The 288358-nt window shown below is 41.8% G+C and overlaps 4 protein-coding genes and 1 long non-coding RNA gene across 18 annotated transcripts; 2 read left to right on the forward strand and 3 right to left on the reverse strand.

Moving 5' to 3' along the window:
- Positions 1 to 20637: 20637 nt before the first annotated feature.
- On the reverse strand, positions 20638 to 24891 carry LOC146435081 (uncharacterized). Its single transcript, XM_085064686.1, has 3 exons — positions 24375 to 24891; positions 23450 to 23566; positions 20638 to 22893 (listed from the first exon to the last, which is right to left on the reverse strand). The coding sequence occupies exons 1-3, from the start codon at positions 24427 to 24429 to the stop codon at positions 22691 to 22693; spliced, it is 375 nt and encodes a 124-aa protein (XP_084920812.1). The 5' UTR covers positions 24430 to 24891; the 3' UTR covers positions 20638 to 22690.
- A 141-nt stretch (positions 24892 to 25032) lies between these two features.
- On the reverse strand, positions 25033 to 150979 carry TACC2 (transforming acidic coiled-coil containing protein 2). Of its 10 annotated transcripts, none has more exons than XM_085064671.1 (25): positions 150831 to 150979; positions 141674 to 141805; positions 136980 to 137057; positions 136034 to 136094; positions 127165 to 127337; positions 113920 to 119610; positions 98694 to 98819; positions 93071 to 93202; positions 64223 to 64383; positions 56378 to 57686; positions 53257 to 53292; positions 51724 to 51784; positions 50477 to 50684; positions 46703 to 46764; positions 45764 to 45876; positions 44802 to 44973; positions 44533 to 44673; positions 43560 to 43640; positions 37418 to 37561; positions 36954 to 37030; positions 32792 to 32835; positions 27386 to 27546; positions 26925 to 27031; positions 26312 to 26432; positions 25033 to 25603 (listed from the first exon to the last, which is right to left on the reverse strand). In XM_085064671.1, exons 3-25 carry the CDS (start codon positions 137003 to 137005, stop codon positions 25538 to 25540), a joined length of 9273 nt encoding a protein of 3090 aa, XP_084920797.1. In that variant the 5' UTR covers positions 137006 to 137057; positions 141674 to 141805; positions 150831 to 150979; the 3' UTR covers positions 25033 to 25537. The 10 variants fall into 10 exon arrangements, with proteins under 10 accessions (XP_084920797.1, XP_084920795.1, XP_084920800.1 ...); XM_085064669.1 differs by having other exon boundaries at positions 45764 to 45879; XM_085064674.1 differs by lacking the exon at positions 136034 to 136094 and having other exon boundaries at positions 45764 to 45879.
- On the reverse strand, positions 102370 to 105225 carry LOC146435083 (uncharacterized). The gene is made up of 2 exons (XR_014853129.1): positions 104221 to 105225; positions 102370 to 103185 (listed from the first exon to the last, which is right to left on the reverse strand). It is a non-coding gene; the product is annotated as an uncharacterized LOC146435083 (long non-coding RNA).
- A 4585-nt stretch (positions 150980 to 155564) lies between the features above and the next one.
- Positions 155565 to 165320, forward strand: NSMCE4A (NSE4A component of SMC5/6 complex). Of its 2 annotated transcripts, XM_085064684.1 has the most exons (11): positions 155567 to 156146; positions 157158 to 157238; positions 157787 to 157917; positions 158935 to 159083; positions 160491 to 160590; positions 161854 to 161944; positions 162418 to 162512; positions 163269 to 163317; positions 163985 to 164076; positions 164634 to 164725; positions 165233 to 165320. In XM_085064684.1, the coding sequence occupies exons 1-10, from the start codon at positions 155951 to 155953 to the stop codon at positions 164715 to 164717; spliced, it is 1068 nt and encodes a 355-aa protein (XP_084920810.1). In that variant the 5' UTR covers positions 155567 to 155950; the 3' UTR covers positions 164718 to 164725; positions 165233 to 165320. The 2 variants fall into 2 exon arrangements, with proteins under 2 accessions (XP_084920811.1, XP_084920810.1); XM_085064685.1 differs by lacking the exons at positions 163269 to 163317; positions 165233 to 165320 and having other exon boundaries at positions 155565 to 156146; positions 164634 to 164730.
- An 838-nt stretch (positions 165321 to 166158) lies between these two features.
- On the forward strand, positions 166159 to 231850 carry ATE1 (arginyltransferase 1). 4 transcript variants are annotated; one of them, XM_085064683.1, is made up of 13 exons: positions 166400 to 166635; positions 167531 to 167594; positions 167932 to 167994; positions 168485 to 168588; positions 169377 to 169649; positions 172235 to 172464; positions 174110 to 174238; positions 175156 to 175284; positions 182406 to 182438; positions 187193 to 187374; positions 190225 to 190324; positions 213751 to 213871; positions 228717 to 231850. In XM_085064683.1, the coding sequence occupies exons 1-13, from the start codon at positions 166533 to 166535 to the stop codon at positions 228893 to 228895; spliced, it is 1710 nt and encodes a 569-aa protein (XP_084920809.1). In that variant the 5' UTR covers positions 166400 to 166532; the 3' UTR covers positions 228896 to 231850. The 4 variants fall into 4 exon arrangements, with proteins under 4 accessions (XP_084920807.1, XP_084920809.1, XP_084920806.1 ...); XM_085064681.1 differs by lacking the exons at positions 166400 to 166635; positions 175156 to 175284 and adding an exon at positions 166159 to 166291; XM_085064680.1 differs by lacking the exon at positions 174110 to 174238 and having other exon boundaries at positions 166405 to 166635.
- Positions 231851 to 288358: the final 56508 nt, after the last annotated feature.

Raw genomic sequence — 288358 nt, forward strand, 5'->3', positions numbered from 1 at the left:
AAGGTGCCCCCCTACTCAAGGCTGCACAGAGACCTGGCACTGGCACTTCAAATCCTTCCATCTGAAAATAGGAGTTGGTAAGGTTTAAATCACAAACACACAATAAAACCTACTTGAAATGAGTCCACGTAAACGAAGGGATTGAAAAACAGCTATGTATCTCTGTCCTATTTCCCTTTCCAGGAAGGAACATCTCTTGGGTAATCTAAAAACAAAACAAAGTAGCAGAAAACTTTATTTAACCTCCAGCTAATTTCCTATCCGGACTAAATTTAGCCGGTTGGATTTTGTTTTGTGGATGTGCCTCCCAACACAGTAAATTCAGAGGGATGTTGCCACTTGCCTAAAGCAACTGTTGTAAGGCTCTGGTTGAAACTGGCTGATTTAATTCCACATCACAGCATTAATTTTTAACACGAAATGTCACTTTCTGTTTGGAGGCAGCAGCAGCGCAGGAGTCTGGTGAGGCTGATGGCTGAATTTTGGTCCCTGGAAAAGCCCAGCCACCCACAGAGCAAACAGCTGCTGGGATTTGGCTTCCAGGGACTTCTGCCTCTCCGAGAGCACAGGAGGATAAAAACATTATCATGAAAGCTTCTCCACGCGTGTTTTGAAACAGACAGTCCTCAGTTGAAGGAAGATCAAGTCAGAGACCAGCCCAAAACACTTAGATTATTTTTCCATGAGTCAAAAGTTATACTCAAAACAAAAATTAACCTACAAATACCAAGGCCAGGCTGGTGCACTGAGCATTTCCCAGCACAGGTCACTGCTGCCAGCCTCCTGCTACAGAGAAAAAACCATCTGACAAACTGCTTGGAAAGTTTTTAAAACTTTGTTCGCTCTGTCTGTCTTTGCCTTTCCAAAACCTTTAATTTTAGGGCCTGAGATTATTTGCACTGATGTCAGCTCAGGGTGTAGAAATTATGGAAGGATCATAAAAGGATAACAAGTACATTTAGAAACTCTCTAAAATTGAGAGCAAGTGTTCCTGCTGTTTGCAAGGGTTTGGGGAAGCTGGAGATCAGAACAAAGTGCTTCTCTTACCTAACAGAATTGCACTGACTTCGTGGTGAGAGTCTTTCCAGGGTAAGGAGGTACCAAGTTACCAAACTGTCACAGAAACTGTGACTAAGAAGTGTCTGCTGCTCACCTCAATCCAGAGATACTGGAGGAAGAAGAGGAAGGGAAGAAATAATTTTTAAGCAAGTGAATTAAAAAAAAAATCCCAAGAAGTCATGCAAATAAAAAGTAGCACCTATATTAAAGTACTGCCTGAAGTTAATGTTTGAGCAGGCACTGTCTTTGATCCCATCAAAGTGAAATGATTGAAAAGGAGTAGCAAAAGCACTGCCAGACTGGCTAGAAAAGGTGATTTGAGGATACTGTCCTGCATCACATCCCCCCCAAGACCAACCAGACCCCCAGTTCCCCCTGCCCAGCCTCAGCCCTGTGTAGGCAGAGCTTCTGTGGCTGATTGGTTTTCCAGCCTGGCATCCAAAGTCCTTATTTTGTTACAAGCCAGAATCTGAATGCTTGAAATGACACTAAAACCACTTTGTGTGCTCATAAATGCAGTGGCAGAGGCTGCAGCCGTGTTTTCCTGTTGTGCTGGGAGGAGCAGCACCTGGCACAGCACTTGGGATGGGGCATCTTGCTCTTGACAGGTCTGTCTCTTTTTCTTTTTTGCCTTTTTTCTTGTTTGTGGGCAGAAAATAAAATTAAATTGCATAAACCACCCTTGTGAAATTGGACCCTTATTTTCTTCACAAACTAAAAGGTACATTGGAGATTTTACTACCCACACTAATGAACTGTAGCAGCCTGGGATGTAAATGAAAAGAAAGCTGTCTTACACGTATTTTAGCCTTCTGTAATCATTAACCCTCTTTCCTAAGTCCATAGTTGATTCACTTTGACATTTTTTGTGGGATTTACAAACCCATTTAGCCTCTGTTGGATAAATGAGACTGTGCCAGATGCAAGCCAGGACTGAGGGTGATTTAAGATTGTTTCCACTCTCACAGAAGCAGCTTCTCTTTCTATCTCTAGCATTAACAAATAAACACAATTCCAGGCAGGGAAAGAACAAAAAGTTGGTTGCTAGTAGGAAACAAAGCAGTACACTTTTAGGGAGAAAAAAGGAAAAAAATGTTTGCGGGAATAGTTGTATTTTTCATCTGATAACACTCAGCTCTGTCAGAGATCTGTGAAAGCTGATTCAGGGCTGGTTTGCAGAGTTCAGTGCAGGTGGTGTCCACGGATTTAGAAAAAAGCTATGAATAATGAATAATAGATAACCAAGCCTTTGTTGAGTAATTATTAATAGGAAACACACCATTTAAGATAAAGTAGACTCTCAGCTGGCAGAAGGTGGTAGGGATCACCTCAACACTGAAGTTGGCCATCCGTGGGGTTTGGTTGGCACTCAGCACAAAAGGAAATGTGTTTTCCCTGCTATTTCCCCGAATAGTTGAGAGTGGAGCAAATCACCATCCGCAGAAGGCAGGGGAAAAAAAATCTGTTTCTGTTGCAACTTCCCATGTTTTCAATCAGCTTTTTCCATAAGCTGCCTTTGGGTGATGCATTTAGAAGTGATGTAAATGCTCTGATTGCAAAGAGTATATGTATGTATAAAATACACAAATAAATATAAAAATAGATATTAAAATATGTGGATGTATTTATGGGTTAGCTGAACAGTGCCACTGCCACAGCTTTTGGATGAAATGAAAGATTAATTATTTGCTTCTTCAAGTAGCTGTGCATTTGTGGGCCCTGCAAACACTGGTAGTGCTTTCAAAGGGGTCATTATGAATGAGAAATGAGCTCCAACTCCATCACATCTCCTCCCCCACCTTGTGAAAGGTCACAGTTGGCTGAGCTCCATTGTAGCTCCCCTCAGAAAGTGGTGAAGGAATTCAGAAGTTGTTCTTCCCACCAAAAATTAAAAAAAATTTAAAAAAAAAAAAAGAGAAAGAAAGAAAAGGAACAATTGTACACCATTTCCATTTTCTGAAGAGGAAATGGTGATTTGTCTCAGCCATGCTAACTGTCTGGGAATTCAGCAGCCTTTGGTATTAAAGGAGTTAAACAGCAGGTTTGCCTTAACTCTTGAAGAAAACATGTTGTTTGAATTGCTTTTTTCCATGGTAAATAGGCATGAATTCTTCATAGCACCTTTTCTGTTTGAGGAATAATGTGCCACACCTGAAAGATGCAACCACACTGGAAAATCTCAGCTCAATGAAAGCAAATAAGAAATGCACTGAAGTGCTCTGAAGTTCCATCTCCTGAGCAGACATTAATTCCGAGGCACAAATTAATTATGTTCTCTGGGCTCCCTCATCCAGTGGGTCATGGTGGAAACCCAGATGAGAATCCAGCAAATGGATTTTTCACTGTGACCTTTTAAATCATTGCAGCAGCAGGGGTGTCCCTGGAAAAGCCCCAGATCCTGTTTTGTTGTGAGCCAGCCCCTCCAAACCATACTGCAAAATTCCCCTCCAGGTCTCGTGTCCAAACACAAATCCGTTCTGTCTCTTCAGCATGAAATTCTGTATCACAGCCGTGCTTTGGGTGATTCTTTCCCATATTTTTTATTTTTCCTACGTGTCCATTTCGCTCTGTCCTTCTTCCCCAAAGGTCAGTGGGAATTCTGAGGAGCTGAATCTTCACACCTCGAATTCATCTAAAAGTGCATTATTAATAAATTGTGTTCACTGGGAAGTGTGAGATGAGAACCATCAAAAACCTGATGGTGACATTTAGTATCACTATTTCAAAACACTGTTTTCAACAGCTCCTTGCAAGATGCAGTCGCCAACAAGAAGACAGAACATGCAGACACCTCATTTTTGCCTGCTTTTCCACTCTGCATCAGGGATGTGATGACAGAAATGGTTCTTATAACTATTTATTTAAGGCTTTATTATAATGCTCATGCCAGAGGGCCCTGGATTAAGATGAATTGGAAGTTTTAATCATGCCATTTCATTGTTTTTGTGGACCTGACTTGGCGTTTGCTGGTAGGCAACTGCTGGCTTTACAAAGAAAACTGTGTGAAAAGTCTGTATTTTTCACTGCATTAACAATGGACAAAACCCCAGCTCACAGGAGCAATATATATCCACTGTTCTACACATTGTTCTTGTTCTGAAAAGGAAGAGGAACGGGGCTGGGCTCCTCCAGAAATGAGACAGAAATGCCATTGAGGTCTCATTTCCTGCGCAGGGGCTGCGAGAGCTGCAGTGGGGTAGAGTTGTGTCATGGTTTGTAAGAGCTGCTGCATCCTCCTGAAATCACTCAGCCAAGGTGCAAAAGGCTAAGAATGGGTCTGCTTTTAATCAGGGTAAGCAGACTGAGCTGGGGACAGTGCCTTTGAGCTGGGAGCAGAGATCTCATCTCCACCTGGTGAAGAGTGGGAGCAAAGCCTCAGCGCATCTCAGCAGAGATCCCGAACATTCTCAAGATGTCTGGTCACTAAGAGGCCACCCCTGACATGTCCAGTGATGGTCATCAGGCCCCTGGTCTCCTGGCCATGAGCAGCAGAACATATGCCCAGCTGGACATCAAACCCTTCTGCAGTAATTGTTTAAAGTACTTGCAGCCAAGCAGAAAGGGGAAAATGTTAGAGCTGTTTTAGGTGCTGGTTGTGCACAGTGCGATTCACACTCATAAATCAGACTCCAGAAACGGTGAAATGGCTTCAGATGTTGCTTGTAAATGATAGTTTAGGAGCTCTGGTTGTTTCACATTAGCTCTCTAGCACTGGAGGTATTTTGGGGTGGTACAAACTGATCTTGCTGCTTCCAGGGCATGGGGCTTTTAACCCCATTCTTCCTCTCAAGTAAAAATCATATATTTGTGAAAAAAATTGCAGTTTGACAACACTTTGCATATATTGGGCAGCTTTTATGGGGCAAGAGGTCATTGGTAGCTTCTCCTTTCCTCTGTGTTCTTGAAAGGACCACAGGGAGTCAGCTTCATTGCTGTGTGGTTGCAAGAATATCAGGGAAATAGGAAGCACCAGCTGCTCTGGAAAAACCCTCTTCGTTTCCAGAAGCTGTCCTGGGAGAACAGCATGGATAATGTTCATTTCAAGCAAGAGAAAACATTCTAAACAATATTTTAGTTTATATCTTCTTTAAAACATGTTATAGCCTTTTCTGGGAAATTAATTTCCTCATCTCATCTTCCTCCTCCTTCCCTTTCACCTGAAGTGATGGACACCATAAAAGAGACTTCTTGATCCCAGATGTGTTCCATTTCCTGCATTTGAAATGGAAATCATTGCCTTCTTCATAAATATCTGCCAGGGATGGAGATGCACTGCTGAGGAACTTTCTGCAGCCGCTTTGGTTTAAAACAAATAAATCAGAAGGATTTGAGGAGGTAGCCAGCCTTTTCTAATTTGTTTCTACTGGCAAAAGTGCTGCAGTGAGGTTACATCCAGACAAATTTGGTGGCAGCATCTGCCTTATAATGACCTAAATGTCTAAATCTAACTTTAGAAAGTGACTTGCAGCAGGTTCAAGCGAGGCTTTCAGAGCTTTGTTTTCACCCTTTTGAGTGAAGAGCTGATCCATGGGTTTGTGTTGCTCCAGATTTTGGGATCCTTGGAGGGATCTTAGCCCAGCAGAGCTGCTGAGTGTGGACCAAGACCCCCAGATGCTCAGAGGAGCACATCAGTGATGTTTGTGGAGAACCACAAAGGGTTTGACACACTAAGGCATGGCCCTGAAGGGAGAGAGGATCTGTTTCAATGCCTCACCTGACAGCACTGCATTAAAATGGGCAAATGTGAGTGTTTTGCAAATCTTCAGCAGCTCTGTGGTTCAGATCCTGTCTCTGGGCAGTCTGTGGTTGGGCTGTACTGCATATGACTGCTCTGTTTTTATATATATATATATACATGTATATATATATATATATATATATGATTTTTGCATCCAGACTATACAGATGTTGAAAAAAATGCTATATTATGTTGTATCATACACACATAAAAGAATATAAATGCATAATCAATGCCACATTTCTGAGCTGTATGAGAAAATATACTCTTTAGGGGTATTTTAAACAGTTAAGATGCCATTCTGGAATAAAATTAGTCACATTAATAGTCCTAATAAAATGTAAAATCAATATCCAGAGATATAAGGGGTTATTACTGTATATGATGTAAAAAAAAGACATTACAGAGCATGCAAATACCTTCTGTCCTTGGAGCTTTGGCCTTTTAGGTATTTTTATTGTATGATTTTCTTTTCTCTTAAAGTTAGTGGTAAAAACACATCTCAGGTCAAAACAGTAAATAGTGAATCACCCACAAATGCAGCTCATTTCCTATCTCTCACTGAAAAAATGTTGATTCCAGGCATGGGAGCAGAACTTTGAGCCAAACAGTAATTTCTTTATGGTGTGGATGACTCATAGGAAAGAATGCCTCATGGGGATAGCAGGAGAAAAAACTAAAGAAAAAAAAAAAAGTAAACTTTCTTTAAAGAAACAGGCAATCAAGTAAAGGGCAAAAGGTCAGAAAGAGCCCTCAGCTGTTTTTGTGAAGCTCCTGTGATCCTCTCAGTGCCCTCCAGCTCCTCTGCCCTGCAACGCCATGGTTCTCCCCCAGGAGCTCCAAGGCAGGGGCAGCCCTGGAGAGGAAAGGTGTGAGACCCACAGGGCAGCACCAGGGCCAGACTGAGCCCAAACACTGATTAAAGTGCCCAAAACCAGGATTAGGAACTCATTTCACACCATCTTGCAAGGCACTGGGAAGCAGTGTTTCCTTCCCAACGCTGGCTCGTGGTGTGCAGTCCTGGGAGCTGATCCTGCAGGTTTTGTGGCTGTGATCCCTGGTGGGAGAATGGTGCAGACCCAGCAGGGACCTCTGTTTTTGGGGGGATTTAAAATTTTTAATGTTCAATGCGTTTTTAGGAGCTCTGCTGAAGTGTCTCTTTGCTTTACCTTTTCCTTATTCACAAATGTGAATAAAAGCAGTTTAACCTCCTCCACGAGTTGTTTTGTGATCTCTTGATGGGTCTTTGATTATTACAAATACTCCTTGCCCTCCCTGGGAAGTGTCTCCTCCCTCAGGCGGATTTCTCCAGCGGGGTGAATCGATATTCATCAAGCACATTTCATGAAGGCTGATTGAGAAATGAAACAGAATTTCAGCTCAGCTTTCAGCAGCAATATCTCATCTGATTGACATTTCTTTTTTTTTCCCCACAGCGTTAACGAATGTTGAATTTCAACAAGCATTGCTCTCCACATTTCCATAATTATTTATGTGCAATTAAAACATCTTGCCTCCTGTTGCAGAGTCAATGTCACGTGGCCTGGAATACAAAACATGATCATGATGCAACATAGAAATGTAGAGTAGCTCATTTTTGTGGGGGAACCATGTGCTTCTTTAATGTCACATATTTAAAGCCATGCTCAGGACCAATTAATTTCAGCCTGTGAAGACTGAGAAAATTATTTGTGTTATCTCAGTGCAGATCATTAATCTCTCCCACGCATTTTAGGAGCTTTCAAAAAAATGTGATTCAGGTTCCAGCAAGATATAATTTGAAGCCTGAGGCTAATTTCCTCTTCAGCACCTCTCCTTCATAGGGGTGCTACAGCAAATGGACTGACATTTATGTACTGTGATTGCTATAAGGAATAAACCAGATTTCTCTGGTTTTCTGTGAACACTTAAAATGTGAAATAGAAACGTGCCCTTTGGAAGAATTACTTAAGAGTTAATTCTTGATGGTGTAGGAAAATGCATTACAAAATTAATGTTTATTTAAAAAAAAAAAAAAGCTTGAATTGGATTTGAATTAACTTCTTTCCACTCAAATTTCCTTCCTTACCTGCTAAAATGTAGTAGAACTGTTCCATGAGTTGGATTTATCCCTAGGAGTTGTTTCCAGAAGGTGAAATTCACAGAGTGTAAATAATCTGCAGGAAGAAGAGAGTTGTTAACAACAGATTGACATCAATTATTTATTCCATGTTACCAGGCCAGGGAGAGCTCGGCCCTGTGACACTGTTTCCAACCACAGCATGTTGGGAAGCTCCAGGTAGGGAGTCAGAGCTTCCACAAACATTTGGGAAATAATAAAACTGTACATCCGGAGTGCCTTTAGCCGCTCAGATGTGGTGCAGATCAAAGGGCTGATTTCCCTCTGCCTGGCTCCAGGGTCAGGGCTAAACCATCTCAACCACACTTGGTGCTGGACACGAAGCTCTCCAGCCCTCAGCAGCTGCTCACAGACCACAGCTGAGAGCCAAGGGCTTTCACTGGCTCTGGGTTGTCCTGGTTTTGCTTCGCTTTGGGGTGGTGATGCTGCTGGAAAACACTGAAGGAGCAGAGGAACAAACTTTCATTTCAGAAAGCACAGCACCAATGTCACTTTTACCATGCCTTGGTGCCCCCAGCAGCTCTGGCAGCTCACTGACCCCTGTCCAGCATCAGAGCTTGCAGAGGGCTAAAACTCTTGAGTCAGCTCCACAAATGTCCTTATCAAAATGATAAATGCAATAGATCCATGCTGGACCTTCCTAGCTGCTAGAAACACACTGGGCCTCCCTCGCTTATTGCGTTTTCTTTCAACATAAGAAATAATTTCTATGTTGTATAGATCTGCCTGATTAACAGTGAGGGGAGAAGTGGTAGATTATTTATTTATTTATTTATTAGAAGATAACCAGCTGGAGCAGGGAGACCTACATACACCATGAGTTCCCATAGGGTGAGAGGATTTCAGATCAGCAGCTGGAGGATGAGTGCAGGACATGGGTGGCCCATTTTGGCACAGGAGGGATGCAGGGAATTGCAGGACAGAGGTTCTCAGCCAAGATCATGCTGCAGGAGATGAAATGCCAGGAGTCCTGTGCTCCACATCCAGCATTCCCTGGAGAGGCAGAGCTGGGATCCCACCTGAACCCAAGCAGGCTTTCCGAGCGAGCAGCTCCACGCCAGAGGAGGGAAAATGTCCCTGGCTATCTGTGGGGAAAAGCCCTGCCAGGGACAAGGTAGGTGTGGAGGAGACCTCTCTGAAGGTGATCACACGAGGAGGGATCCATGCCACGGCTGTTTGTGATGACAGCTGGTGTGAAGGAAAACGTCCTGGTTTTCCAGTGGAAAAGGCAGCGTCAGGCCAGGTTGCATCACAAGTCAGGAAAGCAACACTTGGTAGTGCAGAAGCCCAACAGGAACAGCTGAGTGTTTCTGGTTTTGCTCAAGGCTTGACATGGAAATTGGAAAACTTGGTTTGGGAAGGACAGGACAATCTGTGTAACTGGTAGCTCAAGAGCCTGAAAGAAGTGGCAGCCCCTGCAAAGGAAGGGTGTAGGGCAATGGTGCAGATGTGCACTGCTGAATCAAACATCTGTGCTGTGCTCTGGGGTTACAGCAACCTACACTCAGTGCCTGCATGGAGCAGGGGACAGTGAGAATCCCCCACAGCCCAGAAAACAGCAAAGCAACTCAGCAAACAAGGGATGGGAAAGGTGAAGAACCAGCCCTGCCTCAGCATCAGCCTTCACTGAGGCACCACCAAAGATCCATGAGCATCTCTGTCACAGTCGTGGTAAAGTTCTGCAGCCTCCTCTGTAATTTCAAGTGAATTAACAGTAATGAGGATATAACATTAGGAGGTGGCTCTTGCTTAGCAGAGCATCAACTTTGTTTGTCTATCAGGGCTATTCTCATTTTACTGATTTTCAGATTCTTGTTAGATATTAAAACAAGGAACCTGCAGGGTAAAAGCCCTTCATCACTTTTCTACTAAATCAGTGTTTGTGCTGAGTAGGTTATGGCACTCTCTAATCATTGCTAACTTTCATTACATTTGAGGTTTCTTTCCTATGGAAACATAATTAACTGGATGGGATTGGAGAGAAACTGCACTTAATATCAAAAAAACTGTGCTGCAGCTGAAGGTGGAAGAGCTTCGGAACAAAAGCGGGGAGGTGAGACTGTCAATATTTTGAACCTTCTGACAGATGCCCAGACTGGTTCATTTTAATAGGGCAGCAACAACAAACCTTCCAGAAAATTTGCTTTCATGTTTTCATGCCCATCGTCATTTCTTTGCTGTTTGTTTGTTTTAAAATGCTCTGCTCCACTGGTGGCCATGGTATGCTGGGTTACAACACAGTGTTTCCAGACATGGAAGAATGTTTATATATCTGTGGGGAAACATTTAGCTATCTTTTAAAAATAAGCTATTTATGTATCTGGGTGTCAAAGACTGATGTCCAGTTCAGAGCCTCATCCCATCAGCCTTCCCTCTGCTCTGGGTCACTGTGGTCATATTTACAGGGTAGATCTGGAGTTATTTTTTTATGGTTGTCCCTGTAGCTGGAAGACATGATCATGAACTTCAGAGCCTTCATAACAAGTAAACTCTTAACGATGCCAATATCACATTGAATATTTGTAGGAGTTTGAAATAGATCTGGACAAAAAGAGCGTTTAATATTATTATTATTATTTTTTGTTCTAGGTAAGATAATATGGTCAGTGATCACTGTAAAAGTTCTTACATAGAGCACAGTGCACTACATCGGTCTTACATATTGATTTTTTTTTTTTTTTTTGGTCTTTTAACAGTGTTTTTGGCTGATTCTGCTTCATGCACTGGCATGAAGAGGAAGCCATTCTGTGCAAGTGAAAAACCAGAGTATGACTAGTCCAAACAGCAGCCTGGTGTCTCTGCAGAAGGCAGCAATTCCAAAAAGGAGTAGGACAAGCTCACAAGTCTGAACTCATCCCACAGCGCTGCTCCCGACTGCATCCCAGAGAAATGCTGTCCCGTGTGTCCTGAGGGCAGGAGCTGCACTGGGAATGGTGTCTGGCACATCCAGGGTTTGCACACAGGGAGATCTGGCAAGGGAGCAGCTTTTCTTACGTGCACAGAGTGACAGGACAAGGGGGAATTGTTTTAAACTAAAAGAGAAGAGGTTTAGATAGGATATTGGGCAGGAATTGTTCCCTGTGAGGGTGGGCAGGCCCTGGCACAGGGTGCCCAGAGAAGCTGTGGTGCCCCTGGATCCCTGGCAGTGTCCAAGGCCAGGCTGGACAGAGCTTGGAGCAACGTGGGACAGTGGAAGGTGTCCCTGCCCAGGGGTGGAACAAGATGATCTTTAAGGTCTCTTCCAGACCAAACCACTCTGTGATTCTATGAATAAAAACAAACCTGCAAGCACATGGTTTGGTAAACAGATCTTTTAATTTAACTTTCACAAGAGTGCTTGGTGACCCAAGGACATGAAATCAGTCAGTTTGTGACATTAATATAATTGTTAATATTATTACCATCCTAAAAAGCATGAACAAATATATTTTAGGATTTTTTCTGTGTGTGTAGAAGTGCAACATACATGGCAAACTGTATCCCGAATTCAGTCCAGGTTTGAACTGGAGGTTTTCCATGTTCCCAGCTCCTCTCGGGCTGGCAGTGGCTGTGATGTGTCCTGAGCCTGTGGTCACTTTTGGACTCACAGAATCAGCCAGTGCCGATGGATGCAGCAGGAAGCACTTATTGTAGGACGGTAAAATAACATCACACCTGAAGAACTGACCTACAGACCTGCCATGCGGTCCCACCTGGGGATGGAGCACGCAGGGGTTGGGGGATCGGGACATTCCTGGAGGGAGGGAGAGGGGGAGCACGGATGGGATGGAGCAGCCTTTGATATGGGCTGTTGGATGGTTTAACACAGAGCGGAGCTGTTCGTAAATGCCGAGTACCATCTGCTGGCGGGAGAGAGCAGTGCGGGATGGAGCAGCGACAGGGATGGAGCAGAGATGCAACAGCGATGGAACAGGGACAGGGATGGAGCAGGGACATGGATGGCTGAAGGGCATGAAATGACAGGACAAGGGGAAATGGCTTTAAACTGCCAGAGGGCAGGGTTAGATGTGATATCAGGAAAAAATTGTTCCCTGGGATGGTGGGCAGACCCTGGCACAGGTTGCCCAGAGAAGCTGTGGATCCCTGGCAGTGTTCAAAGCCAGGTTGGACAGAGCTTGGAGCAACCTGGGATATTGGAAGGTGTCCCTGGGGTTGGAACAAGATTAATGTTAGCTCTTTTCCAACCCAAACCATTCTGTGATTCTGTGATCTCCTAAATTGACATAAATCAATGGGCAAATTAATCAGCATCTCAAATTCGTGCAGGTGCCAGAGTTCACTGATTTCAAGCCCAATTTTTTCAACCAACACAATACAAAGCCATGTACAGTGATGCTTTATCCAAGTCAATGCATGCAGATGTTTTTCCCAAGAGCTCTGTGGTGTCTGTCAGCAGTTTGGAAGTTCCTGATCCCAATTTAGTCCCCAATTTAGTCACTTTGAGACCTCCTACCACAAGGAATGTCCCCAGGCCTCAGCTCTCTCTTTCCCTCTGACCATCAGCTACAGATGTAGCTTGGCAAACTCTAGATTTTGTGACACTTGTGATAAAAAATAATACTTTTAAAGCATACAGGAAGAAAATCTCAATTTTGTAATCAAAAGTCCAAAGATGTGAGTCTAAAAGTCCATTTTAACAGTTAAACAGTTAAGCGTGGGGTGAGGACTGTGGTTGCTAACAGTTGTTTGCCAGTAGAACATTCTCTGGCATTTTTCTTTGAGGAAAGCTCAAAAGATCTTTTCACATTAACGGTCCCCAGAATGGGTGTTAAGTTTCCTATTATTGTAAGAACAGCCTGGGAATCTCAGTGCCCTGCGTGGGAGCCAAGCACAGGCAGCAGCTGGGGAGCAGTTGAGAAGTGCCCAAGAGCTGCTGCCAATTGGAAGAAAGAAAAAATTCCCAAGGAAAACGGAGTTTTCAGAAGGAATTTGAAGTTGAGTTGGGGTGACAGGAGCATGAATAAGTGATTATTTTAGTATATGGAGGGGTAAAAAAAAAAGGGGAAAGAGATGTTTTAGTGATTCTGAAGAGACCAGAGTGACCAGGGGTACCAAGAGGGGAGCTGGGGACAGGGCAGAGCAGCAGGACAGCTGCTGATTCCCTCCACAACCCCTAGGAAAACCGGGGGTCTGAGCTGGGAGTGAGGTCTGGATGGATTCCAAATGCCCAGATGAAAAGGTCTTTAATTTTCATATAACCTCTCTTCTAAAAACAATTTGTTTCTGATATCATCAGCGCTGATTTCCTCAATTTCATTTCCACCAGTGAGGAAAGGCAGCACACCCCAGGTCTGCAGCCTGCTGGGTGGCATCAGTTTGGAGAAGATTAGGCAGCTGGGAAGTAACTTAATGAGCCAAAAAGAAGTGACTCTGATCATCCCCATCAGTCAGTTCTCCATTGCTGTTTGATATCTTTCTCCAGCAAAGGAACAAATCACGAATGCACTAATTAAGTGTAATTTAAGGACACTTCAGTATTAACAGAAGGGGACTGCAGATGAAGCTGTAGAGGCTTTGAATCTTAATTTTCAACGTTGCTGTCAATCACTGTCATTGCTGTCATTATTTTGGATGTGCAAAACCAAGTTTTTCAAACAGGAAGGATGAATAAATTGTATACAAATACAATTTTGTATTCCCCTTTGTAAGAGAAATTAATCTAGCTGCTGTTTGCCAAGAGGTTTCTGTACTCTGATAATTCAAGAAAAATACTAAAATGATAATTATTTCTTCATTGCTTCTAGCTTAAATACTCAACTAAGAGGACTTTTTTTCATGCCTGTGGCCAATATTTGTGCTCATTTACTGCAGCAAGATAATAAAGACAATAATATTTTGCTGTTCTCTCACTCTGGAGATGCTGTGGGTGAGGCTGTCCTGCTGAGAGGCACAGAAAATAAACCCCTGGAAAGGGAAGGAAAGGAAAATCAAGGGGAGCACAGAGAGTACTCAGCACTGAGGAGCACCTTGGGGATAGCAATGCCTGCAGAGGGTCATGTGTGTGATGGGGAACAAATTCTGCAGAATCTCTCATGATCAGCTATGCAAAAATAGGCTTATTCTCAAATTAATTCAGGAAGCAAGATAAGCTGAAAGTCTGAAGCTTTATCAGAATCTGCTCTGTGGATTCAGAGTGCACAGGAGCAGCTTCCACTGATACCTGAGCACATCAGCTCATCCCCTGCCTTGTGCTTGACAGAATTACTTTAAATCAAATGACACTGACAACATGCAGATTCTCCTCCTACTGTTGCCCCTTATTGTCAATTTTAAGTTGCAATTACTTTTTTTTTTTTTAATTGAAGCATTTTTTAATTCAAAAGCTCCCCAGCTTTCAGAAACAAGATATTTCATGCCTACAACTGTGGGAATGAGATGCTGAGAGGAGCAGACACTATGACAGGAGATTCTTTCCCTGCCTGTGATACAGTTCTGTACACTATTCTTGTTCCTGGGGTAGCTTAAACAACAGCAGAGTTGGGCTTTATCATAGTATATATAAAATTATCTGCTTCAGCTGCCTTGAGAGAACAGCTTGGATGCAGAATCACAGGCATTGCAAAGGAACTGGTCCAGCCAAAGGCATTTCAGGGATGCTGAGCAGCAAATGAATGGCCTGCACAGCTCCTGCTGCCTGCCAGCCCCAGCACAGTGGGGGGAAAGTGAAAATCTGGTTATTGCTGCAATAAATGTCCCTCTGTGGCATCTCTGAGTGTGTTTGTGCTGTTCCCTGGCCACCAGTGGGATCATTTGACTTCTCAAGGGTTGCCACCTGGCTTTGTGCATGCTGCTGGTCTGAAAAGCAATTAAAAAGCTGAAAGATAGTGCACAGCACATTCCCAGGAGCCTCTGCTAATCAAGGTGGTTACTCCCAGCTCACTGTGGCTTCTTGGATTCCACCAAGAGATGCAATTCTAGCTCAAGTGGGTGTGTTTGAACTATATTTTGCAGTAAAAAATGTTACAAAACAAACAATTCTCCCTGACAATTCCATGGATTCACCAGAGCCAGCATGGCTGAAAGTTGTTTTCATTCTCTCCTGTCTGGAAGTCCTGACTGTGCTCTGCAAGAACTGCAGGTTCTGAATCTCCCCCTCCTTCCCAGGGATGCTCAGCTGGAGAAGAGAAGGATCCAGGGAGAGCTCAGAGACTCTGCCAGAGTGTAAAGGGGCTCCAGGAGAGCTGGAGAGGGGCTTGGGACAAGGAATGGAGGGACAGGACACAAGGAATGGCTTCCCACTGCCAGAGGGCAGGGATGGATGGGATATTGGGAAGGAATTGTTCCCTCTGAGGGTGGGCAGGCCCTGGCACAGGGTGCCCAGAGAAGCTGTGGCTGCCCCTGGATCCCTGGAAGTGTCCAAGGCCAGGCTGGATGGAGCTTGGAGCAACCTGGGATAGTGGAAAGTGAAATTATGCAGCAAAGAAATTAAGGTGATTTTCCTACATAAAGAATAAAGAACAAAAGCATTGATGCTCAATGAAAACTTAAATGAGCCCCTGATTTGGCACTGCAGCCCCTTCGGGCTTTTCACGCAGAACTAGAAGAGTCTAATCTGATTTAAAATGCATCCAAATTCCCAGCAGCAACCAGCAGGGGAGAGGCACAAAACTGTCATCCAGACGGGCAGCTCTGGGAGGGACCTGGAGCTGGGACAGCCTGAGACACCTGAGGGTCAGTGTCTGTCTGCAGGCACCTCCCTCCAGCCAGGGCAAACGTCCAGTGCCACCAACATCACCAAACATTGTCACACTGCCAGCCATTGGCTGCAATCCCATCTCTGCCTGGCTGGGCTCGTGGCCACCTTGAACTCGATTTCCCAGGTATGGAAATAACATGAATGAAAATGCTTCTTTAGGTGCTGGGCAGATCCAGAGAAAAAGTGTTTAAGACAAGGAAAAAAAAAAAAGTGTTCTAAGCCTGTGACTGAGTGCATTTTTTGGGACCTGAGCAGCCCAGAGGCCATCTGTCTGCTGGAGAACTGGTCTGAGGCTGGGCACAGACAGATCCTCGAGCACACTACAGCTTAGAAATCAGCTCCAAGACAGGCAGGAGTGTTTTATTTGCTGGCTCAAGACACCCATCCATGGGCAGTAATCCCCTCTTCATCCTCCTGAGGAGAGCAAGCTGCAGGAGAGGTCTCAGGATTTGCCCCGAATAGCCTGGGTTCACAGTGCAGGCTGCAGCCAAGGCTTGGATCAGCATAAAAAGCTTTGGATAAGCCATATTAAAGCAAAGGTCAGATGAGATCACTCGGCTGCTGATCGTTCATGAGCAAAGTATTGTTTTCAGTTTCCACAGGGGATGCTGACTTTTGAGGAGATGGGTTTTCCAGGGTCTGCTTCTCTCTGATGTTAACAGGAGGTGTCAAATCAAAGTGGTTTTTTTTCCCCTGCCTGTCATCATCCTCAGATGAGTCCCATCGAGGTCAGCTCTGAAAAACTTCCTGGCTTGCACAGTCCCTCATATATCACAGCTGAAATTGCCAGCAACTGATGGAACTCTGCAAACCCCTCCTCATTGAAAGAGCACTACACATATGCTGGGAGTAAAGAGGAAAATCTACTAAATCCAAAATAAAAAAGCATTGGAAGATGTAGGGAAGATGCTTTAGGGGAAGTTCCTTCCTGTCCTAAACCTCGGGGTGAGTGAACCAAACCAACCCAGGGACAAACCTCTGCTTTTCCTCTGCTGCATAGACATCACCAACGCAAAGCAGGCTGGCAGATTCCCTCCTCCTCATTCCCCTGATTACAGGAATGCTGAAAAACCTCTGCCAATGCCCCCCAGGCACAGCTCTGCCCGGATGATTTCCCCATCAGCATTTTTTCCTGGCTCAGTTCACTGCCCCACTCGGATTTGCTTCATCTCAATCACTGATTTGCTCTTTCCAGAGCCCTAATCACTGAAACAGAATATTTAACAGAACCAGACGTGTTTATCCAATATGAGGAGTCATAGTTGGCTGGGAGAATGTGGAAACAAGGGATGGAGGCTGCCAAGTACTCACAGGCACTGTTAATGGTGCAGTGCAAAAGAGCTGTCCAAAAAGACAGCTCCAGAAAGCAAAGTTTAACCCTTGGAAGGACTAAATGAGATGAAGGCAGGATTTGTCCCTTGCTGCTCTCTCCCACCCATGCCCAGCTCTCATGGGTGCAGTGCATCAAAAGGGAGACTAAAAAAGCCACCAAGGCCACTGGATGCTGCAGAGGTGCTCATTTCCCTTCTGTGACAGCAGATTTCTTCAAAAGTGTGTCCTGACCCCCAGCTCAGCTGTGATTTCAATGGATCCTGTGTTGTCCTCAGCTCCTGGGTCCCTGGCAGGCACCAGGGGAGCAGGAACTTTCCTCTGGAGGTGGCTCATGTGAGCTTTAACCATTGACTCTTCATATGCTCTGCATAAAGTAAAATAGAGCAAAACTCACCCTGCTGATAAAGGCTGCTAATCATCAGAGTGTGAAGAGGCAATTCAGAGATTATCCTCCCATTAGAAATGTCATTCCAGTGACACATATGGATAAGAATTTGAATTTAATAAATACACACTTGTGGAGATTTCATTTTCATTGGAAAGCCCTCCAAATATTGTAAAAGGGGTTAAAAACAAGTGGCTGAAAGGAGATGTTCATCCTCAGGATCTCAAAAATGTGTTGCAAAAGCTCTCTGAAGAGCACAGGAGCAGTTCCATGAATCAAAAATCTGTCTTCAAGGAAAATCAGGCTCTGACCTGGCTGAAGATAATCCAGCCTGTCCCTTTGGGCTCTAGAACACATCTGCAGGCACTGATTTTTTTGCACAGAAAGTCAGAAACTGAGGGTGACTGAGATTGCTGAAAACAAGACATCAGATGTTTCCAATGAAGGCAGTAGGGATCAGTGATTTGGACACCAGCCTTGTTTTTTTTTTTGGCTGAGCCTCTGCCACTGTTCAAATACCTTCCCCCCTTGAGCATCTAAAGGGAAAAATTAAAACCATTTTGGTGAGGATGAAAGGCAAGAAGTCCTCAAAAAAGGGAAATAACTTCAAGTGACAAATTTCCCTTCACCTGTCAAACATCTCACACTTGCAAGTCTTTTGAGATTGCAGCTAAAAGGGTTGTTTTTGAAAGAAATATTGCCTGTGGGGCAAAGCCAGGTTGCTGTAAAAGGGGTAAGGAATTTTAGGAATAGTGTGCTCCTTAATGGATTATGAGTGCTAAGTGTGGGAGAAAGGAGAGTTGGGTGGCTAAAAGAGAGGAGGGTTAGATGGGATATTGAGAAGGAATCCCTCCCTGTGAGGATGGAAAGGCCCTGGCACAGGGTGCCCAGAGAAGCTGTGGCTGCCCCTGGATCCCTGGCAGTGTCCAAGGCCAGGCTGGACAGGGCTTGGAGCAGCCTGGGACAGTGGAAGGTGTCCCTGCCATAGCAGGGGGTGGCACTGGATGAGCTTTAAGGTCTCTTCCAACCCAAACCATTCTGTTGTTCCATGATAAAATGCTCAGCCCCATCCTCCCACTCTCACTGCTCTGCTGTAGTTTTGTTCCAGAAAAGTGCATCACCTGTCTCCTTGGAAACTCATTCCCATGGCAACATGCAGGAATATCTCTGGCAGGCATGGCAGAGCTCTGACAGCCCTGCTTTTAGTGACACTTCTCATGGCATCGTCCCGAGGTTGTCAGATGATGTGAGCTCGCCTGTGTCAAGACACCACTTGGAAGATTTTCCACTGAGAACTTGTTTTTTGCAGTCTTTCACTCTCCTGCCTCTTGAACTCTCAGTCTGTGTATCACGACTTCCATTTTATCTGAAACGTGTTGCAAAATCCATGATTTTGCCTTTATCAGCAAAAACCCACAACCTCACATGAGATGTTTTTGACAAGACCTACTTTCCATAAAGCCAAGTACCACGAGCTGCTTCTGTGGCTCTTTCCAAACTCAATCCCACACTGCCTTTTCACTCGTGGGGTTTTTTTTTCTCAGATGCTAAGAAAGTTTACTTGTACCTATACCATCAACATAGCGAATTTCTCACTACACTCTTTCTGGGATTAACATTGTTATCATTTTTTCCCACTCTGTTGAGAGTAAATATGCCACATGTCAGAAATTCACGGATTAAAAATACCCTGTGCACTGCTGGCTGGGGGTGATAAGAGGGAGTGGATGTGTATGCAGGGTGATAACCTTGGGCTCTAGGAATGGCAGTCAGCAATTCTGATTTCAGAAGCATAAACTCCTCCCCAAGGGTGTGTTACCAGCCACAGCCAACAGCTCTGGCTATGTCCTAAATATCTGTAGGTCCAGAAAGGTCGAGACCCTTTGGAGTGATGAAATCTCACGGTGAAATCTGACACAGTTGGGCTTCCTTTGCACACAAAATCATGAAAACACAAGCTACATGCATGTTTTTTGTTTAATCCATACTGGACAGAGATGCATGACTAAAATTTCAGAAAAAAGGTTAAAAGTTAAGCTGTGGTTTGTGACACCAAGATGTAGTCTAAACTTCCATCACATTGGACAGCCAGTATTGAGGTGATCTTCTCTGATCTAGATTTGAAAGCCCACAAGAATTGCTTCTTCCTCACCAAGAGCAAGGGACAACCTGGTACCTTCACTCACTGTGGAAAAGTCAGGTGTGGATCAACACTGACCCACATTAAATGGCACATTCTCTGTCTGAGGGAGAGCTCAAGGCACTTTGCTCAGCTGTGCTCTCCTGGGAGGTTCCAAAGGCTCTTGCTGCCCTTGAGAACACGAGGAAAATAAGGGAATGCTGTTTGTACTGCCAAAACCAAGAGGATTGAGAGGAATAATGGAAATTATGATTTGGGGCTATAGTTACAACTGAGAGTTTCTCTCACTATATAAATCAGGAATCATGAATCACTTTGGAGATCCTTCCTTGAAGGTCAGAGGGCAGAGCTACACTCAAACCCAACTGAGCTCCTCCACAAATCCAGCTGATACAAGACTTGGAAAAGAAGTCCTGTCATTTGTAGTTGCAGCAGAAAGCATTTCAGTGTCAGTCTTTGCTCCTGCTGACATTAAGGAACAGAGAGTGAGCCTCTGGCTGCATCAGGAATTACACCTCACAACAACCAAACTAAAGGCAAATACTTTCTGTTTTACCTGTGACTGGGAATAGCTCTGCACATTCATGGCAAAGAAAACTTTAAAATATTTTCTCCATTTTTAATGGGGTTTAAAAAATATTCCTTCCATTTCATTTCCTTTTTTTTTTTCCCCATGGTTGTCTTCCTGTCAACATTTATGCCAAGAACCATTGCAAAAACACTCTGAAAACACCAATCCACAAAAGTGGTTTATCCTTTCTAGATACCCACATGCAGGCACACTTCAGGGTCATAATTAAGAAGGAAAAATGTCCTTTTTTTCTGTAAAAAGCCAAGCAGGGCCCGTGAGGGAGGCAGGATCAGAGGGAGGAGGTGGGAGCTGCTGAAGATCCCAGTCCTGGCTGCCGTCAGGAACGACAGATGGTGTTTGTCAAGAGGATAGAGATTTACCTTCTTATTTTACCATGGAAATATAGCAGCAAGAATGCTACCAGCATTCACTATTTTATCCAAGAGATTTAAGAAATACATCCCACATTAAAAAAAAAAAAAAACAACAAAAGAACCAAACAATAAAACCCAACAGGATTCCTGCAGGAAAACAGAGCACCAGATGCAACTGGAAATCCCAATTAAAAGAAGCAGTTGTATTTATCAAGAGACAATGTCAGCCATTGCATGGAATTTATTTTCTCATTAAGGAAATGCACTGAGCATATACAGAGATTACATTCAATACAGATTTATCATTACAGAACCACCAGAAGATAAAGATACAATCAATACCTGCTTCCCGTAGCAGAAGAGACTGAAGGAACTGCTTCAAGCTGAGAATGAAATTAAAAATAGTTACACCAATTTAAGTGAACTTTTTACAGATGAGACACTGGAGTCCAAATTATCATTCTCAGCCCAGATCTGCTGCATTGTTGCAATCTTTATATTCAACAGCTTTATCAGACTCGTGCCTAGAGACTAAAAATAGAGCAGAACTGCCTTGTCTGAGCTCATCTGAACAAAACCCCAGGAGAATCCAGCCAGTCTGAAGCCACAACCTACACGAGATGATGGAAGGATCCACACTGGGAAAAGAGCACAGTAGAACAAGGAAACAGTTCAGCCCCTGTGACAGGCAGCAGCTACAAGGCAGGCAAGGGTTACTCTACAGGGAGGATTCATTGATTTAACTTGAAGCTGCTCTCTAGAGTTTGCAATCTGAATAAAATTTTGGTCAATCTGCAGAATTCTACTACACACCGCCTGGAATTATTTTTTCCAAATAATTATACTGAAAAAAGTCACAACACAAAGCTAGTGGAAAAACTACTTTGCCACGTATTTTGTGAGTTCCATAGATTTGATGACCTAACATTTTTCCTACTAGGTAACTAAAACTAGAACTGGAAAGACCACCTCTACTTCAGCTACACCAGCTGGACTTTAAGCAGTCCTGTGCATGTTGTGTGCCAGGGGCTGGACCAGATCATCACAGCTGGACACTAAAATCTACAAATATCACTCATCTGCTTGCTTGGTGCTCTGAGTTTTGGATCAAAGGAGGTAGTGATGCACAATGCCTTCTCCTATGTGATCCTTTCTGGATCATTTACTTAGTAAAACTGCAATGAATGGGATTATTAAAAATATTGATTTAGTTCCTGATGCCTCTAAGTAATTTCATTCAATTTTGCAAAATGAAAAGGATATATAAACCAGCTCAAACTCAATCACATTGAGGGGAGATATATATACACTCTTATTCTCAAAAATGGAAGTCTAGGACAGTGGAGAATTATCTACATAACTGAAACCTCAAGAATTATAAACTTGAGTTATAATTTGCCTACAAGATGGGGATTAACCATTTGTTTTTAGAACCAGCAGAGGAAATAGATGGAGCCAATCTTTGGATGGAGTTTACCAGCTCAAAAACAACTTCCAAGCTCTTCTTTTTTCTTCTTCGTTCAATGCTGCGCTAAGATTCTCAAAGGATCAGAAAAGAGAAGACTGGAAGATGCTTTTTTCCCCAGAAAATACACACAAGCATAGAAACATGGAATGGTTTGGGTTGGAAAGGACCTTAAAGCCCAACCAGTTCCAACCCCCCTGCCTGGGCAAGGACACCTTCCACCATCCCAGGGTGCTCCAAACCCCATCCAACCTGGCCTTGGACACTGACAGGGACATAATATAATACATAATATACCTCCATGCATTATTCTCTTGTTGAACTTATCTTACCAGTTTGTATTAATACTAAATCATCTGTATTTCCAGTTTTCCGGCTTTGCCCATTATGCCAATGCTCTCTGAAAGATTAACTTGCTTGCTAGAATTTTCAGCCACTTTGTGCTTGAAAATTCTAGCTTGCTTTTGAATGTCTGCCAACAGTAAACAGCACTTAGCAGACATTTGTGCTTTACCTTACTACCAGGCTACCTGCAGCAAAGATTTCTCCTTATCTAAATTGCAGAAAAATGTTATGTATTCTCACAATCAACCCCTCAGGATAAACAAGAGGGCAGCGTTTCTTACACAGAGATCAAGACCTATTTAGCAGATGAAACAATTTTTATCTAAACATCTGTCAGGTCTTCCTACAGCTTTTTGCCTAGTGAGATATATGGTACATGGAGTGATGTGATTAGGAAATATTATCATCCCTTGCTACGAAGGCAGAGTTGTTGCTTCAGGATACTCTTTTTTTTTCCTTCTCCCCCTCATGTCAGCTTCAACAAGGGGTGCCAGAGCAGTGTGAAGACGAGGAGGGAGAAGCAGCTGGAGCTGGTGAGTCTGGGAGCCAAGCTCTTGGCGTTGCAGTTGTTGGAGTAGCAGCAGTGCACGCTCACCCCGGGCGCCCTCGATCCGTCCCTCCTCGCCCGCTCACAGAAGGACCTGAACGAGCAGGACTTCATGATGCCACCTGCAACAGAGCCACCGTGAGCCCACAGGGGCTGCAAGGGTCACCTGCATCCCCTCAGCATCTGCCTGAGCACCCAGCACTAAGCAACCCCCTTGGCTGTGGCTGCTCCTCACCAATAAATGAACACAACCACAACTCACAGCAGCATACCAAGCTGCCACTTAAATAACTCTAATTCATCTCAGATGCGACTGGTGCAGCTCGAATGTCTCTGGATGTGCCCAAGTGCAGGGGCTCATTAGCTTTTCCATCCTAATTTCCAGGCAAGTCACTGAAGTAAGAAGTGGGCAATACTTACAATCCTACTTTACAGCTTTCACAGACTGGGCACAGCTCATCCCAAATCCAACAAATCATTCCCAGTGGGATTTTGTGTCAGACTGCTGATACAACAAAATCAGCATTGAGATTTATTAATGGGGTTTATTTTTGAGAGGAAACCTTCACTTTTGGTTTTCTCCTTGACTTACGGTATATACACTCTTCCCTTTCCATCACTGATTATTTCTTTCTTTTCTGACAAACAGAACAAGTCTGACCTGTTGGTGACACTTACTTGCTTGTCCTCTAATGACTGCACAGGCATCTGCATGGCCTGGACACTGCTGGCTTCCTTGTCTGTTACAGTCCTCATCACTAGAGCCTACGCAGGTGTAACACTGCAGTGCTTCACCTGGGGGGAGGGAAAAGAGACCACTTAGAGTTTACAAGAAGTATTTGAAAATATCAATCTTTCTAATGTTGTCTGGAGCACGTGTTAAAAAATGAAAACAGTTTTGGAAAATCCAAAGATTCTGCAAATCTTATGAAGGTTTCTTACTTAGAAATGGTCCAGATACTGATTTTAAAACCCATAGTAATTTTAAAAAAATCAAACACAGATGATTTAGTTGTTACAATATGCACTTAAAATAATCCCAATACATGTGATGTTCTGTAACTGCATCCACATCCTCTTGTAAGAACATTTTCAGAGCAGAGCCCATAAGATGGTTTTTTTCCCCCCTCCATGATGATCTTTGATACACATGAAAAAGCACATTGTATAAACATAAAATCTTACAATGACCCACATTTCCTTTTCTCCTAAAGTATCAATTCAGATGGAAAGCACAACAGTATCTCTTGAGCTTTGCTCTCATTTAAACATTACAACCATAACTCAATCCTCTTTCTTTTCATTGGTTCAAACTATTTGGTATTTTCAAAGCCAAGCATGAATTTGAAAGGTATTTAAAATACCACACTTGAAGCTTGCAGAGCAGAAATGCCACCCTTGCTGTCAGTGGGGACATCTGAATTTGTTATCAGTCGTATTTATCTTTACAGAGGTGCAATTCTGTGCTGCTACCACACACACAAAATGACCTGAAACCAACCCAAGCCAGGAGAGGAGCCCAGAACAGCAAAGAGGCTCAGCCATGCCTGAGCTAGGAAATGCAAATGCAATAAAAAAAGGAAAGAAAAAGGAGTTGACTTACTTTTGAGGACAAAAAGGGAGCTGACAAGAACCAGGCTGAAGACTGTCCACATCATGGAGATCCAAGAGCTGCACCATTAGGCAAAGAAAGCAGTTTGTTTGCTAGTAAAGCCTTAATGCTTCTCTTACATGCCTAATCCTGTGCAGAGGATAACTTACAGGATAAAGAGGTGTTCAAGAGTGCTACTTATCGAGCTTATTCCGGCTGCACCTCTAATCACACCAACCTCATCTCCACACACCCTGCAGGCAAATTCTTCCAGGAGCAGGAAGGAGGAAATGTATTCACCTTTCAGTGCCAGACATGCTTAAAAACCATCCCATCACCACATGCCACAGCCTCCGACTCCTCCAACAGCCTCATTACATTTGCCCATGGGATTTGCTGGATCAGGGTCAGAGCATTAAATATTTTGGAGGATTAAGCCTATGCTTGAGACTTGAGTGGTCCAAATCCAACACATATATATATATATATATATATATATTTAGAGAGACAGTAAGATATAGACCTAGATATGGGCACATAAGCAGCATGCTCTTGTGACCCACAAAGTGCTCCAAGCAGCGACCCATGAAGAGCTTTCTGTGAAGGAATTAATTCCCAAGAGCATCTGGTGCTGAAATAAGCAAGTGAAGGACACAAAACAGAGCCATACTTATCTTCAACTTTCAACGAAAAAATTTATTTACAATAGAGAATTTCATTTGTGACATGCATTTTCCTCTTTTTTTTTTTTTTTTTTAGATTTTATTTTACAAATCAGCAAATGCAGATAAAGTTTACATTCCTTAAGGCAAGAGTCCCCATGCAAGTAATACATGTTTATATTAAATCCAAAAGACATCCAACATGGGAACTCATGTACAAAGGGAAGGCTAGGATCAGCAATTTGTAATTTCTTAGAGAACTTGACAATCTCCCTGATACAGGAACTTTGAGATCAACTTGCTATGAATTATACTATGAAAATGCAAACAATAGCAAGAAATTCTGATAGTCATCTTAGTACTGCATACAATTAAATCAACTTTATTTAGAAAGAAAATACAGTAGTGCATACGAAAAAGTGAAAATATAACCTGTCCACATAAACCTATGGACATCAGTGTGCCAATGGTCATATTGCACTCAATATCGAAGTCCAGAAATTTGGTTAAAAGTTAGCTTTTCCCCATTTTGGCAATCAGTTCATCACAAATCTTTGTTAATTCTTCTATCTCTTTATTCTGCAAAATAAACATATGAAGTATTAGGAGAATAAAATATGAATTAATATGGGTGCAGCATTAAGATGAAGGATTTTTATTTTTTAAAAAATATTACTATTGGGAGAAGTGTGAGAAAATTTTCTTCAATGCTGAGATATATATGCATATATAGTAAAACTAAGTGTTCATATTCATAGTACAGCTACATACATTCAAACAAATGCTTCCTTTTTTCCAAATACAGCTCCTCCAATTTCAATAAATCAAATTTAGCACCAAAGCAGACATTTATAGCAGTCATTCCCAGCACACCACAATAACGCATAGTGGAATTTTGTTTCTAGGCTGCACTTTTCTATTTTTTCATTATTTTCACCCTATCTTGCAGAGCTGCAAGCAAGGACGAGCTGTACTATGTCAAAGCAAGCTCCCTCGGCTGAGCTAGAGAACACAGAGATATAAATAGGCATTTCCTACAGACACTTTGGAATTAGCATTGGAATTACAGCTAACACTAAAAAGGGAAACAGAACCTGAGAGAAGAACTAAAGCAAGGTCTGGAATCTGAGAACTGAAGCAAACCTGGGTCCAGCTGCCCTAAGAGCCTGATGCACACAAGGGGTTTTGTCCTAAAATCTGGGCAGTGCTGCTGTCCCCAGGGCCAGGGAGCTGCAGGACAATCCTCAGGCAGACCTTGGCTCCAGGGAGAGCACACTGCTGATTTACCTTTTGTTCCAGTGTTCTCTCCAAGGCATCCACTTTCAGCTGCTCCTTCCGAAGGCTGGCCTGGTATGCTGCTTGCTCCTGCTGCGCCTTGCCCCTCACTTGTGCAATTTCAGCATTGGCTCTGCAAAAAACACAGGTTTTGGTCACATCAGGTTCTCTACAGGAAAAGGCAGAGGGTGCCCAAGGATGGACAGCACCTTAGGAGAATGGGGGAAAGGGTGGGATTGCCTTCTGCACATCTTGGATACATTCTGACACTTGTCTCTAAAGATTTTTCACAACCCCCTCTTGCTCAGCAGAGTCCTTTTTTAATGTTTGTGTTGCTCCCTTCATGCTTCTCTCAGATATCTGTGCTGGGGCCACAAATACGATTTGGGTAACAAGTGTTCTGTGGCAGTTTCCAAACCTGATCTCCAGTTCAGGGACTGTACCATGAGTCCTGAATGTGTACAATCTAAGCCCCATCCCTTGAAGTGTCCAAGGCCAGGCTGGACAGGGCTGGGAGCAACCTGGGATAGTGGAAGGTGTTCCTGCTCATTTCACGGGGTGGAACTAGATGATCTTTAAGGTCAGTTCCAAGCCAAACCATTCTATGAATGCATGGATCAATTACCTGTCCAGTTTTTCCTCAGCGTGAATTTTGAGCGCCTGGTATCTCTGCTCTTCCTTCTTTACTCGTGATAAATATTCCTGTGCGCATTTCTTCAACACTTCTTCATTCTTAAAAGAGAAGATGACATCAAATTTCATCCAAGAGGTTAAAATGCAGGACAGGCACCTATTTGTGGGAGTCACACACAGCTGTCTGAAGGGCTGCAGTCCAACACTCACATCCCCCCAGAGGCCACCTGAAGGAGAGTATTACACAATGCAAAAAAGCTTTGCAGTTCTTCTGTCTGCATTTGATAGCTTGCTGCAATCCTTCACCTGAGAATTATGGTCTGTCATGCTCTTTAGATCTGATGCAGGATGTCAGAAATAGCTGGAAACACCAGTCCTGCCTTCTGTTCAGCAGCAGTGGCACACAGAGCCTGCTCAGCTTTGCTCTTTGAAGGAGATGTTGACAGGACTCACCTTCCGAAACCCCTCCAGCACTTCTTTCATTTTCTCGTATCTCCTGAAAAGATCTGCCAGGGATTTCTCCACTGAGTTCAGATCGGCCAAAGCTTGTTCCTTCTCCACGATCAGCTGCTGAACAGTGTGGTGGGAGACTGATTTCTCTCTCTGTTCATCCTCTGAAAGAAGACAGGGGTAGGGAAAAGAGGGATTTTCAGAAGGGTAACAGTAGTAAGCACACTGATTTCAGTATCATCTACAGTTTTTACTATACTGTGCTCTATTTGGGTAAGTTTACAGGATCTAAAAAAGTCATTTTTATATAAGACACAAGCCTGTTTTGGAACACAGTCACTAAATAGAGTGATATTCAAATATTTTGATGTTGGGGGAGAATGTGAATGTATCTCAATACTGATGATTTCTTCACTCTGAACTCAGCTGTTCCCATAAAAAGGCAGGTGTTGGATTTCCTGTTTGCCTGAGGATGCACTAGCTAAGGAAAGGACATTTATGCACATTCCTAGCACTGGTCACAAATTATTTGCCATTGCTGATATCTGCTTGTCATCTCCTGGCATCTTCTAATCCTGCACAAACAAGGCACTTTGGTGGAATTCAACTCCAATTCCTCCCTTGGAAAAGCAGTGTTTTGCCAGCTCTCAGGATTACTGCAGCAAGTGACAGAAAGAAAATCTAACAGTAGACAGACTTCATAAGTGTAAAAAATCTGCAAAAAACATCTGCCAAGCTCCTCCTGTGTATAGTTAAATTCAAGCCAGGGATGGTGGGAAGAACATAACAGGAATCCAAATCCATATGGGGGAGAAATTTTCAAGGGAACTGACCTCATAATAAGCTGGAATATCCATATAGCACTGGAAGAAAATGTCTGGCATTGTCTTCCAAAATGCTGCATTGTTTTCTTGATATCCTAAACTATGATTCCATGTTTTAAGGGTTGCTTTGAATGACCCTGAAAGGAAAACCCACCCACAGAACACAGCAGCTCTATATTACCATTTTCCTTGGTCTATGATAGAAACTAAAAAAAGGTAAGAAGGTCTCCTGTGGAAAAAGCACAGGGCATTTCACAATGTACAACTTTTCATTTGGGCCTTTATATTTGGAAATATACAGAACTAAACAAGTTTGGTTTTTTATTTGAATAGAGGTTTTCATCTGAATTATGTATAGTGCTGGTCAGCTGTGAAATGTCAAAGCTGCTACTGTGAATTCCCAAACTGAGAGTCATCTTTTCCTTTTAAATATTCCATCCCAAAAATTCCGCATTTTTGCTGGCCTGACCAAGGGCAGAGAAGGGATGATACCATGCTGTACTCCTGACTATACTCTGTGCTCCTCTGCTCACCCCTGGCAGCACCTTGCTGGGGCAGAGCCTGACCTGAGCTTATTTTGCTCTCTGTGGTGCAGAAGATCAAAAGAACCAGAGAAGCTCTCAAGACCTGCTTGTAACACCTTTATTTTACTTGTGAACAAACATCTCTGACATGGCAGAGAAGCCCATGGCCCTGTAATACAACATCACTTGGATACATTTAACATTTTATTAAAAATAAACATTGTTTTCTATTTTGCTTTCTCAGAGCACAATATTTCCTGTATTGCTGTTGAAATTAATGCATTCTCAATCAAAACAAAATACCTTTTGTTGCCTTTTGTTTGTTTTTCTAAACCTGAGAAGCTGTCTCCTTGTGTTGCAGCACTGGATTTGTTTAATCGTGCTGGAGATTACACTCTGACTTGATAATTCCAAACCCCTTCCTGCTCTCTGGCAACACTTCTGTCACTGCAACTCCAGGCAGAGTTGAGAGATGACTTCACATGATCATCCAAAATACTTTAATGTATTTAAGGTCACATTTTTACTTTTTGTGACACTGCTGTCTGAGGTATTTTAGCAACTTTCTTATTTGTTTCTAGGGCAATCAGGAAGTTAATAATTCATGTCACTCCCTCACAGCCACTGAGCTCCTCTTCCTCTCAGTGCATCACAGGCTCTCCTCTCTCCTCTCAGCTGGATCAGCTCCTCCAGCACTCAATCTCCAGCATCATTTAAACTCATACATGGGAAACTGGGGCAAATGCTACAGAATCACAGGATGGTTTGGGTTGGAAGGCACCTTAAAGCTCATTTAGTTCCACTCCCTGCCACTAGAGCAGGTTGCAGCCCAGCCCAAGTGATGCTCCCAAACCAAAGTGGTTGAATACTACAAAAACAGACTAGAGTTTTATGTGGTATTTTCATAAAACCATTGAATGGTTTGGATTGGAAGGGATTTTCTATTTTCTAAGACTATGATATCATTTCAAAGAAATGTGCTGATCACAGTCTGCCAGTCCAATCTCAGATAAGCGGTTACACATACTTAATCCTAAATACATTTACAAGGCTATGTGATTAAAATATTTTAATTAAATGACTTCCATGTCTGCAACACACCCTGCCCAGGGCTCACCAACAATAACAGCAGTATGCTCAGGACTAGCACGATCCAAATTGACAGAATCAGAGCACCACCACGGCAGATCCGCTTTTGGGCTCAGCTCACTACTACTCACACGACTTAATGGGAATGCAGCAAACAGAGAACAAAAGCAAAAGAAATGAAATATGCAAAATGCTGGTGTGAAAGTTGGTGAAAAGCTTTACTTACCAGGCTTGCCTGTTTTGTTTTTGCAAGCAAATAGCAAGAAGCAACGAAAACGGAAGCAAAATAGAAAAATCGGGAATTGTTAGGAAAGCAGCAAATAAGTAATGCAACAACCTGTAATGCACAAAGCATAACATCTGTTTGTTCTGCACAAGGAGAATTTCATAATGTGTTCAAAGTATAAGGATACATTTTTTAATATGGGAAAAAACCTCAAACCAACATTAGATATGAGTCAATGAAAGGGAATTGGGATGTGACCCAGATGTGTTCAGGGTGGGCTGCAGGAACACTGGGGTCACACAGCCTCTGCTCCGTGGCTGACAGAGCAAACATGGGCATCAGGCACAAAGCAGCAGCACAAGCAGCAGGCTGGCCTGGAAAACCTAGTCTTTCTTCTCCCCCATCCCTTAGTGTAGACTAAAAAGTGTTGGGGGTTGAGGCAAATGTAAGAAAAAAAGGAAAAAAGAGTTAAAGCACCATTAAAAAATATGCCAAGTGCCACTAAGAGGGATCTCTACAGTGACAGCTTGCAAGCTCTGGCTGCAGAGTGTGGCACAAAGTAATCACATCAGCTAAGTTGGGTAATATTGGGCTCCATAGATGGATGACAGCAAATACTAAACCTTGCACAGCCCTTGAAATCAAAGGCAGTTGCTGTTTTCCATGCATCTTTTCAGTGCCTTTAGAGGCAAACATAGACAGCCATATATTCTAAATATGGGATATTTTCAGTATTCACTATACATACACACACCAATCTGCAAAAAGCTGAGCAGGACGTATCAACCTCATTGAATATTCATCAAAGGGACTGGTGAAATTGGTTTATATGCAGTGCCCTTCTACCAGGGCTGTATAGATAGCTCAGAAGGGTTAAACGATCTACAGAGACAGCACAGGAATTTCTTTTGTTAAGATGCACATTCTGCTTCAGCACTGAGGCATTATTGTGATTATAGGGCACTGAAGTACATGCAAATAGCAAACACACACGTGTTTCCCTCCACATGTGGCATTTGGATGAGTGAGTTCCTTTATCAGAAGGGACAGGAATTTACAAGAAATGGCATGAGAAAGTGGGACAATTAGATCAAAAATTTACATTAAATGCAGGGAGAAGCCTCACATTTAACGTATTACCATGCTGTAGGATTTGCATACTGCTCTAATTAACACAGAAAGGATGTTTTCTGTGTCGCTGTTGTTGGTTCAGTTCCTTTGCAAACAGACAGTAAATTAAATTACTTACAGCCATAGCCATTAAAAACTCACCATAGAGCGTCTGAGAGGCTCTGATACTCTGAATTTCAATTTTGAACGTCTATTTACTCAGTGGCCAATGGCCCAATGCTTAAATTATCCTTCATTCTTTGCAACAAGAGGAACTGGCAATGGTGGAATACTATGTACACCAAGGCTGTACTTTTGCCTCAGGACTCCTATTCTGTATCTAATTGTTGCACTGCAGTCTCAAAATTTGATTTTGTTTTAATCCATTTCTCAAAAATAGAATTTGAATTTATTATCAAAAAGAAACTTCTGTTGCTAACTGTAAGCATAACTTGGGAAAGAAGGACAGGTCCTTTGTGTGTCATTTCACTGGCCAGGTTGAGGGTGGAAGCCATATCAGTGCATGTTTAGTGTACACAAAACCAAAATAAGTTCTTTGCATACTCTGGTCACTCCTGCTTTAACATTTGCATGATGACAATGACAGACACCATGTCAGAAGGCAGCACGTTGGCTCAGTTGTATGTACAAAAGGCAATGGAGGCATAGCACCAGAGAGAATGAAGCCAGGCATAGTATTAGTGTTTATTATTCATTATTGTATATTTCATTATTTACTTTATTTATTATTGCTGTTGTTCTCATAAAATCTTATTTATTTATAGGTCCAGTTTGCCCTTCACTTGAAAGGAAATGGCTGAAAAATCCAGGAAAGCAGCAAAAGCACCAGACATTGGTGCTCTTCCCAGCAATTTTGGCTGGAGATCCCAAAATCCCACTCAGCCATTTGCCTTTCTGGGAAATAGCTCCAGCTGAAGCAGTACAAGGCAGCACAAGCTCCTGGTGCTTTCTATAGCCAGACTAATAAAAAGAGCTTTAGAAATCTTACAGGAGGCTTTAAAATCACATCCCAGGGGCCAAACCTCCCATGCTGAGGAGCCACAGGTGCCTTGCAACCTTTGGGACTGAAGTGCTACTGAGCATCGTTTTTTATTGGTGGGACATGCTGCTAGCAAATGTGGTTTTTTAATGACTGAGAGGCAAAATTTGTCACAATTTAGACCTAAAAAGAGACCCCTATGTCAGTAAGGAACTGGGGGGTGGATTGGCCACTCGTAACCTCCCAGCTGGGATTGGAGTTAATCTCGGTTTTGGTCTGATCGATGCACTTAGCACAGATAATCCCTGTTGTTGTGAAGAGCTAAGTTTGGTATCTGCCATTAAACAGCTGGGAGCTGATGCCTAAGGGGTTTTTAGGTCACTGAAAGTCTCTCCTGGAGAAACCCATGAATTTGAACCTGTTTCCTCTGAACCAGTTTGCTTTGCTACAGAAGGGAAAGCCCTGAGCTTTCCGTGTTACCTGAACTGCCCCGGGGGCTGCTGGCCCTGACTTTTCCTTACACTGGTGTCCTCAGATGCATTCACAATTCCCTGCAGCATCAGCAGATGCAGCCAGCATCAAAATGAAGCCCACAGACTTCCACCAGGGAGCATCTTTCACAGCAGGAACACCTACCTATCATCTGAGCAATCGTCTTCTCGTATTCCGAAACTATTTTTCTGTAAGAGGGGGAAAAAAAAAGAACTTTTGGCAAACAACATCATTGCTCACGCTTACTTAGCAAATAACACTATCAGTGACTGAGCTGTGGTGTTTTTAAGAGATACAGAACCCCATCACACATTATATGTTCTTTATTGCCCAAGTAACAATACAATTGCCCAATAAAACTATCAGTTTTAACACTGCACCTGATTTTTAATTCTCCATGGAAATCAATAAAGGTGAAGGAAGAAAGAAGAGATTGTTTTGAAACAGATTCTATTTTTTGAAGCATCATCCATCATGATTATAAACATAATCACACTGGTGTAACTCAAGAATTACAAAGAGCCTGATTTTTTCCATTACTTTCTCCCCCCTTCTCCATATTTGTGTTGGTTTGTTTTTAACAAAATCTTTAAGTAAACTTATAACTGGTAGCAAGTAAACCTAACAGGAGTAGAGTTGGCCATCATCCAAAATGTATCTCATCTTCTAAATGAATCTTCTCATGACTAAATGATTCACTACCACTTAAAAGAAAAAGATCAAAATATTCAACTGTGTAGCACAAAATCCATCATGTCCCGTTTCCCAAATCTGTTCTTGAAGCAGAGGTGGCAAAATGTTACTTTTTAAGACTGTTTTAGTTCATATACTCACGGTAGGCTTTGAATTCCCTTCTTGAAAAGAGGTTAGCCAAAATAAGCAGATTAAATGTGATTTAGAAAGATGATCCATCCCTTCCCAGAGCCAAATAAAGCTAATGAAATGAGACTAGCTTGATCTGTGCTTTGATTCACGAGCCACGCAGGACCGTCTACAAAAAACAAAATTACCCCACACTTCATCTGAAGTGGATATTCAAAACAGCTCACTGGAGTTTGAATATACCTCTCCTGAAACTCCCTTTCACTTGCTCCATTTTTAGAGCTCTGCTGCAGTTGGGGAGGTTACAGAAAGGATGTGGGAAAATCCTGTGAGGAAAGTCAGTAAGGAGAGGAGATACTTAGAGAGCTCCCAAAAACCTACTGCAGGAGCTCCAGGACTGCCTCAAACCTGAATCACAAACAGAGCCCAGAGCCCTGAGAAGGCCACCTGGCCCTAAGGTCAGCAGCACCTCCCTTGCCCTGCTCCTGCAGAGCACCCAGCAGAGCTCTAACCCTGAGCACTGCGATTTTTCCTTTCAACCACAAATGAGACTTTGGAGAGCAAAGATAACAACAAGGATTTTCCCCTGAAAGGAAGGGTTTGGTTTCATGTCCAAAGAAGATTACCTCAAAAGCCTGCTGTAAGCAATGAGGATTTTAAAGCTTTGTCATATCCTTGTGACACAAGGCACCTTTAGGAAGTTTTATCATCCAAGAAAATGAAGCCAAGGACTCAGGGTACTCAGGGTAAGGAACAAAATATTACAACACTGCAGCACTTCCCAGGGAAGAATTTGCTCCAGATTCATGTCAAAGGCCTCTTTCAGTCAAGCAGCCTAAATAATGGTCATTCCAGCTGGGGAACCAAAGGATGCTGCCACATCATTCCTCTTTGGGAGGGCAAATCTTAACCCCAGCCTGACATATTACACAGGCTTTAAATGTTGCTATTTTGGACATTCAGTCTATTCACTGGCTGCACATTTGTAAGTCATAAAAACACCAGAATCCAGGGCTACAAAGGGTCTCAGAGGTCAACTGCTTGACTTCCCTTACAGAGCCATAATCAATCAGACCTCCAAATAACCACAGTTAAATATTTCTTGCCTGCCTCTGGTTGTACTCTTGGATTATGGTACAGCCCAGTGTGGTTTAGCTCTTCCAGAGCTACTGCATTATTAAACCTTCTCATTTTGGCTTCTGCTCTCTGGAGTGGAATTTCCTCCAGACTGATGATTTCCTGGAAATTCAGATTAATTCAGGATACTGCAGCTACAGTATGCAGGACATGGGTACAGGAGCACTGCTTCTTCTCTGGGAAGAGATGCTTTTGTGCCTGCAACTCTAAATAATTATTTCATTCCCTGCTTATCATTATGTCATATCTCATTACTGCATCTCTAATTTACCACACATGGACTGCTTGAACATTTAAACTTCCAAGAGAAATCTTTCTTTGTGCACATATTGTGTATTTATGATTTTGTGACAACATTAGCCAGACTTTTCCTTTCCATCCACGCGTTCCAGGCATGTGCCTGTGGGAAACTTGGCTTAGTTAATGTGTTTTTGGTTTTCTTCTTTTTCAAATCAGACTTTACAGAGGGTGGAGACACACACAGGAAGATGTGAGGAAGATGAAGGTGCAGCTCCACAGTGTGCCAGCTGCTCTGTGTCACCCCTGGCTCTCCTTCCAGGAGGGAAAAGCCTGGCAGTTCCCACTGGCAGCCAGCAGCCACGTGCACCCCGACACAGAGCAGGCCAAGCACCACACTTGAGTGTGAGCTGCACACTGAGACATTCCTCACAATCCCTGCTTTTGTTCCCTCCTTGTTTTGCTCCCTCAGTTTGACTGCTCACAGCCACTCCGTTCTGTTTCTCCTCATTAAGCATTTCGGGGCTACGCCAGGGCTTTGTTCCCTTTCCCAACAGAGCACAAGGGAGGTGAGAGAGCTCAGCTGGGCACTGTGAGGTGGCAAAAAAGGAATAAAGAGGCTGCCCTTGCCTTTTGCAGATGCTTCTCTTAAGATGCTTTGGCTCAGAGCCCTGCGCTGCCACTATTCCAATCTGCCATGTGCAATTCCTGGCATCCATGCAAACGTTTGTGGAGCTCTGCACTGCAGCTCCCTTCTACTCTCCTTCCCTAAGTACAGTTTTCCTGGATAGAAGCAGCAATTGCTTATGTAGGTCATCCCTAGATACAGAGTTTAGCTTTAAATCACTGACACTCTTCATTTTGGGAAGAAGCTGGTGCTAGAACAGAAGGGATTTTAAAGAAAATTCAGTCTCAGAAGTGATTGTATAAATTTAAAGGAGGGATGCTCAAATAATCTGACAATTTCTTTTTATTTATGAGTTAAGAGGGGAGACCATTTTTCCTGGTTTTTGAAGGTAGAAAATAACAAGCTTTAGAGACTCTATGAAATATTTTATTCATTCTCTTTTGCAATTGATGGCTTTCTCAGATTCAGACTGATGAGCAAGTCAAGCTCACTGCTTTGTCCTTCTTATGGTCCTACCAACTATAAAAAAAAGTTGAACCTTTCAACTGAGTGAATGGGAGGCATCAGTGCTTCTTTGAGCAGCACTGCTCACATCATCCACTACAGGGATTTTGTTGTCATTCTTGCCAGTGGTAGGACCTGGGCTGGAAAGGAAGGTCAAACCATGTTCCAGTATACAGGTAATTAATGTAACAGAGGCAGGTTTGCAAGAGAAATAGAATGGAACAGATACAACCAGGACAAGCTGAAAAGCTCAGGGTCCTTCTTCCAGCTCTCAAATGGAACAGTGAAAGCCAAGAGAGCTATTGCTTAACTAAAAACAACCTTAGTGTGTGCAGTAATTAAAAGATCATCTTCGTTCAAAGAAAGCGGTGTGAAATCTCCTTAAAAGGCAACATTCAGAATGATTACTTTACAATAAACACTTTTCTACTGATATTGGGCTTTGATTTCTATTGTTAAACAACCTTTACAGTGATGTCCTGGAGGGAGCCCGTACTACTCACAACTAGCTGCAAACCTGCACATTCTTCCCTACATTCTTTCCTTTTTTCAAGCAAAACTATTTGTGGAGAGTGAATTTAACACTGGCATGTGCATCCCCCTGCCAGCTCTGCAGGCAACTCTTCCAGTCTGCAACAGGAACTTCAGGAACTATGCAATCCATGAGAGAATTCTCACACAAACCAGACTAAATCCTTCTGTAACATTAACCTGGAGTAAAATCTCCCTTATCTCAGTATTCTGAGGATGGGAATGAGATCAGCAATGCAGTTTCCAATGATTACCCTGAACAGGGCTGCCCACCATACAGAGAGAAGACAAAGTATCAGTTCAGGATCAATCCAAAGCCTGAAATTAAAAATAATGGAGCAAATTCAGGTAAGCAAAACAGTTGTATGAGCATGGTACTCTGTGTGCTACCCACAGGCTGAGATGAGACTCTCTGACAGTGTGACCAGTGACAAGTTAATAGCCCACCTCATTTCCATCACTTCCCTTCTGCTTTCTTCATATTTCTCTTTCCACTCAGAGACTTCCCTTTCCTTGGCCACAATCTGAAACAAAGAAAACAAAGGAGAAAAAACTCCACTGGATCATACCCATTTTTTAATTGCTATTATTAGCCAGACTAATATGTAAAATGCGTAATTTTATTCCTGTTTACTAAAATCTTACCATTTTTATAATTATATAGCAATGTCAAGATGCACAAAGTACACCTGAGGCTTAAAACCATTAAGGTTTATTTTGAGATCATATCTACTTTTCACTTACGTAAAACAAGTAAAACTTACAGTGCAGCACCTTTTGCTTTAGTGTGGCTGAGGATGGTTCCAAGAACAGAGCAAGTGTTCAATAACATAAAGTATTTGGGAGAAAACAGGCAAAAAGAGAACAACAAGGGGCAGGTATTTCCTTCCCCAAATTCTGGAGACAATTACCTCTGCCCTGGCGAGCCGCAGTGCAGAGTCCAAGTCCTGCTGGGGGTAGAGCAGAGCCGTGCTGCTTTCGGCATCCGAGGCGCCGATGCGGGAGTACAGTGCGCTTTTGGAGATGGAAACATCTGCTGGGATAGCAGGTTCTCTCTGTGTGTTTGTTTTTTTAAATACAAAGAAATGAGCCATTAAATAGGTGTATAGGTCATGTGTTCTCTGGGTGTGGTGCTAGGCACCAGGGTCCTGAGCTAGGACTAGCTAGTTCTGTGCGCCTCTAAATTACAGCAGCAGAAACGCTGACAAGGAGCTCTGAATTCAGCAATCATAAAATATACATTTAACATCCAGAAGAAGCACCAAAAGAGCCATATTACCTTTACAGGGAGAAAATAAGGACAGCACTTTGGCATCAATATTTTAATGTCTGATCTCAGAAAATGTACTGCTTTTCACCACAACGTCCACAAGAAACACACATCAGCAGAAGGAATCAGAATTGAAGGCAGAGAGCTTGTTAAGGGGAATTCTGCTTCCATAGAAATAAATCAAGAAACTAGAAGCAAGAGGACAGCTCACGTTCTTAGGTCTGACCAGTCAATACATGCTATCTATCACAAAGAATGTCACACAAGAAATGTGGATATGCAGGTGACACTGCTGCCCCACTGGCGTCCAGCATGCGATTAGTCAGTTAAATGAGGCTTTTCTTGCAGCTGTCAATTTTGCTCATGGCAGCAGCCCAGATTAAACAGGGGAGAGCAGCACGTGAAATGAGGAGAGCAAAGATCAGGTATGTGACACTGAGATGCAGGAGATGTCTCACAAACAACTCTTGATGCAAACAACCCAAGCTACAGCACATTAAAACCAAGAAGACTACAAAAGAGAGTTCACAGAATCCCAGAATGGTTTGGGTTGGAAGAGACCTTAAAGCCCACCCAGTGCCACCTCTGCCATGGCAGGGACACCTTCCACTGTCCCAGGCTGCTCCAAGCCCTGTCCAACCTGGCCTTGGACACTTCCAGGGATCTAGGGGCAGCCACAGCTGCTCTGGGCACTGCCAAGCCCCCTCCACCAAGTCCCCATGGAGCCACAGGGAGAGCTGGGCCATAAAAGAGGAGGAAAGTCAGGTTGATCAATGCCTTTTTCCATCCACTGATGGAAATGGATATTCACATCCTGTTTTCCTGGTGTAGCATTTCCTTGCTGCTGAAAAGGGCATAATGTATTTTTCCAGTTTGTTAACTTTGTGCATGAAACAATATATTCTTTTCCTTCAAGTTCACTAATGCAGAACCTAAGTCTTTAGCCTTTATCTGCAATAAACAAGAGTAGTAACCAAGAGTTTTTCTTTTTTTTTTTTTTTTTTTAAAAAAAGAGAAATTTTTTTTTTTTTGCAAAAGAGGGAGGTGTGTTTGTTTTAGTTGTTTTGCTTGGATTTTTTTAAAAACAGAACAGCAGAGTCACACTCTACTCACTGAAGCACAGGAATGTGAAAGGGAGTAGATAATGTCTGGGTCAAGGTTAAGCCCTCATTAATTTCAACATCACATATTCTTGTCTTAACACTGGTAAAGGAAATTTTGCCAGATGCTACTCCATAAAACATTGATTTCCTCACAGCTCTTCTCACACTGCCTAGGATACCAGAAAGTATCCAAACCCACTGTTAATTTTGTTGTAATCCCTTGTGAGTTCTCATATCACACCTGACTGAAGAAGCTGTATTAAAAATTGTATACAATGCACACAGGACCAGATGTTCTGGATATCACATCTGTAGGGAACATGAAGAAACACTAACAACATGAAAACACTAGGCAAGAAAATTTAATTAGAGCAAGAATAACCTAAACAGTACTTACAGAAAACCTCACTGCATCTTCATTTATAGGAGACTCTCACTAATTTGCTTTGTACTTTTTTTTTTTGTTCGTTTTTAAACCTGTTTAAATTTTTTTAAAGGAGTCAATTGCCTATTACTTCTAGGATTTATGGAGCAGGACATCCTTCTCTGCTTTTGCTACCTTTAACATGAACACCCAAAATAATGATCAATTCCAGCACAATTAGGAGGTGCAACCTCCAATCCCATGGATTTTCTTACCAGAGGAAAAAACGTTCCAACATCTGTCAAAACTGCATAGCCTGCACTCTTAGAAGTATCTCCCAATGTACAATAATTATATAGGAAAAAAAAAAACATCTGGGGCAAAAGCTCAGACATCTCTGTAAATGCATAAATACAAAAAATGTACTTCAGTCCCTCGTCAATCACAAGGCAAGAATAACTGAGAGCTAAAACAGAGCCATTAGATCATCAAAGCTGTCCTCCAAAGAAAGGCCATCCCTCAGATCGATCTGTTGAACTGCATCTGTCACATTTCAAAAACCTCCTGCAGCTTAATTTCCTGGATCTCATAAAGAGATTGCTGGAAAATATTCACTGCGCCTAAAAGAAACACAAATTTCCTCAAGCTCATACAAAAACATGTCAAAGTAACTGCTGGGATGATGACAATTTTTATAGAAAGAGACATTTAAAGCATTTAAGACATACTTACAGGTATTTTTATATAGTGCACAACACATGAATAATACAGTTATGTTTTCCCTAGTTCTCTATGCATTTAGGTAAATTGTACAAAACAATAGTAATAGTGACAGGCAAACAGCTTAAAATTTCCAAAAATGACTATAAGAACTCCTGTTTAACCACTGAGCAGAAATGCTTGTGGTAGTGGTCCAACCAGTACTGCCCTAACTCTGGACACACCCTGCACGGGTCACACCTGGGCTCTCTCGCAGAAGTAACCAGTCAAAGTCCTCATGGTTTTACTTCAAAAGCCAATTTTACACAGCTCCTGACAAATGTGTAACTCAGGAACTGTTATTTGTTGCCTGCAAAATATTCCTATCCTGAGAAAATTACAGAACCTGACCAACAGGATGATGGTGTTACCCAAAATAACCCAATAATAATGCTTTAACACCTAATTGCTGAGAAGGTAAGCAGTTAATTGGGGTAATAATCAGCACAGGGATTTGTAAGTCACTAAACCTTTCACAGAAAGATTAGAATCTTCAGGGGAATTACTAGGAAATGTAGGTCACTGCAATCTTAGTGCAAATATCTGAGAGCTCAACACTCTTCTCTTCCCAGCACCTTTCACAGAAACCAGATATCTGACCAGAAGGGGAATAAATGCACATCCATTAAACAGCTGCAGTTATCTCACTTACAGGAGGTCAAAGTGGAAGAAAATAGAGAAATGGAATAAAAATGAAAACTACTTTTTATCATAGCATTTAGAGGAATGTGTGCTTAGCCCTGCTGAAAATGAGCCTGCCCTTTCCAAGCACTGAAATGCTGCCTGGGTGTGTATGGAATGATGGAGTCTTTAACTAATTGACGTGTGAGCAGACAGGTCACTGCAGGCAAAGTGAGACCTACTTGTGCTTGCAAATACATGGAAAGGCAAGAAAAACCCAAGGAGAAGTTTTCTGCTTGCAAAGTTTTGCTAAAATCAATGGCATTGCTGTTTGAAGGAAATATCTTTCACTACCGTGAGACCCACAAGGCTGTGATACACTAATCCCATTTTTGCCTCTGCCTTTCCTTTCAGTCCTTTTCCCTGGATCCTACTTCAACACCCAACTCTCCATCACCTCAGCACCCAAAGGGTGTTGGACACAAACTCTATTCAAGCTGCACCTATTAAAAAACTGGCTCAGGACATCCAAATGGAGACTGCTCAACAGAAAAGTATTAATTCACCTCAATGCTGGAAGACAGGAATATTTGGCAATGTAAAAGCAGATGACAGGTCCTGCTGTTGTTGAAGTCTGTGGCAAGGAATTTGGGAATGGCCAAATAACTTCCCTCTGCCTGAGAACAATAAACTGCACATCCTTATTCTCACTCCTAGTGCTAGCACAAAATGCTTATATTTAATCTTTATTTTAGGTGACCTAATTTGCCATACCAAGTGCTTCCATCTTTATTTATCATCCTACTCTTGTTACCCATGCTGAAATGGTTTAGCAAATGTTAAATGTAATTATCCAGCATTCAGAAAATAACAGAGACCAGCCATCCAGAAGGGAATTCTGCCAGGAGCATCCAAATTTAAGTCACTGCAGTCATCTGCTGGTTTCTCTTCTAAATCCAGGCCATCAGTCATTGTGGGTCACAAGGGGTGTCATCATAGGCTAATTTAACACCAGCAACCTCCCACTGAAATAGCAAAGTTATGCAAAGACAGAAGTCCTTCCCAGCCTAACATGACACCCATGGTATTTGTCTACAAGCATTGCTGTGACTGGACCAACATGGGGCTTTGTCATCATCAAAGTGCTCCCAATTCTCTGTCAGAGGGGGGAGTTTTGCCTGTTTTTCTCTCCTCATCTCTGCTTATCATTCTTTTCTATCCTTGTTACACAGACTAATGATGTTTTCTAAAAAGTTATATGAAATCCATTCCCCATTTCTAAGTTCTAAGGAGTGCAAAACTTGTTCTAGATGAAGGAAGATGCTGTCAAGATGTTAAGCAGCATCTTTAAAATGCAACTCCCCATTCTGTAATATTTCTGCAGCTCAGAATCCTCCCTGGGTAACTCACAAGTATTCACTAACACACAAACCCTTTCAGTCTAAAATGGTGCAATTTGAGTTTCTGAACCGTTGGCTGGTTGCAAAAAAAGAGATTTTAAACAGCAGTTTTTTTGTATAACCCATGAAGAGCATCTATGCAACATTATGTGCTTCATCTCAGGGGTTTCCTGGTGCTGGAGGGCCTGAATACTGCATGTTCCAGCAAAGTGCTGGGAAGACAAGGAATTTGAGAGAGAATAAGGAGGTAAAGAGGATGTAGAGAGGATCCTACCTCATTCTCTTCCAAAACCTGACACTCAGGGCAGCAGGGCAAGGTGACAGAGTCACTCACAGGAAAATGTTATTTTTGTTCTTCCTCCTTTGTTCTTTATGTTCCTTATTATTAGTTTAAGCCTGGTTAGTCTTTCTAATGACAACAGCATCTTTTTCTTAATTAAATAAAAGACTTTAGCCACATACTCTAAAATACTCTTAAATCTGTGAGGAATATGTTTACCTCAGTAACTATATGAGCACTAGGAAAACAATTAGTTCTCAGGCTATTTAAGGTACATGAAATAAATCAAACATGATCATTGTTTCTTCATAAGACTACAGTTAACCTTAAAAAAAAACCCCTTTTGTGAAATAGCTACTTAATAACTGATCTTTAAAGCACCAAGAAATCCTACCCTACAACCAGCCCAAATTTTGTTGTGATGCAATGAACTCCAGATGATTTAGGACTGGGGAAAAGACTTTCCACTGACTTATTAATGGGCAGTGTAAGAGGAGGAAGGCCACTGGAGAAGGACAATTCAGAAGCATATTCTCCTCATTTGGAATGAAATGTCTCATTGCAGCAGGACACTGCCATTCCCTCAGCATCCCAATCAGCTGATACCCCTTCCCAAGAAAGCCACTAACATTTATGGAACGACTTTTTGGCTTTCCAAACACAGTGAGTTCCATGTGCATCCCCAGAGCAGTGCAAAGCATCACTCTGAGGCACAACTAGCCACCATGACATGAAGTAGCAGTGAGAAAAAAAAAGATTTATGTCTTTATGAATAAAGACACATTGTGCTGGGAGCACTTTTTTCCTTGGGAGCTCTATACCCTTCCCACCCTGCTGCAGTCCCTTTCTTCAGATGCCTGAGGGCAAGATCGACTGATTTCTTCACTTCTAAACTTGGAGGGTCAAAGGTGTCTGACTTCAAGCTGAAAATACCAGCAGAAGATAAAATGTCCTTACGGCCAAAGCAACCTGGTATTCTTCACCATCACATATTTTGGGACAAATCCTGCTGCAGAAAAATGACCAACAGCCACTTGGACTGCAGAATCCATCTCCTGCGGGACGAATAGCTCCTGCTTCTTGCCTGAGGTTAATTGGGGTGTGAGTGGGGTGGGTGGCTTGTGTGTCAGCTCTGCTGCCAGCATGCTCCTGGTGTCCCCCCAGGGCCCCGGAGAGTCCCCAGCTGCAGGGACAGCAGCCCTTGGCTCACCAGGCTGCTCACACTCACACACACAGGGCAGGCACAAACCAGGTACCTTGGAGCGCAAAGAGGAGAGGGCAATCTGCCTGGCTAACTTCAGCGCTTCTATCCTCATGGCAGCAAACTCTAACTCCTCCTGTCAAAGGGTTTGGTGGGGAGTCACCCACAGGGGAAAAAAATGGAGTCAGAACAGAGAAAAAAGGCTTAACGTACTCAAAAGTGGGTTGTTAGATTTCAACGTGTAATTCAGACAGTTCCTGGGTGACAAACACACCCCAGGTGCATTTCATGATGAGGACAGTGATACAGAACTCCAGGGGTTAGTTAGTTTTGAGGTAGCTGTATAGACAAGTATTTTTTATAAGGTGATCAGTATGAACAGTGTTTTGTGTGAAAGAAATGTTTTTTTGAAGCTCAAGTTGTTTTTTCACTGACTCCTTTCATTTCCATGTTATATGAATTTATGCCTCATGCTGATCTCAAGTCAACCTTTGCTGTTTTAAAACTTCACTATAAATATTCCAAAAAAATATGTCCTGACATACATGACTGCTCTGCAGATCTATTTGCTTTTCCTAGAAGAAGCCATGCCAAATTCTGCATTAGGCAGATTACTAGAAAAACAAGGCCTGATTTTCATTTCAGCAGAATTAGGTCCTAAATCTCAAAAAATGAATTTATACATACAGAGTTACTAAGGCCAGGTGTCAGGACAACTCTCTACACATCAAGTCCTGTGTTCAAGCTTAAAAAAATTTGCTTTGGAAAGACTTCTGGAAAATACATATGTTAGAGGTACAGGATAGGTGTAGATGAAATTTAAGTGTATGTATTATATGAATTATATGAGTTCAATGAAAATATCTTTGTTCCTTAAGTCTTTGAAAGGGCAAAATTACTCTGGAAAGAATCAAATAATTATTTTAATTCTTTTTCACATCCCCTCCAAGCCTCCCTCCACCCCTTTGAGATCTGCCTGTGTATGGACAAACAGAAAGAAAAGTGATATTGATATTTCTGCTACAAACCTGAAGTTTCTGAGCAAATACTGGGGGGTTCTTTTCTGCTAGGTCAGGATCCAGATATTCAGGCTGATCACATATTGAGGTTTTCTTAGATATCCTATTGAGAAGAGCATCAGCAGAGACAAAAGAGTCTTCAGGAGATGTCTGAAAGGCAAAGAGGATATTGAATAAGCAACAGAGATTTTTGCCCAAGTAGTTGAAAACAAAAGCAAAATGCAAAACTTCTGCTCTGCAGGAGAATTATTCCCAAACTCTTTTCATACATGACTTACTATTTCAATAGCCTCTGGAGTTGTTCCTAGAGTCATGGGCTCCAGGTCTTTCTGCTTTGCCTTGTCAGGTGACTGTAAGTGTGCCTCTTGGCTGGCAGCTAGCACTCGGGAAGCTGGGTGTGAGATTTTCATTCCAGACGGCTGCTGCGCTTCAGGGTCTTCAAAACTTGACCTGGAAAAAGATGGTGTACATGTTTTCAGGGTGGAGCAGAAGGCCTTCACAATTCTGCTTCTGGTAACAGCTGTGCAAATCCTCTTCATTGCTTTTGTGTGTATACAAATATAAAAATACATATATATATACACACACACATTGTTTCAACTCACTTTTACATCATTGTATCTCATAACACTTTGCAATATCTGCAATATCCTTTCAAAACAATGCACTGGAGACATATAAATAAAACCAGTTCCATCAGAAATGTTAAGCACATTCCTTCAATATTTCTCACTTGCCTTTTTACCCCTTTCTCATTGTGAGCAACCTCTCTCCCAGCAAACAACTCTTACTAACAAGAACAGATGTCCTTAACAAGCAAAATTAATGGAAGTAAACACAACTCCCACATCCTGGTCTTATGAACAAGAGTCCTTGTTCAGAAAATGGATCCAGAAAATGCCAAGTGAAAAACTGCAATTAGCAGATTTGTAGATTAATATGAAAACTACCTCAGTATCCAAGGAAAAAAATTCAAGTAGGAGGTCACTGTCCAGTGAAACAGTAGCCACTGTAACTCTATTTAGTAAGAATGTGAAGGAGAAATATCTGTCCTTATTCCATCACAAAACTTGTGTATCTTTGCCCTCTGTTCTGTATCATATGTGTACACAGATGGGAATCTATTTTTAAACAAATAACTTGGCAACACAGAGGCAGGGAGAGGAAGAACTGTCTGTGTTCGTGCTCTGAGGGTAACCCACTCCCCTGACACCCTTTCCCACTGCTGGCAGTGACCTACCCTGAGCAGGGAGTGGTGGAGTCAGACAATCTGATGGGAGGTGATTTCACTGGGCTCTCCTGCTGAGCATCAAACATTAGGTACAAGGACTGTTTCTTCGGGGTGCTATCATCCTGCTGGCAAAAGGGAAAGGGAAACTCATTAGGCAATTCAACCATTCTCCATTGAAGCTAATTCAGGTCACTGAAGCCTTTAGTGAGCAAATGAGTTGACAGAAAACTAATAATACAGGGCTGTAATGCTGATACTGAGATGAACCCTTTCAGGAAGAAACCATTAAAGAACAAAAACTATACAGTTCACTCTTTGTAGTGGCTCTTCTTCTCTCTGTTTGGGGTTAATCATATTTCTGGTCCTATGAGGCAGGAGGCATCCTTTGGCTGAGGGTGTTTCTAAAATATTCATTGAAAATTGTCATTGGTTTAAGTACCACATCCCTGATTTTCCAAAGATCCCCCGTGGATATGCTCTCATTGGATTTAGTCAAGCTATCAAATCCATGGATTAAAAAGAAGCAAGGAAAAACAAGTGATAATGTATATTTCTGCATTCTATACTTCACACCAATTCTGTTTCTCTCCTGATTCCCTTAAGGTTCTTCAAAGTTTTACTCCCAGTTCCTTAAACAGTTCAATAGTTGGTGTGGACAGCTCTGCACATTGCACTGCTGGAAATACTGATTGGCCTTGAATTTCCAGAAAGAACTACTATGATGTTGGCTTAGAAATAAAATGATAAAATGGAGCAAGCTTTACAGGATACAGGACAACAAAGCACAGGCAATTTACTCCAGTTATGCCAATTTAAAGGAACTGGTTTTGCAAACCTGCTGCAGGCACATTATAATTAATTTAGAGGGTGGTGAGGCTGAGGGCACCATCAGGATAGTGTATTATGACAAGGGAATGCAAATGAATGGAAATGGAAGGCAGAACTTACAGGCACAGAGGAGCCTATTTTCTCCATATATTCTATTTCATATGAGTTGCCATATTCCAATTCTGCAACAGAAACAAGAAAAAGAGGTGTTAATACATGCCATGACATGATTTTTGCAGAAGGAAATGGGATCTCATTTACAAGGGCCACTCCCACTCTGCTCAGTACTTTCCTATGACATATTAAAAATAGAAAATACAGAGAGAAAGCAGAAGGTGCATTGATATTCATTGATTTTCAACAATGAACCTATGACATATTCTAGGCAAATTAGCTTGCCTGAAAAAAATTCAGCTTTTTAGTTTGCCCCAGGGAGCAGATTATTAAGAAACTTTCAGAGTAATTTCAGAGTACAGATAACTTTCCCCTATCATGTTATCTTATCACAGAAAACACATTTTTTCAATAACTGGCAATGCTGATGCCAGTTTCCTTAAAAAAAATAAATTAACAGCTGTTGAGAAATTAATTAATTTCTATTTCTTAATGTTTATCACACAGGTCTTAATTCAGAACAACTACTGTGGTCTCACTTAAGAAAAAGACACCTAAAATACCTGAAATGATCATGGACTGGGGTGAGACACCAGCTCAACTTACTGGGGGCTGTTCTCACCTTTTAATTTCAGAGAAAAAGTCTAAGGCAGAACATTTATAAAGAACTCTAAATCTAGAATGTAATAAAAATGCAAATCTTTTCTGCTTCTCTACTTCTAATCTCCGACTGGAGGGAATAACCAGCATTTCTTTCCAATCCATGGTCTCCCAGTAGCTGATACAGAAGCAGACAGACCTAACACAGGAAAAGAGATCATACTTTCCTGCACCCAAATAAAAACATATTTTGTTCAATGACAACTTAATTTTAAAATTAAAACCATAATTAATTTGTCCAAATGCTGTACTTTATTCTGTTTCCATGACTTAATTCAATCAACCACTTGCATAATTTGATTTCCATCATAAATAAATTCTAAGGAATGGCATACTAGCATTTACACCATGACAAAATCATGTGCTAAAATCCTTCTAGATTTGGGCAGCTTTTGAAAAGTAGGGCTTACATTAGGAAGATGACAACCACCATTAAAATGTTTGATATTAAAAACAAACAATCCTGAAGATAATCTCTTGCCTGTTTTATTGATTAAAAAAGTTTTGGAGGGTTCAATGTGATTTTACTATGCTTGATTTTTTAAAAAATACTAAAAAGCACTGCGCAAGGACTGTAATTCTACAAGGTATGTCTTTTGTCAAACAACCACTGAAGAGGCAGAGCCACAAACTCTCAGTACTTGTTGGAGATATTCATAGTAAAACTTGTAAGGGAAGAGAAAGCTGTAATAGCAGGCTCCTCACATTTAAATTCCTAGCACTGTATGTTTTAATGGTAATAGGGAGCCAGGCAAGATGGACAACTTCCTGGTGTCAGATACCAGGAGTATCCTTTCTCACTCACTTTTCTTCCCAGTGAGAGCAAAACCAAAACTGGAAAGATGAAATCAAACCTCCTACAAGTAGCTGAGCTGCAGGGGAAAGCCTGAAATCCCAGGTAACAGCAGCAAGTGTTTGGAAACTGCCTTTCTATATCCCATTTATCTACAGACAGCCCAGTGAGGAGCACCAGGAATGTTTCTGGAGCAGCTTTATGCTGCAGAGAGCAATAATCCCTGAGTGTCCAGGCAGGAAACGTTCCGGCACTGTCCTCTGCTGGCACAGCCACAGGGATCCTCCACCTGCCTGCAGCACTGCTCTGCAACCCCAATCCAAACTGACTGCTGGGACAACACACAATTAACTTTACTGCTGGGAAAAAAGGCAGGACACAGATGGAAACAGTCCAAGTAGAAACAAAAGGAATACACGGCTGGCTAGTCGCAGTTTGTTTCATCTCACTGCTCTCAGGAGTCTCCAGCAGAATTCCTCTCTCTCCTCTCCTCTCAGACATCATCTCCCCTCCAAAATCTTAAGCTCTGCTTATCTCTATACATTCCAAATTACAAATGCCCAGGATATCCCACGAAGCAAGATAATTATCTTTTATAAACACGTACAACAGACTTACTAAGTGATGTCCTCCAACTCCTCCTACAAATAGCTGCAAGATTACATCAGAATTTTCTGCTAATAATTACGGCTTATTTCGGGTCTGTGCAACAGGAAAATGGCAGCAGCTATAAGCAGTGCCTGAAACAGATGAGGGCTGGATGCACTGGCTGACTGAGGAGCTGGGCTGTATCTGTACAAAAACAGTGTTAGGTTACAGGGTAACGCTTACACGGGTGTCTGGGAGAGGTAAAAATATCTGCATTGAGAAACAGCCCTCAAATTACTCAGAAATTTCTCAAAGCTGCAAAGCTCAAAGGAGCAAGACTGTCGAGGGGAAAAAATTATTATTTTTAAGAGATGTGAAAAGAGGAAGCATTGTTGATTATAATGAGCATGTAATCTGAAACCCTGACTGTACCATGCAGCACACATGAGACAAGACAATTACCATTTAATTAGGAGCTTTGCTCACTTTCTTCTACCCACTTTCAAAGCTAAAATGATCGCTTCCGAGTGTCTCTCGCTATTCTTTTGTGCCAATTCCTACCATACAGTTTCCATTTTCCCAGATTTAGGGGCTTGTTTACCAAACAGTGTTTCTTCAAGTTATTTTTAAAAATACAAATACAAGGAAGTCAAGGTCTAAAATTTATAATCTGACAATAAAGCCAAATGAATTCATCCAGACTAAAATTCTTATCTGTTCAGAAGACTCAACAGATTCCCAGAAAGCCCAGGGCACACAAGCATGTGCATATGAACAAAAGCACTGTGATTATTGCTGCTTTTTGATGTCTAACACCTTCACCTAAAAGTTTAGCAGTCCTTAATTAGACATAAATTTAGACTCAGTGTAAAATGGCATAAAGTAGCTTTAATGCTAGACTGGGACAGGGACTGAAAGGTTAGGGGGAAAAATTAATTCTGATCAAGAAGAAGAAGTTTAAGCCAAGTTAAACTCAAACATGCTTCCCACCCACCAAGCTGAACATCTGCCTGTGGAGCAGATGCTAAAACGCAGAATTCCCTCTGGTAGCCCCAAGGAAGGCCACACACAAATTTCCTTAATTCTGTCTCTTTCAAATTTCACAGACCTGGAATGACAGTTCTCTAAACAGAAACTTCCAGCTTTACCTCACAAGTGCCTATACAAAGGTATGACAGGAAAAATATTAATAGGCTGATCTAGTAGGGAATTTTATCTGCAAACATGAATGGTAACTATGCTATGCAGGGGATATCCTGAGCATTTTTACTCATGAAGCTACCTGGAGCCCAGGAAGCTGGAAGAGAGATGGCATGCTAAGGGTCTTAATGCAATACAGAAAATTTGAGCAGAATTTTAACAGGGGATCTTCTGCCATGCAGTTTAAGGAACAGGCTCAGGCAGAATCGGTGACTATGGAGCAGCATCAAACCCCAGTCTCCTGTGAAGGCACTGAGAGAACACAGTGCATGCACTGAAGTACAATTAATCACACAAAGGAAGCAAAAGCCTTTCTGTGAAGGCCTCTCTAATTTCCCTTTAAGCATCTCCTTTTCTTTCTTGAAAACTCAAGGTTAGACTATTGGGGTTTTACATTCAGCTCCCCAGAATGGTCCAGAGAGCCCCATTTTTAGGGTTCCCTAATAAGGGTCTGCATTCAGCGGAGCACAGGCCAACATCCTGGAGCAAACCAAAGCCCCTCTCTCTGCAAACCTCCCCCTGGCTGGAGCAGACAGTACCCTCTGTGGGAGAGCTGAACTTGGTCTCGTTGACGAAGGTGGACAGGTCAGAGGGCTGTGGGTAATCCTGCTTGTCCGTGTTCAGGTCCACAGTCATGCAGGTCCACTTCTGACCCGTCACAGAGGACGCCAGTTTCTCCTCATCCGTGGCATGAACCACTGTGGAGATGACAGGAGGTGTTTCTGGAGTTGGCAGTGGAGTAGAATCCTGCAGCAAACAAGCGCCAGTTAATTCCATTATCTTTCACTAACACATTGAACAGCTCAATCTCTGAATTTTTTTGCTCCGCCAGAGCCATCTTTTTAATTCTGTAATCTCTGCTGCAGCTCTGTGCACAATACTTAATGGGAAATACTAACTCTACTAGCAGCTAGTTTTCCCAGTATAACTAAGCTCTTTGATGATAAACACTTGCATTGCAAAGCTGCTTTGATAACAGGGAAGAAAGAAGATCCAGAGCTGTTTAAATCTGTTAGGCACTTGACACAAGTGGCACACATCACCATCACTGAAGTCTCTGACTACCAAAACTGACTTTTTAGGCTTCCCTCATAGGAGCAAACCCTCACAGGTCCCCAAGGTCACGAACCCTTTCCCCTTTCTTCACTTCTATGCTGCCAAGCAGCACAAATAAAAGGGCAGGATGGATAACAGGAAGAGGAACAGCAGCGTGGAAGGAGCTGTGCCACATCAAAGCAGTCAGGCCTTTGTAGAAGAACAGCTTTTGTTAACTTCTCTTCCAAGAAAACCACCTGCCAGCAGTTTACAACACGGAATCAAACTATCCAAGCACATGTTCCTGGTAGATCAGCCCACTTGGTTTATTTCTATTTCCCTTCCAGCCCACCAATTTGGTGCATTTAGTTTTTTACTTTCTAATATAAAAATTCCAGGGTGGAGAGTGATGTCTTGTTTTTCAGACAACTGACTGAAGATATTTATTCTTATCCTTGCTCCTTCTTAACAGAGGGCTTTCCAAAGTACATTTGCTAACAATCTTAACCAGAATTCCCAGAGCAAATACTAGATCTGCTAAATGCTGTATACACACTTCTAGAGACCTAAAGGTTAATGCCTTATGGTTACAGTTTAATGTGCTATACTTGGACACCAATATGCAGAGATTCTCTATAAAGATCTCCTCTGTTATTAAAAATACAATTCCACAATTAAATAGATCAAATTTCCCCTTTTTTGCCCCTTGAAGAACACAAATTACATGCATCAAAATAAGGCAGCACTTTACCTGAGAAGGAGGATCTGATAGTGGGGATCTTTTTGGTGATTTTTTCACCCTAAATGTATCACTGAAAATAAAGTTAAAACTGTTAATATGGCAATAGCAGCAAGAATCAGGTCATTTCACACTTAGCAAGAGATAGCCACAGACAATGCAACCTCTGTAAGCCCTTCTGCATTAAAACCCCATCCATCAGGCAGCAGCACCACAGAGAAACATGCCATGGGTACATTTTCTCATCATGCACTTGGACCAGGCCTCGATTCCCCAAGAGCTCAGAACAGCAGGATTGCCATATTTTTCATGCTAACTCCTGACACATTCACAGAGCAGAGTTACTGCTCAGCTGCAATTCAATCCCTGCTCTACCACAGGCACCCTCTGTGGCCCTGTGGAAATGATTTAGCTTCTGTCTGCTTCAGTTCCCCACCCAAAAAATATGTCTAACCCACACCTTTACCTGAGAATTAAAACTGTGATAACTTGGGCAGTAAGCTCCAATGTCCCCAAAAATCATGAAGAAAAAATGTAATAGGCTTTAGGTGAACTACATAAAACCATCTGAGGCAGGTGCTGCTCCCCAGATGCCAGAACAAAGCTGTGTCCTTACACATGGGCACAACAGCCCCTTTTTAAAACAAATACAACAAGAAATATGGCAATTCTGCTTCCAGTTCCCCTGACACCTCACAGTGCAGACTGGGAGCACAGACACTGTAGCACTCCAAAATCCCACAGGTTTCAATCAAGCAAAGGGAATGAAGAATATACATTATGTCATGAAGTGTACAATTATGAATGTTGCCTTTATGCTTATTCACAATTGGCTAACAATATTTTCTAACCAGAATAAAGTAATTATCTATCTGTTCTCTTGATGCACATTGCCAGGGTTATTCAAAACCATTTATGCTACTAGCTACTACAGGGAGAAAAAAATCACAGCAAACTCACTGATAAAGACTTTATGTTTGAACTGAGATGCAGCAGCAAAAATTACTGCCCACCAGCTCATCCCTGATCAATGGTGGCAAGGCTGACACTAGAAATTCTAATGGTGGGTTTCAATCAGCAGAGGGTAAATCAATACCACATCTAGAGGGGAAAATAAATTGGACAGCTGAATATTGGTGTGTTTGATGCCATTAATTATCCAGTTATCATGATAGAATTAATTAGGGTAACTTCTTCCTTTAAGAAGGACAGGCACTTTATGCAGTATTTACAAAGGACTGACTGTACAATATTGTTCCATGGTAGAAATAAAACTTTCATATTTTAGCTCAAGGATACAAAATCTCTACAGTTTTAAACTAGGATCTTATTCGATAGGCAACAGATAATGAGGCAACAGATTCCTCAAACTCATTCACAGTCAAGCATCTAACTTAAAATAGCTTTCATATGTGCAAGTGAAATGAAATCATTAACATAAAGGCTTCATGCTGAATAATAACTGATCATGCTGCAAAATAAATAAGTAAAATTAAAAAGCCCATAAACCAAAGAAGTTTGAATTGTTAGCTTAGAATTACTTACAACAGAGAACATACAGACATCACATCTTCTACCATCCTAAGACAAATAAGACAAAGAAGAGAGACAGACAGAAGGAACTGACAAAAAAGATTAACCTACAAATACTCTGTTAATGTTAATGTGTTAAGGCAATCTGATCATGCATATTTTCTACCTGTATAATCCTAACCCCTAATTTTTACTGCGAAATACATGAAGAGAAAAAAAAATATTCATCAAGTCCTTCAATGTTTTCTAGTTCAATGTTATACTTTTGACACACTTTCATCTTACAAAATATATTTTTCAAAGCTGACACCTTCAAGTTAAGTTCCTTTCAACACACTGCCCTTGCCTTCCCTGATGGAGGCCACCTGCTTGCTTTTCAAAACACAGTATATGTTATTATATGAGATGCAAAACTGTTCTTGAATGGCAGCTAAGCTTAAGGAGAGGACACTGTTATTCCAGCTTTTGTCGTGTTTGCTGATGTGTTCTGACAGCACAGAAAAAGCTACTTGACCATTTCAAACCATTTACCCAGGTCAGGATAGAAAATGACATTTCTTTAAATCTCAGCTGTTTTGGTTCTCTCCAAAACCTAACCTGGTGTTCTGACAGAGCAAACTGGTTTCCCCCAAACCAGAAGCAAACCTTACCAAACACCTTAGGCCAAGAAAAGGTTTCATTTACTTATAAGCTTGGCAGCTTCTGCTCATCTCTCCTCTCGTGCCATGCTCATGACAGCTGGCACCTTCCACTTCTAAACAGCCTCCAGCTATCCACCAAGAGCTTCCAGAGTAATGCCTACACAAGCAATGTCTCTACAAAGCACCTATTTTTACTCATCATTGTAAGCTGGAAGGGGAGGCATCAGCTGGGCCTCAGCTGCTCTTTGCTCAGCATCACCAAGCAATGTGATTGTATCCAAGCTGCTCAGAACTCAGGTAGAGGACCAGAGAGCAATTTGTGTCGAGCTCACATCTCTTCTAAAAACCTCATCTTTTCACAGGGAGGTCAACGCTTAGACTGCTGCAGGTTTCATTCAAGGACAAAAATGGATTACTTTTATTGATTTAACACATGTAAGAGTGAGCACATGGCTCAGATTCAAAGCAGTACAAGATTAGCAAAGGCTTAAACCCATGCTTGGCTTCTTCACCTCTAATCTAGAAATTGCAGCCTCACTGCCCAAGGAACACATTTTCAAACCAGTCCATAGGGTTTGATTTCTGCACCCCTCAACAGTGCTAATAAAACCTCCTGCCACTGTCTCCCCTGGCATCCCCCAACAAGCCTTAGGCTATTTTTCTTCTAGAAAGTACCACAACTGCAGGCTGCAATGTGTTATTAATATGCAGAGCCTCATCTTTGAAAAAAAAAAAAAACACTTGCAAAAGTAGGTTACGGGGCTGCAGCAAGCAACACACAACACAACACAGGGAATGCAGTGCCAAGCACGGGCTGGGAGCTCCTGCAGCCCTCCTGACCCAAAAATTGGGAGCCCTGAGCTGGGGAAGCTTCACTTCTGCACCATGACAAGTCCAGCAGTGAATTTTGTGACTCTAGGACAGGGTTTTCTCCTGGTGCATTTTCCCAAGGACAAATGTGGCTTAGCAAACTCTCTGTAAACACATTTTGCCCCTAAATTAATAACTTTGGAATTCTTTCTAATATTCAAAGCAGATGGGAGAACCCAAGAGGCTCACACTGGGGGTCTGTCAACTCCAGCTACTGGAAGACACAAGGAGACTCTGGCTGGCTGCAAATACCAAATTTAAGGATCTGGTGATATTAAAATTTCTCTCTGCACTTCCCCACTAAGGTTCAAATTGTTCCTTTCTTCCTGTCAGACTTCTAAATCTTCTTGGTTTGGACAAAACCAGTTTGGACTGAAGGCTTGGAAAATGTGTCAGTTTAGCATGCATCTTAATTTCCACCAGAATTTCCACTAAATTTCAGGTATACCTCAAAAAGAAGCAACACCAGAAAAAACAGGCTCCTCTGCCAAAGAAAACAACTCAGCTACACAGTGGTCTACATTATCCATAAGTCAGAAATGCCCCCAGGAGAAAAATAACAGCACAAGCTTCCTCAAATCAGGCAAGGAACTTGAATTAGAAGCTTAGAGGGCAGCAGGCTGTTCAGAAAAATCTGAATAATCTCCATCTCACCCTCTACAGGAGGTCAGCTTTTGAACTGCCTTATATTAACCATCTTATCTTCTTATGTTAAATTGGCATTTAAAATTTTTACTCCCATTTTTGTTAGCTAGCTGAAACATTTAAACCGTAAAGGAGAATGAACTGAGATACTTTCTTACAGATACACACGGGAGATAAATTGTAGTTATATGGGATATAAACTTAGTGGTCACCAACTCAAAATAACCAGATAAATAAGGGATAAAGCAACATGTACATCAGCAACAAGCAGCTGAGGTTTTTAACCAAGTATCTAAACACAGCAACATAGAAAATTTATCGTGGAATTTGTCTAAAAGCTAAATATTTCCCTTACGTGTAGCCATTTTAGAGATTTAAAACTCTTTGAAAATTGTAAGCTCTTTCATAAAAAGGAAATTCTTTATATTTTTTACTCTTTTATGTAAAAAAATGTATTTCAATACTGCACTCTTCTGTTTCCAGTTATTTTCTTTTAAATATCATGAGTAACTGGATAAAACCATCTTCCTGCTGTTTGCAATACAAGCTTTGTCACTGCCTTACTATTTCACATCCCACGCTGAAAAACAATGATTCATGAAATAGTTTTTGCTGGCGTGATTGCTTTGATCATCTTAAACAGCATTGAATTCCCAAGATAAGGTCATAGAAAACTGGGTACAAAACTGATAAAATTACAATTTAACTGGGCTCAGAACAACACTGAGCGCAAAGACTTAAAAAATGCAATTGCCAGCTTGGTAGCTCTGGTTCTCCTTTTTTGGTCAAGAAATACCAAATTATTGAGGAAACAGATTGAGGGAGAGCAGAACAGCCCTCCAGCGTGACTCCAGTTGTGGCCACCAACACCCAAGGTCACCTTCCTCTCTCTACTCAAACATAAATCCTGTGTAACTGTGCTAAGGGGGAGGAATGTGCTGCTTCTACTCTAGAAACGCCTCTGCCCTTTAACTTACGTTTTTAGTGGCGTCTTCTTCTTCTTGGCAGGTTTGTTGAGGTTGTCTCCTTCCGTTCCGTTTGTTTCGTTGGCACTGGCTGGTATCTCAAAGGAAGCTGGAGATTTGGAGGGCGAGCTGGCTATCTTGGAAGAAGACTTGAAAGGGTCAATGGAGTCCTCACACATGTCCGGCTCGAAGCTGTACGTCTGTTGAGGCAGTTTGGGCGATTCCTGCATTTTTGTACTGGAGGAGAAGGGGTTAAAATTGGGGTCATCCCACTTGTCGATATCAAAAGTGTAAGAGCCTTTTGTGATGGGGATTTCGTTTGGATCAACGGGCGACTTGGTCGGGGTGGTTGGAGCATTGTCAAGCTTCTCCACCGGTTTTTTAGTCTTTGGCCTCCGCAGCGGCATTTTAGCACCAGGCTTTTTCCCTGCTTTTTTGGGAGGAGGAGTGCTCTCCTGCTGCTCTTCGCTCCCCCCTTTCTCCTCAGAGTAATCAAACTCCAGCCTCACGGCGATGCCTTTGACCGGAGGGTCCTCCTGTCCCCCGGTGTCGGGCGGAGTCACCTCCACAGCCTCGGGGGCCGTTGTTAGAGGTAGCGTTTTCCTGCTGGCAGGGGGAGAGTTCTGCACTTTGCCACCTCCGGAGCTAAATGCACTAATCCCTTCGAAACGGTCCGGATCCGAAGGGTCGGATCCTTCAGGCACAGGTGGGGCCTCCTCTTTCTCAGCAGAGATTTTGGAAGGTTCAGTACATTCGGGCTTTGCTGAGTCTGCCTTCACCTCAGATGCTGTCTCCTCACAAGCTGCTTGGCCGAGCTCAGGAGGTTCTTGAGGGGTTTCCTTCACCAGTGGAGCATCCAGAGGTTTTTTGGCTGTCTGCTTCTTTTTTAAGGAAGCTGGTCTGGGTTTTTTCGTTCTCTTGAGGGTACTGGAAGCACTGCTTGAACCAGTCCCATACACATCTGCTGAGGGTGCTAATGTCTCGCTGTTGCCAAGGTAAGAGGCTCCATCAAAATCACTGGCCTGCAGGCTGAGAGATCGAGACAACGTAGATTTGGACACCGGCACCGAATCCGTGGATTTTCTCCGGACATTTGCTTTGGGGTCGCGATTCTTCGGCTCTGCAGAGCTCGGTCCTAAGGCATGGAGAGAATCAACCAGCTCAATGTTATCAAAGTCCAAGTTGTAGGTCCCACTGCTGGCTATGGGTTTGTCCTCGTCGAAGACAGTGGAGAAGGAGTGGCAAGGGGGACGGAAAGGGCTCTCCTGAACTGGTTCACTGTGTGACACATCGGTGACGGGTTCAGCTTCTGAACACAGTCCTGTGGGAACAAACAGAAAACTCAGTGCACTGCAAACACATGTTTAGAACTGGGGCGTAGGAAGTTTTATTGTAATCTAATATTACTACAAGAAAAAGGTGTTAACATCATACAAATGGACTAAGCAAACCAAAGTAACTATTCCAATATATGAATTAGATAAAGGAAAACAATAGGTCTGCTCTCCCCAGAAAAGGATTCAAGGCAAGTTTTATGAAAAGACAAAACATGTATTTGCAATAACCTCAAAAGCATCTCTTCTAAACTATCACTTACAGAGATGGATATTACCCTAACAAGCTAAATGGAAATACCAGAAAAACTGCACATAAAGCACTTTTTTACTCCCATTTTCTACTGCTATAAAAGTTCACACAATTGTGTCAGAGCTCTTCTGCAGTAAATTTCCTGTAAATTGACTGGTGCTTCAGTAATTACACGTTGACCTTAAGTTTTGTTTCCCATGTGCTATTTTTACCAATTTTCCCGGAGGAAAATGGCTTCCCCTCCACAACCCATCAATGCTGCTCCTCTATCTGCCCCAAGCAGTCAATATACTCTACTCTGACCTCATAATTACAAGTTTATAATAAAGATGAATAATTGAGAACTTAATATGAAATAAATTATGGTAAAGGAAAAAAAAAGTCATTTAGAGAACTCCACAAATATTTTCAGTTGAATAATCTTCCTTAAAAAAGATCACTAGAAGCTCCCTACAGATGATTTAAACCAGGTTTTTCCAAGTGTAGTTCCAACTCGATGAAAATTTTGTAGAGAGATTTATATACTAAAACTCTTAATCCAAGCAGCTTTCCATTGCAATTAAAGGGAATTGAATGAAATCCTAAAATGATTTATAGAAGTCTCTTCACTCGGGATATAACAACTCTATTGGACAAACTAGAAAAAGACAGAGTGCATATCAAAAAACCAGAAAATATATAGGTAGGAAGCATGAAGATGATGGTCCTTGCTGCCTTCCAGCTCATTAGGTTGATTATTCAAATGTTTTACAAAACCTGCATATGGTTTGCTCCTGCTGTGACTGCACTACACTGATCTGCATGTAGCACAGTCACCTCTGTCCATGTGTGTCCCCGTGGAGACCCAAAGACCTGGGACAGCTCTCTCCAGCTCCCAGGTCAGGCTGGGCTGAGCCAGCTGCTCACAGCTCTCACTGAAGAGCAAAATGCCCCTGTGTTTCGGGCTGAAGCAACACAGCGTTCTTCACGTTGTCATTTCTTTTTTAAATTATGCAATTAAGAAGAAAAACAGTCATACAAAAATGAATGCTTTGCACAGCCTTAAACGATTTCAGAGACATTTCTGCACATCCTCTTCATTCCAATCCTGATGTGTTTTGCAAAATAACTCCCATTTTGCCCAGCTACATTCATTAACACTGTTCATAAAAGCAATACAGACAATCAATTACTATTTTAGTGAGAAGCCATGAATGGATTAAGAACATGGAAAAAAAAATTCCTTTGTTTCAGAAGAAATTGTATGTCTGCACAGAGACTGCAAGAATTATTATTTATGGGTGTAGAGGACAGGAAAGGATTTAAGGCAATTGGACACATTTCCCAAAGTGGCACCACGTACTCCCAGAGACTGTCAAAGGAATGACAGCTATGCAGTTTCTCTTTTAAGACTGTGGAATTTCGCTAAGACACATCAATTAAAATAATATTCTAATGTGTTTTTTTCTGCTAAATGAATGCTAATAACGTGGCAGTACTTCAGAACAGTTTATTTTTCTCCTTAATCCCCACTGGTTTGGGCTTGGTTTCAGCCTGGCGGAGGGGTCATTAATTAGGCTTCATTTGCCAGCCGAGTTGGTGTTCACTTCACACACACATCACTTTGTGACACTGATGGGACTCCTGTTAAGGGCACTCAGAGAATGCCATAAACCTCCAGCATTAGCCTAATCTGTCCCTTTCACCCTGAAAGGAGAATGGAAGGCACTTCATGGGAATACATCACAATAAACACTGGGATGTCAGCAGAGTACAAATGTAGGTCAGCATGAAATAAAAGTGGGAACTGAACAAGGAATCATCTGCAGTTATGCACTGTTTTCATTCCAGCTTGCATCAAAACCCTCAACAGCATCAAGACCCTTGTTCAAAGCAGAATAAACATGCATTAAAACAAAGTAAAATAAAATAAAATAAACCACTGCCCTGCAGGACTTGGACTGTAAATAAGAGGCTGAGGTTTGGGATGCATCACGCAAGGGGAACGTGCAAGGCTTTGCAGCTACTCCCAACAAAACAGCATTTAAATTCTGTGTGCTCCATACAGTGCAGGGCTTTAATCTTCTTTAACTGCTTATTTCACGACTTCCTCCTCATCAAATCCTTTTTACTCGAGAGTATGGATTTCTGCAGAGCGTTGCTCGATATTTTTATTGTTTCTTTATGAAACAAGATGTGAAACTGTCTCAGAAAACATGGCTCTTGGCAGAAGTGAAATGCTGCTGTCAGCCTCTTCTGGCTTTACGACAGGACTGGCTCACTCCTGGTAACAGCAGAATTGCTGGGCCAGGAGATATAAATGGTACTCAAGCCTTTATTACTACAAAGAAACACGAAGACCATTCTTTCCTGACACTAACAGCCTATTCAGAGAGCAGTGACATTTGTCCTTTTACAACACCAAATTAAGCCAATCAGTATCACTACAGTATTTTACTAAAATGCAGTTTGATCGCAAAGGAAGTTACCACGATGCCAGCTATGGGAATTAAGGTAGGGCTTGCCTTAAGAGAGAGACTAGCACAAGGTTTTAAATCAGGTTTATGCCTTTTATTGGCACTGAGTCATCCACTGTTTATATTGTTAAGAGCTGCCCACAGGTAGATATTAAGTTTTATAAAGCATTCCAAGAACATGGAGGATACTTACACTGCAATAAAAAAACAGGCAAGCTCCCCAAAACCTCCTTATTTCATTCATTAAAAAAGCAGGTCCAAATTCTGCTCCTTCCACCAGGAAATTGCTCTGATTTCAGGTGAATTTTGACTGGATCAACTATGAAAAACAATCCCAAACCCAACAACATAAAATCCAGACCTCTTGTATTATCCAGGAGATGAGAGCTAAATATGAGAGCTACATAGCATGTTTAACACTTGGCATTTTCACCTGGCATCTCTTATGGCAGAACCAGAAGCTACTAGAAAGTCACAGAATCACAAAATATCCTGAGTTGGAAGGGACCCACAAGGATTACTGAAGTCCAATTCCTGGCCCTGCACAGGATAGACCCAAGAATCTCACCCTGTGCTTGAGAGTGTTAATAAGACATTGTAAGACTGTGTGCATTAATAAACAAATCAATTTTCTGCTGCTCCTTTACAGAAGTAGCCAAGGCAAGGAGCTACTTTGCTGAAGTATCTCTAACACAGAGGGAACCCCAATAAACTGAAAATTGTCCTTAACGCTGCTGAGCTGGAGACAAAATGAAACACTATTCTGACAGGCTTAGCAATAACATTTAAACAGATATAATAAGCAAATACAGAAGAAATTAAATTCTGGTTCTCTGTTCTGGAGAAAAAGCAGACAAAAGCAAACCTCTGGAAAATGCATACAGCATGCACCCACTTACTATGTTATGAGGAAAAAAAGCCAAAAGCATGTAGGAACTGGCATTACCTAACACCAGCAATTTTGAAACAGTTTATTTCAAGTTTCTGCTTGTTATGAGAAGCCTTTGAAGTCACAAAATCAATTAGTACCACTTTTTAAAAAGTTCAGTGAAGATACTTTGTAATTTATTCTGAGAGAAAACTTTGTATATAGAAGTATCTTTTCTAACTTTCCGTGCCGGGCTTCCAGAGGAAAAACACTGAAGATGAATGCTTTCCATACCAAAAATTTATTTTGTTTTTGTCTGGTCCATAATGTCTCTACTGAAAAGCCTGACCTCAAATTTTCCTGGCACCAGAAGGAACCAAATATAGGTGCCCATATCCTGATTGTTGGGCTGTAATGCACAGAGGGGACCCCAGCTCTCCTATCTCCCCTGTGAATACAATCTGAATTCAGCAATCATTCTTTCCTTTGGGGAAGGCAGTAGGGGTGACAGAAGATTCCTTAGCAGGAATTCCTGGCCAAAACCAGGGTATTTGGGAGAATGGGCTTGGGGGACATTCTGGTGCTCAGATGGATGAAACAAGGGACAATGGGACACTGCTGTAAGAAGCTGAGGAGACAAGGATCAATAATTTAAAATAATGCTAAAAAATAACAAATGCAATCTCAAGCTCTCTGATTTGCCTCAAGAGTATAACCCACGTTTGCTAAATAAGGGAGGAATGGAAGGGCTCAATGGGGTCACTTTCTGGGGCAGTTTCCACACTTGCTCTGTTGCTCCTCTTCCCCTCCAGACTTGCCCTCAGACTGACTCCCTTCCTCTGCTCTGCTGCTGATGGACCAGAGCCATGCAGCAGGTTTTACCCCACCAGGAGTTGGCACAAACCCAGGATGAGTCCAGCTTAGTTCACTTTCATCACATTTATTAAACTACCATTGAAGTCAACCTAATTAAAACCTCTCCTCTTGGCTTTCCAGCAGTGGGGTCCAGCTGCTGTGCTAATGATATCATGCAACACAACTGCAGCCATCTGCATAAGTAATTATTGTCAGCTACAGATGAAATAATGCTTTAAACACTTACTGTGCTCCCTCCTTCCAGCCAAACACACGCTCTGTCACCCATCCCATGTGGAAGACAAAGCCATGTGGCTGCTGAACCAAGAACCCAGCAGGGCTCTCCCTGTGCCAGGCTCTCCAACTGCCCATATTCCTCACTCCTCTTCCAGTGAAATCTATTTTTTTAGCTGTATGAACTCTGCTTCAGTGCCTGTGAGCCCCAGGAAAGGGACTCATTCCCTTTGTGTGCAGCCACACGCATAACCTATGAAATAAATAAACTACAAGACACTCAAGTGGTTTATAAAGTACAAAATGTTTAACTTTTCTCCTTTCTAAACACCTAAGCTATAGTCTCAGTATTATTTATTTCTCCTAAAGATTTCCAAAACAAATGAATGCTTTGTGTTGCCCTCCTACATTTGGATTCTTTCTGCATTACGCATCTTCTTCCCCTCCAATAAATTCCCCTGTTGTATAACTGTGTTTTGCATCAGTTTGGAACACTTTGCTGTGACTTGTCTCCCCTGGACAATGTGATTTGCAAATGAAGTGGTTTCACCTCTGCTATCCAATGGCCTTCAATAAAGTTCACACTGGCTATGAATAGATATATTCAGTTTCCCACTTTTCTTCAGAAAGATCTGAAAGAAAGGAGGGGGGAACTGGGATGGAAGGAGGCAAGAATTACATGTGCCAGGGAAGCACATGTGTAATCAGGGGCTTGAAGATAATCTACTGCAGTAATTAAAAGCACACTCCAATCCAGTTCAGCATATGTGGCCTTTTGTTCTCTCAGCATTTTGTTTGTCATCACTGGATTGCCAAAGATTTTAAAAAGGGAAGAAGATGCAGAATGAGTGACTTTTACTAGAATGAAGAGGGAACTGCAACAGGAGAAAGGAAAAGCATCGGGATGCCTCAGTATTTAATTTTTATTTTGTGACACCATTCTTTTGAAAAATCCTTGAAGCGTCTTACAAACTTGTATCATAAATCATGATCTGAAAGAGCACTGATTAATGACTAACTCCCAGAAATGCTTTAAGTGGCTTGAGACATTTGGTGGGATGCTACAACTCTTTCCCAATGCAATACAAGCGAGCTTTAGACTGCTGCCAGAAATATTATCTTCATACAATTTAGCCAGGTGATCAAGATAACTTGACTTTCAGATGGGAAAAAAGACAGCATAATGGGGAATTCAGTCTTAAACTGCTGAGCTGTCATCCGACAGCCCAAACAAAGCTATTTTGGGCTAATAGCATGCTTTCTACTCCCTCATATTCCATTACTCAATCTGGAGAACAAAGAACACTTTTTTGGGAAAATAATTTCTTTGTGTTTTAAATGTAATTCTCCCTTCTTAAAGATTTTATTTTCCCAGTATGTATCAATTTTTATATATGTATATCATACATACATAGCCCAGTGTTTCTCCCACAAAATCAGTATCTCTGTTGTTCTAATGGGCTTTTTGATCACCTCCTGTTTCAGGGAACAACACATACGAAAATAGCATTTTGTTAATTGTCACAGTTAACAGTGCTCACCCAGGTACCTGAATCTGCAACTCACATCTCCATTTTCTACTCCTCTGATTCTGTTAAGACCCTACAAAAAGAAGCTTGGTTTAAAAGACAGAAAGTTTTTTCTAGAAAGCTTCTCTTTAATATTTTTCAAATGTTATGGACAGATTGTCCAATCCTTAATTCCAGGAGGCAACAGGGTTTTCTCTCTGCACAAGTCATTAAGTAATATTCCAAAAGCCAATTTATTAGCATTAATTCCTTGCCTGTGCTTAGAGAATCACCTCCCTGCACATGCATCTCGCTCAGTAACCTCTCCCACTCATTACATCCTTGTTACCTGTATCTTCCACAGGCAGCTGAGGTTTTATTTCCTGCTCTGCTACGTCTGCAACAACTGCTGCTGCTGCTTCTTCAGGGGGTGGCTGTGGAGGTGAAGGTGGTGCCTTGACAGGTGTAGTGGACTCCGGGGTCTCAAATGCTTCTTCAGAGTCAGAGCTCCTGGGGAAAATCAAAGCAGAGACTGGTGAGCACAAGGAGGTTTCAAGGGTGCAAATCAGGTTTGGGAATTCCGGGCTTCCCGAGCTGGTGGCACAGACCTCAGCTCTCAGGCTACCTCTGCATTTCCCAAAGGGGATTTGATATTCCAGTATGGTTTCCAGAGCAGGATGTCATGGCTGTGCTCTTCTACCCAGACAAGTACTGATGTCACTTTTGTTACAGAGGTGAACACACACTTGGAAATAAATCCATTCTGCAAAGCCAGCTTCCCAGCTCAGCCACACTGACCAACATCCCTCTGTTACTCCTTGCACAAGCACCCCTAAATCAACTAAAAAAAAAAAATAAAAAGGATCTTCTCAAGAGAATTTCATAGCTGCATAAAAAAACCCCAAACATCTAAAATAAACACCTAGAAGAGCACCAAATTTCTTTGTGTGCTCTCAAGGGTGAGAGAGCAGACATGAAGGTATTTGAGGTGCAGCAAACCCTTGTGCATCCTCCTCCCACTGAAATACTACACTCTGTTTTCAGCAGAATTTTACCAGATACTATAGATCATACTTGTTCATTAATCAAAATTAATCTTGAATCAAAATTATAAACATTTTATCTTGAATCCTTTGCTTGGGAGCAAGGAATGCAGTAACAATGGTGTCATATTCAATATGCACTGAGCATGTGTTCAGCATACATTCAAGAAGCATTTCTGTTGGTCAGAGGCAGTTTTGGACTGTCAGCCTGTAATAAAGTGAATTGAACATAGCAGTTTGCTAAAGGACAGGACTGATTTGCCTCTTTCCTGATTTTGTGTTGCCATAAAATGAAAAGCCATTTCATCCCCCAGAACCACTCCACAAGCCATCCAAAATCAAGGACTCCTCTCGTTTTGCTTGACTTAGAAGATAACTCTGAGCTGCCAGATTCTGTTTGGTTTCCTGAGACTTGTGATTATTTTAAGCAGCTCCATGTAAGGAGAAGTACAAGCACAGGATTTGCATGCCATTACATTTGCCCACATCTATCAGAGCATAAAGCCTTTGGAGAGCTGGGGAAGAAGAGACTCCAGTGTCACTCCTGACAGCCTGAGGAGCACAGTGGTCCCAGAAGCAAAAGTAGTCCAACTAGGTGGTAATTTTGGATGTTTGGAGATTTATTCCCTCCCCCTCAGCTTAAACAGCTCAAAGGCACTGTATCTGGCTTTAAATTGTATTTGTTGCCACAGTTCCTCAAAACACCTTTTTTGTGTCACTTTTTAACCATGATCATTCCTCAGGCAACAGAACAGCCAAACTGGAACAGGCACATTGTATCATTTTAAATTATATCCCTACGATGATGCACCATGGTTTAAGTTCTACATATTTTAAGGTTAAAGGACAGCTGCAAACAAAGAGCTTCTGTAAATAAAGTTTCACAATAGGTATTCAACAACAACAACAACAAAAAAGCTTTCTCCTCCCTCCATGGAACTGGTTCAGGAAACTTTAAATTGAAGAATCAAAGAGAAACAGAGTTGTGTGATATTTTCCCAGTGTCATAAAAATAAACCTAGGAAGTTATCATCTAAACTGACAAAATGAGAAGTAATTCATATCTCTCAGGCTTTCACATAGTTCTTCATTGTGTTGCACTTAATGTTTCACCCTCTACAGTTTGAACTCAAAGTCTGTAATACTGAAACAAGAATGTTTAGACTCCTTTTTTCCAAACTGTCTGTACAGCACATTTAACATATACAGTAACTCGAATGGACAAAGAACCCCTCTATTTTTATATCCTACTCAAAGTAGTAACTAGTTTGTCAAACTGCCTTGATGGAGCAGTTCTGTGTTCTCCTTTAGTTAAATGATGGGAAGAATTGTGTATCTCCCTTTTAAAGGAACTCCCTTTGTTTGCTTGGTCTCTTCATTGGATGAGGTAGGTATAAGCATTTGAAGTAAAGAGAAATATTTGTTCTTTTTTGTTCACTGCATGAGTTTCCATTCTGGAAAACGTCCTGAGTCTGTGGACAGAGAGCTGAGGTGCCTTAGCTCCAGAAAAAGGCTTTGTTTTGCTAATATTTAATAATTCCCAAAAGATTCTGATGCAACACTCCTGATTTTCAGTTAGTATAATCAAGCAAGAACTGTCTTAACCATAACTCAAATAATGACAAGCTTGTTATGAGAAGCAATTATGCTCACAAAGAAAATGGTATTTAACAAAGAAACATGAAGGGAAGCTCAATACCAGAAAAACCTACTTTGTCATGGCCTGGGATCTGGGCAAGGGCATAAAGGCTGGAAGCACTTTGGAGCAGTACTATGCTCCAAAGTCAACACACATCCTGGAAATATTAAATCTTCTGTTCAGTTTTCCTTAGTGAAAATACAGATGATGTCTCTTACATGGGCTATTTTTTTTGAGACTACAGTCCTAGGTTCAAACTGCAAGAAAAGATTTTCCCAGAACAACAGGATTTCCTGTGAAAAGGAAATTACATATTTCAGTCAGTTCAATTCACAACGTCTTTTCTCTGAAAAATTCAGGGAATACACGGAACAAAAAGAAATAATGCTGCTGCTGTAGAGTCCTTGGTGTGTAACAGATTGCCAAATTGTGTTACACCCTGGGAATCAGCACCAATTCAGGGCTGCACAAGGAGCAGCCACCATGGCTCCAGCTGTGGGCAGGTTCTCAGGGATGGAAGAGTCTTGTACTGTCTAGAACATGATTCTGAAACTCCAGCCAAGGATGAAGCAAAGAGCAGAGTCTGGGCCTGCAGGACTCATTTGTGGGGCAGTGATGAAGTGGGAGCTACAGGAAGGAACACACATTCATTTAGCCAGCCTGGGAAATTAGTGGGAGCTTGCCTTCATAATGTGACATACATCTTTCCATCTGTATTCTTTAGATTTTGTACACAGCAGGCAAAAAAATATAGATTGTAGAAGTCACAAAATATCCTTTCAGTCTCTTTCATGTCCCCTCTTGAAAGACAAATTAAACACTAAATATAACACATACAGATGGAGTCCAGCAGCAAGGGAGAACAGGGAAATACAAGAATCAGACTGGACCAACACAAATCTGGCAACACTGCATCAACTTGTGGAGCCTGAGCACTCCCACTCTCGTCTGGGAAGTCCGAGCTCTTGTCCAGCCTGTTACATAAATCTCTGGAGAAAATACTGACGGCAGTCACCAGGGTTGACCTCTCTTCCTCACCTCTGGCCGTGTGGAAACCCAGCCTCATAAGTTACATTACCTTTTTTTATAAACCACAGGCGCTTATAATTTAAATCCCCCCTGATTTCAGAATGAAAAATTGCCTTTTTGTCACTGTAGCTGGAAAGCAGTCAGGAAGAAAGAATGGGATTTCTTCATTCCCCTGCCTCTCCTCACTGCCTGCCCTCGTCAGGCAGACACAACCCCTGAAGTGAGCGAGGTCACCCCAGTTGCCACCCGGAAACTCAATTCATTAAAAAGTACTTCTCAACAGAGCTGTGGCCTTGGGCCGTGTTGGGAACACTGCCATCTGCCTCGGGTTCCTCCAATATTTACACTGCAGCAGCACAACCAGCACCACTGTGCTCCCTGCTCTCAGTTCACAGCAGTGCAAGTGAATATAAAAGGAACTTAAAAGCAGGACTTTGACATGAGGAGTGAGCTCAGCAGCATCACCTCCCATGGAGGGGCTCAAGGGAGCAAAGCTGGAACTGGGTTGTGCCAAGGGAGCTCCATGGGTTTTTGCAGAGTTATTTCATTTAATGTCAAATCTATACAGAATTTTTTTTTGTGTATAGCCTACTTCAGGGGAAAAAACCAATAAACTTGCCTGACTACTTTATGGAGTACTGATCTATTGGAGTGCAGTATGAACAATCTGGAGAGGAAGGAGGGATGATATAAGAATTTTTGAAGCCAGGAGTTGGAGTTGCCTTATTAAGAAGTGGTGCCTGTGCTGGGAGGAGAGAGAGAGGGATGGAGCCAAAGGAGCTGCTCTCCATCAGCCAGGGCTGTGGAATGACAACTAACAACATGAAGACTGCTTTCGGGGGGATCTGCTCCACAAAAGCTAAGGTGAACAGCCCCTCTGTGCACCTATTTCAATTTGTACATTTTCTTCCAAACTTTGCACTTAGGAAAAAGTACGCTTTATTCCCCTAATTAGTGGAACATGTCCTGGATTAATTGAGGTCTCTCATACCTGTTGGCAATATCACTGATGCTCTGCCAGCACTCCATAAACTCAACCTTCTCACTGCTACTCAAAACGCTCTGATCACCAATTGTTTTGTCTCTATGTTTTATTGACATGGTAACTTCATTCTCATGGTGTATTTGGAAACAGGACATATTGGGAGGAAAAAAAAGCCAGGCAATCTTACAACACACACACAACACAAGTAAACTGTGCTCCACTGCCACCCTGGAGTGCTCAGAGGGTAACGAAATGAAAACAGGGAGTCTAAAGGTTTATTGGAGAGCTGTTGTTTGCAGATTGTCCTCTAACTGTAGTGTGAGGGACATTTAGAAGTGTACAGAGAAACTGAGGACTCTCAGACAATGAGCAATTCCTCCTGATCAGTTTTAACTGGCAGTATCTCCTCCAGTCTTTTCTTGAAGTACAGCTGTACTCCCTGAGGGGGAGTAGACAGAAATGGTTATTTTGTCATTTTTTTTCCTCATCTCATCCTTAGATCCACATGTTCTTTACAACTGGTTAGAGCTGCAGCTCAAGGGGAAAATGTCTGTCCAAGTACATCCATCACCTCTAGGAAATGCAAAGTTACATTAAGGTCCTCTGCAGAGCTCTGAGAGGTCTCCCTGAGCTTTAGGAATCAAACAAGGAATCTGTTCCCAGGGATCATCACACAGTGCTCAGTTCCTGTATGAGGTAGTGGCAGGGATCTGAGGGAAACACAGAGTGCAAGGCCATGGCATGAAGGACCCAAATCAGCAAACACTGCAGGGTTAATGCATAAGCACTATCTCTGGCAAGACTTAAAGGCAACAGATTCCATCAGGCCTGGCCCTCCAAAGCATTTGCAGCTGTTCTATCATAAAGTTAAGATATAAATTTCACATTAATATTTACTGAACAATTTATCATGCACCCTGAGAGGAAACTCAATCAGAGAGGAAAGGGGAGAAAAAAAAAACCCAACAACTTCTTAAAATGTTCAATTTAGTATTGAAGATTAATTTTGGCTCTCATTCTTGGTAACTCCCACTGGGAGATGAGCTGGAAATAAAAAGGAGGAATGAGTTCTGTAGTTTCACCTCCATCGATCATTTCCAGAGATGATCCTCATAAAGCCTGCATGAATAATTCAGGTGTGGTTTACTGATGAGCCCAGAACCAAGGATGCAGGAGTGGCTGTATCCTTCTGAGGTCAATCTGGTTGAGTGTTACTTAAGCAGGCACTTGTACTGCAGTGGCAAGGGCCACACAGGCTGACAGATTTGGAAAGACACTCAGAAACTCCAAGCTTTAGAGATTCTAAAGCCAGAGAGACAAGGTAGTCAGAAATGCACATTAATTTCAGTCAAAGCTCATTCACTGTAAAGATCTGATAAAACCTTTTCAGACTTCCTAGTGCTGTTTTCAACAGTTAAACTGGTTTTCCCACATAGTTCTTAAAAAAAACCCCAAACCTAAGCAAACAACAAGAACAAAAAAGAACACTCCAGTAGGATGTTTCAGCAATACATCTCTCCAGATGAAGATCAAACCTGCTCTCAACTCTGCCTCTGAACCGCTGCACATACATAGAATCATAAAACAGTTTGGGTTCAAAGGGACCTTGGAAGTTCATCAAGTTCAATGGTCTTGGTCAGTTCAAGTCTGCCTTACCTACTCAGGCTGGGACCCTCTTAATAGCACAAAAAGCTTCTTGCTGTGGATGTATGCAGAGTGCAGAGGGGGAAAACGATTGCTCATTACACATTACAGTTGAGGGCTTTTTCCTTTTGTTTACATAAAATTAAGTAACTGACAATCCCTCATAATTCATCTTGTGGTATCACTTGTGGTGCAGTTACACAAATGGAATACAGAGACACATGGAGTCTTTCCTCATTTTTTTTCCCTTCAGACTCTTAAAAATACAGCCCTGGATCATAACTCAAAATCATCAGGAGAGCCCATATGGTAATTTCTTTCCTGAAGATCAAGTTACCACTTTAGGCCAGCAGCCATTAGCTGACCCAAGGGCCTACTCAGGAGGACCAAGAATATTCTACAGCTACAACAAAAGGTCATTTTGTTAATCTCAGCACTAGGTTAGGTTAATATCAAAGATGTGCCAACTTTCTATACTATGATTTTTGCATAGTATTGCCTACTCAGTTACTTCTAGGTAGTATGACATTCCACAATACTTAGCTTCCTTTAACAGGATTTTTAGCTATTACATGTTTTGAATATGAAACATCCGTACAGATTTTAAATTTTAATATTAAATTTGTACAGCAACACACAGAAAACAGGGATGCAATCATCTGGTTATTTTATGTATTAATATTTGGTGTCTACCAAATTTGAATTAGTTTACCTATCAAACCTAGCACCCACAGATCTGTTAACTGCATGCTTTTAAAAAACAACATAACTACATGTGGTGAAAGGCATAAACCTCACAAATATTTTCTTCTTCCTAATAAAATATGCCTTTGAAATTACAGGGTGTCTCAGAAGAATTCAGAACAGAGAGCTCTGTGCCATCTCTGGGGATTGGACCAGATGATCTCCACAGGACCCTTCCAACCCCAACCACTCTGTGATTCTGTGAAAATGTTTTGCCCAGGGAAGAGCAAAGCCATAACCTCAGCCCAGCCTGCTGGAGCTCAAGGGTGGGTGACACTTCAGGGACCATGGAAAGCCGTCTGTCCTGCTGCCTCTGCCTTCTGGGCAACGTTCTCAGTGCTGGATCTGATTCTTGTATTGAGTCAGGAGCTGGGGGAGGTACCAACATGTCACTTATGTGTCACCAGGCTCCACTGACAAGACAGTTCCTTTAGGGACACATTTCTGACCATTAACTATTAATGGACCTCTCACACTGCTGTAGGGCAAAGTGACAGATCATCCACCCTGTGATTAAATAAATTCATAACAAACCCATACTGTGAGGAGACCAACCACAAGAGGGGTGACAAGAAGATGATGTTGAGAAGGAAACAGATGACCAACCTTTCCTTCAGCTCACATCCTGCTCCCACAGGTGTGATGCCATTGTCCCACAGGAACATCACTACTGATGTGCACACTCAAGATGAGAATAAAACCTTGAGAATGTAATAAAATCCCTGGTGCCATATTCTACGGGTTTCTGACTTGCAAAGTCTGACATCACAACAAATCCATAATTTCATCACAGGATTATTTCAGCTTAAACAATAAGGCTGGAGAATAATTTTAATCTTACTTTATAACAGTCACCGCTGCTGAGCCATCAGACCTCTCTTCTATTTTTACTTTAAAACTGGGTATGGTTGAATGAAAAGTAGGTACAACTCCAACTTCTTTATTCATGGCAATTTAAAATCATTTCATAGAAGAAATCCATGAACTAGGATGAGGTCAATTTCCTTGACATCTTCATTCTTTGTCCTGCAAACTTTCTGATGCATTAAAACATTAACTAAAAACAATACTGTAAGACAGAAAAAGGGAGGGCAATTAAAAAAAAAAAGTGGTTTTGTGAAAGAAAACAAAGCTGGGAGGTTTAAACAGAAATTATGTTTTGCATTCAGAGCAATACTCCATAAAATCATCTGCAGTTCCTTCCTCAGCAGAGGCTTTCTGCTCAACCCAAGAGCAGGATAACATCACGTGTTCATTTTATGGCCTGAGCTACGAAGCAGCAGAGAAGCATCCTTGCAGTTCTCACTTAAGAATAAAGCTTTTATCAAATAAATCCCATTCCACTGAAACGACAATTGCACAAGAGCTCATATTGACACGGATGTCTGCAGGAAGCAGGGCAGGAGCTCCTCTCCAGAGGAGGATTTTAATATTATTTCAGCATAAATATTCCTACAGCAAACATGGCTCCCCAGAAAAATAATCACAATTACAACAAAGGTGGTACTTGGCCAGCCCACAGGGATGTGTCACGACAGGCACAAGGTTTAATTTCGGGACACAAAGAGGAAGGTGATCCTGCAGGCAGTCATTCCCCTGCCCTGAGCAGTTCTGTGCCTCTCCTCACCCTGAGCCCAAAGGGTGTAAAATCCTCTGCTGCACCTCAGACAGCTCAGCTGAAGTGGCAATGATTGACACCAGAGTAAATTTGGTGTGAACGGGGGAATATGGTCACACACTGCTGCTGATCCAATGCCACTGAGTCACTTCTTGCTCTTCCAACAATCAGGCTTCCAACCTGAACTCCTGGAGTAACTCAGTGGCTGAGCTGAGGGACAAGAATCTGGATTTTCTGTTTTATGTATAAATGAGATAACAGAAATAAAATGCTATGGCTTCCCCTTTCATATCATTATGTGAGACTTCAGCATGGAAAACAATACCTGGTGTGTTATCCAAGATCAGTTTGGAAATGTGTCTTCTATAATAGATTGCAAAAAGAAACTTATGAATACCTTAAACATTAATCACTTGCTATAAAAAGGCTAGTTTTTCCTCACAGGATGGTTATATTTAGAGAACAGGACTAGAACTGCAGTGGAGGGGAATTAAAAGGTTTTTGGTTTTTAGTGTATTATATTATAAGCAATCTGCCCACCATAACTGAAATGGGAAGAAGGAATTATTTTTTCCTGCTTTTCTTCCTTGTTTATTCAGCAATTTTGAGCATATTTTGTGCAGAAGCCAAATTCCCACTCCCCCAACAAAAGCCATTTCCTGCTTTCACACAGCAACGAGAGAGAAATGTCTCAAGCTGTGGGAAACCACATCTGAAGGAAAAAAGACTGCGGGATAGAACATGGCACACTTACAGCAGCACTTCAATCCACTGAAATCATTTTTCTAACTGATTAGCAAGAAGTTCCCCCATATTGATTTAAATCATGTTAAAATTTTCCTTTTTATTGCTCTTCCTGAGATCTAGCAGGGTATGTTTTTCAACACCACTGACATAAATGAATAATGAAACAATTCCCCATCCTTTCTGGCCAGCCTGCTTTCTCTTTTACTGGCTTCAGCCTGAATAATGAAAATATCTGCACCACAGAAACACGACTCAGAATTGAAATTGTTTTTTAAATCCCTCTGCTCTTCTCAGGCAGATGCTTTATTCTCAGACGTACAACAGGAAAAAGCCATTTAATTAAAGGCACTCATCTTCAGACATCACAACTGCAAATATACTAATGTATCCCTAATTCACCAGAGGATGCTGAATATTCAACCACATAAATCTCTTAAGAAACAGTAAAGATGCAGGTTACCCAAATATCAAAGGTGGAAAATACCCAAAACAAATATAACCAGTTAATACATAATAATCCCAGTCAGTGATGCACTTTGTCCACCCTAGTTGGCTAGGGATTGGTGTCTGAATCAGTGGTTGATGTTTAAACATTTAATACCCATGGCAGATATCTCTCCTCTTCTGTTAGTCCTGAGGTCTACAATTTTAATCCAAGAAACATCACTGTGTGAACCATGCCCTCTTGAAGCATCCTGTGCTCCTGCTACACAGCATCATCAATGGGAAACCAATCAATAATTCATTGGGAGCCAGAGCCACAGGTTTGGAATTGCTTTGTTTACTGGAAGTACCTTTTAAATGCAACAAGGCTTTGCAGAGCCACATCTCAGCTCTGCCACGCTACTCTAAAGCAGGACATGGGACAAAACAGTGGCTGTGAAGTGTGAGGATGAATGTGTGACACTCGCCATCCCTGGGGACCAGCTTATCCTGGGAGCATGGAGATTGCTGGAAACACTGAGATGTGGAGATCAGACTGTGCTCCTGCAATGCCTGTGGATGGTCCTTCCTTTCAGAAAGGAGATAAGGATTATATGAGAGTGGAGAAGGAGAGAGGCAGGAAGTGCCTTTACTAAAAATGAAAGAGAAGAGAGACTATCTGCCTTCAGCCTGCTCCATATTCTGCCTTTTTGGCCCCTGCAGAGCCTCCCTGAAGAACTTCACAAGATCCTCTCTAACCCTTATTCCTCTACTTCAACATGTAAAGCAGCTGCATGGACAGAAGCATGGCCACAGGGAGCAATAGGAGCAAAGGACAAAAAAAAATTCTCCACCTCTTAACATCAACAACAACAACAACAAAATCTCTGCTTGGGCTTTACTAATTCCATCTCCTGCCTCGGGTGGGTGTGATCCTCCTGCTGCTGCTCCAGACTGGTGCAGCTCTGGAAGGTTTCCCACTGAGCTCATTTACCCATCCCATGGGCACACTCAGTGCTGCTCCAGCTCTCAGGGAAACCATCCCTTCCCGGCTCAGGAAGCACCGACTCAGCACCACAGTGTGATGGAAAAAGCAAATCCCTGATCTCCAGTGGCATTTCACCAGCTGGCACCCAGCTGGACTGCCCTCAGCTCTGCCAGGTGAGGAGCAAGGTGCTGAACCTTCCTTTCCCAGGTTCCTGCTTTGGTCCGACACTCGGGATCTTAAACAAAGGGATTCGAATTCCTTGCTCATCTCTCCCCTCCTTTAGCAAGCAAACCTTTTCCCCAGCACAATGCTGGAGTCATTTCTAAGGGCAGCAATGGGCTGTTATTAACAAGACCAGTAAGTGTAGGTTTCTATGCTGAAGGAAATCAAAGCTCTAAAGGAGCAAGAGCTTATGTGATTGTAACCGTAACCTGTGTCAGATACAACCTCGTTTACATTAAGCCCTAGGAACAAGCTGCTTTTGTTTGGGAAAACCCCATCATGAACATAATTCTAAGGATTCTGATTAATCAAATCAGCTTAAAATGGAAAGACACAGGTTTTTCTCAAAGTTTACATTTTTGCCCCAACAAAACCAACAGCCCTGGTTCTTCCTCTCAGAGAGGTTTTCCAAGCATCCATTCATCCCCTTAATCACTCCTCGCAGCAGAGGGAGAGGAGCTGCAGCAAACAATAATGCAGGGAAGCAACAAACAAAAAATAGAGCCCTACAGTTCCCCTGAGGTCTGTCTCAGACATACCCACAGTTGCTCCAACCAAAATTCAGTTCACGTGCTTTGTCACTCTAGGTTGCAAACTCCAATTTGGTTTCCAGAGCCAAGGAGGGATCTCACTATCTTGTCTAGTATCACCATCAATGAAGGCTGTCCTCACAAGAAAATGTGGAGCATGGTAGAAAAAGGAAACTAATTCAATTTTTCCCCCATTTAGCTGGTTCTAATGGGAATACAAAACAGAATATCCACAGCCTGCAACTAAATTGAGATGGTGGATCATTTAAGGATCGGAAGGGAAATGACACCTTTTTTTTTTCTTAGCTTTTTCATAGTAAAGAATATATTTGCTTGTTTGCTCCTTACAGCAAACCCGCCCACTTTCTCCAAGAGAATGCAAACTGCATCGAATTTCTAGCTGTAATTACAAGTCTGCCTCTTGCCACTCAAAAGCCTGCTTACCTGGACTACATAAGAAGCTTGTTACACAGCTAAATCCTTACAAAGCATCAGAGGTGGAAAAGAAAATGGTATCCAAGACATAAATACAAAAATTATAGGTGTATGGTTTTAAAACAAAGGAAATGTGCTTAGAACAGACACTGCTTTCCTAGGTGCTATAATCATGTTAGAGAAACACTAAAAGCACCCAGACTATTACCTCTTGAAACACAGAGGACTGAAGAGCATCTTTGATTTAAATCTAACAATCAGTTCCTCTGACTTCTGGGTCAAGGAAAGCAAAAAGCAAACGCAGCCAGGGAAACAGCTCTGCTGGTAAATGACAGCCACAATGCATGTGCAGGAAATGCCTTTTCATTCATGTTTTTCCCACCTCACATCAGTTTGTATTTTCCAATTTGCCTGCATGTCATAATACATAATAGATGACAGCAGCTCCATTACACATGGCATAGGGCACCCCACTCCTTATGGAGAGCTTTAGAGCACACATGGGTTTGCCAGACGTGTGCTGTGCCTTGTTAATAGAGGGGTGAGGGAGTCTGGGCTCTTTTCATTTTGTTTTCAAGTCTAAACGTGACCTGCCTACTTCCAGTGACAGAAGAAGTGGTTGATGTAACCACCTCTCATATCAAAGGGAGCACTGTCATTGACTTCAGAGATGAGCTCCTTTGGGCTCAAATAAGGGAGGCTGGAATAAAAGACAGGGAAGCCTGACAGAAGAATCTCCTCGTTACTTCTGGTACATCTTAAGTGAAACATCCCCATGGCTTCCAGCAATTCACCCTGTTTAGCAGACAAATCTAGGAGATAGAGCATCCTCTAATTACTGATGGGGATGCTCACTGAAGGCTGTCAGTAAGGGGAAGAAAAACAAATTTATGTTTCTACATAATAAGCTGACAATAGGCAGAGCTATCTGTCAAGGGATTAAATCAGACTAAACATCAAGTCAGTAACAGCAGCTTCCCCTCCTCCCAAGACCCAAATTCTTTTCAACATTTTCCATTTACATATATCCCACTCTTCCATGTAGATATATTTATTTGGATCATTTTCATATGTATGAGCGTTTAAAATTATGCAAATATTTTACCAGACTAATTTCTTTCAAACTTTTAAGAACCACACAATGGATTCTTCCACTTTTAGAAGATTGAAAAATAAAAAAATGTGGTGGCAAGCAAGGGCTGTGTTTTTACACACATGCAGAGAAAACTTTTATAAATTCATGTGTATATAGACCTCACACACAGAAAACTGCTCACATCTCCTGTGCAGAAGGCTGAGACTAACCAGTTTAAATTTTTCTGAGTCTTTCCAGTAACCAACAAACAAAAGACCATGCAGCAGAAGAAATATTGAAAAACCCACTGGGGCACCAACATCTTGGCCTGCTACCAATGATCAGTGACATTCAATTTCTTTCTTGGAGCCTGCTCCAGCTCCCACTGAAGTCAGTGGGCATTTCACTATCAACTTCAGTGGGAGCTGGCTCAGGCTTCAGTCATTTTCCTCTTGGATTGGCAAGGGATGCAAATGTTAGAGACTCAGCACGTAGATCTCCTGAGGGGAGGAAATAACACAGCAGCAGCCCTTGGGCTGATCAAGAAATGGGCACTGAATGCAAATCCAGTGGACATTGTGGACAGCAACCACAATGCCCCACAATAGCAAGGTGTGGTTTGTGCTCAGGCAAAAGGAACTCTTTCTTCTGGAGAGAAAAATATGTCTCAGAGGTGACAGCTGCCTAAGAGCTCCCAGCATTTAAAACCCTAGCAAGATTTCCAGTTTGCTAATAATTAAAAAACATTACCAAGATATAGAAATATACTGCTGTTACAAATAAAAGCACTAAATATGAGGGTGGTAGCACTTGGCAAGCTGATTTCTGTTCAGGGCAGCACTGGCATCTCCGACAAGGACACCACCACCAGCTGTGTGTGCACCCAACAAATCTGTGCACGCTGAACATCATCTCGCTGTCATTGGCTCTCACTTCAGCAGAGCCCACTCCTATTATCTGATGGAAACGTGCCCCTGATTGAGCTCAATCTGTGACCACCAGGGTGCCTGCTGCGATTTGCAAAGCACATGACAGCGCTCCTAACGTCAACAGCGAGGTCTGAACCACCCCACTTTCATCTGCAGTTAACTTTTATTGTCAGGGGCTTCCCTTGGGCTTTCCCTTTTGTATCGCTCCAAATTGACTTTTCTTTTTTCTTTAAATAAAAGGGTAATTGTCTGCTGCCAGTGAGTGCTAACAATCCACAATGAGCAACAGAATACCCCGGGCTGTCAGTACCAATAGTGGGTTTATGGCAAACACTTTCATCCTGGCTGACACAAATTCACATTAAAATTGGGAATTTGGCACACACATGCAAAGAGGCATATTTAATCACAGATACACTCTAAAATCTTAACCTAGACCCCTTTTCAGCATTGATTCTAACACCAAGTTATTTCAACAACTTTCCCTAGTGTTTAATCAAGAAGTCCATCATAGGGTACTTCGGAGGAACTCCGAAAACAGCAGCTATTTAAGGAATTTGTTTGCCTCTGTCCTTTTTTTTACACAATTCTACTCCACTAATGATTCCTGACTGACAGCCCCCTAAACTAATGAACTCAGGGCAGCCAAATCCAACCCTGCCCTCCCTTTGTGGAGCAATCAGCCTCTGCTGATGGCAGAAATGATGACTTCAAGGATGCTGTAACTGTGTGGGCAGTTGCCCAACTTGCCTGGGACATGGCCAGATGTTTCTGCCTCTGAGCCATCACTGCCATTAAGGAATTTGCTTATGTGTGCAAAGCAAGTTAAATGCAACCCCCTTCAAAAAGCACTGGTAAAAGTTACAGTGATTAGGGTATAAAGTCAAAACCTCAGACCAGAACTGATGACCATGACATCCTACGAGGATGTTCTTGTTTTGTAAAACAGACGCATATTTTCTCAAGGATAAAGAAACACCTCAATTTTTATCTCATTTCAAAGAGTATTTAGTTGTAGAAAACAGCACAATCTCCTGATGATTTATTTCTTACAAGATTAGTAATACCTTCCACAAACTCTTCCCAAGGATATCAACAGTTACTGAATGATGCCTGTGCTGAAACTGTATCTGTTGATCTTGTCAGGCCTTAAAGGATCATCTTGAAACCCCATAGGAATGACTTAACGCAAAAGATGAGTATGTTTATATATAAAAGGAGTCAGAGAGAGATGACGACATAATTTCCTCAAGTGCCCCAAAATGGATAAATATATACATATACACCTCGATCAATATGTTCTTCCAATAGAATGCATTCTTAAAAGGCTGTGAAAATTGTAGATAAAACCCCCTGAATCCTGTTTTAGCAACATGTCTTTTATTGCCCAGTCCTTGAAACACTGTTTAAAATCAACACCAGTTTGTGCAGATGAAAACGTAATTTATCGTGCTTTAAAGACAATGAGGCATCGGTTTATTCTACCACATTATTAAAATAGATGCTGTTTATAGGAATCTCAGACAGAACTATGTAGAAAAAATATAATCTTAATTGCTGAAGCTACGCATCAAAAGAACAAAGGATGCAGAAATGCTGTTAGGCCTGTATCTCACAAATATAACAAGACCCTATCAAGCAAAGCTATCTGCTGATATACAGGAATATGACAATAGGGAGCATATACCTACTTGTAAGGCCTATTATAGAGGCAAAACTATCAGCTACAGCTCTATCATTCCCCAATGGCTCTGAAGCACTTATCTCAAACATACAAATGATGCCTCAACCATAATCAGAGCTACCTTAACAAGCAGGCATTACATTAAAAAAAAAAAAGAGACCTGTAAGAGGTTAGTTTCTAGACTAGCCCTAACCTGAAACTTACCAAAATACATACTCAGTAATGAACACAGTAGTCAGACATGTTAAGATAAATGTGATTTATATAACTGTAATGACAAAAAGAGACAAGGCAATTCTTCTAAAATCCATTCAGAGGTAAGGACCATGCTCTAGCATTCCAGCTTAGTAGTCTCGGGTGGATGGTTAAGGAGAAAAGACTGTTGGCTAAGTAAACTGATAAATCCTCTACCAATAAACTACAAAATCCTATTTACAAATAGGAAATGATGCTGCCATTCCTGCATGCACATACATATTTGTGCACTTTCATACACGATTTAACCACCAAAAAAAGTGCTAACTCGCTCTGAATAAGCACGAATTGTCTGCTTTTTCCTCCCTCTCCCAGCGAATCCTTCCGAGCTGGCCTTCAGTGAGGAGAGATCTAAGGACACCTTGCTTATGATTCACCAGAGGATGTAACACCATGACAGGGATGGATGCTGACTGACAGGGGTGATGTGCCCTGAAAAGCAGTATCTGTGCAGAGAGAAAAGCCAAAAGAAGCCCTGGAAAAAGCGCAGCGAAACGGGAGCTCCACGCTGCGCCTTTTAAATCGCAAACCCAGAGGTGGTGGGTTTGGGAAGGGGGAAGGGGCTGGGGTTTTGTTCGCTGGGCACGGTCATTGTGTTTGATGGATTATGCACCCGAAACACGGCGAGACAAAACATATGGTTGGCAGGCAGTGCCGCACACCCACCGAGCGAGGTGCCCCGGCCTCACCCACACCCCGCCGAACCCCAACTCCGGCCCTGCACCGCCGCCATGGGGGCAACGAACAAAGGCCTCGGGCACCCCGGAGCCCCCAGCCCTAGGGCAGCGCGGGGAACGGCGACAGCCAGCGGATCCGCACTTACATGGCCTCGGAGGGCTCCCGGACCAGGCCACCTGTCTGTGCCTGCTGCAGCGACTGCGAGCCTCCCATCCTCAGCGTGCCCTGGGCTCGGAGCTAGGCGGGAGCAAGGCCGGCTTCCTGCGGAACCCCAGCGGCTCGCAGCCCCGGCGGCTCTGGCTCTGGAGAGGCTGCAGTGCTGCAGTGCAGATGGAAACAGCTGCTCGCATCAGTGGCAGCACGGGCAGGAGCGCTTCGGCAGCTTCTCTTCTCTGAACCGGTGCCAGCTTTGGTGGTGGGTTGTTGTTTGTTGGGGTTGGTTGTTTTTTTCTGTCCAGATGAGCGGTATTTATAAAATAAAGCAAAGCCCCGGCCGCTGTGACAGGGTAATCATCTGCTAAACATCAGTGGTCTGAACAGCGCCGGTGCAAGCGCCTGGAACACGGGGCTATTGGCTATGGAAACTGGCTTAAAAAAAATAAAAAAATAAAAAACAGAAGAAGGAGAAGAAGGAAAGCAGACCCTCCCTTTAAGCACACATTGTCAGCTACTGTGGCTCTCTAAGGACCTAGAGGCAGGACCATTATATTGTGTTGACTCAGCCGATTTGAAATGCAAATGCACGTGTGCTGGGCGCCGCGCATACATTTGCCCCTCTGAACTGACAAGTCGTGCACCTCGGGATGCTGGCGGAGAGGATTAACAAGCAGAACGGCCGCTTTCTTTTCGTTTCGCAAACGAGCTCATCCCTCTTGCAGAAAAAAAAATGGAATCTTCCAAGAGGAACGTAGGGAGAATATCATGAGCAGCCAAGGTAAACAAGGCAATGTGGGAGCCGATCAGCAGCTCCATCCAACGCTGGGGCACTTTAACCATTTTGCTTCTGCCTGCACAGACCCCCTTGCTGGACAGTGAGCTCATCATCTGACAGGGATAGGGAGGATCTTTAAGCCCAGAAAATACAGCTTTCCAAACCCTACAAATAAGCTTATCCTTTTCCCAGCGTGGAGGTACTGGGGCACTGGGAATTCTAGGATGCTGACAAGCTGGGTACCATCGCTCTCCACATCCCTGTCTTTGGCAAATAACAGATGATTCACATACAAGCCGTGTTTCACATCATTAAAGGAGCAAAAGAAAAAAAAAAATCCAGTTGTACTGCTGCCTGTACCGGGAATTAAACTCTAGGGATACAAATGGCTTGAAGCTATGTAACAATTCTGGATACATCATAGGGCGGAGGGGTCAAAAGGATCGGATAAATTTAACAGAAGTATTAAAACACACTGACTTCCAAGCACCTAACACAGTACAGCTTTTATGCTCTAGTTGAGACCTCATTAGGCTCACACTTTAAACAGTTTTGGGGTTTTTCTCTGCTTGCATAAAGGGAAATCCAGTTGGGTTTGCCTGCTTTACATGAACAACTGCTGAATACATGTGCAGGGGTTCTGGCTCTGTGTGCACCCACAATAAATTGTTCTTGAGGTAAGAGGAAACAAGGATGTTTAGTGAACATGAAGCACTTTTCATTTCCAGAGGCTGCCAAAAATTAAATTCTGTTTTATGAACAAGTATCAAAATAAATGACATTTTTCTTTTCTCTACTTTTCTTAAACTAAGGGGGAAAGCCTGTGAGCCAGCACTTTGTTCAGCCACAAACTTCCAAGCAAGTTATAATTTTGAGGTTGTTTTGTTTCTGATAAAAGCCAAACCCTCATTTCTAGTGCCTCATTGCTCAACACTGCCAGAGAAGCAACAGCACCGCCTCACTCAGAGACTGAGCTCCAGAATTTCTGGAGCAGGGTTGGGTGCCTGAGCCCCAGCTGACCCCCAAACTCTGCAGCAGTGCCCAGCTCTGATCCTCCCTTGCCAAGGGGGTGGCAGCTCATTCCACCCTCTGTACTTGCCATTCACAAGAAAAGAACACACAGAAAGTGAAGAAAATGTATGAAACAGCCCTACGGACTCTTTGGCAGTAGATCTGAAATGGTTAATAACTCCAGGATTTCCATCCAATATGGGAAATCAATGGTACCAGCCAACAGACTAAAATTACATGTCTGTATCCAGAGTCCCTATTAGGCTGAGGTTACAGCTCAGCTTCACTTTAGTGTGTGATAGCTCTAGTGAGCTCTGAATATCATAACATCTCCCTGCTGGATTTCATTTGAGACAGAGAAAAGACTCAGAGAAAACAAAAACCCCTAGAAAGGCGAACACCATATTAAGTGAAGCCCTGCCAGGTACCTGGAAGCCAAGAGGGAGAACACAGGCACAGCTTGTCCTGACAGCGAGGAAAACAGGGACACTGTCCTGACAGTGAGAAAAACAGGGATACTCCTGACAAGTGCAAAGAATACACTTAAAATGCCTGTGTCAACTCCTTCAAGTTTCACATGTACATTTATTAAATAAACAAAGGCCCAATAAAAGAAGGCTTGGATGGAATCCTATTCTGAGGCAGCATGGTTGTTTCAGGAGCTGCATAGTAGAAAAAGTATTTTTTTCCCATTCCCCAGTATTTCTGTGCAACAAACATTCAAATTGCACTAGAAATGCAGGTCTTTGCAACCTGCAGGGTTAAGGGCTTCAGCCTTTGGAACCCCACTGTGGCCCTTTCTGTCTGGGTTACAGGCAGCTCTGGGTTATGATGAGCAGAGTCACAGACAAGGCATTGCCTCATTCTCCCCTCACTCTCACCCCAATTCCTGTGCACAGCTCGTGGCACAGCTCAGAGATTCACCATGAGGGCAGCTCACTGCCTCTGAGCTGCTCCTGCTCATAAATGGGACAGGATTTCACTCTTCCCTTTGAAAAATAACCATCCCAGCAGCTCAGCTACAGCAACATGAACTCCTGATGGCCACAATCTTTCAAAAAAAGGTGTGCTGTAACTGAGCCTTGGATTGGAGAGAGTTTGCTGCCTACAGGATGCAATAACAAATACTAAACTGATGTCTCTGGCCAACCTGTGCAAGAAGCCAAACTGCAGATTTACTTCTAATTTGGCCATAAAATCTGTTACACTACAAAGCTGCAGCCCATCCTGACTGGTAAATACCTCAGATGAAAGGGGAGCTCTCCCTCTCCTGCCTGGCCCCAGTTCACCTTTTAGGCCTGCCAAGAAGCATCAATTTAGTACTAAATTTAGTGTGGGCTTTTAAAAATACAAGATCTGTGTTGACACTCTGAGTACATTTTGCTAGAACTTAGCTGGAACCTGAAAAACACACAGATGTAGCTCAAAAAGAAAAAAAAATTAAGAAGAAAAAAATCCCACTGTAGCTTCAAAGGACTTAAGGATGCCCCAGGCACTTCAGCCTAGGGATTAAAAGCCATGTAACAACTTATTGTGATCCCACTGCTGAAAAGACTATTTAAGTATTCAGTACCATCCTTTAAAGTTAATCATTTTCTTTCTGCCTCTTTCACCCATTTAAGTAAGAGCCATATTTTGCCCTCGACTAAATTAATGTTTTATTGAAACTGAATGTCCACTGATTAGTTGTTTAAAACACTGTTCAGACTCCTAAATATTTGGTCTTATTCCATTTCATGTTTATATATAAATTCAGACTTGGGTCACTTGCACCCAATTTGAAATTTTTGGCTTCCATCAAAAAAACAATGCTGAGCAGAACCATGATAAAGCCCAAGATACTGAAATTTATGTTCTGTTTCTTTGCTCTTGGCTTCAGTGTCCATCGTGCCAGGCATTTACACAAATTATAAACATGACCACACATCCACACACACAGGAACATCAAAGAGCCTGCTGAAAGAAAAGCCTCGCTCACACATCTATCCCCTGGGGGAGGAGTGGTGAATATTAAGCTGTACCTCCTAGCTGCAATGCATTATTGAGGGACTGTGCAGAAATGAGCACCATATAGAACAAAATGCAAAGACAGGGCAGAACCAAACATCCCAAACAAAAAGGGTTTTCTCTGGTATCTGAACACTGCTGCCACTAAGGAACAGTACTAAGGAACAGTACTGCCTACAAAAAAAGAAGTAAAAGATGGGTAAATGTTTTAAAATGTTTTAAAAAAGAGATTATTGGTTAAACATAATTCTCCCCCTCAAAAATTTATATATCTATATATATGTACATATATATTTAGATGATACTGCCTTTGGACCCCAAAGCCTTGAATGCAGCCTGGGAAGAAGTTTTCACCCCAAAGCCTCCCTTACTTGTAGCTGCCTGGTATCAAAGAGTTCATGGCAAGGCTATCCACAATATCAGACTGCTAAGGAACAGCCACATCTTTCCTAAAGGACTAAAAGGACCAAACCGCTCGAAAAAACTGACTCTGTATCGACAGAGTGGCAAAGCAAACCAGTGCCCGGGGAGGCTGGCTGTGTTAGAGAGCACATTAGCACATAAAAGCACTGCCATCGTTTGAAGTGCAGTGGTGACAGCCCTTTTAGGACACCCAAGGCTAGAGACTCCAGTGCTCTAAAAGCCCTGCAGGAGCACCAGCCCTCCCTGGCCTTTGCTGGTGTGGCTCTGTCTGCCAAGTCCTTCCAGAAATCCAGGTCTCCCAGGACCAGTGTTGATCTCTGTGTTCCAGGGAAGGTCAATCAGGCTGTTTGCAGCCATGTGGGCACTCAGGCTTGGAGTTCATCTTTCTAAGGGTTATATAGTAGGCAGCTGACAGGCTTTTAAAGAAGTCAAGCATTCTTCATTATAGGCTGCACAAAAACAGGTTTAGACATGTTGTATGTATTTCTGTGCTTCCCTGCTCACTGGGCATTTTGTCAGTCCTGGGACACCTTTATTTCCTTTTGTTTTGTTTTCATTCTGCAAACCAGACTTTTTTGCTCCTGTAGCCAGACTTTTGCTCCTTAGTCTCACCTCCCTCTCTAAAGAGAGCAAGAGAGGATGTATCTTAAAATTTCCACTTCCCTAAATGAGAGTCACTTAAAATTCCTCCTCAAGGAGCTGAAGCTGCTGCTGGAACGCTACAAGGCATTTGCCACCCCTCACTTTGGTTCTTCAGATTTTCTTCCCAACTCAAATCTGATGTCATGCCCAGACATGTGCCACAAGGAATCTTTGTGAGACCAGATTGATCTCGTATTTTTTTTCCAGCCAGGTCACTCCATGATCCAGCTCACCACCTGCACTGCTGTGGGGCAGGGACAACATTTAACACTGGTGCTGTCATTACCTCTTTCAGAAAGTCACAGCTAAGCACAGAAACCCAACCAAACCCCTTTTCAATCTTTGTCTCCAGAGGTGAGATTCAATTTTTTTTCTGTAGAGAATAGAATAAAATTAACTCTATTCCAGCCAAAGCCAGGACACCACTGTATTGTATGCAAGCAGACCACCATTTAAAATAAATCTTTATTATTTCGAAAGATGATAACCCAAAGAGGCAACGTAAGTAAACTACCTCCTGAAGGGCCAAGCTGTGATCTCTTGCTGCTATCAGGCAGCAAGAGCAATGAAAGAAAAACAGATTTCTTTCTTTTTCTCCCTTAATTTTATGAGCATCTTTGTGCTACAAATAAAAGAAGTATGAAAAGTTAGCTGAAACATGAAACAAATTTATCCCATTTTGGTTTACTGGGAAAAACCAGTGAAAGTTTAACATAAATTGTAACATCTGTGCTTTAGTAGTGCCTAATAAATAGACATGTACTGGAGTTTATGGCCATGGTATAATTAAGATATTATTATAGTCAATAATTAGCCATTTAATGATACATTCATTGCCATCCTTTAAAATCCAGTTATCCTTAACTTAATCCCATTCCAGTACAGATAAATCAGAAAATCAGGGAGAATAATAGACCTTCAGGTTGATACCTTGGGTTTGTTGGTTTTGTGGTTTTTTGTTAGCTGTAGGTTTTGGGTTTGGTTTTTTCAGCATTTATTTTTTAATGGTCTAAGAGTGGGGCACTGATTCACAACTGGAGAGTGAAAATTAAATCTGAGCAGTAAAATAATTACAGAGCGTTAAATCAGTGGGATATTTTTCAATACAGTTTTCAAGGAAAATAGAAGCAATTTGTTCAATTGCCTCTGTACATCACTTGGCACAACACAGCCCTATCTGTGTCACCATGATACAAAATTATACACCACAAAACAACACAGGGAGATCCTAGGTGTGAGACTTCACAGATTTAACTTGTTCTTGCAGATCAAATACTTTGATAGACACATTGTCTGCTCCACCACTTATCTAGATTAACACAGTGTGAGAGCTTTATTTGCATTGATACACTCTCCATGAAAACACGCAATGTCTCAGAGTTTTAAGCCTGAGCACACTGACAGAATTCCCATCTGCTAATTCAAAAAACTAGGACTGACCAGTGATGATGCAGCCAGGATGGACACTGCAGCTGACAAGAAATAAACGTTAGAGTGGTTTTCAGATAAAAATAAAAATAAGACAAAACATAAATAATTGTGTCCCCTCCACACTGATCACTCTTTGGTTGCTAAGGTCACTGCTTAATCTAAATTGCAAGTGAGATTAATGGCATTAAGAGTTATGAATAACCAAGATGCCTGCTTAGTTATTGAAATCTCCAGCATGGGAAACGCAGAGGAAAGATAACAAAAGGGGCCCTGCACAGTGCTGCTCGGGATGCTGGGGCAGCTCCAGGCTTTCAGAGGCCAGCAGTGAATTACGATCAGCGACGTGAGAACCGCACACCCCACAAGATTCCACGTTCAAAAGCCTCCTGTGAAATCCAGGAGCCACACAAAGAGGGAGATTAGGTTTCCATGAGCTGAGCACACCCCTGAGTGTGGCTGCTTCCCTCCTTGCTTGCCCTGGCTGTGCAGGATCTCCCGAAGGAGCGAGGGCTCTGTCCCACACAGCCCTACAGAGGGACATGAGTTAAGGGTCAGGGCAAACAAACCCTGTGCAAAGCTCACACCTCACTCCCTGCAGCCTCTGCTTTCTCATTTGCTCCTTTGAATGACATATTCATTTCCCCTCCTGCCAAGGCACAGACACTTCAATTTTGGTTTTGGGCTGTAACATGCTACTACCATAACAGTCAGGCCTGAATTCCTTGGATTACAAACAAAACTTTAAACTCCTATTTCCCAAATTTCTGGCCTGGCCTTCAGACTGGGACCACAAGCATAACCACACCAAAGGAGGGAGTTTGTGCTCCTGCTGAATATGCCTCTGCAGACCACATCCACAAGCCAAACACCCAAGTCCTACTGACATTTCCAAACATCAGAATTGCAGAAACACCACCACAGACGACAGGAGCTCATCCTGCCTCCATCCTTCTTTCTTTGCCTCTAAACATCCTGAGATTTAAGATCCCTAAGGCAGCTGGAGCCAGGCTTGCTAGGGAAGGAGATGCCAGGAGGGGACTGACATTTTTAAGGGCTGTCATGCACCTGCCCTGAGCTGACAAGATCAGTGCTGATAATGCTCTCTGGGGCCACCTTGTTGCAGGGGATTTCAGCAAGCACAATCCAAAGGCCTCTTGGCCTCGGGGCCTAAGGAAAGAATTAGATCATGAAAATGCAGGATGAAGAAACCAGACAAGAACACTATTTCCCTCTGGTGCAATGCTTTGCTGTGGCTGCTAAGGATGGGTGGTCAAATGACTGCCTTAAGTCAGCTTACAGCTGCAATTTGATTTCAAAGGAGTTAACACAAAATTGGTCTGAAGTATTTTTAGTATGTTTCAGGGGTTTCTTTAAACTTTTGTTCTTAGAAGATTTAGCATTGGGAGCACCCCAAAAGCACAGCCTTATTTTAATGTAACAGTGATTATTGAGAAATGCAAAATACACCTGACCCAACAGTTTTAGCCCACTTATTACCTGCTCTAGGACAAGAAATGATCCCCTACAAGTCCTTCACCCTCCTGGCAATGCCAGGAGCTGTCACCAGTGCCAAGGAATAGCATCCAAGCTAGGTGTGTAATCTCTGAATCTGTACTGCCATGGTTTTGTAGGATGCAGAATGATCAATGCCGCTCTAAAACTCCTTGTGGATGCATTAATTAGTGTAATGACATATTCATTTTCATGCTGCTGAACCTGTTCTAGCAGCAAGGAAATTACCATATATTGCCTGAGGGAATCTGTAAAATACACAGGAATAACAGGCAAACAGAGGGCTACCATCACCCTTTTGTCCACTGCCTCAGACTGAGAGCAGCTTTACAAGACACAAAAATAATTGCTCTCTTTGAGCAAATCTGCAGGCAGAACACCCCAGAGAGCCCAAATTCCCAACCAGGATATGGTTAGAAAACAGGTGAAATTTCCCACTCCTGTCAAGCACCCATTAATGCTTTGCCTTTTAAAAATGAAGCTACTGGCAGCTATTTGTTGAATTGCTGCTGGTTTATGGAAGCTGTCTCTGCCAGCACAGACCCCACGGGTCTCTGAGCACCATCAGGCACACAGGACTGTGCCCCCAAATCATGCATTCACCCAGATAACCCCACCAATACCAGTCCCACACCCAGCTACAAGAAAATGCACTTAGTCTACGATGTTTTGGGCTTGAAACACGGCAGACATCCCAGAATTTGGTGTGATTACTCAATAATAGGCTGAAGAAATCTACACAAACCATTCTCCTGCCTGGGGCTGAGCAGCTCTAAACACACCACTCAGGAGACAATCTCCTTTAAAAACCTGGAATGGTGGAAATGGATGAAGAGCAGCACTGTGGCTCATTCCTGTCCATTTTTTACAGACTGGCTGGTTATGTGGAAGGTATCTATTTTTTATGCTGTGTTTCAGAAGGTGGTAAATGCTTTTCACAAAGCCTCAACAAAAATGCTTGGGTTTAGTTTACAAGATCTAAACAACTTCATTTCAATGCCTTCATTCTGTTGCTGTCCTAAAAAAAAGCATCATTTCACTTGTGCACCAGACAGCCCAGACACACACTACTACTATCCAGTTCACATGATACACACAAACCCCCCAAAACTACATGTTCCTTCCCCTCCAAAAATCCCCAAACTCAAATAACCTACAAACTCCCACATTTTGGAAAGAAAGGGGTATTTATATCCCCCACTTGTACTTCTCATTTCTTCCTTGCTCGGTGCACTTGTAAATTTAACTGTAGTATCACATTCCTTTCAAAAGGGTTAAATTCACTCAAGGAAAATATCCTCTGTTTTTGAATTCCATGTAATCCCTTCTTGGTTTTGATTACGTCTTTAAAAGCAACTCAGTCTAGGAATATCAGTGTTGGTCAAAAATGAAGGCAATACATTGATTTTTATTTCCTTAGTTTTACACAAGCTTCTCCGAAGGTGGGCAAAAGGATAAAACTTGTTTTCAACACATGATCAAGCAAATAAAACACAGAAGTCATAAAGCTTATCCTGTTTTTCTGCCTGACACCAATTATTCAGCTTTGCTTCCTCCCAGGCAAGCATTATGAAACATTTTGGAAACCAACAGCACAGAAAGTAGAGCTTTGTGTAAACACTGTTGTGACTTTCTGCTTTCAGAGAGATTTGTTGCTGTGCTTCCAACTGGTTCCAGGCTCATTTCAGGAAAATTATGTAAGACAGAAATGTGTATCTAATTTCAGAGATTCGGAGATCAACAGAAGATCCCTGTCCATCCAAAGTCTCTCAAAATGACCAGACTCCAGCCTGGTTTAGCTTGTGAAAGAAAACTGATTCAGTATCTGACAACAAGGAGGGTTCACCTCTCCATTCATATCAGCCACACAGAACAGCACAGGTGTCCTTTTCAAAGCAGGTAATGAGGTGAGGACATGCTCAAAACCAGCACCTGCTTTTTGTTCTCCAGAACAATCACATCCATCTCTCCTGCTTGCCGGACAAAGGGATGGATCAGCTCCTCAGAGACTTTCCAGCTCTGTCCGTAGGGCTCCCATCAAGAATCAGCTACTCTCCAACAATATTTCAGCACTTGTTTCAAATTATGAAGTGTCTGTGACACAGTTCATAATGTGACCATCATAATCACAGAGGACACTGAAACGCCTCAAGGATCCATTTTGCAGAAAATCATGCAGTGGCCCAGCAGTTGCACAAGTTCAGCACCTTGCCAGGCACTAGCCATAAATGTGACAAAGTGAAACATAACCCAATTTGCAAGCTATTATTTTCCACGGCTGATTTGACTCGATACACAGGAATCACATAAAAATGCAAGGTAGTCTCAGAAGTATTTACATAAGGGGCTGACTACAACAGCAAACAGCTATTTGGACAGTAATAGATTTGCTTTTCAAGAGGATGCAACAATTATCTTTTGTCCCACAGACAAAATTCTCACCTCTACGTGCATCTTAATTTCTAGTAAGATACAAACACACAAGTTCAGCTTTGGAGAAAGAGGCTGTGGGTGATAGGACCACAATTCTCAAGGAGTAATGAGGATGCTGGGAGTGTGCATTTGGGTTACTCACATCCTAGGCTGGATTTTGATTCTGCATTAACAAGTTCAACGAATACAACACACTGCCTAAAGAGCCTGGAAGCGTCCAAGGCCAGGTTGGACAGGGCTTGGAGCAGCCTGGGATAGTGGAAGGTGTCCCTGCCCATGGCAGGGGGTGGGACTGGATGGGCTTTAAGATCCCTTCCAATTCAAATCATTCCATGAGTCTATGATTCTACTTAATTACACCATTGTTTACCCCATGCAAGTGTTTGTTACACACATAGACATTTATATTACGAAACACACATCAATATCAAAACAAAACAGAAACTTCAGAGGCACAAGCCAATCTAAATACGTGAGCACAGCAGCTCTGCTTGCCTGCAGAGCTCTAAAATTGCTTCTCCTCTCCTTGAAGCTGAATTCTAGTGGAAAAAAAAAGAAAATCCCGTATTTTTTTAGTGGTTCCAGTTTGGATTTGCAAATTACACTGACTGTGACTACACTACAGCACACCCAGAATGTGAAACTCAGGGGTATCTGTGAAGTACAAACAATTTTGGATGATTCCCTGGAAAAAACCAACATCTCGGGATGAGTATTTTTCAACTCAAAATCTCACCTCCCCGTTTCTCTCCATTTTTAGAGGATAACCATGGTATCTACCTTTCAACTCAGAACATTTTCTCCAGATGACAGAAGCTGCATACTGGCACAGAACAGGCCTTCCAGCACTTCTGTTCCCTAGCAATAATACACAGGTTAAAATGTGGGTCCAGTGCAGCGTCATGGAGGGAAACTACAAAGCCTTGGCCTAACTGCTACAGCAGAACATACAATAAAGCTGGAGACCCTTTTTCTGATCAAAATCATCGGAAGTTTAGAAGAAATAATTAATCAACATGTTTCCTAGATACTACATCTCATACTTTTTTTAGCAGCATTTGCTAATAGCTAATTTGTGCAGTGTTCCACAGCACAACACATCTACTGTGTACATTTTAATTCCTGATTGAGAGTATCCTCCTGCTGAGAGCAGCATCTTTTGACATTTCTGAACAGAGCTTTAGTGGCATAACTGTATTTCCCATGGTGTCTCCTGTCTTGTATCCCACTTGTCACAACCTGCCAGTCTGTATTGGTGGGGTGGAGAATGCTGTTCCCCAGGGAGTGCCCATTTCATATTCTCAGCTGTGCTGTGACCTTTTCCATTAATAGATGTCACAGGAAGGGCAGGCCTTGATTGCTGAGCCACAAGAGCAGACTGGTTAATCACCCACAGACAGCGTCAGCTGAAGCTCTGGCAGGAATATCCAAGCACACGTCTTGTCTCGACTATATTTGAGGATTGGAACTAAATTATCTTTAAGGTCCCTTCCAATCCAAATCATTCTATGAGTCTATGACTCAGTTTGGGTGTTTTCAAAGCAAAAAATGTGCTAGGCCACCTACTGAAACACTATGGCAACAATCAGTGTAAGTCTGAGGGACTGAAAGATTTAACTTTGAAATCAAGGCAACATTTACTCAGCAAGAACAAAACCAAGCTGAACAACTTCTCCCTTCACTACTGACAGTGACAAAGTAAATTAGGTGTGGGGTGGGGAAGTTGATGGCAGCATCAGGAGGGGAATGAGCAGAACGTTCCTCTTAAATAGAACCTGATCTTGCACAGTTTCACATACACGAAAGAACCAAAACAAAAAAAAACAAACTCAAACTTCCTGAAAGAAAAATACTGGGAAAAAAGCCTGAAAGAAAATTAATTTACAAATAGTAGGAGAGACCAGCATAGTAATAAGCAGTGTAGCCCAAGCTCCCTCTTCTGGTATTTTGGAGTAAATATACTGGATTAGCCAGGTCTTGGTTAAGTCTAACATTTGGATTCAAAATCTAGCAGCAAAGTGTTCATCTGACTTAAACAAAACACCTGTCAAACTTAGCCTCTTTCACACTAGTAACATTTCTTAAGCAAAAGATGTAAAGACATGGAAAAGTCTTGTAACAATTGAAATCATACAATACCTCTTTTTTTCCCTAGCGAAACCTTCGGTTTCTTGAGCAGGCGGCTCTACACCATCAGCAGGGGCCACAGCCAAAGGTACATCCTCAGAAACGTGGTTATCAACTTCTTGGCAGCTATCAGGCTTGGAAGTGCTGCAAAACAATTATTAAAAATAAGCTGACAAATTTCAGAAATGCCCATGAAGCTGTAATGAAATCTCTTTACTGGATGAACTTTGGCTGGATCTACAAGGAGCTCTAAGGAGTACATCATCCCCTCCTGAATTCCATCCCCCTCCCCACCCCCAAAATTACTTCTTCCTACAAACATTATTTCACTTAACTTCTCAGCTGACCACATAATCAGTAATATTGCAAAGTCCTGACAGCTCTTACAGATGACAATATTAAGTGCCAGAGGAATTTAACTGTATATGAAATCACTGTAATAAATAAATCACCAATGACTGCTATGCTGTTCTCACACAGCCCTTTCTCCTCAGAGTGCAATATAAACATTCGATTAAGTGATTTGTGTTTTAGGAAAAAACCCTAAAATCTGGGACTAAAACATTCTCTTACTTTAAAAGCTCTCCCTAGGCTGTAAAGTTAAACACACAGTAATCCCAGAACTCATTACATGAATGCTAAGTCCCTCTGCTCAGCAAAGCCCCATGCTCAGGAGCAGGGCAGCAACCACACAACTCCCCCTGCTCTCAGCCACACTCACTAAACCACGGACAGAAAAGGAACTAAACAACCAATGACTTCATGTCTCAAAAGCAGGAGCAGTTTAAGGTCTTGTCACACCACACTGTCCCTTCCAGGGCACCTCTGACACACCAGAGGGACACAAATGTCCCGGGGCAGCAGCCACACAAGAGCCTCCCCTCCTGCCAGCTTCTGTTTCCAGAGAGACAGACACAAATGTTGATGCAAACACTGATGGAAACCGGACGTGGCTAAGAAGCTTCTTATAGGTTTCCCGAACTAAATATAAACAGCTATCTTAGCCATTCCTTTCAAAATTTTCTCTCTTCTTCTCCCAGTAATTACACTGGAACTGTAGGAGGCAGATTAAATTGTGTTACTGATTAAGAGTTACTAAGGTCCAGGGACAGGCTGTTCCTTTCTTTGGAGCATGGATACAAACAGACAACAAGCCTAAACCACATCCCTAACTTTAGTCATAACAGAGGAGCACAAGAACAGCCATTTCCCAAAGTGCATCTCCACTCAGTTACTAAGATCACCAAATCTTAGTTTACCTTGATTAGCTTATACCCATGAAGCCATGTGGGATAACTACCCAGCCATTTCTTCTAAGAAATTATCTCTGCTTTCCTCACTCCTTCCTTCCTTCCGTTTCTCCAAGCTGGCCTGACACTGACACAGACACCCGAAATTTCCAGGCCCATCAAGTCGTTACAAATAAATAAATAAATAGTGATTTAAAAGCAGGCTGTTTCCCTTTTCATGCAAAGGCCTTTGTCCTTGGCTAAAAATGTCTCTGTCCTAATATAGTAACAGCATCCCCTCTATACCAAGGCGCTGTGACTATATAGGGGCACACGGAGAGCAGCGAAAGTAAAGATTTTTAAAGCAAAAAAAAAAAAGTGAGCTGCTAAAAATAAGTGAATGCTGAACATCTGTTTGGAGGGGAAACAAAGAATTGCAAAACCCAAACAATTCACAAGAGGGCTCAGCCAAATGAGAGCACCAAAGGCACATAAAATTATGGCCCTGGTGTTATGGACACAGAAAGGTGTCTGAGTTCTCTGCTTTCAGTAGCACCTGTTTCACCCACGCTCTTCACACAGGCCCAAAGAATCATCTACAGCCCTTCAGCTTCCCCCTTCAAGTCTTCCCACATCAAATGAAACAATTTTCAGAGATACTCTGACTAGTTAAAGTCATTCCTAATGCTAAGTTAAAGTTGCTGTCAACACACAAGGATTTCTAGAAAGACTGGACTAATTGAGTCAGGGGAACACACAACAACAGCAACTCTGTCCAAAATTCAGACCCTGTCCACTGTAAATTCTCCAGCCTAACACTGCACCACCTGCGGTCCATGTGTCAATTCATGGTACTTTTATCACCTCAGACATGAAGTGGCTACATTAAAACACCTCCACAGCTTTTATTAAAGCAAGATTTTCCATTAAACTTATTTCTCAACTAGTAATATTTTAATGGTTGCAGCAAGAATACTTCCAAAAGGCCCAAGTCTTCTCAGTGCACAATAAACTATACATTGACCAGTACTTTCCCTGTGGAGTCGAGCTGATTAGAAAACAAACATTTTCAAGCACCATCTCTGTCAAAGTGAACCTCAGAAATCACTTTCTGTGTGCATAGACAAACACAGGCACTCTTGCCTGCTTGTGCTGCCAACACTAAAAAATACAGCCTTAAACACAACTCATGCAGCAAGTGCTTTCTAAGCTGTCATTTTTTCCTGGCCATTTGCAGGTTTGGGGTTTTTTTTCCCCACAAGCCAGGAAGGAAATTGCAGGGAACAGAGAGACATTGCTCAGAAGTGTTTCACACCTCTAACTGGAGCCCAGCTAAGCTGTGGTCTTGTGCAGCCAGGGCACTTATTTGCCTTTCCTGCCTTTCCAACCCAAACATTCCTCGTACAACACAGAAGTCCTGTTGCAGAGCTCTGCACCTGCAGAGTAAAGAGAAAGCTGTGTGTAGCCAAAACTTCTTTTAATCCAACATGTACTGGTAAGTCAGAGTGAACTTGGCCTTTCACTGCTAAACAAAAATGCTTGGCAGAACCACCAGTGAACTTTTTACCTAATTTTTTTCAGGGCACTTCTCTGTAGATAGAATAAATAAAACCTCACTGAGCAGATGATAGCCTGTTGTCCCTGATCAATATGTTATCAGCAGGAGAGAGGCAGACAGTCACCCTCAAGAAGCAAAACAAAGATAGAGCTTCCTGACTGGACAGATGGAGGGACAACCTGATCTCTTACTCTGCCCTGCCATCTGGAAGCCATTTAGCACAAACTGACCCCCACCTCATATGCACCATTATTTTTCCCTGTCAAAGTGCACACCATCTGCATGATGTGACACCCCTGGTGGGGGAAATACATGGAAACAAAAGTAAATTTAGTAAATTGCTAAATATAGTGGAGGAAAACAACTTTATGATTGCACCTTACTGCAGACAGACTGGAATAGTACCATGCCATTCAGGAGCTCTTGTAACATTTCCATTTTGCAGAGGTACCCAGTAGTCATCATGTAGAGATAGACATCAGATGTGTGCACTGGAGAACTGTATCCAGTCACACTGAAATGCAGTGGTGCACTGCTTCTACAGAAAATGTTAAAAAAGCAGGGGTTTTCATAAAATTATCTTATTTATATGGGCAATTATTTGCTCCATGACACAGGCCAGTTGTTGATGAGGGATGAGGCAATGACATAAAGAAAAAACAACACTGAGGCTCTTCACTTGGTTAAGAAAAGCCCAGTCCTGCTCCTACTGATCCTGACTGAGCATAATCCCACATGTTTCAAGAGCACTACTTTCATTTGCTACCACCATTATGTTGTTACCAGCTCAGGACTAAACCACAGAGCTGCTCCTGCAGGAAAAGCTGCACCAGGACTGAACACACAGGAGCTAAAGCAGGGGTGCAGCTGCACGGATTTAATCCTTCTTCTGCCAACAAGCTGACCCTGGGAATGGGCACAGTGGCAGCCTCTGGGTTTTTCATTGCTGGGACAGCAGGAAACACCTCTGCAAGGCTCACAGAGAAGCTGGCAAGTGACAACAATTGGATGGAAAGACAGGTGAGGGAGAACAGGTAGGCTTTTATATCCAAAGCTGCACATGTATTCAAAACAAAGGAGAAAGGAAAACAAACAAAACTGAGAAGATTTAACTTGTGCGGCATTTAAAAAAATAAACAAGAGTTAAAACCAACAAACACAAGAACTACTCGCAGCCAACTTCACTCCAGGTGACCAAAGCGTATTTCTTTGTCAGTTTCCTCTGTTTCAGGAGCTGGAAAACTACCTACATTCAACGTGAGACATCCCTGACTGGCAACTTTGAACCCTTGCCAAAGTCCTTGCAGCTCCCTCAAGGTCAGGATTTGGAAACAACAGCCAGATCCTGTGGTTGCTGCACAGTCTCTGTGTCCTCAGCCCTACTGGGCTCAGCCAGCCTGGATGGGGCAACCACAGCTCAGCACCAGCACAGCACAGCTGGGATGGAGCAAGGAACCTTGAGACAACCTTCAGACACTAACAATGAAACATTCTAAAGGCACAAGTTATGAAGCAGATCAAAAGAAAAGGTGTAATATAATTAACTCGAAATTCCAGATTCAGATGAGAATGCAAACAGAGGGAATCCATGAGGTTTACAAGAAACAGTGAATTAAAACACGCTAAGACTGCCCGCCGTAAATGTTTAATCACAGACAGCTTGTGTGCCTTTTTCCCTGCAAACAGCAAATTATCACCCCAAGGGCACACAATCTTCTGTTCCAGACTGCAGACCAAAGACGATATACAAATCTTTCTGGCACTTTTGGTGCTAGTCCTTTTTCATGCCTCCACATTCAGAAAGTAGTTCACAGCTCCACCTCAATTAATGCTGACTCTTTTCTAACTGGCCAACAATCCATTAGGAAGAAAAACCAGAATCCACAAAGAAACATCAGTAACCCAATTACATTTGTTAAAAACAAAAGAAACACAACTCTTTGAGTAAAAACTCACAAGAACTGGAAGAAATCCACATCATTAGCTTCCCACTGTAAGCTTCTCTAGATCATCTTACTCTGACTGTAGCAAAAAGTTTGTTTCTCACAGACTCCCTCAGCCAGCATTTGTGACTAACCAGCTTGGGGACTGGTGGCAGACCAGGATGGGCTAAACAGCCAAGTCACCCAGCTTTTAAGGTGGATTGAGCAAACCACACAAGGTCCCTTCTCCCTTTGATGGTGTGTTATTGTGACTTCAGCTAACAAATTTAATGCTAGCTTAAATATACTGTGTATGTTTACACTCCACTGAACTGCCGGTGATTGAAGGGTACACACACCCTACAAAGCTTCCTCTGTTGTTAAGACAAATTCATATGCCCGAAGATCCTGACAACCCTCTACCACCAGCACAAATAAAGCAACAGTTTCCCTTCTCAGTGCAAGCAAAGGCAGACAAAAAGGCCAGTCCCACAGAGATACCTGAATGCTTTATAATCAACATTACATCATTGAAGAACTTCTCAAAGAAAATGCTCCAAGGATTAGTTACCTGGTACTACCAAAAAAAAAAAAATATAAGCATTGCAAAGATATAGGGTATGTATGGCACCTTCACATGTCATGACCCTCCTACATGCTGAAGTGATACAATCTCAGGGAAAGGTGAACAGCATCTTCTTTTGAAGGTTTTGACAAGGGGGAATTTAAATTCTGGTTCAGATCTCTGCTGACAGACACAGGCCGACTCCGCAAACCCATCAGCAACTGGTCCCACCAGACATTTATCCATCCAAGGAGGGTGACAGCAGTTCCTCAGCCAGCACTGACCCCCTGCTCCTCCACCCTCCCTCACCAGGGAGCAGTGCAGCCATTCCCCTGCCCCAGGCCACGGCTCTGGTCAGTACCTTGCTGCAGTCAGCTCAGCAGCTCCCACGGCGCCAGCATTTCCAGAGGCTGCACACACAGCTAAGGGATGCTCACAGGGATCGAGCGGAGAAGCCAACTGATTATCATCACCTGGCCCAGGAGGGCTGTGGAGAGAAAAGACATGGAGAAAGGCAGGCTTAGATGTCTGAGTTATTGCAGAATTACTGTTGTTTGCCCATCTGAATCCCTGGACTTCAGCATGAATGAGCTAACTTGTGTGTTAGGGAACGCAGAGAAGTTGGCATTTTTAATCTGAGTTGCTTTTGTTCCCACAGGACTGAAGTCTCTGGATTTTTGTCTGAGTTACAACTGCGGGAGCAATCAGACAGTACAATCCAACAGCAAACAAACCCCATTGTGCTTCTGATTATGAAAAGCAAATGAGAAATGGAGATGCTGCTTGAACAAGAGAAATTACAAGACTTCCTTGCTTAGAAACCACATAAACCACAAGGAGGTGAATGTTGGTTTTCCCCTGAGCTGGGGGGTGCACAGAGCCAAAGGTGTCCCAGGGGCTGTCGAGAGCACACAGGGGGACATCCAGCCTTGTCCCATTCCTGGGAAAAGCAGAGTGCCACTGAGTACCAGCACCTCATGACTAAAGAAAACAATTTGGAAACACACTGCTGAATCAGTAAGGAAAGGAGCCTTGTTGAAAAAGGGGATTTGTTTATTTTTAAGAGACACCAAATAATGGAAACCCCTGAAAACAATGTTTTTATTGCCTACTTCAACCTGACTTTGCCATGTGACCACGCAAAGACCAGCACCCTGGAAACATCAGTTTTTCATAAAATTCACCAAAATCCTCAAGTTTTTGTAACCCATAATGTGTGACCTTGAGCTGCTGATGCAATTTCACACTGCCCTGAATCCCCTTCTGTCCATCTTGTTTCCTGTACCATCAAGAGAATTCCACCCTGTACACAGAGGGATGGCACCATACACAGATGGATTTGAGGTGCATGAACTTGAAACTGTCACTCAGCACTTGGGATTTCAGTTTATAAATAAAAAGCTCTAAATCTGAGAGAACCCAGCTTTAACACTAAACGATTACTTCCTTACCTAACTTCAAATCCAGAGATCCAGGATGATTCCCTACCGTAGTTTAATTTTGAACCAAAAAACATAACAAACAGTTAAACTTTACTGTAACAATGTCGGTGTTATTCTGGTGATGACTGAAGGCTGCCATATGAATGTACTCACATTTCCCACATTTTATCTAAAGGATTCTGTAACATGCTCACGTGGGAAAAACAATTACAACTCTGAGCAATTAACTGCCCACAGGTTCTCTGGTTTAACCACACCTGAGGGCTCTGCTTGTTGAAGGGAACTTTGAGCCAAGGTGTTTACAGGTTCTAAAGTCCTCTGGCTTGAAGGGTTTCATTCATTGCTGAGCCACAGATATAGCACAACCCGGGGTGTCCCCTCTGCTTTACGTTAAAATGAGTGTTTATAAAATAGATTTCGACATCATCACTTTACAATTTCTTTTTTACATGCATAATGAGTAAAATGAGGAGGTGGACAGGTTTTGTTAAGAGCACAGGTTTTTAGACAGAGCACTAAGGATATTCCCAGTGAATATATAAACACAGCACAAGCCCAAACTGCAACTGAAGCTGCTGTGCCCCAATCTGGTGAGAAGCAAAGTCTCTGCCCCTCATCACTCAGGTTTCCTGCACAACCAACTCCTGGACAGGGATTTTCATAGTTTATGGACAAAGTAACCTGAAACTCAGGCTTGGGGAGGTGATGGCGAAGCTGCTCCTTGCCAAGCCACCCTGCTCTGTGCCGCACAAACAATGAAGCCATCCACAAGCTGCTCAAACTTGTTCCACAAGTGACATTCCTGGGCATCACAGGCGCCTTTGGCTCTGGCAGGCGCCTGCCACCATGTCCCTGCTGTCACCCTCGACAGCCAGCAGCCTTTAAGGCCAATCTGTTTCAAGAACTGAGCTCCATAAAAAGGCCACGAGCTTTTTCCGTTCTGTTGCCTGAGTTCTGGGTCAAGCCTGGAAGAGGATCTACATAAAACTGCTTCCAAATTCAACTTATGACAAGCATGACTGAAATAGTTTGCAAAGGAAAATACCTCACAGTTTAACAAGCAGTTGCTTACCAACAGCTGCAGCGAGCACACTAAATTCAGCCCAAAGAGCATGGGGTTCAGCCTGTTATTAGTGTGTCACCAGAGAAAGACACTGCCCATCAAGTGTCCTTAGGCTCTTGAGTTTCACAATTTCACTTTTCAGGCCTCTACTTAGCCTTGGAAAGAGATTTTCCAAGTCACTGTTAGAAGGCAGGTATGCAAATAAAATGTTTCAGGCAAAGCTTGACCCACAGTAGTCATTAAATATCAATGAATGAATGGGAAGTAACTCCCTAAACCTGTGTAATTTCTTCTGTTTAAACCCAGCAGGTCTGACCTCTGTCTATGGAAGCAAGTTTCAAACCAAGGCAGAAAATTAAGATGCATGCAGGGCACAACTTGGCACTCGTGGATACAGAGGCAGCAAGCACTGGGTGCTCTGTTCAGTCTGTTGGTTGCTCTCCTCCTGACATCCATGAGATGCAGACCTTAAACCCCTAATTTCATAGGAAAGTCATAAAATGCTTTGAAACTGGTGCTAGAGACAGAAGGCAGCTACGGGTCTTGGCATTTACTCCCTGTCCATGTTTTTCCAATCAGGAGAGCTGGATGTGGCTCCCTTTGAACAGTCAACAATAGCTCCAAGTTTACTCCAAGGGAAACCAACAAGCATTTCAAACTCTGCTATCTCCCAGTCCCAAACATTTGGTTGCTTTTAATGAGATAACGGTAAGATTTATAGATCCTGCTCTTACTCCAGAAATCTCTGGAAAATGGCACCAACAACCACAAGGCAGGACTGAGCTCTCAGGGCTCTCATCACCCGCTGTTTTGTTTTCTTCAAGAAACAAGATGTTCTAACTGAGTATAGCAAGGCTGACAGACAAAATCCTCCAGATTTCATACGTGGCTTTCATACTTCAGCCAAAGAGTCAATTTTTTCAGCCTCAGTTTACCCACACATTTGAAAAAATATTAATCAAGTACAGAAAAATATTGAGAGAATTTGCTGTTGCTAAGTTCTTACACTGGAATTCTTCGGAAAGGAAAGAAATAAAGCAGCACCTACCTCAGTTTCAAATTCATTCATTCAAACACACTGTGCCTCATAAAATTTGATCCATTTTATTAATTCCTTCATAATGTTAGTTTTACCTTCTCACACCTTGTTCTATTTCATACCTTAGCCATATTGACTGAAATAAACTTGATGTCTAGAAAATCCAATAATAACCTGTTATAGTAACTTTATGCACCTTTGGTATTTCTGTTCTTTAAAACTATTTTCATTATTATTGGGACTCCTGTCAACATGATTCAGCAAAGAAGGAGGTAAGAAGCTGTTTCTTATATTAGAAATCAACATTATAGGAATTGCTAACTAAAACTAAACTTGTTTAGGGAACAGTTTAGAACTGCTGCATAAGATACAAGCAAAGGATTAAAAATAAACAAACCCCTCTTTTTACCCCCTCCTGTACTACTACTTATGAACTAATTTAAAGCCCATTGAAGTATCAACAGCATTTCAGGAAAAACATGAGATACTAAGATTAAAATGGAAAGTGTGGCTTTATTTCCCAATGAACTAAGGGAACATCCATCCCCACAGGACAAGTCCATCCACCAGCAATACCTTAAAAGCTCAGACACAGCAATGACTGGGCATCACTTTTGCTGCTCACTATTCTTAGATATAGCCAAGGTTTTAGTTTTACCAGCTAAACACACAATCCCAGCCAAAAGTTCCAATTTTTGTGAAATACACTGCCTTCTGTAAACCCAACAAAGGACCTACTTATGCATTTAAATACGTGATTTTGGAAAAAACCTCGTAAATTTCTTCCACATTCTGAAGAAGAAACTATGCCTAAAGTGCCTGACATCAGTACTTTGTGTTTAGGCTCAGCCTGGGCCAGGCTGAGTCCTGCTGAGCTGGGGCTGTGCAAACACAGTAATGAAGGTATCCAAGAGATGAACTGGCATGTGGTAATAAAAAGCAAATAAAATGCCTGCCACACAGGGGAAACACGAGTTTGATGCCCAATGTATGGCAACACAGCTGCACTTATGGAAAAAAGGCACTGTCACCACGACACCAGAAGTGGCTCCTGGGGGGATTATTGCTGAGATTTCCAAGGCGTTCCTCTGAGCAGGACTCGAGGAATCGGCAGAGCAGATCTGCTGGGAGAGCCAGCCCAGCCCAGCCAGGCCGGGCAGCACCTGAGTCACACCTGTCCCCAAGGGAGGGACCTGTCACCGCCCTGGCTGGCCACAGTCCATGCGGGAACACGAGGCTGCCCAGCTGGGACACAAGGCTGTGCTTCCAGCAACAAGCAAGTCCCTTCTCTTCCTGCACAATTCCACATCTCCAACACAAGAAAGGCAAACCAACTCAGCAGCTGCATTCTGGAGACATGAAAGCGTTTTTACAAGCCGTCCTGAAGGCAATCCCCCACCTACGGAAAGCACCCCAGCTGTGCAGCAGCTGGCAATCCCTGCAGGTAATTCCCGATGTTCTGCTATCGCTGACAGCCATCCATATACAGGACCATGCACAGGCATTCTCAGGAATTGTGCTTTTCTGGCAGTGGCTGTGGAAACCCTGACAAGATAGAGGAGTTATCTTGGCAGGGGATGGGGTTTAGTCACACATTACCTGCACTTCCTCTCTCTCCCGGCCCTTTTTCCTTAGAAATACCTTATTTCTGTAACACGTGTAACCAGACTGATCATTGATTCCATCAGCCATAACAATAAAATAGATTTTTTTTTTCTTTTTTGCCGGAGTGTTCTACATTACTGTGGTCGCATTAAAACTTAGGGTGAGTTACTACACTAAACAAACACAATTATTTCAGATTAAAACACTTCAGGGGACTGAAACGTGTTACAGCACTACTTCCTTCGCAAGCTAAAAGAAGGACAGCAGAAAGCCACATAGAAGTGACAGAAGGATAAATCACGCCTGCACAGGATGAATAAGCATATTTGCTGTAAAAACTGTCAACCATTAAAAAAAAACCCATCACGTCACCAGGGAGCAGCTTTAGAGCCTCGGGAGGTCTCTCCGGTCACGTCCTGATGTCACCGGAGAAGGATTCCGAAGTTCCCAAATCCCCAAAGTTCCCAGTCAGTAAACCTGAAGTTTCTCAGAGCAAACAGCACACACAGAGTCTCCTCCTCAGCAGAGCAGAAAGCCCAAACCCAGCCAGCAAGCAGGGCAGGAGCCACAAAACCATCCGGTCACTTTTTTTGGGGAGGGGGTAAGGAGGGTTAATCCACACCCAGGGATAGAGGCAGCGCCGTGGGAGCGGGAAAAACAGCTTCCAAAAGTTGTTCAAAACAGAAAAAATAATAAGAGGAGGGAAAAAAAACTTTCCCACTCACAAGTGTGTACTCACCAGCGCCAGGAAACAAGCAGCAGCGCTACTGCTCGCAGTCATCCTCGGCGGCACAGCCCAAGCCGGCACAGCCCTCACGGCCGCGGCTGCCCCGAGCCCTGAGCCCCGAGCTCGCACTGTCGGGCGGGCACCGCTGAGCCCCTGCTGCCCTGAGCCCTCCCGACCGAGCTCCGCAGCTACAAAGGGCCGAGGAACAGGAGCCCGGAGCTGCTGCTGCTCGCAGGCTCCTCCCATGAGGCTCCCCGAGGAAAGGCCGAGCGGCCGCGGCTGCCGCGCCCCGGCGCTCCCTCCCCCGCCGGCCCGGGGCATTGGGGCTGTGGGACTGCGGCAACAAAGGGGCGAAATCAGCCCCGCCAGCCCCACTGACCGCCTCACACGCGGGTTGTCTTCTTCTTTCTTGTTCCCCCCTCGCTCTGCCCAGTTTTACGGTGGAATTTCGGAGTTTCCATGCGCTGGAGGAGGGGGGATGTGGAGAGATTAGGTTACGGTGTGTGTAACGCTCGGAGCTCACACGGATAGCTCCCGACGCTGCAAAAGCCACTTAAGAAGAGCCTGCTTTAATTGATGGTGTTGGGCGACTTTTTCTGAAAGTTTCAGGCGGCAGGAATGGTGTTCGGCCCAACTTTAAATGGAAGTTTTTTGAAGTGTTTTCAGGATGCGGATGTAAGGTTTTTAACAGCTTTCGCTGAAGCATTGGGTGTTTATAGGCAAACAAATAGGATTTTTTTAAAAATCTAGAACAAACCATTATATTCCTAGCCTAATTCTTGGGTTAAGAAAGTCACTCCTAAAGTCACTTAGGTTTTCTCATAGGTCTCTTTACCCGCCTTCTTATAGGTTAATCTTCTCTTTTTTTATCTGCTTTCTCATTGATTTCTTTACCTGCTTTCTTTCTTACAGGCCCCTTTACCTGCCTTCTTATAAGTTCCTTTACCTGCTTTCATATGAGTTTCTTTCTTTCTGTAGGTTTCTTTACCTTGTTTCTCATAGATTCTTCTACCTGCTTTCTTACAGGTTTCTTTGCCTCTAAAAAAATGGAGCAGTTTTAATTAGTTGCATGCCCTTATTAATTTCTTAGGTTTCCTATGGGTTTATTACAACACAAAAGAATGGCTTTACAGGTAATTAAGTCTGCATGGGGATACACCAAATTGCATATACGAGCTGCCAGCACCCAAGGAATTAATTGAGAGTCTCTCCCTAGGGAGATCATTATCATGTTTATAACATGAGACAATAACTAGAAGCTTTATGATATCTATCCCACAGCAAGAGAGTTGGTAGATTGGGCATTTGGTAAGCAATTGAGATATTTCGGATAAAACACTGTGGCTACAGAGACTCAGTTTAGCAGAGTTAGTTCCCCAGCTGATTCCATGTCTCCAAACTCTTCAGCTGTGGTGACAGCCACACCTTGGGTGACAAAACTAACTCTTCTCCTTCTTCAGAACTCAGTAATGATGCCTGGTGGACCTCTCAAAGCATCAATTCAGAGCTGAGCCACATGGGGGAAAAGACATAATCCAATTTTTAATTTTTTAACTCTCAAACTGTTTCTACTTCTAGCCCTTGTCTGATCTTCTGTAAGCAAAAAGAGGTAACAGATTTTTGTTCAGGTAAATTTTGTGCTACAAGAGAACTTTCCCACCTAGTCTGAAAGCAGAAGACAGCAATTTCCCCTCCATGTGCTCATTGCTGCTTTTAACAACTCAGATACCTATAGAGAAAATAGAAGACTATGCCAAATTATCCCCAGACACCAAATCAGACACTGTAATGGGTTAAAATGCTGAAAAACATGTAGACTGCCAACATCATCTGGGCTGCAAGGTATGGATTTACATGGGGCAAACACCATGCACGGTATGGGAAGAGTTCACTTGGTTGCAGCACTGGGAGCAAGTAGCGCCCAGTCTGACAGCAAGAATAAAGATGAGTCTGAGTTAAAACCTTCTGAGGTGAGCATCTCTCTCATATCCTGCTTCCCCAGCAGTAAGAAACCAGCCACGGAAAAATTTACTGTGATTTTTGATGCAGGTACAAGGATGCAGTCTCTCTCTCATTTTGAGGGGAATTAACCTCTTTTGCCATCTGGAAGCCATTTCATAAATGGCTTCTGCAGGTATAACTGCCCTGAGGGGGAGGGGAAACCCTGGAAATAGGAAGATTCATTAAAATAAATTTTTATTTTCTTTGCGAGCAGCACTTCAGTCTGGCGCAAAGCCGTGGCCACAGACTATCCATGTTCCTGCTAACAGAACCAAACTGAGCATTTTTGGAGTAAAAGGTCATTTTTCTCAAACAACGTGCCTCTGCCTGTTTATTCCTCAGCCTTTTGCTGCGCCAAAACCCTTTGCCTTGCTGTGAAGCAATCTCAAGCCACCTTTGTCACAGAAACATTTCCAGTTGTCTCCCAGTGCCCTCTGCTACTGACCCTTGGGAACCTGAGAGGCTGAAACTGCAGCAACAGAGCGCTCAGGTGTGCCTGAGCTGCCTTAATAGAAGGCTTGGGGGAGGAAGGGGGGAAACGGCTGAAAAGCAAGAGGAAAACAAGAGATAAGCAAGCTCCCAGCAGACAATGACAGGGCAGGGGTGGCTGGCAGGGTGAGCAGGGCCAGGCTGGCTGGGGCAGATCAAAGAGCCGCCAAGGAAAGCCTTGCAAAAGATTTCTCCGGAGGCCGGAGCTGGAGCAGGGCGGTGAGTGGCTGATGAGAGGGACTGGGAGCAGGAGAGTCCTGGCCATTCCCTGGCTGCCAGGAACAGCTGCAAGGAAAACCCAGAAAGCATCAGGGTGGCACATACTGGGGAGGACACTTAAAAAAATGTAGATGTTAGAATGATTTGGGTTGGAAGGGATCTTAAAGCTCATCTTGGTCCATCCCCTTCCACTATCCCAGGCTGCTCCAAGCCCTGTCTAACCTGGCATTGGACACTTCCAGGGATCCAGAGGCAGCCACAGCTTCTCTGGGCACCCTGTGCCTCCTCACTCTCACAGGGAACAATTCTTTCTCAATATCCAATCTAAACCTACCCTCTTCATCTTAACACCATTCTTCCTTGTGCTATCACTGCATGCCCTTCTGAACAATGTTCATGTGTGATTTGAAATTGTTCTTTGTGAAAACTTGGAGACCATTTTAAGCCCCTTCTGCAACAAATCATGGAAATGTACTTCAGTTTGTTTAGAATAAAGGAGGATTTTCTTGTTTGCATTTCCTAACCAGAGGTTCACACTCATTCACTGCAAAACCACAGACCCAATTAACTGCACAGCAGCCTGGCTGAGATACCAAGCCACATTCTGTAACAAACACCTGAACTTTATATTTCCACGACTTTTCACATACAGATTGCCCACAGCCATCATTTGTGGTGGCTGAAAATTAGGCTGTGCATTTCCCAGCAGCTTTTACTGGTTAGGTTTTGGGATGGCTGTCTCTTTAAATTCCCAGACTTTCACCTTAATCTAAAGGAATATTTAATGTTAACCCATTATCTCTTGGAGGATGAAAGTGATGGGAAACTGACATTTTGCAAATTTCCAATTAAGTAAGATAGGTTTTTAGAAAACCCTAGGCTAGACTTATAGCCTCAAAAATTCCAATGGTAACTTCTCTAGAAGACCAAGTTTATTTAGAGTTTCTACCAGAAGAACAAGTTTTGGAGAATGGTAGATGCAACATAAGTTTCATGTACCATTGCGGCATTAAAAAAAAAAAAAAAAAAAGATAAGATGTGCAAAATCTTGGAGACTTTATTCAGCAAAACTAACTCTATGTTTTGAGTCGTTTAATGACATTGTTAGGGAGGGGAAATGGAAGTTTTAAGTGTCAATTTATTTTTTTTTCCATAGTTGTTAGTAACTGAGCAATGTATTCATGCTTTTTGCTTCCATTCCAGGAAACAAATCCAATCTTCTCTGTCTGCTGTGGAGTTATTCTTAGCTGGCTTTGATATTTCTATCAGCTAGGAGAGCATAACAATGTTATCATGGTTACAAATTCCAAAGATTTTACATAAGCTCTTGAGTGCAAAAATAAAAGACTTTATTGATTACACTGTTTGTGTTTCATTAGCCAAAGGAGCTACGAAAAACAGTCTGGAGAAGAATTTAAAAAAAGCAGTTTGATGAGTTTCATGGAGCACATGCTCCATGTTTTTCAGAGCACCATGGACACAGAGATTGACAGGTTGGAGGCTGGAAAAGTTCTTTGCTGGTATCACTCCAAGGGAGCAGAGATTTTGGGTCAGCATTTACCCATTCCAGGGCAGGCTGCAGCCTCTCTCACAGCTGCCTTCAAAGGAATGTACCAAGAGGTAAAGAAAGTCAATTAGTGGAATTAAATTGGAACCAACCTTGTGGAGTCCTGAGGCACTTTTGGACAGCTGGTTATTTGACTGAGGATGGCAAATACCAAACAAGGGGAGTGGAGAAGAGGAAGGATTAAGCCTGGCTGAACCAAGAGGAGATGCCAAGCACATTTCAGCAAGGAGAACAAAATTAACAAAGTAGGGCTGGTCATTCCCCACGGCACAGAATGATGGCAATCAGCATTTCCCAGGGACCTTAGAATCCAGAACAATTACACCTTTGATTGCAGCAATTAACATTTCTACACTTATTACTGCACTTTGAGAGGAAGAACTTTTTACAGGCCAAAGAGACTCTACTGCAGAGACTCTACAGAGACTTATAACCTGTGATGAATTAACCAATAGATGAAGAGGCCAAAACAGATCCATGTGACCTTTTTTTTATTTTTCCAGGGCACCCAAATGTTAAGGAATTGCAACAATTAAGAAATCCCCTCCTGTTATTAGCAGGGTGTGTGGGTTTCCACACATCCAGACCAATATTGATAAGATAGGATCCGAAGAATCAACATAAAAGACAGCAGGAGGGAAAACAGAAGGAAAAGGGAAAGGCAAGAACTATGGAGTTCTGGCTCTTCAGACATATCCCTGAGTCTGTAATTGCTGTTTTCAGAGCTGCCCTCCACAGGGTTCAAAGCTGGGGCCAATCCTACTTTGCATATTCTATTAGAAACAGGGACCATGGAACAAGCTCCACAGTATATCCAATTTCCCAAAAAGCCAGAAAATACAGTATTGGAACAAAGAAAACAGGGGATCTGTAAGACAGGCAGAAATGATTTTGAGAAAACAGGCAGATTACTTGGAAGAAGCAAGGTTGAAAAATACATCTGGGGAAATCCTATTAGAAAATAAAAAAAATAATCTGAAAGTAATTTTTAATTTAATGAGGAAAAAAAAGACAAAAAAGTGATGCTAAACTTCCTGTCCAAACATTGGACAAAGTATGGCAGTGTCCAGGCTGGATTTCCTTAGCAAATGCCTGTATTTGATCAAATAAATGTAGAGTCTTGAGAAAGACAGAAGGATGTGTGAAAACAGCAGATCATGTGTCATCCATCCCTGCCAATACCTCCCTTATGAATGTGTGCCATGGTCACACATACCTGGTTTTTCACTCAATTGTGTTTTGAATACAACAGGGAATACTATCCAATCAGCATTTTACACATACTTTACAAATTTCATATATACTTAGATGCTGCCCTAACCAGAGGTCAGCTCAGTCAATGGAATTCATGAGAGTAGTTGGCAAAATTCCCTTTCGCTTCCTAGAAAGCAGTGGGAGATGTCTGTTGGGTAAGAGTGAAGTTATCTTAATTTTACTCTTCTGTGAGTAGAAAAAATACTGAAATTAAATCTCCCAGACTTCACACAGATGAAATTCCCACAGAAATACCCACCAGGTTAATTTAGTTCAGGACTGCAGTCTGGGCTGCAAAGGCACAACTGTACTAACAGCTGCACCTACTGCAGATAACAATGACAGTAAGAAGGGAGGAAATAAAGAGAAAGAATTCAGATACAAAGGAAGAAGGGCAGGAGAGACAAATAACATGATTAATTTGTGCATTTCATTTGTGTGGAAATCACCTCCAGCTATTTTTCCCTTTGCTTTGTGATCCTGAGATGCAACACACCTGAATCAATGTTGAAGTTATAAAATAGGGAAATAAAGAGCTGCATAATCAGTGTTTTGACAAGTTTCCTTTTAACTCCAAACTCTTGTTTTCAGATGCTAACAACACAAAGCCTTGGTGCTCAAAACCCACTTGCCTGATCTGAAAAGCAGTTCTACATTCCCCACCTCATCCAGCAAGGCTGTTAAAATATTTAATACTGTATTTGTCATGCAGACAAAAAAAGACCAGGACATATTTACTAAGGAGTGAACATTCTTTTTTGGAGTTACTGAACTTGCCAATTTTTGATGGCAAGAACAAAGAATGAAGCAAATCCAAAAGTATGTCTGGACCAACTTTAGAGATCTTGCCTGACCTATGCAGAGAACATAAGGAATGTTTTTCATGTAGCTTGGCTGACTCCAACTGCTGCAAGGTACTTCCCAAATAAGAATATTGTTTTGATTGATAAGTGATGGGAATGAGTGCAGCAGAGCTCTTCATTCTCCCAGAGCATGGGTGTCACTGCTTTTCAGCTCCCTGTGCTCTTCCCTGACTGCCCACCCAGCCCAGCTGAGCCCCTGAGCATCTCTGCAAGTCCTGCAACACCCGAAGGCCTGAGAACAAAGCCAGGGTTTTGCCAAACCAACAGATCAGCCAACACGTGCAATGTGTTCTGTGCACCTCAGAGATGCACATCTGGGAATGACTTCACAGCCTCCACTTCAAAAAGCTCCTTCAGTACTTTTTCCAAGAGACAATGGCAGTTTGCATGTGCCAGCCAGTTGAAGTACAGCAGCTTATCAAAAAATCCATCTCACCTCCAAACATCTCTAAAATTTCACCATCGTTTCCAGTTTTTTTCCATGCTCTGCTCAACATCTGTCCCAGTCTGTGATGCAAACAGGAGCATTTCAGGGACATAAGGGCTGCTCTGGATATAAAGGAACCTCCATTCTCCAGAAAAGAAGATATGTGGGTACATTACAGATATCTGGGTATCCATTGCAAAAGGAGAAAAAAAAAAACAAACCTCAAGTCCTGATCTTCTTTTCCAAGTAAATCTCAGACAGAAAAATGACAACTGGACACCCAGTAGTAAGTGGGAAGAATGACATTTTGATGCCCAAATGTGACCATTAGGAACATAAGTTTTCTGTTACTGACTTGGTAAAAGAGCTAAAAACATCAAAACCATTAGAAAAGGTTTTTTTTTTTTTTACTTCTTTTCACTGGTGGACAGGGTTGTCAAAATCCAACCCTTCCCTGCTTCTACTGATAGCACAGCTGTACTTCCACAAGGAAGCATGGCTAATTCTTCAGCCACAACCTCCTTTCCAAAAATGTCTGTCCTTTTTACTAAAGATTTGAAGGGAAGTGATTGGTGCTGTACTTTTGCCTGCAGACATCAGGGCTCTTCTCACCAGCTCCTCCCAGGGCACAGCCACAGAGGGAAGAAATTCCTCTCTTTACTCAACAGGAAGAAATCCTAACAAGGATTCAAGAGTCAGATCACATAGCTTTGGCCCCACACACAGAGTTCAGTGAGGTTTCAACATAAGGGATCTTGCAAGAGATGGAGTTACACAGAAAGAGTGGAGAGGGAAGAAAACAATGTTGAAATTATTCAGAACCTTCTCAGAAAGTAATTTTTCAGAACCATTTCCTTCTCCTGAAAATAATTTACTTCTTACTGATATTTATTTTGGGAGCTGGGGAGGAATCTTTCTCCCTGGAGTTCTTTACATCAGGTCCATATCCTCGTAGTCAGCTCTTAGGAACTCATTTTGCATGACTGTAGTAGTTTATCCTCTGTCAGGTTGACAGGGCAATAAACCATTGCAAAGCATTTAAACATCGTGGCTGACATACACAGCATATGGAATACACCTTGAAATTAAATGATACAAACCCAGTTTTAATCTCAGAGGAAAACTGGTTTGGTCAGTGTATTGGACCTGGTGAAGACAGACCAGCCAGCTCAGCTAATGCTCTCTGCTTCTCTTTTGTGTTATAAATGCAGATTGCTCTAAAACCAAGCCTGACAAACCAGAGGCTCCTCTGTACCTCTGAGACTCCCCAGTGTTTCAGCCTTTTGGACAGCCACAGTCCAAACCCAGCAGCTGCCTGCTGATGCAAAACCTCACGCAGGAAAAACAGGTGATAATGAATTCTTGAAACAAATGCAAGCATTAAGCAACCACTCCATGAGCTGTCAGCAGCTGTTTCAAGAGCCCTGCCCTGCCTGCCACAGGTATTTATTTAAAGTATGATACCCGCCCTGATATGAGACACATGCACAGACAGATGCACTGCCCAGAGTCCCTTACAGCTCCTCAGCCAGCCCATGCCAGCAATTGGTTTGGGAATTTCAAAGCTACCCACTGTGAAGCTTCCCATCATATCAAGGGAAATAAACAAAAAGGAAAAGAGCTCAAGAGAAATAACAGTGGCTAATTTCCTTGTGATTTTATAGACAGATCCTTCAAGAGAAAGTCATATAGCTGTCCTGGTTTTCAGCACTTCTAGTATTTTTCTAATGTACATTTTGCTCACACAATGAGATCACACTCAGCCTCCATCCCAGACTTACATACAGCAGGAAGAACTCCCCCACAGTCTCACCACAATGGAAACACTTCAGGTATTTTCACTCACAATATGTTTTTATCACCTTAACCTTGAAGAAATGTGGCACTGAAACATTTTCCCTCGTTGGTCAGTTAGTGCCATCTACTTTTTAGGGATTACTTAGAGATATTCCATCTCTGCAGACCATTCATTGGTATTGTCTGAATTAGTTTAGCTTTTCCCTGAAGCCCTGTGCTCTGCTGTTGTCTCAGCTTTTGCTGCCTCCTCCAATACAGAAAGAAGAGGGACAGGGTGTAAGGAAATTCTGAGGTTACACAGGAAGCAGTGACATGACTAGATAAAGGGAAATCACCTGTTCTAAGATCATAATTATCCTGAATTAACTGCACATCAAACTAGGAATTCAAACAGCAAAGTAGAAGCTCATAAAAAAAAGCCCTAACTTTATTAAAGTTACCTAGTTACTGCTAGGTTTGGAAAATAAAAAGAAATAAAACCGAAAAAGCAACTCTGAGGCTCCACAAGTCCCAGCTCAGAAGAATTCACATCTGAAACAACTCCATGTCATTGAAACACTGACTAACACGGTGATCAAAGGCACTGTCAGTGCAATTATATTGTACAGGAGGATAAGAGGGAGGCCCAGACAACGAACTGTGAGTAATTGGGTTACTCTGTGGGCTTGTTTTTAAACACTGCACTCCACCATGTGAATGCTGCAGGTCTCACTTAACTGGGTCACCAAAACTGAGGCAAAAGTCTCCTAACTTAAGGCTAGGAAGTGCTATTTGTATGCCTAACTTCAGGCTACGAGGTGTGAACGCTGGGAAGCAAATCTGAACAGGTAAGGACAGGAAGCCTGCCCAGCAGATGGAACAGCTCAGAACTGTGCTCCTCAGCTTTTAGGACCTCTCTGTCCTCACAAATATTTCCCCCCCCCCCCCACATAATCCACATTTAGAAGCAACATATATTTAAGACAAATTTAAGAACAGAGTCAGTGACTTGCCCTCCCAAGCCGCCCAGACAACGGGCATCTGCCTGGAAAATTGCACCCCTGTCCAGCCCCAGGCTCCTGCAACCATTTCACGTAGTAATTCAAAGTAAATACCTTTCAGTGGGTAATCCTGCCACAGCCATGTCTTGAAGTTCAGGGAGGTCAAGGTTCTTAGGCTCAGTTAATGCAAGCGGTGATAGCTTTCCTTTGGCATCCTGGAGGGAGCTTTCCTGTTCTGAATTCATCTTGCTTGGCTGATTTTCAGCAACAGCGAGAGCAGCACGTGCAGAATGCTCACCCTGCTCCATCACAGGGAGGGCTGGAGAGTGATTTTTGTACAGGTCTGCCTCCTGCTCTTCTGTGTTCGTGTTTATAGCCAAGTCTCCCTCAGCAGTGACTAACATCCTTGCAGTACCTGTTTCAGGGATGTCTCCAGTTTTTTCCTTACCTGTCCTTGCTGTGCTTACCACTGTATCACTGCTCTCTTTCACATCTCCCTCAGTCACACTGGCAGGTTCTAGTTTATAGTCAGTTTGCAAGCAATCATCCTGGCTTACTTCAGTTTTTAAGTAATCTATTAACCCATGCATGGTCACTTTCTTGTCTTGCTGTGCATCTTGAGAATTTCCCGATGTTTCCAAGCATTTCCTATTTACTGTTTCATCCTGTATCATCTGCATGTCATTCTGAGACCTAATGTCATGCACAAAATTGCTGTGCATGTGAGCCTCCTGATCTTCCTCAGGTGGCACTTTAAAACTGTCTGGCAATTTTTCATGGCTGTAAGATCCTCCTGGGACAAGAGCTGAAGCTGCCATGTCAGGGATGCTCTTGGCAACGTCTGGATCGTCGCACTCACTTTTCTCCTGCTCATTTGGCTTAGGATCCTGGCACTGCTCAGTAGGAAGCCTTACATCCTCTTCAGAGGAAACTGGTTCTGCATTACACTCTGTAATTAAGTTATTTCCCTCTGTGGCAGCAGCATCTTCTCCGTCCCTCCCCTGCACATCGCCTGCAGAGATAACAGCTCCAGCGGGTTGCTGCTGGCTGTCAGAACACGCAGGCAAGTTCTCAGCTGCTGCCCCATCAGATGAAGCTGGTCCTTGCTTCTTTATCTCTAAGCTCATTAGCGATTCAGGATCGACGCCACCAGCACACACGCCTTCCTCTCCTTCCATCTCACCGCTCTCAGTGGCTTTGCCTGGCTTTTGCAGATTTTCCAGAGCGCGTTCAGCAGATGGAGCGCCATCCAAGCTAGGGACCACTTCTAAACAGCCAGCGGGCTGCCTGCTGTCCTCAGCCTCCTGGAGACTTGCTGGTGGCAGCTCTGCCACTGTGTTTTCTTGCTGCAGAGATCTGCCTTCAGCAGCTTTGCAGGAAGTCTCGCTAGCTAAAGACAACTCTTGCCCCTCTGCTTCTGAGGTGGCCTCGGGAGCTTCTTTGCTCGCCTTGTTTGGTTCTGAAAAGTTCTCTGCACCACAGAGCTCTGCTGTGTCCTTGGCCACTGGACTCTGCTTAAAGGCTGCATGGTTTTCAGACAAAAGCTGGGGTAACTCAGCACTCAGTGTGCTGTGGACAGTTTTTTTAAAAATCTGGCTGATGTGCTCCCTGAAGTCTGGGATGCTGGAGCCAATGTCCAGAGAGCTGCAAGTCAAAGCCTCATGCTCCCTTCCAGAGTTCTCTGCAGACTGCTTGGAAATACTGATGTCTGCCCTGGTTATGTTGTTATTCTCTTTTGAAAGCTCTTCCATTTTTTCTGAATTCCCAGGTTTCTCTAAGATCTTACTGTACTTGTCATCTACGCAGATATTGGTTGCAATTTCCTCATTACAGCCTTCTTGTGATGATGAAAGGCTCAGCAGCCTCCCTTCTGGAGTAGGGAGTGCTAACAGAGACTCTGCTGAACTGTCACTTTGCTGTTCTTTGAAGTTTAGCTCACTTTTTGTTTTGTTGGATTTAATTGCAGTGATCTCTTTCTTCAGCTTCTCAGAATTGAAGTGTGATAAGTTTCCAGTTCTCTGCCCCACATCCAAAGTCTCTGGCAGGGTGAAAGTTCTGTCTCCATTACCCTGAAAACTTTGGTCTGGACAGTCTTTTCCACTCACACACATATTTCCTGCAGAGCTGTTTTCTGAATTCACTGTTTTACCTGTGCTTACCCTGGGTGAAGGACCTGACACCTGAGGACCTGGGGGAACCTGCAAATCAGAGTTTCTTTCCAAGGCATTTTGACAGGCTACAACTGCCAGCTCATTATTTAGTGATTCCCCCACAGGACCCTTGTCCATGTTGTTTCCAGGTTGCTGGCTGGGATGGCTGAGTGCAGAGGTCTGGGTAGAGAGGGCTGTAAAATCTGCTTGACAATAACCAGGCTGCTCTGTTGTATTTTGAATGCAGCTGGATTCATGTGAGTTATCAGTGGGAATTACTTCCCTGAGTGCCTGTAAGGGTGAAGGAGATCCTTGTGTCCCTGGACTTGTATCAGGCTTTATACTGCTTGTTTCTGTGACAGAAGTGACACAAGCACTGTCCTCACAACTTATCTCTGCATTTCCATCTTTCTGGATGAATCCCCTATCAGCAGTCAGAATATTTTCTGGGTTTTTTGCCATTAATGGCGTTTTCTTTTGAGTCTCTGGATGAGATATTTGGGGATCATTTTTCTCAGAATTATCAGAAGTATGTGCTATTTCTGTATCCCTTGGCAAAGCCTGTGATATGTTAGTGGCACTTGCTGAATCCTGTGTCCCTGGAAGAGTGTTTATAGCAGCAGCACAGCTTTCACCAGTATTATTCTCTATCCTACACACACTGCCTGGCTGCTCATTCCTTTCAGATTCTTTGCAAAAAGTGTCTCTCTGACATGCTGCTTCATGCTGCCTCGCTGAGATCAAAGAATTATCACCCTGCTCAGGCTTGCTTGGGTTTTGCTTACTGCAGCACCTTCCTTCTGCCTTGAGATGGGTTTTGTTTTGCTCATTGCAATCCTGCAAATTAAGCACTGTTGCACCTGAAGTGTTTTGCCCCTGTTTGCTGCTGCACACATCCTCAGCACTGCTGTCATCCTCGTCCTGTCCTTTTGGCCTGTCAGAGCCACACTGGGGCAGTGCTGGACCTGGCACAGAAGATTGTTTTTCAGGGTTGTTTGAAATGTCCAGAGGTATCTGTGGTATGTTGCTGTGATTATTTCGGTCCAATGGCCACTGTGCCTTTCCTGTGTGCTCCTGATCACCTGCTCTCCTGACAGCTGTCAGGCTGCTCTGCTGCTCCTGTTCAGCTCCTGGATTTGAACTCCAGCCACTGTCACCAGCACCAGGCAGGGACTGCTCTGTGGGCTCTGCTTGGGGAGGAGCAGTTGCACCTGCATTTTCCTGCAGCTCTCTCACATTGCACTCCAGGACCTCCAAAGAGCTGCATGTGTCACTCTCAGAGGGACAGCTGTTTGCAGTGATGTGGTTGTCACCCCTTTCCTCCGTGGGAACTTGCTGAGCAGTGAGTCCTCCAGTGCCAGCTGCAGCTTGTGGAGGTTCTGACTGAGCCATCTCTGTGTTTCTGTGACTTTCTGGAGCCTCTTGCTCCAGCTGAGCTTGCACTGGCACATCCAATTCATATTCACTTTTCCGAGCCAAATCTTCATCCTCCATGGAACTTTTCACTGCAGTTTGGTGCTTCTCTTGTTGAGTACCCTCACTTTGATTTCCATCCCCAGCACTGCTGTGTGCAGCTGCAGATTCCTGCTCTGGATCTCTGTGAGGTGCTTCAGTGATGAAACTGTTCAGTTCTTTGGTTTCTGGAGCCTGTGAGGCCTCCTTGGTTTGTCCCACAGTCCCTGCCAACTCATTTAAGCCCTGGAGATTGAGTTCTAATTTGGGCATTTTTGCACTTTCTCCTGACTTGCTGGAGCTCCCAGGCTTTTCTTGACTCTCAGCTTTGAGTTCAGATTCCAACACAGTTTCTCTAGCAAAAGTCTTTTCCCAGGACTCATCCTGCTTACTCTGCTTAATATTATTGTTCTCAGGGTGGAGGAGCAATGAACTGTGTGCACCATCTAAACAAACCTTTTCAGTCCTGTTACAGCCTGACTGCTCTGAAGTTCTGCCTTCTGCCTCAGTGTTAGAGCAATCAAAACTCCATGGGCATTCCTCCCTTGCCAGCTGCAGTGAAGCCACAAGCTTGTTCTCCAGGCCATCTGGGGAACCTGTTTTCTCTTTGCTTACTTGTTGTCCAGTTTCACAACCACGAGACTGTGAATTGCCTTTGGGTGATTTAGAGTAACTCTCTAAATTCAGAGGCTTTTCCCCACTCTCACTGCCTAAGTCACCTGTTGAAGTGTTTTCACAAAGACTGGATTTTTCAGGATCATGTTCCAAGTGGGGATTTTCCATGTCCTGGTGGTGGTTACTAACAGACCTCAATAGTTGTCTTCCTGCCCCACTTGAGCCCTCAGGTAATTCACTGGTTTCTGACACTTGTGTATCCTCTGTCCTGATTCCATTTTTCCCTCCTGTTACATCCGCCCCCGTTTCTTTTTGATACAGCTCTGTGGATCTGCTCAAAGAAGTACTTAATGCATATTCTTCCAGTATTAATCTTTTATCTACCACTGAATTTTCCTTGGTGGGACTGATAATGCTTTCTGTTTCAGAAAGCGTGGTGCTTTCTCTAGACACATCATCAGCTTTTATAATTTCATCGCTATTGGCTTCTTTTGGGCTTTCAGTTGTGACAGCTGATTTCTCTTCTTCCTCTCTCTCAAATGATAAAGGCACACTGAAACGCTCGGCACTAACAAGCTCATCATCCTTTTGAAGCTGACTTTGAAAAAGGGGTTTGTTTTTTTCAGAGGCTGTTTTCACTGCTTCACTCCTCGGTGGATCTTGAGAGCCATTTCCAGGCACATATTCCCTTGAAGGCTCTTCAGGCTTTGGTACCAGGAAGAGATTTGGAGGGCTAGAAGGCAACTCTGACATTAAAGTACAGGGTTCTGATTGCTTCCTTTTGCTTCCAGGTAGAGCTGGATTTGCCTCATTCTCTTCAGCTGTTGTTTGAGCCCCCATCTGTAGATTACAGCTCTCAGTGAAGCCCTGAGCATTCACAATTGCTCCAAATTTTTCGCTGTCTGAGCCTCCTGTTGCTGGATAATTTGGGATTAAGGTTTCCTTTTTCATTAGCAGACCCTCTCCACCATCTGTGTTCTGTCTACCTTGCTGCATTACTGCCTGCAGCTGACCTACTTCCAAAACTCCTCGCTCCTGCTCGGCCTCCTGAGCAGTAAAATAATCTCCTGCTGCTTTACCCCGGGGAATCATTCTGCCATGTGGCTCCCTCATGCCACCCTGCTGCTCATCCTGCTGGAGCAATCCTAATTCACTCAGACTCATTTGTGTGGCTCCTTGCATTTCTGCGATTGCTGCCGCAGGGTTGGGCTCCAGGCGTGGGATTCTGGGCTCAGTCTCTCTGGTTTTGGTGCAGGAGGCAGCAATTTTGTCCACAGACTGGGCATGTGGTAATCCCTCTTCTTTGTCACTGCCTGGGCCTGGTGCTGGCAGTGCCCTGTGGCAGTCTGAGGTGTGTGATCTGTCCCTGCTGCCTGTGACACGTCCTTTGGCACAGCCTGCAAGAGGCACTGAGATGGGCAGGCTGCTCTCCCTTGCTTCAGCAGAGTGCTTTAAGAACTCAGAGTCTGTCTGTCCTCCTTGCCCTTGCAAGGCAGTGCTCTGTCCTGTCCCCTCTGCAGTCACCGTGCTGGAGTTGGGCTTGGATAGCTCTTCAGCACTGTGGCTACTGATGCCTTCATTACCGATGCTGCCAACAATGGAAACGTTTATTTGTTTCATGTCAAAAAAGGAGCAAAGAATAAGAAGCAAAGAATAAAACTGTTTTGTGCCTCTGATGTTTCAAAGCCATGCAGTGCATGCACTGAGAAGCTGATAATCTGCTTTCAGGAGTTAAACCATCAGACACGGTGATTTAAATGCTCATTGCTCTGCAAAGTGTGCTCCCTGTCTTACCTGAGAGCTCATGGCATGCATTTTAACCATTCCAAAATCTTGGGTAAGTGTGGGGAGAGGGGACAGGCATCTGACAGAATAAAGGAATGACATGGGAAAAACTGGAACAAAAATAATCCTGGGAAAAGCCACGGCACCTCAAAGAGAGGCTTTTTGTTTCTGCTTCTGAGAGACTCCTTTGCCAAAGCTACAAAGTGCTGTTATCTGGCTGTACTCGAGTGTGTAGCAGAAGATTAAGAAGGGCCCATCTGCTGAATGTTTTCTCCAACTAATCAGCCCAGCTGATTCTCACCAAAAGGTCAAAGGGCTCACCCTGCCCAATGTGGGATGCTGCTGTGCCACGATCCACACCCTATGAGGTCATTTAATTGCAGGGTTTGATTTCAGTGCATCCAAGATACAGCCCTTGGTGTGTTCTCTTTCTCCACCCATTAAAGACAAGATAGAAAAAAATGGAATCAGAGATTACTAAGTGCCAGAAGGAGGAGTTAATTTAAATAGTTTTTACTGCGTGGACCTCAGTTTTTCACACTGAAATGGGTTAGCCTTGTTCTCACTCTGCACAGGGAGAGGTGACCCATTGCTGCAGCTTTGCCACAGCTTAGCAGGGACAGGGTACATTGCAGGAATTCCAAGTCCCCTATAGATTGGAGCTAGAAAAGGTGCTTAAAACACCTTCTGCAAGGCCAAGCATAGATTGGATTTTAAGTAATCTCCAGCAAGCTGAGAAGCCTTTCTCTGCTTCTCTGCCCAAGTTTTACACACAAGATGCTTGATGGAGAAATGAGTCAGTGGCCAGCTCTGGGGTCCCTGAGAGTTATGTTTGTGTTTATATGAACACAGCCTCTTGGGTTGTGCTACCATGCACAAAATGCACTTCCACATGGGGCCAAACATCCTCTGTACACTGAGAACTGCCCAACAAATTATTTCTATAGGGACAGCTGCACCTAAAGCTGAATACAATTTTGTCTTAGGTCCTAAAAACCTTCTTCAGAGTCATTGCAGTAGAAAATAAACTAGAATTTTAAAAGCCACTGAAATTTGCCTAGATTAAGGTTTAGCTTCAAATCTAAGGTAAAATGTCTATAACTCACAATTCATATATAGTTTAAACAAGTTTCAGCAATGCTTGGCATCGCTTTGAACATTTGATTTATAGCATCAATACATTTTATTTAAAGTTTCAGAAAATGGTTTTGCCCAGAGGAATTTTTCTTTCCCTAGCACACTGAAAACATTTATCCATATGGAACTTCCTGGGAATACCAGAGATGGCAATACACTCTTTGGTGTCTGCTGGATCACTGACAACGTGGGGCACAACAGGACATGAGCAAACAGCAGGGAGATTCCAGGAGGCTTTCCCTGAGGAAGGGAAACTTTATTATTGACGTTAATTTTGCACTCAGGGAAGCTTCACTAGAAAAGGAGGGACAGAAAGCACAACACTGAAAAGAGGAGGGGTTGGACAAGTGGGAATCAATTGTTATTCTGGGTTTCTGCTGTGCTGCAGGTCTATCTTTTTACTGACTAAATTGCTCATTAGCAGTTTTGTGCCCAGGGCTCTTCACCCTGGAAGAGTGCTCCTGTCAGAGATAGGTGATCAGAGGGAGAACAAAACCAGCTGGAGGCTGAGGGGGGAAAGCCCCTCTAACCTCTGTGAAACTGAGCATTGGGAAAAGGAGAAAACACCATCTACAGTTAGAATTTCTCCATATTGTTTATCTTTAATCTCTGGTTGTTTGCTTATCATTAATCCCATCTGTCAACAGAGCTGGGAAAGGCACAGTATGAAGTCTGGGATGGAAATGTTGGTAATGTTCTCTATATCATATATTTTCATTTTACAGATTTCATCTGATTGAATTTTCTGTAAGACTTTTGCACATGAATTCTTTGTTACATTAGACTTCTTTTTGCAGCTATTAAATATGAAACAGTTCCAAACACGTCTGAAGTGGTTAAATATTCTCGACTACAATTTCTAGACTCAAGAACTATCTACTGCCATGCTGGTAGCAACTTTGTCAAGAGCCATAGTAATAAACTTGTGACTTAGCAGGTTCAAGGGAGATGACAGTCCTATGAACTAAGTTCAGCACTGTGAATCAATCAAAACAATTTTTCTGGTATTGAATAATGCTGAAAAGTTGTTCATTTTACTCAGGAGCAGATGAAGGAATTGGGACAAGTTTGTAATTAATGTATGCTGAAGAGAATTAAAATGACAGTGCTGGCACATGCTGTGACAGCGAGTTAAACTATCACTTTTAGAGCAGAGGAGCAGATTCATTATCTGTGCTGCTGCAGCTTGCTGCAATGTTTTATTCAGGACATTACACACAACTGAAAGGTTTGAGTTTTCAATCAATAGGATAGACCCAGACTGACCTGTTTGGATATCTCTATTTATGCTTCTCCCTCTGATGGAACTAACAAGGAAAACCATACAGGGAGCACATCCTATATGTTCCTTTTCATTATTTGCAATCTTGCTTTTCTGTCTGCAAGACATGCTGGGGTTAGACAAACATCTGTTGGGAATGCCTTAAGCACAGTTGATCCTGCTTTAGGGCAGAAGGATGGACTGGATGACCTCTTAAGGTCACACCTAGTCCCATTATCTTCCACTCTTTTTAAAGGGAATAGCACTACTGGGAAATTACACCACATGCTGGAGATAATTCCCCTGAGTAAAACCCAATCTACATTAAATCAATAATTACTTGCAGGGAACATGTATTTTCAGGCAACCCATTTAATACAGTCAACATAAAGCTGTGACCCTAAAAGTTGGTATTTTTAAGCACAGGAAAATAAGGTATGTTCTCTTTTGGGACCTATCTCATCAGTATTTTGAAGGGGAAAATTCATTCATATTTAAAACAAAACATGCAAATGACAAAGCATAGAAGAACATTCAAGTTCCTCATCGTTCATGTAGTGTTTAGGCAGAAAAAGTAATTCTGCTGTGAATAACTGCTGCATGTGACCAATGACATTAAAAAAAAAAGAAAATGCAGTCATGCAAAGAGCTAGGTGCATCTGCAGCTTGAAATGTGTGTGTCCCACTGCACTCAAGAGTTACCAAAGGGAATTCTCCCCTCACTTTAGAAGTCAAGCATGCAGTTAAGAATTTGCAATTTCAAAGCCCTAACATAGTGACCCTATGAATACTGTACTTGCAGTTACAGCATCAAATAACAACGAGTAAAATCTTTAACTGCCTAAAATGTTTGTTTTGCATAAATAATTATTGAGAATTTGCTTGTTTGGAAGTGCATTGCAAATTTACTAATTAATTTTTAATACCTGCAGTTAATCTCTTCCACCATCAGAAGATATTGTGGCAAATCTGAATTTTTTTGGCGCAATTTAAGAGTCCTGCCCAGTGACTAAGATGTTTATTAGGACAGCACTGCCTGGTCTGTATTTAGGGTGTGAAGCTGTAAAAGATGTTGAGAAATCGATGACTTTTGGTGCACATCCTATAAATACTCCCAGATTAAGAGCCATACCCAATCTATCAACCATTAACACTTGAAATCCCAACTTCCATCAGTCTGTTTTGTCATCCACAGCAAAGACAAAGGGCCAGGAGATAAAACCAGCAGCAGCCAGCCAAAATCTCTGGCATTTAGCATTTACTATCTGAGTGGGAGTGTGTGTGGAGGGGAGGGTTACAGATGCCCAGCTATGATAAGAGTACCTAATAAACAACAAGAAATGAAGATACCACAGCAGAAAATTGCGGATAATTTAAAATTCCCGTTTCTAATTTATTTTCTCTCCTTCTAAAACATGCAGTAGCTGTTGAAAGGACAGGCAGCCCTCCCAGCCCAGTCACACTTGAGAGGGAAAAACATCAAGTGCCAAAGCCTGTGAGTCCCAGAGGTCACATACGGTTGCCATCCACACTGATGTAACTCTGAGCCTGAGTGATTATATTCCCAGGAGTAGGAGCCTGAAATCTGAGGATGGATTTAGAAAGCACCGAGGGGAGCAAATGCACAGCCAGCTCTGCAACCACAGCACATGTCTAGCTGCCTCTCAAATGTTTCTGTTCTCTCTCCCCGACACATGAGAGATCAGTGTCTGCATTTTGAGTTTACACATTTGGACACAGTGTGCTGGAGGACTTGGAGTTAAGGAATCCTGCATTTTAATCTGTCCCTAAGAGGTATTGCAAGTTAATGAGGAACATGGAATTCATTTCCATATTCCCTTTTGAAAACAAAACAAATCAGGGCACAGTTTTAGAGACAGAACAATTCACTATTAGAACTTTTCAGTGTAAACAAACACATGAGAAATCCATCATTGCTAAAGGACTGCTAACAGCAGCCAGACTCCCCCACCCTCGCTGTGCATCTAAGCTTTCAGGAAGGAGTGAAGCAGGAATTATGATCTATATGATCCCCTTGGGAGCTGTCCTCCCCTTCTCCCCCACCCCAAGTCACTTTTCCCCTCCTTGTTCCATACACAGAATAAAACATATTTTAAGTATGACCAAACTAAGTTCTTCTGACATTAAAGAGGGAAGCTGTGCTACTGCTGCAGCCAGCAAGCACAGCCAGATCTTCAGTTCCAGCCCCAGGACTGGCTCCTGGTCTCCATCTGAGGTATCTGGAACATCAGCAGATGCATGGCTCTGATGGACTGTCCCACAGGATTTGGGACAGCTTTGTCACCCCACAGTGCCTCTGTGGGTCCCACAGGATGTGTTCAGCACTCCCAAGGTCATCCACCAAGAGTGCTTAATCCCCTGAACTGTTTCTGGGTGTGGATCTTTCAAATTGCTGTGTCTGCTTCCTCCTAAACCTGCTGGGAAATGTGGCTCTGGGGTAGAGCTGTCCAGCTGAGGATTGCCCAGGCTGGAGAAAAGCAAGGTTACACCTCACACCAACACCCCTGCAAAGCCTGAGGCTTCCCAGCTCTCCTGCCTCTTCAGCATTTTTATACCACATTGAAATTTCACAGATTAATTACTGGTGGTCTCACTTTTCACTCTGGTTTTCTCACTTTTCACATAGGACTAGCAAGAAACAGGTAAGAAAAATCCGGATTGAAACAGACTATTCTAAAGTCAGAGCCACAGACGTGTTGAATTCCAAAAGACAAGAATTTCAAAGCGACTGAAACGACTTGAGAGGATTTGTGGAGGATAGAAGAAAGCCACCCAGGAGAAAAGCAAACGTGGTAATTTTCCACCCAGAGATCCTCCACCCGAGGATGGAAGGTCACACGCTCTTGAGACTCTCAGAGTTCACGTCGGGGTGGAAAAGATGCGTTCAAAGCAGCGCAGGGGAGCGAGTTAAAAATAAACAGCTGGAATGTGGAACTTCAAAGATTTTTCCGTTTATTGTCTTTGTTTCTATTTTGGCAGGATGTAACTTAAAAGACACCCAAAGCAGGCATGTGCCAGCAGTTTCAGGAGCGAGGCTAAACAGCAAGTAATTCCCTGAGCTCACGCCCATCTAATAAGTTTCCTGAAACAAGAATCCTATGAATCCTTTCAAGCTGACTCATCCATGTAACATTCATCTCCCACGAGTCAGAATTTTGCATGCTGCAGTGCAAAGCTGTTTTAGGCAGCTTGAATGTAAATCTCAGTGTTCTAGGTACTCACATTTTGAAAAGGAACCCCTGCAGAACTGCTGTCATGGAGTTTTTGAACAATACATTTTTTTAAAGGCAAATTAGTTATAGAATGGGAGAAATTTACTATGCTAATGGTTAAAAAAAAAAAAGCAAGACTGCACTTGCTGCAGGCAAACCACAAATATTCCAAGGCCAAGATAAGAGTCTCCACTGCACCAGGTGGATGCTGGCACAAATGCACAAATGCACAAATGCACAAATGCACAAATGCACAAATGCACAAATGCTGTCTGTTATTGTGAAGTTCCTCAAACAACTCCAGTTTGCAGGAATGTTAGTCATGATAGGTCTACTGTAAATATCAGCACTTAGCAATACTTATCATTTCCTCTCTTTTCCCCCCTTCCCATAACAGAACTTGCATACTGGTATGAATAGCAGAAAATTACTGGTTTGCTGTCACAAATCAGAATGCATCATTTTTTTAGAGTAGCTTACTACTTTATAAAAAAATTTTATGTTTTCTTCATTAGGACAGCATGGTTACACACACAAGCAATACAATGATGATGCACAATACCATCAAGAGAATCTATAAACTAGAGGATAAATGTGGTATTTGTTACTGAAATAACAAACAAACAAAATACACATCTAAAAATCTCACCCTGTCCAATTTTACATCATTACTGCAAAATCTGATTTTTCCCCTGGCTTCTGAGAATGACATCTATGGCTTCCCTCATTAGAGACACTCAAAGACATGACAAATTCATCCAAGAAAAAGCTGTTCCATGTATAGACCTGGATTACAGAAACCATGCATCTCTAGGAAAAAGTGCAACCTTTAATCACTTTAAACTTCATGCCTAAATACCTTTATCACTGTTAATTGACTTAGCAGTCTTAGTCTTGCTCAGACTCTATTATTTTCAGTAGATAATTAAAATGTGCTAGTGGCAGTCAGAAGAAATAGAATTAAGAGTAAATATCTCCCTGTGTGAGCACTGAAGTAAAACCTACTGAAGTGTAAGAGCTCCACAGCACAGCCAAACTGTCCCTTCCAGGAAATAAATTGCTCTTTTTTCATAAATCCTTTTAGATGATGTCATCTGTCTAAATATCCTGGAAATGTCCCCACTGTGGTCATTTATGATCTTATTTAGTACCTAAATTATGACTTTAATTGCCACAAATTGTTGCATAATATCAATAATTTTAAAATAGACTCGACTGGAACAGAATAGAATAAAACAGAACAAAACAGAACAGAATAGAATAGAATAGGATAGAATAGAATAGAATAGAACAGAATAGAATAGAATAGAACACTGGAAGGGACCCACTAAGATCCAACTGCCTGAGCACTTCAGGGCTGACCAAAAGTTAAAACAAAAACTCTTCAATGTTTCTCTGTCTCAGGTGAGAGTTTATTAGTAGAAGCAAAAAGCACAGAAAGTTTAGCTCAAGGGTTACTACAACAGCTGGAGTCTGGTTTGTAGTTATGCAGTGAGCCAAGAAAGTCAGTTTGGTGAACAGTGAGTAGTTCTTGTGCTATCAGGTTATTTTGGGGTCTGCATCATCATCATCATCATCATCATCATCATCACCATCATCATTATCATCCATCAGGATGACAGATCATGAAAATTCAGTTACACATGAATGGAAACAATGCACAACCCCAGCTCTCAACAGCTGCAGGGCTTCACTGCTGTTCACAGGAAGGAAATTCACGTCTTACCTTGCAGGTCCTGGAGGTGATGGGGATAAACTCTCAGCCAGTGGCACAGCAGCAGGAAGAGGATCTGAGATAGCCTGACCTCCAGGCTTTTCTATGCTGTTTTCCTGAGGGCTCCTTTTAAAATTGTGGCCATTGCCAGGAGGCTGGCCTAATTCTGAATCTTGTGGAGTGTTCTGGAAGGAAAAAAGAACAATTTAAATAGTGCTGCTGTTTTGGAGAATGCATGAGCTTAAGGAGTTTTGTTCTGCCCACTGACAGACAACTTCTGCAGTGGATTTCACTGCTTTGATGGAACTTGCAGGTTCTAAAGCCAACCCATTTTATTTCTTAATGACAGAAAAGCAGAAGGAAGTGGGGGAGCCAAAAATAAGTACTAGGAAAAGAAGAGGGAGAGAAGAATGCAACAATTGTTCTAAAGCAGCCAAGGCCTTTACTGACCCAAGGAGGGTATCATCTTCCCTTTTTCCAAGCCTGGCAAATGCTTCCTTGCTAAGCCAGAATAAAATGAGAAAGGATGGAAACAAGCTATAAACTTGGACACTCATAACATTAGCAGTATATTTGGAGTTAAGTTAGACATAAAGCCAATGTCATTCAAAACCCAACACTTGAATCCAAGTCTTGATTCTTTCCCTCCCACTTCAACAAAGGTCAGAATGCCTCTGAACTGAAACAGAGGGTTTGATTCTTCACCAGGCTGCCCCTCTGTGATAACAGCTACAGGAAATGCTGTTCTTTCTGGAGTGGCAGCTAGAAATGCTATTCCACAACTGTGGCTTTGCTGCATCACCTCTCCTCAAAGGTAAATCATTGCCCAGATCTTCATCCATGGAATGAGTGGATTTATGAGTGGATTATTTTTTGGTTTGTATTTAGTGCAAATTATTGATTTTGCTGCAGGGAGGGAGAGAGTTCTGTGCAAGCACCAGGGTTAGAACAGGTAGTGGCACCTTCCTACTGTTTTTTTTTTTTTTTTTTGGAAGAAGTATCTTTGAAAGCTGCAGAAGAGCTGGAAAGGGCTGCTCTGAACAGTAGCTGAGGATGTACTTTGTGTATAGCACAAAAGAACTGGAGAGAAACAATCAAGTGAAAAGCAAAAAAGTCCAAATTAAGGTGTTTTTCAAATCCTCTGGCACATCAAGCAATAGTTAAAGAGAAGGAAAACTGCTTCATCAAATCACCTTTAACATAAAGTCACTGTTTTAATTCTTAATTGTAGTTGTAAAAAGCCTAAGGCACACTTAACCTAAAGACACATTAGTGCATTTACTGATGGCAGAACCACTTCAGGGTGGCACCAGAGATGAACAGCACAATTCCAACTCGTCTCTTGGGGTTTTTCACACTCAGTTTTAATGTTTATTTTGTTCTGGCAGTAGCCAATAAGTTGCAGAGAGCTATTGTTCACAGAATTACACTGCTCTGTGTGAGCACGGTGTGCTTCTCCAGCTCAGAGCCAGGAAGGAGACACCCAGTGGACAAGCAAAGCCTGTGTAATGAGCAATTGAAAAGGTCAGGGCACACTGAAAATATAAAAAAGACTTCCTTTATACTTAAGACAAATTTGATTAACTCTCACATCCTCTGCCTTTCCCTGGAGGAACTGCTTCACTACAGCTTTGTTTGCAGGAGTCTCCTTTATCTCTCCACACTCCACTGGGACAGAGCAAGAGCTCTTGGTTTTGTGATTATGAAGCACTTACCCAGCATGTGCTGACATCTGCCATTTAGAATATTTATCTAAATCTATATGTTGGCTGCAAACCCAGAGTATATGGCAAAAAATGCAACATCAAGAATTACACAAGGAAATTTGTTTCTTTCAGCCAGAAAAAAAGAAAAAAAATAGAGCTCAGTTAGCTTACAGCACTCTGTTTTGCTTTTGGTGCAGCATTTTGGGCAGCCCTGCTTTTGCTTGCATGAGAAATCTGCATGGAGAGTTTATTTCAGCATGCAGAGAGAAAGAGCTGTGAAAAAATGTGTTAATAAATTAATTATCAGGAAAAAAACCAATCAGTGGCTGCTAAACTCCCAAGCGAGCCAAGCCAGCCACAGTGCCATGCTCTTCCTTAGTACACATAGCATGTCTTATTTTGAGGGGTACAACGGGCTCAGACCCCGAGGTGGGCCACAAACAAATGCCTCACAGCAGCAGCCAAATGAAAAATCATTTTCAGGCCCCTTGCAGACAGAAATTCCCTTCCCTTCCCTTCCCTTCCCTTCCCTTCCCTTCCCTTCCCTTCCCAGCAGGGCAGGCAGGGTCAGGAGAACCCCACAGAGAACCCCAAGAAATTAGGCCAATTTATAAAACTGTCCAGATGCCTCCAGCAGTTGGCAAGAGCAGTGAGAACTAATTATTCCTTTTTCCTCCTTTCTACTACTACCATTTCTAACTTTCTTCAGCTGCTTTGGGAGCCAGGCAGGAGGAGCACCTCACATCTCCAGACTATCCCCTAAGTTACTGACTTCAGCCACAGAAAAATCTGACTTTTGTTCTTCCAGTTCATTACCAAATTTAACATGTATTAAAACAATCTTAGCAGCACAGCCCTGTTGGAGCAGAGAGGACTTTGAACTGTGGACACTCTTTATTTCTTTCTTTCCAAGCTGTCAAGTGTTTGAGTGATCAAAAAGTTGCCCTATTACCTTCTAAGGTAAAAGCACACATATATGTTCAAAAGAAGCTCAAAAGAGTATTTTAACACTAACCTAAAATAAATCCTAATGTAGCTATTTACATGTAAAATGAACTACTAATATGGGAAGATATAGAAAAGCTTCATATATTGTTTTTCCACAGTTATGTATTCATGTAATCATCTCAGAAGAACAATGCTTTGGGACTCTAAGCCAGACAGAAGAAAAAACATAATTCAATTTTTCTATTAAATTTTTAAAATTTAAGCTAGTTATGCAAACCAGGTGCCGAACTAGCTTTGCAAAGTATGCTTCTTTAATTTTTAATTAAGGTGTGAAAACAATTAGAAAGACTATGTTTTGTTCACAAGGATCATCAGAAAGCTGCAGTTAAATAAATGACTTTTGAGTTTCAATACACACACCCTCTGAAGTGATTGACTACAGAAGCTTGCAGCCAAATTTGTTCTCTATTTGTTTCAAGTGTAGCACACTCCCATTTGAAAAGGATTCTTATTATAAAGAGTTGGTTAATTGAAAGACTTAATTCTATTAAAAACCAGAACACACAGTTTCTCTGCATTTTTAAGTCTGGGATAATTAAAAAAACCCAACAACAAACCAACCAGTTTTGTCACAGAGAGTGTACAAACAACAGGAGGAAAACTAAACAGCCCATACTTTTTTCCCCTTTAAGACAGCACAATATTTAAATGAGTACAACTGATTCTCCTGAAATATGCAATGTAATTTGCATTAAACCCTTCCAGAAGCATTGGAGTCTGCAAGAACACAAAGTAAATCTACAGAATCACTTTATTTTCCCAATGGCTTTGAACAGGATGCTAAAAATTTTTTTTGAAAGAAAGAGAACTCCATTAACACTGTAGCCAAAGGATTATGTGCACTGCTGCACTTAAGTTATCATAGCAGAAAGAAATTCCTTTAATGCTGCCTGGGAGCCTGTGGAGAGCTCAGCTCCCAAAATCCAGACTTTCCCAGTTGACAGCCATGGCAGCAGCATCAGGCACAGGCACAGCCTCGTGTTCAGCCACCCCAAAAAGTGTCCCAGCAGAGCCACCAGGTCACAGAGCATCACACAGCTCTGCTTCCAACACCACAATTCCCTCTCCAACCCCTCAAAGAGCTGAACTTGGATTGACTCCCCTTCCTCCTTTCTCTCACTGAAATTTCCTTCCTCTCCCATCTGCCCTCTGCCACATTCCTCCATTAAGCACATCCTTTTATAGCAGTTGCTGGAACATGCCAGAGCTCTGAGTAGCTCAGAGTAATCTTCGAGGAGTTACATGAAGTTTCCATTCCCACTAACTCCCTCTGGTTTAGTGGAGGGGAAGCTGGAGCAAAGCTTTGCAAAGCTCAATCAATAAACCAGAAATTGCCTTTCCTTTTTCTCCATGTCTTCCACTAGAAGTTGTGGGGGTGGTTTAATAGTTGCTTTAAAAAAAAAAAAATCTGCCTGTTAGAGGTTGTTCACATGGTTGTGAAATCAGGGTTTTTCAATGGCTCTTGCAATTTTTTAAGACAGAGCAGGGTTGTTTTGTTTGGTTTCTTTTTTTTTGAACCACCTTTTCACTCTTCCGGCTTTTGTTGCTGTTCTGCAGGAACAGCAACCAAGCAGTAAATTAGAGTTTTAAAACTTAATATTTTTGGAGAGTCGTTGTCTCTCCCTTGTTTGGAGAAACGGTTCCAAAATAAATAAGAAGTAGACAGTATGTGGCTATTGCTTTACCAACTGGAACTTTGCAATCAAATCAGCGAACACTGGTCAGCAAAACCAGAGATCACAGGAGAGTAACAAATTGCTACCTAATACAGTGAGCCAAGCTTGGACTCCATGGGACACCTTAGAGCTGAAGGATTACACTACAGCTCAGTTTTATCACCTTGCAAGGGAGCTAAAATGTGATTTTAACAAACAACTGGTGTATTGCTACCCCTTTTTGAGAGTGGCTGGGGTACAGCAGGTTGGAGGGGACGCTTGTCATGACCACTTCTTGTTCTTCTTCCCAAACATCATGATTACTTAATCAGTTGGATGTAATTATGACATGGTCAGATAGGAGGAGCAGACTCCATCCTTAATGGAGACTGTGTATAGAATTTTGCAATTACAGTAGATTTTTTTCTTTAATCAGTAATGGTGCAATTTGCTATTGCTTCTGGCGTGGTTTATTTGTCTCTCACGGGAGTAGAATTTGAAGTTCATACCTATTCTAATTAAAACCCTCAAAGGGGCAGGAATGCAAAAATTGGCATTTGCTTCTCATTTAATTTAATTTGCTTCTCACAAATACCAGAAGCAAAGCACATTGTGATATGGTAACAATGGTATTTGAACAATCCTGACTACAGCTTTTGATTTTAAGCACCTATGACCTTCTCTTAGAGATAAAAGGTTGTTTTTCCTCCTGAGAAACACCTACAGAAATGACTCTGGCTGTGAACATAAAAATAAACACTGCTGTGTGTAGGGGTGTGTGTGTATACTTCTATATTTATAGTCACCATCTTATCCTTAATTTAGCTTTTTTCACAGAATACACAAGCTCCTCTCAGCCACAGCAGGAACAATTCAAACCTTCAGGCTTCACTGCTCGTGTTTATGACTCTTCCAGTCCACTGAGGGCACAGAATTATTTATCTTCAGATCCTTGGAATGTCAACATGGGTGTTTTCTCAACAACTTGAGAAGCCTTGCTCTGTTTGTTAACTTCATCTTCCACCTGTTTAATGTGATCTGTGTTCAGCAAGCAAAGGAAAGTTCACAGTTATCTTTGTATTTTCACTAGTCTGGCTGTAGTTATTTTCCTTTGTCCCTTTCCTGACATTTGGTGGAGGCCTGGTGAGTGCCTGAATTATTTTCTTAAGGATGGCAGGTGTATGAGATACAGGAGAGAGAGAGAATAAAGTTGATGATTTTGGGGAACAAAATCTGCACCCCACAACTTGCAATATTCAGTGTAGTTTTAGCTAAAGCAGCTTTTGGCTGAGTGGTCTTTAGCAGCCTGACAAGAAAACACTCAAGAAGATGCTGTTAGATTCAAGTAAAGAGCTATTATGAAAATAGTCTCCCAGTTGAGTTCCAAATTCTGTCATGCTTCCCAGCCAACAGTGTTTGCCTGCCTAACAATTTCATAGCTGGGGAAAACTCAGGTCTAACATTTTCACAGTATTTCTGAACAGACAAATGTAGTAAATAATTATAGGGGAACTTTATAAATATAAAATATTTTCCCTTTTCATCTCTACTTGTAAATTCACACTTCCCATGAGAAATGGTGGTGTGGTGGCTTTACAGTTGTGAAGGAAGCTTTACCCATTAATTTAGAAGAGAAGAAATAGTCTTCCAACTTCCTGTTCACTATACTTTCAAATTAAGAACTCTGCCACAACTTTGAATCTTCTTCTTTCATCCCCTCTCCTTCACTCACAGGAAAGATGTAAATAATAATGTGAATAATAATTATTCATTGCAGTGAGACATGTCCCAGAATTTGCTGCATTTGCATAAAAGAACATATAATTCTCTGAAAACAGACAATGTTCTTTTTGAGTAAACTCAAATGTATTAGACATTATTTATCATAGACTATTGGACCAGTAGTAATTAACTCTGGAAGTAAGAATTAATTAATGTGGTGACCAGAGGTATGTTAGGACCATGTAAGCATCAGGAATGGACTATAGGAAACTGACAGCAACATCCTGATATGCACAGGATGAAATGGAAGGAAAAATGAAAGACAATCATAATTTAGAGAGCAAAAGTGGTGAATCACAGTGGACACTGTGTAGGGTAACAGTGAATCACATTAGAATGCTACAGGGAAAATTGGGAATGCATTTTTGTTCCCAGTTGAACATTAACCATGGAATGTATACAGATGTTATTGCACTATTCAGAAAGTATGTAAACACCCAGAATGAGCCCCAGAGCTCAGAGGGATTTGCCCAGTTCTCATCAGTGGGAATGGAGGCTGAATTGCTGGGACAATGCTGCTGATGTGCCCAGCACGTCCTCTGCTGATCCCTGTAACCACGAAAATTAACAGGAGCCGTCAGTTCAGAGAGCCAGAAATAAGCTGAAAGATGGGAAAAGCAATAATGCAGAATATTAACTGCAGGATGCTCAGCAGTCAGATCTGTTCATAGGAAATAAATGGAAAAATCCAAGCAGGATCACAGCAGGACATTTCAGACAACCACGACTCTTCAGAAGCTGTGGCCCCTCTGGCAAGGGTTGCCTGTCTTACACATTTCACAGCAGAAAACAGGAACAAAAAGATAACCACAAATTAAGATGTATGTTGAAAGAGAAATGAACAATAACATAGATGTGGAATAACCAGCTTTGTTTGCTTTTTTGCTTATTCAGAAAACCGAGGAGAAGAAAGGATAAAGCAAAATATATAGAAATAACTTCTGTCTGACTGACTTTGAAATTCCCTCTTCAACTCTGGGGCAAAAGAAGCATTACTGGAACTTCAATTCAGCAGCAGTTTTCACCTTCAAAGAGCTTTACAATTACTTGGTAACTTTCACTTTTCTGTAATTGTGAGAAAGGCTGTGAAATATGACAGTGCTCCTCTTCAGAACTTTGAGTGGCAAGAATTAAAAACCTGAGTTAAAAGTATTCCATATTAGAAAATCCAGCCTGTTCAAGCTTTATGCTCATGTCTCCATGCCTCCTGTTTTTTGTCTCCAATGACAGAGAACTCCTTTAAAATGGGACCAAAGATACCCTGCTAATGGCATCACTCTAGGAGATGGGAGACCAAGATAAAAAACAGTCAGGGAAGTCAATAATCATCCTGTAACATGCAGTCACTTTGGGAGCTGAGCCCTGAGCTCTCTGCACAGCCCCTGGAGCAGCATGGACAAGCTGAGCTGCAGAGATGACCTCTGGGATCACTGTCCATCCCACAGACCATGTGCCTCACTGTCTGACATTTTAGGGAGCAGATCTGCTGGTCCTGCTCAGCTTGGTGTCATTTCTAAGTGTGGCTTTCCTAGCTGGCAGCAGAGCCCAGGCAATGCAGAGCTGTAGGGCTGAGGAAGTGCACAGTTACATCTAGGAGTGTTTTCCTTTTATTAATTTCATGTAGATTATTTTAGGACATTTGAACATCCAGGAAAGTCAAGGAAAAGAAGAAAATGTCATTCCTCCATGATCCCCAGTTCATTTGAGTGGATTAAGAAAAATGTCTAATGGGCAGCACAACAGCTGAGACCTTCTACATTTCCATGAACTGCAGAATTTTCCACAGCTTCCCATTAGAGAACACCTCCATCACTTCACCTGTATTTTGCCTGCTAAAGGCTGGATCTCAAGCATCAAACTGCATCAAAATATCTCTTCTTCTAGAATATTTATTTTTTTCATTTAAAGACCTTTCTCTTCAAGCTGAGTTTCAAGGAAAAATGCATCCTAAAAATAGCTTCTATTTAATTCAGCATAAGCCCAGCAAGCTGTGCCACTGTAATAGGGCAGGGCACAATCCTAAAATCTCTCAGCAGTTTGGGCTTAGTGTGCTTTACAGCAAAACAGAACATGGTTAGTATATGTGAAATCAATTAGTTAAACACACTGCTGGCCCCAGCTTTGTTTTACCCAAGCATTATCTTTGCTCATTTCCACTACATTTAAATTACATTCTCCTCAGATCCCAGGACAGATTGGCTATTTACTTTTTCTCCAAGTGTCTACTACATCCTTCCTAGTAGCACATTCATTCCACAGATCTTCCCACTCATTAAATGAGTTCTAAACTTAGCCCAGGCTCTCCCAGCTTTAATGCAAACCATGTGTGAGGTTTCCAAGTGACTCACTGAGAGCAGGAGCCGTGCAGTGGTGTTCCCTGATAAACACACAAACAAAACCAACTCAGATCAACTGGTTCTGAGCAGAACAACAACACCAACAGAGCTATTTCAATGGTGTTAGGGTTGGGAGGAAAGGCAGCCAGCAAAGGGGGTCAAATACAGGCTGTTTCTCTAAAGCATGGATTGCTACTAAAGAAAAAAAGTTAAGAGAAACCAGATTTTTTTTTTTTTACAACTTGCTGAAAACTTAAATGGAGCTGCCTTGCAAATTTGCAGTCAGTGTCACAAAAGCCAAAAGGCAGAAGCAGATGCAGAAGGAAAAGAGCAGCCAAGCCTGGTGCTAACATTGCCAATGCAAACCATGCAAACCAGTTTCATCATCCACTACCTGCTGTGCTCCTTGGCTTGGTGGTGTAAGGATGGCTTTATTGGCATTGGGGAATTTCTGACTGAAAATCAAAATATTTCAGTTTTATTGCTACTTCTTGATGTTTCTCTGTTAATAGCACTTTTAAAAATAATTTGGATTCTTAGCATATTTTGTTTTGCTATGGGTTTTTTTTGGTTTTTTGGGTTTTCTTTTTGGTTTTTTTTTAAGAGCCTGGGTTGTCCTTTGTTTTGGTTTTTGCAGTCTGAAAAGGAGACCAGAAGCTTCCTGTCCTTACTAGAAGAGTTTTTTATTACATGTCTTAATAAATCCAATAGCTTTTAAGTAAAGTCTTCTCAGCCTTAGGATGACTCCTGAAGAAATATATTTGGCTTTCAAAACCTTCCTGAGTGGAAGCTGCACACTATGGAGAAGAAATTCTCATTACTTAGCTATAGGAATTATCTCTTCCCAAACAATGAAAAAAGTTGTGACCAAATCTTGGGCTAGCAGTACAACTTAGATAGAATAACCAAGAGTTATGGAAGAGTCTTCTGAAAAATTATTTATGGAAAAATCTGTAATACTGATTGCCTTGAGAGGGTCCACTTTGCAATGCACAAGGGCAGCAGACCTGCTGAGACCTGAAATGGAAGCAAAATGAATCCTAATACATTTTAGCAGCTGCCATAACATGTGGAAGAGGAGAGGATAAAATACATAATGGCATTTTAATTGTTGAAATGAATGAATTACAACTTTTATTCAAATTTGCATCAGCACAGCAACTTCTAATGCAATTATACACCAGTAGCCAAGTTGCTTTCAATCACCATTAATGACACTTAACTGTGAGTCTAACGGGGAGCAGAAGATGAATGTGGGGTGAGTGGCTCGTGGAAGCAATTTCTGGAAGGTTTGCTCTAGGCTAGGAGGGAAGGCAAAGCAGTTGCCCTGTCACACTCACCTCGTTCTCTGCACTGCTGTTCTCATTGCCCATCTCGGTGCTGCTGTCCAGGATCACACAGCAGTTAGAGGAAGGTCACTGGAAGAAAAGAAAAAGCTCTAAATCAGCTGTAAAAAAACAAACCAAAATTAAACAGCAAAAAACACTGGAAATCTTGGAGGACTGTCATCTCTGTCACCCTATCAGCTGCTGACATTCAATCTTACAAGGATTCTAAGTCATAAACTGGGGGAAAAGAACTCTTAATGCATTTATTTCCTGATGTCTCTCTGCTGTCTTCCCTACACTGGTTCCACTTAGGCTGAAAGACAGTCCCTGAAACTCAGCTTTGTTACTCTGTTTCTGGAAAATCCCACGACATTTGAGCAGAAAGACATTTTCCTTGCCAAAGTTACTTTGGATGGACAGCCCATAGCAAAACCTTATTGTTTGAACTGTATTCAAAACGCTTTTATTTCTTGAAATTCCTGGACCAAGCTGCATGCTGACATTGTCAGAACCATGGTGTTAAACCTGACCATCACTGAAACAAACAATTCTCAATCAATGCACTCAGAGAAAGAGTAAATGGATTTTTTATCCTGATCACTGACATTGTTCCCTGCTTTTCTTAGGCATTATTCTGTTACAATGTTATGTTCTAAACATGTTCTTTAGATTTAACATGATCTGCCTACCATAATTACTATTGGTTTTATACTAGTTCAGCTCTAATTATTTAATTTTTTAAAAAATCCTCCGAGCAGTTCTAGAATTGTCTCCCCAGGCTTTGTTAATTTCTATATTTCTTTCAAATGGATACTGAACAGTAGAAGTACACACCAGAGATTCACTTACAGACATTCACTTCTTGCTGTGGACATTTTATTTGGAGGCTCATGCATTTGAATTGACTATATTTATTGTATTACTGAATAGGTGAAAATTACACAGTTTCTTCAGGGGTTTTTTTCCCCAAAGAATTTGGGATTGGTCTGCAGCACACGTCAAGAAAAACTCCATTACAGTCAGGCTGTAAAAGAGAGATTGCACTTTGAAAGCCAAGGAAACTGTACAAGCTTTTAAGGAATGTTGTTACTTATTTCCACAGTACATTTTTTAAACCTTGAAATATTATTTTTTCAAACTTGAAATATTATTTTTCATCACAGGAGGCCTGGAGAGAGAAGTTTGGTGTTGTGCTCTGAAGCTCTGCTCTGTTTAAACTTGATTGTCTTCAGGGGATCCAGCAGTGCTTGAACTTGCTCCTGTTGAAATCACTGGGGCCAGGATTGCACTTCCAGTGATTAATTAGCAACGGGAGGTTTTATCTGCTGAGGTTGCTGCCAAATCCTCTCCTGTTTTAAAACAGTCCTGAGCTCTGCTGAAGAGTGGATATAACATTTTCTAAATCACTGTTCCCTGAGTATGAAGTAATCCATCATGGAGAAATGTACACAAGTCTTTCCAGGCTCAGCCCAGTGAAATGTTCCATGATAACAGATTAAGATTAAAATGTTTTAAGTCTGTATTGGTATAATAAAACATTCTCACACTGCTAGAGCTGCTGACTGAGGTTTAAATGCACAGGAGGGAAAGAATAACTTCACTACAGCAATGTGCTTCCCTCAACAGCCAGAACAATTCCCTCAGAGGGAATATAGTGGCATTTCTGTCCCCTTCACCTGCCGAGTTTTTCTCTTCCCAAAGCTTTTTCTGGTCCCACAGACATCATGTGAAAACACCTGGACATGTAGAGCTCTCTAAACTGTCCTCTCACAAGCACTTGCAGTAATAACATAAACTGAGGAATGAATGAAACTCTCCCAAATCCCATGGAGTTGTTTAGTTAATTGGGGTGGGGTCTTGTAAATAATTGTGCAAAATGCAAATTTTGCTTATCAAGTTCTTAAATAGATTAGCCAGTGTAGGTCATAATGCTGTCCTATTTATTTTAGAGTAAATTCACTCCTGTGCATAATATATTCTCAATATTTCTGCACAGCTCAACCATACTGACTGTTAAGGACAGCAACTGCTACCAGAGGCCAAAGTTCTAATATTGAGTTGAAAGATAATAATACTTTATTTACAGTTTTTTATTAAAATGCACAGGAATCAAAGTAGAAAATGACAAGAGCACAGCAGAAGTGCCAGCTGTCCAAAATCTCCACTAACACATCATATCATATTGTCTACCCACTCTTTTTGTTCCCTAGAGCATGAAATTCCACAATTTTCACACAATTCTCACATTACCATCTGCTTAATAATGTAGATAGATGTCATAAATAGGAAATAAAGACATTACAGATTCTCCAATAATGAAACAAGCGATAATAATAATAAAGTGTGAATTACATTGCCGAGTGCTAAGATAATTTTTTAGATTACAGTGTCACTGCAATCCTTTTTACATACATTATTTCTAAATCATTCAATGCATTCAACAAGCTTTACTTGGGTTGCAAACTACAGGTGCTTTATCATACTTATAGAATTTCAAATAAACATTAAAAACATGCAAAAATCCCACCATTAAATAAACATAACCAAAAGATACTCTTCATCTGCACCTTTCCATAGTATCTTTCACAATTTCCATGTCATTATTGAAACGATTTGAACACTACATATCTCAAAAGCAGCTCACTGGTACCAAATTGCTCTGTTCAGCCTGCAGAGACTTTTGAGCTGAAAAACTGCTTTTCCTGAAAGCAAACCAGAGGTTGTTTAATGTTGCACTTACATTCCAGATCTATCTGGCACCTTGGGATTCACTGATGCTTTTAGAACGTGTCTTCAAACCATTCCTTCCATCTTCACCTCACCAGTTTTCACCTGATTTTCCTCCTCCTTCTCCTCAGACTCATGAAATGTAGGCTTTCTCTGCGGGACCCACCTTCATAACCTGCTCAACAACCAGCTTGCCTCCACCCCAGGCAAGAAAGAAAACAAGTTACACCTCCTCAGCCCGGCCTCCCCCTGCTCCTGCCAGGCTCTCTGCGTGCCAGAAATCCAGTTCTGATGTTTTTTCACAAAAGCAACCCCAGAGAACATCGATTTCAGGTCAAACGTATTTCACTTCTAGTGTTTCTTGGCTCGTGGTATGAGCAGTGCCTCTTGCACTGCAAAAAGTGTTCAGTGAAACTCTGTCAGTAATACATTGGAGTTATGCTTGTGCTGTTTTCAAGGCAAAATCAGTATTGAGGAGAATATTTATTCTGCATTTTGTTTTCAGGTTTGTTTATGTGTTTAAGCTCATCTTTCATTTTCTTTCATATTACCCTTGAAAGCTGTCAGAAATACCTGCCAGCAAATGTTGATGTGCCTGTTCAGGTTATGGTGAAATCATTTCCCATTTAATCATCTTGAAGGGTGGAGACGTGACAAAAACCCTTTGAAATGTGATGTTGCAAGAAGTACTGGTTTATGGGCGAGCTAATTGTTATTATTAACTCTGATTGTCCATTCCAGCCATGCTTCCTCAAAGGGGAGCTCAGAAACACAGCTGGTAACCAAAGGCAGAGTATTTAGCATTAGTGGCAACTCCGAGGGATTAATGAGTTTCTGTAAACACCAGTGGTGCTTTTTGGTGCCACAAACCAAAGGAATGGTTCACTGTGGGTTTATTGCACCTCCAAGAGTGTGAGGTAGCATTACTGAATCCAAAAGCATGGAAAAGTCATTCCTGACATGGATGAAAGGTAAGATTTCATAGGGCAGCAATAGGCTGTCTGCTGAGTTTTGTTCCACAAAGGTTTGGTCCACAAACTCCTGGCTTGGAAACATGAAGCCTGTGAAGAGCTGGAATGCACAGTTGCAAGATCAAGGGCTACATGAGTAGCCCTGCCTCTTAAATCTTCCTTTTTTTAATGAAGTTGGTGATCCAGCACTCTCTGGTCTCCCCAGCCCAATTTAGAATCCAGCCAATCTGAAGCTCATCAATTCAAAATTTCAGTGTGTTCTTCCTTAGAAAACAAACCAGGGGCATTGCACAGTTGATTGTCTTATAGACAACAAATCACACAATGGTTTTTGTTTAGGCTCTCTGCCATGAAATTAAGAGCAGGGATCCTGTGGGAGCCCAGGAAAACACAAGCCTGATAATACATCCTCACTTCTACTAGCTGCATTATTTCCTCAGAAAAACAAACTGAACTCACATTTGGTGCTATTCCATTTGTAAGCTAAGTCCAGAAAATGCCACAAAGTGAAAGTGAAGAAGCTGCCTTGCAAAACAATTGTCTGGCAGAAACTTTGGGGGAAACGACCTTCAGCAATGAGCAGATGATGATTTCTGATTGTGTGTTTTTATCAGCACACATGCAAAGGAGAATCCCTCTGTTTGGCTAAGTTGTGTGAGGTTTGCAAAGCCACACAGGGAACTCCTGCGCTGGTGGCAGAACCATGAGCCCTGTGACATGAGGACAGTGACACGTGGCCATCCTGTGCTCTGCCCTCTAGACCTCCAAGGACCCTGACTGACAACACTGCATTGTACCCTTGGGTCTGAATTCAGATTCACTAATTCACTCCTACCCAGCTATCCCAAGCAGTGCCTATTCACTGCAAGCTCTTCCCACCTCTGCAGATGCTGATCTTCTGCTCTGTTGCAGTGTGAAGTGTAAACCACCAGCTCTGAGGGAATTCCACATCCCCTGATTATTTATTCTCTTTGATTTTAGGATAGAACTGGTGGGAGAAGTACTCACATCAGGCTGCTTTACGGTTGTTTGCTGGAATTTCCCCTGTGGCTCCTCATCCACTCTTCCTGCTCATCCAGGGAGAGATTGTCTTCTCTTGATCAAAACAGGATTTAACCCAGGAGCACTGGAAGACTCAAACTAGGGGAAAAGACAGCTCAGACTTAAAGGTAAGCTATGTAGTGGGTTAGTAAGTTAGGTATTTAAGCAAGATCCAAATAATTTGTCATGAGTGATCAAATTTAATCCCAGTATTATATACAGTATTTGGTACACTTTCCAACCACACACTACACAGATTTGTTAGCTTCTTGTATATGGAAGACATGAGACCTTAGGTATTTATGTAAGACAATTTAGTTGTCTTAGAGGTAATTTTACTTTATAGTATAAATACTGCCAAAACAAGACAAAATGTTTTATGTTCCTTACTTTCACATGATTGATACTACATATAAAGCACTGCAAAGTTCTGCTGAAGCACTGAGCATATTATTACACACCATAGGAAAGAGAAGAAAGGGGACGTGGTGCTCAGAATTTTACTCTTCTCCTATCTTGATGTAATAATGCAAAACCATCCTTAATTTCTGCATATTCCAACAATATCACAGAGATCTGCAAGAATGACTGACCTGTGTCAGTCCTCCAGCCCTTGCTTTCTCACAAGCTCTAGAAGAGCAAACATCAAGATCTAGGGGAGAAACTCTAACCCATCATGAGAATTAATAAACAAGGAATGATTTTCAAGTGCACAACTTGATGGGGAAGACGTTGCTTAGTAACATCAGCAGCTGGAACTGCTGTGAAGCCGTGATGTCGCTTGGCAACGGGAAGCTGAGCTCGATTTTTGGGAGAGTTGTGAAATAGTATTTTCATGCCCTTCCCCCACAAAATCCAGAAATTGCCCATGGGGATTATAGCACTGAGCCCAAGTAGGACTGGGATTTAGAGGACAGTGAATGAAGCAGACCTTTGATGCTGTCCAGCCTGGGCTGATTTGCTCCACTTAATGTACAAGTGTGAAAGAAAAGAAATGGGGATGCTGAGTACTTGCCACTAAAGGAGTAAAGCATGTTTTAGGTTATGAAAGTTAAAAATTATTCTTCCCATTTCTGGCTAATTTTCCATCAGGATGACAACCCGGCCTGGAAAAATCCAATTGATGACACATTTCCATTGTTTCTCATCAGCCCCATGTGGCACTTCAGGGCACTCCTGCATCCTTCAGATGTTTAAGATATGTTTTATAGCACAAAAAGTGCAGAAGAAGACACATATTTCTTTGGAGATTAATGGATTTGCCCAAGGTTAAAAAGCCTACCAAGTGGCAGAACCAGGATGTCACTAGTTCTGGCTTTCTCAGCGTGCTCCAGTTACCAGACTAGGCTGGAATTTGAGTTAATGTCATTGGAACCTCCATCAGGAGGTGCCTTTCCTAAAGAAACATGGGGGTGATAATTAGTTTTATTTTACCTTCTATCCAGTGATATTTTCCCAGCTGAAAAAAGAAAGCCTGTCATTTCAGCTCTCAACAGAATGTTCCCAATACTATATAGTTTCAAGAAATAATAAATAAAAGTGGTTATGGAAATCTTAGGTGTGATTCTGTCATATCCTGCTTGTCCCTTGCCTCTCTGGAAGACATGGGTCTCAGATAAATTTTGTGTTTTACCTGCCAGTCCCATGAGGATGCCATGGCCACCTCAGGGTGCCTAAATGGGTGCTCAATGCCTCCATCTGTGGATCTCAATAATCTTTCTTGTGCATTGAGCATTAATGTTTTCAGGTCACATACATTCCCCTCTGCTGCACTGGTTGCAGATGTCAAAGCACTGCAGAAGGCCTAGTCCTTAAAAGTGATGCCAAAAGAATTTAACAGAATATATATGATCCAAATAATAATATCCAAGTACTGGAACATTTCTCTTTCCAAGCCACATTTCTGCCAGCAGTTTTTCACCAGATTCCATATGCGGCACTTCAGGCAGGGGGAAGGCTGTGGATTCAGACAAAACACAGAGCTCTGTGCAATGCCACTGACTCTCTCCATGTCCACATGCACTATCCAACTATGGAGAGCTGCACAGAGATTCCTATTTAAGTTCTGAAGACCACAAATGGCTAATGGGGCTCAGGAGCTATAGGGGAGGCTCACCTGCACAGCTCAGCTGGTCAATCTGTGCCTATTGTTGTGCAGGGACTGCAAATTATTCCCTTATTATTACTCAGCCTTATAAACAGCTGGTTATGACTGATGCACAATATCTCCCCCATACTTGTATTATGAGACATATATGACTGTATAATTCAGGTCATAGCCAACCTGACAGGAGCTTACATGTGTTTTCACACTCCAAATGCACTCACTCAAAGTGAGGAATTCCTGTTCCTAAATCTCACAGCTGAGGCAGGAAGAACATAACCCTGACTTGGGGCAGATTCTGGAAGCACTGGTGGCAGGTCTGATGTGAAGGGTGGATTTTCAGGATCTGCTCTCTGCTCCTCCAGCTGGGCTGCCTGCTGTGGTGCCCAGTCTCAGCACTGGGAATGGGGAAACATGACTCAGGGAGACAAAAATCCATTTCATGTGAGGCAGAGGAGGAAACATAAGCAAGGTAGGGATCAGTTGGCTTAACATGTCTGGAGGCACAGGGAGGGCCTGGGAAGATGAATTATTTCTTGCCTCTTTTCAAGTTCTTCCTCCTTCAAACTACTTTTCCTGCTTTCCCCTCTGAGTTTGCCTATTTCTTCTGTTCACACATTCCCTTTTTTCTCCCCCCTTTATCCAAGGGACTCTGTGGAAATACAAGGGAGAGCAAAGAGCTGCCCCCAGGTCTGATTTTCTGTGAGCTGATGGGAATGGCAGGGAAGAGGCAGATCTGAAGCTGCTCAGGGGAGAAAGGATTCCCTCCTGCTTGTTGTGCTTTAGCTGTGGGGTCTGAACCAGCTGTCAGCAGCTGTCTCTCCCTAATTGTGAATGGCAGCAGTGTTTAATCTCCCCCTTTCCTGGCCTGAGGTGTGTGTTGACATGTCAGAGTTGGCAGGTTGCAGCTGCTTTCTGGGCTTTGTGCTCACACACCCTCCATGCCCACACAAATATCCCAGGAGAGGAGGACTTGTTCTCAGGCTTCTGGAAAGCCTCCAGCACTCAGAGACTCTCCTTGGGCTGAGGGGAGGATGTTTATTGGTTTTTTCTGCTGACAAGTACATAACCATGTGCCACACAGTCACACACAAACATACACACGAATATATTACATATTACATAGATATAAATGCAGATATCCTATACAGATTATATCCTTCATCCTCACTTTGAGGCCTTTTAGCCTGAAGCTGTTTCTCATAATTTCATGATAGCTGTTTGATCAACGGGTGAGAATAAATTAGATTATAAACTCAGCTACTGTATATTGAGCAGTGATCAATACTCTCACTCCAGAAATGCTGGTTTTTATCAGCAGTGAGAGCAGGCTGTGAAAATAAATCTCTCAGGAGACCTGCACATCAAGACAACTTGTTAATGGCCAGACAGGGGTTAGATTTCAGATTCTAGTCCAAGCAAGTGTATTAGGTTTTTGCAGGACTAACTCTGGGAACTGAGTCACTGACCTCTGAAACTGTAGTCAAGACAGTGCTCAGAAAGGCATGAATCCTTGTTTACAAAGAATCCCGAGGTGGGTTGAAAAAACATTTACTTTGAGATTAAATTTGTTGAGTTTCTTCAGTCTTCTGCACCTTGCAAATAGTTAGATTAAGCAAGCACAACACTTACATGTACTGTAAGCATTTAGCTGGATTACTTGTGCAAGTTCCTCACTGATTCACAAAGCAGGAGAATGCTGCTGACATTTTAAAAAAGCAGAAATTGAGGCACAGGGGAGTTGAGTGATCAGCCTGTTAATATGTTGTGTTATCCTGGGCTAAGAAAAAAACTAGGCAGAATAACAATTCAGAATGAAGGTGATCACTGGTTTGATTTGGCATTGCTGTTCTAAAAGAAAAGGTTGTATTTCACATGGAATATTAGTGGATTATGGACTTTTCTAAGCATGTTACACTGATGTAGCCCTGCACAAAAAGACTCCAACACATTTCAAGGCTAATCAGGACCAAAATGCTTCCTCAGGCTTATTTGTAAGGTCAGACAAGAACAGTTTTGTGCAGAGTAACCTCACAAATGTATCCTCAAATATATAATCAATTTTAAAAAACAAACAATAGTAAGACTAAAATAATACTAAAATAATTTTTATGTGCTTTTTTCCCAAAGGATAATAATGGCATACTAATGAGAATGCTTCTTTACTGACATCACCATAGTTTCATACTTGTTGCAATTTTTAAAACTAATGTAATGAATGAATGTTTACCCTGAATGTAAATGATAAACCTATTTTCTCCCTGATTCCTTTGATTCAACTAAGCAGGATGGGAAAACAAGACTGAGAGCAGTCAGTTAAAGCCAGTCCTCTGGGTATTTATGATGATAAGGCAACAACAAGTGGTGCCTAAACTGCATTATCCCCTGTGCACTGGGTTTGATGTTTGCCTTTGTGGCAGTGGCTTTTTTAGAAGATGACCTAATGCTGAGCTGGTGGGAAGTGGTCCTGGTGATCCCTGGTGGTTGGTGGAGATAAAGTTCCCTAAGCTGCTCACTGTTGTTACAGATGGCACAACTCTTCATCCTCCTGACAGACCTAAACCTAATCAGCTTCACCTAATGACAGATTTAAACTCTTAGAACTTATTGCCTTCTCCAGCTGGGTTTACACTATTTATATTCATGTTCTCATTTTCCACTAATATGAACAATATCCAGTTTCAGAAGTTCACTCTTAATTTACAGATGTATTTTTTCATTGGCATTTCATCATCGTTAAGGAATATGTTAGTTGCAGGCTTTACTGTACTTTAATTCAATCTCAGTTTTGATTTGAAGAAGGTTCCCTGGAGACCAGGCTCACAAAATAGTTAGATATAATTATGCACTACACTGCATAATTATTTACATATTAAAGCAGGGATTGTAACACTGAATATGTTAAAATTTATACTTTAAACAGGAAATCATGAGACATTGTATGGAACCAAGTACCAGTCACTAGTAACAAAAAGTGGATATTAACTATATTTCAGGTCAGTGGAATGAGCACAAAATAAAGACTACAATTGTTTGTTCAGTTTACAGCTCATGTGGATAAAGTTTCTTCTTTTTCCAAATATGAATCTTTTCTTCTTGTATGAGCAAACTCTTAAAGATTACTTGCTGAACCCCTGTGCATCTAGAAAGGAGTAATATTCTCTGAAAAGTGTGATAGGTTGACTCAAACATCCTTAAACTTCAGATGTAAGAACAGAACTTGCCACAAAATGCTCATAGGAGACTGTAGGATATATTAGTGCAAAAGGCTTAAGCATAATTTCAAAAAAAAAAAATTTTGAAAAGATTCTTTTTACCAGGAGAAATGGTTTCATAGTGCCACGATTGAAATCTTGATTTTGGGCTGGTGAGTCTTCATGCAGGAAGTAAATATTGCATTTAGGACAATTAAGAAGTCTTTAAGCTCGTTTATCAGAATGCAAGAATATTTCCATGGTCAGTGCTCCTGACACACTTCAGCCCTTGGTGTGAGCATTGCATGATTTAAGAGTCTCCCAAAGAAACTCAATCCCCCACACACTTTATCTAGACCATGAATTTAAACCTCCTGCCCCCTTGGATCAAGCAGAGATTTTCATATGGGTTCAATAAAACTGTGCAATGCTCCAGATTTGTGGGTAAAAATCAGGTCTTTCTCATCAAGAAAGTGGTTAAGTGTAATTTTCAGCTCACGGTTGCAAGTTGCATGGAAACTGTGAGTAACAGGCAGTGTAAAAAGTAGGCATCTTATTCCAACAGATAATAATAATTATAGTTTCAATGGTATCAATATGCTGTAGATATAAACCACAGACACATATACAGAAATATATATATTATATATATATATATAAAAAATATGAGGCAATAGCTCACATCACACTGGCATTAGAACTGACAGCTTTTAGAATGGAGCACACACAGCCCCCTGAAGAGCAGGAGAATTCATGCTAAAACCAAAACAGAGCACCTTAAAAACTAGGCAGATAAGGTCAAAACCTGCACATTTATTAAGCTGTGCTGTAAAAACTGGGATTTTGATACTTATAAACAGCTTCTTAGTACTTTTCCCCACCTTCCCTTCCTGCAGCAATTGTTGTGTTTCTGGCTTCAGCCAGGAGTTGCTCATGATGTCTGTTTGCCAACATCAAAAATTGTTTTGTGCTTCAGAAGATTCAGAAGGATCCTCTCTGACTCTTTTGGAGGGTTTGTGAAAATCTGAGAGGAACCTTCAGTGCACAGAAATGGCGCTGTTTGGCTGACACTTCACAGAACATAGAAAGCAGGGTGGAGGAAGAAATCCTTCTTTGTTTTAGTGTCTCCCCAAAATGGTTATATTTTTTTTACAGGTCTGATGGAGGAAACACGTTTTGGGAGCGTGACAAATTTTGTTAAATCATATTTACCAAAGAACTCCTTTGGAAGTATCTGCTATTTTGTCTAATTTGGTCAATTTCTCAGGCAGATATATTCTGCAGAAACATCTATAGTGTTGGTTCACTGATAAAGTTTTCTGGTTTATTTGACTGTTTCTAGGGAGATTATCTCATCATCCTGCTTTCCTACTCACAATTATACTGTTCTTGTTCCCTTCTAAAATATTCCTGCAGAAAGTATGGCAGCTGTTCATATCAAAACAAAAATATTAGCACCATATGAATCACATTATGTTTTGGTAGCAAGAAAAACTGTTGTCACCCAGTCAGGTTGCCATGAACCAGCAAATCTTTTCTGATTACTTATACTCAGAAAAGCAGATTTCATGTAGGAAATAAAATAAATCATCCTTACCTTTTATTTATGCACAGACCCATTAAAGTCCTACAAAACTGCCTGCAGCACACTACTGTTTACACATAAAGCAAATAAATAGAAATATCTGAATCCATTTGCACAGAATCAGAGCTGGCTGAAGCTTGGGTTTGACCAAGAATAAAGAGTGCTGGCTGGATCTTATGCTTGCTGGGAAACCAGGGAAGTAAATGAGTCTGTCAAGTCCTAACTAGCATTTAATGACAAATTTAATTTGGCAAGAATATATAGTTCAGTATTTTGTCAAGCTTGCTGAGGCTTGTATATTCTGTATATGGATCTTGACCAACTGCTGTATTTTCATAGGATCCTGCATTAAAGAGCTTCCAATGAAAGCATACAAAACGTAAATCAATTTGTTTCACCATGGGATTTTTAGAACACAGTACTTAAAAAGGATTATGTCAAGAAAAATACAAACTATAATCTCTGATGGCTCTACTCTTATCCTGGCTGTCAGCAGTGCAGCTCTTCAAACCATCAGTTTCTGCAATTAAATGTGGAATCAATTAACGGCACTTAAGCCATTCATTTAGCTTTAAGCCTAGATCACAGAAATAGGGTGAAGTGTTACACTTTTCAGACTTGTTATAGACTTGACTGATAAAATAATCAGCTACAATATAACTCAGATCAGCTTAGATTGGCTTTTCCCCAGACTAGGTTGCTTCCCACAGGTTGTCAAAATGCTTAATGCAAAACACTAACTAGATAATTCAGGAGCACATGCAAAGTGTCTACTGATCTCCTCAGGCCAGGATATCTGAGCTGTCATTGTCACAGGACTCTGCCTTGGAGATGGAAAAATGACTGGAGGTGATGCAGATGCAGATGGAGATGCAGATGTCAGGTTACTTTAAGCCAATGAGGATTAGATCATCCACCCGTAGGCCCATCTGACTTTTCTGGTCAATTACCAGCACTTTTTCCTGTCCAAAATTGTAATAAAATAAGATTTATAGATTCTATGTGTTAGCACTTAATTAATCTTTGAATCTATAATGAAAATGTTGTAACATGAAAGGATGGAATTTTTTTTAACTGTATGTATAACAGGTTTCTAACCTGTTTTTGGACTGTGTAAAGTGAAAAAAATCTACTCCTAGGTAATGTGCAGCTTGATCCTGAACAGCTGAATCACATGGAGAACATTCAAGCTATAAACACTCTAATTTTTGTATAAGATCAGATTTTGTATGAAATATCTGATTTGTAATACAGATAGAAGCATGCCTGCCATTGTCATCCTGTCTGTCAATAATATTGTTAGTTTCAGCATGAAGATAAAGCTATTTTTTTTAAAGTTGGAAAACAGTTCCCAAAACATTGTGATAACATAAACCCTGTCCAATAACAAAATCCAGAAATAACTGAAGTGGCCATGACTGACATGTTGACAATTGATTTCAATAGAATGGCATGAATGTTGGAAACATTAACATAATCAAATTTTTGCTAATCTTATTTTGATCTAATCAGTTCTCCTAGTGGGTAAGACTAGAAGTGACTTCAACCTGAAGATCTGTAAGTTTTGGGTCACCAGAGGCAATATTGTACCTACAGCTGCTCAGAGTTGTGTTTTCCAGCCTGAAGCAAACTTTGCTGTGCATGAAAGGACAAAACATCATAGACAGTTCCCACTTCAGAACATCATCAAACATCTGCAGAATCTGTCTAGTGAGCAGCCAGCTCATTTCACCCCTGAAATTCTGCATGAGAAACACACATTCTTGTTGTTACATGGCAACTTAAAAACAATAAGCAATCCTTTCTGACACAAACCCTTAGAACTGTTTCTGCTAGGAAAAAAAAAATTAAAACGGTGGAAGAGAGCCACATTTAACAACTCCAGCATTTGCAAATAGTTATGACAGTCTGTAATGTTGTAACTTGTTTTTAAAACAGCTATTTTAGGACATGCACATTTAATGATCAGTCTCTTGGTCTTAGAGAGATACTGACTAAACAAGACATCATCCTGTAGACATACTATATAGGGTATGGGGATTGTAAAACAAGTTATACAAGAGAGCATGAAACTATAGAACCTCAAAGGAGACACTCTTTTTTTTTCTGGTACAGAGCAAAAAAAATTCTTTTACTTGTCAGACACTCCCTTTGCCTTTTTGTAATGTCTAAAACATAATTAGCAAACTGTTCTGAGTCTAGACATTTTTAAATTTAAAGAACTAATAAAAAATTACTTACCCAATTTTCCTCTAGACTACAAATGAAAATGCACCACTCTGTCCCTGATTTTTATAACCTTCTGCACTCCTTCCCTCCTAGCTGGTGTGTGGATCCCCTTTCTCCCTGGATCACATGAAAGTGTTCTATTAATGTGAATTGGCTGATGTTTGAGAACACTATGCTGGGGAGCTATGAAGTGTAAGGAATCTGACCCAGGGAGCTGTGGGGCTATGACACATCAGTTCTTCACAGGAATTCTCAGTTGCTGGATGGGAATGACACGGGACAGGTCCTGTGCAGCACGTTGCCACTGTCACTGTTGTTGTTGGGATATGGATTGCTGAAGGCAGGGAGACAAGTTCCATGTGAAACCAATGTAACTGGAATTTTACCCTCTGGCTTTCCACTCCAGGGCTGGAACTACCAAGTGTCAGGCTGTCCCTTTCACCTGACCTCGCAGGCAAAGGTTGGGAAAATGGATCAATTTAGCACGTGACAAATGTAAATAACAACAGCACTGCTGAAAGTGACAGCTGCCTTAAGAAAAACACTGCAAGCCAGCACTGCTCTGTGTATTTCCTAAGGAATGCCTTGCTGGAGCTCAGAATAAACATTCAAAGCCTAGGAATGCTAGTAGATTACCTGGCAGGATGGAGAGAAGGAAAAAGAAGTCTTCTGCCTCTGTTCCATTCTTCATCCCTTTGCCTGTGTTCAGTTTTCTCTTGCCAACGTGGGCAGGAAAGAGGGAATTTTTCTCTTCCCACATGGGGTAAGATGGAGCTTTCAGCCCACTGGTTTGAATGGAGGGGTTGAAGTCAGAGTGTTACATGTGTGAGGGAATAAATTACATATTTATATTACACATCTCAGGGAATAAACCCAGTTGTCTCAACCATAAACCCTCAAAGCACGTGTCACTGCAATAGGAAACTTGCACCAATCACAGAAGTTTCTTTTATGCAGAGCATGTTTTCAGTTACGTGGTGCTTTTGGAAAATCCTCCCTTGGAATACACTGTTTCAGAAGGGAAAAAAATATTTTTTTCATAATAGGTTGTGAGTTACAGGCCTTTAAACACATAAATGTAAATACATTCATATCAGCACAAGACATAAAGAAGTGATTGCATAAAGAAGTGATAGGATTAAACCTATCACAGAAATGCTTAGGTTTAAGTCAGTTGTTTGCATGGTGTTGGCAATGTCTAAAAGGGGACAATTTCCAGAGATTGCTATAAAAAATAGCGAATTTATGAATTGTCTGTGAATACAGAAATTATTGGCATATTAAAATTTTTATGTCCAAAAACTTGCCATGCAGTTATGCAAAATATGGGCAAAAATCTTTAAAACACTAATTGGCTTTTTGCTTTTGCAAAAATCTGACATTGTTCCGCATTTGCTTTTAATTTGTTTGTTCCTCCATTCAATATGTGCTGGACAGACCACCAAGGCTGCAGCTGTGGGGCAATTCTCCACTCTGAGGCATCATTGATACGTGTATATATTTTCTGCTCCTTCTTGCAAAAGTATTTTATTTTATTTTAATTTTTTAATTTTTTAATTTTTTTTTTCTCAATTGCTGTTTGATTGTAGGGAAAAAGTGGAAGGTTTTCAGCATTTTGATCTCCAGCAGCATGACTTCCACACATTGTTGTTGTAGTAACCTGATGTCAGTCTTTCACTCAATTAAACGTTCCAAGACCTTAAAAATTAAGAGTTTCTGCTGCCAAACAGGGTTTGATCTTGCCAGGATTTTTTCCTTGACATCCCACCAAATTGGGCCCCAGCTTTTTTCACGGTTCTGTTACTAATAGTTCTTTCATATTCCTTGAAAAATACCTTCTCAGACTGGCACAACAGATCCTGTGATGTGCTGGGCTGTAACCTGATCCACACTGCTGAGGGAATATCTGCTGCCAGATTTTCACCTCCCACAGGATTAGCTGTAAATACAGAAATAAAAGCTGCTGCAAGAACCAAGTATACAAATTCACATTTGTATGTTGCTAAAACAAATTTTTAAAGTTAGCTACATGCACTAAAAGAGTTTCTCCTCATCTGTGTTTGCTAGCAGAGCTGGCAGCTGAATGCCAAGTATCTCAGATGTTTTATTTCTGATGTTTTCAATTAGCTCAGGCCCCGTTTCAGATCACTAGGATTAACTTTATATCAGGAACAGCCAGCACTGGGCAACAAGTCCTGTATTGCCATGCTTTTAGACAACTAATTTCTTGCTTTATCTTTTCATCCAGAACAGTAGCATTTATTTTGGTGTATTCAAGGGAAAGGCAAAAGGTTTGTGCTTTAAAATCACAAGTAACACTCCTGGGCAGTGAGTAAACAGTCTCATTTAATGAAAAGTCTTTTTCCATGAATGCCTGGGAACATCTGCTAGCAAATCAGGGATATTCACATCAGGAGATCGATTTCCAGAACCGGACAAATGATTGGATTTGATAGTAAATGGAATAGTGGTAGATCCACATTTTAAGGACTCTAGCTGAGAGCACCAGCATGCTGGGCAACTCCCAAGCTCAGATGCACCATGAACCCCTCTGGAAATTCACCACCCAGCACCATAAAAAAACACATTATTGCTCTGTATTTGATGACAATGGAGATTAAGTTTTGCTTGCTGAAGTACAGTACCTGTATGATCATGGTATACACAAAGTGTACAACATTAGGAATTAAAAGTCAGTTGGAGATCCTCTGCTAAATGCCAGAAATTCTACATTCATTTCTGCACTCTGAGAGGAGCAAAAGAGGGAATGGTGAAATCTGCACAGAATGAAACTCTCCTAATAAATCTGAAATATTTATTTTATGATTCCTCTATGTGAGTTCTGTCGTTACTATGAGAATAAGGTTGTATGTATGCATGGATGAGAACTGAATGAACATCAGAAAAAACCAGTCTTGGTGAGTAAAGACAACTGGAAAATCTTGCAATCAACTGCACATAGGACATTTCTTCACTTTCCATTTTCACTTTTGACAGTAACAATTGACATAGATACATGATTATAGCCAGGAAAGCAGAGATCTGATCATCTGGACAAGCAGAACTCTCAAACTAAAAATGCAGGGCAACATCTGGCAATATTGCAGAATGTTTAGTTCCCATTAAACATAGTGAGATGACAGCAAAAAACTGTAACTCACATTTGCTAAGCCTGTATTCACATCCTGAACATTTTTTACCATGTGTTTGTGTACTGCAGTGTACAATGGGCCCCAGTCTTGTTTGGATCCTCTCTTGAGCCTTTCTGTGTCAGCATCCAAAAGTGAATTACTCACACTGAATTTGCAATGCAAATTTGACAGCACTCTGCTAGTCACACAAAGAATAGAAAATTGTTCAAGAGTTCAAATATAATTCATTAATGTTCTACTGAAGTATTACATATTTTAAACATATCTTTTGAAAGATAGCTTGGGCATGTCTGCAGTCTGTACTCCAGCTGAAGCACTGCTTTGGGGAAGCCAAAGTAGATCCATGTTTATATACTGAATCAACCTACGAAGATGTTTTAGAAAATACTCCCAAAAATACCTTTAAAAACCCACCACAATAATTAGAACAACACAACAGTATTACTCAATAATGAAGGGCTAAGTGTTATGATTTACATTTTGCAGGATTCATTTGAATCCCCTGTATTGAGAATAGTGTAATGAGCAGGACCAGGGGAGTGATCAACATCGGTGAAGCCACACCTTGAGTGGTGCATCCAATTTTGGGCCCTTCACTATGAAATGGACATTGAGGTGCTGGAGACTTTCCAGAGAACTTTCATGAGGAATGGCTGAGCTTGCTAGGGGTTTTTAATCTCCAGAAAAGGATGCTCAGGTGGGACTTCATCGCTGTGCACAAATCCCTGACTTGGAGAGAAGTGCAGTGAGGGACAGAAAGAGGCTTTAAGCTGAGCCAGGGGACATTCAGATTAGATACCAGAACATTTTTTGTCCCTGTTTAGGTGCTCAGGCATGGTGAATAGGTAGCCCCAGGAGGTGGTGGAGTCACCATCCAGGAGGTGCTCAGGAGCTGGGTGATGTGGTTTATGCTTCAGGGGTTACAGTGGCAGGGCTGGGTGGACATTTGGACTGGATGATCTTGAAGTTCTCTCCTGTGGCAACACAGATCCTTTCCCATGGGAACTTTTCTCTTTTTCTTCTATGTTTCTATAAATAAAGTTTTTATGTTATTGAAACGGCCTTTTGGATACAGGCGGTTCAAGCATGGACCAATGAATCCCGGAGGGAGGATTAAATGGGTCCAATCCGAACGGCCCTCTGATGTCTATTTAAATTGCTAAATAAATAATAAAATCAGAATCCCAAGAGGTCTCGACTCTTCACTCCGCCAGCGGTCCAACAGCGACACTCTCCAACCCTGGTGATTCCATGATTCTCACTAGATGGTCTTTAAATCCCTTCCAACCCAATCCCTTCTACGGCCCTATGACTGATTTCATTGCCAGAGCACAGATCCCTGATCAGCGCCTAGCGCACGCATTTCCATGAACATATCCCTGCACTAGAGGCGCTGGAACAAGCACAGCGCAGCTTTAGCTCTCATTTCCTGACTAGCGCAGGCATTTCCATGGATTAGCGGCACTGGAACAAGCACAGCGCCACTTCACCTCACATTTCCCCCGCTCCCCTCAGCTGTCTCCGCCTCCCTCCTCACTCCGGCGGCTCTCAGCGCCCCCCGGAGGCGGCGGCGGCACAGCGCCCGCAGCGCAGCGGAGCACAGCGGATCGGAGCGGAGCGGCCTCGGTTCCGCGCAGCGCCCAACGCCGCTCACAGCGCTCGGCCCCGCGGCGCGGCTCTGAACCGAGTCAATGTCTAAGGAACGTTGAGAGCTCCGTAACCACCTCTGCAACGATTGAGGAGGGCCCAGCCCGGCTCGCGGGGAAGCAGCCCGGAGGCAAACAGCACCAACATGGAACACCGCGATCAGGGCGCGGCGGCTCAGCCTCCGCCGGCGGTGCCCGCAGATCCGCCCCCGCAGCTCCTCTGAGCCGCACTGCGCAGGCTCGGCTCGCTGTGTGTGCAGCCCGGCACACACGTGGGGCGGAGGCTCGCCGCCGCATCCCGCGGCTCTGGTGACAGCTGCCGGCCGTACCCGCCATGTCGCACACCAGCGACAGCGGCGACTCCTCGCCCGCCTCGCGGGGCCGCCGGTCGCGGACGCCGCGCGCCCGGGAGGACACGGCGGAGGCGGCGGGCGAGAAGCTCCGGCAGCTCAGCATCGGCGAGGACGAGGACCGGGAGCACAACAGGATGATCCGGAGCCAGTACCGGGAGCTGATCGCCACCGTGCAGCGTAAGGAGGCGGCGGGGGGAGCTCCGGGGCTGCGGGTGGGATGTCCGGGCTGGCGGCCGGTGCTGGGGGGAGCGGTGGGAGCGTTCCTGGAGCTCCGGGCTCCTTGGGCTGCTGCTGTGGGGTTGTGCTGAGAGCGAAATTCGACTCGCAGAAGCAGGGAATATCAGACTCATGGGTTGGTTGGCCGGGACCTTACAAGTATTCCTGTTCCACCCCGCAGCCATGGGCAGGGACACCTTCCACTATCCCAGGTTGCTCCCAGCGCTTTCCAGCCTGGCTCGGACACATCGGGGATCCAGGGCAGTGTCGTGCTCTGACCCTGGCCCAACGCCAGCCACCCGCGACAGCTGCTCGCTTGCTCTCTCCCTGCCACAGCTGGGCAGAGGAGAGGAAAAACATCTAACGAGACAGTCATGAGTCGAGATAAAGAAGGGAGAAACACTCGAAGAGCAAAACAGGCTCAGCTTGAGTTGCAAAGTGAGTTTATTACTGACAGAGACAGAGGAAGATAATGAGAAGTAAACCAAGCCCTTAAAGACACCCTTTCTTCCCCCAGTCCCTTCCTCCTTCCCACTGACCGCAGAGAGGGGACAGGGTGTTGGGGTTTGGGTCAGTTCATCACCGAGAGCTTCTTCTGATGCTTGGGGAGAGGAGTCCTTCCCCGGCTTGCCGTGGGGTTCCTCCCAGTGACTCAGCTGATACACTGCAGGTTATGGATGATCCAGCCTGTTTAGGGAGGTAACCAAGCATATAGTTTTGGGGGCTGGTTTGTTTTTTTCATGGAAATTCCACTGATGTCCCCAAATTGAGCCTGTTTTGCCCATGACAGTAACTGGTGAGTGATCTCTCCCTGCCCTTTTCTAGACCTGTGAGCTTTTTTTCATATTTTCTGTCCCTGGTCCAGCTGAGGATGATGGAGCTTTGGCAGGCACCTGGTCTCCAATCAGAGTCAAGCACAGTGTTTCTCAGTGCTTCTGTGTTTAAGTAATTCAGGATTTCCTTTTCCCACAGAAAACCGAGAATCTATGCTGAATTCAAAAAGCAACAAACTGACAGAAGCTTTGGAAGAAGCCAATAGACTTTTTGGTGGAGGTAAAACAAATTTTGTGGTCTTTAATTCATGTGTTTGGCCAAGTGTGAGGCAATGATGCCTTACAAACAAAAGAAGGCAAGAGTGAAGTTGAGGTCCAAGGACTTCATCAGAATTTTTATATAACTTAAAACAGATATGTTAAGCTGAAGATTGGTTGAATAAGTTGATGTGAGAAAATAAACATTATTACAGTTTATTTGCTCTTAGAAATACTCCTTGCTTTGTTTTGATTCACTGGAACAATGTATATAAGTAGTACATATAAAAGATAACAGTGTAGAGGGGTTCATTTCAGTTGCAGAAGTGGAAAATGTGTAGGTAAAAAATTCATTTGTTCTTCAAGTTCATGTGTTGCTTTTCCATGGTTTGTCCACGTAATTCTTTTTTTTAAATGCAAATATTATTATAAGGATTATGGAAATGTGTTAGAGGTCATTGTAATAAAACCATTTCCAAAGAGCTAAAGCCAGGATAGCCCCTATGCTGAATTTTATTATTCTATTTATGATAATTTCATATTAATCACCATAAATTTTTTCTGTAACAGTTTCCCGTGCACGAGAGGCTGCACTGGATGCCCAGTTTCTTGTTATAGCAACCAATATAGGGAAGGAGAAGGCCAGTGAGTTACACTCAGAGATGTCAGCATTTGATTCAGCAGCATTTGCAGAGGACTTGGTAAGTTCCAGGCTCTGAATTTGCCATCAGTTTTGCTGGAGGTTTGCCCTGATTGTTACAGAACCATAAAACCTCAGATTGTCAGGCAGTACATGGCAGTTCTGATGGAATTTAATGCTCTTCCTATGAGTTTCTTCCTGGTTAGTGTTGTTAATTGTCTTAAACTACGTATTAACCATTACAGGAGGGGAAAATCTAACTTAAAATAGAGACATCCCCTCTATTATTGCACTGCTGCTCCTTTATCACAGTTCAGTTGGTTTGTGCTCTTAAGGTCTTCTGCACTTTTTTTAGTCACTCTTCTGTAGTTTCTCGGCAGAAAACTAGTTTCTTTATCCAGTCCACTGCTTTCTATGTTTTTGGATAGAGTTTTTGAGGTGCTGTGTCAGTGACATGAAATGGGACTTTGGATGACTTGAATGTTTTCAGGCTGGACAGTTTGTCTCTGTACTGTGATGGGGTAGAAGAGTTGGTTCAGAGCAGCTTTTAAGCCGGCTGTTGGCTTTTCTCCTCCTTGAAAATCTTCTCTTATGTTACAGCTGACCAACAAGGAGTCTTGAGTGTTTGCTCAAGTCTAGAGCTCTACAATCTAAAAAAATAAAAAGTTCAATTTAAAGTTTTTCATGCATTAGTCTGGACTGGTGGATGCAGGGAGAGGCCAGATTAGTTGTTCTGTGATATTTGAGGGGCTGGGCTTCCTGGGAGTGTGTGGTGGTCAGAAACTGTGAGACTTCTGAGCTCCATAGTGCAATGTAGTCAATGTTCTGCTACTTCATACATCATTGAAGATGTGCTGGAGTCCAAGCAGTTTTATTTACCTATGATTTTTTTTCATTGCTTTCTGACCACAAATGTGAATTTGTGTGTTCATCTGTTTTCATGGACAGTCAAAGTTCTTAGGCAGTGGTTTTAAATACTAATCTATCAGGCAAACACCACAATACAGTGTTTCACCATGAATGTATCTACTGGTTTACCTCTAAGTGAATTTTTACAGCAACTCTTTTTCTTTTGTAGCTGACCTTCATGGGTATAAATCGCACAGAAGTAGAAGAAAGTGATGACTCTGAGGATGTTCCAGGTGGGTTTTTACCTACTGATGCCTGGCAGACAGTGGGAGAAGAAGCAACCAAGTACTTCAGAAGAGCACCTACTTTTCACTACATGTAAGTTTTTTCAAGGAAATGTAGTATGTACTGCATCTCAAGGTAATAGATTCTTACCTTTGATGCCCTAGACTTGAATTCAGTTTAATCTGAGGTCAGAGCAGAGTGTTGGCAAGGGCTTCTGTGTGGTTGCTGTTCTTCTGGTACAAAGAACTCCTCCAAAATATTTAAGAATGTTTCTCACTTTGGTTTTGATTTGACTTGGTAACAAAATAATATCACTAGCAAGGTATTCTTGATTTGCCTTTTTCAGACTAAAGCCAGTAGAAGTGATCCTCTTTCTTTTAAAAACTGACTCTTCCTCATCATTCTCTCCCTGTACAAACTGCAGCCAGAATGATGAACAGAGGAACCTTTTTGGTTTGTTCCTTTTTTTTGTTGCTGTTGTTTTTCAGACAGTTATAGAAAGTCAGTCCATGAAGGTCTGCAGGTTTTACCTGATGATTGCATTATCATGAAGAAATCAACAGTTGTTCTTGTACATCTGTGTTAATGGGTTATCTTTTAGAATCTTGCTTTCTGGCTGCCTTCAGAAGAAATCACCTGGTTGCTGGCAAGTGCCCTTAGGTAGAAACAGTGTCACCTCTCCTTATATGTGTGCAACTCATTTAGTTGGACACATTTTAGTTCATCAAATTGCAACTTTTTAGCTGACCTTTAGTCACCTTAGACAGCGCTCCAATTAAATTTCTCATAAAGTCAGCCTACAGTAGCAGAATCTAATTCAATTAAATAATCAGCAGTTGAGCTGATAGAATATTACTCAGTTGACTGTGCTTCTGCACTTGTTCTACCCCCTGATAATTGATTACTGTAATTGTGAGGAAGTTGCTGAATGTAATAATTTGATGCTACTTTATCTGGTACTTACTGTTGGATAGCTAATTGAGGTATTTCAGACTTTCATTTTCCACTTCCAAGCTGTAAGCCCTAAACTGTAAGAATATTTTACAATAAGTTTTGTGATCTTAAGACAAAACCAACTGGATGAAACACTTGTTTTCTCCTTAGCTGCATTTTGACATCCTCAGTAATGATGGAGACTTTTGATGGAGGTTGTGTGAACATTTGTCAAGGGTTTATTTTAAATAATAAAATGTAATTCTCATTTTGGAAAAAGAACCTCTTATTTCTGCCTGCATCTGTTTTCAGTCCAAGAAGAAAGTTGGAATAATTGCATAAATTTTTCTACATGTGTTGATACGTCCGATATGAGGCTGTCAACATATTAGGAGCAACTTTTGGGGCTGCTTCTTTGCAGAAATCTCTAAATGCCATGAAGCTTTATCTTTAGGTACTAGTCATCACTTCGCACTTTCTTCAGGAGATCCACTGCTCAGTATAAAAATTCCTAAGCATACAGTGTAAACCAGATTTGCGTGTATGTATTCTTTGTGTTTTGGTTAGGATGGGATCTTTCAAATCTGAGCCTCCTGTACCAAAGCAGCGGATTGAGAGGCAGAAAAAAGCCAGCAGAGGAAAAGCAGAACAGGCAATGCCTGCTCAGGTTTGTTAAGTGTTATCTTCATTAACAATTTGTTCTGGCATAGTTATTACAAGTGAGTTTTAAATCTTCCCGTTCACATTGTTTTGAAGTTTGTAATTCTGACCTATGTAGTACTTGTGACATCCCACCCTTCAGGGGAAGGGAGCATCCACAGCTCCTTGTGCTGTGCTGTGCTCATCTCCAGGAGTCAGAACAAAGATGTTTGTCCCAGAAAAGTGCTGCTCTACCTCCATATGGCTCTTTCTCCTGTTCTTTCTAACAGTGTATGATTACCAGCACTCCTTGGTTGTTGTTGCCAGCAATCCTTGGTTGGCTCCACAGCCATGCAGCTGGAGTTGGAGACACACACATATTAGCCCCTTTTCTTCTGAGTTTCTACTAAAGGATTTAGACTTCATTATTAGGCTTCTTTCTTTGTTTTGTGTGGATTGCAGTATTTCACTGAGTGGAAGGAAATAGAATTTACAGACCAACTGCGTGTTCAGAAGTAGGATTTACAGGCTGATTTTTCAAGTTTTAATGAGCTTACTTGTTTGGATGTATGCTGCTTTGAAAGGAAACAAAAAAGAAACTTCTTTATATTGGCATGATTTCTATTCTTTAAAAAGAGGCTAATAGGGTGTGGCATTTGCACTGAAATGTGGTTAATGGCAGCAAACCAATCAGCTCACATAACCACTGTTTTTTCTGCTGTTTCCTTATTCCTTGTCATACACTGGCAGAAGGGCAAAAGTCTGGGGATACTGAGAGAGGCTTACATCTGAAACTTTGCAAACATAATCCATATTGTTACAGGGAAGCTTAGGCTGTCATAATGCCAGAATATAGAGGCAAATGGTTGGTGGTTGTCTTTTTAAAGGCAACCTACTCAATCCATACAGTGATAGAAAGGATTTATTAATTTGTACTGGGAAGAAGAGGAACTAGAGGGTTTGTGAGGTGCTTATAAAGGATCATCTTCATTAAACTCACAGGCTGTAGCACTGTGTAACCCAAGAGCTCCACAGAGCTATTGAAAAGGAAGTGTACACCTGTGCATGGGCTCAAGGTTTATGAGCCGTGGTCTTTCAGTTTGATATTGTAAGATGAGAATGAAACCCTAAAGCTCTTCAGAGTTGTCTCATGTTTACATAAGTGTGTTTGTAATGTTGGATGAAGGGAGAAAAACTTAACTTTTATGTTACATGTTCAAAAAAGGCCCTTTGCATATTCTGGGATTTCAGCAACAGTTATTTGAGGTGAATCTCCATTTCTTTTTCCCAGTTAAAAAGAATGGAGGAGTCTCAACAAGAAGCTACAGAAAAAGAAGTAGAGAGGATCTTGAGAATACTGCAAACTCATTTTGAAAATGATCGTAAGTGGGATTAAATTAAGCATTAACTGGAGAAAATGAATATTCTCGGTCTTCTGCAGTTGGGAGTGGTAAAAGTACAGAGATAAAATAAGGTGAAGTCTGCAAGTAGAAATCTTTGTTGAAGCACATACACCAAGTATGTATTTTTTATGAACACTGATCAGCTGCTGTTAGACTGCAAAGGAAATGGAAATCCTCTCCCCTGATTAAAACCTGCCATTTTTAGAAGGCAAATAGTCACTGTTTGTAGATCTGGGGGGGGAAGATGAAAGAAACTAATATACTGTATAGAACATTTGTTCTTGCGGGCAACTGGGAATTCAGCATTGTAACTAAATTGACAGACATGCCTTTAACTTTTGAAAGGAGTACTGGCTCTCTTAACTTAGTGTGTACATCTGTTAGCTCTGTGTATACTACCTGGTTGGTTGGTTTGTTTGTTTGTTTTAACAAAGCCATTTTTGCATCCCCAGCTAACACACCTATTTCCTTCTTTGATTTTGTGATTGATCCCAACTCGTTTGCACGCACTGTGGAAAACATGTTTCATGCATCCTTCCTTATCAGGGTAAGGCATGACATGTTCTTGAAATATCACTTGAGATACTAGAACTACCTAGAAACACGGACTTGTTGTTTTTCTGGCTTCAATATTGAAGAATTGGGATTTAAATATGAGGAATTGCTAATTTGTTTTCTGCAAACAATCCATGATATTTTGGTAATCTGATAAAAAAGGAAACAGAGTTGACAGACTTAATTTTTTTGTACTGCAATCAATTTACCAACAAAACATTAGTGACATTTTTAAGTCAATATGCTTTTCAAAAAAATATTCTCGCTCACATTTTAGAAGAGTAGTCAGAGTATAGAAGAGTTACTGAGGCTGTAGAAAACAAGTGCAGGGTTTTATTCCTTTAGAATCTGTGGATTTGCACTTTGAACTGTGCTTAGTTTGTCTAATAAATAACATTAAGTCTAGAAAAGAGAAACTGACAAGGATATTTTGATTAATTCAGGTTTTCTATTGAATAGAAATGTGATTATGGAGGGTTAGCTCAAGTATATTTAGAGAATAATAATTATTTTAATGAAGCAACACTTCTATAATCCAACAATTACCCACTGTTCCATATGAGCTGCCTTCTTTATGCATAAGTGCTGTATTAAAATAGCTTTTTCTTACGTGGTATGCCAATGAAGATTCTTTATCAATATATGTACCTGATCATGATTATGTGGTCAGTAAAAATATGAAATTTCAGTGCATTATCCTAACTGGAAAGTTCTAAGTTGTAAAACTTTAAATCCCACTGTTGTTTAGGATGGTCTTGCAAAAATAAAGCTGGATGAAGATGAATTGCCAATAATAGGTAAAATCTAGCTTTAAAATACTCTTAATTGGTTTTTGTTACAATGTTACATGTTATGTGTTGACACGGTTTTAGGTATATTTTTAACTGGGAATATGCAGTGAATGTAATTAAAGGAATAAAGAGATTTATGAGCAGTGGAAAGGATTGAGTCTTTTCAGAAATCAATGTGTGGAAAAAGACGATTATGCTGATTTATGCAAATAAATCCTATGAATAGAAATCAAAGGTTATTACCTTTGCTTTAAACTATATTTTTGCTAGTAAGTACCATGAGCATTGTTACACTTTGCTGAAAAATGTATTTTTGTGTGTAAGAACTCTCTTGTCTCAGAGTTGGGAACTGCTGCAGCTTCCAAAGAGCTGGAGAGGAAATGCCTTCCTACAGATGAGGTTGGCTTTCATTCCCATGGGATATCAATGGGGTTAGGACTCCAGTGGGATTTCATATGGAATGAAATACTTAGGTCCTTCTGAAGAAAATTAGTTCCTAAATTTTTAGGAGGTGAGACTAAGGAAATCTCTCGAGCAGTACATGGTACAGGCTGTTGATAGGAACTAGCTGGGTGGAACATGTAGAGCTGATGTGATTTTTATGGAGATTTTATGTTTCTGGTGAAAGCTGACTTTCCAAGTGTAAATCCTGAAAATCCTGTGTTTTGCTCAGAGCCTACAAAGCCCAGTGGGAGAGGGGAGGAGGACAACAGGACTGGAGCACGGAACCAGGTCGTCCTGAGTCTGGACCAGAAGGAATGGAAGGTACCACGGAGAGCACTTGATACTTTGGATCAATTCTTTTTTCCTTAAGCCTCTGAGAGCTGTGCTGTTACTCTGGGGAGGACAGGTGTTCCTGGGTACAGTTACACTGCATTTGGCCATATGGATGCCAGAACAATCACAGATCTGAGGGATGTTTGTAGCTGCAAGAAAACTGAGAATTGGGACAGTGATTCCATCTTTGATTCCTGAAGCCTGGTCAGTTTAAGTGCTTCTAAGCTGTGCACTGACTTGCCTTTACTCTTTTACATAAGGGCTGGGTAAATATGGAGGCTGTTTCTTCCCTTACTTACCATACTTGTTTCTGGAGGGGAAGTTCTTCATGTGATTTCCTCACCGTTTGTAATAAATCTTAGACAAAAAGTAGTTTTGAGCACACATACAGCTCCTTTCCTGTGACCCTCACTCAGAATGAGCAGGAGAAATGTAGTAATTTGGAGTAGTGCTTTAATATCAGAAACTTTATAACTTGCTTGGTGGTAATTAAATTGAACTAATTCAGCTCTGGTCACTGACACATTGCTTTCATCTTTAACCAGGAGATCATAGAAGCATTTCAGATTTCAGAAGCCATGATTACTCCTCTTTCTCAGAGCACTGAAGATGAAATGGAGATAGAGTAACTATTCAAGTAAGTTCTTTTAATAAATCAAACTCAGCAAGTTCCTTATGCATGTGGAAGAACTTCAGGGAAACCATGTGTGACTTAGAAATGTAGAAGAACTGTATGTAGGGTGACTGAAAGGTCTGCAGCATTGCTGTGTTCTTGCCCTCTTCATGAAACAAAGTGTAATCTAACCTTGTATGCAGTAATTAACTGGGAAACAACACCTTTTGTTTTGCATTTGATGGTCAGTTAAGTGATGGACTTGAGTTAATTTTTGGAACTTTATACTCAGTAAGCAGTGTTGGAAAGAATCGCAACTTAGTTTTTGTGTTTAGTTTTTTAACTTGCTGACAGCTGATGTTGTTAAGAAAAGTCTGAAGAAGGACTTAGAGAGAACCAGGCTGTCTTCCCTTCTGCTTCTGTAAAATTCTTTCAATGATTGGACCGAATTCCTTTACTCACAGTTGTTTGGTAAATTCCAGATCTTAATGCATATTGTCTTATTGCCTTCTCTTTTTTCTTTCCCATTAGGTGCCTTAATGAAAATACTTCGAAACGTTTGTTTCAACAATTGTTTTCTATGTATATGTTGAAAAATCAAAGTTATTTTTTTCTGCAACACTTTATATGACCTGCTTTGTTTGGAATCGTGGAATGGTTTGGGTTGGAAGGACATTAAACCTTAGCCAGTGCCACCCCCTGCCATGGGCAGGGACACCTCCCACTGTCCCAGGTTGCTCCAAGCCCTGTCCAACTTGACCTTGGACACTGCCAGGGATCCAGGGGCACCACAGCTTCTCTGGGCAACTAGAGGAAGTTTAGACTTGTCGCAGGGTTGTTTAGGTTTATCCAGTTGAAGTTTACTGGAGCTCATGTTCTTAGTAAAAAGGAAACACTGCGTCCCTTTTTTCTTCCCTTGCCTTTCCCCATCAGCAACAAGTGGAATTCATGTGGTTAACCCATCCCTGCTGGGATAATCTTGCTACCCTCCATGATTTTGGGTGCTGCAGGATAATTGATACTGCCCTGCTCTTCTTACTGTTGTGGAAATACAGGTTTGAGTTTGGAAATTCAGTCTTAATTAGATAGCAGTTCACCCTGCCTTTTCTTCCAAACTCCTCCTGTGTTTGTTTGGTAACTTGGGCAGGCCGGCTCCATGGGCCCACAACATTATTTTCTTAAAGATATATGAAATATTCATCCATTTCCAGAAAATGCTCAGTGGAAGAGCTTCTGTGGAAGAGCTGAGGGTTTCTTCCATCCTTTGCCGTGCTGTAGCAGCTCCGGGGGTCACACAGGGATCCGTCCACCCTGGCAGCCCTGTTGGGGCGTGTTTGCGGGGCTGAGAAGCCGCTCAGGCCGTGAGGGAGTGCGGGACTCGGTGCGGGGAGCAGCCGAAGCGGCAGCGGTGCTTTACCGCAGGCCGCCCGCGGGGGAGGCCGGGCCGGGCCGGGCGCGGTGCCCGCTGGGCCGGGCGGGGGCGCTGCGGGGCTGCCGGCAACATGCCCGCCGCCGTGGTGGAGTACAAGGGCTGGAAGGAGGGCTACGGCTGCGGCTACTGCGGCGCGGCGCGGGGCAAGGTGTCCGCGGGTGAGCGGGGCAGGGCAGGGTAGGGTAGGGCAGGGCAGGGCAGGGCAGGGCAGGGCAGGGCAGAGCAGCGGCTCCTCCGGCCGCGCCGGCGCTGAGGCCTCACCGCGCTGCCCGCGCGAAACATGGCGGCGCCGCCGCTTCCTGTGCGCGCCGCCCGCGCGCTGCCCGCAGCAAAGATGGCGGCGAGCGCCGCTTCCGGGCGGCCCGGGGCGCGGAGCTGAGGCGGGCGGGCGGCGCGGGGATGGCGGCGGGCGGCGGCTCCCCGAGCATCGTCGAGTTCTTCGGCGGGGAGGATGGCTACCGCTGCGGCTACTGCAGGAGCGACACCGGCAACCTGTCGCACGGTGCGGCGGGGCGGGCTGGCGGCGGGAGGGCCGGGCGGGCTGGCGGGCGAGCGGCGGCGGAGGGCGCGGGGCCGGGAAGGGGAAAGGGGAAAGGCGGCGAGCGGCGGCAGTCCCGGCTAGCCCGGCCCGGAGCTTGGAACGGCTCTGATGGCCCGCTGCTCCCAAATGAGTGCGGCAGAACTAAGCAGCAGTTTTGTGGTGTTTTCCTTTGGTATTTCTGGGGAGGTGGAGAGGGGAACTTTGCACTTGTAGGGTCACAGAAGTGTAGCTGATTGCACCCCGAGAGTTGTGTTGAGTTTGGGGTTTTTACACTTAATGTGGTTATTAAAGTCAGGAATTACGATATTTAAGAATATGTCTAATCCTTGGAAGACATTCATGCATAAGTGCCCATTAGCTACCCAGATTTGCAGTAATCATAGAATCACAGAACAGTCTGGGTTGTAAGGAGCCTTGAATCCCATCCAGTGCCCTGGCAGACACACTTCCACTGTCCCAGGTTGCTCTAAGCCCTGTCCAACCTGGCCTTGGACACTGCCAGGGATCCAGGGGCAGCCACAGCTTCTCTGGGCACCCTGTGCCAGGATTTCCTCACCCTCACAGGGAACAATTCCTTCCCAATATCCCATCCATCCCTGCCCTCTGGCAGTCCGAAGCCATTCCCTATGTCCTGTCCCTCCATCCCTTGTCCCCAGTCCCTCTCCAGCTCTTTAGTCCCTTTAGGCACTGGCAGAGGCTCTGAGCTCTCCATGGATCCTTCTCTTCTCCAGATAAACACCCCCAGCTCTCCCAGCCTGTCCCAGAGCAGAGGTGCTCCAGCCAGTTCTGCAGAACTTGTTGTGTTTTAAAGCCAGTCCGTGGTCAGTCAAGTGTGTTGCTGTGCTCTTTATTTCAGGTATGTGGGCACATTCGATGACAGTTCAAGATTACCAGGATCTCATTGACAGAGGATGGCGAAGGTAAATTGGAAAAGAAAATGCAAAGCTATGTTGTCAATTGAGATAAAAAACTCCACATTTAAAATTTAGATCTGTAGAAACAGTTTTATATCCATGAGTAATTGAACTATTTGCCCAGTGCTCTGTGATCTTTTATAACATGACACTATCAAACAGGGAAATATTCAGTGATTTTAGAAGGATAAAATTGTATAACCAGCAAAGAGTTAAAGAACTTGCTCCTTGATTTCTGTTACTCTTCATGTAATATTTGGATGTGATTTTAATAAAAAAGCTTCTTCATTTATTTTATAGTATAAACAACAAAAAGTCAATGCATATCTATTACTATTTTCAGAAGTGGAAAATATGTCTACAAACCTATCATGAATCAAACGTGTTGTCCTCAATACACAATAAGGTAAGAAACTCAAAATACACTTTTATAAGGGATTTGACCACTGCAGATATGTTCCACCATTTGTTTGCTACTTGAAGTACATCATAGTTCAAAAGTTTATCTACTTTTAATGATACTTTTAATAGTAAAAATATACTGTTGGGTTTGTGCAAAGGAACATGAGCTGCTCTGGGATATTTTCCTGTGAGGAACCTTGTCTGTAACCCACAAACACTGCTTTTGCCCAAATAAGTGAGGCTTACACTCATATTTTAGTGATTACAGAAGGACATACACAAACATGCTGTAAGGACTGATATTATTCAGTACAAGACAACATAATTTCATTACCTCAAAAGCTTTGATAAAACATTTGACCACTTAATATAGGCAAATTTAAATAAACAGAAATTACAGATAGAATGTAACTTTTATAAGTGGCTCCTTGACTTTATTGTTTTTCCCCTGAAACAATCTTTCACCAAATGAATGTTTTTTTAATCTGTTTTAGGTGCCAGGCTTTGCATTTCCAGGCCTCCAAATCTCACAAGAAAGTTCTGAAGAAAATGTTGAAATTCATTTCCAAAGGAGATGTTTCGAAAGTGGCAAGTGAAGGTAAGAAACTCTGAAACTTGAAAACCAACACTGATAGGTGAAAGGAGGATTAATTACCTGCTTGAGTGGTCAAATGGCAAATGGGTTTGAATTTTGTGTTTAGACCTCTGGCTGGATTGTATCTTGGCAGTTTTTGAATCAAGGGCACTTTGGTAGCCCAGAGGCCAAATTGTGCAGGTGTCTTGGGTTATTGAAGAAAAGATTTCCTTGCTTTTTCCATGGACCAGCTTATTTTCCTGGTCATGTCCTCGTGTTCATGCTGTAGAGAATTAGATGCTGTTTTTACTTCTGTCTTGAAACTGATAACCTGGGGAGGACTAATCATAACAGGTCATGGCAGAGAAAAGGAAGAGCATACAAAGAGGGTTTTCCCAGGTGATTGAACAATCACTCTCGATTTGTCCAGCACCAAACCCAGTAATTCTCTGTGGTGGAACTCAAGTTGGTTCTGAATTGTTATAATTTGCCTCATTTGTGTGTGTATGTGGTATGCTAGGTTTTTTGGATCTTTTTATTGTTGTTGTTCGTTTCAAATTATGGCCTGAAATAGTTGACTGCCCAATTTTAGTGGAGGAAATAAAACTGTTCACATCAATGAGTTGGTGTTTGTAATTCAGGGGTCATAAAGGAAACTTTATTTTCAGACTATTGCATACAGTCACTTTATTTGTTGGGAAACACTTGTAAAATTGGAAACTAGTTAATTTAGTATTAATTTTAGTTGTGCAGAGGGTGAGCTGTGGTTGTACAGAGAGAAATTCACTCATGCAGGTTTTAATTATTGACAGAGGAACCAATGGATTCCCATATAGAGGATGTGGCTGCCTGTGATTTTCCATACAAAAGTGAGTCTCAAGTCAGTCAGTCTGAACTGACTCCCTTGGCTGTGGATCATGCTGAGACAGTGGAAAATGAAGATAAGGACTCAGGAGAAACAAAAGAAGAGGGGAATGTGCAGAAGGTGGAATCAGATTCTCTTCAGATCTCTGCAGACAAGGACACACCAGTCCCTGCAGAACCATCACGTTCAGCTAAAGCTGCTCATGCACCACCTAAGCCAGGTAATCACATTTCTGCTAGTAATTGGCATATGCTGTCATCATTTCACACCTCTTTGAAATCCCTTCATTTTATCTTGCTTAGTAAATTAATAATTGCTTTATTTTATTCCCTGTGCTCCCCACAGTGTGTGGAATTACAGCATAAAAATTGAGAGGTGCTGGGTGTTACTTGTGATATTTTCATTTATATTTTGCTACAGTACAAAGTTATATTTATCTTCTTATCCTCACCTTAAATAAGACTGAGTCACTAGGGTCTGAAACTTAAAGAGGAGAGATTCACATTAGAAATTTTTTATGGTGAGAGTGCTGAGGCCCTGGCACAGGCTGCCCAGAGAAGCTGTGGCTGCCCCTGGATCCCTGGAGGTGTCAAAGGCCAGGCTGGATGGAGCTTGGAGCAACCTGGGATAATGGAGGTGTCCCTGCCCAAGGCAGGAGGTGGAATGAGATGAGTTTTAACATTCCTTCCTACCCAAACCATTCTGTGATTCAGTGGCTGCCTTCTTTTGGGACATGGCTGATTTCTGGAAGGAAGATGGTGAGGGGTGAGTGGATTATTGCCAGAATAATTCATTGAAGGTAGAATTGCTGACAGGCACTTTGTGGCCCAGAGGCTGCAGATAAGGCAGCCTTGTCTTACAAATTACATTTCCCATTTTGCGTGGAAATAAAGGGGATTTTCTGAGATGTGGTTAATGGGTGCATGGTGAGTGATGGTAGAAAAATCCTAATGGAGACTTGTGGCTTTAGAGTTTCTGCCTGTGTTGGGACATCATACTAATTCCTGATTTCACTCACCTGTTGCATGCTGTGCCAGTATTTAGGAGAACAAAGTACTTTTGTCTCTTTCTATAGCATGGCTGATTTCAAATAAAATAATGTTTTCTTCCTTACTGAATGCTCATTCCTATTGGATCTGCTTTTCACCAGCTTAATCAGCAATTTTTGCATCTAAATAAACAGGAAAGTTTTCAGAAATGCTTGATCAGAAAACCAGTAGTGTTGCATAGAAGTGTTACACATTCCTGGGAAACTATTACAGATTTTTTAAAACTGTATTTTAGATTTTGATCTTATACAAACCTTTATAGCCCTTATATAGTTTGTCATTTATACGATTTCGATTATGCAAATTTTAAAAGCTCTCTTTTTAAAAATAAATAAACTAAAAACTTTGGCCTATGTTAACTTCACTTTGGAAGCATCTGCTGACAGCAGATGGCAGACTTGGGTAAAGAATAGGAGTGTAAAAGCCTGCAGTGCTTTTGAAGAGGTGAGGTAAGGTCTTCAGTCAGGTTAAGAATAGCTTTGAGTCAGGCTTTAAACCCTGGAAATGCAGATAAGTAATATTGTAGTGCTTTTCAGAAAAAGAAGGTTTACTTTTAGAGAGCAGAAATATTCATTAGTGTGCTTCTTTCTGCAGGTTTTAAAGGAAATATAAAAGTGAATAATAAATGCAGCAGAAAGCTGATTTAATTAATTTTATTTTTTTTTAATGCTAGCTGGTGTCACAGGTCAAATTCAGTTTAAAATTTTCCAGATAGAAAGATGTTTAGTTTTCATCTTGGAGAATGTAGACTTAGTTTGTAATAAGATTGTTTAATTGCATTTTTATTCCTTTATAAACAAAACAGGTCATTGTCCTCTAGGAATAATGGTTTGTTTCTGCACAGTTTCAGATAGAAAAGAAGGTTTGCTTATGTCTGTGTAGGCACAGTCACTGCTTTAAGAAGTTTTTCTTGCTAATTTAGAGCTTACAGCAGATAGGAGACACGAAACAGATCCCGACACAGATGGAGGATTCATTCTTCAAATGTATCATGTGTGTTTTAAATAAATTCTTCCTCTGACTTGTTTGCCTGAGGACAGGTCACACAGTGTCTGTAATTCCCTCGTGTCTTTGCATTTGTGTTGCTCTAAGACTTGTAGTTCTTGTATGAGTAAAAAGCAAATGGATCAAAATGGGAAATAGTGCATTGGTTTGACTTCTCTTTTTAGCAAATACCATTTCACAAATAGAGTTCTATAATTGGTTGAGCTGTTAAACTGATAAAACTGAATTGATTAGTTGAAACAGACAGTCTGAAGATAATTTTAAGCAAAGATGCAAACTTCTGTGGCCTTTCACTTTTCCATTACAGCACCATCGTAGCATTGGCAGTATTTCTACATCCTGCCTGTAGATCCCAGGTTACAAAAAATAAGTGCTGTTTTTGGGGTGTGTGTCTTCTACAGGAATCTGTGGTGTGGCTTTGAGTGCAGAACAATTCCCTGTGAATTTGGTTGCAAGGTTTTGTGGTGGTATTTTTGCCCTTCAGTATTTCAGGTTTTTAAATACCCCCTTGCCTTTGGGGTGAAATGGTCAAGGTGATCCCAGATTAAAGTGCTGCATTAAACAGCTGTGGCAGAATCCCTGCATTAGCTTGGCATCAGGTGTTGGTAGCTGTAAATGGGAAAGGCCACGTTGAGGTCAGACCACAGTCTGCAATAAATGGTAATTTTAGCCATTTCTTTTCAGTGATTTGGTAAGAGCTGCTTGTTTGTTGTCAAATGTGGTGTTGAACTCTTTCCCTGTGCCCTTGTAGGGAAAGGGGCTGATCTGAGCAAACCCCTGTGCCGAAAAGCAAAGGACATAAGGAAAGAGAGAAAACTACAGAAACTCCTGCAGAACCAGATGGGCACATTAGAAGGCTCTCAGCTTCAAGGAGATCAAGCTTTCCTCTTGCAAAATTCTAAATCTAAAACAAACCAGCCTAAAAACATTGAAGACTTTGTTTCTGTTCCTTTGCCTGATGACGCACGACACAAATTGGAGGTAATGTCTTGTTCACTGTTGTTGGGAGGCAAATGAAGGAAAAGTCTAGTTAAGGAGTCTTTGAAAAGCTTAAGTCTGTGTTTATGACTTTATGGAGTAGTTGGGGTTTAAATCGTGAAATATATATGGTACTGGATGATGTATATCTGTATACATGTAAATATGGATCATAGGGGTTTTTATATGTGTATATATATATATATATATATATTTATTTATTTATGGAAGCTCACACCTATGGTGCAGCTGAGCTCTGTTGAACCACAGGAGGGAACTCTTGCACTACAGTCAGTCCTAGCAGAGGCCAGTTCAGATGCTAAAATATCTTGCAAATTAATTTCGTGCAGTGTGACTTGAAAGTGAAAGACTTTGAATTGAATATTGAATGATGAGAGAAATTCAGTATTTAGGTCTGCAGTGTATAAATACTTAAACTAAGCTAGTTGACATGACAAAGAAGCAGTAATTTCATAAAATTAAAGTTAATAAGATAGTTGCTCTTTGCACATGTCATTGGTGTGTGTTGATGTCTTTGAAAGCTGTAAAAATGAGAGTAAAAAGGTTTCCTTAATACACTAGTTGCCACTACATCTATTAGAGACAGTAATCTGGAAGACTTTTGGGCTTCCTAACATTTGTTAATCGTAAAACCATTTTTGGTGTTATTTTTTCCATAAGCTGGAAAACTAACCAAACATGAGCATTTTCCTGATCATTTTCAATGATGGTACTGGAAATGAAAATATTTAGTGACTAGCAGCCATGAAATTGATCCATGTCCCTAACTCTGTCACATTTTCTAATGAGTTGTTTAACAGTAACATGATGTTCATTTGTCTGAACATCTTCATTTCGAAGATGCACAGAGAACTGAAAGGATTAAAAAGGATTTTGTTCTTTGTGAAAATAGAATCATTCTGAAAATTACACAGTTTTTGAAATTAATAAGACCTTAAATATATTTGAAAAGACATGCACTTCTGCTCATGTGGTAGCATTCTTTTGCTTAGGGAGCAATCATCTTTATTAAGAAGAATTTTTAATTTATAAATTATTTTTAAAAATTACTTTATTTTTGTGTGTTGAACAGTGATAGTGTGAAGACTGATAATTCCTTATTACAGTTAACTCATAGTTGAGTATGGAAATGCTGCTTCATCTTCTCTTTCAATTTCAAAAATACCAAGAAATCCCCTTGGGATTATTGCCATAAAAACATGGTCTTTGGATGAAACACAGAGATCTGAGTCTTCCAATATTTTTCAAATATCTTTCAAATATTTTTCAGTGTGGTGTAAGACTACAAGAGAATATTTTAAGTAGCACAGAAAAATCTCTTTAAAATGATGATATGCATGCCATTTGTTGGTATTATTTCCTGAAAATTGTTTGTGTAGTTCTTTTATAGAAATTTTAGTTAATTTGCAGTTTAAAAACCTTCTGTGTTATTCAGTGCAAATATAAAAGCCTTCAGTAGCATAAATTGAGCTGAAGAATTAGATGGCCATTTGCTAATATTAATTAAATTGTGATGGCCCTTGTGCAGGAGGTTAAAATTTCTCTCTGTTGTGATGTTTGTATTATGTATAAATGTACAGTTATTGCATGATATTTCAATAATAAATGTGTTTAACTTCTTCTGAAGGTGAGGGTGGTGAGATCATCTCCACCAAGTTCCCAGTTCAAAGCCACATTTCAGGAGTCTTACCAGGTCTATAAACGTTACCAGATGGTTGTTCACAAGGACCCACCTGATAAACCAACCATAAATCAGGTCAGAAGGCCAAATTTAATTCTATGCAAAGCTTCCCCTCCATTTCACATGTCCTATTTCTAGGAGAAACAAACGTGGATTTTATATCCATTGTATATTCAGGAGCTTGTAAAATACTGTATCCATAAAACCAACATCCTGAAAGTGCAAACTCTTTTGATACCTCTTTGTGAGTGCCACAGATATTTGGTTTTAGTGCAGGCAGAAGAGTTAGGGATGTTACAAGGGGATGCTGTTGGGTAAGAAATGGAGAGGGTGAGGCTTTTGGAGATAGAGGTGAGCCTTAAAAATACAAATCTCATAAAAACTAAATCCAGCTGGACCCTCAGCCTCCTAACTGGTCTCTTTGGCTTTGGTTTGAATGCTTCCATAAGAAGGATACAATGATCAGGGCCAAATGTGAGAAAAAGTTTATCACCCACACCAATTGTTGGTTTAAGGTTCGCCAGAGTCAAATAATTCTCTTCACTTTCAATTTAAGCCTTTAAAAAGTAATCTGTGCACTCCATCTAAATTACACGTTGTTGCTGGTTCTTGCAAAGATCAGGTGGGGTGTAGAGTGAACTGTCAGATGTTACCTCTCTAATATTACAAGGAAAAAAGTATCGTGAATTTGGAGAAACTGTGTATGTAGCAGGAATAAGTAATTGTTGAACGAGGTCAGTGAGCGATGTGCCATTAAAAATATAACATTTTAGAAGTCCTTGAGACTTTGCAATGAAACTAAAATTTGTAGTTGATTTGTTAGATAGTAATAAAAGCAGGAAGTTTTCTTGTTATTATATTTAAGATGGAAAATGGACTTCAGAGGCTTTGAAGTGGATAGGAGGAGATCTTTCACTAGCCTGACCTTCAGAAGCAGATTATCTGATGACATGCACTCAAACCAGAATGCTTGTATTTCCCTTGCTCTGAAGGTGAGGTTAGTACCTGTCTCCTTTGAGGACCCCCAGTTCAAATCATCCTTCAACCAGTCTGCCACTTTATTTGCCAAGTATCAGATGTCTGTACACAAGGACACACCTTCTGACTGTGGGGAGAATGAGGTACAGTTCACTGCATGCACCTTTCTGAAAACTGCTGCTTCAAATGCACAGCTCAGTGGTGGGAGATGGTGTCTCTTAGAGCTATTCTAAATATTGAAATACTGAAATTGCCATTTGTGAGGGAAAACATTGAGTGTTTTGGTAAATGTCTGTTGCAGGCTTCAGCCCAGGGGTAACTGAGCTGAAGAGGGAGAGGTTAAACATGATTTCTAAAGAGGTTGTGGACTCAGATTTCCATTGGAAATAGGATGATGCTGTGGAAGTGTTTTTTTGATGGCAAAATCATCTTCTGCCTTAAAGCTCTTCTTTAAGTACCTTTTCTATATTTCTCCCTAATTTTTTGTGTTCTTACTTAAAACCTTCACCTGTTAAATTAAAAATCTCAATTTTCTTCTAGTTCCATTGCTGAGCACACTGCTCAACTGCAACTCACCTTGGCAGTAGGAATAGTGCAAAAACACCTCACCAGCTGATCCTCTGAGGCTCCATGAGGGTGCATTTCATATGGATAAAACCTGCTCTTAAAAGAGTGTTTACAGGAGGCTACTCCTAATCTAATAAGTTAAAAATAATTAAAAATAATTAAAAATAAATACTCATGGGGCTCTGAACAAGCAGCAGTTCTCATTTTCTCTGGCAGGTGGCACAGCCTCTTCATTGGCAGAATCAATGAAATTGCTACCTCATTTCTGCTGCAGATGTACAGTTTTAATATTGGTCAACTAATCAGGCTTTTCTGTTCTTGAGAGTGAACTACCTGCAGAGGTAAAACTGTGTAAACTGGGGCTGTTTTCCAGGTAGAATTGTAAAACCACATCATAATGTTTGGCTTTAGTTCAAAAGAGTGTAAGGAGAGCTTTTTTTTTTTTTGTGAGATGTCTGTAATGCTACTCTGGAAAGCCATAAAATCCATTTCACTTTGTTTTCTAAAATAATAGGTCTCATAACAATAAGTAGTAGTCTCTGCCCTTTTTATAATTGCTGACATAAATGGGTTTAATTATAATAATGTAAGAATTGGAGGCAGGCCAAGAGAGATTGGGCTGTTTACTAGATTTGTACCAAGTATTACCTGGTCTGATGGGAGACTTGATTTTTATGCTATGATGGAAGTATTTCAGTCTAGAAAGGTGTGTTAAGAACAGTCAGGTTTCCACCACCTTAAGGTGTAAAGGCTTTCCTGGGAATTGTTGTTGGATAGGAAGGAGATGGATTTCTGTTTTAGGAATAAATGTATTCTTACTACAGTTGTCGGAAAAAATGAGAGGAATTAGGGGGAACCTCAACAGATGGTGAAGTATTAAATAGCTATGAATGATGTAAGATAGAATTATGGAAAAAAGGTGAATCCCTGCCTATTGGAGAAGTTTATCCAAGGCTACTCTTGAATTAGCCAAATTCCTGACTTACTCATTTTTGGAAGCTCTGAAAACATTTTGGTTTAGTGTTTGTCCCATTTTTTGCATGTCCTCTGGCCCTTTATGAAAGTGCTGTATGTGGATCTTTATCTCCTGTGGTCACCATGTTCCATTCCCAGTTTAATGGAGCTGTTACTCACTAGCCTTTTTGTTTGTTTTAGTTGTTTTCTTGTTTGTTGGGTTGTTTTTAAAATAGTGGAAGATGTCACCATGCTTTGCATGAGGAGCTGTGTCTGTAACATCCAAAACCCCCACAAATGTAATCAATTGCAAGGATTTGTTTGGGTTATTTCCTGTTCTAGTGGTGGTTATATTTATTTTGTGAAATGAGTCAAGCTATAGGGAAAAGAAACTGAAATCACAAAAGCTTAGAGAAACAGAAATGGAGACTTCTGTAATGAACAGAGAGATGAGAGTTAGCTGAGCATCCTTACATTGAACAAACCTTGTTTCTCTGTAGTATCAGTTGGAGCATAAATTATGGAGCTGATCAGTAGATCAAGAATAAAATAATTATGTGAACAAATCATGTGGGCGGGGGTTTGTCCACCTTTTTTCCTTCATTTATCATTAGAAAAATAAGAAATGTTGATACAGCTTTGTCGTAATAATTTGTGCAGAGAGAAATAGATATATATGGATTTGGAGTCTGTTTTATTTTTTAAACAGAGTAACTTTTAATAGTATTTGGTTCTATTTCTGGGAGAAAGTGTGTAGATTAATATGTAAGAGGATGATCTGATAAGAAGAATGAACTTGTGTCTTCTGTAATCCCAAGATTTTGCTCTTTGGATGAGACCATTGGATTGAAGGAGCTGTGTCTTTGCTTTGCTAAGAGCAATCCTCATCTGCAAATATTTTAACTCTTGCTCAGCAGCAAATCCCTGTTTCTAGGTAAGAAATGCAAGGAGGGTCTTGCAGAAGACAAATCACCTGGAAGATGTTGGGATCCAGCTCTGCCTCAGCTTCAGGGTGATTTATAAATACGTGGAGATGGATATTTCAGAATCTCTTTTGTGTTTTAGGTAAAGTGATATGGTACATGAAATGGTAGATACAGGTGTGGAACTGTGGAGGTCTGGAGGCAAAGATTTTAGGTGAAACAAATACAGTCAAAACATTTTTTTTTCCCTTTCATCCCAAGGAGGAAACTTTGTGATCCCAATAAAATAATCAATGGCTAATTTGGATAGAATTAGATGTCTCTAGCAGTTCTTCTTAATAAAGTATCATCTCATCAGAGGCATCCCATTTCTGCCTCAAGTGTCAGAATCCTCAAGTCTTTTTGCAGCAGTTTTTGTCTTTAAGCAGCACAGCTGAAATGTAACTGAAACAAGCTTTGTGGCAGCTACACAAGTTAGAAAACATTTCCATAAAAGATCATAAAAATTCTACAGTAGTTTCCAGAAAGAGCAAGAGTGAGCAATTTATTGCTGTTTAGACCTCCCGAAGCAAACGTTTTATTTAACTTTTCACAAGGGTTTCATAATGACAAACTTGTAGAAAAACAGTATCTGTCTGTGCCCTGGGTGAAAGTAGCTGGACTCTCTCTTTGCTTTGTGCTTAGCTAAATATTTGTCTTGGAAAAAAAGAATTTCTGGACACACAAAAGATACACTGTTTGAAAAGGTGCAAAAAATTACTGAAATACGTAGAGTGGGTTTTTTCTTTCCCTTTTTTTTTTAATTGCTTCCCAGGAATCCACTTGAACTAATAGAGAAAACTGAGTGAGTAGGCTGGGAAATGCCAAAGAGCACGTTCTGATCAGTTCCAAACTGGTATCAGTTGCATACTTTTAGGTCTCTCTAACCTAATTTCCTCTGTTATATTCTAGTGAGAGAATGCTTAAAAATCAATAGCCTTTGTGGTTATTTTTAACCTTCTATCCATTTTTATACTGCTCATGGAAGTTGTGGCAGAATGAGAATTTCTCTATCAGCCTTCTGTTTATTTGTGTGGCCCTTGTGACTGCAGTGCTGTGGATTCATGGATTTGATCACCAAATGCCTATAAGAGCTAAAGAATTTAGGCATCCAGACAATTAAGTGACTTCTCCAAAGTCCTATCGTTTTCAGTTCAGATTCTTTTTGCATCTCAGTGTATATTGTCCTTCCTGATTTTGCCACTGCGTTTTCTGTGTAAATCCATATAAAATTAAATGATCTTTACTGTGGGCTGATAAACCTCCATTATACTGAGAGGAAGTTTCTTCTGAGTGAGAAAGCCAGGTGACTTTGGTCACTCCATAAATGAATTGAAATTGTGACTGAAATGTATCAGCAATTATTTCATTACCCCCATTCTTGCACTGAAAACTACATTGGAGATATGCATTTAAACTTTAAATCCCTCTTTCCTTTGTAGACTTTAAATCCTTCTTCCTATGTTTTGAAGGCTCTTTCTTTACTATCAGGTCTGTGGATATCTCTGAAACTCTATTCTTTTAGCATTCCTGTAATTTTGTAAGCCATTGTTGGAAATAGAGCCATTCCTAGGATAAGTCTTTGATTCCTCTGCTGAGCTCTAGTTTATTGCCCAGTTCAAGGAGGGTTTGGCACCATCTTTTCCTATAAAATGCTGTATTTTGCCCCATTTTCCTGATTTCTACAGAAGGTTAAAGAATTTTGTTCATTTTTCAGCTCAGTTTTGATGTATTTTGCTAGATAGTTCATTTTTATTATTTGGTTTTTGTTGTGGTTTTTTTTCCCCCCGCCTTGGGAGGGGTTTTTAGCAGGTGGTTCTAGCCTTACTGAAAGTCTGACTCATTTTTACTTTTTCGCTGCACAGCTTTATGGTTAATATTGATTCTAGTCTGTTTTGGGTAAGGAAGATTATTTTGATTAAAATATGGCACCACGGAGGTGATGCACTGGATTTGTAGGTTTTATGACTTGCCACTATTTTGTATTTTATTATGAGCTTGGCACATCTATAAAAAATAAAGCAACCAAACTCATTGGTTTAATTTAATCCCATCCAGGGATTGGATTTAAAAAAACATAAAAGAAGGAAGGCCCAAATCCAGTATTCATTGCTCACCCTTCTGTATCCCAAGAAAAAGGGCAAGTACTCAGTTTGCCTTGACAGTAAATTGCAAATACAAGCAAACTCTTAATACTGTCAAAGGGGGAATGATAAATGAATGTTTTTTGCAATGTCTTCTCGTGGAATATCTCAGATGATTGAACAGTTCCTGCTGATGACACCTGGAAGGTCTCCTGAGAAGGCTGTGGTGTCCTTGTGTGACATCAGGGACCTTCACTTCCATAAATCCCTGAGCTGCCAGGGGAAACCCATTGCAGTTTAGCATCTGAATGTCTTCCCCCTGAGTAAAGGGAACACTCAGGTGTTAACACTTTATTACCTGCTTTATTACCTCTTCTTAAAGCTGTGCAGTACTTTTACTCCAGCAAGTAGCTGTGGGTTGAACCCAACCTGCCTTCTATTTTTTCTGCCTTTTTTCTCCCTTTGATTTCATTCTCAGTGATGTGTTCCTCTCTTAGATTTGTTAATTATGTTTAAACTTACTCTCTGTTGTTGAGTTGATTCTTTGTGGCAGCTGTAATTAGTTTGCACCAAAGTAAAAATGTTGTGGATTTCTTATATATTATATAGCTTTTAAAAGTTTATGTAAATCAGTTGGAAATTAAAATTACAAAAGCATGGCTTTGTGAAAGGAATTTTAATTGTGCTTGTGTGACATATTGAGTTATTTGGCATGCAACATCAGCTTTTGGCTGTATTTCTTTCATAGTTTATTGAATAATTTTTAATTGTATTCATAATAATCCTGCAGCATTAGATGAAATTGTTAATTTAGAAACTGATTCTAATGTTTTCTTCTTTTTAGATAAACGTATAGACTAGTTTAAGAAAATTGTCTAACTTCAGAACTTTACCAGGTATCATCAGGTGAAATAATTTATAACAAGACCTGCAAAAAAAAAAAAAGACTTTGCCCTTCAGATTGTGATAAATGCAAGTGCAGTTAAAAATTTTTTCCTGCCAGCTGTAAGAGCAGAAGTTATGGTTAGATACACTTCAAAAGTCACCCTCATAGCCAAGGGGTTGGACAGCAGGGCCTGGAGAATTGATAAAACTGTTTGAAAAGTATTGTGGGCTCAGTTTTCTCACCATAGGGTTTAGCTTGCACTATGAAGTTAAAGTTACAGATTAAGAACTACTGGGGGTCTTGTGACATGAAAATTAATAACCCATGGTTGATTTTTTTCTAAAACCTGCACTTTTTAAAACCACTGGCTGTAGGTACTGATGCAATCACAGTGTAGGAATTAGTGACTCTGTATTTTTATTGCAGGAAAATAAGTCAATAATTCAAATTTTTAATTGCCTTTTTTTCTTTAAATATTATCAGTGTTTTTTTCCTCACCCACCAAACCAAAATAATTCTAGAATTTAATTAAGATACCACAGTCATTTGTTTTTCCAAACTCTGAGTAATTTCGAGTGGTAGTGAATAGATCTGAAATGGTAATTTATAGGAAATGCACAATCCCCACTTTCACCATCAGCATTTAGAAATTCAGTGTTCTTCCATAAAGTCTGTGACCAAAGGTTTACCATCCATCCACAGATCAGCAAGACAAGATAAGCAAGATGAGGCAACATTTTACACTGTTGGCACTTTTCATTGTTGCCTGCCTTCCTCTCCTCCCCTTCCTTGGGAACAGTGGGGTGTCTGACAAGCAATCACCCCAATTTTTGTATTCCTCTTTAATTAATCTCAGAGCTTAATGGAATTCTTCACAACGAAATCTTGACCACAGTCAGGTTTTTGTAGGTGTCTGTATATTTTCTTTTAATCTAACTTTTAATTAAAAATTCCTATTTACTATTACTTTGCAGTGTGGGAACTTACTAAATCATCCAGCCATTACAAGAGGGGGAATTAAACTGTATTAAACTACTCATTTAACAAGGGAATGTCTGGGGTTAAACACATACCAGGACTTTGCAACGTGTTTATTGTGGAGTCCACCAATAAGGAAGTATTTGTATCAAATAAGTAAATGATAGTAAATAAGGTTTGTATTTTATTACTCTAAGAATTTTGGACTAACTCCAGATCATTAAAATACTGCCTTTTTGGCTAATTATCTGCAGCACATCATTTTGTATAGAGTAAAAAATCCAGGTTTGAAATGCTTGCACTTTCAGGAAGTTGATTTTCTTTCTCCTCTTTTCCCTTCCTCTTCTTTAAACTTAAAACGAGCTTGCTTTTGATTATGAATGTAAATTGATGTAATTTCTGTTCAGAGTTCTGAGGGCCCCAGCCCCCTTGCTTTGGTGGTAGAGCCAGTGGAACAGTGGGATTAGACTCTGTTGCAAGGAGTCACAGAGGAGGGTAATGTGTGATTTAAAATGAAGGACACCAGATACAGACCTGTATTACAAGGTGATTATTGTCTCACATCACATTTGTAAAAAACATCTTCTGTTTTGTAGGAAAGCAACTACTTTGCATAGTTGATTATTTTATCTATTTGTGCTACTAAACAGAGTGTGAGAGTTTAAGAGTTTAAATGAAATTTCCATAAGCAAAGTCTGATGATGCTTTTGAAAGAGTGCATTTGACTATTAATGTATCCTAAAGTGCTGCTAATAGTTTTCTTTCTTTTCCTGCTTTGCATATTTGGGCTCTTTTCTTGGGCATATGTTCCTGCTAAATCCACCCCGATGCAGTTCACACGATTCCTCTGTGATTCCCCTCTGGAGGTATGTATTCATTCAGGATGGGAGTTTTGAAATGAATGTATTTATTTTCTTTAATGAATGTATTAGTGTTCTCTACACTTTCTGTAGACAGCCAACTGCTGTTAGGGGTGGTGGAGATGGGTGGCACAGAATTCCTGTTTCCCCAGCTGGTAAGGAAGATACTGCTGTGTTTCCAAAGGAGCCTGAGGACTCCTTTGCTGGTTAAAAAGCTACAAATTTCACAGCACTGCATTAAGAGACAGAAGCACACCCCTTGTCTTTCCTGGTTTTTGATTCATTTCTATGAAAAGAAAAGAATGAATTACTAAGTAACTTGCTAAACTTGTACTTGACTACAATCTGAGGTAAAAGTTGAGAGATGCTGTTCCTTCATTCCAAGTGAGCAAACTGCCATGGGTTTCTTGCAGTGTCTTTCTTGTTAGTCTTCAAGAGTTCAGGACGGCGTGACTGTAATGAAATTGTCAGGTTATAGTAATTACACTGGTAATTTGATATGTCGCAGTTTGAGTGAATCCATGTGTGGAGGGTTTGTTGCTTTTCTCTGCCGAGTCCACTGGCCTTTGCATTCCTGAAAGCTGAAGAGTAATAGAGCTCATTAGACTTTATAGGAAAAGGGCTTTTATCACCTCGTCAACTCAGGCAGCAGACTGCCATTATATTCTTAATTTTGTATGGCTACGTAGATGTTGATGCACACTACCCTGCCAGGTTTATACCCATATTGTTTCTTACAGACACTTTTTATTGACATTTCGAAGCTTGAATTAAATTTTGTGTGGCACCACTGCAGATGTCTTCAATTAGATGAAGTTAAATAAAAGGGGTTATATATCAGAGGCCAAGGGATTCTTGAAATTCTTTATTCTGAAACAGTTGCCACAAGCAAATCTAGCAGTGTGTAGTCTGTTTACTCTTTTGAACAGAAATAATTTAAAATAAAATTTAAACCTTACGTGTTTGCAATTTGTAATTTTTTTAATTTTTAATGTTATCATTAGCTGCAAATAGTATGAACAGCCAAACTCTTCCTGTCTTTTTTATTTCCTCATTTTATTATTCAGTTTAGTTTCTGTTTTGGCTATGGTCTCTGGCACAAAAAATGAATGCTTTAAAGTAATGATACAGTATGTAGTAGCAGAAAACTAGGCAGTTTTCTAGCAGTAAACAGATCTTGGTTTGCTATAACATCATCCAGTCTTCACTGATTCACCTACCAGTCTGGAGAATGTAATAGATGCAGCAGGATGGAAAGTGATCTGTTCTCTGTTATGCAAATGATCATTTGTTCTCCTATTATCCATGCTGAGATGCTTTTGAATTCTGAAGAACTGAAAGATGTTTGTGAATCTTGATCTTTGCTCTTCAAAAAGCTCATCAGCTTCTGCTTTGCATTATTTTGTTTATTGATATGTTCTAATTTTTAAGAGATCTAATAAACGAGACGATTAGAAGTCTGTAATTCCCAGGATCACCTTCTTACAAGGACATTTCTACTTACATTTGATGCACTGCTCAGGACTAAAGCAAAAACTCATTTCATTTCAAGATTTTGGCAAATTGGGTTTTATTTCCTTGCAGTGGTGTAGACATCCCCATGATGTCTGTGGTGGGACCAAACATCTCTTGTGTCTGAAGCCCCTGGAGCCTCACAGCCTCACTAATCCTCTCAGCATTTTCTGTCCCTGTCCTGACTCAGTAGCTGACAGTGTAGCTCACATTCTAGACTCTTCCAGTCAGGCACAGAACGTGGCTCTGTGAAAAGTGTCCTACTAATCCCTAAGGAAAGGAGGATGGAGTTCTGGAGAGGAAATATGTTGCTAACCAAGAGAAACCTACCATGTGGCAGGTTTGTGTGTGTGTGTGTGAGTGTGTGTGTGTGCCACTGGGAAAGGAACTGCTGGAATTAATCACTTCATTTTATTCAGCAAATAATTTCCACTGGAGTGGAGAAGTCAAGGGTTTCCTGGCTGTTTTTTTTCTTTGCTAGCATGGATTTAATATCTTCCTTTTCCCTCCATGCACAGCAGAGGGTAAAAAGAAATTTCATGAAACCACTCAGAGAAAAATAACCATGCGTTGTACAGGCAGGACCTTTTTTTGGTAATTATAATAAGCAAAACACCTCTTAATATTAAAGTAAAAGAAAGATTAATGTGCTTTGAAGAAATTCGAGTGCTCTCACCATCATTGAAGTCCAATTATAAGCATTTAGTACACTTAGGTACTAATTGGGCAATATGTAATGCCAGTTCTGTTCAATATTTAAATGTTAATAATGGGTTATAAAATGTGAGCAATCAAATGGGTTCATGGAATCATTAGCTAGCAGGATATGAAGACAGGTAGAATTAATGTGTAATGGAATATATTGTATTTTTCTCTGCATGACAGTGTAAACATTGGAGAGAAAATTGTGGTTTAGATTTTGTCCTGGAACCTTTCAGTATCATCAATGTAATAACACATTGTATTGAAATAGGACTATAAACTGGTAATTTTAAATAATTTTAAATCATTCCTCTAGATTGATTCCAGGGCTAGTGTATAATTTTGGGTAGATAAGATGAGCCCTTTCTGGTGGGGTTTGCTCACCTGATGTCACTGGTGTATTTTACATCACCCTTGACAAACATGGTCCCAGTGGAGATGTTCAGGGTGTGAAATGGTGTAGCCTGCTGCAGGAAAAGGTTTCATACTCTAGACCTGTTTCAGGCCAAATTGCCTGGATAGTGCACAGGAAATCAAGTTAAAGAAGCCAAGTATTCATTGAGAAATGGGAGAAAATCTAGTACTGACAAGCATCACAAAGGATTACATTGTATGAGATTTTTGAAGCAGGAGGGAAATCTTACTCTTTTTAAAATGTTATTTGCTTAATGTAACAGAGATCCTTGAACGTTTGCCTGAAATCAGTGCAAATCGTTATGTTTGTTGCAGAACATAGACTCTGTTATGTTCATGACATTTCACTGTGACTGCATTAGTGAAATAGCTGCAGGTTGTACGTTACTAAAAGTTTTAAGTGATGTTAATATTTCAGTTTGCAGAGGTCCAGTCACCAAACCCGTGTGCTCCCCTTTGGAGGTTTGGGGTCACACACAGACACAGCATTTGTTCAACTTCAGAAAACTTTGCTTTGAGTGAAAATCTTTTCCATGTTGGCTTAGACTGTCTTCTTTAACATTCATTAAATCCTTTATGATGAATTTTTGACAAAGAAAGAAAATCTGTTGTAACTGAACCTTACTTAAGCAAGTCTGTGTTCTATTACCAACCACATTTCCCCGTGGCTTTGAGATGTTTCATTTTTCTGTCACTGACTGCACTCTGAGAAGGGAATTTAACCTGTGCTGAGAAATCCTTAGAGAACATCTCTTACTTGACTGTGTCCCTGCTTAAAAGTTTTACCACTGACCATGTGATGTCATTTTGCTGTGCTGAAAAGTTGATGAGCCTGAATGAAACCATAACTGTTGTGTAAGTGGGCTTTACCTGAACAAGAGAAACCTGGTTTAATCTGCTATATCTGAGTTTAATGTCCTCACATACTGCAGATGGAGCTCTCAAATAGTTTAATCATTTCACTTTCAGAGTGTTTGTAGCTGCACATCTAGTTTTATGCTGTATAACTATATAAAAATGCAGACATATTGTTATGTGGCCTTTTTTTGGGCTTTGCTGGTTGGCTAAGCCAGTTGAAATGATTTTTGTTCACGTGATTGATTTCTTTTGACACATGTGGTACCAATTAGAGTAACTTCTCCTGCCTATCATCTCTTCAGTCTGGGCTACTGTATCAAAATACTTGATTAAACCCACCTTCTGCTGTTGTAATGCAAAACAGTTGGTAATAGCAGGCAATATTGTCAGATTTATTGAGTGAGAAGCAGCTTTCTGAAGACCTGGCAATGCAGTGAAAAACATGACTAGATGGATAATTAAGTTGAGCACAGTGGAATTCAGGATTAAAGTAAACTTGACGTGGGAGAAAATGGCATGCCAAAGTTGGTTGTGTAATACAGTTTAAATTAGGGAGATCATTTTCTTCTTAACTCCAAGCATCAGTTTCTGGCTCGAGGTGCTTTACCCCATCCAGAGTCAAACTTCAGTGCACATCCAAAACCACAGCACACAACAATAGCCAATCCCTTGGTGCTTTTGCAGGATTTGCTCTGATGTGGGCTGACAGAGAAGAGGTTCCGCAGATTTTGTTGCAACACAGTTTCAGGTTCTTGGGCAAAAGGCGTTTTGTTAGTTAAAGAGAGTAAACATCACGGAAAGAATAAGCTGTTCAGGTTTTTAGTTCAAATGTTTCTCTGAAGTAAATTTAATGGCCACTCTGAGGAACTCAGTTTTTCTGTGGCTAAAGTGCTTCTAGTGCTTGGGGACATGGAGAGAATCTGGAGGATCCTTGCTGTGACAGGGAGTGTTGGAGGCACCAGATCTGCATGTAATAATGCATTAATAACGTGATGAATCACATTGGTTTGTCATGTCAGTACCCTAAATGCTCCATGGTAGAGGCTATTTCTGATTCACATTCGGGATGTGTGATATGCAGGGTTTACCCATCACGACTACAGCAAAGCTCACAAATGATCCAGTAACTTTCCAAATGCCTTTTTCCCTTTTTCTAAATCCAGGTGGCCACAGCAATTTCTCACAGCATTACTTCTGGGTTACAGTTCTCCTTAAAATAGTTTTCATGCTGAAAGTTCATCAGTGACTTACAACCCTGTTTTGTTCTCGCTTAGGCAGAGCATTCCCCAACCGGCCCGGAATGTGGCTATGGCTCTTTCCACCAGCAGTATTGGCTGGATGGGAAGATAATTGCAGTTGGTGTCATTGATATCCTGCCCTACTGTGTGTCCTCAGTCTATCTGTACTACGATCCAGACTTCTCTTTCTTATCTTTGGGAGTCTACTCTGCATTACGGTAAGAGGACTTTTTTGTTATCTGGCTGGAGGGAATAGTAGGAATTGATACTTGTTTCTAAACTCGTGCTTTTATTTTTAGGCTAAATATATACTAGTGGCACTATCTTCAGCAAAGTAGTTCTTGGTTGTATTCCAGATAAATTTTTAATTGGCATCTTTGACTAAAGATGTATCTTCCTAGTTAGCTAAATACTTTTACAGACTAAAAAAAACACTCAGAAACAAAATGCCTCGTTTTTATTGCCCCTGAAAATAATTTAGTATTGCTTGGCTTGAGCAGGAAAAGCCCCTTTTTTGTTTGAATAGGAATAATTTTTCCTTTGACCTTTCTCTTAGCCCAGTCACCAAATGAAATTAATCACTTTTATAGTTTTATGCACATTGCGATCATAAATAACAGAGTACCTAAAAAGCGTTGTCTTCTGAATTAGTGGTCTCCTGCTGTACTAGCACTAAGTATGTTTTTCAGGTGTGTTAATCTCATTATCTTTGTCTTCAGAAAGGCTGATGGAGAGAGTAATCCTATGAATTTTAAAGCTTTAAATTAACTATCCAACATGGCCTTGCAAAACAGTAGGAAGAGTGGGTATTGCTTTTCATTGTGAATAAAACTTGTATGCGAAATTGCAAGTTACTGTTTTTCTTCCATAAGCAATTTTATGGTTCTATTGTTATTATAAGTGGAAAAAACCCAAACCTAAATGAGTGGAAATAATTGTGTAACTATTTTTTTTTGTTATGATTTTTTTTTACATGAAATAATCTGTTCTCAGACATGTGGTGTTCCCAGGGAGGTTCTCATGAAGCAGCTGGGTTTGAGCCTCATGCCAGACATTTAGCTTTACAAGTTTGAGTGGGAGAAGCTGTAGCACAAGTGTTTTTACCTGTTGAGATTTGCACTGCACTCTCTCAGGTGCAGAAGGAGCTCTGGAATTGTGAGATCCAGCTTTCTCCTTTCTCTAGGACATCCTGTTGAGAGGGACCTTTTCTGGAGGTGCAGCTTCAGCTGTTCAGTGTCACCCACCAGGGTGGGTCAGTGGCACCATTTGCACTGTGTGAAGCACAAACATCACTTTTAGGAAACGTCTCAACCACAGTTAGCTCACAAACTTTTGCTATAACTAATAAATCACGTGCAAACTAACATCTCAAATGTCTCATCTGAATTTGCAATCAATTTTATTAATTTGATTAAGATCTGACAATTTTATAGAATTAATCAGAATTCCAATGTGGAAAAATGTTGAAGTTCCTATGATTTAGAATTGATCTTTTTTGTCTTAATAGTTAGATTTTAAATACTATTCTATTTCATGTGCTAGATACTTGAAATTAGAGTAGTTTTTCCCTTGCAAGAGTAACATATAAAATACTAAGTCCTCTTAAGAGTTGTTTCTTAGTGTTTGTACATCTCACATTACTTTATGTAATAATAGACTGACATAATCCATGCTTATGGATTCTTTAAATTATTTTAAATTTTCTACATAATAAATTTCAAGCTTTGTCGCTGCACCATGCCTGCACAGCTCAACTTGTGAAAAAGCAGCTTGTAAATTCTGCAGCATTTAAGGCTATAAAAATGAGTTCCCAACAGTCCTAGAGGGACCCAACCTCGTTCTTCTTTCAAAAAGGGGGAAAAAAAAAGTTGAGTTAGGGAGGATTTAGGAAGTTGCAGAGGAATCTGATACTTTCAAAGCTGTTGCCAGTTTTACTCCGAGGAGGTTGAACTGCACTGCTGTCACTTCCACTTCATGCCACTCTGAGAGCTCTGGCTGCTGAGTTGTAGAAAGGATGGGATTTGAGGATCATTTGAAATATGTAGGCATGTAAGTAGAGAATGAGGGGAGAAGAAGCTGCTTGGAAACACCAGCCTTGCCAAAGGAAAAAAAAAAATCAAGAAATACTGAGTGATGCTAATTTAGGTGATGAAGAACTTGCAGTGTTTGTAGATGCTTCCTGTATGGATGTACTCATATCTTGGGCCATAGAATAGTTTGTGTTGGAAAGGACCTTCTAAAGAGCATCTATTCCAACACCCCTGCAGTGGGCAGGGACATCTCCTTATCCCTTTGACACACAAAGTGAGGACCAACATCCATGCTCCATCAAATTTGGTACAAAAGTGAGCTGCACAGTTAGAAATGCTGTAAAAATGATCATTGGAGAGGAAGCACTGGCTGAATCTTTGTAGTAACAGTGCTTTCCTTGTGCCAGTAAAATAAAAAGCAAACTTGTTTTGGAATACATGTTGACATTTTCAGAATAAATGAGAAGATCATGCTAACAAACATGGGATGGGTGAAAATACCTTTTGTTGCATAAAGATGGATGTTTTAACATGCAAATTGCTGGGGCATAAATGATAGAACAAGCAAGAGGCTTATCCTTGCAGCTTATTTTTTTAAAAACACTTCTGATGTTTTCCTGAGCAGCATTAGCCAGTCTATGTGCAATAGCTGGGCCAGGTTTCTGTAGAATTCCAATGTACATGAATATTAACGAGAAACCTAGTAAATAAAGGCTCTTAGTCACTTTTATTTGAATTTCACACCAGGCAGTTGGCAGACCAAAACACAAAAAGGAAAGTATTTTTAAGCCTGACATAGTGTTGTGCGTTTTGGGGATTTGTTTGTTTGGTTTCCAAGTATTAATTTTCAGTTTATTAAGTTGGGGATTTTTTAAAAACACTAGTTTGGACTTTATGATCCTCATTTTTTATTTTATAGAAGTCTAGTCCTTTAAATAGATCAAGAGCCAGGTAGCTGTAAAATATTTCAATATGAAGAGCTAAAATGACTGTAAGAATTGTATTCAAATATAATTAGTATTTTCTTTGCCCTCACAGGGAAATTGCTTTTACTAGACAACTTCATGAAAAGGCTCCTGATCTCTGTTTTTATTACATGGGTTTCTACATTCATTCATGCCCCAAAATGAGATATAAGGTAAAGTGTGTTTTCACTTATTTCCTCAGTGTACTATTATTCAAAGCTTTTGACAGCGTTCATAGTAATGTAATATTTTGTAATTGTCATTTTGGATTTTAATGTGGACTTTATATGGTTAAATTTGAATATTGGTTACTATTTAACTTGGCTTAGGAGTTTTTATTTTTTTTTTTTCCAATTTAGCTGCATGTGCTATTTATTACATCTTGGCTTGAGAGAAGTTTTCAAGGCTGTCAGATAACAGTTTGTCATTTGGTTACCTGGCTATCTGGTGTTTACAGTATCTCTTCCAATACACTAAAATTCTCCCTTTTTGAGGTTGGCATGTTTGGAACTGTTGCTTAGTGACTCCAAGCAGTGATAAGATGCCTTTGTGGGCTTGGCTGGGTTTTCCTCTTTATTTTTTGTTGGAGGTTGGGGACTTGCTCTGCCCGTGAAACCAGGGAGAGGTTTGGTGAGCAGTGATTTTGAGCCAGAGCAGATTTTTGAGGAGAATCCACAGAACATTTACAGTAACCACTCTGACTCCTTTGTAACCTCTGTTAGCTTCACCTTTGTCTAGCCCTCCTGCCTGAGAGTGTCTCTCTTGTGGTTTTTAGATCTTGTGAATGTGATACCTTTTCTCTTCAAATATAGCATTGCTTCTGGGTATTATTATGGTACAATCTCAGAGTACATCACCAGGTTGAACCAAAGGTTCTGGTTACTTTCCCTGCCCTTTGGAGACATTTAAAAGTTTGGGGTGATTTGTTCATGTTGAAACAGTGCAATTTAACAGCCCTTGTCTTTTCTACAAACTGCATGGTTCAAGACTTGCAAAAAAAATGGATTATTTTTCCAGGGCACTTAAGAAATAAATCTGGCTATAATGGCAAAAAAACATCTCAGTTCTGAAAGATAGCATGGCTAGGAAAATTTGGGTTCAGGTGCTTGTAGTGTTTTACTAAAAACATGAACTTGGTGTATATGGATTAAATAAAGCTCATCGTACATGAGTCAGTGCTTTAAAGGAGCCACTATATGTGTGTATTATTTATCATGATGGGGTTGGTGTTCTGTTGAGCCTGTGCTGCAATTTGAAAATGACTCCATCAAGAATATCACACTCCCCCAATTCTTCTGGATTCCATTCTTAAATAATGGAAACTGATCAGACTGCAATGGGAGTGTTTTACTTCTTGTTCCCTTCACAAAAACTCTTTTTCTTCCCTTGCTTAGAATTAATGACTATTTGATGTGACTGTGATTTGGTAGAATATACATTTTAGTCTTCCAGAAATCTATACATCAGTGTGCTGAGGTAATTAAAGCTGGAGCAGGGAGTGGGGAGGGTAAGGAGAGAGCTATCCATGTATGATTAGAACACACACAGACACATGGAGACACTCTCTGTTGGGAGAGCAGTAATCTAAGAAATTAATTGCAAATATTTTATATTTCTTTTCCTGGGTGTATTTGTTTCAGAAGTAGACAGAAATAATGCAATTGAAAATCAGGTTGACATTAATTCTGTAGTTCTGCTTTACCCCTCACTGAAATAGAGCAGTGAAGCAAATGATCAAACTGAGCTCTGCAATGCATCTGGATAATGCTGCTGCTCTTGAGAAGTGATTGGGAGTGGGAAAGTAGGGTGGGGAGGTACTGACTTTGCAGATTAAGTAATTTCAGTAATGCCTGGTTGACTTAGAGGCATTACATGTCGAAGACTCTGCTTTATTGCAATTTAATAGAGATGGTAGAGGCTCCTTTCCCTTAATGATATTATTGTGGGTGAGTGACAGGCTGGAGGTGACTGTTGGCAATCTGGTGTCAGGTAAGACATTAAATGAAGGAAAGAAAAAGGAGCTGGAAAGCTAACCACTGGGGTTTTAGCCTTTTTTTTTTTTTTTTTTTTTTTTGTAATTCTCTTCGCAAATTATTTGCCCTGGGATGTTCAGAAATGGAGGCTCAGCACAGCACAGCAGCACTTCTCTGTATGAGCAGAGTCTTTTGAGAACACAAGCACTTATTTACAGAGGAGGCATGAGATTTGGGAAATAGTTATTGGGGGTCAGTGTGTGACCATTTCATCTGAAGGATTATCTTTCCACAATTGGTACCATTTGGGGTATGAATGGTGTGTAATCCAGTGGAAGATTGGAGGCCTGAATGTCCTGGAAGCACATCCCAGAGCTGGGATTCCTCTGGCACAGAACAGAGTTGGAGAATTCTGGATTCTCAAGCAGGAAGATGAATGGTTAGAGTATCAACTAACCCATGGATCAGACATAATTACAGAGGTTTTTAAAATAAAGCTCCCTTTTGACTCACTGTTCCCATTCCTTTTGTTCCCAAGCTGCCAACATTTGATTGCAATGTGATTTTAAAGCAGTGGATTCCCAGTGAAATTACTTTAGGATGGGGGAAGGGACTAAATTGCAATATTAAGATTTTTTTGTTGTTGTTGTTCCTATCTTCTCGCAGACTTGTTCCCATGTATGGGTTAATATTTACAAACAGGTAACATAAAATCTACATTGAATTGAGACAAAAGGATTCCTGTAGTCCTATTATGTTAATATGGAAAAATCCAGTGAAAAACCTTAAGCAATGGCTTTGTTCCATTTTTTTCTGGGTAGGTCAGGGTAATACAAGATTAAAATGGTTCTCTGAAGAAATTCACGACCTTGTGGGAAACCTTCTCAGGCTCTGTTAGATGTGGTGGTTCTCATGCTGGAAAGTAGTTTCCTTGAAAATTTTCCAGGAGTCATAAGATGCAGTTTTTTCCCTAATGCATTGTGGAGTGTGTGATAAAGTTTTAAATATAAGAAAGTATTTTACTTGAAAATGAGGTTGGTCTCAGGATTGCTTCTCTTGTGTTTAAGTCCTGTCTGTGTACTCATTAATGTTTTCAGTGAAATGCAGTTGTTTGCAAGCATATTTATGGAATTACAGACATAAAAGAAGCACCTTTAGCAAACAGCCATATCAGAGAAATGCTTGAGAGGACCTTGGGTGTTTTTTTCCTATATTGATATTCTATTTTATCCCCCATCTTTCAAGTAAAAAATGTCACTCCATGTTTCACTATGTTACTAAATTCACATTTTCCAGTCAGTACTGAATTCTTTGAGATCCTTTCTGTTCTTTCCATTGCAGTCCTTTGATACTGCTTTGGAATCTTATGGTGGGTGACACCAAATGGATTTTGGAGCTGTGTTTCTTGTATCAATAATAAGTGTATTTGCTGCCTCGAGTTTGCCACAGAGCCTCTGTTGACCTTAAATTGCTTTCTCCTCTGAGCTTTTCTGTTGGGAAGGATTTGCTGGGGGCATTTTCTCCATGAGTTTCCTTAGTTCTGGGTTTTGTAAAGCTTTTTCAGTGTTGGTATTTGCATACAAACCCTGCAGCTGGAGCGTGGATCAGTCCTTGTTTTGGTCAAGGATGTGCTTCCCCTGAAGCCACCCCACTGCTGCTGGTAAATAATTCCCTGAGCACTTTGAAGTGCACAGCAGATTTAGTGTCTCCTTGCTGTGTTATCTCTGTGTGCCATTTTAAGACCATTCTATGATGTGAAGAGGTGTTTTGACTGAAACCTTTATCCAGACTTGTATGCAGGCCAAAGTAAATGGAATTATTTCAAACAGTCTCCTTCGGTATCAAGTCATGGCCAGACTTCAGATAGATGGAATACTAGAAAGGGCTCTGAAATGTCAAAAAAGAAACAAAAGGCTGATTCAACTGTGATTAATCATTCTTAAGCTAAATACCTCAGACTGACTGTGGTCATAAGCGGTGCCCCTGGAATTTTATGGCACTTGAGAGCCAATTTCTTTGGCTGCTTTCAGGAATTCCAGCATCACTCCTCGTGCAGCAGTGAAATGCATCCAGTGGTAGCCTGGATGTCCACAAGATCCACAGAATTCTGGCTCATCTTCCCCTGTCCAGACTCTGTCACCATGTCTGACTGTGGAATTTACCTCAGGTTTTCAGTGAGCTCGGATTTGCTGTGTAAACTGAAATTTGTCACCAGTTCTACAGAAAAAGAGTTTACTCCATGTGTGATCTTTTTATTCATCCTTTCCTCACTGGTATTAGTTTACCTTAAAATGGGAAAATATGATGAGCTGGGAGTAGTTTGGAGGACTGGAGTTGCTGTGCTCTGTCAGCCCTGAAACTAGTGGCTTTTCCAGGATTAGTTTTGTAAGTTTATAGGAATAAATCTGCATTGCAGTTAGTGCAAAACAACTTTTAATGCAAGCAGGTCGTAAATAGTCAACTAAATATCCTGAAATGTCAGTGCTTGTTATAGAGTGTCAAGTTGTTGCTTGCAGCACCATTTGATCATAAAGAAATGAAATATCTGCATTGTAAAAGCATTATTTTCTCTAAGAAAGCAATAAAAGTTGGCAGCACAGTGGTTTTGCTTTTTTTGGCAAGACTGTTAAAAACAAACAGCAAATAATAAAGACACAAACATATAGTAACAAAGCCCTGAGCATTATTAATTGCACAAGTGGGGAGGTAATCCCTGCTTCTGTTTGTGTCTAATTAACATCATTTTTATCTGCCTCCTTCCATTTCCTCACTGGACTTGCCCACTGGCTGGGATCCTCCTCTACATGAGCATCAGCAGCTAAAATTGATCATTGATTTCTTCAGAGCTCTGATCTTACCCCAGCTGTTCCTCCTAGTGGGTTTAGTGCCTGAGGAGAAAGACTACCCTGAATTCTACTGGACTTTTGGCATTAAAACCCAAAGGGATTGTGAGAAGTCTTTTAGACTGGCCAAGACTTCCAGAGGGATTTTGGATTATTGATTTGATGTACTTGATTTAAATGCTTCTGGAAACCAAGCTGTTTTAATATTCCTTCAAGGTATATCTAGTGCAAAAAGTCCTTTATCAATGTGTTTTATCCAATGTGTTTTGACTAGAAGGGATGTATGCTTTTTCCATGTGAGAGGGCAATTGCTCTATTCAGGATTGCAGTGTCCTTTACAGCTTGCTGCTCCCTTCTTTTTTATCTTTTTTCCTTCCCTTTCTTCCTTCTCTAAAAACTTTTTCCTTTCACCTTTCCTTATCTGAAACCACACACCAAATAAATGGAACTCAACATGTTGGAATAAACAGCAGTGGGAATGTGGGACAGAATAAAAACACCATGGGTGAAAAATTATTAGTTCTTTAGTTCTTGATGTAATGTCATTGATAAATATTTAAAAGCTTTTCGTGTTTACTTTAAACAGCTTCTTACGAAGTGTTTGAGGCCACTTTTTAGGTTTCTTTTTTCTCTAAGACATTTGTAGACAGGTTAGGAAAACCACATTATAATGAGCATCAAAAAGAAGGAATAAGGAGATGCTCCATTCTGGATAGTAACAGTCATAACTGAATGCTGACAGGGGAGTTCCACTGAAAATGTAATTACTTAAAGCAAAATACCAGTTTCCATCTTTATTTCCATGTTTTCATAGCAGGCAAAGATAGTGGATGCAATTACTTCTTTATTTTTTGCTAAGCTGTTGGTTTTTACTGCATGTAATTGGTAAATTGTTGCAGTTTTTCCTCACTCTAGGTGTTGAAGCTGTGCAGAATTTCACACAGCATTTTTCTGCAATCCCATTTTTCTGCTAGAAACAGACACAGATCTCAGCCATGTCTTTTTGCCTAACTTTATTTTTCCTGGTAAAATATTTTCAATGACAATTTACTTTTTTGTCAGTTAGAACTCCCTTGGGAGAAAAGTGAACATGTCCCTGGGGATTTATTTTTCTAATGTTGGAAATTCAAGTTGTTTACTTGAAGTTTAGGATGACTGAAGTTTGTAGCAGAAACTAAGTGAAAATTATATGTATGTTTATGCCTGATTTTATTATCTCTAGGATTTTATCAGGGCAGAAGACATTTTTTCTATAGGTCTCAGCTGTTCTCTGAAGTCAACAAATCTCTTTCTCATTATTTCACCTTGAGAAAATAAACTTGGTTTGGATCAAGTAATGTTATTTTCATGTGGTCTTTAAAAAACCCAAACATATTCTGTGTATTCAGATTTGCAGTTCAAATGTTGTGAAGAATAAACATAGAAATGTGATTAACGTGGCATTAACTACCTACATTTCCACATCAGCTGGGATGTGTTCTACACCTTTTACTTGTTACAGGAATTCTATTCAATTGGGACTACTTCACTTTTTTTTTTTAAATATATGTGATTTTGCTACTTTGTGTAAGATTTAAGTGAGCTAAAATCCTACCTTATTTTCATAAAAACCCAAGAGTAAGAGGCACAGTTTGTGAAATTGTTGGCAAATTCTATATCGCTGGATGTTTTCAGAGTTACTAGAGGTAACTTGCCTGTCTCTGTCAAAAGGAGCTGCTCAAAAGATTTATTCAGGATCATGTTCATAAACCTGAGGCAAACCAAGTCCTGAATGATAGTAGCTGGTGGAAATTTATCATGTCTAATTCATGACTCAGCACAGTCATAAATTCACTGCTTATTTCTGACTTACACTAAATCTTAGTTGAAGGCTCATTTGGGGACTCCATAGCAACCACTAGCAGTTAAAGTGAGAACTGTAAATTGTGACATGCAGAGACAAAAGAGCTGTGGATTTTGTTTGGTTGGCTTTCTTGTGTTTTTGGTTTATTGTTTTTTGTTGAGTTGGTTTGTTGGTTTATTTTTTTAGGGGAAATAATAGATTTCACAATTCATGTGTCTGTAATTCTTTCCTTCGTCTGAGGAATGAGGTCAAAATTCCCATTTCAGAATTTTTCAATTATAGTTCTATAAACCCATTAGTCCTTCCTAGTAAGTGTAAGAGTGCATGGAATTAAGAGTATTTTAAGGTTTCTGTTGAGAAAATTAATTGATGTAGTGCTGCTTTGTCAACTTCATTTTTTGTTGATTTAATCCTTTTGGATGGTCCTCAAACACTACTTAACACCCTTCACTTCTGAATTTTGTATCTGTAACTCTCTCTTTGTGGGAATTCCTGAAAATGAGTGAATTTGAATACTCAGGAGATGGACATCTTGCAGTGCTGTGATGGAAAAGGTTAAAAGATATTTATGAAGATAATGCTCACATCATCCCTGTGGGAAGTTGTTCCCAGCCAGGCTAGTTTTCAGGTGTTGGGCAAAATACTCAAGTTGTTGTGCCCTACAGAAAAGTCACATCTGTCACCAAAGTGCAACTCATCAAAACTTAATTTGATCTGTGCACCCCATTTATTGAAGGTGGCAACACTTGGAGCATTGGATCTCTCATTTAACTCCAAATCCAGCTGCTCTTATTTTTGCTGTTTTGCTGATTATATTAGCTCTAATTAGGCAATACTGTCAAGTGGAATTTATTTGGCCTGAAAGGCTGGAGCTCCTGCTTCTCCTGGCTCTGCCATATTTCACTTGAGCTCTTTACAGTAGGAGCTGCCTGACAAGCCAGTTAATCTACACATGAGATGTTTTTTCTCCAATTTTCCAGGAAAGGTTTAATGGGAGAAACTTTAATGAGGCCTGGTTTAACTAAGACCTCATTAATTTTACAGGGATATCACAGTACACTTCTCAGAAGTGTTACATGTTATCTAGATGACAATTCATTATTCTGAATGATTATTTTCTTTGTCTGAGTTTGTTTAGCTGCCGACTGTACTGAGTCTCCAAGTAAAAGTATAATTAATGAACCAAAGTATATTAACGAGCTTCTATTATTTATCCTCAACCCTGATGTTAAACACAGTCTAGTTTGCAAAAGGTCCAACATCAGTGCTTGGATGGGAGTGAGAGTCCCAGAATCCTACAGAGGGGAGTCATTGGGAGCCAGGAGGGAAAAGTGGATTTTTTTGGATTATGTAGTCCATGCCTTTACTGCAACACAGGTGCAGTTATATTTGTGTTAACTGTCAAAACCTGTAGGATGTGTGTGAGTCTATCCAAGGGCCTCCCTGGATAGACTCATGCACATCTCTCTGCCTTGGTGAGAGTATACAAGAATATATATTCTTACATATTCTTGTTCTTTAGTGGTCATCCCACTGAAATTCTTTTTCTTAATGTCTCACCAAAGCTTTTCTTCTTAAAGAATAAGATTATTATTTCTTGGTTATTATTGTTGTTGTGTTTGATTTTGTAGGTTTTTTTGCAACACCCATCTTTTTAAACCTGATGGCTACCAACGTGTCTCTTCATGGGCTTCTCTAAAAACCCCAATTAACCATCCACCAAAAATACCCCTCCATTCCTTCTTTTCTCCAACAACTCATTTTTTAAGCTTTTTGTAATTTTTTTTAATGCAGCCTAGAAGATTTTCATCAACCAATGTATTTTTGTCCTAGAGAATGGTGGCTAAAATTAGGCCCTTGGATGCTGAGGTCAGCTTGTAGCATTTGTTTATTTAACATGAGCTACTGCCTTCATTGTACTAAAGAAGATAGTAACCTCTGTAGGCAAGGAGAAAGGGTGGAAAGGAGGAGGAAAAAAGGGAATTGTGCAACGACCAAGTTTTCAGAATGGGCTAAACTGGGACGTGGGCTGAGTTATTTTTAGTGTCAAGGTTTGTGACTATGTGACTATGAAAGCAAATGTGTGTATGCTGTTGAATTTCTCTGCTGGCCATTCTGCTTTAGCTAAATCTGTGTTTAAAACTTGATTTTTTCTTTCTTTTAGGAGAGAATATTGCATTAAATGAGTTGACAGAGCATAGAGGGTTTTATGGTTTTTCCTTATAGTGCTTACGGAGATCTCCTGGATGAGTTTTATCTTCCTTATTGGAGTAAAATTTACAGTATTACAGTAAATACCTGAAGTGCCAGCTCAGAGTAACAAGTGAAGAATAAAAACCCAGAGCAAGGCTGTGATAGTCCTGGGTTGCAGATGATGGTAATTAATTGTGTTTTCACACCACCAGCATATCCCTGGTAGGGGAGCAGATTATTTCATGTTATCCTGTGATAGTCAGCACTGTTATTTAGATAAAAGTAATTTAAAAACAAATCTATGCTCTCTTTAATTGGGGTTAGAGACAGTAGTCAGAGTTTGAGGAGCCTGGCAGGCTCTTGGGTGGTGCTGAGTTTTCCCAAAAATCCATGAGGGCTGCACAGAGCAGAGCCCCAAGCAGGAGGATCAGTGGAAAAATGAAATATTTTTGTTACAGCTTCTTCGAAGTTTTTTCCTTAATTTAATAAAGTCAGTTCCCAATGGTTTTTAAAGGTTGCCTTATTGTGGGGACCTGGGAGCTTGATGAGTTGTTGTCTTTTTGTGTGCAAATTAAAAAAAAACAAACACCAAAATCAACAATCCCAAAGCCCCCCTTGGTGTTTTCAGACACTGCCCCGAGGTTTCTGCTTGTCCTGTGAGAATTAACCACTGCCAAAAATTTTATTTTGTTTAGTTGTTCTCAACTGAAGAACTGAACTGTTGTAAAAGGAATGATTGAAACTGTTCAGAATAGTTACTTGCTGTGTTAGATGTGTTGGATAATTTGGGGATTCTTGCTAGAAAAGTTTCAAGGGAGTAGATCATCTTCAATAGCATAGGATACTGTTTGCTTCCTCCCCTTTTCTTGTTCAGAATAAAAACGTTTTCACAAATAACACTGAGATGAAATGACAAAAAAAAGGGTATGAAAATGACTCCATTGTCAATTAATTGAAGAAGAATGGGTCTGTGGAGCAAAAGTACATAGGACCCAAAATCTATCTTTGTCCCAACACAAATGCACTGTTGTTCTATGAATGGACAGAAGACAAGATCAGCTTTTTGTTCCACTGGTCTGTGGATTTTATTTATTTATTTAGGCTATTAAGGCTAGTGTTCTCAAGGGCTGCTTAGTGATAATATGGGCAGTATGGTTGATTCATGATTTATTTCATTATTTGTTTTCTTTTTATGTTCTTTCCATTTCAGTCTTTACCAGTTGGCATTGTGTGGCTTGTCATTAATTGCTTTTAACTATCTTCCATTCAGGGGAAGGGAGGAAGGTGGTGAGATGTTACAATATATTTTTAGAGGCAGAAGTGTTTAGAAACACTTTTGGCCACTATTCTTTAGATGCATAGATCTGGATTAAACTCATTTTGACTCAAACTGATTAAAGTTTTAATCACTTAAACTTATGCCAATAAATATTGACATACTATATGCTAAGCATACAAGTGGTTATGACACTTTGCTGTCTATTTTAGAAGTCAAAAGTACAGGGAAGTGCATGAAGCTGCTTTCTTGTTTCAAGATATGCACACATGTGAGTACAGGATGGAGCTTTATTGATTTTGAAATAAAGCAAGCTGATTGCCAGGGCCATTTTTAATTATTTTAACTGAAAAGCAGGGACTGTAAACTGTTAGAAGGGCAACAAAGTGCTTGACTTCTCTAAGTGTGGTTCTATTAATATCCCCTAATTCTGTATTTGGGTGGATGTTTAATAGACTCCTGAATGACAAGGTTTTGGAATGATCAAGACTTAACATAGCCTATGGTATAGTTACTGATTCCAGCCCATTTGCCTTCAAACTTGTTTTTTAACATGAAGGGTGTTTATAAAGCAAAGTCTCCAAACATCTGGCGTAAAGAGAAAACTGAAGTGTTGATGTTTCAGCTCAAAGACTTTGGGGTTACATAACGTTAAAAAGTCTGTTTTCCTAAACATGCAAGTAGACATTTGAGTACCTTTCAGTGGCAGTAATTCAGATGGAAGGATAATGGTGAATATGTTCTGCCCAACTCAGAGAAGTGTTGGGCACTTTTACCCACGAGCTTAATGGGTGGAAAGCTGCATGAGGAATGACTGCTACAAAATCTCCCACTGTAACTTCATTTTGTTCAGCTTCTTGTGATAAAAATGAACTTACTTGACAAGAATTCCAGGATTATGAGTTTAATATTTTGTTTATAATTAAGGAGGCAGAGATTAATAACATAAGGAGGAGTTTGAAAACAAGTCAATGTCCAAAAGAACATGTTGAAAGGATACAATTACTTTTGCTGTATTGTGTCCTCAGGCAGTTATCATTTCCTGCAAAACAGCTTAGCAAAAATTCAGTACATCTCTGTCTAACCATGTTTTTGGTGTCTAATTCCTACATTTGTTTGATGTCTGTCCCTATCCTTAGATTCTTTCCTCAGTTTCTTGTATTTAGCATGGTCTCAAAGAGAATGCATTGAAGCCCTGGGGCTCTCACAGTTTGGTATTTTTTTTGACAACTCATGTAGCTACAGCCTGGTTTTGAGTTTGGAGTGTTAATGCAGAGAAGCAAAGAAAGCAAGCCATGTCCTGGGCTCTGGGGACACCTTAGAGCTTCTTCTAGTGCCTAAAGGGCTCCAGGAGAGCTGGAGAGGGACTGGGGACAAGGGATGGAGGGACAGGACACAGGGAATGGCTTCCCACTGCCAGAGGGCAGGGATGGATGGGATATTGGGAAGGAATTCTTCGCTGTGAGGGTTTTGTAGGATTGCCCAGAGAAGCTGTGGCTGCCCCTGGATCCCTGGCAGTGTCCAAGGCCAGGCTGGACAGGGCTTGGAGCAACCTGGGACAGTGGAAGGTGTCTCTGCCCATGGCAGGGGGTGGAATGAGCTGAGCTTTGAGGTCTCTTCCAACCCAAACCATTCCATAGCCCTATGATTCCAAGATGATGGGAAGCTGCACAGGCTGTGGTGGCAGCTCAGATTCCACTTCTCCCAGTTCTGGGGCTGTTGGCTCTCACAGGAGACATTTGGGCTAGAGGTGGACATGGTCCCACTTCCCACTCTTCCAGCCTGGGACACCTCATCAATGTCACATCATGCCATCAGTTCTGGTGTGGCAAAGCTGCCATGTGGTTGCAGCACAGCCAAAATTTTGCCTCATTTTGAGCCCAGGGCAGGGAGATCAGGGAGCTCAGCCCTGGTGGCTCCAGCTGAGCCCTGGGCTTTGGGAGCTCCTCGTGCAGAGATGCTCCCAAGGTGGTCGGATGCTCTCCTGCCGAGAAAGGACTCCTGGGAGAACACAGAGGCTTTGTTTACAAATTCCCCTCTCCCAGCAAACAAAGCAGGCTTGTTGAACAAACACTCTGCAAACAAAACCGACCTAAAATTAGAATGCTTGTTTCATGAATGAAAACTTACTATGAAAATAAACATTTTTAGGGGCAATAGAAGAAACTTGTTTTAAAGCACACGTGTTTTGATGGTCCAGGATTTTTGTGCAGATACTTGTTGATCCTTTGTGCAGATAGCTGTTGCTTTGGTTGCTCTTAAGGTTTAAGTTCTAACACATGCTTGGAACACTGTGGCAAAGCAAGCCTTTTTATTTATTTATTCAGTTTTTAATCTGCAGATGTAAGGGAGACAAGTGGGTTTAGATTTTTTGGCAGAGGTGCATTACTCTATCCTTGTAATACAAATAGTAGACACTTAAAGACTGAGATTCATCATTGCCTTTTTTCCTCCTTCACGTTTTTAGTGTGAATAACATCTTTGTGTGTGCATTGAAGATATGTTGCCTTGAATTTCATAATATTATTTATTCAAAATCCTGCAAAAATGAAGGTTTTACGAATGGACTCTCCTGTGCTGCTGTTGTCTGTCTTTGTCCTACAATTTTACTCTTTTCTTCTACCCTAAAATAGCTGTTAATACCTCATGGCACGTATGTGCTATTTTTTTTTTTTAGTATGTTTCTTCAGTACTAGGCTATGTGCATTTCAGTGTTGAATGATTAGATCAAATACTTGGCTTTTACTAAATTTTTTATTGCTGGTCTTAAAAAAACTTGTCAAGTCTACCGTATATTGGTAGAAAGCCTTAAAGTTAAAAATCTTGCACTGTTCTGAATTACTGACTTCAGAATATTATTTCTTGTTCTTAGATGTATGAAAGCAAATAGAAATTTTAAAAAGCTTCACTGACAAATTTAAAAGTGATACTGTTTTTCAACATGATCTAATTGCCTAAAGTTTGAAAACCCCACATAGCATATCTTAATCTAAAGCCAACATCATGCATCTCATTTCTTAATTAGGGGTATATTTCAACTTGTGAATATCAGTGTTTCACAATTTGCAAAGCTGTCAATTAGTCTGTTATTTATTATGTCTCGAAATACTCCACAGGCTGAGTCAGTAGCTGGGCACAAGAAACATGAAATTATTTATTCAGTATAAGGCTACCCTCACCCAGACGTCCTTGAGCAGGTCTTATTTTCTTGCCCTCAGAGTCTGGATGGATTTTTGGCAAGTTCTGTGTGGTTTTGGCTGGGTTTTTTGGAAGCCTGTTGGAGGCTGGAGCAGGACTTTGGGGAAGTCTAGGGCAGCAGTGGTGTTCCTGTTGGTGTGTGATGGTCTGGGCAGTCAGAGGGAGAGCTGAGCTCAAATAGGGCTCTGAGGGTCTTGGAGATGTTGGAATGAAGGGTTGAGTTTTGGAGGTGGGCAGGGGGAGGTTTGGGGCTCCAGGGAAAACTCTCTGAAGAGAGTTGTTGGAGAAATGTTAGGAAAGATGGGGAAAGCTTGGACACTGATGGGCACTGGGGAAAAGGGGCTTGGGAGTAACCACAGAATATAACAGCTCTGAAGATAAACAGTGCAGGCAAAGGATTGTCCAAAATGTCCAAAATCCAGAGGAATGGATGGGCAGGAAGAAAGGCAGGTTTCCATGTGCCCTGGTGGTGCACAGTCCTGAACAGTTTTATCCAGGAGCTGGGAATGTGCAGTTGGATTAAGGTGCAAGAGCAATGCATGTGTTGTGCATGGATAAATTGAGTAAATTGGAGACTTCACAGATACCTGGAAAGTAAATTTATGGAATATATCTGCTCTCCTCTTGTTCCATCCTATAGAATTGTTGCTTTAAAAGGTGAGAAAAGCCAGGTTGGAGTGGAAGTGAGTCTTATGTTACAAAATATTTTCTTGTCATTTTCACAAAAGATTAAGAAACTAATTTACATTGGTTTACTGTGTGGCACATCATAACCACAGCCAATGTTTTTGTAAAATGAAAATCAAAGATTGTGCACTCTGCCCTCCCACCCATTTCTATCATGCTGGTGGTTTACTTCTGTTGAATTTTAATTTTCTGGTTCCCACTGTGCAGCTGTACAGAAAAAAAAATTAAAACATGCTCATTTTCATTTAAATTCTCTCAATTTAATTTTGTTTATCTATTTTTTCTGTTAAATAAACATGGCGTGTAGTGTTTTTACTTTGATAACTATATAGCAGAAGCCTTTTTGACAGGGAATTAATTTGGTTTTCCTGTGGCATATGTCCATAGGCTACAGATGAAGGCTGTTCTTTTGGATATCACTGCAGCTAGTGAGCTATTAATGAATGTTTGAAGCTATTTGATATCAGTGTGACAATTCTGTGTCTGTGAGGGTAAAATGTGGGTATGATCTATTAGGTTGTGCATATTTTTCCTGTGATTATTTCACCTTACATGAAAGATAAGAAAACAAACTTCAATATTTAATTTCGTGCATTTAATTTAATGAACTCCAAAAATACTGCCAGTTTATGGCAACCCTTCAAGAGAAAGATATGGGATCCTCACGATTGAAACACTCATTTATTTTTCTTGGGTTTTTTTCTTTTTTTTTTTTTCCCTCTTCTTTTGCTTCTCCCAGCTGCCAAAATAAACTCCTTTTGAGATAGACCTGAGTCAACAGAGTTGGTGTGTCTCTAATGAAGCATTCCTCTTGAGGCCCCCACTTGGGTTTTTATCTTTTTGTCATAGTTCTATTTAATCTCTCTTTCCAAGTTTAATGCTAGGGTCTCCTTAAGAATTTCTGCTGCAGATTCAAAGTAAACAAGGTCTGTTTCAGTAATCGTATGATTTTTATTTCCCCAAACTCTGTTTTTTTGCAGTAAAAAGGCAATTCATATTACATTTTTTTTTCTGTATATACATCAAAAATATCAAGTTGTTGGAAAAGTTGGCTAAAATTCAAGGAGGCTAATAGCCTTCAAATGTACAAGCTTAACTCTTCTTTATTTTTCTTTCCCACTTTTAATTTTTTCAAATTGTTCTGCTTTTTTTAGCATTCTTGAGTAGCTTCTCTACAGACAAGACAGACATTGGGTCCCAGCTCCAGAACAATCTGTGTGATACTATCTTTAATTAGCTTGTTCCCAATGGCAATTTCCAGGAGATATTAGCTGATTTGACATATTTTATTTGCAATCACAAAATCGTTTTTCCTGGAGAATCTTCTGAATTCATAGGGAATCTCAGTCTCTAAATGTGCACAAATACAGCTTGAATTAGAAATGTTCCTTGGAATCCCAGTCTTGGGTGGATGACACTGTTCTGCCAGTTTAGTGTCACTGATTTGAAATATTACTGCATGAGAGAGATAAAATGGCAATATTTGAAGCTATGCAGTGTTTTAATATTCTTGGTGGCAGCCTCTGCAATTCCATGCAGTAGAGTTTCCCAGTAAGTAGCATTTAATATAATATTTAATAATATCAGCATCCCTTATTTTTGTACATCAAGCCCAAAATTTATGTAACATTGAAAGCTGAACTTGGTTTCAGTAGTCTGTTTTAATGAAGTATCATTGTGTACAGCACGGATTAGAAGATATAAACAAAATAAAAAGGAGAAAGGAATATTGGGAAATTTAGAGGAGGGAAAATAGTACTTTTACATCACCAAACTACTGATTTATCTTAGAAAACATGCTTAAGAAGTGACTCTACCATTATGTGAGGTCCATACCTGTAGTATTTCTCTTTGTTTCTCATTTTCATGAGTTTTCTTCAAACTTGTCTGTCATTTGGGTATTGTTGTTTCAGCTTTGGATAAACAGTCACCCTAGGGCAGTCCAGAATCCATAAATTTGCTGTTCATCAAAGGTCTGCTACAAGGGTACAACAGCAGTTTCAGGGTAAATAATGCACCTTACTGTCCATTTTAGGAACCATTTTGTAATGTTTGTATTTTTGGCTCTGCAGTGTGAAGCACCATATGCAGGGCAAATTCAGCCTGGTAGGACTGATCTAAACTGGGAATGCTGCTGAAATCTTCAGCATCACAAGTGTAGAGTTTGTGTGTGTATATCTATCAATATTTCTTGGTGGGACTAAGAGGTATGGAGTGGGAATAAGCAGAGATATTTCATGTCCTGTGTCTGAGCTGAGGAATGTTATTGTACACTGGACAGTAAACTGGCTTGAGTAAATCTCTAAGGAATATTAAGGATTTGATAACTGCCCCCTGCAAATCTTTAAATTAAATTTTCATAAGTACTCATTTAAATATGTGTGTGTCTATCTAGTCATCAGGTTTTCCTGATGTAATTCCTGAACATACAGATTTTTTTTTTCGCCTCTTTTGTGCAATCAGTGGCTTTATTCCAGACAGAGTGGCTTTGCTATGGTGACTTTAGGTAAGAGAGTGGCTTTAGTTACTTAGACCAAAATGAAAACTCTCACTTACTGCTCTCTGTAAATGAGAAAGGACAAACTCTTAGCAAGAAGTCTTGGAGGAGAGGGCAGTGCCTGAAAGTGGCTGTGAGAAGATGCCCAGAGCTGTGTCTTATCTCCAGCTCTGGACAGTTGCATCCCAAGCTGATAAGGCAGGGATGATGCAGCAGCCCTCTCTAAGGCTCTCCACCCTGCTAATTACTGCTGACTTTTAAACTTGAAACCAGAATTATCTCACTGATTAATATGGTGGTGTTAGAGAGCAGAGCTGTTGGAGTGTGGTCATGGATGTGCTTTATCTCAAGCAGCACTTTGTTGGCTTCTTGGATCCTGTGGCTGGTGTGTTTGAATATTGATGTGCAGCAGGTCGTGGCTTGGAGCTCAACATAAACACCCAGAGCCTCCCTTGGCATGTTCTACTCAGTGAGAGCAGGGAAAGATAATATTGGCATTAAAAAAAGAAGAAGAAGAGCTGCATGGACTTGGAGACTAAAGGGGAAAAGAAAAAAAACCCATCAAAACCTGTCCCAAATGTTCCTTTTTTTCCTCAGTGGAAAGCAATATTTTCTCTCGCAGCCCATGAGCCTTTTGAGACACCTGTTGGCTGTTTCCCCATATCAAAAACAAGTGTTCAATATTTCAGATAATTTCTATGAAAGAGGACAAGGGGAAAGCAGCTATTTGAAGTGTGCACTAAGCAATGAAGATAGCAGAATCTAAACAATTCAGGGGATTGCTAGGAATAGCATGTGTTGGGAAAACAGAGAAACAGTAAAAGGTTCTGAAGATATTTATGGGGAAGGGGGAGTTTTGCTTTAAAAGTGCTTCTTTGCAGAGCACCCTAGGCAAACAAAGTGCTGAGATATACCTTAAATCTCAGTGAAATTTAAGATAAACCTAATTAAATTCCACTTTTGTGGTGGGTTAAGAGCTTGTAGGCAGTTAATGGCCAAATAATTACATGATAATTGTGGGATACTGAATGTGAAACTTGGCTGCCTTCCTTTTTGACTTTTGCTCATTATCTTAAGCTGTTTTACACTTACCTGAGACATTTTATTTACCTGAGGGACACTAGACAAACCTTCTGAAATGCTATTTTTTTTATATTTAATGAAGTACAGCTAAGTATGAATAAGTAGTCAGTAATTATAGGAAATTATTTGTTTGACATGTAGAAAGAAGTGTCAGAAGTATTTTTGCTTTGGGTTCATCATTAGTTATTTCTGTTAATACATTACATGGACTTGGGAAATGAACACAAACGAGGTGCAAGTTGGCAAATTATGTACATATTTGCTTTGGACAGTCAGTTTAAACATCATTGGGGAACATTTAGCAAGAAAATAAAAAAAAGTAATGTCATAACCAATTAACTGACCTAAATAAGGGCTAGAACTAGATGACCTTAAAGGTACCTTCCAACCCAAACCATTCTGAGATGGGTTGGAACTACAACATCAAATTATATTCACATTTCGCTTATGGGAACCAAGGAATATGGGAAAAGGTGGGTATTTGCTCTGAGTTTCCATCTTTGAGGTGCCTTGGGAAGCACCTTACAGCTCCCTGGCTGCCTATAAAATTCCCTTTACCCAGGTTTTGTGCCTGTGGTGATGTAACTGAATGAGAATGAGCACTGCTTTCTGAGGAGCAACCACTGGCACTTCATGGACTTGAGTTCTGTGAGCTGCAAAATAAATTTGGGTTATTATCCGTAACGTCTTTTAAGGATTACAAGACATTATTCTTCAATGAAACAGAAAGGTGCCTAAGCTCTCAAGAGTTCAGCTCTGGGATCTTAAAAATGTGGAGTCCATAATTATGTCAAAGTTTGCAGCTTGGACAAAATCAAGTTTGATTCTGTTTGATTCTGGCACTGCTGAAATCCAACTTGTTAATTGAGTTACCCAATGATGTAACTCCTCTTTGGTATATATTTTCTTGTAAGCTCCATACTTTTTGATGATAAAGTCTCCAGCCTTCTTTCCTGGATAAATAGAGCTGCTGGCTTCATTCTATGCCTATTGCTCACGGGGTTATGGTTTGTTTAAAAAGATGTTTAAAACAGTGACTGCGAGGTGGGAGTGAATTTCTGTAGGTAGTTTTGGGGCAGGGGGGATTTTTTGTTGTTTTTCTGCAATCTTTTAGGGCAGTCTTGCCCAGCTGGATGCCATGTGAGAGGCTGGAAGGAAGCACAGAGGGTTTGGGATGTGCAGCTCTTTGTCCAGCCTGGCACAGCTGACCTGGGAAAACACAGCAGGTCGAGTTACCAGCCAAGGGCTCTCCTGGGGATCCATCGGCTCCATTTGTGTTTGTGTAATGAAATCAGGGAGCAGGGCTCTGCTGCAGCACTCTGCTGGGGATTCCAGGGCTTGTTTTCAGGGGAAAGGCTGAATTTAATAAATAAACCCATGGTTGGCTGTGCTCCTGCATGGGCAGCACTGCCTGGCTCTGGTGGGTCACTGCTGATAATTTGGAGCTGCTTTGTTTGTGGAGTCAGAGTGGAAATGGAGATGAAGGCAGTCTTAATTCACATTTAATAAAAGATCAATGGCTTTATTGTGAAAAAATAGAATACAGATGTAAAGTGTACCTGATAAAAGAATTAAATGTGAGTTTAACCTTCCTGTTTTGTTTTTTCAGTGCTACTGGTGCTTGACCTTCATTTTTGAGACTATTGTCTTTCTCAGTAGTTTTACGTTTTAAGTTTTACTTAGACTACAAAAACAAACTCTGCTGGTGTTTTTCATCTCAAGTGCTTACCAAATCCCTCAGATTTTTCAAACTATTTAAAAAGTAATCTCCAGACTAAAGTCTCATTAAAACCTTTGCCCTTCCTGTGGAACAAAAGTTCAGAGAAGTTCTGGCCAATTGTAATTTGAAAACTGTAAAACAAAAACCATCGTGGTGTGAAGTATTAATTTAGGCTTGGCAGTCTCTCTATAAAATTGATTTCCAGAAGCTTCCAATTAAAATATAGCATGTCTAATTGTATAAGGGAAGGCACCTTGAAGGCTCTCTCTGTTGTATTATATAGGAGGAAAAATGCCCCAAACATTAATGACAATAAAACACCTTGCATGTATTTTTTATTTTAAAAAAAGTCACATTTGTGTTGCAATGAGTTGACTTGGCGTGCTCAGGAATTTCTTAGCCATACTAATTTTCAGTATTGCTTTTTAGTCAAGCCATTTGATAGATTAGCCAGATATTTATCTTTTTGTATGTTTATCTAATCTTTCTGTATCTTTAATCTAATTTGTACCTTTAATCTAATTTGTACCTTTGTTGTACATTGGGCTGTTATGCTCCTTGGACAATGCAATTTGAATGGTTTCCCCCTGTGACTCTTTCTCCTGTTTCAAAGCAGAAATAGCAAAATTAGAAAAAGGAGAGCTTGACCAGGCTGGTTAAAGGTGTAGAATACCTTACCTTGTAGTGCAGCAGAGAATTTGGGTCTCCTCAATCTGATGGAGGAATCACAGAATAGTTTGGATTGGAAAGGATTTAGACATCACCCAGTCCATGGGCAAGGACACCTTCTACTAGACCAGGTGCTTTTTTATTTCCAAAAACATTTCCAAAAAGCACATTTTATGTCTTGCATATTTCTTGGCAAAAATCTAGATGCATAGAGAGAAATGTGCAGTTGTTTTATATTGACAGAGTTCATTTCATCAGCAGGTGGTGGTGGATTTGAGAAGCTGAAACCTGAGACAAGTGCTCAGGGATGGTCTGTAAGATGATACTTTTTGTTGAAAGTCTTGTAGTTAAATATTCCCAAGACGGTCTGGGCAACTTAAACAGTTCTACTGTGTGAGAGCTTATTATATAATGAGGTAAAAGAAAGCAAAATGTTTTCAGTTGTGAACTTTTACCATCGACAGAATCACTTCTGAAATGAATGCTGATTTAATCTGAAGCCAAAGAGAAATGGTTTTCAAGGTCAGGTTTGCAAATCTGATTAAGTTCTACAGTGACAAATCCCTCTGCAGCACTTCCCTTTAGGAGATCCCCTTTCTATTTTGGATTTATGTGGGGTGTATACTGCAAATCAATATTAAGAACAAGAAGAAATATAAATAGTATGTTCAGAGGCAATTTATTCAGATGATGTAATCATTCTAGAATGAGTAATGATATTTGACCATTTTTCTTGAAGTACAGATGCTCATGTACATAAGGCAGAATCCCTGTGGGTTCTCAGATTTAGATGTTTTTGCAGTCCAGAAATAAAGGGAGAGAGGAAAAAAGTAGGAGGTGGATTCATAGTGGTTTGTTTTCATATTGAGGTTTTAAATATTCAGAAGAAAGTAGGTAAATTGAGAGTAAGTGCTTATGGAAAGGGTGAGGGGGTGGCAAAAGCCCTTAGAAATAATTTAATTTGATTTAATAAAGTCCTGTGGGTTCCCTTTTTAATTCTGTCAACACAGACACAATGCAAATGCTGTTCATTGGGGAACTCACCTGGCTGTGTCCTGTGTCCCCAACTTCCTCTTGGAATGAGTCATGGGATGTGGCTTTGACCAGCAGTGTAAATAAAACACCTTTACAGCAGAACTATCTTATTTCTGGTGGGTTTGGAAACACTTCTAGGAAGGGGAGATATCAAAGAGAGTCAAGAGCTTCTTTCATTTTTGCCTCTAATTCCACTGAGTGTCCTGGGTCAGTGTTGTGTCATCCCACAGCCTCCTGGGCCTTCAGGGAAGTTTATTAACAAGTTTCTAAATTTTGGAGAAAGAAAACATCTAAAGGAAGTCACCTCAGAACTGTTTTTTCCCTTTCCTCTCCAAATGATGGTATTTTGATGCCTGAAATAAATATTGAATCTACAGGATTGAATAATCAATTTTTCCCACTACTGTGCTGCTCAGTGCTAAAAAAGGAGATTTTTAAAAAATTATAACCAAGCTAGTAATGCTGCAAAACAGTTAATTTTATACATCCTGTTTTATGACAGACTGTAATCTTACAGAAGTAATTGGGAAATTTAGAATAAGGCTGCATAGTGATATGATTTTCATGCGTGGGATTCACAAATGTGATAAATTCCAAGATGTGGGAGCAGTTTTTTCTAGGGAAACTGAGTGCCTGGACTGTCTTTTCTTACAGCCATGAGTTAAATTAATGCTACTAGGAAAGATTAATTTGCCACCTTCTATTTCCTGTGCTTAAGCAACAGCTCTGAAAGATGGATCCTTGGCTACTTCTGCCTTCGTGGCCAGTTGAGAAAATGTCTTTAAATCAACAAGTAATTATGTTCTAATTTTTTAAAAATATGACTGAAAAGGCACATTTTTCCCCCAAGTCCTTAAACAGTTTCATCTGAGTACTGATGATTAAAAGTGTTCTTTAAGCACTACCTTCACATAGCTTTCAACTATTTCTGTTTAGAGAGCATAACATTTCAAAGTGGTTTATTTAATAATGTCACTTCCATTCTCGGGCTGTAGAGGATTTTCTAAGGCCTTGAGGTTTAAGTTTCTGAGTGGAATTGGAGAAATATTGTTTTAATTTAATACAAAAGTTTGCCTTTAATTAAAAAAAAAGAAAACGTTACAGAATCAACAACAGTAGTAACAAGTCAATCCTGAATGTTTTGCAAATGAGAAAATAAAGTATACAGACCTTTTCAGAAAATTACGTCAAGTATTTCACAAGGTTCAGCATGAAGCTTGGTTATTTTTATCTTATTTTGCATGGGTAGTGATGACTTTTTATCAGAGATAATCCTTGTATTTCCTACTCAGCAATTTATAGTTGGTGGGAAATATATTAAAAAAGTTAATTTTTCTGTAAACATCATGGAAAGTCAAACAGTAAAAATATAAAAAGGATTGGGAATTTCTGGTGGTTCTGATTCTCCAGAGCTGGGTGTTACTGCATGAGGGTGTCCCTAAAAGAATGTTTTTATGTGCAGGCTGTCTCACAGTAATTTTGGATGTCCTTTCCCAAACATTGCTCAGCTCCAAGCAAGGCTTCTCTGCCCTTTTTCAGAGCAGATACTGGGCAGTAAATCAGCTTCATCTCAAGATGATCATCTCAATTATCCATTTAACGTAATTGATGTGAGGAACTCTTAATGGCATCAACTGCTGTGTGACTTCTGATAATGCCCAGTCTTTTAATTTTGAATTTCTATCCTTAAACTTTTTCATTCTCTTTACTTCGTGGCTGTTTTTCAAGCTGGGATGTGTAATGAATTTGCAGGTTTAAAATTAATTTGCTATTGCCACCATATGGCTCTGAATGTTGAGAGTGTATGGATTGCATGAGTAATGGCTCAAAGATAGATTTTTGATTTAAATTATGGGCCGCTGAATAATCTTATTTAAAATCAAATGAAGATCTGATTAGGGCAGGTTATTATTGCTGAGGTGGTGATTTTCTGTGTAGCTGGAGGGAAAATAATTAAGGCTGTTTAGTTTCTGGGAATGTCTGCAAAGAATATCTTCTTAATAAATCAACAAAAAAATGGAAGAATTTCACTAATCATTACCTGTAAGCTAATCCAGGAAAAGCTCCATGAATTAAAGTGTTACTATTTAAGCAGCAATGAGCAAAATGCTCCATCACTAATGTAATAAAAATAACGTCCTGCTTACTGTTCAGTGGGGTTTTTTATGAGATTTTTTTTTTTTTGGTCTCCATTATTTGCTAGAATTACCAACACTTGAGATGAGCTGCTTTTGGAGGTGCTGAGTTTTTTAGTGTTGGCCCCAGCTCAGCAGAGCTCTAGAGGATAACTTAAAATACAGAGCTCCAGTAAGCAAAGCCAAGGCTTTTTCTAGTTCATCTTGGATATCATGGAAGTGTGTTATGTTAATTTAATGTTTTCATCACGTGCCAAGGTTGAGTTTGTACTTCTGAGATGGTGCTGAAATGACTAAAGCCTGTGATTTCACTGAGCACTCATTTGGTGTAGATTAGATTAAAACTATTCCTTGCTCTGTGGAAAATCAAGTTGTAGGCAGAGTGGTTTTGTGCAACTGGAATGACTCTTTTTTGGGGTTTTTGTTTTCCTTTTTTCCCCTTCCCAGGGTCAGTACAGGCCCTCTGACCTGCTGTGCCCAGAGACCTACGTGTGGACACCCATTGAGCAATGCCTGCCCCTGCTCGAGCACTCCAAATACTCTCGCTTCAACCAGGATGGAAAAGCAGGTAAGCTTACAGGGAATGAGATGTCTGTGAATTATCTATCTCTTTATAACTGCTGCTTTCATATCTGCTGCTGAAGCAGTATGGAAATCTTACCTGTAAAGGATGAAAAGATGCACAACTCCTGCAGCAAACATCAGCAAATTGAGATTTTTATCTTTTAAGCAATGCACTTAAGTACATTCTGTCTTATAGACTGTACATGGTTCAAAATTAACACATATTGCTGCCTTTCAGATTATTATCAAATTATATTTGCTATTCTGGGTATGGACAAAACCAATCAAATAATTGTTCCTCACTTACATTCCAATCAGAAAGGAATTAAATTGGAATCAATACAGGAAAGTGAAAGGACTGGAGAAGCTTAAAGGCATCAAGTGCTTTTGTTAAGAAACAAAGTGGCAGGTTGAGTTGAACACTCAGCTAAACTTTCAATTTAAGTCAGTGAATGGGAAGAACACAATCAACAGCAGAAGCACCTTAAACATCTTGAAGTAGATGTGACACAAATTTGCACCTTGTGTAAAATGGGTACTTAGTGATTTACCACTTAGTAAATGGTTGAAAATGTTACTGACCACAACACAGTAGGGTGATGTTACTGTAAAACAAGGCAATCAAATGGAAAAAGATACATGTATTTGCTTTAACTACTGACTCTGAGGGCCAATGGGAGGCCCCAGGGGAGGAGTGTTAGAGGATGCTTGGTGTGGTGCTTGGGGGGAAAGGGAATAACTTCTGTTATTAATTGCAGCTTGCTGAATGTCCTCTTTTTGAAATTGTCTTTCTCCTGTGAATAACAATGGTGTGGGGCTGGGATATTATTCAGAGATTAGTGGTATTATTCAGCTCAAGAGCATGTAACACTGTGGTCTGTTTCTAGCCACCAAAATACAGATATACCTGAGTAGTCTTCAGGTATATCAGTAGTCTGAGTAGTCTTCAACAGCTACTTCTTTCTTTTTACTCATTTTACTTTTTGCTCTTTTTTTTTTTTTTCTTTTTGATCCTTTTACTTTTTGCTATAGTTCAGTGGGATTCCCCTAGGGATTTAATTCCTGGAAGGGCAGATAAATCAAAGGAATTTGAAAAGGCTGCTTAAGCAGGACTGTGAAGTTCTGGAAATGCTGTTGAGTTCCTTGCTTTTCCTCATTCTCTGCCTGTAAGTAGGCTGCTCAATGGGAACACTAGTAATAGTAGCAATTGTAAGAACTACAATAGCAAGGTTCAAATAAACACATCATCATTAGATTGGTGAAGGGAAATTGGAAAAAAATTAGAAAGGTCAGAGGAAGAAGGGAACGATTTTGGAGACCAGTGGTGTTTGGGATACTCCTGTTACTCAGAGAGTGCTAAACTGGTGCCTGTGAAGGTGTTAACCCCAGGCAAGCAGAGGGGCAGCATCTTGTGGATGGTGTGAAATCATTTGGAAACCATGGGATACAAAGCTTTGCATCATTATCAGCACAGAATATCTCACTCCAGACCCTGCTGGAGCTGTGACTTGTGTCCTGTGGTTTAAGGAAATTAAAACATAGCTGCACATTGAGATGCTCTGGGCCTGCTGGGAGCTCATAGGCATTGGGGTTTGAGTTGCTGCTCGAAGGAAGCCATTTCTCACCCCTGAAAGCAGTTCCCTTCCTCATTCTTTACTCTCTCCAACAGCCACTAATATGGGTTTAATGCAGTTACAGTGAATTTTAAGAAGAGCAGTACAAATGATGGTGTGCTTTATTCCTCTTGAATCAGCTTTCTGTAGCACTGTCCGTAATTATGTTGGTTAAGAAGGGTGATTTATCAGGAGTGGGACTTCTGACTAGAAACCAGGGGCAGTAAGCAGATCCAGTGAACAACTGGAGAAATGCTGAGACTTTCACTGCTGCCTGGGCCAAGGAAGAAGTCATTGGCAATGGTCATCCTCTAATACTGTCTGTAACGTCAGAAAATGTCTGAAATATTGCCTCATACTACTTTGTTCATAATTAGCATGAGACATAATTAATGGGTCCATCATATTCCTGAATTTTTGACTGTGTTTTCCCTCCTTTCAAATAAAATTGAAAAATTTACCTAATAAATTTACCAATTGCAGGTTCAGGAGAGTGTTGTGTGCTCTGACCTTTCAAGTCATTGTAATGCAAAAAGGATTTTTGAGTGTTCATACACATTACACTGCAGAGCTCCTTCCTAAATCAGATTTATTTTCACTTTTCTGGGAATAAAAGGAAAAAGATACTCATAAAAAGTGGCTTTTATTTTAAAGTGTAAGAAAATATTAATTTATATAACTCATGCCTTGGAACAGATGCTTCATTTTTGTTGTCTGTTCACTTTGAAAAATTTTGAAGACCTGGCATTGTTTTATAAATCAGAGAGATTCGTGAATATTCTGATTTTTATAACCAGTGGCCAAGCATTTATTTAGAACCAAGTAAGCAGCTGGTGAGGTGGTGCACTAATAGAGGGTTTGGATACTGATGCATTCTGGAAATGCAGATAGTGCTGAACTTCATTTAACAGGCCAGTAGCTGAAAGTACAGATGGAGATATGCTAAAGAAAGAAGAAGTTAATTTAAAGGTTGCTCTTTGGTAACACATCAAACTGATTAGCAGAGGTCAGTCCCATGATGGCATTTGCTGAAATATTCCTGAGCACTTATTGACTTCCTCCTCCCAAAACTGCTTCTCAGGGTTTTATTTCATTGGTACTTTACCCGTGAAACAAGAGCAGTATGGAAATAGTTACAAATAATTTATTTACTTGGTATCCTGGCAATATCCTTATCCTTCCACTTCCCATTTTCTAGACTAACTCAGTGTCATGCCTTCTCTCTTTCTAATCTCAGTTGAGATTTTCAGTTTGTTGCTCCCAGGAGAAGTCTGTGAGAAATGTCTTCATGAAGTAAAATTTTTATGAAAATCTGCTTTTGGGATGGTAGTTAAATTAGTGGGAAGCTTCAAATCTTTCTTCCCATCACGGCTGGACTGTCAAGACCTTTGAAAAGCAACTTCAGATGAGGGCAGATATGATTCCAAACTAAGAGTGGTGGCTTCAAAGCCTTCATGATTACATGACTGTGTCACATAGGGTGGGGTGTGCATGGTGCCAGCCAGGGGGAACAGGGGGTTGTCACCCAAGTGAACAAGCTTTATCCCAGTTCCTAGGCATGGCCCACAGCAATCCCAGTGCTGGAAGCTGCTTCCCACCTTCCTGTGTCTGCTGACACTGTGTGAGCAGAGCTTTGAGAGCTGCACTTCAAAAGGATTTCGATCCTTTTTCTGTCTTAACCATTTTGTTTGCTGAAGTTGATAAATTGGCTAAGCTAATACACATCTGTTCAACTTCCTGCAGATCTAATAATAGAGTGAAATCAAAATGGCATCGAATGGAATACATTAATTAAAATGAAAGTATTTTCTTCAGCGTTGAAAAATTGCACATAACAAAGGCATAACAGAGACTACTCTGCCTTTGCTTTGTGTGTTCTTAGAGACTCTTTGCTGCAGAGGGTATGGTTAACACAAACCATGCTGGATGCACAAGGATGGGGTAAAGAAAGAGAGGCACTTCTGGGTTTCCTGCTCAATTCTAGTAGTAGACTAAATTACAGTCTATTAATAGACTAAATAGAATTAGACTAAACTGAGCTTTTTGTAAACATCACAGAGAAGGAGAATTTCAAAGAGGGATCTAAGGAAGTATCTTAGTTGTCTTTCAGAGTTTATGGAGAAATCTTTTTTCAGCACTGAGAGGTGTAGGAGAAATGAAGAATATGGAGACACACAAAGCAGTTCCCTTCAAAACAGATAAACTTGTCTGGGACAAAATCCTGTAGTCAGAGGCAGAACTTATATTGTTGCCTGCAGGTGCTAGGAATGAGGATGGATTGAAAAAGACTGGGAAGCTTTAGAAGCGAGGATCTCTGATGTGATCAGGGTGGGAGTATCTGGCAGAGACGTGGATGGAAGACAGGGAAAAGAATTTTGCAGTGCTTCATATAGGTAGAACAATGAGAAGAAACACTTCTCTGAGCAAACTGTAGGAATAAGTGATGGTAGAATTCAAACTTGAGCCTCTGGATAGCTATTTGTAGAGGTGAAATAAAGAGGCTGTTACTTGGATTCACCATCTGAAGAGATTACAAAGCCAAATGATTCAGCAGCCACCTTCCTTCCACTCCTTGTCCTTGCTGCAGACCAGACTTTGCATCTGCCACCTCTGCACAGCAGTGAAAAACTCCTTTCTTCTTCCAGCAGAGTGGAAGTCCTTAGAAGAGCTCAGGCTTTACACTGTTTGCAGCTGCTCTGAGCCAGAGTGACGATAGGCATTGGAATCCAGAGATGATTTGTCTGCTCTTTGCTTTCCAGTGATCAGCCTGTGGCTGCCCAGGAACAGGGCAAGGCTGTGGCTACAGGAAGGACAGATGTGGAAATCCAAAAAGCCTTTACAATTGCCTCGTGTTCACATGAAAGTCTTAACCTTCATCATAAAATAAAACCAAAACCCAAAATAACACTTAAAATCAGTGCGAGAGCTCCTGTTCTCAGGAGAGAGTCCTGGACACCCCACAAAGCTATGGAGCAATCAGAAAATTCTCACTTCGTGCTCACAAGAATCACTGTAAAAAACCCATTCCATCTAATACCTTATGAGTTCATAGCAGATCACTAGTTTTTGAGTAACTGAACTGAAGAAGATTACTTCAGATTTCCAGCCTTTCTCTGTAGTAATCTTGTAACTTTATTACATGTTTTTACCAGATTTTTAAAACTTTTAGGAATACCAGCTGAAAAAACTGTTTCTCCAGAAATACATCTGTGTGCTTTTATCTATTCTGCTGCTCACAGTAAGCTTGAGTAGTAAAAGGCAAACAACAATGCCAGTATTCAACAACTTCTGAATCCTCTTAGTAGTGATTGCATTATGTATCTTAATGCTTCTTGCAAGAAACTGAGTGTTATTCATTTTAGTAAATAAATCTGAAATAAAACCAGAAACCTGCAGGCGTGTGTAGTTACATGAAACTGTGTTTATTTTAAATACATATTTTTATGCATAATGCTTCCCCTAGAAAAATAATTTTTCACAGCTATTTCAATAACTATCATTTCTAGTGTTGTGTTTTTTAAACATTTTATGTACAATTTAGCACACTCTGTTATTACAGAGTATTTCAAACACGTTTCACATTTATTGTGTATGTGAACACAAATATTTTGTTGACTTTTTTCCCATCTGATACAGAGACTGTTTAATTTTACAATATATTCTAAAAATTAGTGTGATACTGGTTTTGTTCCTCCTCCTTTTAGCAGAAAAGCCACGATCACATATTTGTGTCCTGCCAGTGAACTGTGGTTGCCATTTGGTCACGTTTCAGTTCAGATCCCTGGCAAAGGGCTGGATCCGTGTAGGATGGATGTAGGCAGAGGGATTTTGGATGTAGGCAGAGGGATTAATGCAAAGGCCAGGCTATGTTAATGTTTATAAGGCTGGTGTGATGCAGATTAATGTTTACAAGGATAAATGCACTGAACTTCTTGGGACGATGAAAATGTGGTCACAAAACTATCGCAGATGGGAAACATTAAACCAATTGTTTAGAGCTGTGCAATCATCTGATTTGGGAGGAATTGCTGCTTTGCTCTGAAACAACTGCTGCTTATAATTTTTGTTTTGAGGACAGTGTTGTCTACTTCAGAGAGTTGGGAAAGAGTTTAAAACTTCGGCAGATCACAAACTAAATTCTTCTAACATTCCGCTGTTATCAGAGTTATAGTTGATAAATTGGAATTCTATAACCAAGAAAAAGACAGACAAAAATTCTTTCTAGAAGCTTCTTTAGAAGAAACACATCTCAGTTTCTATCTGTTTCTAATTAAGTTTATGAACACTTAGAGCCATCAGAATGCATATTTCCAAATCCAGTGTGATCCTTGAGTGCACAAGATGTTTAAACAATGAAGATACTGCCAATAAGGTGTAGTCAGGCACCTTTTCCCCTCACTTTTCAGTATGTTTGGATTCAATTGAAATGACTAGCATGGGGTTTTATCCTCATGTGCAATGCTTCTGTAATAAAAAGACAATGTTGTTCTCTTAATTTGTGGATCCTAAGCCACATAGGCATAGCCACACAGGCATAAATTGGTGTGTGGGTTAGGAAATGCAAACTGTAATAAATATTTATGATTTAAAAGTTTGTATTTATTGATATTCTAAATATATCTGCTTTTAACATATACGTAGCAGACTAAGCCAGTGCCCCTCGAGCAGCACAATTGTCTGGCTTCTGGTGTGGTTCATGAAACCTTTGGCTTGGACTGCAAAATTCTCAAAAATGTGTGTTAATCCAAAATGACCGCCATAGAGATTGTGAAACAAATGGATGTATTTTGAAATTACTTTTTTTCTGAGGACTTGCTTGAAAAATGAAGATATCTTGGCAATACTTTACTTCTCTTTGTATTGAAGAGATGACTCTTAGATGGGTTTATGCTCAAGATACCTTTTGAATGGTGTGATATTTGATTTTCTAGCAGAGTAATTCTGCTTTTTTTTGCCTTTTTTTTTTTTTTTTTTTTGGTGAAGATTCAAGGGAATATGGGAAAGGGCAAGGACTGCCAAATCCTGGAGGAATCATTTTCCATACGCAGAAGGTGTTAGGAGCACAAGAGCAGAAATTAGAAGTTCAATAATGCGGGGCAGGGAGAGAGATGATGCAGATTTATTTCGTGCTGAGGACAATGAGCATCTGGGATTGGTTTCCAAATGTGATAAAAGTTAACAGCTGTAATTAGGCACAGGCACAGCCATGGAAGGGACACCACAGGCATGTGCTGAGCCCCAGCTCAGCCACACTGCAACATCCACCAGGAAACCTGTGCCAGGGTCAGACCTTCTGGAATGATCCTCGTTCGCTCTCTGCTCCGCTGACATCATCCCAGCTTCTCACGTGGAATGTAATTGATTCCATGTTTTAATTAATTTAGCCAGCAAATTGATGGCTGTAATCTGATTTATTTAGCTGATAAGCTACTGCCAATTGCTTCAGTTTTTCCTATTCCATGGAAATGTTTGCATTTGTAATTCTCAGCTTGACTCTCGTCTCTGGTTTTTTTTCTCCTCACATACCAGTCTTAATTAGGACTTTGTCCTTCTTTTTGAAAGATCCTCTTGCTGCTTTCTGCCACGTTCACTTCTATGCAGCTCAAATATTTTAATAAATAGTATTTAGGTCTTCTGCTCATTCAGATTTTTTTCTCTGTTTCACTCCCATTTTTTTAGTGCTGTAACTCCTTAAAGCATAACCTCTAACTTTAGTCTTTGGTACTGGCTTTTCATAGACGAATGATATCATGGAATGGTTTGGGTTGGAAGGGATCCTAAAGCCCATCCAGTGCCACCCCTGCCATGACAGGGACACCTTCCACTCTCCCAGGCTGCTCCAAGCCCTGTCCAGCCTGTCCTTGGACACTTCCAGGGATCCAGGGGCAGCCACAGCTTCTCCCAGGGAGCCTCACCATCCTCACAGGGAGGAATTCCTTCCCAATATCCCATCTACATCCAGCCCTCCTTCACCTTAAAGCCTTTCCCCCTTGTCCTATCATCTCCACCACTGTCAACATCCTTAATCTTTCCCATTTAAGGTCTCACAGTGCTGCTGCCTTCAAAACAGAGCTTTACCTCCTGTGGTTCTGCTTCTGGCCTTTGTCTGCAGGGTGCACTCAAAATAAAGGCTGAAAATTAATTAGATAACCAAAAAGTATAGTTAAAACAGGAAAGAAAAAAAAGCCAAAACCCCCAAGTGCCCTGGGTATGCAGTTAATATTCTTCATTGGCAGTTCACATTCTCATTTCTTCTATCTGAAGTCATCATGAATAGTGTTGGAGATTCAACTTCTTTTGAAGTGACTACTTCATTTTGTCCTCTGGAAAAACATCTAAAAGTAAAAAAGTTGTCTTTGTCAACTTGCCATCAACTAGATTTTTTTTTTCTTAGGAACTTGACTTAGGAGGCACTGAATACTGTTTTCAGATGGGAAGTGTTCAGTCTCATTTAACTAAAATTTTCCCAGGTACTACTAGTTTTTTAACACTGGATTCCTAAAAAGCAAATCCTTGGAGAAATATCAGTATCAGTCCTTGACAGGACAAGAGGAAATGGCCCCAAGTTGAGCCAGGGGAGGTTTAGGTCAGATATTAGAAGTTTCTTCATGGAAAGGGTTGCCCAGCACTGGAACAACTGCCCAAAAAGCTGTGGCTACCGCATGCCTGAAGGGATGTAAAACTGTGTAGATGTGGCATTTGGGGACATGGATTAATGGTGGCCTTGGCAGTGCTGGGTGAATGGAGGGACTCGATTGTCTTAGAGGGCTTTTCCAACCTGAATGATTCTGACATTCTATGACTGAAATCTTCTCCTTCAGTAGCCATTTTCCAGTCACCTTTCTTCAGGATAATATATTGGGGTAAGCTAGAATAACTGTATTATATGAGAGGTCCTCAGGTAAACTGGGAATTTTACAGATGATTGTGTTATCTGCATCTCTTTCAAACGTGCCCAGCTGGATTTTAGCGCCGGGCAGCGCGGGCAGGGATGGTTTCCAGGTAAGGCAGAAGCTGTGAGTTCCAGCTGAGCCCCTGAGCTGCTGGGAATTGCTGCATGGACAGGAAATGTTTTGCTCTGGCCCTGCTGGTGTTTACTACAGGAATGAGGGGAGTCCCAACACAATGAGTTGTTGTTTCCGCGGCACAGCGGGGTGAGCGCGTTCTCCTCGCCGCGGAGCTGCAAATCATAAACCACTTGGAGGAGTCCAGGCACTAAGCCCAAAAGTTTGGGTTGGAAGATGCCTGTAGGATTTCCCCGTGTTGCAACTTCCTGTCTTTGCCCATTTTAAGGATCCCTATACCTGCAGAAGTGTAGTTCCCCTGTTTTAAGGAACATCAATGATGTTTTGATAAAGGTGCATTTTGCCTCTTACAAACATACTCTTTTTGAACAGCGGTTTCAAAGGTTCCTTTTTCTTTTAGTTAGAGTAGCTGCAAAGATTTGGCTGATTGAGAATATCCTGAGCATTTTACTGTACTTCCTTTGTGACTTGTGCTTTCTGGTTTTAATTAAGAATTCTTTTCATTGAATTTTTGTGTGTTGTTGTTTATGCTTCATTTTAACTGTACTCCTCTTTTGGTTTGAGTTAGTATTTTTATACCCCAAGGCATATGGGTCTTTAATATTTCTTAATGTATGAGTCTAGTTTGAAAGAAACAGTATGAGAAAAAGCACATTTCAACTCACTGTTTTGTATAAATATGACTGTTAATGGGTATTGCTGATTTGGTTTTGAGGATGATGTCTTATGCTTTGCTTGTGAACAAAATAAATTATGCTTTAAATTGAGTAAGAAATGAGCTTAAGTTCAAAGGTCAGCTAGATTTGGCTTCTGGCTTCAGTGAAATAATTTTCGATCTCCAGTAATTAATATCGCCTATGTTTCAGTCAGAAAATTTGAAAAGTTAATGTGTTTCTTCCTTTTGCAGTTTCTTTGTTTTAAAGTCATTGATCATTAACTGTGACAAGGTCATGTAAACCAGATGTAGCTTTTCTTTAAAAAAAAAATCCAACAAGGCTGTAGTGTGTCTCAGATAAATTAACATCACCATAGTGTAACCAGCAAGGGATGGTGCTTCTTTTCGTCATTTGTACACCTGGTTTGAAAGCCTGGGTGTCATGAAACTTTTAATCTCCCTGTAAATTGAATTTTTAACTTTTTTTTTTCTTTGATTATAAAAATGGGAACATTCTGTTCATCTTTAAAAACGCAAGTCCTAAGTGCTTCAAAATTGAAAATTAAAAACCATGAGTAACTTGAAACCAAAAACCCATCACATCCATGGGCTGGAAATGCAGCAACTGTCAAGTGTTTATCTTCGTACTTTTTGTTCAATGGATTTAATGCTTAGAAGTAAAAGTGATTTTTTTGACATGCTATTTTTAAGCAAATTGGAAACTAATTTATAATGTGAGTTTCCTTCAATGTCTGCTTTCAAAGTGAATCCCAGGTTTCAGGTAATGGCACAGTATTAAATATTTTAATTTTTTAATTGGGGATTTGCCTTTTTCTTACTTTCTTTCACTGTTTTCATCCTGCTGTGGGAGGAAAAAATACCCAGATTCTCTACATAGTATGGATGCAGAGTTACAAGTGATGGTGGCCAAATACTTTCATTATTCCAGGGAGCTGAAGGAGCATTTAAGGAAACTGAAACTTATGATCAGAAGCAGCATTATTTCAGAGCTTAGCAGGAGTACCATGTTTCTTTTTTTGGATTAGAAATACCAGTCCTCAGTTAGGCTTCTGACTAATTCTGAATACATTCTGTACAGAAAATGTAAGAAATGCTTTCCTGTGACTAATGTGAGTTGTTTTGGGAATTGGCAGTTGTCTTTTCTCCTATTTAGAAAACAAGAAAGCCAATACATTTGTCACTTACTTTTAATTATTTCTTCACTTGTTTTCCTGTAAATGGAAAAAAAGCATTAAAAAAAATACCTTGCTTCCATCTGTATTTTATCCCCCTGACAAATTAAAAAATGCCATTTTTGTGAGGAGTCTGTCCAGGGGGAGGAGGGAAGAGATGCCATGGCTCTAAAGGCGGGCAGTACAGGATGCTGCAGCTCAGGCTGCTCTTCCACATCACTGTTGATCAAAACCAGCTTGGCCCAACTCAGGCACCACCAAAAAGGTGATTTAGGAATAGTTTGCTCCAGAAACCTTTGAGCCATCACCCTTTTTTCAGCACACTGTTGGCTCCCAGGGTCTTGCAGACCTCCCTCTCCACTCTCTGCAAGTCTCACTTGCCCAGCTTTGCACATGCTCACCCAGCTTTCTGACCAGATGGAATTGGTTTTCACTTCAGCTCCTATTAAGTAGTAATAATAAAGGTTAATGCACGTCAAGAATAAAAATATTTGGATGTGGCCTTCCCAAAATAAGGTTAGAAAAATGCTAATCCACCCCTGAGCTGTAAGAAAAAAATCCCGACCATGAAATTCTGGATTTCTCTAAAAAAGCACACTGCTGCCTAGCCATTGCTGTGAATAAAAGAGGTGAAATGTCTCCTGCCTATTCCATGTTGGTATTTCAGCAGGAATGCATATCAGCATTTGAAAATGATGTTTTGGTTTCGGGAGGGAGCCTTGTAGTTTTAGGGGGAAGTTGATTTGGACTGTGCACAGCAATAAGGGCTGGATTGTACCAGAGTGTGTCAGGCTTCCTGCTCCTCACCTTCCTCCTCATCCCTGGAGTGAAAAAGGTGGTTTTTGGGTGAGTGCAGCCTGAGGCTGCCTGGGAGCACTTTTGGGGAAGGTGGATGTGTGGGTCAGGAGCTCAGAGCAGTGCCTGCCAAGCCATCCCATCCCATGGAGAGACTTGGGATCTCTCCTCCTCCTTGCTTTGTTTTCTGCTGGTACTTAGCAACGTATCTGATATGCTTTGTGTTCTTGGAAAGGAAATCCTCCAGGTGTGAATTCTATTTCACAGTGCCACAGGCCTGGGAACAGAACATTTGAACACCTCTGTGCAGTCTTTGTGGGGTCACAATGGCAGGGTTGAATTAGATGTGAAATCTCTCCTATATTCAAATTTTAGTAGACAACTGCAACATAAATAATTCACTGTTGTAGGAGTATAGGGGAGAAAGGAAAGAAGTGACAGGTAATATATTCAACAAGAATTCACCTGTATTTTTAGCTCTGAGACTTACAGGATAATATTTCTGTTTTCAGTTGGCAGCTGCAATTGCCCAGTTTCCTAAAATTACAGGTACTTTCAATCTACATAATTGATGGCTCTGTATTTTGTGTATCTACCATCCAGACTATATTGATAGATGTAACTGAATTAAGGGATGAAACTTTGTATGTTTTTTGTGTCAAATGACAGTGTCTCTTCTGTAGACTCCAATAAATCAACAGCTCAGGAGGTGAAAAATTAGACAGTGTGAGGAACAAAAAATAAGCCCTTTAAAAAACCTTTTCATGGTAACTGTACTGCATTCAGTAATGTCAGTAATGACTGAAGTTGCCCTAATATACTGTCCCACTATCTGATCAGTCAGGGTTTTTCCAGGAGTGGAAGTCACTAAATAAAGTTTCTTTACTAAGGTTTGGAAATAATAGGATGGCTTTTTCTTATTTTCAGTGAGGCACTTTATTTAATAAAGCATTTGGTCTGGTTTTGGATTGTGATTGCTGCTGTATCCCAGCATCAGCCACACAGGGAAGGCTTCTTAGAATTCACTTGGTATCATCTTAAATAGAAAGCAAATTTTACCATGTGCCACTCAACAGGAACAGATATTTAATTTTTCTTACTGGGAGAGTAATTTCTTTGTTAAAATGTGCCAGAGCCCAGTCTGCTTTTACTTTCCATTAAATTATCTTCTATTTATTCTGCTTATTTTAAAATTTTCTTAAAGGGAATAGTTTCCTGAATTCCTATGGTGTTGCCTCCAGACCAGCAGCTACTGAAAGGTGGCTGAGTTTTGACTTGCAGATTTGTTATGATGGTGACACAAGCTCCTATTTGCCTTCTCTGAAAGCTGAACCATCTACCTGCGATTATTTTGCTTAACATCTCAGTAAAAGGTTTCTTTTTGAGATGAATTTTAAATTACATATATTTAAATACTTTTACAGAAGGTTATTTTTCCTATTAAAGCTTTTATTTTGAGGGGAGTCAGTGGGAGAACAGGTAATCATTGTAGAAATTCGCAATGTTATTTTTCATTGCAAAGAGGAATGAGTAAAAGTGGAGTAAAAGGACACAAGTGCTGAGCAACAAGAACAGAGTCCAGCTGAGCCAGGAAGGCTGCAGGGAAACCAAAGGCACAGTAGCTTTAGTCACTCCAAGAAATCAAATCTGAGGCCAGGAGCACTGCAAGCCAAAGGATGAACTCACCCAGAGGATCAGGCTTTGGGAATACTTGAAATCAATGAGTATCAAACAGTGAGCACTGAACAGCTCTGAAGTGCTTTTGGCATGGAGCTAAGAGGGCTCAGCTTGGCCAAAATCCATCTCAGGGCACAGACTGAGAGTCAGCCTAGAGGTGCAGCAAATAGAAACTTTCCAATTTAAGAAGCTGAAATAACTTTACACTTGTGTCAGCTCCAGAAGCTAAATTTGCAATTTTTTTCTTGGTGACCTCTCAGGAAGGAGGAGGACGAAACAGAAGAGGCAGAAGGGCTGGTGGTAAAATCAACCTCTTGGGATATCAGGGAGGTGTTGGCCACACATCAAAAACCTGATGGATTTCAAAGAGGGAGAGAAAGCCATAAAGTGTTTTTGACTTGGTGTTTATCTAAAGCAATTGCCAACAATAATTAGTGCAGAGCACAATCTCAGCAAGTCCTACTCAGATTTTCTTCCTTCAAACCATGTTTTCCCAGTTAAGTCTTGAGAAACACATTGTGCTTTCATGTCAGGAATCAAAACACAGATAAAAGTAATGAAGTAATTCTAAACTTGGTAAAGCAGCCTTCATTAAGTTTCACATACTAAATTCAGGCAATCAGCAGAAAAAAGTTTATAAACCATTTCTGTGGATGAACAGGGGCAGGTTCTTCAGAATGTCTTGCACAGAAAAGATTTCATGGCTTCCTTTGTCTTAAAACTTAAAGAAGCATAAATTAAAAGCAGAAAGAAGGTGCAAAAGAAAGTCTTTGCATAGTTTATGCCAGAAAATACTGACATTCCAGTAAGCATCTCTGTTATTACTGCAATTTATATGGTTCTGTTCTCAAACTCATGCTTCAAATTCTGTGTTGACTCTTCTTGGTGACTATTTGAACCTAAAGTTCAGAAAAGTCCAAGATTTCTTTTCCCACTATTTTGTAATAATTTTACTAATTTATCCTGCAGTGGCCTCAGATGTGTGGCACATTCTCTGAGTTTCTTTAAAGAGTTTTCTAGCACTGTAGTGCAAATTTTTCTGACACAAAGCAGCTATATAACATTATTATTCAGCAGTAGGAGCATCAAAGGGATTCATAAAAACAAGGAAGTTTTAACTTGTTCAACGACACTCTTACGTGTGTGATTCTGGATAAATGAAGTCACAAGGGGTCTGTATGTGAAGGTAATGAGGTTTAGCTGTGGTGTATCTTTGAAGAGAAGTTCCTTTGAAGAGGAATTGTGTTGTTCCCACCCAGGGATTGCTTGCACTGCTCACCCTGTTGATGGACAGAGCTCAAGGATCAGACTTGAAGGACATGTAACCCCTAGAAAGAAACCCAGAAACCTTTATAAATGAGGGGAAAACAGACTGGGGCTGGTGGGCCAGGGAGTTTCACCTGGGCAGGTGGTTTATTGCCTGATGCTTACCTAAGGACACAGCCTGGAGGCTTCTTGCTGGTTTCAATACACTTGTCCCAGCTGCTGCTGGTGGGTTTTTGAGGAGTGCAGTAATGAGAAGTCTCTCCTGGTCTGTTCTGTTTGAGAGCCTTTCCCTGACAATTTGACTTCTGGCTCCAGGAGCATTAAATGAATGTGAGCTTTTAAATTCAGCAGCAGAGGAGTTTTCAGAAATGCCATCCATCACCATTAGAAATGTGTGATGCACAATTTATCTTTTCACACACTGCAAAAACAGTTCCTTTGCAGGCTGGGTTTTGTTTCCAGCCGTGATTCAAGCCTGCTCTGCAGCTCAGCTCAGCTTTCATCTGCAGATGACTTCCCTGACTTCATGCAGCTTTCATCATGCATAGTGAAGCCAGTGGCATGAATGAAGGTGATGTGGACACTATAAATAAGTGCTTTTTGTGTTCTCTGGTTGCCTTTGCAGTGGATGAAGGTCGCCTGAAGGAGCTGGGCAGGGTGAGAGTGCTCCACAAGAGAACCGTCATGCCTTACAGCGTCTACAAGAAGAGGAGGAAGGGGCCAAGTGACGAAGCCAGCGTCCAGCAATATGCAAGTCTGGTGGGACAGACCTGTTCAGAAAGGATGCTGCTGTTCAGGAGTTGAAAACCCCACGAAATTGGCATTTCAATGGCGCTACGTTTCATTGCACTGCCGCTGGGTGATGTGTAGCATGGCTGTGTGCTGTGTGCCCACTCAGCTAGGCTGAACCACAGGTATATAGCCAGGCTTCTGTCCATACATGGTACTGTGTGTAGAGGCCAACTCCAGTAAATCTTACAGTACAGCAAGGCTTTAGCAATATAAGTTCACAAAAACATGCTTGCAGTATATTTTAATTGAGTAGTTCTAGCCTTTCTATGCATTATGAATAATTCTACGTATCTAAGCAAAATGAAAAACAGGTGTCCTCTTTATTTTTTTTTCAGTAGAGACAAAGGTTGGCTAAATCTAGATTAACAATCATTAAATTACAGATGTTTTCAAATAGCACCTTGGATGTCTGTCGTTAAAAATTGCCGTGAAATTCGTGCTCGCATTTGTATGCTCCTAAAATCTTTTAAAAGAACTGAAATGCTATTACTTTCTGGCATGATATAACTTTATTTCAGCTGTATGTTCAAAAAAAAACAGGAAGAAATTATTTTCACTGCACATTCTTCATTTGTTTAAAGCAGTAAGTCGATGTCAGAGGTCCTAGTGAGTGTAGGAGTTCTTGTAGGTTCTCAGTGGCAGGGGATGCAGTGCTTTGGAAAACTTTGCCCTTCAGTGAAGAAGCAGAACAGTTGCACTATAAATATACCAAAGATATGCAGCCAAGTGGCACAGTGGTTTTTGGTATAAGCCTTATCCTTTGTCTGACAAGAGTGGGTATGTCAATGCACACTGCTAATGTGAAATAGAGCTCAGAAGGTTTATCCTGGAGCTCTCAGTGCACATTTCAGAACTATGCTAACAAAAAAAAAATACATAAGGTACCACTTGCTGGGTTTTGTTGCAGGTGCTTTTTTCTGCAGAATTGTACAGGAAGACTTAAATCTCATATTCCTGCTTTTTTACTGACTGTTTTGTTTCTGGTGCAGCAGCTCATGGGTTAACATCTTTAATAACATTTCAGTAAATACTTCTGTTGGAAACACAGGAAGTTGTGATCCTTTGTGAAAGCACTTTATTATCTCATATATGAACGTTGTCTGTGTCCCTATCAAGTCATACAAGTTGTAGGAATTTGGGGAAATAACACTGTCGTATAATTCAGTAATGTATTACAACATTGTAACATTACCAATGCATTTGTGTTTCTTATCTCCTCGGATAACAGCGGCTGGTATTTACCTTGAATCAGCTTGGAGTTTCCTGTTAGCCTTTGAACAAAGATTCTTATTCAAGGATATATGGGTGGTTTTCCCCCAGAAAGGAAACAAATTCAGTTTTACCCTCTGAGGGTTACATCTTCTGTTGTTCATAGATTCATTGATTTAATTTTAAACAGTTGGTCAATATTATTAATCATTAATTTTTACGTGGAGCAGACGTAAGAACTTGGGGAATCAAGTGCAATGCAGATTTAACTTTGTTTTTTCATATGTTTGATCACTGTAATATTATTGACAGAGAGTACAACTTCAATAGCAACTTTAAAAAATCCTTTTATGTTTTATTAATTGGGCTGTATAGTATTGATCTACTCCCAGTCTGCAACAGAAATGGTCACTCCTGTCAGCATCATACCTGGTGTGTGTTTATCTGTTGCCTGGTACTGACAAGTTTCTTTGCACTGTACCTTCTAGTTTGTCCATGCCTTACCTCAGCCTCCTGCCATGGGAGAACCACTAAATAATCCTCATGAAGATTGTTATGAAGAGTTCCTTTCTGTGGAGAAAATACTTTTACCACTCTGACTTGTCAAATGTAACATTTTCTGCCTACGCAGCGTGCTGAGAAGTGGTGATGCCCATATGGCTTGAAACCAAAATAAATGAGAAAACCTTTTTATATGAAATGAAATCAGTTAACAGGCGCTGAGGAATTTCACTATGAATTGCAAAATCTTAAAGGTTATTAAAACCATTTAATGATGGCCATGCTGAGCTCCTGGAGAAGTTGAAGTTTCTGTTAAATTTCAAGGGAGCAGGCTGAATGTCCCCATGGAGAGTTCTTGGAGAGCTCCATCTCTCTGTGCCCATATTTGTTACTGACATGCCTTGGATTAGACTTTTATCTGATGCTCTGCTTCTCCTGGGGAGCTTTTAAGGCCTGCAGTTCAAGGAAAGTGAGATAAACACAAACCTGAAAGCTGAGCACAGCCTGCAGTTGTCCTTAGTGTGACCACTGCAGGTAAATGACCATTTCCTGTGAGTCTGAAATGGTGCTTTCACTTTCTGACCTCCTCTGGGACTGCAGCACCACAGCAAGCTGGGCTCCTGGCTCCTACTCAACTCAAATATGTATTTATATTCAAAAGCAAAAACAGGCAGCACTGAGATGAACTCAAAACTTAGTTCATCTGGTGTGCTTTGCTGAGATCTGACTCACTGTAGTGTTATTTTAGAAGGAAACTGGTGCAGTATTTTTCAGGACTGATACCTCTATCCCTGTTTTTAGAAGGGGGACAGAGGCTGAGGATGAAGTTCTGTCCATTTTGCCTGTGACTTCAGTGGAGCTGAAAATTCACCACTATTTCAATTTATTTAATATATTGTCATTGTCAATGATTGAATTTAGAGATATTTAATTTACCACAAACTATTTATAAGAGTGTTTGTAGTGTAGCTGGTTTGTGAGAGTCAATCCCCAATGTAAAGTTGCCTTGTCCTGTCATCTGTTGATAAATGAGCATAAAACAGTGATAAGAAAATGCAGAGTTGTGAGTGCTAAAAACCACCATTTTTTGTTTTAATTGGAAAGAAATGGGAAGCTTCCACATTTCCAGCATCAACACGTGTCAGTAAATGCAAAAGAACCCGCATGTTGAGTTTGTAATTGCTTTTTAGCAGGCCTGTTTGACTTGCAAGTGTAGAAAATAAAGTTATTTCCAGTCTCTGTGAATTATTATCAGAACCAATAGCTCTGAATGTGATTTCTGCATTAGTTGGTTGGAAATTCATTATCCTGGAGATTGACCAAGTGTCCAGTGAGCAGCAAAAACAAAGAGGTCATCAAAGGGTAGCAGTGATTTGAAGGGATAACTTCAAAATCAATGTTGAAAATCATGTTCAGAACACATGTCCTATTTTGGAACTAAGTTTTAGTTCCAGACAGACAGATCAATGAAGAGATTTCATGAAATACAATTTATACTTCTTTTCTGAGTAGAATAAAATAAAATAAATAAAATAAAATAAAATAAAATAGAGACTAGGCAGGACTAGCTGTTTGTTTGAGTTCAGCTATACCATTTCTACTTGGTTAAACAAAAACTCTCTGAATTAAGGAGCCAAACCAGCAGCAGAAATTGGGATTGTGTGCATAAAGATAACCAAACACTGCTTTATTTTCTGACTGAATGAGGCAGAATTCCAGCTAATTCTGGATTCCTGAACAAGACTTTTCTCAAAGCCCAGCACCACCAGGGCTTGAAGTGTTCTGTTCCATTGCTCCTGTGGAGTCTACATCCATCAATCTTTTTGAAATTCTGGGAATATCTTTTCCAGGTGATCATTCTGAAGCTCCAGCCTGATCAGCCACATATTTCTGAATTTCTTCTCATCCTGGTGGTCCCAGCTAATTCTCCAGACATGTATTGTGTGCTCTCCTGAAAATTCTCTCCATCTCCACTCAAGCCCTAATGGCTCTTCTTGCTCATCCTGTCCTCTGCAGGAAGATTCTGCATTTGGAAGGCTGTGGATAATTTTTCGGGCAGAAATCATCACTTTTCAGGGAATCATCAGCGTTTCCCAAGGCATTGTAGCCACATCTTGTACCCAATTTATTTATAAAACTGCACCTCCAGAGCCTCCTGCATGCAGTCCTAAATATTGAGTGTAAAAAAGATGGATTACCTTTCCACTTGCCAAATTATTTGGGTTTTTAAGTTAGCTAAAGTGACGGACCATAGGAGCAGATGTACAAAAGTAACTCATCCTAAATGTAGCTACTTATGGTTAGTGGGTTTCCAAATAAAAGTGTTCTATAAATTATTCTACTATATGCATTTAATAGCATATTTAAAGCTCATCTCGTGAGGGCTTTGCTTTCTAACAGTATTAAAATAAGAATGGAAATGAATTAAATTCACATGCAAACCTAAGTGCAGCATATATTAATGCTCTCTTTATTAATACAAAACAGTTTTAACTCTGCAAATGGCCTTACTGATCATCTCAGACAAGTAGCAGCTCAGAAGCTTTCTGGCTCTATTCTCTCTGGTTATGTTTTACTGTTTTGATGTTTATTCATTTCCTTATTATAACTATTCCCATCAGATTTTTGTGCCTCCCATCAGTTATTTCCACTTCAGTTTTGACACATAATACATGTGTCTGCCAAAAGTCCTGCTGAGAGATTGCTATCAGGACAAAAGAAAGTGTTGGAAAGTCTGTTAAGTAGTGAGAAGAGAACAGAGTCCACAGGGACAGTCAGTCTGCAACCTTTGTGCTGCAGAAAAAGCAGGATTTATTTATAATTTAGTCTGCTGCAGGCTTAAATAAATGTGTCAGATTTCATTCATTTCCCCTTTGTCTGTGACATCTGATTGTCATTGTCCAGGAAGAATCAATGGGGCATTGTAGAGTAGAAAAATAAATCAAGGGCAGGGCGCTGCATTTATGGCAGAAAGCTTGAGTTGAGGAATGAAATCACATGAATTCTGTTGGAATTCTCACTCCAGGTCTGCGTAGGGAAGTGTAGGTTGGATGGGGCTTGGAGAAAGTGTTTGCTGCTTCTCCCCTGCCTCCTCCAGGCTGGAGCAGAGCAAGAACACATCCACCTCCCCTGAGAGGATCCCTCTGTGTGCATCCAGCTCTGACAAAGCTCCTTGGGCTGAGGCTGGGCAGGGAATGCTGAAATATTGTCAATTTTTAATGCCCACAATCTTAATTTTCATCCCCATAGCTGCAAGTGCCCCTGGTTTGGTTTGTCCTGCCTGTGAAGGGCATCACTGAAGTTCCTCCTTGCAGCACCACCAGACCTTTTTGGAGTCTCTTACCAAGTCATCCTGCTGCGTTTTTTCTAAACAAACTGATCCCAATTACCTTTCCAAAATTTGTGGGTTTAAGGTAATTTATTGAGCTTTCTTAACCATTGTCCCACTGATCCACTTTTTTAATGTGGTGCACTAATGCCAGCTGCTCCAGTAATCAAAGCAATAATTATTTCAGTGTTTTACGCTGGCAAATAAATGTTACTTTTGCAAAATTATAATCACTATCCTAACTGATTTTTCTGTTTAACACAGACCCCTATTTATTGTTTATTTGCCACACTTCAGTAAAACATGGTGGAGAACCAACCCTTACTGTACCAGCAAAGATAATTTTTCTCTCCTGAGCTGCTCTGAACCTGCAACCACCAGATGGCATTTCCAGCCTGTGCAGGTCATTGTAGCACTAATGTTAATTCTTGTCTGAGTATCCAAATTTTTGGAGTCTCTTTTACTAACATCTCACCCTGAGTTTGAGTTTTTACTCTGTTTTTAATTGCGGTCCATCAGAAAAAAAAAATCAAAAATGTCAGATGGGGTTCACAAAGTTCAGTGGTGTTTTAGTTGAATGAAGAACAAATTCATTAAAAATCAGGATTAAAAGCTGTTGCAAGACAAATAATCTACATTTTATAACACTGAATTTATTAGATATGTTATACTTCCAGTACATTGCTGAAATCAAGATCCATAGGAGAATTGCAATCAGCTTCCAGATTTAACTGTCCCAAAATGCTTTTGGTGCTGCTCCTTTCCATGTTAACCTTATTTTGATACCGGTTTTCTTTCTCACCTGTGCAGGGAGTAAAATGATGTCAAAATAAGTTTCTAATAATGAGCTAAGAGGTCAGGAGACTGCAACACTTCATTACCTAGGGCACTGCAACCCATTTGTTTTGTGAATATTTTAGGCTCTGTTGCTCAAGGTGAAAGTGAAGACAGATCAGCTGAAAAAGCAAGGCTCCCAATTTTGAATAAATTCTGATTTTTCATACAAACACATTATTGCAGTGCTCAGAAACCTGGAAAAGGCTTGGCTGCAGCAGCTGCCATCTGTGTCTTCAAGCTGAGATTATCCTCACCTCAAATCAATCCAGGTGATTCTCTCAAACCTCCTGTATTCAGGAAGTTTTCATCCTGTTTATCAGGATGGAGATATTCTAGGAATCCAGTGCAGTGTGATGAAATGGGAGCTTCTGCATCTTCTTTTAGTCAGCTTTTAAGACATTAAATCTATATTTTTTATTTTATTGCCTTGCATTGTACAATAGAAATAGTTAGTATTTACATAGGGGGGAAAAGCAGAAGAATTAAAAATGAGACCTGGTAAAATTAAAAATGGACATTCCTGAAAAGACAGAACTCCTAACAGAAATCCCTCAGTCCAAAGGAGTGAAGTTGTCAAAATACATCTCCCATATGCAGAGAGGAATGCACTTTGTATGCTTGGAGATTCTGATACTTTTCAACAGCTGCTTTTCCATCCACACTTCCTTTGTGCTTCTTTTTTGTTGTTGTTTTCAGTTTTCCTTCTCCACATATGAGCATCTTTAATTCTTTAGGTTTGTCACAAATTGAGACATTTCTTTCTAACAGGAGTTCAAAAGCACGTTTAGCCCAGTGCTGTGTGCTCTTCATCACTGCCTTGCAGAGTGACCTGGGAGAGCAGGAACACTTTGACATTTACAGTGAATAATCCATTGATTCGTGGGACAAAACAAAGGCAATCAGCAGGAGGGCTGTAATTGTTTCATTAAGCCCCATGAGCAGCACACTCAACATTGATCCAAAATGCCTCTGAGCTGCAGCTTCTCAATGTCATGACTCTCCCCATGGGCAGCTTATTTTTAATTTGCTGCTCCTTGGAAGTGCTTCGAAGTGTCCCAACATCCCTTCTGTGTGACATCCTCACCCTCTGAGTGTGCTCCTGTGCCAGGTGAGGCATTCAAATCCAGGCAGCAGACTGGCAATGCTTTCCTCTCCTCTATTCCTTGAGCCCTTTAGAAATTACTCCATTTTTCTCAAATGTGAGGTCAGGAAAATCAAATGCACCCAAATGTGACCTTCACCAGCTCCTCCTGAATGGGCTCCTCTGAGTGTGTTCATTTTGTCTTAATGTTGGCTTTAAAAGCCAGCAGTCCATCCTCATTAGAAGCCCTGCAATCACTGGTGATGTGTAGAAATAGCTGGATATTTAAGAAAAAGTTCAATCCTGACATTAATAGTTGGATATTTAATAAGGAGTTTGACATAAGAAGAAAGCTGTTCCTCTTCCAGCCAACATCTGGGATTCTTCTCAAACCTCTCTATACCATTGTTCATTATTGTATTTTATAATAAGTAAAATCAAGTTTACAATGTCCTGAACCTTCTGGTGGTACTAAAAATACAGCTAATAATTGTCTATACATCTTGTTTTTACTGGAAATAAAAATCCTCTGGATCGAGACATAACCACGTACTACAGCCAAGCTGTAAACACTTGTCCTCTGAAAAAAGGTTGAAGTTAGAGTGCAATTTCACTCCTTTCTGAAAGTTTTCACCCCTAGCATTGTCCCTTTTCCTGCTGCACACCTGCACAGGTCCCTTTGGTGTGTCAGATCCATCAAGATCTCAGGCTTGGCACACTGCTGAACAATTCCACCTACAGAAATTCGAGTGCAAAGATGGTATCTGCCCATTAGAGGCATTAGCTGAGATTTCACAATGCTCTCACCCCGTTAATCCTCCTGTTTTTCAAGGATTGTGGTAGCAAGGAAGGTCATAAATTACCTGCAGTATTGTTTCTGTTGTTAACTGGAGCTAAGAATAATGGAAGGATTTTTCTGTGCCAACTGTTTGCTTAGCTGCCTGCAGTTCTGTGTAAGTTTGCTTTGGGTGATGAGGTTTTTCACAGTTAAGTGTGGTTATCTTTAAAATATGAAATGTTCAAATGGCCAGAGCTGGTAGAGTTGGTGCAAACCTTCAAGTTCCTGATGATTCTGATGTTTGTGGCCTGGAATATTTTCCACACATGTTCCAACTTTGCATTCACAACATTTGTTAAACCAACAAGTCTGTAGCAGACACGAGAGCTACCATCAGGAAACTTGTTTGACAGTTTAAACAGGCAGCATCTGTGTTTCCTACATTTCATAGTACACAAAAAAGAACGGGGATTGCCAGTGGCTCAATTAATTCAAGATGTTGTCGCATGGTGGAACTCTGTTTTGGAGATGTTTAAAAAAAAAATCTAATTGAAAAAAGGGATTTTGCCCTCTTATTTGGCTGAGTTTCATCAATATCACCTCCTCAGTGGAATAATCCTGAGAGCAATTGGCTTGAATTTGGAGAATTTAGATAAATTGGTGGCCATCAGGGCTGTCCTCCTGTGCTTCCAGCCACATCTCTGCTGTAAGTGAGTTTGGGATTTTCGATTTTCAAATTTCAAAGCAACGTGAGAGATTTGAATCAGAGGCCACTTAAGCTTCTTTTAAAAAGCCCTGAAATTGTCACCATTATCAAGAAAAGGAGCAGTTGCCTTGTAGGGTTTGAGCTCAGCAGAACACATAAACAGATGCTTAAGGCTAAGCCCACGAGGAATATTTTGATGAGGTGGACTCCACGAGAGCCAGGACAGCACAGTGTGGTCCAGCCTCGCAGCAGAGGATGCAAAACATTCCAACATTTTGGTTATAATTAAAAGCACCGTGCTCTGGCATCTGCTTCCCGATTTTTGTTGCTCTAAAGGACTAATAGAAACTAAAACTAATGCAAAATTTGCTCTTCTGTGACAAAGTTCCTCCAGCTTGCCTGAAAATTGGCTGGATGGGAGAAGTGGGAGCATTTTCCCAGAAGCTGTAATCGTGGCTCAAGTTGCGATAGCGGTGTTGAATGATATCTGAGCCCGTGATTTCATCTGCTGGCTTCAGGGAGGCTCTTTGCAGGGGAAGAGATTATTCCAAGTGTTGTGTCTGAGCCTCTGACTCTTGCCTCCGGTGACATGAGGTGCTTCTGGCTCCAGGAGCAGCTTTGCCACGCTGCTGCTGCAATGATTGCTGAATTAGCCCACAAATAAACCAGTTTTGGGTCAGTGTCTTTGCTCACCAATCCTTCCCCACACATCCTTCTGGCATTTTTTTACCATGCAGGGAAAATCATGCACACTTACTTGGAAATTGATGTGCTGACCTGAGCATTATCTCTGGGGAGGACTCCTTGGGTCAGTCAAAGTGAATTAAAACCAAATGTGTCTGTTTTCCGTGTTTACTCTTTCCATAAACACAGCAGATATGCAGTGTGCAGCTGCTATCCTGAAAGGGCTTTTTCCCCTGGTGTTTGGGGGATCTGTGCTTTCAGGGCTTATTCTGCTGATAGTGCTGTGGGAAGACTGGACCACTTCAAAATCATGTGTCAAACTGGAAGAATTTCAGGTAAGGTAAGATGACAGTGAAGTTGGAGCTAAGACAGTGAGTACATTTGAGTAAATAAAAGTAATAAAAAGTCAATGCCTTTCCCCTCTGCTTAGATCAACACCAGGAGAAATGAGATTGAAAGGTACAGAACATTTCCTTGGGGGAAGATTACCATTTATTTTTATTGATCAGGGCTCTCAGGCTGTGACCTCAAGCACTCCTTACAGTTTCTTCTCCCTCCTTTCGTCCCTCCTCACTGCTGGTTTTTGCTCTGACGAAGCAGCTTGGATTCCCCTTTGGCAGCAAATGCTCCTCAGAGCTGTTGTGATGCTCCATTCTGCTGTGCTCAGGCCAAGCCTGACAGCAGGAATGTGCTGAGCCACTTAATCCTTGGGATGCACCATTCCTCCTCCTGTGAAAACACGGGATGGTGTTTAATCAACCCTGCCAGGAACTCTGACATCCTCAGGCAAGGACATGGAGGGGCTGGAGGTGTCCAGGGAAGGGAATGGAGCTGGGAAGATCTGGAGCACCAGGAGAGGCTGAGGGAGCTGGAAAGGAGCTCAGCCTGGAGCAAAGGAGGCTCAGGGGGACCTTGTGGCTCTGCACAGCTGCTGGCAGGAGGGGACAGCCGGGGGGTCAGGCTGTGCTCCAGGGAACAGGGACAGGAGGAGAGGGAACAGCTTCAGGCTGGGCCAGGGGAGGTTGGATAGTGAGACAGTTTTCTTCACAGAAGTGGTTGTCCAGCCCTGGCACAGCTGCCCAGGGCAGTGTTGGAATCTCCATCCCTAGAGGGGTTTAAAAGCCCTGTGGATGTGGCACTTGGGGACATGGGTCAGTGGTGGCCTTGGCAGTGCTGGGTTAATGGATGGAGTGGATGATCTTGGAGGACTTTTCCAACCTGAGTGACTCTGTGATTCCATGAAGAGACTGAGAGTGCAAAGAGCTGCTGTGAGTGCTGCAGGGTGGGTAAAGCCCAGCAAGGAGTTGCTCTATCCAGAAAATGACAGAAAAGGTGAAGCTCAACGACAAATCGCAAGGGAATTTTTATGAATGAAAACCACACCTGAATGGAAATGTTTGGACAAGAGGGAGCTGGACCAGCTGACCTCTAAAAGTCCTTCTCACCTCAATTATTCCGCAATTCCATGAGATTCTAAGATTGACTCTTCCTGTCCATCCCTGGCTGTGGGCTGAAGGGAAACACTGATGGGAGCCACCAACCTGGGGGAAGAGCACAAAATGAAGCCCTTTCCTGCTTGAATAGGCTTGCAGAATGTCAACCAATTTCCCCAGCAGCCAGGACCTCTTGGACTCATTCTACATCCTTTTATTGCCGTTGCCATAGTGAAAGACACTAATTCACCTTTGTGTGAAACTTAATAAAAATCAGCCCATCGTTTGCTTGTCTGTAGATCATTAGAAATGCTTGTGGTGAATTTTAGAGACTGGCTTTTCACAATCTGCTAATCCACTGGCTGAGGAGTTGGTTATCCCATTCTCTTGGGATCTGGGATCTTTACAGGGCACAGAGTTGCTGGACTAGCTTTGACTGCAGCTGTCTGGAAATAGGCAAAAAGGCTCACAGCTACTGTGGTTTAATTTAAATGCCAAAATTACCTTCGGGGTGACTGTTTGCTCTGCAGAGAATGGAGCTGCCTGGGAAACTCCTGCAAAGTGCTGAGAGCACTAAACTGGGCTGACATTAACCAGAAATTGTCTTTTTGGGGCTAAATTAGAGGGGCTGTTTTATAGATGCTGAGGGTGAGTTTGGGCTGTTGGGCAGTTTACAGGGTGGCAGATTGTGCAGAGCCACATTTCAGGTGACACCCTGGGCCAGCCTAGCTGGGCTACAGAGACAAACTACACTCAGTGACCCTAAAACTGCAGGAGCTGCTGTTGGTGTGGAGGTGTGTGGACACTAATCATAAATCCTCATTTCTCAGCATTGTCTAAAAGGCAGGAGGAAGGCAACAGGCAGAAACAAGCCAGTGTGAGCACTGGGATGTTCCTTCAGCAGGGTTTTTTGGGGTGTTTAATTTCAAATTTGGGCACTGGGATGTTCCTTCAGCAGGATTTTTTGGAGTATTTAATTTCAAATTTGAGCACTGGGATGTTAGTTCAGCAGGGTTTTGGGGGGGGTTTCATTTCAAATTTGGGCACTGGGATGTTCCTTCAGCAGGATTTTTTTGGGGTGTTTCATATCAATTTTGTGCACTGGAATGTTCATTCAGCAGGGGTTTTTGGGGTGTTTAATTTCAAATTTGGGCACTGGGATGTTCATTCAGCAGGGTTTTTGGGGGGTTTCACATCAATTTTGGACACTGGGGTGATCATTCAGCAGGGTTTTTTGGGGATGTTTCATTTCAAACATTTTTGCAGCTCTAATTTTGCTCACATCCACGCCACAAACAAATGTTTCTCACGCCCAGCCTCACTCAGAGGCTCCAGCATCCCCAGCCAGACTTGGATCTCTGCACTGAGGCTCTTCCTGCCCCCCCAAAATCCAACCCCAAGCCATGGCAGGGGATCCCCCTGGCACGGGGTGGCTGAGCTGTGGCCAGTGCTGCCCCGGCAGGGATCCCTGCATTGTGCTCAGGGCTGGATTGTGCTCTCAATGGGATTAGCCTGGGCAAGGGGCGAAAGGCTGTGGGAAAACCTGCGTGTGTCATATTTCCCTGTTGCCTGTCGCAGCTGAACGTCGCCGCCCTGCCCACAATGGGGTTAAAAAAGTTAAGGGAGGCTGCTGTGGTAGCTCGAGTTTGAATTATGTATTCATGGATCTGCATAATGGCCTTTCAGATGGGGTATTGTTGTGTCAAGATCTGGGAATTGTGGAAGGGGGAGCTGGGTGGCTTGTGGGGAGAGAGGGATGGAGGAGCACAGAGGGTGAAAAAAGTGCAGAACTTAAAACTTAATCGAAGGAGAGTGAAAAATGGTATGAAATGAGATTTTTCTCCCCTGCTTACACTGTGCCTATGGGACAAGTTTTCACTTGGAAAGGCTGACTCCCCTCCCAGCCCAATAATAGTTGTGTTTTCTCTCTTGGCTGAGCCCTGAGAGCCCTGAGAGGGAATGGGGCAGAGCTGTCCATGCAGATCCCTGCCCTGCTCATCCCTGCTCTCCCAGGCACTACTGGATTTTCCTGTCCCTAGCACAGGGAAGATGAGCAATGAGAGCTTCCCTGATTTGCCTAACACAAGGCTGCAGCCATCAGACATCCAGGAGAGGGAGAGACAAACCTGGAGAGGGATGGAGGTGGGGAGCAGCCAAGGGAGCAGAGCCTTTGGATCAACACAGAGCTCCCAGTGCAGCTTTAGTGACATAAAAAATCACCTTTTATCCTGCACTGAGGACTTCCCTCCTGCAGCCACAGCTGGAAGAGGAGGGCAGGGATGGGCAGGAGCAGTGGGAGGAATCCTCTTTCCTGCTTCCTGAATGGACATAACACAACATTGGGCTCCAAACGCATTTTCTCATGAGCAAAAATGTTTTTTCTATTATTTACCCTGTTCCACCCTCCCCCCTCCCCCCAGATTTTATAGGAAATATAACAGAAAAAACATTTTCTCCCCCAAAGAGTCTGTTCCAAAATGCAAGGGACTCTAATCATGCTGTGGTAGATCCTCCCCACAGCTTTCAGACCCTTGCTCAGTGTGCCAAAAGTGCTCCTCGACTGGGAGAACACATCCCCTTTATTCCACAGCGCTGGAAAAGTGCAGAATTTCCTTTCTGCTCCAAAGCCAGTGTACAACCTGCAGGAATGTGCCCAAATAAACTCGCTGATTTGGCAGGGCCAGCATCAAATTCATTAGTAAAACATACATTATAATGTCCCCAATCAGCTCGATGTGGCCTGTGCTGCTGCCTAACAAACGTGCACATTGTCAGCTGTGACAGCCTCTGGAATTTGGCCCAAAGCTGCAGTGCCTTCCAGCACAGGGATTTTCCATAGCATCTATTTTTAGTAATTATATAGAGCCTGCTTAGAGTAATACCTGGACTCCTCTTGATGTTCAATGTATTTATTCTCCCTGTGAGGTCGGCAGGAATGAACACAAGCCAGTTTAGCTGTGCTGTGGCTCTTTTTCTGCTGAATAGCTGGAAACTGGGGAGGTTTGTGCCTCTTTATAGGGGAGGCCCAGCCACCATGCACAACAGGTTCGAGGCCTTTTTAATGCATTAGGTGCAACTAAAGGTATTTCCAGAAATGTCAGGTGGCCACCTGCTATTGGTGGAGTGTGGACAATGTGGTTTTGTCACCCCTTGTATTTTTCTTGACATTTTGTATGTAAAATATCACAGTTCTGCAGATATAAACACAGTCCATTTTACATGACACCACTGTTTTCATTTCCCAGAACTTACAAGCCAAGGAGGAGATGCACTTGCTTTAACTGAGCTGTAAAAGGACTTTTTGGATTGAAACTGAATTTTTTTAGAGTTCTTTATGTTTTCTCTCCTGGAGAACTGGTTGTGCTGGGCTGCCCACTTTGCTCAGTGGGTTTTGCTCCTGTTGTGTGTCTCCACTCCCTGTGGAGCTGCACCTCACTCTGTGCCTTCCAACTCCTTCCTTCTGTGCCACCTGGGCTGGCTTTCCTCTCCTGGCCCTCCTGCCTCCTTTTGGGCAGCCCTGGCTGGTTTTTTGGGTTGGTTCCTGTCTGCTGTGACTCATGTTCCAGCTGGTTCCCCTGTGCCATCGCCTTGAGTCGCCAGTGCATGGAGAAGCTCCATCCCAACAAACAGGTTTTTCCTTGGGCTGAATTTTTTAAAGCTGCCCAGACTTGTCCTCCTGTCAGTCGTGGTGCCCTTTGCACTCCAGCTTTCTGCTTCCTACATGCTTGACCAGCAGAAAAACCCTCTGGCTCCCCTCAGGTCTGAGAGGTGTCTCTGCAGCATGGTGTAGCTCCTTCAGCTCCTGAGCTTGAGCTAAAATCCCTTCAGATCACATCTGGGCTTGTCTGAGCTGCTCCCTCCTCATGCCTCTTGTGGCACGTGGTGAATTTTGGCCAGACCCAGAAAATGTGTGGTTTTACTGTCCCATTGCTCAGTGGGAAGTGCTGCTGGGCTGCCTGGATCCCCCTGGGATATGCAGATTTGGGAATAGGTGGCCACTGCCTGGCTCTGCAGGGCTGTTCATGGCACACTCTCCCTGCTGTCCCAGCCTCTCAGTTCTGCCACTGGAATTCTGCTCTGCAGAGTTCCCTCTCTCTTCAGTGCTGGTTTCACCAGGAAATGATGCTCCCAGGGCTGGAGTCCCTCTGCTCTGGGTGAGCTGGGGATGTTCACCTGGAGAAGAGAAGGGTCCAGGGAGACCTTAGAGATCCTTCCAGTACCTGAAGGCTCCAGGATAGCTGGAGAGGGACTTGGGACAAGAGATGGGGTGACAGGACACAGGGAATAGCTTCAAAGTGCCAGAGGGTTAGATTGGATATCAGGAAGGAATTGTTCCCTCTGAGGGTGGGCAGGCCCTGGCACAGGGTGCCCAGAGAAGCTGTGGTGCCCCTGGATCCCTGGCAGTGTCCAAGGCCAGGTTGGACAGGGCTTGGAGCAACCTGGGACAGTGGAAGGTGTCCCTGCCATGGCAGGGGGTGGCACTGGATGAGCTTTAAGGTCCTTCCAGCCCAAACCATTCCATGATCTGTTCTGTGCAATGGCTCTGGCAGTCCTTCACCAGAGCTTTGTAAGCTGGGTACCCTTTTCTCCAATGTTGAAAACACTATTTCTACTGGAATATGACACTCCTGCTCCATCTGTGTCCATCCCACAGAGCTCTATCCCAGCTCCCCATGCTGTTCCCATTGGGGGCTGTTGGCATTCCCTCCCCAGTGTCCCCCAGCTGCCCCTGCAGTGCAGAGGCTTTTCTCTCAGCCGAGGACAGTTTCTCCTAAAAATGTCTTCTGTTGAAGACAATTTGTTCCTGTGTCCTACAAAAGCCCCCACCCCTGCTTGGCAAACTGTTTTGTCTTCCAAATTAAACACAGAGCCCTGGAGTGTTTTGCTCTGCAGTGCAAGCATGCATCCCTTCTTTTTCTTCCTGCTTTTTCTGTAGGATGTGTGAAAAGAGTGAAAACTCTCTACAGCCTCCTTCTGCTTGAGATTGCAGAAGTCCCTGAGCACTTTTATTAGGTGTTCTAGAGCTCATTAATCCTGGCAGTGGCACATCATCCACTTGTTTTCTCTTTTCCCTCGTGAGGTAGAAAGAAATTTTTCTTTCCTTTCCTCCTCTTTATTTCTCTCCTGGTAAGCTGTGAAGTAAGGCTCAGTTCTTGCTCCCATTGCTTGCACAAGTGTTTTTTCTTGGGAAACTCCAGTTCCTTGGCAGCCTGAGCCCACATGGCTGAGCACAAACTTGTTCTCTTGATGGGATGCAATAGTGGGACTCACAGAGCCTACAGCTGGCTCACAGCAGAACCAGAGCTCCAGCACAGCATCCCATTGCCCTGTGCCAGCAGGGATTTGGGAAAAAGCCTGGGCTGTGCTCCTGGCCTTGTGCAGTAATAGTGCAACTCACCTCAACCAGGTCTGCACTGAGAGCTGCTTCACCAGTTCTCATCACCTTGCCTTTGCTGTGGGATAAAACTGTGTGCAAAGAGCTGTACCTCAGCTGGTGGGGAGGAGATAACAGTGCACTGGAGTCCAGTGGGATGTCCTGCTCCATCAATCCAATGGGAAATCCTGCTCCCTCAGCCCCTGGGATGTCCTTCTCCAGCCAGCAGTGGCGTTTGGCCACTCCAAGAAGCAACTGAGGCACTTGGCCACTCCATGCCCACCATGGCCAACTGGCCCATGGGAGGTGTTTCCCCTCCCTCTAGGGCAGGGATTCTGCTTTCCCAGAGCTTTATGCAGAACCTCATGAGGCTCAGCTGCAGCCCCCAGGTGAATCTGTGAGTCAATAACCACACCTGTATCCAGGTAAAGCACCTAAACTATGGTGAATCCTCACTGCTGACTCCCCCCCAGGTGTTAATGACAGATTTGAGCCATTGTGATCTTCAATGATTGAATGATTTTCCCTGACCACCTGATCCCCTGGAGATCCCAATCAGCGTGAACAAAGAGTTCCAGGTTTTCTGGAAAGCCCTTAGGATTTACTGCTGTGAGATGATTAACATTCTTGAGGTAATTTAAAATTAGATGAAGGAAACCATAGCATCAAACTGTAGCATTTCCAAGTAATTTCTGTAATGGAATATCATGTCTAGATGTCTGTGACATGTTTGATTTCTTTTAGGCTGGGTTTCTAATTTTATTTAAGCAGTGCATGAAGCCTTACAGTCAGAGGCCTGAGATGTGCACTTTTGGAAAAATATGAATACCTCCTTGGCAATACTTGACAGGAAAAATTTAGGTAGGTTGTAAGGCATAGGCCAACAAGCCTTTCACTTTGGATGTAGAAAATGAGGTCATAAAGAATGATTTTGCTGCTGTTTTTAAAGAGATTGATGGATGAAATGTTCTGCAGGATAGCAGGTTGGTTTTGTAATCTGTATTTCCTGTTTATTGAATATTGACCCACTTGTGAATGATTTAAGGGAAAGAAGGAAACATTAAATGAGAAGAATATGTCACCAAATACTGGATTTGCAGTGATTTTTCTAGGCACTGTTCTCATGGACAATGTGCTTCACTTGAATATCGTGGGACATACATGAAATTATTGAATGTCACATTTCTGGTACTCAATAGCATGTGAATCAAGTAGTCTGATTGCATCGATTTTAATTTAGGTTGTGCTGCTCCTGAATGACAGTCAAAACATAAAGTTTGCATTGCAGCTGCTTTGGAAAGCAACACTTGATTGCTTTAGACAGAAAAAAAACCTGGGCTGCATTGCAAAAGGAATGCTTCAAAGAAAGTGATCCTTTTTCCCAAGAGGTTATAAACAATTGTGGTTTATTGTAGCAAAATAAAACATAGGATTTGATTTGAATTCATAGGTCAGGATGCAATCATAAGTTGTCTTTGTGAAGCAATGTTATTTTCACACATTTACACTCTTGCATTTCTTCATGGCCCTGGGTCTGGTATAGAAGGAGTGGAGAGGCTTCTTGAAACTCTGCCTTAAAATGGAATGTGGAGAGTTAATGTATAAACCCACTGGGATCTAGATAAGGCTCTGGGGATCTTCAATAATGGACAAAATGAGGCAGACAGGAAAAGTAAACACTTGCTCCTCAAGAGTGCTAATGTACCTTTAAAAGCCCAAACTCTGGAATCCTTATAGAATTGAACAAATACTTTTTTTTTTCCTTTTTTCCCTGCTAAGTGAATTGGCTCTTTCTGTATAAGCAGCTTTGCTCAGTGTTGACTCAAAGCCACCTCAGGGGTTTGGCACCTGTGGCTCTCAGCCCTGCCCTGGGTTTCGATGGATGCTCAGAGAGCAGCAGGGGCTGAGCTGTGTCCTCTGCCACCTCACAGCTCCACTCCCCTCACCTCCACAGCCATCCATTAAAAATGTCCTTAGTGAGTCCTTACCAGCTCTGAGGCTGTGGAGCTGATTCCCAGGGTGATTGGATGTGACTGAGTGTCCTTTCTCCTGCCCCATGAGGATGCTGTCACTGCCATCAGGTGATGGTCACAGCCTGGTTTTCTGTCATGACTTGTGAACAGAATCAAGTGCTTTTTGAAAGCCAACAAGGCAGATGGAGGCAGCTTTAAAAAAAAAATGAAGTTAACTAGAAACTGTACAAGTCGTGTGGTGAGAACTGATATTGTCAGAGAAATGTTTCAGAAAGCAGAGCTGCAAAATCTTGTGTTTCAGGGCATGAAGTGCAAATTCACTGAGCTGTGTACCTGGGTGGGTGGAAGTGTACAGTTCTGACTGTGAATCTGATCTTACACTGAGACATCCACACTCGTGCAGACCTCATGGCTCAGAGCAGGATTGGGGAAAGCATGCCAGGGCTGGAAATGAGGGGTTTGCACTCCTAAGGCAGTCAGACACTTAAATTATCTTTTGTTTCTCTTTCCTTTTTTTTTTAAATCAGACTCAAATCAGAAAAGCCAAAATCAGGTCTCCTCACCTGTCCTCTTTTTCCTCCCAAAGACTCTGCTTACCCCAATCCTGAATTTGGCCTCTTTTTCTTTGTCAGCAGCACAATCCTGACTTCCATATTATAACTTCCTACACTAGACCTCATCTGCCCTGTGATGCCACATCACACATGGCTTGAGCAGTAATTTATAACACCACTTTGTGGGAACTGGCTAACAATCCTATGCATTTTCATCCCCATTTTCCTTGCTGTTTAATGTGGAAGTTGCCCCTACACCATTCTGCAAACCTCTGTGGAATTTAGGACAACATCAGGATTTGCTAACATTCCCCTAATCCTCTGTATCAGATCCTTGGAAAGAATCCCAGGTAGTTTGTTTTCATCCTGGAAATGTTTATAATTTTTTTGCACTATGCAAAAAAATAGTGAATATTTAGAGCGAATGCATCCTTTTAATTAATTGAACACATTGTTTCAGGGTAAATTCCTAACTGCTGCTTCAAAAGGAAGCTCAAACCCATCAGAATGGTAACTGAACAATGTGTGCAAAGGAGTAAGAGAGCTGCTGGATAGAAATAATAGCTGAATCAGACCCGATGGCAGCGCAGAGCTGCCGCTGCTCCTCATTCCGGTTGGGACTTTTCATCTGGCACAGCCACAGCCCCGAATCCCCGCAGATACAGTATTTGCAAACTTAATCAGCAGCACCAGGTTTTTCTCATGACCTATTGTGCAGCCTCCCCTCTCAATGGGCTCTTGTGCAGTGGCATCTGCGAGCAGCTCTGGCTGAGGCATAAAGGGCTTGGTTGCCCTTCTGCCCCTCTGCATTTCACACTGGTGCCTAGAAATGGCACCACACATCCCCTGCTTTCAAGTGACACCGAATGCCTCCTTCTCTCCCCTATTCACGGGGGATTTAATTGCCCTGCACATCAAAAGAGGGATATTCCCCAATTACCGTCCTCCTCCCGACGTCGGGATGTGTGCCAAGAGATCCCGCGGGAGAATGGAAGTGTCCAAATGCAGCCCAGAGGAGCAGGGGAAAAAGGAATTGGCACAGACAAGCAGGTGTTAAAGCACCTTTTTTGGGCTTGGGTTTTTTTTTTTTTCTGTGCACCTCCATCTGTGAATGTCTGCAGAATCTTTCCTCTCCTGGAGTTTGGTGCTTTTTAGCAGCAGGAAAGGTATCTACACCTTGTGGAGTCACTCCAAACTCGGAGAAATGGGTGAACTTTAAGGTCCCTTCCAAGCAAACTATTTTATGATGCTCTGCACAGTATTACAGCTTTAGTGGTGCCTTAGCAGGGTTTTTTTGCAAGGTGTTTGATGCCCATGCCTTAAAAATACTGCTTCTCCTCACCTCCTGCAGCACCTGCTGTTTGCCAGTAATAAAGAATTATTTGATGGGGAAATGGGGTCAAATCCAAACCATGTTAAGAGCTGGGATTTTTGTGAAAAAACTTTTGTGAAAAACTACTGTAGCATTGTTGAGTACAATCTTACAGATAAAAACCTGATCTTTTTCATCAAAAGGCAGTAATGCCACCCACCCTGAAAATTCAAACTCTCAAAATTCTACGTTGTTTCTTCCTCTTCACCCCTTTTTCTGCCTGGATTTCTTTTGTATTTCTTTTACACACATACTAGAAGATGAAGCTCTGTTTTGTTTGTCTCTGGTAAGGTTTTTCTAATGGAAAAAAAAACCAAACAAAAAAGGTGACTGCATTCCTATGGTATGGGAAGGTACTGGAGTGTTTGCAAAGACTTTTCCCTTCCAGCTTTTCTGCAGTGGAGATCTCAGACAGAAATACTGATTAAAAAAGTTTGTCATCTCATGGAGGAGTCAGGAAACTTTTTAGGCTGATTATAGAGATAGGTCTTCAAAGGAAATTAGGAATTCAGAGAAGACTTTGCTGGGGCTGCACATCAAGGTAAAGAATGCATTTGAATTAGTAAATGATGAGGAAATTATTCAAAATCCCTAGAGGTTACCTAGATAGGACAGTCTCTGGAAAAAAAAAAAAAATAACAGTGACTTGAAACCTTTCCAGAGAGACTTCCAGACATGAAAATTGACTTCTGCTCACATCCTGCATCCAAAGTCTGTCCAGGATGCCTTGGAAATGCTTTGCCTGGAGGATGCCACCAGCTCTGCAGGGAACTGGCAAAGAGCAGGGGGAGCTGAGTAGCCCCAAAAAGTGACAACTTGCACCATGGTGTAGCTGGGGCTCCCAAAAAATATTAGGTTAGCTCAGGTAAGGCTCAGTCTTGACTCTGTCCCTCCTTTTATTCCATGATTCTTCTCACCCTGCCTTGCTCTGCTGCAGCCTCTCTGAGCAACAGTTCCTGAATTTCTTTTGCATGTGTGGATAAAACAGCAAGCCTGTGCACAAGCTGCATCTTCAGGCTGCAATCCTGGCAATCCTTAATCATGTTAGATGCATGAATAGTGCCCTTGAGGGAAATGCTGCTGTTTCTGTGCTGCAGGTTAAGGCCAGGCACAAAAATATTCAGAATTAGGGCTTCTGGTGATTTTCCTGTACACATGTGCTAGTGTGGCAATTTCAAGTGTCTGCCTGTAAATGAAAAGATTAAAAGTGAAGGAAATGGAGAGAGACAGAAGTGTTTTCAAGTTTCTCTCAGATGGAGGAAAGCACGAGGAGACAGCACTTTGGTGGAGGCTGTTTAAGCAGCTGGAAAAAACACCATTTGTCAGAGAGTTACGATAGTCTAGTCTAGACAAGACGAGTGCCTGCTTCCAAATCCTGACAAATTAATGTGTGCTGCCACTTGGAAATATAATTCAGACCCTGACAGAGATTTCTGTGGCATCAGTGTGAGCACACACACATATGCAGTAGCAGATGCACACACAGAGGGAAGATTCCATTTGGGTTACCTGGTGGGTTTGTCCCTGTGGTTTATAAGGTGAGTGTTGGTCACTAGGGCCACAAGTGTGGCAGGATGTTTGCAAATGCCCAGTTCAGGCCAGTGGAAAGCTTTATTCCCCCACCTTTGGCACTGGCTAAAAAGACTTGATAGCTGTGATTCAGGGCTGGATTGCAGGGGAAAGCTGAGATATCACCTCACTGGACCGTGTGACCAGGCAAGTGTAGTGGAGATCATCTTCATAAAGGGGATGAAAGTCAAATTTAAATAATCTTTCTGGTGTTTTTTGATGTTTTTTCTTGTCACTTTTACTGTATCATGCCCCTTCTCCTCCCTCCTCCTCCTGAGAAGGAGAGCCTGATGCACAACCTGCTGCAGAAGCTTGTTCTTCCCCAGGATACAACCCTGGCTGGCCAAACCCTCCTGCAAATAAATCCCTCATAATTCATCACATCATCAGCAACCAATGCCTGCGCTAAAGAACCTGATCCCATTTGCCTCTGAGCACAAGACAACCATCTGTTTATTGTCTCAGAAAAAACTTGCACACTTTTATAGGTGCAATAAAGCTCAGTTTCATTGTCTGCCCTCCCTCCTACCCGTGGCTGAGAGGACTCAGGGATATCAGCTCCAGTTCCCTGTTGCTGTCGGCGTCTCTCAAACTGTTTCATTAAAAGCTGTTCTCCCCTCCACACTCCACAAATGTGGTGTTTCAGGACAGATTTTCCCTGCTAGCATTGCTTCTCCTTATTGTTCTTTGCACTACCAGCATCTGGGAGCAGCGTAAGGAGCATATGTGGCTATAATTTATTTATATTTAGGGAGACCGTGGTGCAGGTTGTGCAAGGCTGAATTCCCCTCTCCATGGCTGTTTCCTTGATGTGTCAGCACAGTGTTTTCAGAGCTTTAGTGTTTCCTGTAGTAAAGGCTTGACTCACTGTTGTGTCATGCCGTGAATCCCCTGGTAGCCCCTGAAATGATATTTTTAGTTTCAAACAAGGGTTCTGATGCTCTGCAGGGCTCAGAAAACTTATATTTCTTTTTCCCTAAACACCTCTTTATATCTTTGTCTTTCAGATATTTTCTGCTCATGGGGACTGAGGTCAATACTCTTCAAAATAAAATTGGATGGCATAATTACTGTTCCGGCTCAGTTAGAAGCTTGAATGTTTCCATATTAATGTCTGTCACTCTGTTCTTTTGAATGACAGTGCTTCTGACTGGGACCTGCCAAGAACAGTTTGAACATTAAAGATGCATGAGTAAAAACACTGTATTTTGTTAAGCCAGTCCATTTGAATGCCTTAGAAATATGTGTTCATATCACATCAAAACTGCCAGCAATGGCAGGGCTTTTCCTCTGCAGAAAGGAGGCCTTGTAAATAGTTGTATTCATTGGAGTTAAAATTAGGTTTCTGTGGTGTTGACTTGCAGCCAGCTTTTCCCACAGGGCAATTTATTTAAGAAGAAGAAGGAAAAAAAAGCCTTAAAATAGTAATGTACATATGACATATTCTGTGAACTTGAGAGTCCATTTGGACTAAAGCTTTCTTTGTGTTTCTTTCATCCACGGTGCCTTAAAGGAACAGCCCAGCAGCAAACAAATGTCCCCTGAAAATTCATGGATAGTGCAATATTTCCCTCCAATTCCAGCTCCTGTAGGTGTCTTCTGTGGGGTTAGAATCAGAGAAAGGGAATTAAACTCTCCCTTGAACCATTGATCTGGCAGAGTTTGCCCTCTACTCAGACCATGAAGGTACTCTTTGCTCTCCCACTACATTGCTTGGATTTAAAAATTCAGATAGGATTCAGATGGATGTCGCTGAACTTTTGAAAGAGAGAATAGTCAACTCTGAATTGAGTTGCACTTATGTGCATCACTGGGCAAGCAGGCTGGAATTGGTGTTGTTCCCTGTGGCATCCTGGTTTGGTGTCCTGCAGCAGCAGCAGTGCAGTGTCCCCACAGAACTGCCCACTGGGGTAACAGGGACATCTCCTCCTGCCTTTTGGCCAGGGTGAGAAATCGACCTTGGCCTTTCTGCCAGGAGGGCATTGCTCATTTTCCCTCTCTCCTCTGCTCTCTCCTGGCACAACTCCACAATTCCCTGGAGCACAGGCTGCCAGGACACCCCAGAACCCTCAGGAACACAGAGTCTTCCTTAGGGAATCAGCGTGAAACCTCATGGAGAACAAACATTCCCTGATTCAATTGGATATGGGAAGGGAGATGAGCTGTTAGCTTTCACAGGGAATTAGGATTCACTTACTGAGTCCTCTGCCCTCTGTTTCTGGTCTGCCAAGTGGTACTTCATGCAGCTCACAGGTTTTGATTTCCCTTGGAAAGGTCTTGTGGATATGGATGGAAAAAGGGACTTATGGTTCAGGTGCTGTGTTCCCATGGATAATTTGTCCATCCTACTGAGCATTTGGAGGGGATGAAATACCAATTCTTGTATCTTTTGGCAGTTTCTGCATTTTGTGAGATTTGTTATCCTCAAAAGCTTTCTACTCACTGTTGTACCTGCAAAGTAATTACAGGTAAAATGAACCTCCACATATGCACATTATGTTATTTGATTTTGTGGGGACTAAAACCAATCAAATGAGGTTGGGTCTCAACCCTTGTTTTTTTTGGTTTCTGCTCACATCCTTCTCTGATATTCCCTGCTACAGAAGGTTTCCCTGAGCCAAGTGCAGCCAAGGTGGAGCCTTAAAGATGGTCATAAATCAACCCAGGTACAATAGCTCTGCTTTTGACACCTCCTGTAAGCCCCTTGTGAATTCCACTGGGTTAATTTGCAATGTACTGTAGCTTAAAAACACCAAAATCCGAGTTTGGAGGGCAACGTTGCTCCAGAGTTATTCACAAAGATCAGTCACCCAGAAAAAACCACACATCAAAGGAAAACCTTCACACAGCACCTATATTAGTATCAATTATAAAGTGAGTGCTTGATGCTTTTTTATCCAGGAAATTTCATGAGCTTCACGAGGGCATGGGAAGGCAGAGTAACCAACTGCAGTGCCAAATCTCCTTCCAGGAATGGTTGTGATCGTGAAATTATATGGATGTCTTCTGACCTCTGGTCCCTCTCTGGCTCAGCAGAAATACCTTCCGTTCTCTACCTCCCATCTCTTTATATTTTTTCAGCATCCAATTAGGGGAGCCAAGCAGCATGTTTTGTTTCTCAGCATGCAAACCCTGCCTGATTGAAGGGATTTATATTTGTCTTGTAGACTACAGTTAAATTCTCTTTGTTTTATTTGAGGTTTCAGTAGATCAAGGCCCTCTAAAGCGAAGTAGCTGAGGAGGAATGCAGAATGGGTGAATGAAGGTGTGCAAAAAGAGAAGGATCAATACATGAAGGTGCCATGGGAGTCCCTTACAAAACCACTGAGATCTATGATTGTTTTGTCCTGTCAGATTTTGCCTAGGCTTTGAAGGGTTTGCTCTAAAAAATGAACTTCTCTACTTCTCATTGAATTCAATTAATGGCAGTGAATAAATATGAGAACATGAATAAAGCTTTGTCCACTCCTTTATTTTTAAAGCTTGGTCTATGGCAAATCTCTCTATCTTGAGTAGGGAAAATGAACCACTCTGCCTTTTCTTTTTTTTTTTTTTTCCTGCAGGGTATGACAGCTAAGCTAACATTTCTCCCTGCCAGCATCTCTTGGAGTGTGAAACTCAATCAAGGGCAAGAGAGAACAGTAGAAAGTCTGAAAAGCAAGATTTTTAGGTGTGTAGAAAGACCTGTTTCTGTTTCTGTTATGCAATGCTGGTGGGGAGGGCTCTGAAATCTCCCCCTTCCCTGTTTGCTTTGGCACGTTCAGCAGGAAAATTATGGAGCATCTGCCTCCAGCCTTAGGCTCCCTCTGGGCAGGGGGCTTGGGGGAGAAAATCCGAAGAGAAAACTCGGACTTAGCCAGCTGGTTGACTTTAAATTTCTACTTTTCACGTATTTGTTGAAGCAAATGGAGTTTGCTCAACTCCCTGGGCCAGGGCTGGAGCTCAGCCTGGCGGGGTGGGAGCCTGGAGCCTGCGTGGCTGCCGTGGCTCCTCTCTGGCACTTCCAGCCGAGCCAGAGAAGCCTTTTCCCTTCCACACACAACCTCCTGCCTGCCCAGTGCCAGTAAAAATAAGAGAACGGCATGGCTTGAATAGCAGACCTCCCTCAAAATAACTCTGTGGTCATGAGCTGAGGGCAGGAATTGTTCCTTCTCCGCAGCACATGTGAGATAAATGGTTTGCGTGATTATTTCTTTCCCCTGCCCCGTTTTTAAAAGAGAGGGTTCAGATTTTTGGGGCAGTTTCCTTCAAGGGAGTGCATGAGAGCTATTAAATACATATTTCTCTTGGAAATATCACTGGAGCCTTCTTTTCCTCGCACTGCAGAAAAGAAGTGTATTAAAATACTTTCGCTGAGTGGAACTCCATCATAGTATTTTATGGGGTTATTTTGCTCAGTCTTATCTATTCTTTGACACTTTTAGATGAAGTGATTCCTCTGGCAGCAAACAACTTCTCCTAATCACACAACCCAGCCTGGGAATTTTCCTAATTTACTCCACAACATACTTCAGCAGATGGAGGAATAGGGAAAACTGAGGAATGCTGAGGCTCTTTTGCTCACTCCTGCTTTCTGGCACCCGAGATTAAAGTTCTTTTTCTCACCACAAACCCCTGACCCCTTTGCTTTCTGGTAGCTCAGCATCCTCTAGATGGCCCTTGGGCACAGCTAACTCAGGATATGTGCAGGGAGAGTTAGAATGGAGTTTCCTGCTGTGAAGGTCTTACGGATTCTGTGAAATCCCAGAGAGATTCAGGGGAAATCTGCATTATAATGCCGTGTTTGGTGCAGGTCTGTGCACTGAGCTGGGACACAAAAGGTAACGGAAACTAAATGTGTCAGGCATCATCTTTCTAATCCAATGTGGGTCTGTTTAATCTCTTTCAAAAGATGTCTTAAGGACTCCCAGTGTCTTCATTGAGCTCTGGGCTTTCACTGAGGGGGCTGGGCTGGGGGTGTTGGGGCTCTGGCTGCCCCACCTCACCCGGGATGAGGCTTAATTAACACATAGAGGCTCCAGCCTGGGCAGGAGGGCACGATAGTGGGTCTGGAGGAAGCGCCTGTAGTCCTATAAGCAGCTCCTGGAGGGGCAGGAGGAGAGAATTGGGAATTCGTGCTCTTCCTGTCTCAAACAGTAGGCACAGAAAAGCCCTTAGACCTGGCTCAGGCAGGGCAGAAAGTGCCAGCTCATCCCAGCTTCTGAACTGCACCACCTGGACACTCCTGGGCTTCCCCAGCCATCTCACCTTTGCTTTTCCTCCTGCTCAGAGCCCGAGTTCTAGACTCAAAATTCAGTTTATGCTTTCTCCCCAAGCAAATGTTATTCTCCTAAGGCAGCTCTGGGAAGCTGAGTGCTGGGCGAAAGTGGAGTGGTGTTTGGAATTGGTGGAGGGGAAATCTTTGTTGAATTCAATAAAAGTCTTACAGTCCCAAAAGGTGTAACTCCACTGCTTCATGGAGTTTGTTATGTTATCATGGAATCACAGGATGGTTTGGGCTGGAAAGGACCTTTTAAAGGTCACCTTGTTCCATCCCCTGCCATTCACAGGAACACCTTCCACTGTCCCAGGCTGCTCCAAGCCCTGTCCAAGCTGGCCTTGGGCACTGCCAGGAATCCAGGGGCAGCCACAGCTTCTTAAGTAATCTTAAGGGCAATCTTAAGTATTCTTAAATGTTATGTTCTGTTATGTAATGTTGGAACAAGGAGAAAAGTCCAGATTCTTGTAAGACTTCATGTGCCATTAACCACATTGCAAAGTAAGAGTAATATGCCAGGAAGAAAATTGCTGCATTGAGTAAGAAAATATTGGATGAGAAATGAAGATTTCTTGCAGGCTAAACTTTTATCAATATTGATCTTTGTCTGCTTGTGTAGTTTCAAAATAGCAGCTTTTGGCTACTTTGGGCAGCATAAAGCATGAAAGTAGAGCATGAAAGTAAAGACCACAGGGGCAGAGAATGAGAACAATGAGTAAATCAAGCAACATTTTTTTTTCTCAGTACACATAGATCATCTTTATTGCCAAATTCTGAGTGAGCCTAGGAAGAAAATCTGAATACTTAAAACGTTAAAAATCAGGAAGCAGCAGAACATTCAGAGTACACATCCTGCACTGAGATATGTTCTGCACACAGAGCTGCCTGCACTGGCTGTGACTCAGGCGAGCTCACTGTGACTGTGTAGAAAATGCTTTGCAAAGACACAAAAGAAAGGGAGAGGTAGGAGAAAAATGCAGAATCCCTTTCTTTTAATCCACCTTCCAATGTTTGGCTTAGCCACAGTGTAATAACAAAAGAACAGTGTGTATTTATTAACTGAACAGTAAAACTTGCATTTAAATGTCTGTGGAAAGAAGAAAAGCCTAACACCTGTGAAAGCAGTCAAGCTCTGTCTGTCCTTGTTGGCACTTCAGCTTTCCAAACTGCTGCCTGACAGGTCTTCAGCAGCTCCTGGGACAGAGGAGCAGCATTTATCAGAATATTGACCCCCATGACTGTTCCTGTCCCCACCACCCTACCTGCACTGCCCCAGACAAGGGGATCTGCTTGGTCTGATTCCCAAGGTGATGTCCAGGGAAAACCCACACCAATCCCACTGGGATGAGCCCATCTCTGCATTCAGAGACTGCAGCAGAGCCTTTGGGCATCACCAGCCTCAGCCACCACAGCTGCCATCTCCTTCACCCAACTTTCACTGCCACACAAAGTGCCATCTCAGGTGGGCACAGCCTGAAATGTTCAGTCACCATGTGGGCCTTGATTTTCCAAAGACCCAGCTGAACTCATAAATTCCCTTTTAAAGTGTTGCTCAGGGTGATGCTGTGGTGGTGGAGACACCAGGAATGCCCAGCAGGAAGAGACTGAAGCTGATCCTGTCTGAACCAGTTTGTCAGTAAAGCCATATATCAATAACTATTTACAGATTGACATCCTGGGGCAAATTCTGGATTTTATTTCAGTCAATGCATTGGCACTGGTCCTTGCCACTCGAGGGCAGAGGCTCCAGGGTTTCCTAGCAGGGTTTTTAATTAGATTTAACATATTCTCAGTTGATGACAGGCAACTGCAGCACACCCCATATTGCCCTTCTATAGCTCTCCTGGCATTTTCTGATGGTATTGTGTGGTTGGAGCTGGTGGAAATGATTCAATTGCAAAACAAAATGTGAAAATACATTGAATATTTTTTTTGAAAATCCAGACTTTCATGAAAATGTAGCTATCTCTTCATTTATTTGTTTTAAATAGCTCTTTCATGTGTTGGGACAAAGGGACATTGTATTAATCGTGAAGTGTGAAATGTTTTTCTTGTTTGCTTGGGACAACAACTGGGAATACATGGATTTGCCTATTCACGCTTTATTGTTATGACAACATTTTTTCACAAAGTATTTGAAAGCCAGCGCTATGAAAGGAATAAAGTTGGCCATAAAGCTGGAGGAGTTTCATGCTTTTGTTTTAAGCTTGTGTTGTATGAGCTTTGTCAAAATTGCGAGTCTTTCATCCGTGGTGTCTGCCTGATTCAAGGGTTCTTTTCTTGTTCAAATATCCTTTAGTAAAACCCATTTGACTGAAAGGCTGTGCAAACACGAGCTGGCTATGATAAGAGTTCTACATGAAATCTTTAACATGCTTTGTCAGCATGAGGTTTTTTCAGCTGTGTGCCCTAGTAAATATTCCCCCCTCCCCACTAGGTTCATTTTCTTGAAGCGCATTTCTCGTTTATAATTGCTGCAATTTTGCGATGGATTTATGACAATAAGCCTTTATGCCTTAGGTGAAATGTTAATCCACTCTGGATTAGAAAAATAGTGCCCTATTTCAATAGTTATTTGGGAAACAGAGCCCTAGCCCAAGCTGAGCCACTAAAACAAGCAGCACCACAACACTCAGGTCCCAGCCATGGCTGAGTTTGCTCTGGATCTGTTTTCTGTGTTTCTCTTTCCTAAATGAGCTGCCTTTCTCTAGCACCACTGAAAGGCATCCTAAGGAATCTCATCCTCAGACTCTGCTAAGCACAGAAAAGGTGCTAGAGGAGGATGCATTAATCAGCTTAATCAAAGCCAAAAAACTTGGTTTTTCTTTCAATATGGTTGTCACATGCTAGCACATCATTGCAAGGGCAGGAGATGAGGACAGAAGGTTCATCTAAACCCTGTCCCAGCTCTGAAACATCCAATGGAGTTGTTGATAAAAGAGCAGTTTTTCCTGTAATAAATTATTTGTATCATGCATTACACAATCTGTTTTCTCTATCTGGTTTGGTTCTGAAATGGATTTATAGGAACAGCAAGGAGCAAAACTTGTCTTTGAAAAACTCTTTGTTTCGCTGCTGTTCATTCCTGCATTGCTGTTTTAAAGTCTGAGCTTTTCCAGCTCCTATTCATCCCTGCTCACCTTTGCTTTTCTTGGTGAAAGTCTACATTGGCACACGGCTCTAAGACAGGAAAATGGAGACATTTTACCACATGCCTCTGCTAAACACAACTAATAACATGCTGGATATTTTCCACTCCACCCGAGCTGCATAATTGTTCGCCGTATGAAATGAAGTTAATTCTGCGTAATGTTTTGATGAGTAATTTTAATCAGGGCTGTGAAGAAACTGCTCTCAGGTCTGGAAATGTAAGTGCTTCCTGCAGTAAACAAATCTTGTGGTTTTAGCATTTCACTTAATTTGGTTTTTCAGACGACAGAACATGTTCCTTCTCTTTCCCTATGGTCTTCAAGGCTTAGGAGCAATTTTGTAGCCCAAGTTAATTCCTTCCTCCTTCAAAGCAGTTAAAGGGGAGAGAGAAAATGGAATTTTCACCTTTTCCTTTGACTTCTGTGCTTTCACCTGTGCTTCAAACAGCAAGTGTGTGATTCTGCTGTGATGGGCTCTGACAGTGAGCAGCTTCATTGCAGGGTGGCCACTGGAGAGGTGTCCTGTGAGAAAAACATACAAGAAAATGGGTGAGTGTGAGCTGGTTTGACACATTTCAGTCTGATCTGATTCTTGGGCTGTCCCAGACAATCTGTGGCTAAAAAAGCCAAGGTACTTGGTTGTCCAGGGCAAGTATAAAACAGAAATTCAAAACTGAAATTTTCATTTGCTATGTATGTTATCCTCAGGCAAGTGAAATATGTCATAACTTTTGCAAGAATATATTAAGGAAAAGAAATTCCCAGACTGGCTGGCTATTTGTTTATAATAACTATCTTACTCTTTTAAGCTCCCCTTCCCTACAGGCTCCTGAGTGCTGCCAGGCAATGGATCACTGTGGATATGTCGTGTATTTGTGTGAACACCCAACATGGTCACAAAGGCAACTCTTGGGAGCAGATTTCCTGAGAAAATGGCAGTGGTTGCAAATCAGGAATTCCCATTTTAAAAATGCCCTCCAATATTTCCATGTGGTTCCTTGGTTTTATGGATTTTCCATTAATAATCTTGTTTCCTCAGAATGTTTCCAGCAAGGAAACACAAACAGGAAAGCTGTGGTCACTTTAATATATATGTAAATAGGAAGACAGTGGTGTGATGCAGAGGTTATTAACATTTAGCTGCACTCCACCATTTACTATGGGTAAGCACCATTTCACACTGCAGTTGGAAGTTTAAAGTAGTGGTCCCATGAGCTATCCTGTCTCCCTCTTTTATTAAATTCTTTGTCATGGATTTGTCCTTTGCCAAACACATCACCTGCTCTTTCAAAACTGAGAATCTCCAGATGTTAATTTTTTGCTAAAGCAGATTCAATGTTCCCCCTGCAAAATACCATGGCAAACAAAAGATGCATGCTGTTACAGAAATGACAGGTTTCTTTTCTTGGCAGGTATTCAGCAGGCTGAGAGTGCAGGGAGTGCCTGCTGAAGTTCACGATTCCCGAAGTGCAGGAAATGTCTTTTAATTCCACGCTGCAGCAAACAGGGATGTGCAGCTTTTGCTGCTCTGCAGCATCCATGGTGCAGCCCCTGCCCTGATGAGGGCAAGGGGTGAGAAACTGTCCTACCCCTCTCCAGAAAATATTGCATTTAATTCCCTCAAACCTTAAGTGTATATCAGCCTTTGTTTGCTAAGAAAGCTTTAAAGGACTTCAACTTCTTATTGAACTTTGTGCCTCAAAGCACTTCTCTGTAGTAATCACTGCTACAAATCCCCACTTGTGCAGCATCATGAGATACTCTGGCTGCTGCATCTCCCTCCCTTTGGGAGGAAGAATCCCACTGCTCCTCTTTTACAGAGAAGATCTGAAAAGCAGAATTACCTTGTGCAGTGTCTCAGTGGGGTGGAGATGAATTCTGAACTTCAGTTTTACCAGACCCTCACCAGCATGGTAATTCCTTTCCCTTGTTCCAAAGGTTTCTGTTAAGTAAGCCCAAGTGGAAGACATCATCCTGGGGGTTTGCAGTTGCTTCTGCTTGGCCCAGAAAATTCTGCTGCCTGGTTGGGTGAAGTTGGCAAGGTTGGGGGAGGTTTCCTGATGGATTGCTGTCCATGCAGGGCTGGGTAGGGATTTATGTCGCATCTAAAGCACTTGTCAAATGCTCAACATGAGAACTTGGGATATGGAGATTGCAGAAAGAGTGATTGGGCTGAAAGAAAGCCCAAGGCATGGATGCTGCCAAGGTGAGTTGTGTGTGCAGCATGTATTTAACCAAAGCATACAGTATTGATTTGCTGTGACCTGGATGATTTCACAAATCATTTTGGCACTATATTTTGTTCCCTAAGCTGTTTAAGGAGATACTGCACATCCATGTAGAAAACCTTGTAGCTCAGCCTTTCCTTGTCCTTCACTGCAGAAGCACACCTAAGTTGTATCCACCTCCTCTCACAAGCACCATCCAACACTGCCCTTCCCTAGGTGTTAACCTGATTTATTTGTTGCTCCTTGAAAGACTGATTTCTTCATTCAGCCTATGTCTTTTATCACCAGCCTTCAGTTTGGTTCTTTTGGTAACATATTTAGAGCAAAACAGACGATTTGATAATATTTTAATATATTGGATTTTTAAACATTAAAAATCTCAGCTTTCATTTCCTACAGACAGGGCAGGTCTTGATTCTGGGGTTTTAAGTTTGGTGAAGCTTCAGGATGGACACGAACCAAACCCTTTGATCTCCTTTTCCTTTGTAAGTAACCTTCAGAGCAAGTCTGGCTGGAGGACATGAGTCTGGCTGCCTCCTTTCAGTGCAGAGCCACTGGATCAACACCTGTGACACACAGCGAGGGATGGATTCTACATATTGCAGCACTCACTCCCCTGCCGACGCGGGGACACAACAGATTGTCAGCTTCTGCTGCAGCCATCTAATAACCCACCATCTGTTTTCCATTTTTAATTTAGACACAGGCAATAGACCTGAACCAAAACCGGGGCTCCAGACCCCGTGAGGATTGCTAGAAATTCTTCTGAGTTTAATAATTGAATCAACAACAACAAGAAAATGTATTTAATCTCTCAGCAGAAATCCACGGAGCTGCGCACGTGCCTGCAGACTCATTACCTCATTCACTCCATCCTCCGTGCTGTCAGGGCTTGTTCCTTGTCACATCTCAAGCCTCTACCAAAATTTCTGCAGGGCAGGGACTCTGTGTGTTTGCCTGGTCATGTATCTATGGGAATAACGTAAAGTACTAATGGTATTAACAGCAAGTGTGAAAGGCGGTTTGGAAAGCGGAGTTAATTTTGAAATTTGGCTCTTTAGCTCATCGTGAGTAACCAGGCAGAAAGAAGGGAGGAAAAAGAAACCTGTCATTAAATGTAATTAAAATTAGGATTTGAAATGAGAGATGGTATCCAAGTCATAATGGCTCTCAAGGAAATGGCCAGTGAAATCATCAGCCATGGGCCAGCCCAGTGCCACCCTAGTGTGGCCACCAGGACACCTCCTTCCCTTTGGGCTACGAGCAAAGCTGATGTGACCAGATGAGCATGGCACAGGTCCAGCCAGGGTGTGGCACAGGGCTTGGGCACAGAAGGAGCAGAGGTTGTGTTGGGCTGCAGCCTTTTCTCTGGAGCCTGGTTTGGGGATAAATCCATCCTGCCAGGTGGGAGCAGTGACTCAGAGGGACCACTCCTCCTCCTCACTCCTGTCCTGACGTGGTTCTCTCCCCACAGCCTCAGTCATCACCTTCTCCTTTTCAGCTCTGGTGATGCATTCCCAGCCTGCCTGCTGGCAGCCCAGGATGAGTCTCAGCCTGGAAAACTGAAGGAGCATTGATATAAGAGAATAATATAATCAAAATACAGGATTAGAAGGTGAGGCTTTCCAGGGACTGTCTCAAGCTTCTGAAGACTGAAGACTCACCAGGATTAAACTCTAAAAAGGAGCTAGTTCCTAAAAGACCTTTGCTTTTGTCTGAAGTGGTGATGTCAACAGGAGAAAGGGAAAAGGGAAAAAGGAAAAGTCTATTCTCCTGGTGTTCATCACTTGGAGACAAAAATAACTGCCCATGGTAGGTAGGGGTCTGGAACTGGATGGGCTTTAATTTCCCTCCCAATCCAAACTACTCCATGGTTCTATGAGTATATAAAGGCTTCACTGGTGATGTCAGAGGGTTGAAAAGCATTTATAGGGTGAGTAGGTGGGTCTCTCCACAAGGAAGGCAGTGCATGGGCCAGTCCTTTTCTCCCCAAACATAAGGTATTTCCTGACTCTGCTGGATCTATGGAACTCAGCTTTTGTTGTTCTGTTTCAAGGCTGTGGAGCCAAGTGCTACCTTGGGATTTTCAGCCAGTCCTCAGTAATTGAGCAGACCTTGCAAAGGACAGTGTCCCCTACATGGCTGCAGGGACTTCTGCCAGCTGCTCCTAATCCCTTTGGGAGAACAAACAGGGCAGGATCCATATTCCCATGGAATCCCATTCCCAGGTCACAGGGATGAAGCAGAGCTGGATTTGCTGCACTGGAGGCTGCTGGGAGAAGTCTGCTGGAGCTGCATGGCTGGATGCTGCACGGTGATGAGACATGTTTCCTGTCCTTTTGGCAGAAGGAATGGCTTGATCTGGTTTGCTTTCCCCAGACATGGTGAACAAGCTGACAGCACTCATCCTGTGCCAGTGCCAGCAGAGGAGAGGAGCAGAGCAGCAGAACTGCTGAGAGTCATGAGGAAATTTTGTGGGACTGGGTCAGGCTTCCCTCTAGATCTCACTTGGGTTTTCAAACCTGGGATGTGGCCTTAGAATTGATTAGAGGGAGTTTCTACCTTCCTCCAGCTTCAGCCCTGCCCCTGAGATGGTGTCTGAGCTGCTGAGTTAAGGAGCCACTGTCATCCCAGAGCCTCTGGTGTTATTCCCTCCCAGGAAAACAAGCAAAGGCTCTCTGCAGGGTGAGAGAGGATTTGGGCACTACGTCCAGGCCTGGAGCTCTGAATGGAAAAACTGAGCTCTGCACAGCACTGAGCAAAGCTCCTCACAGCTTTCTGCCCAGAAGCTGTGTCTCCTCTGCCAACCCTCAGCTGTGCCCAGCATCCCCAGAATGTCATGCAAAGCCATCCTGCTTTCTGCTCCCAATTGCAAGGAGCTCAAAATTAAGATTAGGATAGGTGGTTATTGTCCTGATCCAGTTTTGGAAAAGCTGCTTGATAGGAGTACAGCACTGAAAATACCTGCTATGGAGATGACCCTGCAGAGCTCATCTAATGTCAAGGAAATAGCTTTTGTCTGAGTCTCCCAGGCCAGAAACAAAAAGTGATTTTATATTTTTTTTTGCATGTTTCAGCTTCTGCCTTACTACTGCAACCTTCCTGTTATTTGCTGCATCATTGTTCATCCTCCTTGGGGAGGGACAGGGAGGGCAGCCCTGCTGTTTAATCACTTGCCTTCACTGCTCACTTGTGGTTAATACTTGCTCCTCAGCATGGCAAGTGGAATGCAGTAGTGCTGCTTTGCATTACCGCCCTGGAGCTGAGAACCAGGCCAATATCATCAAAATTCAAGGCATTCCTTTCCCAAACCCACTTTACATGGAAAAGTACCCTTAACTCTCTCTAGCCCTGAATACCAGGCTTGAGGGCCTCTTTACCTGCCAATGATGCTGGGCAAGCTTTCAGCCCAGATAAATCACAGGCAGCTGGGGAATGGGTGGAGGCTCTTGTTTCACCACTTGAAAGGCAGCTTTTAAAAGTTGGTTGGAATTCAGCCTTTAATTTTGCACCCACAGATTTGAGCCCGTAATCAGATGTGAGCTGGGATCTGCAGATCTCATCTGCTGCAGCACTAACACCACCTCTTGCTGCCTGCCTGATCCAAGAGAACAGTTAGGTAATTAAAGGCCTGGATGGGTTTAGCTTTTCCCACCACTTGTTATGAGCAGAGCATTAAAAGGCCTTGGGTCCTCTGCAGTTATCCTGGGTAAGCAGATTCCTGTCCTCCTTATCTCCTGGTCATTCCTTTGGGATCTCTAAGTGCTCCCTTGTAGCTTTCCCATTTATCCCAGGCTGCTTTCCTAGGATAAGTCCTCTGACATGCTGCCCCAAATGAAATGATTATTACTATTATTGTTGTTATTATCATTATACAAAACCCCCAAGCCCACACACTTCCAAAAATGAGACTTCATTTAGAGGAAATTCTTTAGAACATATTTATTTTATTTTCCAAATCCAAACTTCAGGAGAATTTTGTATGCAGCACATGCAGCATTCGTGGCTCAGGGCTGTGCCTGTGGGCAGCCAGAGCCTCAACATCGCTTCCAGGGGAACATTGCTCCACACAGCCCAGCAGAAAATTGTTATTTTTACTGGCATTTGTGCTGCAGCAGAATTTGGAAGAGGGTACGGAGGAGCTTTATGGCATGGTCTGCTTGTTCTTGTTGTCACTGGCGGAAAAAAAAAAAACAGATGAATTTTAAAACTGCAGCCTCTGTTCTCTGCGTAACGATGGGGAAAATGGTGTCTTGGTCTGCTGCCTTACCTGAAATGTCACTGCACATCTGAAAGAAAAAGTCAGGGAAGGAAAAAGGAAAAAAAATAGGAATATGTTGTTTTGGTTTTTTTTCCTTTCTTTCCTAAGTGTATGTAATAAGTATGGAAGAAGGAATACTTTTGCTGGGATACTCCTTGAAATAGTCACTGAAATTTGTGTTTATTGCTGGATCCCCTCATATTTAAACTCCTTCATTCACACAATGATGGATTTAACTCATAGAATGAAGCACAATGGAGCAAAACACTTGGACTTCATCTGAAGTACATGATTCTCAAAAGTGCTGTATGGTTTTATTAAGAAAAAAATTAAGTCTCTGCACAGACACAACTGATACTTCACCAGGCTTTGGATGTCCTGTCCCCTCTCCTGTGGCACTGTGATCTCAGTGCTCTGACTGATTCCCAGCTGGAAGTGAAGGCTGGGAGAGATCCCAAAGCCCAAACACACTGACCATGGCTGGTGGCTGGACACTTCCCCAGAGGAGCCAACCCATGCCAGGAGAGCATCACTTGCAGTCAGGGGAGATGCATTTTGCTCTGGGGCTGTGCTCTCAATGGCATTTCCCAGTCTAGATCATAAGTAATGCTATGTCCAGTCTAAAAAATCTAGATTTTTTTTAATATGACTGGGCATTGAGCTTGATTTTTTTGTTTCCTGACTCACTTGAATGTGTCAGGCAAAGTCTTTTTCCTCCCCTGGAAAAGCTCTGTAAATATCTTATCATGAATCCTTCTTGGTGTGCTTCTGGTTCTCCTCTCCACCTTGCCCTGCATTCTGGAACCTGCAGCACATTTCCATTTGACATAAGCACATGCTTCTTTCTATGTCTTGAGATTAATTTTCTTCTTTCCCCCCTTTTGCTTTCATTAACCGTAGATTGTAAAACCTGTGGGGCAGAAATTTTACTTCTACAAAAACACACCCAGGGTGATAAGCAAACCATGGTGCAGAAGGCACACTGTGTATTCATGGGCTACTGCTGTGTCCACAGGGAAAAGTTCCTTTTTGCAGATGAACAGAGAGCATGAAAATGGAGTGGAATTTGTATTTCACAGAACAGTTTAGGTTGGAAAAGACCTTGTTAAACGCCATATAATATTTATTCCACATTTTCTGGCCTGAACCGCTGAGCAGCCCTGCTGAAGGCTGTTACCTGCCCCAGCAGTGGATGTGGCAGGGGGTTTGTGAGGCTGTGCAGGCTCCTCCGAGATGAAAGACCCTGCCTGAGGAGTATCATGTTTTATTATTTATTTAAAGGATGTTTTCATGACACTGCAATTTCTAACCCAGCGTGGCGAGACCATAAAATAATAGCGGGTCTGTTTGGAAGGACGTGTTTTATTTGGCACGTTTTGGGGAATAGCAGTACAAAGGCAGAAAATAAAGTTGCAATGTTTATGGCAGCTGGGCTCTCTGTCCGTTGGTAACCACTCACCACAAATAACTGCTCGCTGGTGCCCACACCTGATATTTTAAGGTCCGAGCTCTTAAAAAGAAGCTCTTAAACATCAGCAATATTTAGTGCCGTGCAGCTTGCTGGCCACACATAATGACTGCAGTGTTTTTTATGAAAATGAAACTCATCACGTTCTGGGCTTTGCTTTAAGACCTCACATCAATCACTCAACCCCAAGCCGTGCCTCACACCTTTTCAATTCCCACAGCCTTGCTCCTTCCGTTACGTTACTCTTAATGTCTCTTTTTTTCTGCCTTCTTCCTCGCTGCCTACTCCTTGAGGAAATATCCTCTCTCCAAAGCTGTTTGCTCAACAGTCCTCCCACTGATCTGGAGGAGAGAGGAAAACCTGATCAGGTCCATAAGGCAGATGTAATTAGAGCACAGTAATTGACTGTCGTAATAAAAACAAACATGAGTAGTAAAAAGATCAAGCAGCAGGTAAGACAAGTAAAGGAAAAAATATTTTTGCCCACCACAAAATGAATGGTGGGACTCATTGCATCAGGATATTGAGAAAGACAGAAATAGAAACCATTTTTAAAAATTAACTAAGAAAATGAATGAAGGCTGGATTCATCACTTGTTATGAAATGCAATGACTCAGGTGAAAGAAGCTGCTGAGAAAGCTCCCAGGCAGATGGTAGGGGCTGGGAGGACCAGGCATCCACTGCTGGTCCTGTGGGAAGTGGGATGGATCTGACTCAGCCACTCTTACGTGCTTCTCAATCATACCACCCGTAAGGAATAAAACAATTACAAAACATAATTACAAACTGTTACAGACTGCATGAAAGCACTTAATTCAAGGTAAGGATTTGCCTTACTGATGGAATGACCCAGTTCTTCAACCTTTTCATCTCTCAGTTTCTTCCTTTCTGCCTAACACTATCTTTCTCCTGCTCTGCCATGATGAGTTTCGTTCTGCTGCTCCCCAGGGCTATGCCTGTGGCTTTCTGTCTGTGACTTTGTCTCATGCAACCAAAACAAGTGCAGCAGTTTATTCATTTGCTTTTGCTTTCTCCCATTCCTTGACAGCCCCATATACTCTGGCTCTCCCTTGTTCCTTAGTCTCCCCCTCTCCACATAGTGGACAATAAATGCTGTAGAAAACCTTTCCACCAAGCAGGAAAGTGGGTTGGACCTTTCTGAAGTGCTTGGTCCCTTGTCACAGACCCTTGTGGTGAGACTGGAGCTCAACAAGTATCGAGGCCACTGCTGGGTGTCAGAAAACTCTTCTTACCACTCTGGTTTAATTCAATCCCCCCCCACCCGCTGGTTGTTTTGAATTAGGGTTTTGGCCTGGGATCACTGAATCACACGGCGTGACGTGAGAATATATATTGCAAACAGAGCACAGAGCTGTTGGTTGGCTCAGCATCACTTTATCTCTCGTGGCTGGGGGAGTGCAGGATGCAGGCAGCTGAGTTTCTTGCACTGTGACAGCACTTTGCTCTCTAGGGTCACAACACCACGAAGGAAATGCAAGATAAGCCATTGCTTTAGTAATCTCCTTTATCTTGTCCCTCCTCATCCGAGATGCTGCTGTACAAAGAGACACTGGGGAGCTTTGTTCGGTGTCCTGCTGAGGATGCTGGGCAGCAGGACAATGCCCAGTGCCACAAGTCACCAGCTGTCCCCCAGCGAATGCCCCCACAGTAAACAACCAGGCACAATGGGGACTCAGGGGAGGGGGAGTGGGTTTGTACCAGGGCTGGTGACTGTACCTGCAGTGACAAAGGGACGATTCAGCTCTTTGGGACGGCGTACGGCAGCACTGAGCGGAGAGAATGAGTGAGGAGAGATTAGCAAGGCTTGGCTTGTGCAGGCTGGCACATGATAGCATTATTGCTTCTGTCATTCGATGCCGGGTGAAGAATGCAGAAAGAAAGTGCTTTCAGCCAGTTAAATTAGTATATGATGTTGGTGAGGTTATTTTATGGCATTTTCTGCTCCGTTCCCTTTTTCTGTCCTCTGGAGGCTGGGAGAAGATCACTCTGCTCCTTTCATCTGGTGACATTCCTGGTTATCAGGCAGCAACAGGATGGTGGAATTCCTGCCATAGCAGCATCAGTGTTAACTGTTAATTGGCAATTGCCCAGGGATCAATACACCCAGAAATTTTCAGGGTGGCTCACCTTGGGCAGGCTTTGGAAGAATCCAAAACTGGATGTCTGGCCTAGAGAATTCAGAATGGAGGAAAGATAACTCACACTGGAGGAACAAAATGGTCTGCTGAGGATTTACTCTGAGGAACTGGATAGCTCTGCACAGCACACAGTGAGAAACTCAGCATTAGGCACCTGGGCTTGAAGATGTTGGCTTGTGCTCTCCGTGACACACTTTGTAAAACCAAAATCTTAATGTAAATAGTAGCAGATAAAGAATTTTTTTTTTTAATGGCTCGTTGCCATGAAGAAATGGAGCTGGGCAAGCAAACAAGCAAAGGCAGCTGAGAGAATGAAGGTCCCATAACTCACAGTGCATTTGTTTACTTACTTTGGCATGAGACGCAGGTGTGAGCTCGGTCTTTGTTTCTTTCTGCAGGCTAGAAGGAAGCCTGCCTGCTCCTTGCCATGCAGGTAAAATAACTCTAGTTCTGAAGAATATTCTTTAGCCACCTTTTTTTAATGAAGAGACACACGCCTTTTGGAAACAATGAAGTCCAAGGACCAGCTAAAGTTAAATAAATAAAATCTGCAAACTGTTTCATGCGAGGCTCTAATGATATTTTTCATTTATTCACCTCATCTCTCCCTGAAATAACCTAAACTGAATGTTCATGGATTACTCTTCCCAGTTTTGCTTCCTGGTGTAGATCTTTGCACATTTTCACCTCTCAGGTGTTGCAAATCTCCACGGGCTCCCCCTGAGTGCACTCAGTACATCCTCTCTTCTTGGTTCTATTAGTCTTTTGCATTTTAAAACTCGTAAGGATTTTTTCATACGCACTTTCTGATTTTCGATCCTTTTAGAGCAAGTTTAATGGCATCTTCACAGAGAATTTGGGAGAGGACAAAGTGTAAGAGCAGTAGTGTGGATGCCAGGTAGGACCTCCTGGATACAGAGGAACCTGTTTTGGGGAATAGTGGCCACATCCAGCCTCAGGAAAGGGAGTTTGCTTTCCAGAACTAAATACAGCTTTGGGGAAGCCCCTCCTGGAGCTGCAGGTGGAGGAGGTGTACGTGCAGGAGCAGGAGGCAGGCAGTCAGGCCATCTGTGTAACCTTTCCTGTGGGATGGATAATGGAAAAAAGCAGTGACCTGGGTGCACTGGCAGCATTTCCTCGTGTGTGGAGATGCAGAGGTTGGAGAGCAGGAAAGGAGAGGAAGAGCAGGCAGCTGCTCTGTGGATGGTCCATGTATTTGGCTAATGATGGTAATAAAATAGGATTAGCTGCTACTCCTGGATTGATGGCCATGGCAATTGCCAGACACTCTGCTTCCCTTCTGTGAGCAAAGGAAGGTGGCTGCATGTGAGAATTACTTTTAAAAGCTCATTAGCTGGGTGTTAAGTCTCATCAAACAGTTAACATTTCAAACAAGTACAACCTGGGTATAATTGCAGCCTCTCTGAATTTGTTTGCCCCATTAATACCTGCCACTATCAATTATTTAATTCCCCCTCAGCTCTAAGGCTTGTTTCAAACTGGGCCTTACATTGATTTCTTTATTTGTTTCTGACCAGAAGATAGCAGAGCTTTTTAAACCAGAAGATGGTTTTTTTGCTCCATGAGCTCTATAATCCGAAGGTAAGAAGTTAAGTGGGAGACATGGTGTGCTTTGGATTGATGCTACAAAATCCATGGGGAATTTCCAGGGAGAGAGCAAGCCAAGGTTTGAGAAGATTGGGGTTTGGAGGACCTGGTTTGGAGGATCTAGGTCTCCCAGATGTGCCAAGGAGTTCCCACCAAAGCAAATGGAGCCTGAGTCATGCAGGAGACTTCTGCTCGTGTTTATTCCACCAACGGGAGAACCATAGCAGCAGGAAAACAAACTTTGGGAGAGGCAACAGATACATGAGACATTCCTGGGCAGCAGGAGAGAGTTCCACAGGGATGCCAGAGGGGGGAGAGGGTCGCCTGCCCTGGGGCACTGGGGGAGTGCAAGGGGGTGAATTGTCCCAGCCAGCCTGATAAGGAAAATAATAACCAGGAAAAATCTTTATTAGTGCTGACTCAAACATTTCTTACCTCGGAATGTTTGCTTTTATTGCTGTTGATTCTCTTTTTTTTTTTTCTGGCTGCTGTGCCTCTGCTGAAAGTTTTGTGGCACAGATGGTTCCCTGGTAATTTCTGTGTATGTCCTCCAGGACAGCTTTTTAAATTCTAATTTTTTTTTAAGTGACACCTGTTGTACGTGGGTATTAATTGGAGAGGGCAATAAAATGGGCTGGCAGGTAAAAACTCTTCTCTTGATCTCCCTGTGCTTATCTTTAATGCTTTTAAGCTTAGAGAATCAAAATAATTAAGCAAGGTGGCATTTCTGTGGTCAAAGGGAGAGCTTTGCTTTGGCTCCCAGCTGCTCAGCTGCCATGTGAGCAGGCATTTCTGTGCAGTGCATATGTGGCACTCTGTGCTCCTGGCGACTGAGAATTGGGGCTTATTTTAGAATCTGCTAATCGCTTTGTTTGCACATTTATTCCCTTTGCTGAGGAGGCTGCAGACTGTTGCTGTGACCTTTTGTGTTTCTGTGATAAGAAGCTGTTTTGGAGGAAAGCAGGGCTGATGCTTTTGGGCACTCAGGAGCTTTTGGAAAGGCCTGCAGCCCATCCGAGCACAGGGAGGCAGGATGCTGATTGCAGCTGGAATCCACAGGCTGGGTAGTGCTTGCTAGGGTAAATATTTAGAATGTAGGCGTAGGAATTCAGAAGGAAAGAGATTAATGTATATACTTCTTCAAGGCACTGGGTTGCTGGTTTTGAGGGTCTTGTTATGGAGGCATCTCCAGCCTTGCCAGGGCTGCTTCCAGTTGATTTCCTGTAGAGCAGAGGGATGCATGGGGAGGGGAATGTGCCTTCCTCCCATCCTCACTCAGGAACTCTGCAAAGCTGTCAGATACCAACTGAAAAGGAGCTTTTGGTTCCTAAAAAAGGAAATGGCAAACCACCCTGAAGACAGAGCATCCCTCTCTGTGTTCTTCTCTTTTCAGACAGTCTCTTAAATAATCTTAAATCTTCTAAAGCTGCAAAATAATTCAAGTTTAAATGTTAATTTTTATATAAGAAGCAAACTATAAATCCTTCTTGCTCTTTATTTTGGCACTGGAGCTGCAAACAACAAGGCATGTCATATTGCCTTTATAAATTAACCCCCATATTGGCTCTAATTTATTTTCAAGTTCTGGTAACACTGTCTTCCATATATATTCCTAGTTTCTATTAGCAAGAAAAGTCTGGTTACATGAATCATAATTTGTATCAGAGAAAACTGAATTATGAAGACATCCACGGTGAAAGTACTATGGGCTTTTTTTTTTTTTAATTATTATATCTTGGTTAAATAAGTAGCTTGGAACTGGTCGTTTAAAAAAAGAAAAACAGTGCTGGTTGCTTTTTCAGTGGCTTTTTGAGCTCGTGCATGTAATAATATATAAAATGAGGCACATTTCCATCGCTGCCATTCTGGAATGAACAAAGCTTGTTATTAGCTTGTCTAGCCTGGTTTGTTTGATTTGAACTGCAGTCAGGGGATGAGTGCATGCTTGACATTTCTTCTGCACTAAAATGTCTAAAGCAATGCCAGCCTGGGCTCCATTATGGGAACAGAGTAAAATCCATTCAGTATGTTTGCGAGCAACTATACTGACTTTTAATATACTTACAAAGTATATAACCACTTTTGGCTGCTTATGCGGCCAAATGTTTTTGATGCATAAAAAACCCCCAAAACTAGTGTAGGTTTTCTTAGATATGGAAAAAGTACCAGCAAAATCCATATTTGTTTTATGTGGCTGAGCCTGTTTATATTGCCCATGCTGAGGATTATATGCCCTGAAACGGGAGAGAAATCTTGTCTCCAGCTGTTGTGGGGAGCCTTTATTATAAAAGATGACACAGAAAAAGTGAAGAGTTTTCTTAATGAGAATAGAAGACAGACCTGTGATTTTAGCCCAGTTCCTTGAACTCTGGAAATACTTTCAGTACATCCCTGACATGATCTCTGCTGAACAAATAAAGTGAGTATATCTTTAAGGTTATTAGTTTCAATAGGGCTTACACATGTGTTTAATAACTATGTACAATAAAAGCTCTGCTGAACTGAGGCTCCAGGTTTGCTTTTCAGGGCATGAACAATGGCATTTGTCCAGCTTGTCCTGAGATGTACAGATAAAACCACTCTCTGTGCTCAAAGAAGTATTCTCCAGGCTTAAAAATGTTAAAGAAATAGACAAAGTGTGTTTCTCCCTCTCGGATTCCCATGATATGTCTGATTTGGCTGATGCTTTGCCATCCTTACTGGTGCATCTTGAGCACACCAAATTGAACCATGGTGCTGCTTAAAAGATCTCTGACTTCTCTGTTACAGCAAAAGACCTTCCCACCAAGGATGTTGTATTTCCAGCTCTCTGTCCAAGCTCCAGTAGGATGTGACATTTACCTGAGGTGGCTCACAAGCCACCAGCTAGCTGATGGGATCTGCCTAAAATGGGAGCAGAATAATGTCTCTTACTCTGGAGATGTGAACTCTCTCTCTCTCCTTAATATTCTGGGAAATCAATGAAGGGGACATCAGAACACTGCAGACCCCAAGACTAGGGCAGCTATTCCAATATTTTTGGTGTTGCTGTAAATCAGGGCTTTGCAGGTGGCTGTTGGGGCAGAGCATTTGCTCTTTGTTTCTTCTATATCTGTTTATGCGAATGCAGTGGAGAGACAAGGAGGATAAAGAAAGTCTCCAAATCTTCTGCTGGATGATTAGTGAAAGCAAAACTCTCTGACAAAAACTTGGAGTTTTGGTTTGGAGAGAAGATGCTGTGGATCAATGTTATCATCAGATAATCCCAGAAGTAAAAATCATTAAGGTTGGAAAAGGCCTCCAAGGTCAGTGAGCCCAACATTAACCCAGCATGGCCAAGGCCACCACTACCCCATGTCCCCACGTGCCATATCCACACATTTTTTAAATCTTCCAAGGCTGATGATTCCACCACTGCTCTGGGCAGTCTTTTCCAATGCTTGACCACCCTTTCGGAGAATAAACTTTTCCTAATGTCCAATCTAAACTCCCCTGGCACAACTTGAGACCATTTCCTCTGCTCCTGTTACTTGTTAGAGAGAAAAGATCAATCCTCAGTGATATCCATTGCTTTAGATATTGCCATGCAAGCTCCAGGCATCTCTTTTAATTAATGGCATTATTTATGTATCTTTAAGTGTGCCCAATTTTTTTTTGTTTTGCCATAGCAATTAATCAACCAGAGTAAAGGCTGATATAAATGGCAGTGAGTATGACCAGAAATCAGTGTGCAGAAGTGGTCTTTACCACACACCTTCATGCTGGCTCTGCTGGAACCTTTTCAGGGCTCCTTCCCACCAGCTGTGTCTGAACAGGAGGCATCCAGGCACTGCCTTTTTCCAGCAGCAGCAGCAGGAAGCGGTTTTGGAGTTCCTCCTTTGGGTTCATGCCACCCAAATGTGGATATTTTTTTGGTAAATACAGCATGCATGCAGCTTACTTGACCTCAGTAAATACAGAGTGAGTGTGTGTGTGTAAACTTGAGGCCAGCACGGAGCTGGTGACTTGGAGAGGCTGCTCTGGCAGCAGGGACCTGCCATCAATCACAACCTGCTTTTTGAGGGTTTCAGGGTGTCAGTCAGCCCTTGCATGCAGAGCAGGCTCCGTTAGTCAGTAACAACTCCAGATGCAGAGGAGCATACTGGTGACAAAACAGCACTGCTGTGTGATGTAATTAATCTGTGGTACTGTAATGTGTGCACAATAACAACAAATCCATACCCTTCCCTAAATTATTCACTGTCAGGTTTCTTCCTGGTGGCTGGCAGCTGTCACTTGAATCTTCCTAACCAACTAGAGTGAGTCCCATATAGTTCCAAACTGGCCCCATGCCAATTTGTTAAAGAGAAGAGACTGAGCTCTCCATTCACAAACATTGTAAATTTGTTTCCTCCATGAAATCCCTACTTTGGGGTGTCCATGATGCCTTTAACTGTCTGTTTCCAAGTCTGCACATAAAGGTCAAGGTTAGCACCAGGTAGTAGTAATTTTCCTTAACACTTCACATCAGACAGTGTAACTAACATTTTACTATTAATTGTTTTGCTCTCTGGAGGAAACAATTTTTTTTTTTTCTGAAGATTAACCCAGTCATCCAAACCAGAGATTATTGTGATGCTTTCTGACAGAACATTTTCAGTAGTGGTCCAGTAGTGTTAAAGAGTGGAGATGAAGCAAAACAATATGGCTCCAACTAAGCTAATTGGAAAAACTCCCATGAACTTCAGCAGAATCAGGATTTAATCCCTGCCATTGTACAGTAAAGAAAAGCTACATGAGAGACAAGCCTTTAAAAAAATTATTAAGAGAACAGTGTGATCTTGCATGTCAAATGTGTTTAATTAGAAGAATTTTTCCAGTATCTCTTGAGATTTAGGGACATGCAGTGGGACCTTTTCTGTTTGGAAAATACTTTGCCCATTGTGGGCACTAGGAGAGGAAAAAAATTGAAATAATCTGTATCCAATTGCAGTTGGAAATGTAATACAATGGGCTAGGGCTGAGACCCACAGGGAAGCAGTGGCAGCACTCCCACTGACCTTAATGGGAGCTGGACCACGTCCCACACGGCCTTGGAGACGTTTGCAGGGGGAAAAAAGTCTGCTGCAAAGCTGAAAGATGAGAATGAAGAAACGCATGGATTTCAAAACTCTGTGGCTCAAGTGGGGCCAGAGCCAGAACCTGCTGAAGCAAACACAGAGTCAACGGTCAGGCAGGCTTGGTTTGACTCATTCTGTTGGTTCTTTTGTTTTGCAGAAAGTTTTGTCCGTTTGTTTGTTACTACTCTTAGAAAATACCTGTTCATCAGCAGATAATGTGCATTAGTAACTCCTTTGTATAACTGATACACTGGGTCTGATCCAAAATCACAGGAGGGTGACTATTTGGGTGTTTTCACTCATGAAGTCCAGCAGGAGCTGGTGATCTCCACTCTCAGCAGTTCCCTTTCCAGAGGGAGATGTCTCCCATGGGATCACTTGTGGGCAATCACAGTGATGTGGTTTCTATTGCTGCAAGGTGAGGCAAACTGTGCTGCTGTCTTGCTGGCTTTGAAGACAGCAGAAAAATGATGAGGAGGTAAAATTCGCTAGAGGTAATATATTTTCTGGGCTTGAAATGCAGCTGAGGAAAGTCTTAATGGTGAAAAGGCATTTGTTCCATGTAGAGGAAAAGGAGCACCCAAGGGACTGCAGAAAGGGAATGAAAATACCTTCTACCTCAACAGGGCCAGCAAAGGCCAGAGAGCCCCAAAGCTGCTGTTGCTTTCTTGTGAACTTATGGAAAGAGATCTCCACCATGGTTCAGTTCACACCAGCTGGGTGTGTGATGGACAAGTGTGGGCAGTGGGGAGACAAAGACAGGACAAACACAAAGCCTCGTCTGGATACCAGGACAGGCTTTGCTCTATGTCTCTCCAAGTGTGTCAGTTCTCCAAACTACATGGAAAAGTTTCCAGTTTCCAGAACTTCCAACAAAGCAGGGGTCACTAACACCAGCTTTGTAGGGAATTAGGAGGGTCCTCACCCCTAAAGAACTCTCAGGGAGGCAGCACTCAGGAGGAGCTCAGCTCCCGAGCAAAAGGCTGCTTGTGCTTCCAGAAGAACTTGCTAGAAGCCACAATGCATCTTGGAAGGAGCTGGGATCATATTTCAGCCCTGGATTTTAGGCACACGTTGTGACAGCCCGCGGCAGACATGCCAGGAACTTCATTCCGTAAATCACATTTCTTGCAAAGGAGGCCTCTGTGCTCAGTAGTAGTAGCATTTGTTTCTTCTTTTTCTTGGCTGCTTTGCTTGGAAGTAGTGTAAAGACTTAACCCTGGTGAGAAGGACCTGCAGAGAAATAATGGAGTATGTGAGAGCTCCGGCTTTTGCCTTGTTAAATGAAACTTGGTCTATATAAACACCCTTGAAAAAACCCACTGGTAAAGCTGCAAACATGGGATTCAGCAGCGGGCTGTTTTCATTTAGCCTTTTGGCAGCATTTTTAACAAGAATATGTTTTTTGCGACTTTCAAACCAGACACATCATCTTGGATGAACTATAATGGTAATAAAAGCATTGCAAATATCTCTATTTCTGACCCAGGTTTTGCTGGAAACATCTTACTGCTCAGAGGAGAAATAGAGCCTTCATGTACTGAGTGTTACAACTTGCTTGGGAGTATGTTTTAGAGCATATTTGTGCTTTTACTCACACCCCAGCTTTACTCTTAGTGTTTTTTGGTTTGCTTAGCATCACCCCTCTTGTTAAGGGTGGCTTTTACTTTCATCCAGCCACGCTGCAGAAACTTCAGAAGCTGCTGACCTGATGTACTTTGCCTTTTCCCTCTGAAGTGTGTGATGTGTTTAGTGCAATAGTGTTTTGTATACACAAAGGCTATCATCACCCCAAATGACCTGTTTGTAGACAAATGTTTTCTCAGTCAGTTGCTGAGGGTGAGGAAGATCTCTGCTGTCAGGTAAGAAGAGGCCTCAGTCTGGAGCCAGGTCTGCTTTGAACATCTCTGAATAAATATTTTTGCAAAGAAATGTATATATGGAGACATGGTGTTCAGCTTGATTATAGTGGTGACCCTAAAAAATGTAGAAAATGGTAGTGGAGACTGTTATCATAAAAAGGGTTTAATTAGCAAAGCACCCACTGATTTGTAGAGCAGACATGAGCAGCCTCAATTCAAAGTTCCTGCCTCCACCCGAGATGCTGAGACTCATCATCAGCTCATCATCACCTTGTGTAGTCCTCTGTCTATCCACTGTCAGCCTAAGGTTAGGCAGGAATTTTCCCTTGCTACCATCTAGAAAGTTACTCCACAATCTCTCCCAATAGCTCAAAACTTGCAAACGTCCATGTGTTCTACATTTTCTTGTCATTGCCAGCTGGTGAAATTTGGCATAACTGTCACTGTTAACCCTGAGCAGCACAACTCTACTCGTTGTACCAGTGAATTCAGACTGCTTTTTTTATTCTTGTCCTGATCCCATTCTCGCTGAATGGATATTCCCATCTTTCTCGTTTGACAATCCTTTCAAGTCTTGTGCTATCAACAAAATTCAACCTGTTCCTATTTCCTGTTCCAAGAATATTAATGAAAATAATATTAATCTAATATTGAATATTAATGTGAAGCTGATTAACTAATAACCCAACACTCAGTGTCTGGGAACTCTTCCCTTCAACTCTCTCTATGCTGATATCCCCCCTTTCAGTTTGAGATGACACCTCCAGCTTCCCTAAGAAGTTCCCTCTGCCTCTCTACTGTAAGAGTTGCAGGAAATGCTGGGCTCTGCCCATTCTTCTGCCCAAAAGCTGGGTGAAGACCAAGAAGTACATCTTTTTAAAATGTACTGGTCATAGAATCACAGAATAGTTTGGGTTGGAAAAGACCTTAAAGTTCATCTAGACCACTATCCCAGACTGCTTCAAGCCCCTTCCAACCTGGCCTTGGACACTTCCAGGGATCCAGGGGCAGCCACAGCTTCTCTGAGCACCCTGTGCCAGGGCTTCCCTACCCTCACAGGGAATAATTTCTCCCAAATATCCAATCTAAACCTGCCCTCTGTTAGTCTGAAGCCATTCCCTCTTGTCTTGTCACTACATGCCCTTGTAAAAAGCATGTCAAAAAAAAAAAAGGCAAAAAAAGAAGCAACAGAATTCTTGAAGCTGGAGCTGTCTCTGAGCCAAAACACGTCTTAATAATAAGAAGCTGAGTGAGAAACTGAATTGCCCCTTCTGCAAAATTGCTGGGTTTGTAAGAACCATAGGTAATGGGCTGTTTATCACCACGAGCCCACAGTATCTCATTGCTTTGACTGAATCATTCATGCTGCTCATGAAGGTATAGATTTGGTGTGTTGTCACACAGCTGCTTTTTACCAGTGCAGTTTAATTCCTTGAAGATGTGGCCTCTGCACCGAGGACATTCCCCTGCTTGGGAGCAGAACTTCCTTCTGGGAATACCAAATGCAGCTGCAACGCCACTTCCATCAACCACAGCAGAAATCACCTCCTCCAAACACAGTCACCACGTGGAAAACCAGACACCTCGCTGTTCCCAGAGGATTTTCTCTTTACCTCTGTCCTCCTTCACCCAGCAAAGTGCCCACCAGTGACCCACAGCCCTCTGAGGGGTGGCTGAGCCCCGCTGCACAGGGAAGCAGTGAGGCTGCAGCACCGTTGTTGTGTGGATCATTTTTCCAGCCTGTGTGGTGCCCCAGGAGGCAGGCAGGGAGTTCACTTTGTCTGTGCCATGCTGGGAGCTGCCAGCTAGGCTCTGAGGAGGAGCTGTCAGGCCGCAACATGCCGGAGCCACTCGGCACTCCCGGCCGGCTGCTCTGCGGCCTGCAAAGGCCAGTGGAAAATAACAACCAGGTACGGCATTGTTTGCCTTCAGACCGCCCGTGCCAAGCACAACACACATTCCCTGCTCTGTGGGGTGCAGAGGGAACGGCCGGCTCGTAGTACGTTCTGCTCGTTTGTGACTCTGGGTTTTTGCACTTCGGGCTTGTGGGGACAGCAGCCGCCTCAGCTGTGCCAGCTGTGGTGCTTTGGGTTTGTGTTGATGTTGCCATTTCATGGAGTCAGAGGACGTGCTGGGTTGGAAGGGATCCATCAGAATCACTGAATCCAACTCCTGATCCTGTGCAGGAGATCCCAGCAATCCCACTCTGTGCCCAAGAGTACTTTCTGAACACTTCATGAGCTCTCTCAGGCTCAGTGCTGTGACCACTGCTCCTGTTCCAACCACCATCCGGCTGAAAAACCTTTTCCTGATACCCAACCCAAACCTAAACCTCTATATAAAGATATAATCTCAATGACATTTGATGCAGTGCTGTCTCTCCTGTCCCTGCATGCTGAAAGCACAACCTACTGTGCTTTATTTTTTTTTCCCAAGTGTTTAATTGGTCTAAAAAAAAGACTGGATAACTGGCATTGATTTGGGTTACTCAGGAAATTCCTGTAAATGTAGTAAATTTACACAGTTCACTGTAGTAAATTTACAGTTTACTACACTATTGCGTGCAGTCTCTCCCTGACACTATGTGCATCACCTCATGCTTCTCTGTGTGGACAAACCATGAGTGCAAAAGGGTTCTGGTGTGGGGAAAGGGCTCTTTAATGAAGCAAAATTATAATGAGTTTTTGCGGCTGAAAGCTGAAGCTGAAGAATTCAGACCAGTAATAAGGTGTGCATTCTTGGCCACTGGAGAATTTAATATCTGAAACAATTTGCCTAAGGATACGATGAATTCTCTCTTTGAAAACTTAAATTAAGATGGGGTTATTTTTTTTTTTTCTAAACAATCTGGTTGAACCAGAAGTTATGGTCTTAATGCTGGAGGTTCTGGTAGCAAGTACCTGACCCAGGCGATGTGAGAGTTCAGACGAGACGCTGCAAGTCTCCACTTGGGTGGAATAAAATGTTGTAAATGTTGTACTAAAGCATTGCTTACCTTCATGCTTTAAGTCTTAACTCAGTCTGCCCTGCATGAAGGAATGGGGGAAAAGTGAGAACAAATGACATTTTCTGAATTGTTTCTTCTGTGATGTCTTTTTACTTCTCTATCTCTTCCTCCAGTAATTTCTCACTGACATTAAATATACTTGGCTTAAAGGGAATTGTCTCACCTTTATAGAGCCTCCTGATCCCTTTTCTTGTCCTGGGGAATGGGTTACTGCCTGTCTGATGGAATCCCAGTGCTAAGGGAGAATTCACCAGGAAATACCCCAGGCCAAGTAATGAACTGCACGGCACAGCAGCCCTCTTTCTACTCATTTTCCTCCAAAAACAATCCTTGTGTGCTCAGATATTTAAGGAATGCAAAATACAGTGGAGGTAGTGACTTTTGGAGTTATTAAGTATATTTTCCTTCTTCTTCTTCATGGAGGGGAGTTTTACAAAAGCCCCTACAGTGGGCAGGGCACAGACCTCCCTGGCTGGAGCAGGATTTCTCCTTCTCCTCCTGGCCCTTGCAGAGGAGCTGTGGCTGAGCTGCAGCCTCTGCTGCCTCCCCAAGTGGCTCCTGAATCCATGACCCCTGCAGATGAGCTGAGGAGAGCATGGGCATGGAAATGTTTGCTAAATCCCTGGGAATACCTGGACTGGCAGGGCTATCACCACAGAGGTGCTGAACAGTCAGCAACAGGATTTGGATGAGAAGGAAAGAAAAAGGCAAGTAAAAAGAGGAGCTTTGATACAATCCCATAGAAACCACCCCTCCAACCCAAGAGTATCTTACAAACTCTTCCAGCATTGTACAGGTCTACTAAATTAATCCAGCCCTGGTGATCTACATGAACCCTTGTACTCATTTCAGCTGTTTCTGTACAAGGACCTTGAAGGAAAATGCAGACAAAGGCCTATATAAGAGGTCTACTAGACTATTCTCTGTATTTCTGATAGTGGTGAATGAGTGTCTACAGGGAATATCAAACTTAATTGTGTTGCCTATGAATATTGAGTTTTTTCTTAATAGTCTGGAATTAGTAGGTAAACAAGAAAGTGCTTTTTGGGGACACAGATATAGTGATTCCAGTATTTCCTATGATTTTACACTTAGATTTATTCAGTCAGCGGGTTGGATGAGCCCTGAGACCATGTCCCCACAATGACATCAGTCAGGTTTCCTTTGTTGTGCTTTAGGAGATCATTCTCATAAATGTTGCTTTTTTTTTTAACCTGTGAGCAGAGTGGGGTTAGAGAACTCAAACACCAATTTACTTCATGTGCAGGTGTTGTGAAAAGCAGGTAATGTCCAAGGGACAAAATACTGGAAAATTATTCTTTCATTTGTCAGCATGCTAAAGCCAGGATCCATTCTTTTGCCAATGCTAAATTATTCTTCATTGTGTACAACACAGCTTCGCAAATTATAGCTTTTTCAACCTTATTGCCCAGTAGTTATTGAAAAGAACAGAAAAATTCATCCTTTCATTAAAAAGTGGCTCACTTTGGGGAAACAAATTTCTTTACCAGCAGCAATTCTACTTTTTGAAGCAAAACCAATACTTTGCTGAAGAGTGTTTTGGGGACAACTGTATATGTTTATCTCCCTGTGTTTACTGAAAATAGACAGAAAAATCCTCCTCATGGAGGTTCTCTTTACTGGCAGTGAAGCACAGACCTGAAAAACTCTGGTGGGTTGTGAGCTGGCAGCTGTGAAAATTCTGATGTTCTTCTGCCTTCATGCCTTTCATCAGCAGAGATGCACAGGGTGCATTTTAAGGGTGGCATTTTAGGATTGTAGCTCACCAGGAGAGTGGGAATAATACTTTCTGGATAGGCAAGGAGATGAGATTTACACGAGACATTTCAAAGCATGTAATTGATGACTACATGTAGGTACTTTTTGCTGGGGAGATGTTTATTGGCCTGAGACACACACTTTACAATGCTTTGTGTTTGGCCAGTAAAATATTTAATGGAACAAACAGTTAACCTTCAGTCCCAGCCTTGACTCTGCTCTGCTCTTCATGCTCTTACCCATTCCCAGGCAAGTGTTTCTGCTGACAAATTCATAGTGATTTTTCATGTTGTTGGCATGGTCTGGCACATTTCTTCAAGGAAAATAAATCTTAATATCAAATAGGGAATATCTACCTCAGGAGGAACAGAGTACAGGCTGGCTATTCATTATTTGGGTGTACCATCCTTGGGGAGAAGAAACTCATCCTTCTGTTTAACTCTTGAAAGACATTATTGACTTTAAATAGAAAGAAAAAACATTGAGAGCACACCACAATCTCCTGACAAAGATGTAAAATCCTGTCTATTTGTATCCACAGAGCAGAGCTGGAACCAAACAATGAATAAAGACCATCAGTAAACTTCCAGAAGATGAGGCAATGTGCAATGGCCTATAATGGATGGGGTTGAGCTTTTAGCAGGGCTGATTGTGATTGGACAAGTGGGGATGGTTTTAAACTAAAAGGAGGTTGATATAAGGAAGAATTTTTTTACAACGAGTGTGTGAAACACTGGCACAGGTAGCCCAGAGAAGCTGCCCCATCCCTGGAAATGTCCAAGGCCAGGTTGGTTGGGGCTGGAACAACCTGGGATAGTGGAAGTTGTCCCTGCCCATGGCTGGGGGGTGGAATGAGATGATTTTTAATGTCCCTTCCAACCCAAACTGTTTTAGGATTCTAAAATTCTTTGAAGAATAAAGTAAGATGTGGCCCTGGGGTGCTCTGTAGCAACAAGGTCCACGCAATAAAAATTTTCTAGGAATGGACAGGTGTCTAAGCAAGCCTTACCCCAGCACAGTGACACCCTGGCAGGAAAACTGCTCCCAGGGAGATTCATCACATAGAAGTGGTACCCAGCCCTCACACGGAAATAATTCCACTGCTTATCTACAAGCCCTTCTGCAATGCTGGGTGAACCAAAGTCAAATATTACACTTTAAAAAACAATTACGTGTCTTTCACTTCCTCAAGTCCCTCTAAAGCCAAATAGTGCTATCTAATCTAAACCACCCCAGCTCTTCTCCATCCCCTCAGACACATGCTGTGCAATACGTTTCTGCAGAGATCCACTGCAGTCTGGTTCAGCAATCCCTTTGAAGTCCTTGGAAGCTTATCTGTACTCCAGCAAGCAAGGGTGTGTCTCCCGGCCAGCTTGCAGGCGACCATAAAGCAGAAATTTATCCCAGAGGCCACAGGTGGCTCTCTGGGGATTTTTTTTTTCCTGAGTATCAACAAACCATCAGAAGTTACCCCAGAATAAAGGGCTTCTGAGGCTGCCAGTGCTGCTGAGTGGGAGTGGGAATGTAGAGTGGGACACATCACAGTGCCTTGTGGGCATGGCCCACCAGAACTTAAAAAACTTCCAGAAAGCACTGAAAATGGTCACAGCTGCCTTGTGACCAAACTGAGGAGGCAGAAACACAGTGGGGTGGCAGGAGGCATCTGCCTGTCTCCCCTCCAAATTCCAGCAAATCTCCCAGCTGCACTCAACAGCATCAGCCTTTCCCTGCCCAGCTCCAACCCCACTCTCCCCCATCACCATTCTCACCCCCTTTCCTAGTAACCACAAATGCTTTTCCTAAAAAAACCCAAAAGCTGGAAAATGGTTTTAATGCCACAGGAGAAAAGAACACACAGAGAAAAAATCTGACATTAATCCTGAGATGAAAATGGCTGAGCAAGTATTTATGTTGATTTAGGGCTGTTCTTGTTACATTCTTGAAACTACTGAGGTTATCTTGTAATCCATCTGACTTGCAGCTTGCGGCATTTTGAGCTAATTTTCAATTGTGCTGCATTTAACTACTCTTTACCTCCTTCTGCCTCCCAGTATTTGTGGAAAAACATTCATCAGGCTTAAGAAATCCAAACCTGTAGCCTCTGAGGTGTCTCTCCATCAGAAAATGGAGGCAGAGCATTTCTTAAAAAGTGAAATGTTTTAAGATGCCTGATGAGATTTTGGACTCCCTTGAGACACTTTTCCAGGGCTGGGTTTTGGCTGGAGGAGGGCTCACTGAGCAGCACTCTTTCTGTTTATTTTCTGACTGTTTTGAGTGAATGCACATCTCTATAGATGTTTAGAGAGCAGCAGCACTGGAGATGAGGTTTATTTATTCACAAGACGTGTATCATGCAAACAGCTGTGCACTGCTTCTCCTCACCGCTCTGTTGATGTGATTCAACTCCCAGCCCACAGATCCAGCTGGGAGAGGCAGCACAGCTCCCCAGGAGTTGGGTCTGCAGTGCCTGGATGGTCCTGCCTCTCCTCCAGCATCGGGCCATTGAGCTTAGCCCTTCCTGGAGCTGGAGCTCTGTGCTGCAGGCTGAAAAGGGGGAGGAAACGTGGCCATGACCCAGCACTCACAGGTTGCCCAGAGAAGCTGTGAGTGACAAATCCCTGGAAGTGTTCAAGGCCAGGCTGGATGGGGTTTGGAGCAATTTGGTCTAGTGGAAGGTGACCACGGCAGGAGGGAGTTGGACAAGCTGACCCTTAAAGGTTCTTCCAACTCAAACCATCCCATGGTTCTAACATGGACATGAGGATTTTGGAAGACTTTTTCCCTCTGGTGAAGTTAATTCCCTTCTTTCACCATTTTCTCTGTTAAGAGAGGAGCTCCAAGTGGGTGGCAAATTTGTCAGAATTTTGTACACAAGGGCATTAGGATTTGGGCCAGTTTGGTGATCTTCTCAGCATCCAGGAAGGGGAAGCCTCCATACTAAACCCAGCATGTGACATATCCAATGACCAGACAGATTTTCCTGGAGTACAAACAACTGGATGTCTCTAAGCACATGGCATCACTGAATGATTTTCCTCTGGGATGTTCTGCAAGTCATTCCCTCAGGAAAGTGGGGGTTAATCCCATTTTTCCCATGCCTCTGTAAAACGTTCCTGGTCTGCTCCTCACCCCTTACACCATCAAGGCAAGGTATGTGCAGAGAAACCTTTATTTCCACACCAAGTCCTGGCTTCATGACACTTTTAGTGAGAGCACCATCTGAGCACCTTCCGTTCTTCCTTCAGCTGATTTTCCCTTTTGTCCCTTCCAGACCCCTGGGCACCCCTGTGGCATGGAAAGAGACCCATTGCTAGCAGTTCCTGCTGCCTGTTTGTTTGCAGAGACAGGGTTAAACGTGCATTATTTCTTATCTGTAAATTATGTTTTTCCTGTTGAGCACAATTTCAAATGCAGCTCCTTTGCTTTTAGCTCAATTTTTCACCACTTGCTTCCCCCCCGCGCTCGGTTGTACTCTGGCGATCACAGCAGTTTCTGTTTAAAATGTTTCAGTTTCTCTGTTTTCTAGAATTAACCAGGAGCTTGTTGCTACATGTGGAGCTGGGTGGGACTGCTGATTCCTCTTTTTTTTTTTTTTCTCTCAGAAAGTACGTTGCTGAATGTAAGGCTTCAGGGAATAAAATTTACAGGAGAGAAATTGCCTTGTATGTTTTTAAGGCAGAGCTACCTCACTGGCACACACAGGATTTCACCCTTTGCTTGCCATGAAAAATTCTTTTTACAGAAAACTAATGCTTTCTGTGAATCTGGGATCAGTGTTTCTCCAGCTCCTAAGTCCTTACTACTCTTTTCTTGTCCTCTGTTGCAAAAATTAAATTGGTTGCTTTCAGATGCCTTGCTGAATTGCTCTGATTTACATGTAATGAGGTTGAATATTCCAGTAAAAAAATGGAGCTCTGTAAAAAATGTCTTTTTTTGAGAGATTTTTGAGATTTATCATCTCTCACCAATCAACATTATGGCCCTTTACAAAGGACCTGCAATATTTTGGGACCCATCCAGCTCAGGAAGGTCAGGAGAGGTCATTTGCCATGAGACCCCCATGGGGCACACCCATGGGGCAGGGCTGGTTCTACAAGGCTCTTTTTGGCAAACTGAAGGAGCACCAGGGTTAAAAAACAGCAAACCCATTGCTGCACATCCACACGGAGCTGCTGTATTCCTCCCACTAGAGGACAGCAGCTTGTGTGCACAGCCACCAGCAGCATTTCACAGCAGAAACTAGAATCACACAGCCCTACCCTTCCTGTAGAAACTTGTTCCTTTCTAGTGGTTTTCACATAATGAATCCCAGTGAATATTTAACTAAGTCTCCCCTGTAATCAAATTTCTGGCCTCTCTGCTCGTACCCACAGTGCAAAACATTTCCTGACCCATTGCGCTCGGCAGCCCTGGGAGTCTCCAGCAGGATCTCTGCTCAGTTGGCATCAGGAGAGCAGCAGGAGGGTTGTTGGGTTTTTCTCATCCAGCAATCACCAATACAATCTTTTCTATCCTTTAAGAAATGGAATCTGAGCTCAACTTGGCTATCTTAATCAAAAGCAGGCCTTCTCTTCAAGCCCTGAAATATTGCTGTGTATTTATACATATATGAATATTCATTCATATGCATATGAATATTCAGCAATGCAAGTCTGGGTTTCATGCAAAGCAAGCTTCCCTGCAACCCTTTATTTAAAACAGAAAAGAACTAAGGAGAAAAGGGTGTTTCTGGGTCTGTGGGAGCAGGGAAAAAGGACAGTTTGGTCTGTGTGTGGGAAACATTTCTGTGACTTTTGTTTAAGGAACTCCCCATGCCTGTATCAAAGAGCAAATCCCTATTTGTCTTTGGGTTTTATCTGCCTGACCATTACCTTTCCATCCCATTTTTGGGACTGCAGCTCGTGAATGTGGTCAGACAGTTAATGAATGAGGGCTGTTAAACCTCAGAGCATCTCTGTTTATGTGGAGACTTTCTTGGGCAGGTCACTGGCTCCTCTCCAAGGCAATCCAGTCTCTCAAGTGAAATTGTGGGTACCATAACCACCTGGAGAAGTGGAGGAGGAGGTCATCTTACAGTGGAGACTGGAGCTGATAAAAGACATGGCTTTCATGAAGAGAGAGACACATAAAGGAATAAGCAAATTCCTCTGAAACCTATGGTAGGAGACAGGGAAAGGCAATTATGTGCAAAGGATGGGGAGAGGAGAAAGAATATTAACTGCTTGGAGAATGCTGACTGGAAAGATGTTTGAGGGTTAAGAAGAATGAGGCAGGGGAATAGTTGTAGGCATTTAGTCCTTCATTACCTGAAGTGGAAAGTAGAAGAATTACTTTTATTTTATATTTTTAACTGCTGCAGAGTCACTGTGCCTGCATGTGTCTGCACCTGGGCCTAAGGAAGAATGAAATGGAAATGCAGAGCAGTGGAGGATTTGGGAATCCTTGGGAAGCAGGAGGGATCTGTTGGGATTTGGTGCTGAGGGACAGCTGGGTCACAGGACCCTGCCCAGAAAGAACTGAGTGCCCACACTGTGGAGCAGCCTTCCAGCTTTCTGCTCCTTCCAGGATTCAGACTGTAACACTAACCCTGCTCAGCTTCACACCTCCTGCTCTGAGGTTGTGCCTGAAAGTAAGAGCACCTCTGCTGAACCCTGCGGTGTCACCAGAGAGGAATCTGATCTGATGTAACACTGCAGGGGAAGCTGCCACAACCACCAGCTGCTCCAGCTAGACACAGGGCTCCAGTAAAACAAACCAGTGGGTATTGATCAGCTGGAAAAAGAAATAAGAAGTGCGTGGGCCAACGAGGAAAATATACCCAAGTTCTGTAACAGAAGGAGAAAGTTTCTTTGCAGCCTTTGTCTTCTCATTTTTATAAGTCTGGCTCTGTCTTGCTGTGCCCTGCTCTGCACTGAGAAGGAGTTTATTCACAGGGTTTCTCTGCAGTCTGCTTTAAGGGAGTTCACTCCTAAAAGATCTTCTCCAATGGATGCTGCTTTTCTACTTTTAGAAAAGATACTGTTCCCCGAGAGCCAGGGGTGCTCTACCAGGACAGCGTGTGACAAATTCTTTATGAGAGAATACATAATAAATTGAGGATTTTCTTTTATTTTCATTATTTAGTATTCAATATTTGCATTATGGAAGTGCCTGGAGGTTCCAGCTGAGATCAGTGTCCTATTGTTCTAAGCCATGCATAAAAACATGGTCAGAGATGAG

The sequence above is a fragment of the Lichenostomus cassidix genome, chromosome 6 (genome assembly GCF_008360975.1).
Source record: "Lichenostomus cassidix isolate B80296 chromosome 6, HeHo_3.0, whole genome shotgun sequence".
Taxonomy (NCBI): Eukaryota; Metazoa; Chordata; class Aves; order Passeriformes; family Meliphagidae; genus Lichenostomus; species Lichenostomus cassidix.

Bases quoted from the DNA above. Each gene is read 5' to 3' on its own strand.
- LOC146435081 (XM_085064686.1), bottom strand. From the start codon at position 24,429: ATGATGTGGACAGTCTTCAGCCTGGTTCTTGTCAGCTCCCTTTTTGTC. The intron at 23,567-24,374 runs GTAAGTCAACTC...CCCTCCCCCCAG, and splicing joins CTCCCTTTTTGTCCTCAAAA to GTGAAGCACTGCAGTGTTAC. The intron at 22,894-23,449 runs GTAAGTGTCACC...GCTCTGTTGCAG, and splicing joins AGTCATTAGAGGACAAGCAA to GTGGCATCATGAAGTCCTGC.
- TACC2 (XM_085064669.1), bottom strand. From the start codon at position 137,005: ATGAGAACAGCAGTGCAGAGAACGAG. The intron at 50,685-51,723 runs GTAAAGTGCTGC...TGTTTGCTGCAG, and splicing joins TATCAGATCCTCCTTCTCAG to GATTCTACTCCACTGCCAAC. The intron at 45,880-46,702 runs GTAAGTTCTGCC...CCCTTTTGCCAG, and splicing joins AAATAGGCTCCTCTGTGCCT to CAGGATGATAGCACCCCGAA.
- NSMCE4A (XM_085064684.1), top strand. From the start codon at position 155,951: ATGTCGCACACCAGCGACAGCGGCGACTCCTCGCCCGCCTCGCGGGGC. The intron at 157,918-158,934 runs GTAAGTTCCAGG...TTTCTTTTGTAG, and splicing joins CAGCATTTGCAGAGGACTTG to CTGACCTTCATGGGTATAAA. The intron at 160,591-161,853 runs GTTTGTTAAGTG...TCTTTTTCCCAG, and splicing joins AACAGGCAATGCCTGCTCAG to TTAAAAAGAATGGAGGAGTC.
- ATE1 (XM_085064683.1), top strand. From the start codon at position 166,533: ATGGCGGCGGGCGGCGGCTCCCCGAGCATCGTCGAGTTCTTCGGCGGG. The intron at 167,595-167,931 runs GTAAATTGGAAA...TACTATTTTCAG, and splicing joins ATTGACAGAGGATGGCGAAG to AAGTGGAAAATATGTCTACA. The intron at 169,650-172,234 runs GTAATCACATTT...GTGCCCTTGTAG, and splicing joins TCATGCACCACCTAAGCCAG to GGAAAGGGGCTGATCTGAGC.